We start from the raw sequence: 213,657 nt of genomic DNA on the forward strand, positions 1-213,657 counted from the left end.
CTGAGCGCGCTCTCTTACAGTCGCTCTCTCACTCTCTGTTGTTTGTGCTCATCACACCCTCTCACTATCACACAAAGGGAATACACTCATACACACAGACGAACACGTACAATCAGAGAGACAGTGATTGTCACTTGTAGAGTGTGAGTGCATATCTTTGCAGCTATTCCTTTTGGCTCCACTCACTGCACTTATAAGGAACTGTTCCATCTGGATGGGTGATTTGTCAGCTTTTAATTCGAAGTTTTGCGCATAAATACATATTCGCTCGTAATTAAAAAAATAATATGCACTGATAAATCAATGGACATGCAAATGAAGAGCACATGTCGTCCATAAAGATGCACAAAAGATGACGACTCAGCAACAGACATACAAACATATATAGTATATATATATTTACTAAGTATATATGCATTTGCAGTAAAGTACTTTAGATTGCCGAATTGTTTGGCTTTATTTTGGTCATTGACTTCGATGCTATCACATGTGTTTACGTATAATGTTTATGTGCACATACGTAGTACATACATTTACGTTGTTATATATAATAAACGTGCTTATCAACGGTCGACGATAGGCAACCCACGAAATCATTATTGGGGTAGGTTGTGTGTTGACCGCAGTTAATGGTGGCGTAACATGAAATTGAACCAAATTACGAACATGCCACAGAGGCATGTGGCGGGTCACTGGCTCAATTAGAACTCTATTCCCCTTCCCCTTCCCCCTCTCTCGCCACACACACGCACAGTTGCTGATAAGAGACCGTGCCACACATTGCATTCACATTACTTCATTGTTGAAGTGGTTCCCTTTCCTACAAAAATACTATACATCATATGCAATTATAAAGCAATAAAAACTAAGAAAAGTTCAAGCGCTGATAACAACACACATTATAATCACCCTATAAATATCAATTCTCAACTCGGAAAATGTGAAAATAAGTTCCATAAAAGGGAATTCTGTAAAAAAACATAACAAGAACCATAATACACATAAATAAATACAGTGAACACGCCATAAACATCTGTGTTTATGTTGTCTGGAAGCTCGAAATCGATTTCAAGTAAACATTTTGATGCAACTTGCGATTGAGATGCCCCCAAAATTTAAGTTAAAGTTGAAAGTTGTAATGAAATGCATGATTATGCAGTTGCTAGCTGATTTGATGGCCATTATGCGCTTGGCAATGCCACGCCAAGTGGCACGAATTTGCCGCAACAACAACTGCACCTGCGTGGCAACCACAGCAACAGCAACCAGCAACCACAGCAACAGCAGCCGCAGCAGCAACGCATAATTGGAGTTCATGACCCGAGAGTCACCCTCGCACGCGTCTTTGCGTCACACACACACACACACAAGAGTTTGATCTTTCGCTCTCCTTGATGTTGCTGCCACAATTGAAACGACTGCAACATGTGGAGGCAAACAAGAAAACAGGCGCAAATTGAACTGTTGTAAATGAGTTTCGCTTTCATACGCATCGGGGGTTGCAGCATTGCAGCATTCAACATCGGATTCATTTCGTTTCGTTTCGCTTCTAGCTGCCCTTGAGATGATCTTCACTCCAATTCACTTCAGCAATGTTGTTGCAGCAACCAGCTGGTTGCCTCTCTGCCTCTTTGCCTGCCTGTTGCTGTCGTTCTTCCTTCTCCTACATCGATTTTATCAGGCCCCCAATGGGTCTCACTCGTTCTCATAATTATCTGTCGCCACACTTGACGGAAGTTTCATGCACATTTTCACATTTGAGCTACAACTCCACGAGTACACTTATTATATATATGTATGTGTGTGTGTGTGTGTGTGTGCATTCATGCGGTTATCAATTTATCAACATTCATAATGTAAATACGCGTATCAACAACAACAAAGTAACTACTAAATCGTCTCCCTCCTTCGATTACATTGTTGTTCTCTTCATTCCCATTTCCATATCCATTTCACTTCATTTGTGCCGTTCAAATGCAAAAGTCGCCTTTTGTTGCAGCTGTGACAATATTACTATATGAAGCGGCGCCTTATTTGGTCATCGCGAGTCGAGGCTAAAGCACAGCACAGCACAACACAACACACACAAAACACAGCACAACACACACAACTGCCAAAAGGAAGTGAGCTCGTATACAGTGAAATCAATGCAGGTGTGCTTCCCTCTGACGTCAGCGAGCATTCAAACGCTAGAATACGAGTTGCTTTAAAATACCCTAAAAGAGCATATTATAATTTTCATAAATTAAGAATTAAAAGTTTGAAATAGTCAAAATAAAGTAGGTATTATACACTGAGGGAAAAATATAGATTGAAAAGTAGATAGCAAATCTTGATTTAACATTTTTGCGATTTTAAAATAATCTGAATTTTTGAACACTTGACTTAAGATTTCGCCTTCTTTGTTCACTTTAAAGATATTTTCGATCTTCAAACAAGATTATAATTGAATTCAATTCTAGATAGAATAGAATTCTTGTAGAATTTTCATCTGCAATAACCCACTTGGTTCAATTTTAACATCATATAGTCTTGAAATCAAGATTATATTTTGATTTTAACACGTTTTTTCATTCTATGTAGCCGTATCCGTTTGTCTGGCTGCAGTTGAGGCTCTAAGCTAATGCATTTTACTGAATTCAAGCTACTTTTATGAATGTTCTATATAACATAAAAGCATTGAAAAACGTTGAATTAGTTTATCATTTATGTAGCTAAAGATATTTCTATGAAGTTTACAAGTTATTTTTGTGATAGTGTTTCTAAAACTCAGCTAAAGTATAACACTGCTTCTAAACGTTTTATTATTTAAAAAATTAAATATTTATTATGAAAGTAATTAAAATAAAATCTCAAAGTGTATTTCAACTTCGTCATGCTGCAAAACTCTCGAACGCTTTTTGTTTCATTAATTTTTTATTTATGATTTCATTGAGAAAAGTTGATGTGCCTATATATCGAATATTAATATAATGAAATATTGCAAATAATGAACAACTGCCAAAAGTGCAGCATACCCGTTAATTGAGTCACCTTTTCGCCGTGTCCGTCAAAATATTGTGTTTGCAGTTCGTAAATAAAGTAATGCAGTAGTTGTTTTTGGACAAACTGAAAGGCATGCCAATCACAGTGTCAGACAATGTCTAACCCTTGCCTTGCCATAAAATCCGAACCCCGACGAACCCCTTTAAAGAGCTAGCAGGCGCCGTTTGGCAGGTCCATAAAAATGAATAACGGAAACAAAAGGCAACAAAAAATTGCAGTTGTTGTTGCTGTCGTTGCACTAATTGAAACCGAAAGTGTAGCAAGTAGTTGTGTGCGGTGTGTGGCATGCAGGTGCGTGGTTGATCTGCTAATGTTCAGCTTTAATGCTGGTCCGAAATGGTTTTCGCTCAAGGCGAGACGCCTACTTAATGTCACATTTCAAACGAAATACTCGTAGTATATCATAATACCGAAATCATTTAAAGCACTTTGCAATCGCACTTTCGCTGCCTCAAATCGAACGATTTCCATTTCAGCAACACAATTAAGTGTGTCTTTTGAGACAGCCATTCAATCGTGCAGAATTGACGCTGTAATTGAAGATAAGTATGCAAAAAAAAAAAAAACAAAATAGAAAGAAAACAAATCCAAGACAATGCCCGCATAATACAATATGTAACTCAGGGCCATGTTCATATCACGTTTACTATTTCTATCAAACTAATTTTATTGCTGCATGTAGCGACTCGCTCTTTTATGACTCAATGAGTACACTCATGAGTGTACTCATACTCGTTCGTACTTGTACTCATCATGTTCTACTCGCATTTTATTGCTGATCTCTAGCGGGTGCATTGGCAGCCGTCCATAGAGTTTGGCACGTTATCCTCATAAAATACTTAATAATCAATCTATCTGTTAAACGTCACACACACACATACACACACAGACACACAAATTCTGTCGTTTGTTATAATTAAAATTCACATCACACAAATGCTGCGATAAACGGGTTTAGAGTGCGGGAGGAAAGGGGGGAATGGGGAGTGCAACGAAGCGTAAATAACTTTAGTTGCATTTCGTCGTTGTTCGTTTCAGAATAAAAAAAAAAATAAAACACAGAGAGATCTGCATAAATAATTAATTATCAGTTTTATTGAAAAGTAATGCGCTCCATAGAATATTAAGAGCACACACATTTTATGGCATTAGTCATGCCCAAGTATTTAGCATAATGTGTATTAAAAAAGTCGTTATCAAGTTGTGCATTTATTATTTATTTGATTTGCCTTGTTTTAAATTTATTAGTAGGTGTACGCGTTGCCAACTATGCAAACTTAGCGCAGCCATGAACCATTGACTGCGCTTGTGCTAAGCAGTGCAGCAGGCAGTGCGCGAGCAAGCAGTGCGTATGTGTCTCAAGCAATGTATGTTGCCTACTTTTAGGCTGTGCATATATTAGCCTGCTCTGCAGCCCTTGGGCAAAAATACGTTAAATTCGAATTAAGTAAATCGGTAAGAAACACACAAATAAAGTGTAGCACACTTAAAGTCTTCTTTATGACAAATTAATATTATTACATTTACATGTGGAATTCATTGCAACACAGTTGCTAATCATTGCATATTATTATTGTCTTTTCATGCGAAGACCGCAGAATTACCTGTGTGTGTATTGCGGCATCTATTAATTTATGCATTATTTGAACTAAATGTCAACACATCAACTATGCTGCAGCACACACATAAGCCGACTAACCATATGGGTGGCTGTGTGTGTGTGTGTTGCACACAAACACATTGATGGTCGAACTTCAAATTGACTAACAAGGATTATAATGACGCTGTCTAGCCAATTGCAATGGATTTCGCTTTGATGTAAATTGCCGACAGCAGAACAAGCCTAAGCGGACTAAGACACACGCAAACACACACACACACATACACACACATGTGCATATGCATGGACTGTTACATAGAAATCAGTCTAGACGAGACAACTGGCAGACAGCTTAACGCAAAACAATTTCTTTTTGTCATCGAATATCCTTGAGGCACCGCAAATTGCCGCCACTTAAGCTGCCCCTTGTTCTACCCCTCCCGCTCCCCTTTGTTGTTGCAACGTTGCAAGTGCAGTGCACTAATTAGCGTGAGAAACGTGTGCTCAAATTTGATAAATGCAGCACAACTTTAAACTTTGAGCTGCGACAGTTGCAGGTCCTTCAAATGTCAACAACACTGTGATCCATGTGTGGCACTTTGATGTTTGCCCATAAGCTGGCTTGTTTGGTCATCCTTCATCATTTCATTTGATATACGATACAAGCGCACCTCTTGAAAGTGCACTCAAATTGCATTTGCCATCACGTATACGCAGCGTATGACCCAAAGAGTATGACAACGTTTAATTCAGTAGTTGGTTGATCTTTTTAGCAAAAATGAAATATTTTTAGTTTGAAACTGATTCATTTCCTGTTTCCAGTTCAAATGTCAGACTATATAGAATAAATATTATTGCACTTTGATGTTTTTCGATTGCGTCGCACGCTGCATTTTGATTTATTTCGACGGCCGGAAATCAAAACAAAACAGAAGAAGCAGCAGCAGCAGTATTTTCAATTATGTGATGCATGGGAATTTGACTCATAAATTAGAAATTGCCATTTGCCATTTGAGTATAAATAAATATGAAGACGGCCATGAAAATGCAAATTTTTCTGTCGATTTTAATGATGCAAGGCAACATCCATGCAAAAATCAAATATCAAATTGAATGAATTTCATTGTGGTCCCAAAACACAATTAAACTAGCTCTGAGGAGCATTTGTTGCGGCGGTACATTGTTGATGTCCATGTCATTAATGATGGCCAGGTAAAGGGAAAGGTAAAGCGCGAGAAGAAGCGCGTTGCATTTGCAAAGTTGGCCTTAATGCCCACCCGGCACGCCATTGCCCAATAAAACGCTTAACGACGGCGCGACGTGGCTAAAAGCGAGAGCGAGAGAGGGGGCGAGAGAGAGAGGCGCCAAGTGAGCGAGAAGGGGAAAAGAGGGCTCATCAAAATTTCTTAATTTCTTGCCACGGAAGCTAGCAGAAAGTTACTTGCAGCACAGAGTGCACGATGTGCAGTTTGTTTTTGTTGCAAATATCTGACAATTAGATCAAAATTATGACGCTGTTAGTGCCATAAAGAAATTGCCTTTTCTTGGCTACCAGATGCTAGTTGGCAGTTGGCAGTTAACTTGCCACTCGATTGTTGCACGCTGCACGCTGCTCGCAAACAATAGATAGTTAAGGCCAGGAGATATTTTTATGTTTATGTTTATGTTTAGTATATGGCCACAGCATGGCATATGCGGCATTTAATGAGGCACGCTGCAACTGGTAACTGGCAATTGGCAATTGGCAACACGCTGCAATGCAGCCGGAAATGCGCACACACATATGAATGAGAATACAACTGCGAGTGTGTGTGTGCGACTAAAAAACATCAATGGAAAAATGCAAAATATAAGAATTGAAAATCATGGGCAACATCAGCTGTTCCACGCCAAGTTGCAAGCAAAGGCAGCAACTGCAACTGCAGCAGGTTTCATACACGCTCTCTCTCTCTCTCTCTCTGTCTGTCTCTTTGACAATTCTCTTTATCAATTTTTAAATTCAATAATATATTTAAATAAGTCCTGGCGAAGCAACAAGTAACAACCGCTTGCCAAAGTGTTGGCCAATTCTTAAATACCAAAACATTAACAACAGCCATCAACAACGTTCTCTCTGCTGCCGACATCTCTCTCTCACTCTGTTGCTCTTTCGCACACACTCTCTCTCTCTCTCTCTCTCTCCCTCGCTCACTCACTCTCCCGACCGACCCTCACTCATGCTGGCTCTTTTCCTACCTAAACGAGAACTTTGGTTTTCAAATTTCAGTCGGCTTTCGACCATCAGTTGGGGCGCACGTTTTTCACTTGCCCAAGGCGGACAGAAAACAAATTGAAAGTGTTCAAACTGTTTAAATTCTACAAAGTGTCTCGTGTGTGTTGCGTTGCGTTAAGTTCGCCAGAAGTGTAAATATCGTGTGCAAATACAAAACGCTAAATTTGTTTATCACCATTCAATCAATTTTCTTGCAATTTCATTTCGATATTATTTTTAACTTGTGCTTCGTTTGGTCGATGTGAAATTTTAACGTTAAGCATAAATCGCATAATTTATTGCCAAGCTATGCAGTTTACTTAAGTTATTGCTTTTTAATTTATTTAATTGCAATTCAAATCAAAAGGTGTAAATCAATATTGAAATGACTGTTTTCAAACACTGAATAAACAAACAATTACGGAGTGCGAATTTCATTGCGAATTTCTTTGTGAATTTTAAATTACAAAATTATAGAAATTTTGCTGAATTACTTGACAACAATTACAGCGGAAAAAGGTAAGGCATTTTATATTCTACTTAACCGTGAAAACGTAAATAATTAATTTGCAAACAACAGTCAGATAATGGCTTTTATTTATTGCTTGTTTGCTAGAACATTAACTGAATGTTTACGATGCCTTAGAAAAGTGTCTGACAGCTTGAGTTGTTTGTTTAGCAGCTGAGACATCCGTTGCACTTTTCAGCTAAATGGCACAATTAAATGCATTTTCATTTCCCATTTAAATGCTGTAATAATGCACAAACCAAAAAAAAGATAACAACAAATATGAAAGAGAGTGTGTTTCCACGTAGAATTGCAAGTCTCAGACAATAACAAAATTCTTGCATAGTTGTCAACAAAATTATCGAAAGACTCAATAACAGATCCAATTACAAGTGCGACGATATTTATTTTCCTTCTGCTGCGTCGACGAGATGGTTTATTTCCTTTACTCAGTTCGCTGTTCGCCGTTCGATGCAGACGGAACAACAACAGCAGCAACTACAGCAACAACAACTGTTCTAAAGAGACAACACTTGAAGTAAACAACAATTTCACGCAACTAAGCGAGCAAATAACAACATCAATAGTAGAGTGACAAAATAATAAAAAAAAAAAAGAAAAGAGAAGCGAGTCTTGAACATCGAAATCGAAGAAAAAAGCGCGCGCTTTTCTAAACTTTCAAAGCAATTGCAAATCCTGCAGATTTCCTGTTTACTTCAGTTTGTTGTTGTTGTGGCTGTGGCTCTGGCTCTGCTTGGCTGCTGTTGGCGTTAATGAGGCGTTGTTGTCATTGACGTCTATGTGCATTAGATCACAGCGTTCTAACAGCAACAACAACAACAACAACAACGAGAGAAGAACAACAAATGTGTGCCCAGCACTTTGGAGTGTCGGTTTTCGGGCAACACTGCGTATGTGCAATGCAAACGAACGCGTGACGTTCGAGCGCAAAGAAAACAAACAGTTGCCCGAATGGATCACACAGTTCCAGACTCACATGATAGCAGCTGCAACAGCAGCAGCAACAACAGTAACAACAACCACATCAGCAACAACAACAGCTACGTATACGTATTTAGCTCTGGCTGCTGTGGGAGGCTCGCCTGATGCGCATACAAACAAACGAACACACACACACACACATGCATATACATGCACAATATGAGCCGGCATTGGCCAGCGGCAGCAGCGACGTCGTCGTCGTCGACGTCACTTTGGCTGCTGTCGTCGTTTGTCGGTTGACCGTTGTCGTCGCCGTCGTCGTCGTGTGGCTCTGCGGTCGTCGATTTGATTTGTTTTGTTTGGTTTGGTTTATGTATATTTATTGAAAATTTACTGCTTGCGTAACAAACGACGACGACGACGCTGCTGCGATAGTTGTTGCTGCTGCTGCTGCTGATGTGGTTGCTGGCAAATGCAAATGTGTATGCGTAAGTGGGCGGATTTCGGTTGACAGATAGGAGACGAGGTCGAGGCTGCGGGACTTTGAGTACTGGGCAACATTATCCAAATGTCATTAATCTCCTTCGAGCCGACAAAAACGACGAAAGTTGCCATTTGACACGCCGTTTACTTTAGCTTGATGAGTTTGCTGAAAGGAATTTCCTGTTATTCCTTAACCAAAAGTAAACGCATGACCACCAAGGCAACAAAAATAAAGGAAAACATTTCCTAAGAAGCTCGCGTGTGTTGTCCGAAACGATTTCATTTTGTTATTTATGAAACTGAAACTGAAAACGTAACTTAACGTTGCGTTGACCCTTTTTTCGGATTAAAAACCTTTTGCTGATCAACAACACAACGCAGACAGTCGCAATCGCAGAGTCACAGACCCCAAAAACCGAATCCCAGACCGCGACCCAGACCCAGACTGCGACTCAGTCTCCGTCTCCGTCTCAGACTCAGTCTCAATCGAAGTCAGCAGCAAAACTGCGAAGTGCGCTAAAAATAACTCAGGTCGACGGCGAGGTTGTTGGCGGGGTCTGTGTCTGTGTCTGTGCAGCGTTTTGCGTCGTCGTTTATTGCGCAATCGCGGCAACTTTGTGTGTGTTGCTGCCACAACCAGAAGCAGGAAGCACAGCGGCAAGATGGACCCAAATAGTATTGGGATTAGGTGAATCATTCAAATATTTTAAATCGCAATTTATGTTATGCGACTCGTGGTTGCTGCTGGCAACTGCAACACGGCAACTGCAACTGAATTGTGATACTTAATGAAATTTAGCACCATATTTGAAGGTTGCTTAAGTTTGGCCAGAGCTGCTGCATTTTGTTTTTTTTTTTTTTGTTGAGTGCAGTTGGTAGGATGCACTTGTTGCTGAAGTGCAGCAGCAGCAGCAGCAGCTGCAACAACAACAGCCACCACACAGCAACAGATACCAGAGGATGCAATTCAATACTAACAACAAAGTAGAAAAAAAAATATTTTTGATTTTTTTTTTGGTTTGCGAAAATCCAGAATAAATGCCCAAAAAACATGAAAACAGGTCTTTAAAGCGACGTCGGCCAACGGTCAAACTGCATCAAGAAAAAGGCTGGCTATATAAGAATATATATAGTGTGTGTATCTGTGTGTGTGTGTGCATTGTATGCGCTTGTATATGTGTGTGAGTGTGTTGTTATTGGGGTTTGGCAATGCAGTTGCTAAGCTTTGCCTGCTGCTGAGGTGAATGCATTTTATGCGGTTCTTGTTGTTGTGTTGTTGTTGCTGTTGTTGCTGCTGTTGTTGTTCCTTGAATTTTTGCTGCTGCTCTTGTCGTTTGCTGTGCTCCTTCAAACCTAATTTTTGCTGCAGTTTGCTGCTGCTGCCATCGAGGTTGCTGTTGTTGTTTTGTGAGGTGCTTTGTAAACTCAGTGGAATTTCAAGCATTTGAGCAGCACAACAACAACCACAACAACAGCAACGAAAAAAAAATAAACCTGGAGTACAGTAAACACTCGAAATTTATGCGCCAAGTGGCAGCGTGGCAGAGAGCCTTCATCTCCAGACGGTACCATATGACATGGAAAAACTAAATCAATAACAACAGACAAGCCGCAACGAAACCAAAACTCAGACTCAAGCTTCGAACTAAACTAAAAACGGAAAAAGGAAAAACGTGGAAAACAGCTACTATTACAACAATAACAACAACGACAACAACGACGAGAATTATCAAACCCACTGACTGCGTCGGGTCTAAAAATAGCCAAAGCGCTTTTGCACGAGGCACGACAGGAATGCAGCTCCAATGCAAGTGCAGCAACAGCCACAGCAACAGCTTCAGTCTAGAGAGTGCACAGACTGCACTCTCTATGTGTATGTGTGTGTGTGGTTGTAAGTGCAGACAGCGTCTGGCTGCCCAGGTTAACCTGGAAACGGCCAAGTCAAGCGACAGCCACAGCCACAGCGACTGCGATCGACAACCAAAATGAACAAACGACCAAGCAGCCATCATATAAAATGTCGCAATGCATGTTAACGCAATAATTTTCCATTTTTTGGAACCTCTTTTGCCCGCCTGCTGACTGCTGACTGCCGATATCCGAATGCCAAGTGCCAAGTGCCGATTGCCCATTGCCGACAGTTAACTGCTGACTGCTGGTTGCTGGCTGCTGGCTGCACGCGTGTTCTGGTCATGAACATGAACCATGACGCAGTAGGTCATTAATTGTTTACAAGGAAATGTGCAATGTCTGGCAAGGCACACACACACACAAACACACACACACACACACGCAGAGCGAACAGCATTTCTTGAGTTCATTTCTCTACTGTTGATGGGGCTAATTTCTGATAGGTAGCTGCCTCGAGGCAGCTGCTCTTAGCATTGAGTTCTCTCTCTCTCTCTCTTTCTCTCTGCCTCTCTCGATCTCTCATTCAGGTGGATGAAAAGGCATTGACAATACTCGTTGTGGTTGTTGCTTGGCCTCAAGGACGTTAACAAGTTGGCCAAATTAGGATGCTTTAGTTAACTAACAGCCGCTTGCACAAGTCACACTCCAGTCACGTTTCGTTTCGCTGCAATTGTTGCATGTCGCTGCCTTCGTCTGTCCTCCTGTCGCTCCGTCTCTCTGTCTCTCCGTCTGTCTGTCAGTCTGTCTATCGAGCTCTGCTCTGGCTGTCTGCATATGTTGGCTTGAGCACGTCCTTAATGTCGTGACGATGACGGGAGCAGCCAAAATAAAACAAATGCCAAACTAGCGCGACAAACAAAATGCAAGTCACAGACACACACACACACACACACACACACACACACACACACACACACACACACACACACTGCTGAAGAGGCAGCGATGGTTGTGGAGATGAAGAAGGAGACGTAAGCGGAGGCAGCTGGAGACAAACGCGATTGCATTATGCGCCAAACCTACCAAAGCTCGCGAACCTGCCTCTGATGTCTGTCTGTCCGTCTGTCTGTCTGTCTGTCTGTCTGTCGGCTTGTCTGCGACGTAGCTGGGGCACATTGCAGACAACAACGATGACAGCGGAGACGACGACGACAGCCACAGCCACATTCAGAGTCAGAGGCAGAGCAACAGCAACAGCAACAGCAAACGGCAAGAGCAACAGGTTCTTTATTTTTAGTAGTCGCATTTTGAAAACCGCCTGCTCAATGTCAACTCAACGTTTCAGACTTAATTGTTGCTTCTTTGCTGTATTTTTTGTACAACAAATTCTTTGTGCTTGACTGTCTTGACTGTTGCAATGGTTGTTGTTGTTGATGTTGTTGTTGTTGCTGTTGCTGGAGTTGCATCATGCTGCTTGAAGCATGTGCTTCATTCAAGTGCTTGTTGCAGCTCCTCTTCTCTTCTCGATCTACAGTCGACTCCCTCCTAACATTGCTTCTAAAATACTTGTGTGTTGTGGATTATTTAATTGAAATTTCTTACGTATGCATTGTTTTTTAATTCTTTCTCTCTTTCTCTTTTGCTCTGCAGCAATCGTCGTCAATCGTTGTCGTTTGCCTTGTCATGCTGCAGCATCAAACAAACAGTCAGAACAATTTGACATTTCTAAAATCAAATTACAAATATAAGCGCAGAAACATTCTGACAATGCGCGCACTTCCTGCCTGTTGCGTAGCTCGTACACCAAACCAATTAGCGGCAACATTGTCAAAGACGGATCTGAAGACGTCAGCAGCAACAGCAACAGTAACAACAACAACAACCATTGCTCGCAAATGTAGCACAATTCTAAGTTTATTTATAGTAATCATATGGAAGGTTTTGCAAGCAGCAGCCAATTGCTGCCTGCGCTATGCTGGCCGCATTATTGCCAATGCCGATGATCATGAGAATGCGTATGCGTATGTGTTTGGCCATGACCATGACGTCAATGCGACCGCAGTGAGACATCTACAACTGGTAGCATTTCCACAATCGCACTCACATTCACACTCACACTCACATACACGCACTACGCACGCTGAGGATGACGCTAATGACGAGGTGTCAACGGCACGTGAACAACAGCAGCAGCAACAACATCAACTACAGCAGCAACATTTATCTAGTTCTAGTCTACAAAAGAGCAGCAACAGCCTGACGACAACAGCAGCAGTAGCAACTACAACAGCAACAGCAGCAACTACAACAGCAGCAACATCATCAGCGACAACAACAACTAGAGTCGTGATGTTGTCGGCGGCCAAGTCTAGACTGCCATTGATGACTTTGTTAATTGCATTGCTGCTGAGCATGCGTCTCACATCGGGTAAGTAACTGTCAATGAGCATCAGGCCAGATACTAGATACAAGCTCACTCAGATACATTCCATTTCATTTCATTCTTTGCTTTACTCACTCCCAGACCGTCTTCATTCAAAAAATTAAAATAATCGCCTCCAGTGGTCGTAAAACCTACTCGAATCATATTAAAGTGGCGCCAGCTTGCCAATTTACGAGTACTCACACTCACACACACTCACACTCATTGCCGGCTCGATCGTTTTAAGTACTCATATTTTTCGCTTACTCGCCTCGTTTGTTTGTCTATTCTTTTTTTTTTTGTTCCGCGAATATTTGCCTAAAAAATGTGACACATTTTATCCCAAAATGACGCAATTTTTCACAGCATTCACAACATATTTGTTTATCCCATTTGCCAAAAATTAATTTGAAACGAATTCTTTTTAGTGGAGGGAACAAGAATACTATAAAAGCTTAAAAAGAAAGAATGAAATATTAAATATGCTTTTAATAACGTTTTGTCTTTTATCCTAGTCCCCATTCATCTCTCTGTACAGGAAATAGTTGTCAACACAATTTTGTTAATAGTTTCATCTTAAGTCTTTCAACAATTCATCATTAATATTAGAAGTACATGTTTCTGAAATTGTGTTTGTGTGTTTAGCGGATGTTGTCATTATAAGAGTGTATTCATATTTTGGCAAACTTTATAGCCGATCAACTTACTTTTGGGACAGCAGCCATAAAATTTGCTGGCAGCCCAAATACTTTATGCACGTGTTCATATCCTACTGATTGTTCATTGTAGATTCATATATAAAAATTGGATAAATTAATAAATTCATTGAATTAAAGAATTCATTGTAAAAAAAGAGTTGCAATGCATCTATACTATTATTTCTTTTCGCATTCTCATTCATTACAATCATAGATATAATTTCTCATCTGATTAAACTCTCAACTGTAGCTTGATTTCTTGTCACATATATCATATTTGACAAATGAGTTAATTGTATTATTGTATTTCTTTTTCAAAAGCTGGCACCTGCTGGCAAACGCATCTTGGCAGCGGGAAATGCAATAAAATCTTTTCCACCAACATCACAAAATCTGATTGCTGCGGCGTCAGCCAGACATTCTCCTACACGGATCGCGAACTGAGCAGTGTGGAGTATTTCTTTGCCACAGCCATTGGAGGTGGCGTTGAGTGTGCGCCATGCATAGGTAAGCTTAATCGAAATAGTACAAATTAATTAAGTTAGCCGATGTATTCTAGCAGTAACTTAAAATCATTGTATTCTGTTTTGAATTTGCCATATTTAAAGAGAGTTGCAAGGGCTTTAAATGTGGGCCAAACAAAAAGTGCGTGAAACGCAAAGGAAGGCCCAAATGTGTGTGTGCACCTGAATGTGGTGCAACACTGCGGCGCAAGCATCAGCTGCAACAGCAACAGCTGCAGCAGCAACAACATCACAATGTTGCCGAGCAACAGTCATGGCAACCACCGAAATCATCAGCGCTGTTGTTGTCCGCAATGCCGCCGCGTGGCTCACGTAGTCTAATTAGTGAAATTACAAATGCCAATTTAGGTTTAGATGGCGCCAAACGTCAAAGCGAAAGCAGCAGCAACAACAGCAGCAACAACAACAACAGCAACGGTACTGATAACCAAAGAAATCAACTGCAAGAGAAGCCAATGCCAATGCCAAAGCGAACCAGTCGTCGAAGGGGGATGCTGGGCGAAACGAAACACAGAAGACTTTTGATTATAGACAGCAGCAGCAGCAGCAATTTGCAAGAGCAGCCGACAACCAGACGATTGCATATGGAGGGCAACGGCAACAGCAACGGCGGCAGAGTGCAGATGCAGATAAAAGCGGAGAGGGAGACGGAATGGGAGAAAGAGTTGGAGATGGAGAGATTGGCGCCGATACGGGGCTACGATCGTCGCAGACATAGAAAAAATAACAGCAGCAGCAACAACAACAACAACAACAACAGCAGCAGCAGCAGTAACAACAATGGCAAACACTTAACAAGATCAATGACGACGCTAACGTCGACAACAACAACAACAGCGTTGAAGGTGACGGCGACGGCGACAGGAGCCAATGACTCGTCGTCCACGACGCCTGCGCAGACAGCTCAGTCTAGACACAAGTTGGCAAATGCTAATGAACCCGCCAACGACATTAACAGACAGCAGCAGCAGCAACTGCAGCAGAAAGACAATGCTCCAGCTCGAGTCAGACACCAACATCAGCAGCAGCAGCAGCAGCAGCAGCTTGCTCCAAATCACGAACAACAATACGACAATGGATCGCAGCAGCGCAGGCATAAGCATAAGCACAACCACAAGGATAAGCCGCACGCAGCAGCAACAGAAACAGCAGCAGCAGCAGAAGGCATATTGCTGACAGCGAATACCACAATGTCTGGGTCTGGGTCTGAGTCTGGGACTGGGTCTGGGTCTGGGACTGGCGCACGTCGTCGTCTGTATCTGGCTGAACACGGAAGTGAAACGGCTGCGTCATCGGGCACGAGCAGCGGCAGCAGCAGCAGCAGCAGCAACAGCCACTTGGCTAATACCGATGATTTAACATTTCTGGCTGGAATTTATGAGGCTGCGCCAATGGTGGTAAGTGAGCAAAGCATTGCATACTCTTTAGGGCAGCAGCAGCAGCAGCCGAACACTTTGCCTCATTCTGCCACTTCTTATTCTCACCAACAGCAACAGCAGCAGCAGCAACAACACCACACAAATCCGGTTTGTGGCAATGATGGTCGCACCTACAACACTGAATGCCAGCTGCGCAAACGTGCCTGCCGCACCAACAACGCCCAACTTGAGGTCGCCTATCGCGGCCACTGCAAGAGTGAGTATCGCAATCGCAATCGCTATCAGTATATTAAGTACAATAAGTATGAATGTGAGTCTGAGTCTGAGAAACAATTTTGTGTGCAATTTTAGCTACGCCTTTAGTGCGCTTTACCTCATTTGCACTTAGCTGCCACAGTATGTTACATTTAAAAGCGACAGCTTTTGCGACAAAATGTAAAAAACTAAAAAACTTTTACCTACATTAATTACCAAATCTTACTAACTTTTCCATATCCAACATTTATAAAGAAACATTCTTGTTGAACCAAATTTATTTTGCTTAAAGGTCAAACCTAATAAAACAAGTAAGAAAGCTAGAATCCAGTATGCTCGACTGTGATATACCCGCTTCCCATTTTTTAAACACCATATTGTAAAAATATACCAAATTAATATATCGAAAAAAAAATTGCTATACAGAAATATTTCTTACGTAACTTATAAAATTTATATCTAATCGCAGACACATTTTCAGGAATCTTAAATACTGTAGTTATTGTACCGAAGACCCCTGCTTCAACATTTTTAATGTAAATGCGTAGTTGGTATCTCACACTTGAACATATTTGATTGTACGTTTCTTACTTATTTCAATTTACATTTAAAGATTTATTAACTAATTAAGCTAGTAGGGAACATTACAGGGCACATTTTTTGGGCCAAACCTCAAGCTTATATGAAAACTAATTTATGATTATTCATTTCAAAACTTATCATTTTGCCGCTTAACTTTCTGTTTTGTTTCTTATTGAGGCCAAACAAAAAATCGTTTGCATATGTTTCGTTTAAATTTTAGTCCGTTAAAGGAGATGTAGGTTATTTTGTTAGGAATTTAACTCATGTGTTATATATGTCAGTGTATTCTCAGTTATAGCTTTGAGAGTTTGCGTGCCAAAAACACAGCGGCGCCGCAATTAGATTAGATGACAAATTATTGCACATTTCAATTACGGCCAACAAGTTGTCGCCGCCAATGCATTGCACTGAAATCAAGCAATCAACTGCTCAACCGATCAACTGATCAACTGGACACACTGTTCGCATAGCAACCTAATGGTTTTTTCGCCCGATCAATGGACCGTGCCATCGAGAGCTGTTTGGCTATTTTTTTTTTTGCACACACTCCCCGCTCACCGCTGGCGAATGTTGTGTAATAATTTAATGATACAGGAAGCACTCGCAAACATGCTCAAATGATCAATAAAAATGTACAAGAACGATGAGGAGAGCCAACTGTTTGCACGGCCAAAAGAACTTGTTGGATTAGCCGCAAGCGGCGCACCGCCTGTCGCTTGTTGTTGCTGCTTGCCAGACATAAAACGGCAACGACAGTGGCAGGCAACAGCAACACCAACAACAACAACAACATCGTCAGCAAGCAACCAAGCATCTAATGTTGGCGCGTGCCAATGACGACAAACAGCAGCTTCAGCTTCAGCTCCAGCTTCGACTTTAGCTGCAGCCTCAGTTTCAGATCTGTGGAATGTGCAATCTGCAATCGGCAATCTTGACTGTGGCTATTGGCTGTGGCAATGCAGATCTGTTGCCAGCAAACGGCAACAGCAACGCCTTCAATGCGACTTTCTTGCTCGTAATTTTGTGCAGAAAAATGAATGCGATTTCTTTGCTCTCTTCTGGTTGCTGCTGCTGATGCTGCTGCTGCTGCGTGTGTCACGATTGGCGCCAAGGCGTTTCAACGGGCCATGTGCACTGATAAATTTGACAGTTTATAGCTGTGCGGATAAAAACATCTATACACACACACAAACTCGAATGTGTGGTTGTGCATTCAAGTGTTCAAGCGTGCATTTTTGGGCGCTAATCAATGAAATTGGCAACAGTTTTTATTTATAGAACAATCACACAAAACACATGTCATGGCGTCAATATTGCAAGGGCAAACTGATTTTGCCTAAAAATACATGGCATTTGGTATTCGAAATAGTAATTTTGTGAATATGATCTCAGATTTGCATGTAAAAATATGGCACTTAAAGAGAAAGTTGCAAAAGCATGCGACAGCATTTAAAGGCACATATTTTAAGAAGTCATTAAAAAAGGAATTTCTGAGGTATTCAATTTAGTTAACCAATGAAAATTATACCCATTAACAATAATAAAATAAAAAAGTAAGAAATAAAACTACTTTTATCTCAAATGCAAACTTTGAATATATGTTAAATATTAATAATAAAAGTTGAAGAACTACATTCGAAATATAAGAAAGTAGTCAAAATAAATCAGATTAATAGCCAAAGCAGCTAAGACTCCTTTGCAGTAGGCGTGATTTTCCAATTTTTCCATTTTTCTCGCAACTGAATTGTTAGTAATCATAAATACGATAGTTATTATTGGCTGTGCCAAAATTCTAGCTTTAAAATTACGTCGATCTGCATTCAAACTTAACAAGTGCTGTTGAGAAAAAAAGCTTAAAACGTAAATGTAAATTATTTAATGAAATATTCATTCAATATTACTATTTATTTCTCTTGCATTTTAAAAATTGCTTAAGATTAATAGTGCCATATTAAATTCATTCAAGAAAACTATTATTAAACTTACGTTGCTCACATTTCATTTAAAGATTGCTTAAGTTAATATCATATTCAGACAAAAATATGTAGAACTTATTTCCCAAGATTACTCTTAAGTAACAAATTAAACATAATTCACAACATTCATTAAAAACCTTTTACTTGGAAATCAGTTTACTTTTATCAATAATCTTAAAATCGTTTTTTAATATAGTGCAGTTAAAAAGTAATTTCCTTGCCATTCAATCTGACCTTGTTTGTGCACTCACTCTGCCATAATATTATTGCAATCAAATTGATTTCACATACCACTATAATTTAATTAAATTTTTCGCATCCTTGCAGCCAGCTGCAATGGCGTTCAATGTGTGAACGGACTGACTTGTGTGGAGGATCAGTACATGATGCCACATTGCATAGTATGCAAAATTGATTGCCCCTGGGACGATGATGATGATGTTGATGATGAGAGTGCTGCATACGATCTGGATAGCGATGAGGAGAAGTCGCAGCGGCAGCAGCGACGGGCGGTGTGCGGGGTGGATGGCAAAACATACAGGAGCACTTGTGATATAAATCGCATGATTTGCAAAATTGGACGATCAATTGCTGTGGCGTATCCGGGACCGTGTCGAGGTATGTAATTTTTACGTATTGGAATCGTATTCGAATTCCTACTCGCAAGTATTTTGATGATTGTTGATTGATAAGCTTTTAAAAGTCAGTTCGATGCCGTTTTACTGGTGGTTTGGACAAATTATTGCCAGCAATTGCAGTTTGCTGCTTGCCTCTTGTTATTGCAATTGCAACTATATGTTGCTGTTGCTGTGGCTGCTGTTATCCATGTGGTTGTTGGTAACGTAAGCGGCCGTGCAAATTTAACAACAATCAACGCGAAACCGCAATTTTGCATTTGATTGACTTGGCTTGGCTGAAGTTTCAAGTCAACTTTGCAACCACAAGTTGTTGTCATAGCTGTGTTGCTTGTGTGTCGCTGTCGCTGTCGCACTGTTGTCTGCTGTTTGCTGTCTGCAACTGCCGAGCCATATTAAGTTGCTCTCGGTGTTTGTTGGCTGAAATTGCTACATTTGCTTATACGGTTCCATGATTGCCAGCAATTTGATTAGCCAGTTGCTGTTGTTGTTGTTGCAGTTGCTGCCGCAGCTGCTCTTGTTATTGTTACTGTTGTTGTTGTTGTCGCTGTCAGCATTGGTCTACATTGAGTGGTGTGTGCTTCCACAACAACGACGATGGGTCTCGGCATAATTCATGCTTATTAATTTTGTGGTTACAATGCGATTGATCAACTCCGATTTCCAATTAATTACATGCAAAACAGACGCTGCAGCCGCTGACCGCCCACAATCAAATGTTGCCGTTGTCGCTGTTGTTGTTATTCGTGTTGTTGTTGTTGTTGTTGCATCTCAGTCATTGTCGTTTGTCGTTGTTGCCGCCTTGGTGTCAGTCTCCGAGCCAATTAAAGGCGTGGCGGGTGTTGCATTCTCGCGCGCCATATCTACACATATCTGGCAAACTGACACACACACACAGACAGACAGACGGACAGACAGACAGACAGACGGACAGACAGACGAGTGACCAAACTGGTTTAGTGTGTCATAGGCGGCTGCCGGCTGCAATTGCGTGCTAATTGCAGTGTTTTGTTGCAAATTACAGCCTGTAATTAATGTTAAAAAGTAACTGAAAACAAAAACAAAAACTAAAAAAGGAAAACTACTTAACAACCAAGCGCAGCTGCTCGCTTAAATTCTCCACAGCCACATCCACATCCACATCGAACTGCAGCAATTACAAACATAATACTGACTTAATAGCAGCTTTGTCCATTTTCTATTCACTCTTTTGCTTTGATTAGCATGTGCCAAATTCATTTGTTGTAAGCAAATACGTGGGCTAATCAATTAAACCATTTAGACATTCGATTCCTAAAGTGCTAACTGCTTGATTGTCAATCGGTATTTAGTAGTTGCAATGACAACTGCAATGGACGACTAAAGTAAGCATTACGCTAAAGTTAAGCACCTTAAATTACAGAATGAAAATCAGCCATTAAGTGAACATTTTGTAGTGCAGCTTAAGTAATAAATTTTCTTTTAAAAATTATTAAAACGTGGTGTGGTTTAAAATCTTGATTAAAATCATGAAACAAGATGGTGTCAAAATTGAACTAATTTTAAAAAAATTAGATTACCCAATCTTGAATTGCAAGATTATAATCTTGTTTTAATAATAGAAAAATCTCAAAATTGATCCAAGAATGCGAAATCATAATCAAGATTAAACAATGATTTGATTTAGATTGTTTAAAATAGATAAAAAAAAAGTCTTAGAATGCAAATTTAGTATAAAAATCTTGATTGAAGATTTTTTCAATCTAAAAATCATAGTGCAAGATAGTTTTTTTGTAAGATTGAAAAAGTCTTAAATCAATATTGGTAATCTTCTTTTCCATCTAGATTTCTTTCTCTCTGTGTGTATACTTACTTTTAATTACAGTTAGCCCAAACAAGTTCGACACATTTTCTTTCATTTATTGAGAGTTTTGCATAAGATATAAAAATATAATAACTTCCACCAAATAATTCTTAATTTAATAGAAATTACACTAAGAAAATAACGAATTTGGACCAGCAGAATTGATGATATTTCTTATTTCTCATGCCAAAAATATAGTTATTTCTTGGTTTCTGTTCTCTTAGCTGTTAGAGCTATGATTGCGAGTGCCAGTGTGAGTGTGAGTGCTAAGCTACTTGTATTCAGACATATTCGTATTTATTTAGTGTGCGTGCAATAAATTCCTAAGAACATTGCCTTCGGCTGATTGTTGCTTTGGCCCCTTTAGCACGAGCTGTTTGCACGGTAGCCGGATATTAAAATAAATTAAGATCATTAACAATTATTCACTTTTGCTTTTAGCACTGCAGTGCGAGTGCGTGTGTGTGTTTAGTTGGCTGATGATCTTGGCATGAAGAGGGTACTCTTTTTTTTTTTTTGTTTTTGTGTTTTTGCCAGCTTCTGTTCAGTTCCTGCGCGTTGCTGCTCTGTCTGCTATTCCTCTTAGTGATTCAGGTTCTAGAGTCTGCTGCGGCTGCTGCAGTTGCTCTTTCCTCTGTCTGTGTCTTAATCTGCGTCTGTGTCCTCATCTGATAAAATAATGCATACACATAATCGTGTATAACTCTCTTTCTGGCTGCAGTGCGTGTGTCTTTATGCATTTTTTTTTTTGTTTTGTTTTGCTGTTGTTGGTTTTTAAGCATTTTATCTTTATGGTTAGTAAGTTTATGGTTTCCCCCCAACAAGAGCGTATGTGTGTGTGTGGCTGCTTTCACATAAACATTTGCTTGCCTCCCGATCGAGCCTATAAGCGAGAGCCCAAAAAGAGCAGACACATCTTCTTCTGCCGCCGCTGCCACGGAGTGTTGCCCCAAGAAATATGACTACACGTACAAGCCATTAAAAACGCCATTTTCGCGGCGACGACGACGCGCTGCAGAGGAGGGCAACACAGGTACTGTGATTGCAACTTTTGCTTGGTCTGGTCCCCTGTATACACACACACACACACACTCACACAGTTGTGTCCCCAACAACGACGTCACTTTCGTGTCTGGCTCAGCGTCCATTGCGTCTGGGCTGGCTGAAGTTTACGATCGTATTAAAATCACCTTAAACAACACGCAATACCAAAATGGCCAGACAGTCCAAGCCAAGGCAAGCCAAGCCAACCCAACGTGTGTTTGTATGTGACCCAAGAGCACGACGAATCTTTAGCCATGCCACACAATGTTGCAATGAGTTCCGCCCTCCCGCTAGCAGCAGCAGCAGCAACAACGGCGGCAGCAGCGTATCAGACGCGTCTACTGCTCTAACTCTGGCACTGAATGGAAACCGGCTGCAGCCAGTGGAGTCAGTGGAGTTGATTAAACCACGTCGACATAACAAATTACAGTTGGCTTGCATTGTGACGGCATTATCAGCTGAGGCAGCCAGGCCGCCAAGTCCGACATATCCATCACAATCAACAAGTGCAGCGACGAGGTGTGTCGCAGAATGGGAGCAGGCGACAACGTCGACAACGACGACAACAACCACAACAACGTGAACGGTTGGCAAGGCAAAAGGACGTTGCAGCCTACAGTAATAATTGGTAGTTGAAATTAATAAACGTTAACTGTTACGAATTGTGTGCAGCGGACGCATGCATCTGCAACTGCTGCAAAGTCTCTGCTTACAACTGCCGCGTTGACTGCTAAGCAATTGTGCACAACATTGCCCTCAAGGCAGTCTGCAACATTGTTGCCTCGACGCAAGATCATGTAAATGATATATGTCAGACACAAACACACACATACATACACATACACACACTCATCGTGGCGACTGCGTCGTTGAGTTGGCTGTGGCCACTTGTGGTACTTGCCACTTGGCTACCGTCTTGCGCATGTCAAGAAAGGGGCGGACTCTCTTCGTACATTGTTGTAGCTGTAGTTGCAGTTGCAGTTGCATGCAACGTGCGCCTGTGGTGTGAATAATGTGGCAGCGTTGAAAATTGCTGTGTGCTGTGTCTTGTGTTGCCTTGCGGCTTAACCGAACTCTGAACAACAAGGACAACACCCAATTTAAAAACGCCAAAACAGCTGTAAGCGCTCTTGAATAATGACAATAATCGAGAATGTTGCACATACAAATGTGCTGCCAATAAGTGAATAATTCTCTGCTATGATTGCAAGCGAAATATATTTCCGCGACATTAACAGAATTTCGCGACATTTCCAGCCTGCTGCTGCTGCTTCCTCTTAGTTAACGTAACAGCTGGCAAAGTTCAGGATCTGCACGAGGAGCCATTAAAGCAAAAACCTGAAATTGCCAGACGTAAAATGCAACGAAATATAATAAAAACAAGGCAAAAACTTAAGACTGTTTTAAATGTGTATGACTCGTAAACTGAAGTTTTGCTTTTTCTTCTCGATTTTTTTTTTGCAGCGGACCACGTCACCTGTGAGGACATCAAGTGCGGCCCAAAGGATACTTGCCTCATCGACCTGCGTACGCACATGCCACGTTGCGTCTCTTGTCGCTACAAATGCGCCCGCAAGCAGCAACGGACGGTGAGTAACAAGAACAGCAACAGCAACTGTTCAACTCGTAAAAACAAGCAACTCATTCATAATATTTATAGCAATTTCGGGCGGACAAAATCTGTGGCAACAACAATCACACGTATAACTCGTGGTGCGAGATGCGCAAGGATTCGTGTGCCACGGGCTATTTTATTGGCGTTCGATCGACGGGCGTCTGTTAGAACAAATTAGCAAAAATATAATTTCATAAAGCGATACATACATAACATACATACATACTACTATATAGCGCATTTCTGTGTAGTTCCAACATCCAAAGATTCTCGTTGTGCGTATAGCAAGCATAGATACATACATACATATATACAAATACGATTACATATATACACATACATATAACTACATATATACGATATTACTAAATGTCAAAGTATTAGCGCATTTCCGTTATTAACACTATTTCCATGAATCCATCCATCATCATCGTCGTCGTCGTCATCGTCATCGTTATCATCCACAGCACTGGCAACAACAACTTTAAGCACACCTATTGCAACGATTCGTATGTAAAATCGTCACACATTCGTGGCAACAAGAAAACCACATATCTTAAGAGGCTTTTGTATTAAACATAAACTAATTTATAATTTATACAAATTGATTGATTGGCACGCGCATCACTCTCTCACTCTCTTGTTCACCCGTATCAAGAGTTAAGCGAATGTATTTAATTTATTTATAACTCTAAATATACACACATTGTATGATTATTTTTTTTTGTCTTTTCACATTCAATGTATTTTGTTTATTGAGTGAAGCTATATTAATTAATTGACTGATAGCTTAACCACATATAGCAAGATCTTCTAATTATATAAAGATATGCGTATACTCTTATACGAAATATATGTATACTTACGATCATAAATTGTATGAGTAATTGTTAATTAAATGTGTTTCAAAACTAGTTTAAGGTTCTTGTTTTAATCACTCTCATCGGATACCGAGAAGATATCATTGGCACGCTGATAGCGTGCTTGAGTAATCTTTAGGTTAGCCAATTTGCGTTTGTCCACAGATCGAGAAGAAGCTGCAGTTGATGATTCCGTGCTGCCGAGTCCTGTGGTTCCCTCATTGGCCACAACGTTGATCTAGCAACAAAGGAAGCTTACAAATTGCTCTAAGCATATTAAAATTTAATTACTCACAGGAGTGAGAAGACCTTGATTGGATTTGCCCAGAGTGTCACCTTTCTGCCAACCCAATTTACTCAGCATCTTAAAGCCCTTGTTAGAGCTGGCAATCTCACTGAAATCTCACACAAATAAGTTAATTGGAATTAAATTTCAGAAATAATCTTTCAACTCACGTGTGCACACACGCAGTTTCGGTTTTCTCCTTGTCTGTGCTGCTGCCCACTTTGATACGTCTTTGTGCGCTGCGATCATTATAATTTGGATCCGAACTGGCGTTTGTGTCTATGAATTCTAAAAGAAAATATATTAAGTACACTGTCACTCTCATTTAGTTCGTTGCAACTCACTTTCATTCTCCAGGCCGTACTTCTTTTGAAGCTTTTTTAGCTGCTCCCGATGCGACAGTACTTTGGCATTGCTTGAGGCAGCTGCTGTTGCTGCCGCAGCTGGACCAATTAGCAATCCAGGCTCACACAAACCACAAGTGCTATTGCCTTCATGCACGTGACACAGAAGCTTGGTCTGTCCAATGCATATGACACTGCCATGCACCAAATCCTGCGCCCCGCTATTTATCTTGGGCTCCGACATGCGTACACCATTGAGCAGAGTGCCATTTCGAGAGCCCAAGTCCTGACATTTGTAAATGCCCTTCTTGGTGTCGTAGTGAAAGTTCATGTGCGACTTGCTGACATTGACATCCGGTATGATGACATCGTGTGCTCCTTCGCGACCCAGCGAGCCTCCTTTGTAGGTTATCAAGTGAAGGCTACCAACTGTCAGCTCCTGCACATTGGTCTCCTGCACAATAATGCGCAGCGAAGGTGGATATTTTTTGGCAATATCTGCAGTAATATAGATTGGATTAGAAGTGTGTGAAATGCATTGCGCAATGTGCGAGACAAAAACGCGAATTTCTTAACACCTTGAAAGCGTCCGGATGCCTTGAATACAGGCACGCTGTTGTCCGAGTTGCTGCTGTCCTCATCGCTGGACTCGGAGCTGGAGCTGCTCGATGATTGTGAAAGTTCACCGTCTTCTGCATCGGGCTTCTTGCTTGTTGTCTTCTTGCGCGTGTTTTCGGTATCATCATCGTCCACATCGCTGTCGGAATGCTTGCGTCGTTTTCTACTGTGACGACGATGCTTCTTTTTATGCTTCTTTGCCTTCTTATGCTTTTTCTTGGCCTTGCGTTTGCTTTTCTCCGCACGTTCTTTGACCTTTTGCTTTTCAGCCTTGATCTGTTTTAATGTTTTCAGATCTGTTATCACACCGCCGTGTTCATCGAACTCAACATCAACGTCTTGGACATCATCCTCGTTATAAACATTGCCGTCATTTGCTGACTGTTCTCCGTTCGCTGTGGTGTTTGCCTGAAACCAGCGAAAAGAAAAAGAAATCCGCGTTTTTATCACACATTCAGGGTTTCAGCTCTTACCTAATGCATTGCTACGCATTCGGTCTATGCTTAGTTTGCGAAAATCAGCTAAGAGTCTACTATTGACGCAGTGATCGAGGCGCTCGTGCTGCCCACACTTGCAATCACAAGGAAGATGGAAGAAGAATTCAAGATTAATTCAAGAATAAACAGCGTGGAATATACGTGTGTGATGGTCCCTTTACAGCGACCACTCCACACTCACCTGGACTTGGGCCTGTGAGTGAAACTCGTACGAATCTTTGCTCTCATCATAGCTATAGTAACAGCCCGTTTTCCCATCGTAGTAAAGCCCGTACTCCTAGAAAGAGAGAATTTTATAAATACGATTGTAAACTCAACTAACAAACAGTCTATATATAGTTGTGGGCATTGATGTAGGCTCATCGTTAGTGATAACCTCCAAAAGTCACCCAGCAAATTGCATTGCAATGCACGTCATAAAGATTACGTTGTTGTAAATTATTTACCGCATTATAGTAGTAGCCCGTCTTGGGATCGTAGTACATGCCCGACGTGGGCTCGTATACGAAATTGTTCAGATTCTCTGCATGCTTCGCAGCCTGACGCATTTCATCCACAAAGTTGAAGGCATCGCTGGCCGAAACTAAACAAAACATTCAAGAAGAAATCAAATTATTCGCACTAGTATATATACTATATAATTCATAATATTGGTCCAAGTGAGTAGCTGAACGCTATCACCAAATCCAATCATAATCGTGTACAAATGTCAAGTTTCTTACATCATGATGTCCCCCAACCTTAATCGACTAGCTGGCGCTAATCAATCGCATTAACTACAGAAGACTCGATGTTTGACGTACTGACGGCACGTTTTATGATTTTTTAACAATAAACTACATATATATATATAATAATATTGATGTTTTCAACTCGCTTAGCGGATGTGCTGCTTTACAACGGGTATCTTAGGAATAATAAAGTAATTTAATATTGATAACAAACAGTAAACAGTACTGTATTGCATTTTTACAATTGGAATTTGTATCTGCCTTGTTAATATATTATTATTATTAATTAAAAGCATTCAATATGTCAATAAAATAATTGGTTTTAATTACAAATACTTGTAGTAGTCGATCCGTTCGTTTATAAATTAGAAATCCAAATAATTCCAGTACCCTATACACTTCACAGTCTGTACCTCAAAAGTTCTTCAAATATTTTTTACTTTGACGAATAAAATAAAAGACAATGACAATGTTTGTGAGCTGATAACAAAATAATTGTAATACTCTATAAACCTTACAATCTGTATCTTTTAAGTCGTTCAACTATTATAGATTTTGACGAATAAAATAATGTACAATTAAAATGTCTATAAAGTGATAACAAAATAATTATACTACTCTATACGACTTTCTATCTCTTCATCATACAAGTTTCTATAAAATTGATAATTTCAATAAATACAATACTAAGCAAAATCTTAATATATATAGTTTATAATGTGAGTCTGTTAATGACCAATGGAAATTGTCACAAAAATCGCCTCACGCTGTTGTTTAGCATACGCTGCGTATTTTGAATTCGAATTCGCTTTGGCACAACTAAGGCAAATTTTGTTTTTATTTACTCGATGCCAAGATTGCAAACTAGCTACTACGTCTAGGAAATGGCAATGGCAATACGATTTTAGAGCTGTGTCTTATCAGGTGCAAAGCAACCCACTAACGCCGTCGCCTCACCAGTGATACAGTGATACAGCCTGACACGCTGGGCAGGTGCCTGGTTAGTTGTTACTCATCATTCGAGGCATTCAGTCGGTCAGTTGGAACCTCACAAAGTGAAAACAAATTGAATTATAAAATATATAGTAAGCCGCCAGAGTGATGGACGTGGAGTTGCGCGAACTTATGCAAGCCTTTGTGCTCAGCGACTATCAGGTGCAAGAGGTGTACAGTCGCTTCTGCCTCGAGATCGCCAAGGGCTTAAGACGCTCGACAAACTCGCAGTCGAATACCAAATGCTTTCCCACCTATGTGCAAGAGTTGCCTACTGGCGATGAGATGGGCAAGTATCTGGCCTTGGATTTGGGTGGCACCAACTTTCGTGTGCTGCTCGTCTCACTCAAAGGTCATCACGATGCCACGGTGGAATCACAGATCTATGCAGTGCCCAAGGACTTGATGATTGGACCTGGTGTGGAGCTCTTCGATCACATTGCCGAGTGTTTGGCCAAGTTTGTCCACAAGCACAACATGAGCAGCGCTTATCTGCCGCTGGGATTCACCTTCTCGTTTCCCTGCGTCCAAGCGGGTCTTAAGGAGGCAATGCTCACGCGTTGGACCAAAGGCTTCGGCTGCCCCGGCGTCGAGGGCGAGGATGTGGGTCGCATGCTGCACGAGGCCATTAGACGACGTGGCGATGCGGATATTGCAGTCGTGGCCTTGCTCAATGACACAACGGGAACACTCATGTCTTGTGCGCATCGCAATCCCGAGTGCCGTGTGGGCGTTATTGTGGGCACGGGATGCAATGCCTGCTATGTGGAGCATGTAGACAACGTGGATCTATTGGATGCGCAATTCAAGCGTAAGGAGAAGCAGATCATTGTCAACTGCGAGTGGGGCGCCTTTGGTGAGAGTGGACAGCTGGACTTTGTGCGCACAGAGTACGACAACGAGGTGGATCGCAAGTCCATTAACCGTGCCCAGCAGCTGTTCGAGAAGATGACTTCAGGCATGTATCTGGGCGAGCTGGTGCGTCTCGTTTTGGTGCGCGCTCTCGAGCGGAATGCAATCTTTAAAGGCGCCGGCAACAGACGCGCTGAGTACGCCGCGATTCTTCAGCATAATATTGATATCTTCGAGACGAAGCATATTTCGGAAATCGAGAGTGATACATTCCCTGAACTCGCAAACACCAGACGCATCATCAAGCAGCTGTTCGGTATAGAAAAGGCTTCCGTTGAGGATTGCCAGAAGCTGAGATACATTTGTGAGTGCATCTCGAGCCGAGCAGCGACACTGGTGGCGATTGGAATCAGTGGATTAATCAATCGCATCGCTGATCGCAAGGTAGTTGTGGGCATCGATGGATCTGTGTATCGATATCATCCTAAGTTTGATACCTACATACGCAATACTATGCATAAGCTGGTCAAATCGGACAAAGAATTCGATATTATGCTGTCCGAGGACGGTTCGGGACGTGGAGCAGCTTTGGTGGCAGCTGTTGCCAGCAAAACCAAATGAATTGTGCTTATACTTAATAAAATGATTACTTGTTTTTTCTTTCACTCACGTTCTTTGGTGACTTCCGTATCCTGATCATTCTCTTTGTCTGGCAAATCTCCATTTTCAGCTTGCTTGCATTTGCATCCAACGTTGTTTGATTCTCTGTTCAGCTGTAATTGTAAATGCAAGAAAATTAGTGGAAATACTTTCATTTAAAAGTTTTTCCTCACTAATTGTTTCAGTTTCTTTTTATAGGATGCCAGCTTAGTGTCGTATTTCCTAATGATTCCATGTAGCTTTTCAATGTAGGCATAAAGTTGCTTTTGCTCCATTGACTCCACATCCTCCATGGCCTTCAACTCTATGTAATCGTGCACCGATGAATCCTCCTCGGCGGACGCCGGTGCGGCATCAGGCTCCTCTGAGGACATCTCGGTCAACGCGTGTTGCAGTTTCCGGCACTTAAACTGCTTTTAAATTCGAATTTATTGATAAGCTGACATTTAGCAATGTTTTGTTTTCTGTAAATATTTTCCGAATGGGTTATGTACACACTGAATTCAGTCTCCGATTTGCGTTCGTACCCAACTTCAAGTTGTGCAAAACAGCTGTTCCATCGCAGTTTCGAATTTATTTGAAATTAATTGTTAAAAATATTAAAATACTATAATATATAATTTATTCAAAGGCGCTAATCTTCACAGCATGAATAGCTTTAATTTAAATGCTAAACTCAGCAAAAATATCAATAGGGCGAATTTCGTTGACCGTTAGAATACTGTAAAGCCGGATTAAAACTACTTTTCTGAATTAAAAATGCAAAAATTGCAAGAAAATGACTTTTATTGCGCTTATATTGATAATAAAGTACTTAGACTACTCCCTCAGCATACCAAACGATATGAAATGTATCTGCCCGCCGTCTCCGAGGAGCGAATAATCTTCACCACCTGGCCACGTTTCAGGCCAAAGTAACGAGCCACCGGATCACCAGCTTGGATACGCATCAACATGTTCTCCTTCAGCTTATAACGACTGAGCAGCTCCTGCTTCTCCTCAGCAGTCATGACCACATGCTCAGGTACCAGTTCGTGCTCCGTTATGTTGATCAGCAGCTCGGATTCGAGGAACTGTTCGAGTATGTACTTGGGCGCCATGTCCACCAAAGATTGCTTGGCCGAGGGCGTCATGCCGCCCTGGACCACAACAATGGCGCGGTGGATGTTCTCCTCCTGCATGCGGGTGCAGTAAGTCTTAATAGTTTTGATGCCAATCTTGGGCTCCTCGGGGAAGAACACAAACATCTGGTCAGTCGGATCATCGTTGTGGGCCACCAAGACAATCAAATCGGAGCGCGACGGACGCTTGTCGCTGGGTTTGTCGCCGAACATTTCCTTGAACTGCTCCAGTGTCTGGTCCAACTCATCTTGGGTTACCAAATAGCCACGATCATGACTTAGCTGCATGATGGTTTTGCGAATGCGCCACAGTTTGTAGGTTTCCGCCTCGTCATCCATTATATATTTTAATTTTTATTAAAACTTTTCAGAGATCGAAGCACGCGGCGGCGTCTTTATTTTGGCAATAGCAAAAATTAGTGTGACCAAGTTGTGAATGCAACACATGTTTTCAAAAATACTGGAAATACTAAGCGCCATTCTACAGTGTTGTATAATTTCGAAATTGCTCTTGCGTGTTGAGGGCACTGCCATCCAGCGATTTGCGCGCCCTTGTCATAATTCAAAAACTCGCAATTTGTTTTCTTTTTTTCGTCTGTCACTCGAAGCTTACATGCCGAGCATTTTTTGCGTCGTTGCTAAGAGTCTGTCGATGTATTCTATGCTCACGTTTTGTGACCACATAATGAACACACTGCATTTTTCAATATTTTACGTGTAACATTCAATTATGGCCCAGACGACAGCTCACACACGCACACACAAACGTACACGTGTGTGCTCAAATAAAAAAAAACCAATAGTTGCTCATGGCTTTTCCTTGGCACGCACCTCTCTCGCTGACTGTCAAGTAAAAATGCTAATATGGCTATAAAATGAGAAAATGTGTTAATTAGACGGTAAAACATTTATTACAAAAAAATACGAATAAAACCATTTTCTTTTAATTAAATTCAATATTAATCCGGATATAAAATTTAAGGTGAATGCTGTCCTTACAAGGTATGTTCTAGTCGTGGTTAGACAAAAGAGTGCTTAGGATTAGAGGGTGCGCTTTGTAATTTGAATTATCATCTGATGACTTTCGTATTAGGGTTACTGGTCTCACGTACGGCAGCTACGTCATCGATGCCTTTACTTCTAGTGTCACCGCAAATGATTGACAGTTAATTTAATAGAATATTTGCTGCACGATGCGTTCTCGAAAAATATGTTTGTAATAGCACTGTCTGCTATACTATAAATAGTTTCGACCGTAATATGAAATTGTGTGGAAAATACGCATGAGAATTGCATTTAATAATAATATTAATGGTTATTCTATTACGTTTAATAGAACAAAGAAAATATATCATGCTTTTTGACGGCCAATTGAAGCAAAGCTCTTTGCCACAGCCACTTTACCACCATATGGTCGAAAGATGAATATACAAATGCATGAGTGTTTGTATATATATTGTATACATACGCACAAACATATATGTATGTAGAGAGTACGCGGTCATATAAAAGGTTTTGCAAGAAATGCAAATCTAATAAAAATCCACTTTGTGCAAGTATGAAAAATGACGATGAATTTCATTATAAATGCAAAAATATTGTGGGCAGCGAGATGAAAGTAGTGGTAAACGCAGTCTGTGTCCGCGACGTCATCATCATCATCATTCCATCAGCAGCAGCAGCAGCCACAGCCACAGCAACAGCAGCATCGTCATCATCAGCATAGCTGTGCTGGACAGCGCGTCAGTAAATCTGATCAAAATCATTGATGCAAGCAGCATGAGGAAGTGGCTGCTGCAGCGAAACGTCGAACGTGGTGCATCTTTGAGTCGCGCAAAGTTTTAGCTAAGCTGTTGATAACATTGATGATGATAGCGCAAAGTAGATGGCGTAGGACGGAAGGAACAGCAACAAAGAGAAGATAGATAACCGCAGTGATAATGTTTGAAGCCACAGTCAGGTAAGCACCAGCCAGCCACCAATTGCCAATGACAGAGGACGGGAAGAAGAGCGACTCGGGCAACTCGGATGCGTGCGCTGCATTGAGAATATTTAAATATTTGACTCAATTCGAATTTGATTATATACCCTGTCTCAAAGAGTGCATAAACGTTGCAACAACTTAATAAGAAATGTATACAGGGTATTTGCAATGCGACTATTCTCAAAGTGATATGCACTCTTTGTCATCGCTTTCGCTTTGCCAGGTGGAAAAAGGTGATGAGCACAAAATAATGGCACAGGATGAACTCATTTTGCGTGTCGAGCGTTGCCGGGCAACTGTCAAGGAATGCATAATTATTTGCATGACGTCGCGGTCTCCCCAGACACTCGAGCTAGGCAAATTAAGGTAAATGTCGCAGTTTCGCAAAAATCAACATAATCTAAGCGCAGGTTGCAACATCAGCAGCAGCAGTAGCTGTGAAAGCATCGACCTACAACCCATCTGTTTAGATTTTGAACTGCCACGCAATTATTTGTATAGGAATTTAAATTGAATGTCAGTTTGTTTGTTTCCATACGACATACAAAAAAGCAAAAAAAAAATAAGAGTCAAGACTGACTCGCTCGCCATACTGACTGTTTAGGAAACAGTGTGCAGGGCTCTCGTTCACAGTCAGCTGCTGTTGCACATGTAATGTGAATGTGTGTGGGTGTATAAGTGTATGGGTGTATGAGTATGAGTGTACTCATATGTGTTGTGTAGTATGTGCATATGTATAAAAAGATTCTGCTGTTCGTCTGCTGTGAAATTCCAAATTTGTTTTATTTGATTTCTGTGCTGCCTTCGCTCGTTTTCTTGCTCTGCTGCTCCAGCTCCGGCTTCAGCTTCAGCATATTTCTCTTTCTTTTTATGCAAAATATGTGTATGTACGCATTCAGAACGTACATATAGTATTGTAGTATGCTATGAATGCCACGCCTACCCACCTAAGTCACTGCTGCGCCGCCTGTGGGCCGTCTTTATCTGAATATCGTGTCACATGTCGCACGCAGTTAGTTGCTACACCCATCGTTGTTTCCTCCTGCCTCCTGCCCCCTCCTGCCCCCATCCACCATTCGACATGCTTTGCGTTGTTATTGTAATTGTTGTAAATGTCGCCAGCGACAATATCACATTTGCATATTTTTGTGCAAACACACGGCGCCCCCTCGAGGGAGAACCCTCATGCCAAACGATGTGAATGTGTGCATTTTTACTTAATTTTATTTGTATTGGATTTGCGCTGATGTCTCCTTGAAGCTCCACTGCTCGTTGTAGCTGCTGCTACTGCTGCTGCTGCTGCGTTTTGGAATTTTGCAATTTTCACAATAAATTTTAATTCAATTTACTGTTAAGTTCACACAACTAAACGGACGCGGAAGTGCACATTCTGGCATGACAATCGTCCTCTTCTGGCAAACGTGGACTCGACAGTCGACAGTCGTCGCAGTCGTCTGCAGCTGGAATTGAAATTTGAGCTGTGCAGTGTGCTGGGTTATCTTTATAGAGGCTACAGTGAACAACAATGTGATGGTCGACGCTGCAAATGCACTTATTAATACAAGTGTGGGATGTGCAGATTAGGGAAGTGATTGTATTACAATGCTGGTAAAACAAATTAAGTTTAAGTGGATAACTCTAAGCAGTGGCTGATTATGATGAAAGCGAAGTAGAAGAGTGAATCAATTTAGAGCTAATCGTACTGCAAATAATAATATAATTTTCTGTTTCATTGCAAATTTATTTGCTCGTTTGCTGATCAAATTAAAATCGTATTTGTATATTTAAAAGCAAACCATAAATTTATAAATTCTTTTTTTCTACAACTAAGACTCATTACTGGCCTATGCTCTGCCTCTCTAGAAGCTGCTGGTCTAACATAAGATTCTTTACATTTTAAATAACTGAATTAGATTTAAATTAGACTTAGTATTTAAAAAGTAATAACTTCTTTAGTAACAGCTCACAGTCGACTTTAAATGTAAAAATAAATTGAGTATAAAATAAATAATCAAAAAAAAAGTTAATAAGAAAATCCGCTTTATCTAATGTGGAGGGTTCATTATAGTTAGAGAGGAATGTACTGCCGCTTTGTAAGTTTGTTGTGCGGCTGCTGCTGGCGCAATGTAGCTGCTGGCTTTGTAAGTGTCTCCGGGTCTCAGCTAGTTGGTGCATTTTATGCAGCGCCCCAAAGTAGGCAATAATTTGCGTATATTATGGTAATGGCCGACGCGCATGTGCAGCCATTTTGATTCTGTCTCTCGCCGCTTGGCGCTAATCTTGCTGATTAGTTTAAAGTGAATTGAATGTGTATGCGAGCGAGTGTATGTGTGTGCGAGTGTGTGTGTGTGTGCACAGCTATCAACGAAACTCATTTGAATTTGTTGTCAAAATTGCCCGTCATAATTGTAACTTTATCTAGTCAGATTTCATAAAAGCAACGACGATAGTTGGTTAGCAATGGAAAATGCAAATGCAGCGCTTGAACCACAGCACACTCAACTGACATTGCTGTAAGTACAACTCTGTGTTTATGTGTGTGAGTGTGTGCAAAACGATTAATATTCATCTGTATGTTTTTGTTTCACTTTGGCAGACAATCGGCATCGTCGTATTACTACTATGACCCCTACGAGAAGCGTACAGTTGAGGTGCCACTGAAGTATGCATTGTTCGGTCAATAATTAACTCACTTTGTTCTCTTACTCACTCTTCCTCTTTCTTTCTCCTTCTCCCTCGCTCGAATAGCAACCTGGATGCCTTCATTTCACTGCTCAAATGCGTGATGGGTACTGGAATTTTAGCCATGCCATTGGCCATTCGCTACTCTGGAGTTGTGGCCGGTGTGTTGCTTTCGCTGCTGCTAATGATGCTGCTGACCTATTGCATCCATTTGCTGGTGTGTATGTGGCAGCCGTTGCCAATGCTGTTGTTGTTGCCTATGCTATGTCCAAATTGGAATTATTTGCATTTAGCTTTCCCGCACAGATCAGTGGCATGACCGAGTGCTGTCGTCGCATTCAAGTGCCTCAGGTATCCATGCCGCAAGCCGTACAGATTGCCTACCAAAGCGGGCCACGATGTGTGCATTGCTTTGCCAATGTGGCTGGATTTTTGACCAGCTGTGTGCTGGTGATTGGCCAGTTCGGTCTCTGCTGTGTCTACATTGTCTTTGTGGCCAAGAATTTTAAAGAAATCGGCGACTACTATTGCCGCGACTTCAATGAACGCTACTATGTCGTCGGTGTCTGTGTGCTACAGTTGCCTTTCTTTTTGATACGCAAACTGAAATATCTGGTACCACTGAATCTCATCTCGAACTGTTTCCTCTATTTGGGCTTTCTTTGCATTATGTATTATCTGGTGAGGGGATTGCCGAATCCACAGCAACGTGAGCTGATTAAGCCACCAGCAGATTGGATAATGTTCTTTGGCATTGCGGCTTTCTCATTGACAGCCGTGGGTTCGGTGCGTGAAAAACTTGCAATGTGATTTCATCTTCAACGTTCATTCTTTCCCTCAGATGCTGGTTGTTGAGGCAAATATGGCGCATCCACAAAGCTATCTAGGCATCTTTGGTGTACTCAATTTGGCCGTGTTTTTCATACTGTTCTCGAACATATTATTTGGCATCATGGGCTATTGGCGTTATGGCGAACAAGTGGAGGCCAGCATTACGCTAAATGTGCCGCAGAATGAGATGTGAGTAGAAATTGTTCTCTTTATTCTTATACTAAAAAAAATGTTCTATAATCAATATTTTGGTTTTAGTACAATACTAAGAATTTTGGTCTAACAACTGCGTCAAGAACATGAAAATTTTGGTATTAGTAATTATGTCTTATTTTGAGACCTTGGAATTTTTTAAACTAATGTTCTTAGTTTGAAGAATTTGTTCTTTAAATGGTCTTATTTGAGACCACAATTTATTAGACGCATGTTTTTGATCTTGAAAGTTGGTAAATTTTTTCATTGAATATGAGTAATTGAACTATTCTTTAGCCTTTCGCAGATCATCAAAGTAGCCATTGCTCTGGGTATTTTTTTGAGCTATCCGCTGAATGGTTTCGTTGTCATCACGGTTATATTTAAGGACTATGGCCAGGGATCTGAATCGAATTATTCCTGTACTCTGGAATTTGTGGTGCGTGTTTGTTTTCTGCTCTTAACGGGTGAGTTGAGGAATATCTTTGGAAATCAAAATTTGTTAATTTTGGTATTGTTTTTAGGTATCGTGTCTGCTGTGGTGCCAAATTTGGCTGCCTTAACCGAATTGGAAGGAGCATTTTCTCTGTGCAATTTAAATCTCATATGCCCGGCTCTAATCGATATGTTTATCAACTATGCACCGGGCTATGGTCGATTGCGCTGGAAGCTAATACGGGACATAGTACTTATTATAATTGGTATTATCTTTGGCATTGTGGGCTGCAGTGTGGCCATCAGACAGCTGGTGGAAGACCTTCGAGGGACGTTGCAAAGCATGCAAGTCTAAGAGCGGCTTTGGCTGCATTTAATTGCAATATATTTAGTTGGTTTTGTGTCAGTTTGTTGTCTTTTCGTTAGCTGTATCAATGTTGTTGATTGTCTGACTGCCTCTGCCTTAGCCTTATTACGATTTAATTAATTGCCCAGCAAGTGTTCATTTCCACTAAGTCGCCTGGACTAAAGCAGAGTTGTTTAGCATTTCCTTTAGCAAATATTTTTTGATATTGTAGTCATTAAATTGGAATTATATAAAGCAACATTAAGTATACGTATTCTTGTTGGTCTACAGAGTGTCTTGCAGTCTTGCATGCTTTTATTGCAATGTTGTTCAGATTAATTAGGCGCTTGCTTGTTGTACGTAAACTGATCAACTGCACAAATCATTTAAAATACAACGAGCTATAATCAAATACCGTCAGTTAGTCAGAGTCAGTCTGGAGTCAGAGGCAGAGGCAGCGGATGAGGCAGAGTCTGAGGCAACGAGCCACAACAATTGCGCCGAGTCCTTTGCGATTCTAAAATTGAATTCCTTGCCTCAACGAAGCCCAAACACAAAAAAACTTGCAGCCAAACTTCGTAGCTGTTGTTCTCTGGCCCCAGTCCTATAAACTAAAAGACAAATACGAATACAAATACAAATACGAGACGTCTTGCTGGCAACTGCAACTATAGCGAATGCTATATATATGTATAAACATATATAAATAGGCACATGAAAAGCAACTGCCGACGCCGACTGTTGACTGTTGCAGTGTAAATAGCACGGCGAGAGCAAAAATACAATAAAAAAAGCAAAGCAAGGGAAAAACCAATAATAAAACAAAAAGAAAGCAAGTAGGGAAACATGATGCGAAAATAGCAAAGCAGCAGCCCAGCGTTCGCTCTCTTCTCAAGGAACTGCAGGACGACCGCTGCAGCAGCACACAAAACACAATTTCCATTTTCAAATAGTAGAAAAGAAATCTTGCAACTGCCTGCGACAGCAGCAGCGGTGAGAAGAGGAATGATGAGGAGGGGGCAGATCTGGAGTACAACTAAAGCTGAGGCTGTTGTCCTCGGGCATGATTTTTGCAGACATGTTGCTTAAAACTTAATTTACAATCAGTGCACTGGGCCTCGACTTGGGCCTCAGCTAAGCAAAAGCGCCAAACAAAATGAGATCATGTCTAGGACACAAAAGAATGCAGCAAAAGCTGCGAGGACGTTGCCACGTTGCTACGTTGCCAGCAGCTAGTTGCGGCCTCTGCTGCTGCTGCCACAAAATAATAGTATACGTTTATAATATTGTGGCAACGAAGAAGAAATTTATTTTTGTCCGCATCATGTTAGTGCCATTATCAAACTAATGTGCCCTGTGCAAAGTCAGCGGCAAGGAATTCCAGAGTGAACTTTGACTTTGACTCCTCCTGGAACTGGATCTTAAACGGGCCTTCGGGATGCTTGTCGCATGGCAGGCAGTCAGGCAACGAGGCAGCCGGCAAACAATGCGTGTTGAGTCTTCAACTTCAACTTCAACTTGCGGGACTCTGTGAAATTGTAGACTGTGTCTTGTGGTTGCCTGCCGAAAAACGTTTCACAAATTGCAAATTCCAATTTGAATGAAAGACTATTACGAATGCTCTTTATAAAGTTATAGAGAAGTATGCGACTCACGTCGACAATTTTATTTACTTATTATGTATGTGGCGAGAGTCTATCATTGCAATAATTACAAGTATTTGAGGTGAATGCAATAAATTCTATGTGATATGCAAATAACTTTTCAAATATGACACACTTTGTGCGGAGCGCGTACAGGTAGCACTTCTCTGTTGGTCCTTAATATTACTATTAAATAAGTTGGTAAATATCAAGTATACGTTGTGGTTAACTCATTCCCTGTCAACTGAATTTGGCACGTTCACATTTTGTGCCTTTTAACATTTGTTTACTTGACTTGTGCAGCGTTGACGTCGGGTTTGTCAGACTTGTGTACAATATTTATTTTGGCCACACACACACACACTCTCACATCCTTTAGCTTGAACGTTTGGATTTGGTTTGGGATTGAGAACTGAATTTGAGTTCAGGTTTGGGTTTGAGTTTGGGATTTGGCTTAGTTCATTATTGATTTCAGTCACTGGCAAGTGAAAGCGCCTAAATGCTGCTACGGATGTGTTTTGCATATTAAAAAAGCCTTTGCAATTTCACGTCTTATTCGAAAACGGGGTAAAAATTAAATTGAAAGCGCTGCACGAAAATTGTCACGAGACGAGGGGAGGGATGAAAATGTGGAAAGAAAACTCTCCAAGAAAGAGTCTAGAGTTATTTCAAGTATTTACTTATTTATTTTTTATTCAATGAAATTTACTTGAGTACTTGCAAGTTGCAGTCCACAGAGTTGAGCTGAGACTGCCCCAAGTCACATACGAGTACTGGTTGAGTTTCTCATTTTAGGTTTTTTTCGGCTAGCTCTGGACATGTGCAATTTGAAATGTGTGGAAGGAAGGAGGGAAGGCAACCAAGAGGTTGACGTGAAATAATGCTGGTATGCTGCAAGGAATCGCATGGATTTGCTTACTGTCATTCATCTTGGCGAGTTTGTCTCTGGCATTTTTCGCTTTTGTTTTGCGGCATGCGATTTCAACTAAAACGCTTTAGCATTAGACTATCGGCAAATAATATAAATACAAAGGATCACCGAGCGAGCTTGTCTGCAACAGAATGCCGGGGCCAAACTGGTCAACATTGTGCCAGCGCATAAGTTGGCATTCTGCAACAAATATGTGTACAATGCAATGCACACAAAGCCCGAGCTTAGACAGATAGTGGAGAGAGAGAGAGAGAGAGAGAGAGATAGAGAGAGCAGAGGAGATTGGAGATAAGCTTATGCAAATCGTTTTGGTTAAATCGTAGACATAGACCTACGACTTGGGGAGGTGCATTGAAGGCCAGGACTCATGGATTAGAATTGAAGACTGTGCTGGCTGGCTGGCTGGCATCATCATAAAAATGAATGCAACACCAAACAGTTTGCAAATCACTTAACTCAACTCGACTCCACTTCTTACCCTCTAGCCAGACTATCTGTCTGTCTGTCTGTCTGTCTGATTGTGTGTCTCTCCCTCTCTCTCTCTCTCACTGCTCGCTTGTTGGCTTATTTGCATGCCCAGCGGGTGGATTTGGATGGTGATAAAGTACCACAATCAGTTGCAATGTGCAACTTTAAGATACAATGTTTCAAACGCCGTGCACAATCAGCAGCAGCAGCAGCAGCAGCAAAAACAAAGACCAAATTAACTGGGCATGTAACTAATTAAGTGTGTGAATTCCAATCAACTCAAGGCAACATCCAGGACTCTCTCTCTCTCTCTCTACTTCTGAGCTTTGCCTTGCCGTCTCTGTCATGGGCTGTTTATTGCCTCGTCTAATGAACAAACTAATTGCAACGGCAACTGCAAAAGTAATCAAAGTGGTAGTCAGTTGCAAAACCATACCAAACCAAAGCCAACTCTCTCTCTCTTTCGGTTGGCTCTCAAGCAAAAAGGCAATAATAACAAAACTTTGTTCAAGAATTTTGAGAATGTTGCACAAATATGCGCAAAATGCAAGAAAATATGCTTGGACGTAGCCCTCTCTCACATGCCCCCCAAAATAATACAGAATGAAAATAGAGGGAGCGGAGAAAAACTAAGCTCAAGTGTTGTTGCCGCTGGCTTATATCAATAATTGCCAAAAGCAAATTGGAAAAGTTATGCGCTTGCAGTTAATGCGAAGCAATGGCAATAGTCGCAGTCCATAACAACAGCAGCAGGAAGTGCCTCAAAAAACCCAAATATACCCATAAGTGTGTGCACAACTACATATGTACTTCTTATTCTATATATGTATGTATACTTAAGCTAAAAGTTGTCTGAAGATTGTTGTTATCGTTTTTAAGGCGGCCGCTTAAGAAACTTTGCCTAAACTAATTGTCTGTTCAATACGCAAATGCTCTCGAAAAATTCTTTTTATATTCTCAACGTAATTAAATAAATTTGTAGTTTTTTTTTACTTTGTTTAGCTTTTGAAATAGTTTCATAATTAAATTGCATTTCAGAGTAGTTCAAAGTCGTCTTTTGCATTTCGTATTTTACGTTTCGTATTCGTTTTGTTTTAATTTTGTTGCAACTTTATTTATTTACTTTTTTTTTTGATTTTCTATTTTTCTAGGTAGAAGTTTCACCTGAGGGCAGGGCAACAGCAGTTCCTGAAGTCGCTCTTCAAGTATCGACATTGGCATCAATTTGATTTCGGTTTTGCCTTCGACTACTTTGCATTATTAAAACTGCGGCTAAACTTTTCAAGCAGCCAAAACTTCCGAGCATTACTTCGCTATACTATACTATGTATTTTTGGCAATGGCAATGAAAGGCAAATATGTATTTGGCTAAGCGGTTTATGCGGCTCATTGCATTGATATTTTCAGTTAGCAGTTGTAATGATAACATGAACATGGCCAAGACAAATTAGATGCACAGAGAAGACGACGACGCCAATGAAATGATGTAGAGAAACTTTGCAAGCGATTTGTGTGGTAAGATTACAAAAACTTGGATTAATTATAGAAACCAATTCACATTTCAATTTCTGCCAAAGCAGAGTTCTTCGCCTGCGTACTGTGCGAATTATTTATCAGATGTCTGTGCGCCGCTTTTGTCGACTCTCGCTTCTTTTTCGGGCTACTTAGGGGCCAAGCTACTTACCATTCGAAGCTTCTGGATTGGACGCAAGAGTAAGTGACAGTGTGTTAGCTGCTGGTTGCACATTGACTTGAGCTTGAGTCGGAGTCGGAGTTGGATTCAGAGTTTTTGGTATCTACACTCGCACTTTGAAGGGGGCAGCATTTCATACTTGAAGGCAAAAGTTTTAATGCTCTTAACGTCGATGTCTAACCGCCTGCTTATGGATGCGTATATGTATTATGTAAGAATGTATGTCTGTGTATGAATGTGTGAGTGCAGGGATTTGTCGTCGTGCTTATTACATCGGCGCATCGACAGCCGCTGTGCAAGTTCTGACATGTCAGTCTTGTAAGGCGTTGAAAGTAGTTTTATGTCCAGAATTTGCTCAAAGAATGTTCGCAGTCAACTGCAGTATATAATTGTCTGTTTGTCAGGCAATCATATATATATTTTATATTCTATATATAATATATATTCTATATATAATATAGCAGCATCTCTTATGTGCACTTTAGGAAAATCAATGCCTCGTGTACTTTGCCTTTGCCTTTGCAGATTGGGCACAAATTGATGTCGCTGTAAATCAAATAAATAATACAAAGTTTTATTTTGGTCGTGCCGATCTGTTGAGCATATCAAATGATTCATTTTTTGATTTATGCATATCAGCAACAGCTCGCAAAGCCAAACAACCGTACAGCCGGACGGGACTTTGCGTAATTGCATTAAATGGTATGGAACCAAACCGAATCGCACTCGCACTCGCACCCGAATCCGAACCCATAATCAAATGAAACAGAACAGAGCGAAGAAGAGAGCTCGAAACAGTTGAAGAAATGGCCGTGAAAAAAGCCGCGTTGTGCGTTCAACATCAGCGCACAAAATTCCAATTTATTTTAATTGATTTATTAATGATTGAAATGTTGCATAAATGCATGCCGTTCTTTTCCATTTTATATCTGCCCCTCATTCTCTCATTCCCACTTATCCACGGCAGCCACTCAGCCACTCAGCCGCCGAGTCTGTCTCTTTGATTGCGCCTAAGGCAGTTCCATAGTCTGTTTCAACCAAAGAACATTACATATTCCATTAATAAGTTTTTCGTTAAAGCTGCCAACTAATTCCCATCGCAGCTGCCCCCCCCCCCCCCCCTTTTGGTGGGAGGGCATTGCACATTTTGTAAGTGTCTACAATAGGTCTCAAGATTAGGCATAATTATGCGATTTCCCCCTTTTAACGTCTAAGTCTTTGTGCCCCGACACAAATGAGTTAAATTCAATAAAATTTACATTTAACCACAAAAACAACTCAAGTCTCTCCGCCGACGACGACGACAAAAAAAAAGTGGGGGAGAAAAAAGCGTGGAACAAAGTTAAGATAAAAGTTTTACAAAGGGATGAGACTGAGACTGAGAATGAGAATCAGACTGAGAATAAGAGCATCAGAGGTCTGGGTCCTGGGTGGCAGATGCACGGACTTATGTAAATTGAAATTCAAGCGCACAAAACAGCAGCACAAACAACAGCGAAAACAGCAGAAAAACTGACGGTAGTTATAAAGAATTTTCATTCATTTCGAATTACGCTGTATGAGTGACAAAATGGCGGCGTTTGGCCGTAAGCCATAATTGAAGGCAAGGGTTATGAGAGCACAGAGAGCGCACTGAGTGAGTGAGCAGGGGATGGGCAGGGGAAAGTGTCAACTGGGGAACTGTGAACTGTGTGCGAGTGGGCTTGGACCAATTGGCTGGGTTTTGTCGTCAGTCGACTGCTACGGACCAAAATTCAATTTCATGCCGCGTGACACAAAGACAAAGGCAGGCAAGAGCAGCAGCAGCAGCAGCAGTAGCAGCAAACGACAGACAGACAGTTCAGTTCAGTTCAGAGTTCCAAGCTCTCGCAGTTACTAATTCCCATACTCTGTAGCTGCAACTTCTTTGGTCTGTGGGTCGGGCGGGGGCAGCAACGTCGTCAAGTTGACATTCAAAAATGCGCGCACTTCGCTCAAAAGAATTTCAAATTAGCCACTTTTGCTTAACAATTGGCACAGGGCGACAAATTAAAAACGCTGGCTCAACACACCCCACCGCCTTCGCCTTGTCTCCCCCACTCTCTAGCTCTAGTTGGGGGACGGTCCAGTGTACTTTGTGCACGAGTTCGAGTGCGACTAGATGGAAGTTCAGGTGCCCCAAACATGCAACGCAACGCGGCGACAATTTAAAGTCAAGTGGCGAGTATTGAGCAAAATAATTGCCGCGCAAAATGCACTCGAAATGCAGTTAAGTGGACTTTGGCCCTTTGCGGGCTACCTTCGATCGACCATTAGCGCCATTTACTCAAATCAACGTAGCATCGTTGGATATGGTGGAAGTAACACACATACACACACATACATAGATACAGCCATAGACACTCATATACATGTTTAGCACACTACACGGAAGTTTGAGTTGGAGCTGAAGCAGCTGCTTACGCCGCAGCTTCGCAACCAACCAACAGCTAAGTGCCACAATTTCTATAGAAAAGCGAAAACGCAAAAACCAATTGAGCAGGCGGTTTACGGTCTACGGTCTATGGTCTACGTCTAGCCAAGCTAATGGCCATTTGTGGAACAGAGCCACAGCAGATGCACATTCTAAACCAGCTGTCAACCTTTAAATGATTTTATATTATTTTTCAAATTCAATTATAATGACTTTTGATTGGAAATTAACAAATTAAAGCAGATTATAATGAGAGGTTCATAACTAAAGCTCATTAATTTCTCTCCTCTTTTCTTTTTCTTTAGCACATGACTTTAACTTTGTACTGAATTAGAAAAATATTATAGCATACTAGCTTTAATTCTATAATATTCTTAAAACTCAATTATTATCGCTCAAAATTTTGTTTTTGTAAAATGAAATGCTGTCAAGTTTACGTTTAAAATTATTAAATACTATAGATTTAAAATGTTGATGTTACATTTTTATAGAACAAGAGCAATCTTAATTATTGTCATTTAAATAGTTATTAAGAACTTTGATTTCATATTAACAATCTAAATAAATTTTAATTAAGGCTCAATAATTTCTTTGTCCTTTATGTTTGATTACAATGATGATACCTTTGATTTGTAGGCATAAAATAAAGCAATACAAAGCATAATTTGACCACCAATTTGTTATATTTCAATAATATGTAAATAAGAGTTTAATTACAAAGTATAGACACTGCGTTTTAATGAACCGAACTTAAGCACATGTAAGGGAGTTAGTTAAAACCCACTATTTAAATTCCAATAAATGTTAAGTTGTATAAAATCGAAATTTTAGTATAAATGAGCGAATTTTTATTTTGTTATTATTTTAGTTAAAATTGTTGTAAAAACGCTAATAATAAATGGTTACAAATTACATCTTTTTACTTTATGTAAAAAAGAAACTGTCTTTCAATGTTATAAAATAATACTATAGATTGCGCAATGTGTTTATTATAAATATTTACTATTTTCTATAAACAGTTTATTTGGGATTTTGTTATGTTTGGATATAAAATTAGCAATATAAATAATTTGTAATTCTATACTTCTTCAGAATTGATAAAGAAATCGTTAGTAATTACTTATACTAGTAGTTTTATTTGACTACTGTTCAGTTATAATAAATATATAGTATATAGCTGGAATGAACTTTTTACGAGCTTTTAAAATACTGTGATAGATTCTGAGAGAGACTCTTGCCTTATCGATAAACGGCAGCCAGACAGATAATCGTATTTCTTATTTATACCAAAAATTGTTGCTTTTGTCAACAGCTAAAGAAACTGGCGCGCCATCGAAAAGCCAACAGCTGCCTGCGACACCCAACAACAGCAACAGCAACAACAACAACAACAACACCAAAAAACGGTTCCCCTTGGCGTTGTGTTGCTTGTATTTGGGGCGTAAAGCAAAAGAAAAAAAAAAACAAAATTGTATAGAAAAGAAAAGAAAAACTGAAACCACATCGAATGTGCGGCAAGCCAGCAAAAAGCCAAAGCTAAAGTCAAATCGAGAGATCGATAAGCAAAAGCCGAGAAAAATGTAAATAAAGGGGCTGGATTGGTTAGCAACCGCAAAATCTCATCACGTTGCGCAAATACTGCCGCGTGCTGGGCCGGCGTTCAAGTGTAGATTAAAAAATGGCCACAAATAACTCTAGGCGCCGACAGATGTGCGGGGCGAGGGGAGGAGCAAAGGGAGGGGCGAGGTGTCGGTAGAAAGTAGGCTAGGCGTGGCAAACGATTTCGCACTTCAAAATCGATTATGTTTGCCACACCCCCCTCAAATGTGCGTGCAACTTTTGCCTGCCTCGACTCACACGTACCGTCAATCGACAATTCCTGATTGCCAATTGTGAATTTCGAATTTCAAACGTTTTACTACACGCTTGCTAGCGTGTTAAATTTTTGCATTTAAGAAGTGAATACGCTTGCTGCCTTAATTAGCTGCGGCTTCATAGATACTATTTTTGCCGTTTCATGGCAGTCAAATGAACTGTGGAACTTGCAACTGACAAGAGGCAAGTGGCACCCATATGGAAGCAAGAAATTTCAATCATTAGTCATAAGGCAAGGCGCAGAGACAGGCAGAGGGGCAGGAACAGGGGCAGACAACGTGCCGAGGGCGACAGCCCCGAAGACAACAGACGACAGCGGAATTTCTTCATTTACAGGAGCATCGTCGACGTTCCTGTCGTGTCGACATTGCTGACAGGACACCAGTAACAGCACCGAGTTGTGGTTGTGGTCGCGTTTCTGCGGATAGATTTGCCACGCTAGCAGCAACAGCAACAGCAACAGAGCAATAGCTGAGGCATCATCAAACTGCCAGCTGTTGATGTTGCCTTGTGGCAACTGCTGATGCTGCTTTGCTTTGGTTGCCGCTTTTAGGATGCTGCTACTACTGCTCCTACTGCTTCAATGTATTCCATGCAAATAATTGCAGACATTTGTGGCCAGAGTCTACGCCTGCTTATTGTTTTAATTAAGAAATTTTCGCTTGGGGTCTATTAAAATCTGCTAAAGTTGATGCTGCAGGCAGCAGTCACTGCTGGCTACTAATGCCATCGAATAAAAGAGTACAAGAATAGTGAAAAGCGGAATACGAGTAGTTGCAAGACATTCATTTTCATGCTGTCAGCACGCTTTGTGCAGCTTTGGTATGCGTCTCGTCTCCCCTCTCTTCTTCTTGGCATTTGCAACCTCGTCTCAACTCGACTCGACTCCGACTCCGACTCCGACGTCAACTTAGGCTTGCTTCAATTCGTCTTGTGGCCTCTGCTGGTTAATGAGTTATGTCAAAGGAAAACAATGTTTGTTACTTCATTTATATGCCATTATTATTTGTTGTTGCTGCTGCTGTTCTGCGCTGCGCTGCTCTGTTCTGTTCTGTTTTGCTGCTCTGTCTACCCATCTCTTGTATTTTAGTTTTTCTTTCAGCGAAGCAGCAAGAGCAACAACAAAAACAACTATCTTCCCATTATGTTGCTTGTTATTTGCTCTACTGCTTTTACTCCTCATCTCCGTCCCCGACGTAGTCCTTGTTCTTGTCCTGCTTCTGTTCGTTCGGTTTCCGCTCCTTCCTCCACACACACTCTTACTCTGTCACTAGTATTCTTTGCTCATTCTTGATGGCGAAACTTTTTTGTGCGGTTGCATTGCACCACGATTATGATTGTAGTATTTCGTCATGTCACTATTATTTGCTATTTCTCGCTTCAACTTTTACCCTCCCAAGTTTTCTTGTTTTCTCGTTTTTCTCGTTTTTTCTATTTTCGCAGTCGTTCAACTTCGTGAACATTGAATTTAATTTACGCAAAATGCATTTGAAATATATATCACCTCTTTTTTTTGTTATCTTCTATTATTCTTCATTGCTTTTATTTTTGTTTTCGTTCGTCGCAGTTCTTTTCGCCTGCAAGCATATTGCGTATACGCACAGCTGGCTAAATAGACATGACAAATTAGCTTGTAAATGAAACTAATTAGGTATACAAATATTTACCTTCCTAATAATGCTAATGAAATGTTATTCTTAATTTTAACTAGGTGAATACCGAATTGATTAATCCAAATAAAATTATGTACGATATTCATGCTGACATAATTCTATTTCTGATACAGGTTTAATGCAGTGTTTCAACGGGTTTATTCAACTGTGACAAGTGGAAATATTAACAACAGTAGAAGGAGCAGCAGCAGCAGGAGGCAACCGACAACATCAGTTAAAAGCGGCAAACGCAGTTTATCAAATTAACTGCGCTTGCTGAAACACCTTTTTTTATATAGGGATAGAGATAGGGTTATTTGCTTGTTGTGCGTGCGTCTCCTTTTTGTGTTCATGTGTTGTCTAATGATTAATTGCAATAAAACACTTGTGATCCTGCAGCATAATAAAAAAAGAAAGAACGAAAGAAAGATACAAATAACAAGAGGGGAACGAACAAATATGATAAATGACATTATGCACATTGCTCTCGAGCTCGAGCTCGAGTTGGAGCTCGACGCTGTTGTTGTGCCGGCTTTTTGGCTCTGGATCTCTCACTTAGCTGTAGCTGTCGCATAACCGCGAGCGTCTTGGTCTTGGTCTACAGCTGAAGCTGTAGCTGGAGCTGGAACTGGAGCTACAGATACTCAGTTTCCTGCATGCTTGACTGTGTATTATTTTCTTTTTTTCTTTCTTTTTTTTTGTGCTGTAGCTTGGCCAGCAGCAGTAGATACTTGCTTTTGTCTGCCATGCTTTTGGGTTTCGACTTTTCTTACAATGGGAACACGTACATTTCTCAAGCGTACGTGATGTCGAGTATTCATCAAGCATATTCGTTTGTTTGGCTGATGTTAACACTCACACTCACACACATACACACACTCACACTCTTTGGCAGTCAGCAGCCCGCGTAATGAAAACATTGTCGTATCAGTTCATAGACGAAGCCAAGGTCTCTCTGCTGGCTGTTGCCTCAAGAGTGTCTGACTGTCTTGCTGTCTGTGTGAGTTCGTATTTGTTGTTGATTATTATTTCCGGCTTGTGCGTTTCTTCTTCAACTTTTTTTTTGCCAAACTTCGGAGCCGCACTCCATTGCTCTCAAGCACAACTCTCGGCAATTAAAGTTCTCACATCGAAAACTCAAATTAGTGCTATTTGAGAGCAGTTAAATGAGGTTGCAAAAAAAGCAAACAGTTGAGATTTTAGCAAACTGAAATGTTCGTTTATTTTCCTTTGTATTGTGTAAAGCTTACTACATAGAATTTTATTTAAATTCAGTTAAAGAACTATGAATTTAAGCATCATTTTTCCACGTAGTCAATAACAGTTGACTTTCAGTTAACAGAAAATGTTATTTATAGCACTAACACAACTGTTATACGCGCAACAGTTTATGGCAACTGAGAGAGCGCTACGAAACTTCTCTTATACTGGACTCTCTTGACGCTTCGCTCTCTCATTTTCGATGTTAAGTAAAAGGAATTATTTCGAAGTCATATCGTAATTCGTTAATTTCTTTGTTCACGACCACGCTGAGCACCACTCGAATGTGGTGTCATTTATCTTGTTTAAACATAACAGAACATATCGAAAGCAATTGTGCAATTTGGGCAGCAATATTCTTTCAATTAGAGGTGTTTTATTTACCAAGCAATTGCAAATATTGTAGCATACGCTGAGGCGCCTCTTTTAATGGCCGCCATTTTGTTGGAGTTCTGCTGGCGGTTAACAGTTTCTTTGTTAGACCAGGCAACACAACAAAAAAAAAAAAACAGAGGAGAAATAAAAATCTTAGCCAATCTGATGTCAAAGGGGGAAGATAGTGAAAATTATAATTTATATTATGCGATATACTTAGACTGAAACCCACACACAAAATGCTGTTTGAGCTTGTGCAAATATGCAGATTGAATTCTTTGGCAAACTAATGAAATTGTGTGTCTTTGTGTCTGTCTCTTTTCGTGTCATTAGCATGCATGCCTGCATTGTCGCTTCACCAGCAGAGTGTGTGAGTGTGAGTTTGAATACTAGACTATATGGATATGAGCACTACTAAGTAGTATGTGAGTATCTGGGTATCTGAGTATCTGAGTGTGTGTTGGTCATGCACATACATAATTCGAGAGTGTTTCTGGCTAATGTGTCCTTAATAGCGACATCATCGCTGCTCGCGCGTTTTGCGCCATGAGAGAGTTACAAATGGAATTAAGTGTGCTAAAAACCGGAAGCCTGTGAAATAAAAAATTAGTTGAAGCTCTGTGTAAAAGTGCAAAGAAATTAACGCTGGCTCGCTGGCTGACGGCTCTTTCACGCTATGATCCCCCAGCCTTATCCCATTACAGTCCAGTCGCCTTCCATCCTTATTTGCACTTTGTAATATGCAAATTTGGTCTGTTCGCCCAGATAGCACTGTCTCGTTGTCGTTGTCGCTCTCGTAGTATTTGCCCATTTCCCATTCGCCATTTTCCCAATGTGCGCGATGTCCTGTCGAGCGACATTAAAGATTTTCGGTCAACACAAAAATCTTTTAATTTAAAACTCGTCACTGCTATTTATTTTGTGTGCAACTCACACATATATCTCATAGTCGGTCATTACAGCAGCGGCAGCAACACTGTGGCTTATTTTGTTCTACGCATATTCACACGCTCATGCACACACATTCGTGAATACATTCATCTGGCTGACAGATTTTATTGCCCACACGCACACAAGCCACAAACTGACTTTAGTGAAATTTACAAGCTGTCAATAATTTATTCGCCGTCAAAACTCTAAAGCAAAAGTGCTGTAAATTGGCAGTAGCTGCTGTCTAGGTGTTTGTTGCTTTTGCTGTTGCCGCAGCAGCTGCTACTCTATATATGTGTATGTGTGTGCTGAGGCGGTGTGTAGTTAGCGGTAACGGTAATTGTAGCGGCATCAATTTCATGTACATAAATATTCATATGCGGCGTTTTATCAGTCGACGAAAGGTTTGCTGGCTATAGAAGACAATTCGCCTCGTGCCTAGAAAGTGGGCGTGGCAGCCATGGTTGCGGAAACATTTTTGCATCTTTGCCGTCGAGCTCAGGCCTTGCGTGTGTTAATTTGACGGCACAGGATTTATTTAATTTTCGGTTTTAGGCAGCAGACAAAAGGAGGCGTCTCTGCAAATCTTGAGCCTAGGCAACGGCAACATGACTTGACTGTGTCTTTGCTGTATATGTATGTATGTGTATGTGTGTATTTGTGTGTGTGTGTTTGTGTGTCTGCGGCCAATTTATTAAAATTAATTAGCTGCTGTTACTGTTGCTGTTGCTCTGTTTGCGTGTGGTTTGCCAGCCACAAGTAATATGCACTTTTTGTTTTCTTTTCTATGGGGAAATCAAATTGAGCAGGTTGGGATTATGAGCAGATGTTCCGTTCACCATCGATATAAGACTATGCGAAACAAGTCTGTATTATCACAATATTTTTTTCACAATAAAGCATAAATTCTTGACAATTTGATAAATGTTTACAATACATGCTTATACAAATGAATTTGTTTACCCTCGAATTTGTATGATTAATAAGAAGCTAATTCTGTTTAGAAATTGCATGATTTTCTGTTAATTTCACGAGTAATATTTTTAACCACAATTTAAATAAAACAATTCATTTTCTACCCAGCTCAACATGAATCAACAATACTTAACTATTAATGCACTGACTCTAGTCATTAATAATTAATATGACATGAGTTATTATTATATCCAGTCCTTTGAGCCTTATTTTGACTAGGACAGATAAATGCATGACGAAGATACCCGCTATTCATTTTGAATAAAGGCAAAACTAAGCGGTATTATTCTTAAAATCAATATACCGCAAAATACTTAAACCTACCAAAGACTTTATATGGTATATTTATGTATTACTACATTCAAAATATAGCATTGAGTATAAAATATATCAGATTATCAGTCAAAGCAACTAAGACTCTAAGTAAGACAATTTTTCCCCTACAAATGAATTTCTTAAATAACTTCTACAATTATTATCTCACCAATTACCTAATACTGTGGTTGTATTTATGCTTATTATGCTTTTTATTCGATTTTTTTTTAAAGAAATTTGATCAGCGTCCAAAGATTATAAGTGCTGTTTAAAAAATTATAATTCTTTATCTTATAGCCTCTGAGATATACATACGTGTATATACGGACATATATCGGTTCGGTTGTTGACGCTGATTGAGAATATATATATTCTTTTTAGGGTCGGAGATGGCTTCTTCTGCGTATTACAAACATTATCTGCACGCACAAAGTTATAATACCCTTCCACCCTATCGATATTTCCTTTTTAGTTTTCTAAATAGGCTTAAAGATTTGTTAATTTCAAAACTTCTGTTTGGTTTCTGTTTATGTTAACGTTAATAAACAGATAAATTTTACGTTTCCTATAAAATTGTTCAAAGCTTGCTCAGTGACTTAGAATGATAATTATTTTGCGCAAATGTGTTGATATATACTACATAAAGGAAACTGTGAGCTTGTTGCGTACTCAATACTTGTGGCGAGGCTAAAATCCGATATCAACTGACCAGTGGCCCCAAAGGTTGCAACGGCATTTGTTTAAGTAATTTGCCCAAAATTGTGGCACAAAATGCTGTACACCAAAAGGACAAACACACACACACATAGAGACAGGAGAGAGTGTCATGTTTGGAGGCAACGACATGATGAAGACAGGCAAGAGGGGGGCAAGCCTGGTGGGGGCAAGCAGGACACAACTTGGCAGCCATGTTGTTGCTTGCAGCACAAAATACTTGAACACTGTGCAAAACAACCAGAGAGCCAGAGCAAGGAGCCAACTGGGACGATGCGGAGAGTGTAGAAGGAGAGAGAGCAGAAGGACAACACGCAACAGTATCTGATTCTGCTTTTGCTACTGTGTTTGTTTCGATGTCCCAAAAGCAGCAAAGGTCATTTATGCTTGGCCATTAGCTGTCGTTGTAGTAGTGCCATAGAAGTACAGTATGTGTTCCGTTGTGTTCTGTTCTGTTCTGTTGTCCGATGTGACCAAAAAACTTTATTGGCTGTTCAAAATAATTACAATAGTTTACTTCATAGAAAAAAGTACAAGGTGCTGTTCGCTGTCGCTGTCGCTGTTGTTGTTGTTGTTGTTGTTGGTTATATGAGCTGTCTGAGGGTCTCGATGATTCTGATGTGCTCTAAACATAAACATAATTTCTATAATGCATTAGAAGGTGCCATTTGCCATGTTTGATTTTAATTTGCTTTGATGTGCTGACAGCGACAGACCGTTAAAAAAAGGTGAAGTGTATTCAGGTGATACTCGAATTCTTACACACCTTCAGAGAGGATGCCAATGCCGACAACAACGAGAACGACGACAACGGCGACGCATTGCTGTAATTACAAAAGTTTTTTAATAAATAGACAAAACACACAGGCAGGGGAAAGAAAGTTTTGACCAGGCCAACAATGACAAGGAGATGCTGTTACGACGACTGTCTTCTTCGCTTCGGCTGTTGAGCTGTCAGTTTGATTTGTCAAGTAATTGAAGATGTTTTTGAACGTTGAATTGACATTTGTCTCGGCCAGGAAGCTAACTGAAATGGAAGAAGAGTGCCTCATTCTTTTTCTTTTGTATTTGTATTTTTATTTTTGTAATGTAACCGATCAAGTTAAGCCAGCTTGTCCATTTGGTTGATGAATTAAAAGTGCTGCCTAACTCAAACTCCGCGCTTTAAACTTTAGTTTGTGTTATTGTTAATGTGCTCTTGTTGTTTGTGTTTGTGTTTGTTGTCTTGCTGTCTGTCGTTAATAAAAATAATGCCTTCGGAATACTTTTGTCCATGGCAGCTGCGTTTGCATGTCAAATGGCTGTGGCTATGGGTGTGGGTGGAGACGACGCATAGTCTGTCTGCTTCTGCCATTTGTCAAGCGTCAGTGCTCATGAGCTGTTATTATTATTAGCTGCAATTGCAACGCTGCTTCTGCTGCTGCTGCGACTGCTGTTGATGATGATGGGAATGCCGTGACGTCAGCTTAAATGCACAACACGCCTCTAGAGCTGCTGCTGCTGCTGCTGCTCCGGGCTGTGCCTGCTTTTGATGCTGCCTTCTGCCTGCCATTGGCATCCTTTGCTGGCTACTGCAACTGCTTGGCTGCCAGCATAATTGTGTGTATTTTTTGTGAAAAATTTCACATCATTTTTTATGCAGCGCTTTGCATTTTCTATTACTTCATTATACTGGGGGGCCAGCGCAAACAAAATGCACTGCACCAGCAGCAGCAGCAGCAGCAACTGCAGCTGCTTTGATACGAGTTTGTTGTATGCACGAGTATGCATGAGCCAAGGGAGTTCTATTGCCGTGCAGTTTAATTTCATCACGCAGATATGCAGCACACTATTTGCAGTTCTAATTTAAATTGCTTTTGAAAAATGGAGAATGCCAAGCATGAAAAGTCTACTTAAAGTGTTACCTCTAAGGACTGACTGATGAAAGCAAAAGGTTCAATAATTGCTAGTAAATTAAACAGGCCATAGATTTCTTATGTAGTTAAATATGCTTTTTATTAATAAAATACTATATACCATTACCATTATACCATATATATTCCAAATAAATATAAAAATTGGAAAATACTTAAAGTATTTAGACGTTCCTTAAAGTAACTTTTATTTAGAAAGTTGAATGTAAAAAGTCAAGGCGTTTATTACTAGTATAATTGATATACCAAGTACACAGTTTATTAAATTTTTTTAAAATAAAATATATTAAATAAAAAAATAATGTCATAATTAAAAATTCTACCATAAGTTTTAAAGTTTAAACGTTCAAGGTCTAAAGAGATGGAAATAAGGAAGATTTCTTCAAATATACCACATTCATAAATGCTTAGAAAAAACGAAAAATGTCAAGTGTAAATAGAAAATTTAATTAGATTCTAGCCTTTCAGCTTTAGATTGATATGTTTAGAGTCTAAACCTAAATAGAATAAAGTAAAAGACGCTCAAACCGATAGTTGTCAAAATTAATATATCAAGTATACGTTCGTATATATAGTATAAAATTATTCGTTATAAAAAATAGTATTTTTATACCCGTAGAAAGATATTATATGTATGTAACAGGTAGAAGGACCGCATAAAGTATATATATATATATATATATATATATATATATATATATATATATATATATATATTCTTGATCAGCGTCAACAGCCGAGACGATCTAGCCATGTCCGTCTGACCGTCAGTCCGTATGAAACACTGGATCTCAGAGAGCACTCGACTGTAGCTTTCTTACTTGTTGTAGCTTAGGGTTGTAAGGGAATGAAGGAACTATAATATATAATAAACGTTTACTTAAACTTAAAAATTTACACACAAAAATAAACTGAAATATAAAATACATTTATGGGGGTATTTTTCAAACCAACAATATCAAAATTCTTTAAATTAAATAAAAATTTGTGAATGTGTTTTATGTGACCTCTAAACTAAGCGTCCGCATAGCAAAGATAAGCCAGACAATCGCTCTCACTCAATGAAGAACATACAGACGGGGGCTGTACTCATCAGTAGATGCCAATGAGAAGAGACAGAGCCTCTGTGACATCAATATATTATATCATCTTCAAAATAATGTTTTTATGGTGCAACTTCTTAGAGTATTTTTGCACTGCAGTGTTTTAACCCTGCATTTTTTTCTTCTAGTTGTTTGTCTTTATTTTAAATTTCGAATCCACTTCGCATTTTCTGCTTCCACTATCAAGAATTATAGTTGACATTGTCAGTTCTCTCGGTACGAATAGAGATTCAATTTGCTATCACCTTCTCTCCCGCTATCAATTTTTAATCTGAACCCACATCCGTTCTACACGTATTAGCTTTTAAATCTGCCAGCAACTCAATGCTTTTAGTTTCACATTCATCTTTTTCGCGTACAGTCGAAGCTTTCAAAATGGGCACAATAAAAATTAAATCAGTCTTCTTACTAACAGTTTTTAAAATGTTTTTGGTGGCCACAGCTATTGGTGAGAAGGTGAGAACAATTCCATAAAGCAGCGTAGTACAGTGAGTGCTAATAATATTTACATCTTTTTCTTATCAGACATGTGAATTCGATCAAAAAATGGAAGAACAGTGCCGCATTCAAAGTTATAAAACTATGGAACCTTTGCTTGACTATTTTAGACAGGTTAGAAATGGGTTACAATACAAAGAGATTAGGGAAAATAAGTTAAATGAGTTAAATGAATTAAATTCTGATCTTATGGAAAAGTATCACGAAATTGTAAAAATTCATGAAAAATTCATGAAGGAGGCAGCTCTATTAGATGAGTATAAAAACAAAGTACTTAAAGGGGAAAACGATTTGCAATCGTGTCAAATTAAAGTTGATAAATTAGAATCTAAGATTAATTCAAAACAAAATATTATTAAATTAGAAGGACAATTATCAGATCAATCCCCCAACTTAGAAAATTGTCAAGTTCAATTAAAATATTTCAATTCTAGGTTAATTGAGAAAGATGAAATTATAAAGAGATTTAGTGAGGATATTCAAAATAACACAGAACATCAGAAAACACTTGAGTTGAAATTAGAGAAGAGTAAATCTGAATTAATAAAGCAAGAGATAGATATTCAGTTATGCCGATCTGAAATTGATACATTGAGCATGACGTCAGAAAATATCAGAGAAGAGCAGAAAATAATTGAATCGCAATTAAAAGATAATCAAAGAAAGCTAATTGATAAGGTTATAGAAAATCAGTTATGTCAATCTGAAATTGAAATATTAAGTCCCACAACTTGCATCCCTTTCGGAGATTATCCAGGAGTTCATCGACTCAATGTTTCTGGCGTAGGTTTATTCGATGTTTTGTGCGATAGTCAGTTAGCTGGACCTGGATGGATTGTAATACAACAACGAGTTGGGGGAAATGAGAGCTTCAATAGGGATTGGGCAACGTATCGCAAAGGTTTCGGTGCATTGGATAGTGACTTCTTCCTTGGCCTAGAGAAAATACATCGTATCACAAGTTTGGAGCGTCACGAACTTTATATACATTTGGTTGCTGTGAATGGAAGTACCTACAACGCTCGATATGACGACTTTAAAATATCTGATGAGGACAATGGATACGTACTGAGTTTGGGTAAATTCAAAGGAACTATTATTCGGGATGCGATGAGAGACGGCGAAAACATGAAATTCACAACATTCGATCGCGACAACGACATTAAAGATGGTGGTAATTGCGCAGTTAAATACAATGGCTGGTGGCACTCGAAATGTTATGATTGGTAAATATTAAAAACTGTTATTTCCGATGGAATACACATACTTATTGATTTTTGTTTTTTTCTTATGCAGTAATTTAAATGCACCATATGGGCCGGATCTTATTTGGCACAATGAAAATATATTGAAAGAAGCTAAGATGCTAATTCGCCCCAATGAAGCGATGAAGAAGTGATGAAGAGCTGTAATTCCGATATTTGACTCAATTATGTAATCATTATATAATTGGTGCATTACTATTAATGAAGACGGACATGGCTAGATCCTCTCGGCTGTTGACGCTGATAAATAATACATATATAACACTTTATAGGGTCGGAGATGCCTCTTTCTACCTGTTACATACATTTTCTGCCGGCACAAAGTTATAATACCTATTGGTAGCGGGTATTCACTTAAGTGAATAAAAGCAAAACTGTGAGGTAATATTTCAAAATATACCAAATTAATATACCACAAAAAATTTAAAATATACCAAAATTAAATTAAAACATACGTATACGTAACATAACACAAAAATACAATTGGTTGCGAATAAAATTACATTAAAGTATGCGTATAGTGAGCCCATAAACAGACAATGATTGATGTCAAGCGAGTGTGTGCGGCTCTTATTTATATATTTCGAGTGTATGTCTGAGCGAGATATAATGGGAAATGTGAGAACAAAAAGAGCGCGAGAGCAAGTGGCGGAGGGATATGCATTCCTTTTGCAATTGAAACTCGTCATTTGCCAGTTAATTTCAAACGCAAACAACAACAACAACAAATTGTTTTGTGGGGGAGACGCTACAAAAGTTTCATTGCGCTGGAGCAGCAACAACAGCAACAGCGGCAACGGCAGCGTTTTAAAATTTCATAATTCATGAGTGGCACATCCCAGTCTCCCAGTCATTTTTACCCCTAAAGTATTGTTGCTGACGTTTGTTTGGAACACACACAAAAAAGTGCGCATAACTTTTTTCGATTTTTTGTCGTAATTTTTTTTGTTGCCTGGGAAGTAAGCAAAAAATACTTACTAAAAACAAAAAAAAATGTTGAATCTCTGTTTTGCTCTGCGTTTCTAATGCCGCAAAGAGTTTATAGTTTCGAATGGCTTTCCAGTGGCACACACAACACATGTAAGTGGGAGAATCACTTCTATTCCTAGTTGTGTGTATGTATATGTGTGTGTGTGTGTATGTGTGTGTGGTTCCCTTGCACTGCTTTGTAGGCGTTAAAGTTGCTGCTTCTATGCTGAAAGTTAAAGCAAAAACTTTTGTTTTATGGTCTTTTATATGCGCTGTCAAAACTCCAGCAAAGCTCGCCCCCCATTCACGCGCAGAGATAAATAGTCTACATGAGCGTCCAAATAGTCGCCAATGTAAGGCTTATACCACCCCCCTCTCTGCCCACCACTCTCCCCTCTCATCCATTTGGCGGCTGTTTTGGCCAACGCCGATCTAGCCACCCGCCAACATGAGCGAAAGTTTTACCACCAAAGTTATGAGTTATGTGTGAAAGTGCCAACTTTACACGCTGTCACACAATTTGCGCAATTTCTTTTGCAATTTCGCGTCGACCCAGCGCACTCGGTAGACAAACAGACAGACAAACAGACAGATAGACAGAGAGACTGCAGGACAGAATAGATAGTCAGTGCCAGACAGTGACACATTCCCAGCACAGCTTTCTTAAAGTGTGTACAAAATTTATTAGAATTAATTTTTTCTTTTTTTTGCGTTCACTTTGCCAAAAACTAATTGACGGGAAAAGCGGCCACAGTTCGCTTTCAATATTTAAACCTTCCAGCGAGCGACGTTGTAAATTGTGAGCTGAATAAAAAAAGTGAGAGAAAAGGGAAAATCAGTCGTTGACCAGCAGCGCTGACATGCTGTTAAGTACTTAACTCTTAGAGCAAACAGCAAAGGCAAAAGTAACAACAGCATCAACAACAGCAGCAACAAAATCGAGAGCAGTGAAACATTTTCCGCTACAGCAAACAGAAGCTGAAAATCAAGGGTGTCAGGTTGAAACTTGGCGCAATAAAAGCTACTAACCAAAAATAGAACCAATTGAAAAGTGTCAATGTTTCGATTGCGATGACTCCATCCATTCCACTCGGGGCTTTTCGGGGACACAAATCTGCATAAATCGATAAACGTTGCGAGAATTTAAATTGAATTTTTCGGGGATTTCGTAGATTACAAATTTCTTAAAAGTCTGTTAATTGTCTGTTGGCAAACTTGTAATTGTCGCTATTAATATCCTATTGATGTTGCAGCCCTAGCAAAATTCAATGGCCCAGACAAGGACGGGACACTGTCTGTGTGTGCGTGTGTGTGTGTGTGTGTGTGGGTTTGTTTGTGGTTGTTGGTTGTCTCCACGCTGTTGGCGTTTTTAATACTGCACGCTTTGTCGTGTTTGACATTATAATCGCCTTAAATTTTGTGTTGAGGTGCGCAGATGGCCCAAGCGTCCGTCCCTCTCTCTCTCCCACTCTCCTGTCCCTGCTGTCATCCACATTTTACATGCAACGGCTCCGTCACAGTTCGCTCTGCCTCCGTTTCGCTCCTTCTCTTTGTTCAGCTGGACAACTTTATGTTGTGCAGCGGTCCACAAGTAAAATTTCCGTTTGAATTACTTTCTAATTCTATAATGAATTGCTTTTGTCGGCTAACGAACAAAAATTTACGTTGAGGCAATGTTTGGCGTTGTTGGCATCAAAAGTTACGTATACGTAACGTAGCGTAGTGCATTGCCAAAACGGACACTCGCTAAGTCTAAGAATATATAGTACTATATTCCAGGGGCTGTTTATCTGTGTTTGTTATATCAACAACAACAACAGCAACAAATATACAAAGTTTCATAATCACAATTTTTTTTTTCGTTCGCTCTTTTGTTTTTGTTTCTTGCTTCTTATTCCGTTAGATTTTTATCATTGTTGTTGCTGGAATAATTGGGCATCTTTCAACGGTGCTGGGCTATTTTTGTGGCACCGTAACCGACCACTCAGACACTTATTTATTATACTCCTCGCATTGTATTTGTCGCATTTTGTGTTCTAGTTGGTCGACGCTACAGTTGTTGTTGTTGTTGCTTTTGTTGCTGCTGTCCTGCCGCGCCAAGCCACTAAGTTTGTTTAAGCAGCTGTGGTCCAGCTGTCGAAATCCCCTGCATAAATTGCCGGATTAGTATTGTTAACCGAAAGTTTTGTTTTGCATTTTAAAAAGGTGGCCCTTCTCAAAGCAGCAGCAGCAACAGCAACAACACCAACAACAGAATACAGCATATGGCAAATAAAGTTGGCAATTTACATAGTTAGATTAAGAGATGAAAAGGAGGAGTCATCATATATTGATGATGCCCAACTATCGTTATAATTCAGCTCAAAATGTTGTCCTTTTTTTTGGTTTTTGTTTTGTTGCTGGTATTACATGCTCGACTGGACAGTCTTTAAGAGGGAACTGGAGTTGCTGATCAAATTATAAACTAAAGTATCTGAAGATTGTCGATTTGTTGACTGGACCGCGGGGCTTTGACAGCATGCGATATGGTAAATAATATATTTGTATATGTGTGTGCAGTGAGTGTTTTTATAACTTTTTGATTGCTATTTGCTGCTGCTGCCACTGCTGCTCTTCTGACAGGTAAGAAAAAGGCAAAACAGCCTGCAGCCATTATAGGGAGAGAATGCAAGAACTATTTGCTGACTGTGCGAGTCTCAGGGCCACATACTATAGAGAGAGAGAGAGAGCTATATATAGCTCCAATAACTTGATAATGGAGCGAATGGCGTCGGGCGTCGCCGAACAATGAGCACTGAAGCAGCAGGAAGTACTTAAGAGCAACGCAGAGCACTTCCTGTTTTTGTTTTGCCAATACAAAAAGCGGCGTCAACTACGACGACGTCGTTGTCGTTGTCGTTCTGGTTGTGTTTGAATTTACAATGCTTCAGTTTCTGGCAGTTTCACGTTTTAGCTTCAGGTTGTTTTCGAGTTCCACATTTTTATTGTTGTTGTTGCTGTTGCAGTTGCAGTTGCAGTTGTTGCAGCTTGCAGCAGCTTTGCTGCTATAAAGTTCTTTATGCAAGCGTCTTGTGTTACTGTTACCTGTTTGTATTTTGGCCATTGTATGTTGTCGTCCCACTTTCCACTTTCCATTTTTCGCTGGCAAGCAAGCAATTGCGCTCACTCGCCCCAGTATCAATTCGTCGCTTCAGACTTTAATATGCATTGCTTGCGATGCTTTGGTTTGGTTTTTGGCGTCGCTGTTGAAAGTGGCACATCATCCAGAGAATCAGTGTTGCAACGTGCAACGTTTCAGCTGCAAGCTGGCGAGCAACTCCTTGGTTGACGCTGCCAACACACAAAGCATTTTAATTTCTTTTATCCTTCATTACAGCTGCTTCCCTATGGCTATTTCGTTGTGTTTCGTCTCAGTTCAGTTCAGTTCAGTTTCGCGTTCTCGTTTGCTGCTGTAGAGTCCTTCTCGACGATGACGACGTCGCGCCATTCGCGGCATTCTGCTGTGTCAGATTACATACACTCCATTAACATTTTATGCGCTTGTATTATCGCAATTAAATTTTTAATGTTTTCATTTCAAGCACATTGCATTTTCATGTAGCCAACCCCCAGCCAACCAAACACCCTCCCATCCCATCCCTTAACCCTCAGCCCACAGCCTTTGGCATTGGCAGAGCAAGAGGCAAAAGAGGCAGTCAGAGCGGGAGGCAGAGGCAAAGGCAGAGGAGGAGGCAGCGGCAGCCAAGCAATCAGCACACGCGGCACCGCAGACAAATACCGGCAATGCCGTTGAGGTGGTGGCAATGTGGCAACCACCTACAGCACAACCACGAACATCAACAGCATCAACTGGATTCAGTTTTGTTGCCTTTGGCTAGTGGCACAAGCAGCAAGCACCAAGCAGCAATAGCAACAGCTCGTTGCATGTAAATGTAACGCAACTTGGGTGCGTGAGTGTGTGTGTGTGTGTGTGTGTGCAACTCCAGGTTAAGTACGACAGTAGAAACAATTGCGAGAGCTGAAGCATTTGCTGCAATAATAATTTTAATGAAAGTGTTTGCTGTAATCACACAGAGTTTTCCCGAAAGCTTCTACAACATAACAACTCTGCACTGAACACTGTACAACAAAAAAATGCAACGATAATTAAAATTCGCAAAGCTGATTAGGCGAGCTTCTAATGTTGCTGTGTGAATTTAAATTTTAATAATTTCTCTGAAGAAATTTTTTAGATCTACGATAAATGTTGTTAATGGCTTAGTTAATAAGTTTTAGTAATTTCACTTTGGACTCCGAAATCCATTTGTATAGGGGAAAAAGCCTACTGAAATCGGTCTTAGCTGCTTAGGCTGCAAATCTAGTATATTTTATAATCTATAGTATATTTTGAATGTCATAGTATAGTATAGTATAGTATATAGTATATTTTGAATGCCATACTATATTGATATACCAAACACAGCCTTCGGTATATTTTTGTATTTTTGGTATATTAATTCGGTTTATTTTTAGAATATGGTTTTATTGAAAATCAGTAGTGGGTATCTCACAGTCGTGCACACTGGGCTGTAGTTCCTAACTCAAGTACAAATTAATTATTATAAATTTCACTGATTTTTGACTTGTAAATTTTATTGCTCCTCTCGAAATTTCTATTTCTCTAGCCTCAGTACTACTGAGTCAGTAGTATTAATTAATCTTACAACTATACCTTTGTGTTAAAACATTTGACTTAGCTTATTAATGACATCGTTTTCAAGCTCTGGAGTCTTCTGCTATATATTCTAAATGTTTAAATTATGTGATTAGAGCTTAGAGACAGTTTCAGCAAAAGTAACAGACAATGGAGGTCATCAGCTCTGGTCGCAGTTGACCAAATGTTTAGCTTGCATTTCTTCTCTATCAATGCTCTGGCTGACTGCACCGGAAACGAAGCTTTAATGACTAGAAAATCTACGTCATTTGCCAGTTCTGAGCAGCTTAGAAGAAGGACACACAGATGCCAATGTAATCAGTGGTTGTCATTTGGTGGCAGCTATTTATAAATGCATTTGAAGGAATTAGAAAACTTTTGCAGTAATTTAAAATCATTTGCTATGAATGTGCAATCAATTATTATTCATATTTATAGCCAGATACAGATTCCAATCGAAGTAACAAATGAATCGAATGTAGAATTAAATAATGGCCTAAATTTGCAGAGTTGACCGGGGCTTTTAAGCTGATAGAGCTGCTCTAGCTGCTCTTCCAATCAATTCCAATAATAATAAATTCAATTTTTGCTGTGCACGCGACTCGTGCGATGCAGCAACAGCAGACGCTGCGGCAGCCACAGAAGTAGCAGCTAAATTGAAACGTTCCACACGTACGCCTAAAACTATCACTAGCCGAGTGTGACTATGACTATGGATTAGCAGTCGGCTAGAAGTGGCATGTAGTTCCTTGCTCATTCTCTTCTCTTCGCTTCTCTTCGTTTTGTGGCAACGCTTGTACGCTTTGTGGCACCCTTTGCACTGCTGTCTTCACTTTGTGAGTGTGCTTCGGCTGCTGCTGCTAAACACAATTCCCGTTGCGGTGTCGAAGGCAAAACTTTTGCTTTTTCCGTTACAAAAGTTTTTCTTTAGAAAATTGTGCGCTTTTGTATTGGAAAACTGGCAATAGCAGCATCAGCACGTGTGGTCGCTTGGTCTCTGGCTCTACTACATATAGTAGTACGTATATATACTATGTTAGATATATGTTTGTGAGTATGTATATATGCCCACAAACGAACGCCCACACTTTGAGTCTCAGTTGGTGCCATCAACACTTGCTCATGAGCCGTAAGACGTGTTTGACATTTACGAGTAGTTCCTTCACTCGCCTTCTCAATGGCTAAACTAACCTCAATTATTTGTCATTCAATACGATTATGGCCAGGCTTGGACTCTCTTTGACTACAACGCCTTGGTTACACGCTATTTGACAATTGCGTTTGCCATTATGCAGCTTGCATATTGAACGGCAATTTCAAGTTGGCCGCGAGTCAAGGCAAAGTCAAGTCAAGCTTGCTCCTTTACATTCCTCTCTCTGTCTCTGTCTCTGCATGCAATCCTTGGTGACGCTGTGCTTTATGTCCAAATTCCCTTGTCAGAGCTTGCCAAGGCTGCAAACATGCTTAATTATTCCATTAAAATAATCTAGCAGCTACCTGAACTTTCATTTCCATTTTTTTTTTTTCAGTCAGCTCCTTCGCTGCACTGTTGACATCTCTGACTGTCTAAGCTCTTGTTGCAGTTCGCAGTGCAGTGCACTAAAGTTCAATTAAAACTTAGTCAGAAGAAGCTCTTTCGATGGTGATTTAGATGCTTTAATATTCCACTGTAGTCAATCGATTGGACGTGGAATTTTAAACAGTTTCGTGGCAACCTTATTATACTTTTCTGTTACCTTTATTTTCTCCCAATAATTATGTTATCAACTTTATTGTTTCGCTTTCCTAAGTGTGTGTGTGTGTCTGCTTTGATCCCCCACAGATCCTTTTTGAGGTGCGTGCGTGCAGCCTAAAAACGCCTTGAAGATGATTTGTTTTCCGCTGCCGCTGCTGCTGCTGACAGGTTCGTTGTGGCACGCGTCGTGTACGTGGAAAATTGTCTGATGTTATGATGTATCTGAGAGCATTGACCATCAAATGAATTTTAATTTAAGCTCTATTGGCTCGTGGCTGCTGCGTAAAGTTTTTCGGTATCGTCTTCGAACTTCACACAGTTGAGACACACACACACACACACAGTTTTGCTCTACATATGATTCGGAGTTTTGGCTGTGGCAGTGGCAAACTTTTTGCCACAAGTACGCGCGAATGTCTTCATTATGCCATGGTTTTCCTTCCCTCTCGCTTTGCGTAAACTTTAAGCACAACTTAATCAACGTCAAGAGGCGAAAACGCGCGTGATAAAGTTATGATTACTATGCGAGTATTTTGCAAATATGTGTGAAATTATCGTTTCCATGTATAGCTGCGAAAACTTTTACCTGCAAATCAACGGTGATGACGACGACTACGACTACGATGACGATGACGATGACTACGTTGAGTTCGCAATTTAACTGCAGCCGTTTGGCACTACAACTAATAGGGAAGTTTGCTTTGATGCCATGGCTTATGAGCAACAACAACAACAACAACAACGAAAAGGAGAAAAAGCATGAAGTACTCCACAAAAACTTGAGTATAATACAGGAAAGAAAGACACAAGTCAAAAACGTGATGCTGTCCCCACTCGTGTATGTTGCTAAAGCTAAAAATTAATGCCATAAAAAATGCAGTGCCAAAGTAAAAAATAAAAGTCGAAGAAGAAGAAGAAGAGAAAAGCAGCTCTAGGTGGAAGTTTTGCATCTTATAATACGAGTTGCTCCTTAACTGCGTGCGTGTGTGTGTATGAACTTGTGTGTCTGGCTGAGCATGTGCTATAATTGTGTGTCTAAGTGCAGAGTGCAGAGCGGCAAAAGGCAACAATTTCGACAGCCCCTTAATATAAAACCATCATTAAAACTGCACGAGAGTTTTGCACAAAATGTTAAAGTTGAGAGCAGCAGCAGCAAAGGCTGCTACCGAATTTGATGGCTTTTGATTCATTAGAAAATCACTTCATGACATTTAATATGCAAATTATAAGCACTAAAACTCACTCAGACACACACACACACACACATACATATGCAAGAGCGAGAGAGCGAGAGGGAAGAGTGTAGAAGGCGCATCTCTAATGCCAAAGTGGCAGCAGCTTTTGAAGTTGCGCGCATAATTTTCTAATTAAGTTTCTTTGGCTCTTCTTCTGCTCCGCTTCTCGTTGCACTTTGTGCGCTCCGCTTCTTCATTTTCTCCTCTTCTTCATGTCGTTGTTGTTGTTGTTGTTGTTGTCGTATTGACTTTTAAGTAGCTTTCGAGGATTAACTGACTTGGCTGGTAAATCATGAGCAGCGCTCTCTTCTACAAGTCTCAAAATGCCTTGCGATACTTTCTGACTTTCTTCACTTTTAACAAGATTTTTTTCGTTTGAGCTCATTATGTTAAGCTGCTCAAAAGGCAACACAAACAAAAAGAGAAATGGAAGGTGGACAGCGCAACTGTTTGACTTTAAGATCACGTATTTATTATGTTTGTTGTCATGTCATTAATTAATTATGTATATGCACTGCATTTAGTTGCAAGCCATCAACACATAATTAACATTTGCCCCACATATTTTTATATTTATGATGTGCATTTGTCAGTTGCAGTTACAGCTACAGTTACAGTTACAGTTACAGTTGGCGAGTTGCTTAACTCGTAACACAGCCACGCCCAATTGTGCTTACAGTTTAAACAGGTTTCATTTTTTGTGTTATTTCCAACAGTTTTCACAGCTTTATGCATTTTTTTTATTGCATAGCGGCAGGCGCTCATTAATTGCAAACCGTTTGCAATGTTCGCAGCTCGTTGAACGCTGCACGCTGCATGCCTCGTGCCTCGTGCCTCGCGTCTCGCGTCTCATGCCGCATGCCGCACGCCGCGTTTTTTGCGGCCTCTAACGAATTCATTTCATTTCCGCTGCATTCATTTGCACGTCACCAACACAGAGACAGCAGAGCAGCAGCAGCAGCAGAGGCAGCGACAGCAAAAGAGACAGAGCGACACACACACACACACATGCACAGCAGCACTCACACACACAAAGTCAGATAGAGAGACATTGCGGTCGCAATTTCATTGCACTGCGGCCACAAGTCCTGACCAGGAGCAGGACCACCATTCCGACATTGCCATATCGTGTACACAAACTCAAACTTCAACGCGTTGATGATGACATTGCCAAAACGCAAAGTCCACACAAGCGTAAGAGAGACAGAGCTAGAGAGTGCTAGATAGAGAGAGAGAGAGAGAGTGAGTGCGTCCAAATACAACTGCGAATGTGAATTGCGAATCTGAATCTGTAACGGAGCTCGCATCGCAGCCCGGAGCTTGGTCCAGTCCACTTTCCACTGTCCGCTGTCCTCTGTCCGGTCCGGCTTGGTCCGTTTCTGGTTCTTCTTGTCCTGTCCGGTTTCTGGTCCGCTCTACAACACTCAACTCAACTCCGCTCTGCGCTGCACTGCACTGCTCTGGCATTTCCGTATGCCGTTCCGTTTCGTTGCGCGTTGTTAGCAAGCAACTTCCGAGGGTAATTAATTCGAGTACTCGCCATTCGCCATTGCCATCGCCATCGCCATCGTCGTCCTCGTTGTCTGTTTTAAACGACTTACAACTTGGATTACAATTAGACAAGCTGTTCGCTTTGCGCTACTGTTTGCCGCAAATAGTTGCTGCTGCTGCTGCATTTTATGTTTTGTAGTAGCGAAATGGAAATTTGCATGTTGCCACCAAAAGTATTGCCACAAAGCTCGTTGCATTTATTTACGTTGCGGTTCCATGCAACAAATTTAGCGTGGCGACCCAATGACACAAGGTGCAAGTGGTGGCCAAAAGACAAAGAAAGCTATTTGATTGTCTTATAACTTGAATGACAAGCTCAGTTCACTTTTAAAATATTTTCCAAATTTTATTTCCATATTTAAAAGATTTTCTATTCAATTTTTAAAACAGTTTCTAATTTATTTGAATATATTTTCATAATTTTATTTCTTGATTAATTTAAGCTTTATTTACTTTTAGTTATCCTAGCTTTATTTATATTTTTGTATCTTTAATTCTTTATTTAATCGCTCTTTTTAAAATGTCTTCGTTTTCATTTAATATTTTTAAAAATGATTTTTTTCTAGTTTTTATATTATTTTTTTAAATGTAATTTTCAGCACTTATTTTCTTATATAAATATATATTTTCTAAATGGCTTTCTTTTCAAAATAGTTTGTGTTTTCATTTATACTTTTTAATTTCATTCAATTTTTATACATTCATTATTTAAAAACTTTTTGAGATTTATTTTTTATATGTATTTCCTTATTTATTAACACATTAATTTATAATGATACTCACAACTTCTAGTACTTTTCAGTTACTTTCTTTATACAGTCAAATCTTGTTGATGCCTCCTTCTGTTTTGCATTGTCTGCAGCTTATGTGCTAATTTAGCTAATTGTCATTGACAATCCGCTTTGCGCATTGTCTGCTTGTCTGTTCCAAATATAAAGCACAATATATATGTGGGGGGCATCAATCAACAGAAATCACAACACATAAAACTTCTCGCATTACCTCAAAATGAGCGCAAATAAAAAAACGACGCACAAAAGTTACGACAAACATTGCGTAGCCAAATCTCATTAAGCGAGGCAGGAAATCATAAAAATATATTACCCACTTTAAAGGAATGCTGGCACTTCATCAGATCTTCCCCACCTTCTGGTTTCTCTGCTCTGCTCTGTTTTTTTTTTTTTTGCTTGCCATACAATGTAAAGACAAAAATGTAACTAAACACCGAAAAACACTGGCAGACATGTCCATGGAATCCCACACTCAACGTTCAACGTTCAACGTTCAACGTTGGGCGTTCTAACAAAATGGCCAAAAACTTTAAATCATTCGTCACTAGAAGGCAACTGCCTTTGTTGCTGTCTTCCTGCCGCTACTGTCCTTTGTATATGTGTGTGTGTGTGGGGGGTGTTATGCTGTCATAAAAAATTGTCTTAAGTATTAGTTTCTGTCTGTGACAAGCTGCCAACCGTTGCTGACATTCATTCAGTGTCCACTCGCAACTGCTGCATTTATGTTTAGGTGAGGCCAGGCGAGGCGAAGTGAGGGTTTCTTATCTGTGCGTCCAGGTTTTAGGTCCCCAGTTCCGAGGTTATTTCCAGCTCCCTCAGCTCGTCTGTCAACGTACAACAAAATATTATTGTTGCCAGTCGTCTGATGGGGGGACACACTGGTTACTGCTTCTTCGCCTTCTGCTCTTCCCCTCGTAATGACAAACAAAAATCAACAACATATAAAAAGGTGAATGCTGCGAATCTAAAATGCAAATCCGTCTCCCTTTGCTCTATTTTATATTTTTTATCTCATGCAATTATTCGTGTACATTTTGTTGTTGTTGTTGTTGTTGTCGTGATGCGAAAGTAACAAAAATAGAATATATGCATAAGAAATGAGAGAGTGGAAAGTGGAAAGAGAAGCTTAAAGAATTAGCCAAACTAGCTGAAATATATGCAAAACTTAACAAGCGTGGCAAAAGGTGAAAAACTTATCAATACCAAGAGTAGTTTTTTAGTTACTTTAAATTGGCTCCGAATTAAATTCTCTCTGACTCTCTCATTTTGCTTGCCTCGAGAGGCTGACAGAGAGGAAGAAGCCATTTGCATTCAACATATGAGGCTGACATATGCAACAACCGTCAAATGTTTTGTGTTGCATGTCGCCGAATTCGCACTGATTGGCAGCATGAAATGTTGCCACATGTGTTGCGAGTTGCAGATGTACGTAGTTGTAGATGGATATGTGGAGTGAATGTTATGCTAATGAGTTATTGTTTCGTATCCAATTAAAGATTGCATAAACTGCAGTTGTCTTTGCCAAAATATTCTACTTTAACTCGTGTCTCTCTCTGTGTCTGCAAAATTACAAAAAACAATTTGAGGCGAATCTACAAAATGCAAACAAAAACGATGTCGACATCACTTGTCATAACAAATGTGACCCGGACCCGGACACTGACACCGACACTGACACTGACACCAATACACACGTACACACACATTCACACACACGCAGACACCGGAACGAACACGGACATGACACTTTGTATTTTGTATAAGTATTTTGTATATTTTTAGGTGGTTTTTGCAGTTGGCTGTAACCACAATGTGTCCTTTTCAATTAAGGACCAGATACGCAATGCACACACATATTTGCAAAATATACATATAGATGTAACATATATATATATATTTATGATTTTATCAAATATGTGAGTTAATTGCTTTTGTGTGCACAGACAATATAGAGTAAAGCAACTTCGATTCGATTGCTTGCAAATTGTTTTATCGGTTACTGTTTAAGTTGTTTCTTCTTCTGTTTTTTTTTTGCTTTCATTATTTAGATTGAAATCTGTCTGCTCCTTTGATTGCCATTAAGCACCCCATACAACTGCGAGTAGGTAATTTAGTTAGACATCGCATGCTGTGCGTGGTTATTAATCAATTGCCATTTTGGGGGTTTGGGGGTTGATTAAATAGGTGTGTTAAAGCAGCTGGCCAACCCCCCACACATACACAAACACACACATTGCCCCTTTTCCAACGTTGCTTTGTGGCCGATGTTCTAATCAATGAATCAAATTGTGTTTGATTTATGATTGCCATTGATTTGCAACTCACACTCGACTGGCCTCCAACTGTTTAATGAATTATGTGTTGCACTTGCAGAAAAAAAAAACAAAAGAAACATGTAAAGAAAACTTGTGTTTCTTATAGGAATTGCATTTGTAATTCGACATTTATTAAAACGGAATATGTATGGCCTTAGGGCAATCAAGCGTTGAAGTGTGATATCTATTTATAGAAATATCAAGAGGCAAAGCGAAGGGATCAGAGTTATCAACAGCAGCAGATTCGATGATATTAGGTATCAGTTTGTAAGCTGATGGCAAAATGTTTGTAAATAAAGTAATAAATGCTCCAAAGCTCAGCTGCTCAGCTTGCTCTCTCTCTCTCTCTCTTTCTCTCTCTCTCTAATGTCTTCCAGCACTGGCTAACATCTTGTGTTGTGTGTTTGTGTGGACTGGGCTTGGGCCACTGTCATGGCAGCTTCTTGTTTGTCTGCATTTTGGTGACATTTTTGCCATTAGCCAAATGTCAATGCTCGACGACGAAGTGGTAAGAAGCACTTATAATAGATGGGATTTACAATTGTCGTCAACAACAACAACAAGAACTATAAGAATCACAAGACACCCACAGCAAGCAAGGACGCAAGAGAACAGCCTCTGTCCTCCATCCTCTATCCTCTGTTTTCTGTTCTCTCTCTCTGTCTGTCGTCTGTCGTCTGTCAGCTGCCGGTTGCCAGTTTACCAGTTGCTAGTTGCCGACTGTCGACTGCCGTTTCTGCTGTTTCTTGGGGTGCCACATGGCAACTTCATGTTTGGGAGTCTGGATGAGGCTGCGCGCGATAAAAGAATGGTACTAAAGCTATTTGATTGCTGCTCGGGGGTAACTTACCATTCTTATTCTTATTGTTGGCATTGCAACTGCCGTCTGGTCCGCTCGTTTTTGTTGCTATTGCCTGACGGCACCTGACAGTAAAATTTTGCTAAAGATAATTTGAATAATTTCACTGACCCAAGCCAATCACCTTGTCTTGTGCTTCTCGCACGATAGTCAACTCAAGCAAGCAAAAGTCGTCATCGTCATTCCTGCCTGCTACTTGCTGGGAATGCTGCTGCGGATACTGCGAATGCTGCTGCTGACAAATGGCTTTTAAATCACCTGTCCGACTCGTTGAGTTTTTCAGCTTGTTTTTTTTTTTCAACTGGGTTTTCTTTTTTCATCTGTTACAGAATTTTTGCAAATGGGATAAGTTGCCACCACCGGCAGCTCATCTGACTTGCAATTTGCTGCCGTGCATTTCAAATTAAAGCAAACTTTTGCACGCATATCTATGTATGTGTGTGTGTGTGTATGTGGAGCTCGGTGGCGTATACGTAACCAGTTGGGGTTGCATGACGGCTTATTATCAAGGCAATGGCAGCAATTTGCTCGCTCTGACACACACGCTTGCTGCACACACAAAAAAAGCGAAACGTACCATAGAAAGCAACTGTTCTAGCTGTTGCACCCGTCGTGTGATGAATTAAACGATGTTTAAGCTGCAACCGAGCGATAAGCGTGGCTCATGACAGCCCATCTACCTGCTGGCCACAACTAAGCCAAAAATAAAAAAAATATATAATGCGAATACCTGCAATTACGTTTCCGCTTTTTAATTTCAATTCACTTTCCTCATGAACATAAGTTTCAAACACTAAATAGACTGCGAGTGTTTGGCAAATGCACTTGCATAATAATCTGGAGGCACAATTTTTATTAGAAATGTTATTATGAATTCGTTATTTACAGAAATATTATAGTAATTCCAAAAATCTATTAAAATATTACAATTTCATAATAGAGCTTACATGGCGTATACTTAACATCGAAACCATAACTACAAATTTCGAGCTAAGTTAGCAAATCCTATTTGAGGGTCAAATGAGGATGCTTAATGCATTTTCCGGTACACAAACATATTGGGGAGGGGACTGCGATGTTGCATGTGGATGCATATGATTGGCTTTAAATTACATTTTCGAGCACAAGTTGTTGATTTATTATGCCAACAGTATTGGCTTATAAGTATATTAATGTTTACCCTTTGCATATTGCTTTCTACTTTGGAAAGCATTACTCAGCTGAAGGAATTTATGTCGCTCGGAGCGATTGCGAACTGTTCAAATGAATGACATTAAAATCTTTCACTTATTAACTTGCTATTTAAGACACAATATTTGAGATTTTTATAGCTTCACTGATTTTGCTTTTGTAGCAAATGTGTAAATATTTATTTATTTGCTATTTACTATGAATAATTTAAGAGCACTTTAATAAAAGCAATGAATTTATATTAAAGTATTGATATCGAAATGTAAAAATATTTATTTATTTGCTATTAAATATGAATAATTTAAGAGCACTTTAAAAAATGCAATGTTTGTGTTGTAGATAAAAAAAATATTTAACCTATATACCTATATATCATACATGTGAGTTATTTCGGCACATATAATACAATTATAACTTCAGTATTTATGATTCCTGAAATTTTTGATGTGATCAGATAAAAATTGTAGAAGCTATTTGAGAAATATAGTACTTCTGTATGGCAAACACGCCCTACTATTGTATATTTAAAACATAGTATTATAAAAATTGATATATTTTAGGTACATTTTTGTATTTTTCGGTATGTTATTTTGGTATATTTTAAGTACAATATCGCACTTGTTTGCTTTTATTTAGTCGACCAGTTTTCTTACTTGCTAATACGCAAATATTGTATGAGTATTTTTAGTTTTTTAAGTGCTTAATTTATGATAAAGATTATTAATGTAATTTATGTTTTCATATCTTTTCTTTTTTTTAGATATTTGTTATTTGAAATCTGTTTAAATGTTCAATTTTGTAGCCTGCACAGTTTGGTTGCAAAGATGTCAGTAATTTCATTACTGTGACATTACATTAGCATCTCCAAATTACACAACTGTTTGGGGACCGAGCACAATTTTCACAGTCCCTCCGCAGTTGCCGTCGCCCGCTGACGTTGACCCGCTGGGACAAAGTTTGTGCAGCTGCACATCCGTTTTGATGACGCTGCCAAGCAGCCTAGAGGCATATACTCGTAACTAAAATCAAGAAAATGCGCAGAACAGAGCAGAGTGGAGCAGAACAGGGAAACGAGACGAAATGAACCAAACACAAACCAAACCAAAAGATAAACATTTGCCACAAAACCCCGGCAGTAGTGGCCATCAATGGCAGACACTCTGGGATGGCAATGGCAATGGCAATGGGGAACTCTAACTGTAGCTGTAGCTGTAGCATAAGGCGGTCTACGAAAATCATCGATGAATTGGACGGCAAAAGTTTGCGAAACCGGACGTGAACGCGGCAGCGGACTTGCGACTCGGACTCCCGATTCCGTCTCCGACTGTGACTGAGACTGAGAATGCGACTGAGACGGAGACTGAGACGGAGACTGAGACGGAGACTGAGAATGCGACGGCGAAGGAGAATGCGACTGAGTCGCGTTTTGTGCTTGTCCCAGCTGCTGTTGTTCCTTCTGTTTGTTGCTGCGTACAGAGTTCACTACAGTTGTGAAATTACTTATTTTTCAATTGTTGGCCGCCCCGTCGAATGACATTTGGCATTGTTGTAGTCCACCACCGCCACCGCCACCGTCACCGCCAGTGCCACCGCCACCGCCATGCAATCTTGATTACTGTCAGTGGCAGCAGTTGTATTTAAAATTGGCTAACAAGTTGTATAGCAATTGCCAGAAGAAATGGCAATAAGGCAATGCCAATGACGCTCGTTTTGCTGCTTTCAACTTTTCATTTAGTTCAGCAACGCTCTTCATACTCCTCTTCCTTACTTTTTGCCATTGTTCGCCGTCGCAATCGCAGTCACAGTCATTGCAAGTCGGCTGCTTTTTTTTGTATATCAGCGAAACGTTCAATGATCAGGCAAGGCGGCACCTCAAGCCCTGCTCCAGCTCCAGCTCCAGCTCTTTTCCACTTTGTTCAACTTTGCTGCTGTTTTGCTATTTGTTTTATTGCTATTCTTATTCGCTGGCAGTTCAGCTGATGCGCTTTGCCCCCCAAGAGACAGAGCGGAAATTCAAGTTTATGTAATTGAGAAATATTGGTAATTGTTATCTATAATGAATATTAATAGACAGTATAGAGAAACGAGTAAATATATTTATTAAAGTGCAACTTTGGTTGTGCATTTTAATCACCTAATCTCCAAATTTCACATTTTTGTTTATTGTTTAACAATGCATTTAATTTGCATGCATGAATTTATACTGTATTTAATTTCAATCAAATATAGAACAATAGACAACAGTGCAATCTTTTTGATTAATTCGAATTTCCATTCATTGCACTTCACTCTCGGACAACAATTGATATACAATTTTGTACATCTGACACTGCCGTTGATTTTATTGAACTTTCATTTATACAAACAGTATATCTATGTGTCTGACTGTCGACTGTTGACTGTCGATTACAATTGTATGTTTAGCAATAAGGCTGCAATGGCCCATTACAAGCATCCTGATGTCGTCGAGGGCTGTCAACGCAAACGACCGGCGATTTGTAATAAAAATTTGCATTTGATTTTATGGGCACACAATTGAAAGCGCCGCTTGCTCGGCTTGCCCGGGCTAATCAGGGCTTGACAAAATGACCCACAAAATAGACATTTCTATTGTTTCGTATGGCAAACACAAATGGATGATTTGCCTTAAATATCTTTAGTTCCACATCTTTGCCAACTGCAGCTGGTTTCACAGCTAAATGAGAGCAATTTGAATCATTTGTAAATTTTCATTGTAATGTTAAATACGTTTACTTACGTGCATCGAAATTTGTTTCGCAACCCGCCTCGTTAACATTTAAATAGAGTTTCTGTCTGGCCTCCGTAATCAGACCCTGTGACTTCTTGGCAAATAGACCACTTAAATCTGCATTTCCAGGCTCAAAGATGCGCTTGATTCCCAGCTGAAATAAGGGTTACAAATGGCAAAGCGATTCGCAAAGATAGAATCTCACTCACTTTCTGCAGCGGCACTTTTAGATCCACATCGCATTCCATCTTGAACTTGGGCACCATTACTTCACAGTCGTGCATCACAGACTTCAAGGCGACTTCATTCAAATCGAACTGCTGCAGTTTCATCTCCAACTCTGGCAGTCCATCAATTTCGAAGGGCACAATTAACAGCATGGTTAAATCGGATTCCTCGAAAGGCAATTGCAGTATTCTCGATTTCAGCTTATTTGATTGCCCATAGCGGAATTTTCCCACCTGTAAATTTATGGCATTAAAAATTCATTAAAAAATATATGTAAGTAGAATTTTCAACTCACCTGTCGCATCATCGTCAGCTGCATTCGCTGCTTCGGGTTAATCCAGAAATCATCCAATGTACTGTGCTCCACAGCAAAACGTTTCGCCCATCTGGCTCGAAAATACACAGAATTCACCAATAGAACGCTGGATTCTACACTGAAAGTCGCCGAACTAAATGGATTTCTAATAGTGTAAAATGTTTGGGTTGCGATCCATTTGTTCACATGCTGCATCGCACTCTGGGCATCCAAAAAGTTCAAAGCATCCGCCTGAACGTTGAAGAACTCCAAGGCCTTCGCATTGAAATCGGGCAGCAACTCGAGATCATCCTTGACAAATAATCCCGTGGCCAGACGCATAGACACCCCCTTTTCATTGCACACACACTCTTTGCTCATGACCTCCGCGTGTTGCTCAGCAATCTCCACTTTCTTAGCCGACCCAAGCAACAATCCACGACGCAATTCCTCTGCGCTCTTGACACCAGCTCCCATGAACACCAAAGTCAAGGCACTGCGAGCTGCCGCTGGGGAAACCATGTGATTCTTGGCACTCAGCTCAGGCGACTTGCTGAGCGCTTGAAAGAGGTTTCGCGCAAAGCAAATCGAGCTGTGAGGTGGCGGTATTATGGTGCCTCCCGACGCCATTTTGTTCAGTTCAACAAAAACCAACGAAAGCTGAAAAAAGTGTTTTAATTTATTTACATTTTATTAGTGAAGAGGGAACGCTTACCTAGAATACAATTTAATAGTCAACTTCGATTGCACACTGTTGAAATTGGGTAATACGTGGATAACATTCTAATTTTAATTAGAAGCAGTTGCCAATTATATTGTGGTAGAATGTGAATAATCAATATATTTGCTGAAAATTATAATTGAATTGTTAAATGCTCTGTAAATTATGAAATTTTTGCACTTAAACAAAAGCCGCATTTATAATATTTTTGTTGACTGAATGATAAGTTGATTTCAGCTACATCATTTTATTATAAACGCTACCCTGGGGTAGAAGGGTATTATAACTTTGTGCCGGCAGGAAATGTATGTAACAGGTAGAAGGAGGCATCTCCGACCCTATAAAGTATATATATTCTTGATCAGCGTCAACATCCCAGACGATCTAGCTATGCCCGTCTGTCTGTCCGTCTGTTTGTCTGTCCGTATAAACACCTAGATCTCAGAGACTATAAGATATAGAGCTATAATTGTTGTTATGCTTGCACACAGATTAAGTTTGTTTAAAATTTTTGCCACGAAATCTTATGTTTTTATGTAGTAAGTTGTAAGTCTCTAAATGCTTTCAATAGAGCTGCAAACACTTAAAAGTAAGTAAACTTATGATTATGCTGTATACATCTTTCTAAGTAAACTTTGAATATTAATGTAATTTAAATTAAATGATCTACACAAATTCGGTACGTAGTAATAAACAGATAAAATGAATAAACTCGTTGATGTAGCAGAAACTTATCAATTTAATAAAATTTTTAATTAATTGAGATGATCAGATAATAATCTCTTCTGTTAACCCAATGAGAGAGTCAAACTCTTAACATTAATAATTTTAGTAGATTTAAGTGCATTTTTACATTACGTTCTATATTCATCTTGATTTAGTGCGGTCGAAAGAATCGCAATGGGCTGAATAATATAAAATGCGGCTTTGTTACTAATAATAAATGAAATATTTGTTGTTGCCACAGCGACTAAAGAAAATGTGAGAATAATTTCATTTAGGCAGTGTAGCACCGTGAGTGTTGAAGGTGTAGTCCTTTTAGGCTGCAAACAGAGTGCGCGCTGAGACGAAGACGAAGATGAAGACGAAGACGAATTGCTTGCGTTGCGAGTAAGCTAATAGGTCGCATAGTGCAAGATGAATTTGTTGCGATTTTATGATGTTAATCGTCAGATTTCTCGTCAGATGATGAGCTGCTGTTAGAGGAGAGTTTTTTTTTAAAATTAAAAAGAATTAAAAAAGTGCATGGAGGAATTCACCCAATTAATTTGGGAAGAAAAACATTCGCCGAATTTCATCATTTGTTTGATGAGCTGCGTCAAGATGAAAAAAAAATTTTGGAGTATACCCGAATAAAAATTAGCACATTTGATTACATTTTGTTAAAAATTGAACCACTAATTATTAAAAATTGGATAAATTTTGAGACACAACAGACTATTTTTTATTTAAAAAATGAATAAAAAAAACAAATATTATACCCACTCTGAAGCAACAAAGCTGAAGAAAAAAAAAAAAAAAAAAAACAACTAAAACCCCAATTATACCTGCAGAAAGGCAAATTGTAACGTTAAGGTAGAAAATTATTCAAAATATATTTAGTTCATTCATTTCAATCATTTTAACTTTTCATTTAGTTACATGTTTATTTAATTTTTCTTAATTCGAAAATTAACTCTTCATTTATAATTCACATTTTCACAAAACTTGTCCGTCGGGCAAATCTCAAATCACATGTAAATTGTAACATGCATTGCGCCAAAGCATGGGTAGAACAAAAAAAATATGAACAAAGGCAAAATACCAAGCGATTCGTCTTCAAAAACAGTACTGCACCGTTACACTGTTTTTCGTCTTCGTCTTCGTCTTCGTCTTCATCTTCATCTTCGTCTTCGTCTTCGTCTCAGCGCGCACTCTGTTTGCAGCCTTATTCTTATCAGACGTGTGAATCCGACCGACAAATGGAAGAAATGTGCCGCATTCATAACTACAAAACTGTGAAACCTTTGCTCGATTATTTTAGCCTGTTTAAAAATGAGATAAAAGGAAAAGAAATTAAAGAAAATGTTAATGAATTAAGTTCGGATCTCATGCAAAAGTATCATAAAATTGTTAGCATTCATGAAAATTTCATGTAGGAGGCAGCGCTATTAGATGAGTTTAAAAGAAAAGCACTTAAAGGGGAAAACTATTTACAATAGTGTCAAAATAAAGTTGAAAAATATAATATATTAACAAAATTATTGGCATATTCAACGGAGAATTTGCAGATAAAATGCACCAACATTAAAATTTGTAAAATTGAACTATAAACTGTCAGTTTTAGACTAATCCAAAAAGATGAAACTATAATGAGATTTAGTGAAAATATCGAAAATATCACAGACCATGAGATTTCAATTGAATTGTAATTAGAGGAGAATAACACTATGTTAATAAAAAAAATGAAGTTATTAAGTTATGTCAATCTGTAATTGATACATTAAATCTGATATCAGAGAATATCAGAAATCACCAGAAAAATATTGAATTGCAATTAGAAGACAGTCAAAATATGTTAATATGTTTTACCATCACCATCTTTGTCGTTGTCATGATCGAATGTTGTGAATTTCATGTTTAGAGCGTATCTCATCCTATCCTCAAAATAGTTCCATCGAATTTACCCAAACTCAATGCGTATCCATTGTCCTCATCAGATATTTTGAAGTCGTCATATCGAGCGTTGTAGGTACTTCCATTCACAGCAACCAAATGTAAAGTAAAGTTCGTGACGCTCCAAACTTGTGATACGATGTATTTTCTCTAGTCCAAGGAAACCTTTGCGATACGTTGCCCAATCCCAATTGAAGCTCTCATTTCCCCCAACTCGTTGTTGTATTACAATTCATCCAGGTTCAGCTAACTGACTATCGCACAAAAAATCGAATAAACCTACACCACAAACATTGTGTCGATGAACTCCTGGATAATCTCCGAAAGGGATGCAAGTTGTGGGACTTAATATTTCAATTTCAGATTGACATTACTAATTTTCTTTAACCTTATTTAGTAGCTTAGTTTGACTATCTTTTAATTGCGATTCAATTTGTTTCTGCTATTTTCTGTTGCTTTCTGATGTCCTATTTAATGTATTAATTTCAGATTGACATAACTTGATAACTTCATCTCTCTTTATTAACATGATGTTGATGTATTCTCAATAAATGTCTTTATATTTTCATCTTTCTCAATTAACCTAGAATTGAGAGATTGTAATGGAACTTGACAAATTTCTAAGTTGGTGTACTTTTTTGTTAATTTTTCTTCTAATTTAACAATAATATTTTGTTTTGAATTAATCTCAGACTCTAATTTATCAACTTTAATTTGGCACGATTGCAAATCGTTTTCCCCTTTAAGTACTTTGTTTTTATACTTATCTAATAGAGCTGCCTCCTTCATGACTTTTTCATGAATTTTTACAATTTCATGATATTATTCCATAAGATGAGAATTTAATTCATTTAACTTATTTATCTAAATTTTTTTTTTTCTTTTAACTCATTTTGAACTTGCCTAAAATAGTCGAGCAAAGGTTTCACAGTTTTGTAGTTATGAATGCGGCACTGTTCTTCCATTTGTCGGTCGGCTTCACACGTCTGAAAGGAAGAAAATGTAAACATTCTTAGCACTCACTGTAATACACTGCTTTATGTAATTGATCTTACCTCATCGAATGCAGTTGAGGCCACCATGAATATTTAAAGAACTTTTAAGAAGACAACTGCTTTAATTTTTATTCTGCCCATTTTAAAAGCTTAGACTGCTCGCGAAGCAAATGAATTTGAAACTAAAATCGAAATCTAAATCGATGACGGATGTGGGTTCAGCTCAAACGTTCGAAGCGGGAGAGACAGTATGGAGCGATAGCAAATATTGTCAATGTCGAAACAATGTCATCTTTTAGTCGCCTGTCTGAGAGAGGCTTCTTGATAATGAAACTAGAAGTGGCGACATCTTTTGAGTGATTCATTTAGCTGAATTTTGATTATACTTAAAATTAGAAAACTGTGTAGTGTAAAATTTCAATGTATTATATATATGTACATATGTACGTATCATATATCACATATAATATATTGAGGATCATAATCAATGAGCCAAGATATTGATAATGTCACATAGACCTAACGTATCATAATCAGCACTCTCTCTCTCTCTCTCTCTCTCTCTCTCTCTCTCTCTCTTTTTCTCTCTCTCTCTCTCTCTCTCTTGCTCTCTCGCTGTCTTTCTCTCTCTCTCTCTCTGTCTCTCATCTAGGTCACTGTTTCAATCAGTGAGAGTGATTCTATGGCTTATCTCCGCAATGCTGACGAAGATGCGTACCAATTGATGAGGCGACACACTTAAGCTTATTTTATATGTTCACTTTATATAAAAGACAACAAACAATGTACTAAAATACTTAACTGTACCTAGGTTTAATTCATATTTAATATGTGGAAGTGCAATCTTGAATTGAGAAATGCAATTCACATGAAGGAACCACCTGACTTTACAATCATTACTTAATATGGACTCCTGACTTTTTTCTATCAAATTTATTCTGAAGGGTGAAGTGTCTTCTAAGTCTGGCAAGAGACTTTTCGCTTTGTGTGCTTTTAACATATATGTATGTATGGTATAATATGTTGTTATTTTATGAAATGTATTTCATGATGTCAGATCAACATGACTTTGAGATTGGACGCTGTATTTTTGGGCATTAAGTTTGTACAGTGGGGTATCATCATCAAAAGAAGCTCAAAGACTGTTCAGCTGAAGATGGTGTGACAAAATTATTCAATTTTCGAATTGAGCTTGTATTTTAAAGAAATTCAATACTTATTTAAAGAATATTTATTTATTATGGTTGGCTTTTGTGCTTTGTTGCATACAAGGATTTTTAATGTACTTAGAATTTAGAATAGTTGAAGCACATAAAATTAGATATAAAAAAAACAAGCAAATATATTAATTTTGCCTATTAAATTAATAACGAGTTTTAAAGGCAAATGATCATATTGAAAACAATTTTGAACATATTAATAAATACTATTAGAATTTTTCAAATTAATTCGTTTTTCAATAAACTTTAAAATTCAGGGGACTGGGTATCTTGTAGTCGAGCAATCTTAACAAGATCGTTCGGTTTTAATTTATTTCGAAACATTTGTCCAGTAGCCACATATGTGTATTCAATTGCTCCTATGTCTTTCACGCATCATGCACGTGTTTCTGTCTTCACTCTCAGTTGCTTATCATCGCTGCTGGCCTTTGACTCGAAACTGCCGAGGAGCTTGGCAACCATTGTCAGAATGACCTCTTTTTGGGAGAACGCTTCAGCAAAATCATAATCATAAAAAGTAAACAAAATTAAATTCTTGGAAAGCGAAAACATTTTCGAGCACACAAAATATATATTATATTTTATATTATTTGATTTCTTATTCTATATAACATATGTTGATCCACCGAACCTTATCTAAGTAAAGTTTCAAAATTAACAATTACGAAAGCTACAGTCGAGTATGCTATCTGTGAGATACCCTCAACCCATTTTCAATAAAAGCAAAAAATAAAAGATGTATCGAAGGGTACACTTGGTATATCGATATACTGTTACGAGTATGCTCGACTCTGAGATACCCTCAACCCATTTTCAATAAAAGCAAAAAATAAAAGATGTATCGAAGGGTACACTTGGTATATCGATATAGTTTTGCAAGTATGCTCGACTCTGAGATACCCGGCACCCATTTTCATGCGTTCATGAGTCTGCATCCACGCATCGTGTCGTATCACATTTTGTGCAATGTTGGACTATTGGACTATTGGACTTTGGCTCATGGGATTAAGTGAATGCATTAAATGTGCAGGAGCAATGAGGAAGATCTTTGCCGATATAGTAAAGTGTCGATTGGTGCACACTGACCATTTTGCTATTATTGGCAATATGTAATTAATTTATTTAATTTATTCAAAGTATTGATTTTTTAAATCTTAAGCAATTATTTCAACTATTTCAGTAAACTGCCGAGAGGTACACACCCAACTTTTACCTCTGCAATTATCTCCAATTATTTATTTATTCAAAATATTTTTGAGGTGTCTTATATTCTTATAAAAGGAACTACTTTAATATACTATATTTACTTGAAAATATGTTTTAAATGAAAAATATTCACGAATTTCAAATTGATTTAGTTAAAATATTTTGATTTGAATTGTTTTCTTAATTCTTCATATGAACATTTTTCAGTAGCTTAAATGAGAGTTTTATAGACGAAGAAAAGCTCAACAAATAACAGTAAACTTTAAAAGTTATCTAAGAATATCTTCCATCTCATCAGTAATATTTTATTACTATATATTTTTGAAGTGTCTTATATTCTTAGAAAACGAACTACTTGAATATACTATATTTACTTGAAAATATGTTCTAAATGAAAAATATTTACGAATTTCAAATTGATTTATTTAAAATATTTTGATTTGAATTGTTTTCTTAATTCTTCTTCATATGAACATTATTCAGTAGCTTAAATGAGAGTTTTATAGGCGAAGAAAAGCTCAACAAACAACAGTAAACTTTAAAAGTTATCTAAGAATATCTTCCATCTCATCATTTGCCACATCATGGGGCACTGCATCTGCAACCCCATCATCATCATCATTATCTTCATCATCCGCTGTTGCGGACGTTGGCGGCGGCAGGCGTCGGGTTAAGCATGAATCTGATCTGGAATGGGATCCCTTCGAGATGATACTGCAGTTGCATAGAAACGAAGAAACGGCGGTCAACTAAAGTAAGACTGAGAGCGCAATGGGAATGCGAGAAACGGATATAATAAAAGAGTGATAAGGAGGGAGAGAGCGGCGGAGGCAGTTCGAGAACGGCAATTTCTTCAATATATTATATTATAAATATATCGCCAGAAGTAAAATTAAGTCTGTTACAATCCAATTTATATATTTAGTTTACCACTTTGCTATCCAATAAACATCACTTCCAATACACAATCCGCCTCTTTAAATTGGAAATTGCAAAAACACCAATCTTAATCTTAAACAAGTAAGTAATCTACGCTCGCGTATATGCGCTCCCTTTTTTAAATTTAAATTGTTGCATAAGAAAAAACAACAATTAAAAATTGTGTATATTCCATGGAAAATAACAATTTGTAGTTTTTACTGTTGAAGAGAAGAATTCTACCACTAATCACATTTGAACTCAACTGCACAATTGCCACCGCCAACATCGTTTTCGCAATCGAATGTTGTGAATTTCATGTTTTTGCCTTCTCTCATCGCATCCTGAATAATAGTTCCATTGAATTTACCCAAACTCAATGCGTATCCATGGTCTTCATCAGATATTTTGAAGTCGTCGTAACGAGCGAAGTAAACAGTCCCATTCGAGCCTATGTATTTTCTCCAATCCAACAAAGAAATCACTCTCAATGGAATCAAAAGCTTTGCGATACGTTGCCCAATCTCTATTGAAATTCTCATTTCGCTCAACACTTTGTTGTATTACAATCCATCCATGTTCAGCTAACTGATATAATATATTAAATCACTTTAATATTCAAGGCAAGGCAACACAGGATAATCATAAGTTTACTTACTTTTAAGTATTTGCAGCTCTATTGAAAGCATTTAGAGACTTACTACAATTTGCTACATCAAAACATAAAATATACTCAAACACGATCAATTTTAATTAAAAAAATAAATCGCTGCATTAAATTGTCGATCGTTTTATGGTTTTCTAATGCACCAATTATATATAAATGATTACATAATTGAGTCAAATATTGGAATTTCAGCTCTTCAGTTCATCACTTCTTCATCGCTTCAATGGGGCGAATTAGCATCTTAGCTTCTTTCAATTTATTTTTACGGTACCAAATAAGATCCGGCCCATATGGTGCATTTAAATTACTGCATAAGAAAGAAACAAAAATCAATAATTATGTGTATTCCATCGGAACTAACAGTTTTTAATATTTACCAATAATAACAATTCGTGTGCCACCAGCCATTGTATGTATCTGCGCAATTATCACCATCAATGTCGTTGTCCCGATCGAATGTTGTGAATTGCATGTTTTCGCCGTCTCTCATCGCATCCCGAATAATAGTTCCTTTGAATTTACCCAAACTCAGTGCGTATCCATTGTCCTCATCAGATATTTTGAAGTCGTCGTATCGAGCGTTGTAGGTAAATCCATTCACATCAACCAAATGTATATAAAGTTCGTGACGCTCCAAACTTGTGATACGATGTATTTTCTCTAGGCCAAGGAAGAAGTCACTATCCAATGCACCGAAACCTTTGCGATACGTTGCCCAATCCCTATTGAAACTCTCATTTCCCCCAACTCGTTGTTGTATTACAATCCATCCAGGTCCAGCTAACTGACTATCGCACAAAACATCGAATGAACCTACGCCAGAAACATGGAGTCGATGAACTCCTGAATTTTCTCCGAAAGGGATGCAAGTTGTGGGGCTTAATATTTCAATTTCAGATTGACTTAACTGATTTTCTATAACCTTATCAATTAGCTTTCTTTGATTATCTTTTAATTGCGATTCAATTCTTTTCTGCTGTTCTCTGATATTTTCTGATGTCCTGCTCAATGTATCAATTTCAGATCGGCATAACTGAATATCTTTATCTTGCTTTATTAATTCAGATTTACTCTTCTCTAATTTCAACTCAAGTGTTTTCTGATGCTCTGTGTTATTTTTAATATTCTCACTAAATCTCTTTATAATTTCATCTTTCTCAATTAACCTAGAATTGAGAGATTTTATTTGATCTTGACAAATTTTTAAGTTGGTGGATTTATCTGATAAATGTCCTTCTAATTTAACAATAATATTTTGTTTTGAATTAATCTCAGATTCTAATTTATCAACTTTAATTTGGCGCGATTGCAAATCGTTTTCCCCTTTCATTACTTTGTTTTTATACTCATCTAATAGAGCTGCCTCCTTTATAAATTTTTCATGAATTTTTACAATTTCATGATACTTTTCCATAAGATCAGAATTTAATTCATTTAACGCATTTAACTTATTTTCCTTAATTTCTTTGTCTTTTAACCCATTTCTAACCTGTCTGAAATAATCCAGCAAAGGTTCTACAGTTTTATAACTTTGAATGCGGCACTGTTCTTCCATTTTTGAATCGAATTCACATGTCTGATAAGAAAAAGATGTAAATATTCTTAGCACTTACTGTACTACGCTGCTTTATGTAATTGTTCTCACCTTGTCACCAATAGCTGTGGCCACCAAAAACATTTTGAAAACTGTTAGTAAGAAGACTGATTTTATTTTTATTGTGCCCATTTTGAAAGCTTCGACTGTACGCGAAAAAGATGAATGTGAAACTAAAAGCATTGAGTTGCTGGCAGATTTAAAAGCTAATACGTGTAGAACGAATGTGGGTTCAACTTAAAAATTCATAGCGGGAGAGAAGGTGATAGCAAATTGAGTCTCTATTCGTACCGAGAGAACTGACAATGTTAACTATAATTCTTGATAATGGAAGCAGAAAATGCGAAGTGGATTCGAAATTTAAAATAAAGACATACAACCAGAAGAAAAAAATGCAGGGTTAAAACACTGCAGTGCAAAAATACTCTAAGAAGTTGCATCATAAAAACATTTTATTGAAGATGACATATTGATGTCACAGAGACTCTTTCTTTTCTCAATGGCATATACTGATGAGTGCAGCCCCCGTCTGTATGTTTTCATTGAGTGAGAGCGATTGTCTGGCTTATCGTTGAAAAGCTGAGACTTAATTTAGAAGCCACATAAAACATATTCACAAATTTTTATTTAATTTCAAGAATTTTGATATTGTTCGAATAATAAATGTATTTTAAGTTTTAAGTTTAAGTAAACGTTTTTTGTTTAAATTAACTTTGTAAGGCTAAAAAATATATATGTATACGCACATAACGTGAATTTTTCACAATAAATTAAAGGTCATTTGAGTACTATCATCATCATCATCAACATACAAACATACATAAATATTTAGTTTTTGTTGTTGAGATTTGATCTTTGTTTTTGAACATGCAGATGAATATTTACGCAAATCTGTATACGCCTGTGGGATAGAAACGATCATCAAACGTTTGTTTTGACATACGACAATCGCGCACTCGCTTGCACTCGCCTAAACATTTGCGACTGTTTGAGCTTAATAGCAACTCATTCTGTTATACATCAACGCAACTAGCAACCTTATCTGTTAAACGAACTTGCAACTGCTTCCACTTGATTAATAGCTACTTCTTTCATTATATACATATAACCACAAAGAACATCTTCTGCAATGCTTTTACTGTGTGATAGACACGATCAGCCAGCGCTTGTTTTGGCAATTGACTCGCCTACAAAAATGTAAGTGCTTAAGCTTAGAAGTACAAAGCTTCTTCTGTTATACGTAACCACAACTAGCATCGCCTTCCGTTTAACGATTGCGTCTCTTAGTATTGCAGCAACTGCTTTCGTTTGACTACTGGCAACTTCTTCTGTTATACCTAACCACACAAGCATTTTCTGTAATTCAAAGTTTTCGTTTTCTTTCTTCGTGTGATAGACACAATGAGCAAACGCTTGCTTTGAAATATCGCTGCATCATTTTTTATTATTCATTTACCAAAAGGTCTGTTATTTAAAACAAACTTTTAATTCTTATGTTTCGTTTTATGAAAATTTGTCATTTAAACACTGTTAAACCGCATTTGTTATTATTTTATTGATTAAATGAAAAGAACGAAAAATCCGGGATTTAGCTGCATTGAATATTAATCTACACATACAGGCATGCTCCGGTTTTCACTTTTCGTTTTCGTTTTCGTTTTGGGACCAAAACCGAGATTTTCGTTTTTAGGTGCTCCGGTTTTCAAACGTTTTTGGTCATCGTTTTGCTATCGGAACGTTTCATTTTTTACTGCTAAAACAGCTGACTTGTGTTTTGGTTAAAAGTAAACAACGCGAAAAAATGTCTTTTGTATGTCCAATTTCGTGCGTGGATTGAACTCACATAAGGATTTTTTTATCCTGCATAGTTTATTTATGCTTCCCCTGAATGAAATATATTTGCCTTTTGTCTTTTTTGCAAAGAAAGATTTGAAACTTTCTTTAAAAAAATCAGTTGAACGGCAATCAGCTGTTTCCCACAAAAAATGGGGATGCCACCTTTTTAATGCATTTCATTCCGGTTATTCCAACAATTTTTTTTATACAATTTTAACGCATAAGTAATTAAATTAAATAAATTAATTTTTAAAAAACATATTTTACCAAACTTCAACAAATTTATCGCCATCCGTTTGATTATACAAGTATTTTTAACTTGCTTTTTCATTCTATCGAAAGTATGGCAGCTTAGGCGATAACTCATGGTGTCGGACCTATCGGTCGCTCACCAAAACGAAAATTGTTGCCGACGGCAAAATTTGATATCCAAATTTGAGGTGGGGTCAGAAATTAGTCGTTTTAAAAATAATTACAAGCCTAATTGATCTGCTGGCGGTCTTAAAAGAACGACAATAAACCAATGAGTCAACTACTTTTTTTCCTTTTGCAAATAAGATCCGATTTAATATAGAAAAAGGCATTTACTTTTCATTTCGGCAAGTCAAATTTTCTCGAATTGCAATTCGAAAAAATCTTGTGAAAGTGAAAACGGGAGCACCAATTTTTTCGTTTTCGATTTCAAAACGAAAACGAACTGATAAACGTCTCTTTAACTGTCTTATAATTACAAATAAGTAAGCATTAGCTGCTCAGATATTTGAATAACATACATAGATGTTTCATATTTCTTTGGCTTTTTCAAAAGGGCAATTAAATCACATTTAAGATATTTTTATTAACTAAATTAAAGAGTGATTTTTGCAATGATTACAGCTGCATTAAATATTATCCTTTAAGCGTCTTTTCAACGCAACTTAAAGCCAATATTTACCGATTTCATTTGAGTTCCCGTAGTTTTAGTTAGTTGTAAAACACGACGACTGCCAATTGCGAGTTGTCTTATAAATATATTCATAGCTCGTGATGAATTGTTCCTTTCACGGCAGCAAGTCAATTCCATTTGTGCCAAACGATGCTTTTCCCCCTTTTCAAGTCTCTCTCTATCTGAACATACGCTGTTTGGTTTTGCATTTGCAATTTGCCGAATGCGGAATCCTGGCGAAAGTCTGCTCACCTTAAGGCTTGTGTGGTTCGCTGGTTGGCTGCTCTTTGTCTGAAGCTCTAGATGTCTACACATTTTGAGCTGACGAGGTCTAATATGAATGAATGAATAGTACTATACTTCCTCGAAGCTGCACCAGCAGCAGCAGCAGCTTTTATCGCTTGCAATTCTCTTCTGTTTTCTGTTCTCTGTTCTACGCGCAAATTTTGCGCCTGATTGCGTTGTTTATGCGCCCATTGCATTTGTATTTATATTTCAATTTAATTTGAAATACCTTTTAACATGACGACGTCTGTCGTGGTCACATCAACAGACACCCACACACACACACACACATACTGACACACAAACACACTCACACAAGGAGAGCGACGCAGTCAATCATGCATATGCTTATGCACTTGGCTGGCGCAAATGAACAAATTTCACGTTTGATTGAACCGTTTAAGTGTGATTCGTTTTATGTGTGCGTTTTTTATTGATTTACAGAATCAAAGAGCCGCTGAATTATAAATGTGCTTTCCCTTCGATTGTCTTTGCCCAGCTATATACGTACTATATGTATGTATGCAGTATATGTAATCATTAAGCATTTAAAAAACAAACTTTCTGCAGCGTATTGACAAAATGCCGCCAGGCAGTCGCTTGAAACTTGCAAAACCCCAAGTATCAGTGTCTCAATATAAATATCAGTTGTGTCTGTGTGTGTGTGTGTGTGTGTGTGTGTGTGTGTGTGTGTGTCGTCATCAATATTTAAATCGCTACTAATTGCATTTTAATGGAGCGCCTCAAGGTATGCTATACGAATTCGTATTCGAGTTTGCAGTTTGCGACAAAAGGGGTCCAAATGAATATTCACTGAAATTGGGTTCAGCTTAGACGACACGACGACGCGAACAAAATGAAACAATTTCCAATTGGCTCTGCTGGCTATGCTGGGTGGATGTTTGGGAGCTGTGAGCTGTGAGCTGCGAGCTGGAAGCAGCTGCAACTTGATGCCAACATTTTCTTGGGCCCCTAAAGCTATCATTTTCGATTGTAGAAGTTTCTGTGTGCTGCGGTTGCCTCGCAGCTCCTCCATCTCCCTCACTTCCTCTTAACTGAATATAGTATATAGCTGCCACACATCGAAGATTCAAGCAGCTGGCATATCCGTCGTCATATTTGCAGCCAGCCACGTTGAGCTGATTCGACGGCAAACTAGTTTGCGGTTGCCTTTACTTTAAAATCTAAAATAGTTTTGTGGCTTTCACATTCGCAATCGCAGTCGCAGTCGCAGTCGCAGTTTGAGTTAGAACTGTAGTTGAACCGCAATAAATATGATATTTAGCTGTAGCTGAACATTTTTAGTCGCACAATGGCGAACAAATTGCACTGAATTTATTTGATTTACCCGCAATTGCAAGTGCTATTCAAATTTATATTTTTATTTCCCAATTAATTTCTTTGGCAGTCAATTGAATGTTTAAACTGTGTTCACATTTTGTTTACCACGTGGTTTCTTTTGCCTATTAAATTTGCTGTGCGGCATCTAAACTCAAATGGTTAAACGACACATCGAGTGACAAATGGCAAATGTCAAAGTATAATCGTCAGCAAAGTGTCTCAAACACGCATACGCCATGTTGACCGCATTAGTAAACTGAAACCCGAGTTGCGAGTAGAACACAATCGATTCTCAATAATTAATTGTTTGTCACACTTGTGCAATGCATGCTGCATCTGCAATTACTCGATTGCTGCTGCTGCCGCTGCAACACACACGCACGCACTCACTTATTTATTTATTAATTAAATCATTTATTGTTCAATCAGACCTGTGGGAAATGTTGCAGCTGCTTCGATGTGCACATTCGTAGTCGTAGTCATAGTTCGAGTAGTTACAAAGGTACGAGCTTGTCGACTAGCAGCCAACTAATCATTGACAACAACTCCCTGAGCTGCTGTCGAATGCATTCATCATTTAATTAGTTGCCTCTGACAGAGCACGGGATTTGTACGATATTCTATTGCGAATTGTTTTTGGGGTGGTAGTGGAAGGGGTGGAGAAACTTCAACGCCATCGAAATTGAACTGAACTGCAAACTGAAATCAATTGACAATTTTTGCATCATTTTGCTATTTTTATTGCCGCTTAATATTTTGTCTGTCTGCGATTGGATTTTTATTTGGGAGTCAAAATATTTGTATTTATTTAGGCTTATGGCCAAGCAGATAAAGCCGTCTCAAGTGTAGACAAATAGCAAGTTTAAGTCGGTATTAAGTTTTGTATTGTGATACACATTACATTTACAATACTCTCATCTTTTGACATTCAATCCGATATGCTGAAAATGATACTTGGCTCTCTGATTAGTCTGCGAAAAAATTTGAAAAGCTTTTGCTTTAAATTGCGGAAAAGTATTTTAAGAAATTTCTATGATTTTAAATTCGAATTTTACTGGCATGCTTACAATGTAGAAAAAGAAAAGAAAACAACAACACAACAAAACGATTTCATGTTTATTATGGACCTGAGGAGGTAAGCACACACACACACATGGACTCGAGAAGAGAGATAAATAGTCGAGTGTGGAGAGCACTCTGGACGTTCTAGACATTGGTGAAAAATTTAAACAGAAAAGTCACAGACGAAAGGAGAAGAGAGCTGTAGAAAGAGAAGAGAACTCAAACATGCACACTCAACACACATACAAACAAACACACAAACAAGTCAAGTGACAATACGAAGAGCTACATTTCCTGTGCCTTTCTTCGATTTGATTTTTCATTTCCGTTGCAAATGGTGACAAAGTTAGAGAAGTAGGATTTGAAATTGTTTGCGTGTGTGTGTGCTTGACTACTTGTGTGTTGTGTGTTGATTTCTTGTGAAATATCAATACACCAAGGAATAAGGAAAGCATACAGGAACACACACAAACACACACACACACAGAATTGATGCGACAATTTACCTCAAAGTCCACTTAAGAGCTCAAGTTGGACTTGTGCTGTTTGTCCTTGGGTCCTTGGCTTGCAATCGCTCGTTTGCAGCAAATTTAAACAAAAACCTGAAAAACAGATTTGTTAAACTGAGAACTTTTGCTAACAATCGGCTGCGGTTGTTCTTAATAAAATGCCGGCAAATACCAATTGCTCTCGACATCAGTCACAAGACCGAAGCTTGTCCCACATCAGTTCCAAACGCGTTTAGTGGTGTCAATCGCAATTATTATCAACAATCAATGGGATCAGGGGACAGCTCTGTTCATCTTATGCAAATGTTTCAATATATTAATATCAAGTGGGTCGAAAAATCTGGATTGGTGGCTGAAAGGAGTTAGAAAATTGTAAAATCCTTTTATTCTCACTTACATTAAGTTAATTTTCCAAAATGCACTGAATTTGATATTTTTGGTGTAATAGCAATCATAAAAAACAATCACTAAGACTAGAGGATAGTTTGCTCATCTTAGGCAAATGTTCTAAGTGGGACAACAAATTTAGGCTGTTAAGGAAAAAAGTGGTTAAAGGAAGAAGAAATGCTTATGTCCGCTATCCATAACGTAGAAGGGTATTATAACTTTGTGACGACACGAAATGTATGTAACAGGCAGAAGAAGGCAACTCTGACCCTATAAAGTAAATATATTCTTTATCAGGTCAACAGACGAGACGAAATATAGACTTCAGTATATCTTAGCACTCGACTGTAGATTTCTTACTTGTTTCGCTATGTTTTTATTCTTGATACATTCAGTTAATTTTCACACTTAATGCACTTACTCAAAATAATTAAAATATTGAAAATTAAAACACTTATTTTATTCAACACTAGATGAAATGAATGCGTGGCATTAACAACCTCGTAAAAACAGAAGCTTAGCTGAGTGTTTGACGCAGCATAATTCTGTGACAATGTTAAAATATGTTAGAAAGTTTTGCAGCCAAAATTCGTTGAATGTCAAAATTATGTGTCGAGTGTAAAACAAATCAGGTAAAATGCCACAACATTTGGCAAACTGTATGTGTGTGTGCGTGTGTGGCCAGAGTGTGAACAGGTGTTAGCATGCTTATAACTTTTCAACTGTTTCCTGTAAATTGTTTATGTGTTTTCTCTCTCTGCGTTTTTTTTTTTTTTTTTTTTTGGAGTCGTCAAAGTTTTTGGTATGCATGTGCGATTTGCTCGTTGGGCATTAAATAACTTTTGATTGTCATGGCAACTGCAATGGCAACATTGGCGCATAATTAAGAGAGATAGAGAGAGAAAGAGAGAGCGGAGAAGCTGGAGAGCGGAAGAGAAAGCTGTGCTGAGCTGAGCTGTGAAGTGGCTGCCTTAAATGAGTCTGTGCTGTTCTTGTGTATGGCATGCCACATAATTGATTTGTCCAAAGCGAAAGCAATCCTAGTGCGCTCTTTCCATCTCACTCTCTCTCTCTCTCTCTCTCTCTCTCTCTCTCTGTCTATCTATCTTGCTCACTCTTTCCCAAATGGCAATGATGATAATGATGACGCACGTGCGCACAGACTGGGACTTCATTAGTGCCGCCAGGACGTGGCTGGGCTTCCCACTTTGGATTCACTTGAATTTTTGTGCTGTATCTGTGCATTGGTAACGATGTTCATGTTGATTTATTCATTAATGTTAGCAAGTTGACTAACGTGAACGTTGTGGCTGGACTCTGGTCGCATCATCTGACCAAGCATTTGATGGCTCTTCTAACTCCAACTTCGTCTCTAAGCTCCGTCGCCTCCCACTCGGTGTGAACCAACAAAAACTTATATGCAGTAATTGGACAAAGACGACGCGGAAACATTGCTTATGAGCCAAGGCAAATGTTTGACTTGGAACATTTAAAAAGCTTAGGCACTTTGTTTTTTTATTGCCCGACTAAACGAAGTGTAAACACACGAATGCAAAAATTGTTCGAGGCGAGTCTAGAGAAACTTTTGCTACTCCTCCTCCTCAACGAGCAGGCGAAGCATTGACGGATGTGCCAGTCCGTCTGATCCGGAAGTGTGGTTCTCAGTGTGTGGACGGCGACAAAATGTACACCTAAATCTAAATCGTCGTTGCCAGAGTCGTAGCCGGTGTCAGAGGCCACACACAGAGAGCTTGTGTCTATCTCTGGACCGAGACGGAAGTGTCGTTTGACTTGGTTTTAGCTAACTGTAAGCTAAACGTCGGCGTTGTCCACAGCCATAACAACATCTGGCTTTATCACCCGTTGTCGTTGCCAGGTGAAGAACTCTCAGCTGTAGCCCAGGCCCCAAAGTTGACAGTCAAGTGATGCTGTTGCTGTTAAACAGTTAATGGGCCATTTTCGCATGTTTTTATGTTTCGAAACTTATTGGAATGTCTCGCACCTTTTTGCGGTCCAGAAAAAGGTGCATAGACAGCTGTCACATTGTGCGTGAAATATTTTTTAATTACTGCTAAAACAGTGCAGCAAATGATTTGTAGTCTAACGGATTTTGCCCAGCCTTAAAACCAATTTAATAGCAAATAATTACACAGTTTATGGGCTAAAAGTGCGCTGTCCTACTACATTTGTTAATTAACCATTTAAAAGCGAAAATGCCCTTAGTGCAACTGCAAAAGTTCTTTGCGCGCGAGCGCAAAAAAAGATGAAATTGCAAAGCTTCTAACAAAAAGAGGTTATGACAAAGTTAAAGTTTGTTGCAAGTTGTTAGTCTGTTAACTTTTAAGCGGCTTGGCGCGAACTTATTGCTATTTATTTTGCATCATTTTCAGTTTCATGGAGCGCGGCCCAAAGCAGCAGCAGGTCAATGTAAAGTGACTTCATAATTAAGCAAGCAATAAAATGACGATGACAAAGAGCAGTTAAAATGAAAAACACGAAATGCGCCAAAGAGAAGAAGCATGAAGCATGCAAAATACTCTACGATGACGAAGATAAAATATCCTCGTAGAAATAATGTGAGTTAATACACACGTTATTAAGCCTTCAATTAAAGCGGCAAATTCAAATTTTAAGCACTTATCAGTTCAGTGATTGGTTAATAGTTAAATGAAAATCATATAATGTGTATGCAAATTAGTTAAGCTACTGCATTTCATAGTTAATATCATTGCTATAATACCCTGTGGAAATGTATTGCTAAGCAAAGTTTTGCGTCTCAAGAAACTTTCGCTATGTCCGGAAATAAGCGGCATCAGAATTGAAATGACAGAAAGAGAGAGAAAAGAGAGAGAGAGACAAAGTTGAAGCTTGCAGAATGTTGCCGCTAATGACCGAGTGGCAGTTCATGCATCCACCTTTTAGTTATTTCTATGTACATCTGAGTATATATCCGAGCAAATAGTCAAGAAGAAGTCTGAGCAAGATTATAAGCTGTCTAGACACGGATAGCAGCTATAAAGTTATTTATTTGATTTTGATTATAATTTAAATATTGCTAATTTGCTGTTTGCACTTTGTGATGAATTCTTAAAGTGCTTAGATGAAAGTCAGTCAGGTGGCGACCAACTTTCAACTTCCAACATCCAACTTTTAAAGCTCTGGGCTAAAGCTGTCATCGTAACCATGGCCATTGTTAAGAGGAGTGCTGTTGCCACTGTTGCTACTGTTGCTACTGTTGCTGCTGTTTGTGCGTGGCAGCGTTTGAAATTGCACCCAAAAGGACAATTAAGCATGAAGTATTTATGTGCCGACGCGCTTCTTAGCCAGAGCAGAGCCAGAACCAGAGCTGAGTGAGCTAGCGAGCAAAGCAAAGTAGCAGCTACGAGCGACGACGACAGTGGCAGCAACAAAAGTGGCAGCGATGCGTCGCCAGAGCCAGAGAAATAATTTCATTATGCTTGCAACTTAATGCCAACTTACAGTTTTACAGCCAAGGCAGCAGCAGCAAAAGCAACAGCAACAGCAACAGCAATAACAGCTTCTTCTTCACTTCTCCACTTCTCGGCGCTCGGCACGCTTTTCATTACTGCCGGCCGCATGACTTTGTTTTTAGTTTTTTAGCCCTTTGCTTATGGCCAGCTGGCAAGGCATCAAATTGTAGCCAAGCTAAAGCTGAAGATGGAGAGAAGCTGTGGAGGCTGTGAATCTGCTTCCTGCGATGGCCGGCTTTATTATGCGCGCTCAGCACTAAATTTTATTGTCAGTTCATGTCGTGCTGAATTATGTAGCGCGGCAGCAGAAAGTAGAGACAACAATAAAAACAACAACAGCCAAAGAAGCAGCGAAAGCAACTGTAACATCATAATCATTGTAAGTAATGCATTTTGCCTTTGCCAGTCTGGAGTTGTGGAACCCCTTATTAAATGCATCAAAACACAGGGATGGAAAACGGTGGAGAGCGGGAGAGGGGGCAATGTCATAATTAACATTTGTCACACTGGTAACAAAGCAGATTTTATAGTTATAGTTGTCGACTGCGTCGACGTCGCAAATATTCCTTCAAATTGAATTGTGCATTGACCTGATTCGTGAAGTGAAAACCTCTTCTTACAAACACACAATGAGTAACAACAATCTCTCGCTCTCTCGCCCACCCCCTTTTTTTGGGCTGCTTTTGAACCGCACACAAATTCAAGCATATTTAGTAAACAATTTTAATTAAAAGCCAACGCCGTCGCCGTCGCCATCGCCATCGCCATCGCCAACGCTATTGCCAACAACAGCTATGCACATTAATTTGCGGCATTTGTTGGACGCGCGCCCGTCAACTTTTTAATTCAATCCAAAGAAGGAAAGTTGCGGCCTGACATTGTGATGTCTGGTCCAAAACAACAGCAACGCAGCCAGCGGCAAGAAGCAAGTAGCATGAGGCAAGCAGCAAGCGGCATCCACCGCCGTATTGCGAGTATATGCAATTTAATTTGACAAATTTTTGGTGAAAATAGTTTTTGGGGGGCTGCGCAAAAAGTTATCCAAAAAAGCCAAACCAAAAAAGGACAAAGGCAAACCAAGCAATACCCGTATATAAACAAGGAACAAGAAAGAGAAAGAAGGCAAAGCGTGGATATATTTTTGTTGACTGCCAGCTCATTAAATTTCTTTCCACTTTTTTTTCTGCTGCTGTTGCAAATAGCAAACGCTTCGAATCCTTATTCCCAGCAGAGTCCAAAGGCCAGAAGTAATCAAAAGTCAATGGGCAAACACTTAAAATGTCGATGCTGGCGCAACATTTTTGCAGCTGATTTATTTATTGGACAGTCGACGGTTGGCTTTTACAACTGGAGCAACCTTTAAGAGTTTGCTATTAAGTTTTTGGCTACTTCTGCGAAGTAATCTGGCAATATAGATATTTTTATGAAAGATATCTTTCCTTTTGGTATAACTGGATCATGCTACCAAAGTTTTTCAATACTACTGAAAAGAATATAAACAAATAGTGCCCACTTCTATAACGGTTTAAGAAGAAGGAAATTTGTTGATTTATTTAGATACATTTAATATTGATTTATGTAATAAATTCAGTTATGTATTTGAAGAATACAATACTAAAAGTTTTTGTTCTGCTAAAATATATTTAGAATTTATTTAAACATCTAAAATTTTATGAATTGAAAATGTTTAGTTGTTGAATTATTCAAAATATATTTATTTCATTATTTATATTTTAAATTTTTATAGTAAGAACTTCAAGAATAGCACATGTAAAGTTTTTCAGTAATATATTTTAATAATAATATATTAATGTCAATATATTTTAACATTAGAATTTTAAGTATTGTAAACGTGAAGCTTTGAAATTTGTATAAAAATTAAAATATATAAAATATTTTAAACATATTTTTAGAGTCATAACGTTAAGAATGGGAATCGTCAAAATTTGAATCACTTAAATATATTTAATATATTTTTTCAACTAAAATTTAAGGCATTCAAAATGTAAAGTTTTTAAATTACTATAAAAATTAGAATACACAATATTTTCAGCTGCGAGCTGATTACCAAATGTTTCAAAATGTAACACGATGTCTACTTTAAATTTTTTGTGTTTTCTTTCTTTTTAATATATTTGATGTATTTGCAATGTTGAAAAGTCTATCGAACGCTGAGTAATGCCTTAAGTTCTTCAAACAGTTTTGTTGCAATATTTTGATAAACGCTTTGCGCTTGCTGGTCACGATTTGATAGAATTTTTATATTAGGCTTTCGTTTATGTGAAAATTATGTGCAACGTTGTCAGGTTGCTGCTGCCTGCTTTGGTCTCAGCAATATTGGTTCGCACACAGATATACGATATATGTATGTATGTATATATAACGTATACGCGTAGTGGTACTCACACTATTTGCCGGCGGAGAAATTGTAGCCAAAAGTGCCAAAATGACAAACCTGGGCGGCTGACTGCAACTTCTTTGGTTTTGGTTGCTGCTGCTGCTTCTGCTGCTGCTGCTCGGGTCGGGTTTCTTCTTCATCTAGTTGGCCACGTACACGAGCGCTCAATAACAGCACCTAGAATGGCCACGACCGCCATGGCGGCGGACAGAAATCCAAGCACGTAATTTTAAATGGCTTTTACTGGCAGTCAACTTAAACTTTACGCTAGCACACATTAGCTGCTTCTCCTCTCTCTGTGTGTGTGTGTGTCTGACAGTCTGTAGTAGTAAAGCAGAAAAGACTCGTCGAGTGTTAAATGCAGCTGCCAACTGCCAACAACCAACAACTGCTCTCAGTTCTCCGTTCTCCGTTCTCAGGCAGCCAACGCAGCAAACACGCCCTCGAATACCCAATGGGGCCGTAGGCAATGCGACAGCGAGAGCGTGAATGGCCGCTAACCGCAACGTTAACTGGCGTATTAATTCGACTTTTTCCGCTCAAATCGTATGTGGCAACTGCATGTGTCCTCGCGAAATGATCTATTCGAAGAGTCGTGCACGCTTGACTTTGATTGCATGCATCAGGGATGGAATAGCATCCACTACGAGTGGCAACAGTCGAGGCATCCAGCTGTGGCACGTTCCGTCGCTATCATAATTAATTGCCTCAGCTAAAGTGCTATCTTAAGTAACCGAACAGCACAGGACTGCCGGACAAGGATACTATTTTATTTGATGTACATATTATGCGTCTTACACAAAAGATATGCATCTATTGTTGTACAAATAGGATTAACGCTTTGTTAATTGCCAACACAGACTACATGAATATTATTACTAATTACAAATTTTGTGTTATTAGCAGCAAATCAAGCAGAATGCGATTATAGTCGAAATACAATTCGACTGAGTGAAGTGAACAACACACTTTAAACCCCTCTGCAACAATCATTAAGTGAGTGTTTTCTCTGGGTGAGTTTAAGCCCCGAAAGTGTAACCTTTTGTTGGCCGTTTAAATGGTATCGGGCTGGCAAGGTTGGCAGGCCGTCAGGCAGGCTGGCTGGCTGGCAGGCTGGCAGGCAAGTGCATACAAGATCCGGGGATCTGCTGCCTGTCGAGTGCATCATTTGTTATGGCACATACGTGGCCAGACAAGACAATGCCACAGGGTCAGGGACTGCAACTGAGCTACGGCTACAGCTACGGCTACGGCTGCAGCAATGGCAACGGCAACTGGCTACGTGTTTTAAGGGCACATGCAAAGTGGGCATGTCATGAATTATGAAACGCGGGGTTAAAAGCGAATGCCAAAAAAATGCACAGCGAATAGTGAAATGGTGAATGGTGAATCGTTGAATCGGTGAATAAAGAGCAGATCGAAATGCGGCTTCAACGTAACGTTTTCGCCACAAGCCGCAAGCAAGCTGCAAGCTGTTACCAGGCAATAGAAAAGGACTATAATTTGAAGGCATTGATATCTGCAGTCAACTGACTGCGGTTGTCTGTCGAGACAACGGCGATGGCGACGGCGACGACGATGACGATGGCAGCGGCAAGTCGGCTCTTTGGGCAACGGTTTTGTTGTCTGCGGAACATATGCTCATCAAAAAGAAGTTAATTTCTGTGCTGTTTGTGCATGTGTGTGTGTGTGTATGTGTTTGTGTTTGTCTTGTGTCGACTGACATTAAGCTGCTTGTTTGCACAACATCTCAAAGGACAACGACAAGACGAGCCCTACCATCCAGTCAACCATCCAGCCAGTCAGAGCAGACATCCAGTCAGCCATCCAGTCAGCCAGTCAAGTTCTGTCCATGCGACGTCGACGTCGTACTACATGTGTGTAATCCCAGTGCAACTTGAAGCCAAAGATGGACGCGACAGCCAGAGAAACGAGCTGGAGCTGGAGCTGAAACTGAAACAGAAACAGAAGCACAAGCAGAAGCAGGGACAGTCAACTGAACTTGGTTGCTTCTTTTCTCATGGCTACTTGTTCTTTTTTTCTTTTTTTTTTTGTACTTTTTGTATTTTGTGTTATTCTGTGTTGACTGTGCAGTGCCTTTATTATATGTTGCATGTATCCTTAAGGGAAGTTAATTAAATTTACTGACCATGCTATTAAGCAAACAGAGGCTGCTTCTGTTTGTAGACATGACTTGGGCTGCATCCTCCCCCGTCCATTCCGTGCGACAAATATTCCACTGCTGCTGTGTGCAACAAGGATAATACTCAATTAAGCATAAAGCAGCTTGGGTCACATGTGCTTAAGTGTCACAAGCAAATACGCATCTCTCCCTCCCAGTATATATATCATATGGCATATATACTATGGAGTAAATGCATTCGCCTTAGCTGGGTTAAAGTTAATCAAAAAGGCCAACGACATCAATGCAGTTCAGCCGTCGATTTTATTATGATTGCGGACATTAATTTGAATTTACTGCGCCATTGCAGCTGCATAAAATAACCATGACATTTCTGACAGCACCCGAAAAAAATCAAGTGCAATAACTGTTTCGGGAATTCTGATAAAATGAAGACATTAAGTTAATCGATAAATATATATTAAAAAAGGGAATTTGTATTTCTTTTAATTTGTATAGTTGTTCCGACATTTCAGACATATAATTTAGTTTGTATTAATTTGTGTAAAGAATGAATTAAAATATATAAAATGTATATTAATAAATCGCAAAGTATGTCAAATTCATTGCTAAGATGTGTTTGAAAATTTCATATTCACAAAACTATATTTATTGGTAACAAACCGCAATCAAATTTAATTTAATGTTTAATTTGGTAATATTTATTTCGCTGATTTAATTTGATTTGTATTCATTTGTAATAAGAATTCAAATATATAAATATATATATAAGTGGCACCAAAATCACTGAGATGTGATTGCCAATTTCATATTCACATTTTGAGAAAAAAATTAAAGAGAAAAGTCGAATAAGCAAGCCAATAATTTAAGTTATCTCTCAGTTGGGGGCATCAAGTTAGATGTAATCAGTTTACATTGCGCAGCAAAACTTTTATTTTCAATTTTTCTTAGCACTTTAAACTTTGGGCCCAGCAGCAACATACTATATACGTACTACACTTTACTATACTATATATATATATATATTTTTATTTGTGTGTTTTGTTTATTTTATCTATGCTTCGTTACACACCAGCACACACACACACACATCGCACACACCCTCAACATTCGCATGTTTTGTAGGTGCAGAAGTGGCAGTGTTTCAGTTAGTTCTCCCCTAGTTATCCTTCCTGCCAATGGCAATGGCACTCGTAGTCATCCTGGCATTGGTAACTGGCATTGCCAAAAACCTAAACCGAAACCCGCTCAAACGAACAAAATTCTACTTACGACTAGAATTGGCCATTTGTGCAATTGCTTTGCCTGAGTGAACTTGCCTATTTTGGCATGACGATGCCAACAGCAGCAGTAGCAGCAGCAACAGCAACAGCAGCGACTGAAAAGAGTTGCTACCCGCCAAAAAAGGGTTCTTGAATGCTGTTATCATATGGTCAGTAGTGTGCTATGTTCCACGACGAGCTGCTATTTGAGTTGACTCCTCTGTTCCTTGTATCTCGCAAAAAGTTAACTCAACTGAACGTTCAGAGTGGATGGAAGGGAAGGGATGAGAAGGGTGCAAAAGTGAAATGAGAATGTGAATGCGAACTGACGCTTACTGCTGACTGCTGACGCTGACTGCTGTTTATTTAAATATGCTCACACAGTGCTCCACACGTGCACACCTGTGTTCTCTCTTTTCCCCTTCTCTTCTCCTCTCTGTGTTTGTATTGGGTATTTGTCTGGCCCACGCCCACTTAAAATACTCGCCCTTCTTTTGCGTTGCTTCCATGAATTATTTAGTTTGCACTGCGCTCCAGTGAAAGTTACTTGAAAATTTAATTTCAAAAATTTTTACTTGATTTCGTTGTGCGAGTCGAGTATCTTTTTGCTCCCTTAGAACCAAATGGGTTAGTCGCAACAGCAAAAAAAAAAAAAAACTAAAAAAAAAAACCTCGCAAAGAAGCAAATGCATTTTTTTGTAAATAAATAAAAACCGGCAAATGAGATAAAAAGCAAGAACTCAGTTTATGCTCTTGCTGCTGTTGCCTGTTACAGAAGTTGCAAAATTTATTTAGGAAACGACTGGGCGCAGTCTCTTAAGTGGAAAACGACAAGATACCCTAAAACTAAGATTTACAAATTAAAGTAATAGCCAGAAACTTGAAATTAATGTTATCGACATATCACAACATACAGAGACATTCAGAACATTAGAAATGCTGAATCGCGTAGCTCGCTAAGTGGCAGAATTGCATTTTCTGCAACTTAAACATTCAACTTCATTATCTTTACAGGGTAGAAGAAAAATCGATGAGGGTAGCATAAAGTTGTTGATGTTGAGTGCATCGACAGGTAAATAGAATTTACGTTTTGCAGATAATTTGGCATGTGTATAGTATAAAGAGCTAAAGCCAAATAGATGATAATGCAATTGCCCCGAAATGCCAAAATTCTGTGTGTACCACACAAAAAAAAAAGAAAGCCAAAACATACACAAGTCTGTGTGTGTGTGTGTGTGTGTGTGTGTGTGTGTGTGTGTGTGTGTGTGTTTGTATGTATAGCAGTGCCAACTTAAGAGTCCCCATTGTCTAGGCTGGTGTTTGGTTAAGAAGACATGGCCGTGACAAGCCAACGTAAGTATTCAACAGTCACACACAAAAGGGATGGGAGAAGAGACTTCAGGCAACGACAGCTCGACAGCTTTTGTGTATTAAAATTCAATTTTAAAACGACGCATGATGTAAAAGCGTGTTTGTGTTTACGCTGGCTAAACAGAGAGACAGAGAGACAAAAGCTACAAGGCAAACAAACACGAACCAAATGATGTAAGAATGTCAACTTCCAAGAGGCTGTTTCTGTTCTCTCTCTTTCTCTCTCTCTGTAAATTAAAAATGCTAATAGCAACTAACGTTTTTTATGCACTGCAATTTGTCTTTATAAACCATACACAGCCTTTTTCAAAGCATGCTGTTTGCGAGTTGCCTTTAAGCCAGATCGAAATGAAGTGTCTACTCGAGTACGCTGCCATTAAGCTGGGGCAAATGTAAACGCAGCCATATCGTAGTACGAACTCTTGTGCATAATAAGTCTGCGTTTTGAATTGAAATTCAATTAAAATGACGCAGCAGCTGCTGCTGCAGCACTACGCATAATGAGTTGACGTTCAGATGAAGCTCTAAATGGTGAGCTCTATATGTGCCCTGGGCACATTTATGTTACATACATCAAAGGGATAGTTAAACAGTTTTTGCTAAGCCCAAGCCGCTAACGGAGATACTCCAAGGGAGCCAGCAGCTGGAGCCCAGTCTGCGGCTGTTTACCACTAATTTGTTTACCTTGTGACTTCGCATATGGCTCAATAATGTGCCTGGAGCCATGCGAGTTGCCTGCTGTTGATGCTCATATTTCAGCAAGTTCAGCTGCAATGACTCTTCACTTCAAAAGGTGTGTGTCAGGGTTTTGAAATTTTAAATACTCTGTGTTGAAAATTGGTTTCGCATTACTCAACACTGCCGTCATCATCATCGAGAACTTACACTGATTCCCAGTTGCCTCGTGTGGTGCACGGCAGCGTTTCCTCCTCCCGCTGCGTTGCTGCCTCCGCCACTTCAACTTCCAGCAACCGGTTGAAGGTAGAAAATACCTGTCTTCAAAGTGAATGTTTTCAAAGATGTGAAAATATGTGTGCTAAATTATTAAAAATGTTTTTGGCAGCACATCCTGTTAGTGAACGCAGACACTTTTCATACCCGTCCCAACCGAGATCCGGACCCAGACCCGGATCCAAAAACCCGGACAGATGCTGTCGTTGCATCGTTGACGGGCACAAATATTTTCAAATAAATTTTTCAAATGCCTTGCACATAACGCACACACACACACGGAGAAAATCATCTGCACATCTTCTTCTTCATCTTCGTCCTTAGTACCTTGGTGTCCTTAGTGTGCAGGCCACAGCTTCTGTCCATTGGTATTCCAGGTGAAGGTCAAACGGCATTCCAGCAGTGACTACAACGGCATCTCTGCCGCATAGCAGACTTGCAACAATTTTATGCCGCTTAAATTCTAAACGAACACTTAGCAGCCATTTGGTTAATTTTCTTATTTTTTGTTTTTTTTTTTACCGCATACTCTTCTCTCGCTCCAAAGCAGCAGCTGCTCAACTCTTAAAAATTTAAGCAGCTCTTGGCAATGCAATGTCTTGGAAAGCCAGTTAAGTGTACTTCCCAGCTACATTCTTGACAAAAAAAATAGTCGATATTTTGAATTATAATTTAAATTGCCAGCAAAAGTATTTAATTTTGTGCAACACATTTCAATTAGATTTTCATTTAAGTTCATGTGCTCTGCCCTGTAATTGCCAGTTCAAGTTGCCTCGCATGCATAGAAAAGTTGGCGTAGCTTCAAATTGTTAATTGTATATAACAAAGTTATGAGTTTACAGCCTTGTTGTTCTCTCTCTCTCTCTCCACTGCCCAGTTCTTAGTAGACGCTCCTTTTATTTTGGGTTGAGCTTGCCAACGGCTGATCCGTCTTGAGCTACGTCGACGCTGTGCCAAGAAATTTTAAACCAGTTCAAACAAGGTTCAAAACAAGCAATAAACAAAAAACACAAAACAGCAAAAACAAAAACAAAAAAAACAAGCGAGTGGAAGCAACCAAACACGAAATAAGAGACATAAACAAGCGTAAAGCAGTTTGAGTCGACAAAAAAAGAACAAAGGAGAAAACATGAAATAGAAGCGAACTAGGTGTGCACTTAAATGGCTAAAGAAATGCGAGCGGAAACACATAAAGCATGGTCGGAGGAAAGCAGGACTGCGCTGAACTCTTTTCTCGTTTCTTCTCGGTTAGCGACAAACTTCCGCTGTGCAACTTTATGGCGGCGAATGCCAAGGAAAACGAGAATCTAAATAATGTATACGCAGAACCAGATTTAGAAGAAAACGGTACAAAATGGACACCAAAAACAGAGAACAGAGAACATTCTTAAGGTAAGCTCTTGGTATAGATACAGATTTTTGGCCACCTTTGACAGCTAATTAGATTCTACCATATTACGTATACGTAGAGACAGATTTAGAAAAAAAATGCTATAAAGTAGGCACCAATAACATTTTCCACCAAGAGCATTTTCAAGGCAAGCTCTGCGTATATATCCAGATTTTTTAAATCGAAATGGTCACCTCTGTCATAGCCCCGTCAATATTACGTATAAAACAGGAGCTTTTTAAGGCAAACTCTGTGTATAGATCCAGAATTTGAAAATTGAAATGGTCACCTATGTATGTCATACCCTCGTCAATATTACGTATACGTAGAACCAGATTTTCGAAAAGATGATACAAATTGGACACCAAAAACAGAGGCAATTTTTAAGTCAAACTCTGTGTATAGATCCAGATTTTTGGCCACTTTTGGCAGCTTTCTGGCATTGGAGAGGCTCTCCAATATCTAATGACCAACTGCCAATTCATAACCAAAATAACACCTTAATGAATATATAAAATGCAGTCGGATTATCTGGCTTTTGATGACATTCATGGAGTCAATAAAAACAAAAAAGTGAAGAACATAAAGAACATGACATACATAAGTACGTAGCATTAACATGCGATAAGCCTATAAGCGAATGAGCGTAGAGGAATGCAGGAATATATGCGAGTAATGAAATTAACAAGTGTATTTTCAGACGAAGGCGGAAAATTGCCACAACAGCATCGAATGATGTCAACAACATTTAACAATGCCAAACAACTGTAGTACGACAACAGTAACAAGAATCCAGCTATATGCTGTGCATTAACGTTTAAATTACCGTTAAGTTGGGCACACGGCTTACTGCCTGCAATTCATTTGTTGCCTCTGATATGCAACAGCAGCAGCAGCAGCAGCAGTGGAGTGAAAGGTAGGCTCCTTTTGGCTATATGACACAGGACTCGCAGGACTCGCATTACTCTTCCAATTGGCGGCGGCCCTTTTGCCAGCTTCTTGTACTCGCACTCAAACTCACTCTCGTATTGCCAGTTTTGTGGGTGTATGTGTGTGTGTGTGTGTGTGTACTCGTATTTATGCCGCTTTTAGCGTAAATGAGTGTAAGCTTGACTACAGTCCAGACATTCTTGTTTGCCATTGTTGCCTGTCGTTTGTCGCTTGTCGCTTGTTGTTTGTCGTCTCTCTCGGTCTGTCTCCGTCTCTCTCACGGTTGTCGCCTGTTTTTGTTGTCGCTATTGCTTGTCGCCTGTTGTTGATTTTAAATCTGTACACTGATAATGGCAATAACAGGCCGACAACGAGACCAACACCGAGACCGAGCATGGGCATTTTTTGGAGCCTGTTCAACTTTTGTACACTCGCAAAATAAGTATAAACTACACTTTGTGCCACTTTACATATTAATGCATATTTTGAACATCACAAAGTAAATAATAAAAATGTGAAACGCATGCCTTTATCGTTGATAAAAACTGCTAATGGTCGCATTTAAATGTTGTACTTGGAACGTCGGTTTTCCTCTCTTTTACGTTTCATTTACTGCACCATTTTTGGTCGTTTGTGTCGAATGTTTTTTGCCGAGTGTAGTCACTTTAGCAAATTGCATGGGGCAATGGACTGCATTATCAATTGTGCTTTCCAAAACAGCGAATGCGACAGCAAACGCACCTCAGCACATTTATGGAAAACACAACAAAACAAAAAAAGCATTTTACTATATAACAAATATGAAGCGATTCCAAATATATAAAGTGTTATAGACAGAAATTTGAGTACGCCATTTCAATTGTGGAAATTGGCATTTGAAAAAAGAAATCATTTATTTGCATAGCCCGTGAAATGTTTGTAAATTTGTGTTATGATTGAATATAGTTTCGTAAATAAATAAAATAAAATATAATGTCACATAAGCTAATACTCGCTTCAGGAATGTATTAAACTCCGAAATATATCCAATTTGTTTGCGGCTTTCGGCTTAAAAGTTCGACTTGAAAATGAAATGAGACCTGAAGGTTATAACATAGTAATTAACATATATATGAAGCAACTCCAAAAATATATAGAGTTATAGTGAGAAAATCTAGTACGTCATTTCAATTGTAGAAATTTGAATTTGCCAATGGATTTCGTTTATTTGCATAGACCATAAAATGTTTGTTAATTTGTGTTATGCTTGAATATAGTTTCATATATAAGTAAAAGCAAGTAAAATAAAAAGGCACACAAGCGACTTGCACTTCCGGAATATACTCAACGCCATTTTGTTTGCGGCTTTCGGCATAAAAGTTCGACTTGAAAATTTAATGAGACACTACTAACGTTTTAACGAAGTGATTTCGTGCGAGGGCCAAGACAACATTTTATTTCACCATGTCTGATTACCCCTACCAGACACATATTCATATTATATATCACATATATGTATGTCTGTGTATATGTAGTTCTTGCACACGCACAAACGCAACCACGAAGTCGTAAAAAGAGTTTTATGTTATTTTTATGGTGATGACAATTGAGTTTGCGTTTTTGCGTTTGTTTGCTTGCCACTCTTGTTATTGTTGTACTATACTCAACATGCATTTATGCACATATTCAGCATAAGGGCAGCACACACACACACACAACATACTGAATTCCTCCACTTACAAGACGACACCCTCCCTGATGCTGTCAATGTAGCTTCGCATCGCAATGCAAGTTTATTCAAATATTCGTTTTTGGTTAAAGACTCGTCAGGCGAAGTGTGCAAATGTGAGTGCGAGTTGCGAGTTCTACTTGATTCAGTTCACAGTTGTTGCCGCGCGCGCTTTTTTTTTGGGCAACGAGCTCTGTAAAATGCAAGTGTCAAATTATTGGCTGTAGTGAAATCCACACAAATTCGATACACTTCAAGTGCACTTGCCGCCAGCTGCCGAAATTTGTATTTCACGAGTCGGAGACTCCCCAAAACGGAACAGCACAGAACAGAACAGAACGCTATGCACCTGCGGTCGTTTTGGTCGATGGTTCAATTCGTTGCGATTTTATTCGATCTGCTCGTTTTGCTATTATTCTCGTATAATAAACGCTGCTGGCGGCATCGCCGAGGTACTTTTCAAATAGAAATCAGCCAGACGACGATACGCTGCCAACTGCAAAGAGTAAAAAAGTAGCAAGTAAGAAAGCTACACTCGAGTGTCCTCGACAGTGAGATACCCGTTACGCTTTCTGAATAAAAATACCAAATTAATAAGCCGAAAAAATACTAAATATATCCCTGAAGTGATACCAAATATACATTTTGGAATAATTCAGTATTTTTTTTTTTGCATTTTGTTTTTGGTCTATTTAAGTTATATGAATAATGATCTAACAAGTGCTGCCAAAATATAATAATCTTATAGTTTTTTAGATCTATGTGTTCAGATGGACAAACGGACAATGCTGATCAACAATATATGTACATACCCAGTTAGAAAAAGTTCCTTCTCATATAATACCCTTCTATCCTAAGGGTAGTGAGTATAAAAAGGAACCATTGTCAACGAATGAATTGAAACATTGAAATTTAGTGCTAGCTTATTACACTATCCACTACAACTATTTTGTGGGTTAATGCAAACAGAATTAACAAATGAGTTATCACTTCTAATTTGCTACTTTCTTGCAACTAATGGACTTTAGGATAATCGAAAATTAGTGTAACTGCTTTGAAAGGTCTTAAGTGGATTTCTACATTAAAGTTGCAAAGCATCCACAATTTGTTTCTGATACATAAAGGAGGTGTGTGAGTGTGTTTGTGTGTGTGTGAGTGGTGTTTAACAATGCCCTTGCCCAGACTGTGCTCATATGTGGTTTGTACAAGTAGTTTGTTGCTATCAGAGACGATGAGGCTGTGTAACCATTTTGCTCTCAGTATGATACGAGTATTCTATGGGATTGTCTGCAGTTGATGTCATTGTCATTGACAGTGCCAACTGTGTGTTATCTTATGTCGTCTGTACGCGTGTGTATGTGTGTGTGTTTGCCACATCTTGTTCTGCCAGTTGCCACAAGCAACATGCCCCTTTTTGCAGGACGCGTCGTGTGCTTGCTGGCAACACTTTATTATTATCTATTTAACTCTGAACTTACTTCGAAGCACTCTACAATTTTTTGGACTAGTTCTTTTCTCTTCGTTTTTTGGGGGGTTTACTACATTACTATTGATTTTGCAATTGCTTTTGTAAAATAACGAAATTAATGAAATGCTCGAGAGTGTGCTAGCTTTAAAGGGCAGAGCCAGCTTGTAATTTAAACTGAGCAAGTTCAGAGTGGGATTGGTAATGAACTCGTCATACAAGTATCTGTGTGGTAGAAGAACAGATACTTTCCGACTGTTTGCATGCTTGTGTGTGTGTTTACCTTTAGCCTCGTTTGCCTGACGCCTTGGCCAACAACGGCAACAGATTTGAGAGAGAGAGAGAGAGAGAGAAAGAGAGAGAGAGCAGGCAAAAATAAGTTAACATGTCGGGCGTTGAGCCACTTTGACAACCTACAAATGTGCAGAATAACGGGATACACATCAGCCACAACACAACACAACACGTCTGACATGCACACAAGCCTTGCATAAGGATACAAGAGAGAGTGTGTGTGTTGGGTGTGTGTGTGTGTGTGTGTGCTGTGCTGTGAGTGCACAAGTATGTACTGAAGAAAAATGAAAACTTTTTAAAAGTCATATTCCCCGTGCACCGCTCACAAAGTGTTTTGAACTTTAGAAACAATTTTGATAAAGATGCAGCGAACAACCTGAAGATGCTGTCAGCTTGGCTTACACTGAAAAAAAAAAAACAGTTTTATAATTTACAACTGACAAGAAAATATATTAAATTTTTAGATATTTATATTTATTTTTTTTATTTTTTTTTAATAATCATTCCCTTTTCTCGGTTTTGTATTACAACTCATCAATTCTTTTTTCTCTCTGCTGGTACTGGCAGCTTTTGTCAGTGCATTTAGTCAGCCACAAGCACATGGAGAATGAGATTCACTGTGTCTGCTGGTCATGTACGTAATTAGAAGTTTTGCTGCTAGCATAAAGTTAAAATGCAGCCCAGGCAGCACAGCGAATATAGTAGTAGAAGAATATGAGAACTTTTCATCTTCTCCCACTACATTTTGCTTACAACGAAATCTTTAGAAATGGTAGAGAACTGAGTGAAAATAAAAGACTTACATATGCTGGCACTGCAAAAGGGAGCTATGGGTTAAACTACAAGCGAATGGCTAAAAACTTGAATGCATTTGGACTTGGACCAGCATCAGCTTACATCTGATATTCTCCGACATATAACATACATATATACGAAGTTGCCAAAACAACCTCAATTGTAGTGACCGTAATGCAATTATGAACACAAAGTTAATAGTATTTTACATGCGTGTCATAAAGTATAATTATAAATTAATGCACAACTTTACACACTGTGGGCGTCAGTCGGAACTTTAAAGTCATTTCATATGCATATGCATTGGATTGCATTGTATTGCAATGTTGTCGGAAGCGTTATCGTCATGTTGTTATTATTATTCGACATTCCTTTGGGGCTAATTATGTGAATTGTTTGTGCAATGCTACCTGAAATCACAAGAGTTAAATATATGCAGCACAACCTCGCTCTCTCGCTCTCTATATTTCTCATTACGCAGCCCAATGTCAACATTATTTAAATGACAACACGTTGGTTATGTTTGCCTGTGTGTTTTGCGTTTTTTTTTTTTCAATTTTTATTTTGTGTGTGTTTCTGCTGCCGCCGCACAAATACATCATACGCCTCGTTAGCCCACCAATTAAAATTCAATTGTATTTTTTTTTTATATTTTTCTATATTTTTTCACAGAAATTCTCATCAAAATATCAAATTACGTACAATAATAGTTGTTATACGTTGAAAATGCCTTCAGTTTATACTTATACAAGAATAAAATAACGTTTCTAATTATGCCGGTTGTCGGTTGTCTTTTTCCATCTTTTATCTTCTGGTTGTTTGCTGTTTTTTTTTATATATTTTTTTTTGTGGTTTGTTGCTATTGTTGTATAATAACAAAATAAACTAATACTAAATACAAAAACCTCATTTCTTCTATAGGCATTTATCCTAATTAATTTGCGATTTTCATATTTGTTAATCAATTTTTCTTTATCTTTATTATACTTGTATTATTTTCTAAATGTCGTTTTTCTTTTATATTTTTTTCGTTTTTTTTTCGTGTTTTTCTTATCAAAATTTAATATAGAGATTGACAAAAAGCCGCAACAAACAAGCCATAATAATAATCAATAATAAATTGTTATACTTTCCATAGAATATACAATATGACGGCAAAATATGCTAATTTAATTAAATTCTATATTTGCAGAATTTGCAGAATATCAACTGATAAATGATTCAAACATATTTCGCTTGCTCACTGCAATGCAAGAAACGAATTTGCATTTGATAAAGAATAAATTATAGCAATTACTTCGGTTACTGTTATTATTCATTTATCAGAACCTATATAAATCAGCTCACATACTTGTATGCGTGTGTCTGTGTGTGTGTGTTTAGCAGCTCCACAAAGTGAAAAAACGAGATTTGCTTTAAGAATAAGCGTAAAAATACGCAAACATCAATTGCACATCAATAATAATAAACGCTGACAATTAGATTTTTGCTATTTGCTATTAGCTAAGGGTTCATTTTTAAGTTAAGTGTTTTTTTTTCTTTTTTTTGGTTTTTGTCTGTTTTTCATTTTATATATATTTTTTTTGTTGCACAAGCGTTAAAGTAGCCATTGTTTTTTTTTGTTTTTGAATTTGTTAGCATTATTACTGTTTGCTTTTTTATTTTAATGTTATTCTCCTTTTGATTTACATACATACTTATTGTAAATGTATTTTTAGTTTACCTGTGTCGAAACTTTTCTTTAATTTTGATATCAATTTCGCGACTTACTCGTAGTATGTGTGTATGTGTACAATTTAAATCCATTCCCCATATCAATTCATTTAATTTCAATTTATATCAATTAATTTAATTCATACGTGTATGCATAGGCTTACTTACATTTCAAAAAAAGCTAAATTAAGATCTTTATAAAAAATCTGTGTAAATCACCATTTGCTGCTGACCCAAGAAAATCGCTTTGCCTGTCATCCATTCTCCCTTCTCTTCATCACCAACTACTTAACATGGTTTCCTGTTTAACTCGTATCATAGTAAATATCCCAAAATAATGTACCAAATGTGTTTTTTAACGCTAGTTTTGTGCGTCGAACAAGTCAAATCATCATTATCTGGCTTATATCTCGAAATTCTTCAAATCGAAGTGAAGTGAAGTATCTAAAATTGTTTTAACTTTTTATACAGAATGCTGTGCCTTAATGGTAGATGCTTTGCATGCTCCTCTACTCTATATATGTTTTCTTTTGAATTCTTATTGCCTAGTACATTCACAACTTTTACATATATAGTTTGCAATAAATTTTTGTTTCACATATATATATTTTACATACTTATATAGTCTGCCATCATTTCATATCATGTATGTTTAACTTTTAATTAATATTTTCATATTTTTTTTAGTTTGTTTTTTTCTTTTGTATTTTTTTTTTTTGCTTGCAATGTAGTGTGTTTCTTGTATACGATTTGATTTAACATTAATCTAATTCATTTTACTAAACTATACACAAAAACTTGATTTATTGCTGCGCTTAATCGCTACACTTAAACGAAATGTTTATGATGGTTTATTTTGCCTAAATCATAGTTCAAAAAATATCGCAAAGCATTATGCAAACGAAAACTTAAAGAGAACAAAACAATTTTTCCATTACATTATTAATTCACACATTTTTGTATACCGTTTTATTACTAAACTGTAAATCTATAGAAAATGCTCAGAGATTATGCTCTGATCTTTTCTCATCTGCCTTGGATTTTATTTGTTTATATTTTTTTGTTTTTTTTTGTGTATATATACGAGTTGTCGTCTCGTTTACACTGCTTTGTTCTAGACAATAAAATATATTCAGTGTTTGTTTTCCATTTTAATATTAATTTCTTTTTACTTTGTAGTACTCTCTAGACTCACATTTAGCGTTTCTTAAAATTCGTACTTTATTAACTTTACAGTTAGCTTACGTATGACTTGTAGACAATATAATATCGTTTGCCAAATGGATAATTCGACTAATTTTACAGTCAAAAATGAGTTTTACAAGCGCGCAGACTTAACCAGAATGTTAAATATCAAATGAATTTAACTGACGTTGGAATAAATTGATATTTTCGATTTAAGGGCTTTAATGGGCTTATCAATACGCTGAAGAGTATTCGAATGCAAGTTTTTAATATAGAATATAATATATGACAATTTCTAATTTCTTTTTCTTATCATTTTGTTTTTGGGTTTCGTTCCTTTTTACATAATTTAATTTTTACCTTTGTTGCAATTGTTGCATAAACGTGGAACACCTCGTTGACCAGTCTTTTATTTTGTTTAACTTTTTACACAATTAAATTTAAAAATTTTGGTTTGCTTGACTTTTAAAATACGTGATTCATCATTATGTTTGCGTACAATTTGAATTTTCAGTTGTAAAATACATACATATGTAAGTATATATGTATATATATATATATATATATATGTGTATGTGTATGTGTGTGTCTATATATTTCATAGTTAGACTCCCATATTATTATATTCTGAATGGGGTTTGTTAGATTTTTCGATCTAGTTTTTAAAGATTCTCAATACAAAATATTCCTTCTTTGGGTTTCTTTCTTATTTGGGTTTTTTGTTTTTATTTATTTTTTGTTTTGGTTTTTCTGAAAAGTTACACTAAACTGATTGAAGCATTTTTGACACATCGTACACGTTTTTGTTCTTTTGGAGTTATTTAGACTTTATAATTATATTATCATCATAATCATATTCAGTGCATTTGCTTAAGTTTTGTTCTCGCATGGAAGCCAAAAGAGATTTTTTGTTTTATAATGGATAATTTGATTTTGAATGGAATATATATTTTTGTTGATGATTTTCTGTTCAGTGTGAGTGTTTTGTATATGTTTTAGTTGTTACACACAGAATTGAAATAACAAGGAGCATGGTTATTTATTTTTATTTTTTTGTATGATTGAGTGTCAATATACAATAGTTGTTGTTTACCTTCATGCTATGCCTTGTTAATCAAAAATAACTGTGCCTAATTGAAGACAGACGTTAGCAATATCTTCTCTGGATCACAGAATTTCTCATCACACAAACCACAATGCTCGAATAGAATAATTTTTTATACTCGTACTCTGTCTCGATGTATTTTAACTGTATACTTTGATGTCATGTTCACTTCTGTCATTAGGGTTGGAGAAAAGGAACTTCTTTAATGTATATTGTTAAATCAAATAAAGAAAAACAAATGCATAACTTTTATATGTTTTTATTTATTAAAAATAATTAATAATAATCAATTTGTAAACAAGACGAAATGGTAAATTAAATAATAAGCAGCACATAAAAACTAAGAAAACTATCAGCACATACGAATACGAATCAAAATTATAAAATAATGGTTGACATTGTCCAAAAAACATTTTCATTACAATTTAAGGAGATTTTCGTGAAGTTTACTAAATATTCTTAATGCGTTCTGCTGAAATTGAATGAATTTTGCTCTTTGGAATACATTTAAGTTAAATAAAAAAAAATTAAAATAATAAAAATAGTAAAGTGATTACATTTAATGAGGCACATAAAGAAGAATTTAGTTAAATTTAGTCTGAAAACAGAAAAATGAGCGTAAGAATTTGTTCAAGGAGAAGAAAAAAATGCTCGTAATACTTGTCATCACAAAACAATGGTGAACTTTCTAAATACAAATTAAATAATCATCAAACTAGTTGTCAACAATAAAAAATTTGTAGCGCCAGATTTTGTATTTATGCATTTTTCAATAAGCTTGGCAATTCACACAATAAAATCAACCTATACAACAATTAAATTACAAATTTAAATTATATTTATATATTAATTAAATTAAATAAAGTATGAAAATATAAGCATTTGATTTATTGTTTAAAACATATTTTGCACTTGTATTTGTTTTGTATTTTGTTATTGTTGTACCTAAGCCAGTATGACATATGATTTGAATTAACTTTAAATCTTGGTATATGTGTCCAACATATTTAATTTTAATTTTAGTTTCTTATATTTTTTTTGTGTTTTTTTTGTTTTTATTTTTGTTATTTATATAATCCCTTTTTTATTTTTGTTTTGGCAGTGTTTACTATATTTGTTGTTCTCGCTACAAACAAAACAAAAATATTTACACGTATTTTTCTTTACATATATATTTCTCTTTTTATCTGTTTTTGTGCTTCATAAGTTCTTGGATGACGATTGCCTTCTTTGCTCAGTTTTACTCTTTGTTGCTGCACTAAATTAAATTGCTTAGCTTTGGTAAAATTGTACAATATTTGTTTTGTCAATTAATTAAATGCATATGGAAATAAAAGTGTGTGTGTGTGTGGATTACTTAATAACTAAAAGAAAAGCAAACTTTTTCAAACATTACAATTAATTGAAAAAAAATATATATAAACAAGGGCAGCAACATGAACCTTCTTATGGATGCTTTGCTTGTGCTCTGCTGTGGTGTGATGTATGCATAGTCTGCTCTAAGAGTTAGAGTTTTATACCAGTTATTCGCCCGGTGTTTTGCATATTGCATGTTGCATGTGATGATGGCACACAGTTGATTTTCAGCTCTCTCTATCTATACTTTCGATTTAGATCTCATTTCACATATGGCGCTTCATGTGCAGAGCCAAATGATCTGAGCGCGAGAAGCAGCGATCGCAGTTGCGGCACTTGAACGGTTTGGCTCCGGTGTGTTTTCGATAATGTCGAGTCAGTTCATCGCTTCTGGCAAAACGCCACTCGCAGCCTTCCCAAGAGCATTTGTATGGTTTTTCACCTGTAATGAGACGAAGAGAGAGATTCTTATTAATACAAGTATTTGTACTTGTATTTGTCAAGTGTGCTCAAATGTGAGATATCCATTACTCATTTTACCAAATAATATACTTCAAAAACACGTAAAATATACCAAAGGCCGTATTTGGTATATCATTCGAATTGTCAGCAAAAACAGCTAAGACTCTAATAAGCGTAATTTGCCAAATAGAAGTATTTCTTAAATAACTTTCAAAAATTTGTATACGATCGTTCTTAAATTACCAGAAATCATAAATATTATTATTGCGTATACCAAAAAGTATAGCTCTATCTCTTATAGTCTCTGAGATCTAGGTGTTCATACGGACAGACGGACAGACAGTCAGAAGGACATGGCGATATCGTTTTGACTGTTGACTTTTATCAAGAAGATATATACTCTATGGGTGCTTGTTAGAGACATTTTCTGCCCTACAAACTGGTCGAGTAAATAAATATTTATGAATACAGTTTCGGGGACTTTAAAAATATTTAACAAATTCTTGCTGAGTATAATTAAACCTTTGCATACAATTGGGATGCGAGAAATATTTCTTTGGAGATTGCTTTATTCATGCTGTACCATTGTTTGCCCAACAAAATATGCATGAACTGAAGCCAGAGTAAACAGAAGAAATACAGTGCACAAGGCTAGGCAAACACACAAACAACGTAAATTGAAAATAATTAAAAATGAAGAACTAAAAACGAGGCAGGCAGCCGGAGCAGTGGCTAACATCGATGCCAGGGAAAACGATGTGCCAAAACGCGTATTTCTTTTGCCAACATTTTTGGTGCGTGCCAAAAGCCTCAAAGGATGCGGGAAAATCAGCAGCTAAAGCGCAAAAAGCCAACCAGAGATCCAGCTCTCGACCAGACCCAGCAAAAGCAGTTGCTGCCAGGCAGGCAGTCAGGCAGTCAGGCAGGCTGCCTAGTCGAAAAAGGAAAAGGAAATGCAGAAGTTGTAATTTCACACAAAAGTATAAAACCTAAAAGTGCGCAAAAGAATGGAACACAGCACAGCACAGAACAGCACAGCACAGAACAGCACAGCTGTGCCAGCCACGCAAAAAAAGAAAGAGAAAAAATGGCAAAATTATTTGAGTTTAAAAGACAAACAGCAGCCGAGGCAGGAAATTGCCGCGTTGCCGTCGTCGTCGACGTTTGCTACTGTTGGAGCGAAAGCAAAAGCATAGGAAAAATGGAGCCAGATAACCGACAAAGTAGACGACTGCCAAGAAAAATGCATAAAGCTGAGTGGAAAACTTTGTAACGCACACCACAGCAGCTTAACATATACACACACACACACCAACGTACACGCGTAAAGAGGGACACACATTCGCACGGCTTAAGACTTAATGCATGCGGAAATGTGTGATATTTCCGTGCTCAATTTCACATTATGCACTTGCGGCCAACTTGGTGAAACAAACGACCAAGGCAACGGCCCAGCTTCGAGTCCAACGCTAGCCAACGTTAGCCAACGGCCATCAGCCAAGAGCAGCGGCAAACAGTCAACTGTCGACTGGCGTTCTCTTAATTTCCATTTGTTTACTCTTGGTCCATTGCTTAAATGAGAAGCGCTGTCCAGCGGCGTCGGTGCAAGATAGGAACATTTCTATCCTCTGTACGTGTGAGTGTATGTGTGGGAGTAAGTGAGTGTATGTGTGTGTGTGTGAGTGTCCTGCCACTTGCACTTTGGCATGTTGTCAGAACTGTGAGCGAGAAATCGAAGCAATGGCTATAAATAAAATGGCTGCCCGGAAAATACAAACACTTCTATGTATATATAAGTGTGTGTGTGTGTGTGTTTGTGTGTGCGTGTTTGTATGTTTGTGTGGTTGGCTGGCTGTTAAAATGCTTTGGCTTTGACTTTTGGCATTTTTTCGAACGCCTTTTGGCTCTGGGCTGTGTAAATCAGCGTCAATTGCACAAAGTGCAGGTCGCACAGATACAAATACGACCCAGGAGTCTCGTATTAAAGTGCATTTCAGCAGCACACATACGAGCACTGTCCTCTCTCTCTCTCTTTCTCACTCACTTTTGTGCACATGCGAGATAAAATATCCACAGAAACAGAGAAACCGCTTGGGCTATTTGGCAAGCAAATGCAACTGAATCGAAAACGAATCGCAATCGCAATCGCAAAACGCTGAGCTGATACCCATTTTGGGGTTGGCTTTGCTGGCGGTCGCTATGCAAGAGATTTTAATTGTTTGCCCAGCGCCACTGTGATTGAGTTTGCCCTATAAATAGGTTACAATGTTTGCCAAACCTACAATAGAACGCCATCGCGGCGTATACTCATTTCTTTTTTGTTGGCATCAAGTATACGACCCACTACACATAGAATTCTTAATCAATGCGATCATATTTAAAGCAATAAATTGTATTAAAGTTTGCTGCTTAAAAGACATTTCGTTCCATTGTCTTGTGGTCGCTCTGCTTCTCTCTCTCTCTATTGTGTTGCAACCGCAGTGTTAATTTATTGAAGGGAATATAGTTAAAATTTAACCCCGGCTATACATCTCAATACCCACACGTACACGCCTTTCTTACGCTGTTGATAGTTTCAGTTGCAGAAGTGTGCTTATAAATTGTTTCAGACCGAGAGCAGCTAAAACTGCAGCCGATAGCGTCGGGAGTAGCTTCTTAGCACAGAAAGACAGAGAGAGAGAGGGAAAGCCAGTTAATATTTTATAAATTTTGCTAGCGTTGGAATTTAATGTAAGCGGCCAATAGAAAAGAATGCTCCGCCGAGACATGCAACGAATGGGGTAGAAGAAACAGCGCTTTGGTATTCCTTTCATTGCATGCTATTCCTTAACTTTTCTTTCTTTTATGCCCTGTGTGCCTGCCTTGGCTTGACTTGGCTTGCGTTGCCTTCTCGGCTTCTCGGCTTCTGCACTCAACACAATTTTTATGGTCTGTTTGCGTCTTTTCACTTGATTGCACTTGTAATCTTTTCTTGGCTGCAACACTTTCCTAACCCCCTACTCCCTCTTTATCACCAGCCAAGTATCTGTGAAGCTCTCGTCGTATTTTCAGCTGAAACGCTTAACTAATTGAAATCTTTGGCGCACTGTTCGCATTTAATGGCAATGCGAAAAGCCCTATTATCGATACTAAATGGTAATGTAGCATGGCCATCATATCAATCTGGTCTGGCATTAAATCTACAACTGTTTATTGCTTTTAACAAAAAGCAAAAAAAAAAATACGATTTAATCCCTGGCTCAAAATTACGATCGCTTCTGTGAGTAAGGTAAAAAGCATTTCCATTTCAATAAAAAAACGGCACTCATAAATGCACGATTGGTCACGCTAATCCTGTCGTAAAATATTCACACATTTTTGAGTTGGATCTCTTAATTGTTTGACTAACTAAATGCATGCAAATTGAAAATAGCAGACAGCAGCAGCAAAATAAAATACGTTGCAAACGCTTTCGAAAATCCCAAATCAACTTAATGTATACACCCAACACAGTTCCAGCCCAAACCTAAGCCCAGTCCCTAGCTCAAGTCAGCAAGGCATTTGGGTATTTAAATAATAGGTAGTCATTAATTATTCGCATGTTCCCAGCTACCTTTTTAGCGCGACGAAATTAAAGCAGCGGCTCTAATCAAATTTTTCCCTTAATTTGAGAAAAAAAAGTATACGCAATGTATTACATTTTTCTTTAATTTCATTCACCGTATAGTAGTCAGTCTCCATGGCATCATTAAAATAATTACTTTTTTGGGAAGCGCCACCTTTGACAAGCGTATTTAGATTTTTAAGAGTCGTCGGACACTGAGGTTGCCCTGATGCTTTCGGACAATCAAATGGTTTGATCTCTTTTATATTGCCGTTGGAGAAACCTTTTGCTTTTAATATATTTAGTCTGCCGAGGAACACGTGTAATTAATTATGGCATTTTTATCACAAGTAAGTTAGTTGTGCATGCATTTATTTGAGAAGCAAAACCCTCTGATTTTATCCACACTCAAGGAACGTATCGAAAAAGTTGAGTTGGAAAGTTTGTCTTAACACAAATTAACACTTTTACGTACCAACGCGGATGCCTGGTTGGTGTAAGAAAGCAGTAAAACAAGCCAATATGGCAAACTCACACAATAACAGAAATAACAATAACTACAAGTTGTAAGTAAACAAGCCAAACAACAGGGTCTCGTAGTCCAATCAGGCAGGCCAAGACCCCTCTCTGCTCCTGCTTATGCTGTGTTTGTTTAAAAGGTTGTTTGGCTTTTTGATTTTTTTTTGTGCTTGTTATTTTGACGAATTAACAAAGCAAAAGTTTTGGCTCTCAAAGATAAACTGTAAATTTTGAGAAAAGCCTTTATAGAAAAATTGTTGACTCTAAAGTATTTTTATGAAATCTCAAGTTGCTCTTTGTTGCTGCTACTCGCAAACAGTTTAACAACAAACGGAAATAGCTTTAAGTCTTGATTGTTAAGTGAAATATTTACGCGCAGCACGTTTTTGCCAAGTTAACTGCTATTTGTGGGCTAAAATTGGATTCAAATTAAATTGAGAAACTGACACACAAAGTTTTTTATTACTTATAAAACTTCCTTCACTCTTTGCGTAAATTAAAAAGATCGAGCGCACAGTCTAGTTTTTTTATTGCTCGCGAGGGTATTAAAAATAAGTATGCAACACTATTTCGATGCCTACTTAAAATGGATTTTAATTTGCATTCTAAAACCCGATGAACACACACAAACAAACACACACAAGGGGGAATATGTGTAAAGGTTGCACAAGAGCACAAATCAATAGATGAGTTCCCCTGCGTGTTCCCTCGTCCTCTTGTCCTGCAGCTCTTATCCTTAAATCTGTGACGCTGAATGTGGCAGCAATAAAATTACATTTCATCGTTCGGTTTTATCTACATACGTATGCGGTAAAGTGTGTGAGTGCGCGTGTTACCAATATTTCATTTTTGAATTATGCGATTTTTATTGAAATTTCAAGCCTCGTCTACTGTCATGCGAGGATGTTTTTGGTTGCTCGCCCGTTGCACTTGACTTTCGGTGTATGTGTTTTTTGGACATCGGTCGCTCGGTCGGTCGGTTGCCTGTAGGGACACTGGGACGCATTGTCAGCCAACAATGCCACGTGTCACTTGTGTTCTACCCTGTCTGTCTGTCTGTCTGTCCGTATGATTGTCTGTCTGTCTGTGTGCTTGTGTTCGGTATTCTGACTCGACGCTTTAGTGTTGTTATGTTGTTGTCGCAGCATTCTGATTTATTAAGGGAAACTTCGTTACCCGTTACCCGTTGTATGTTGGTTTTTGGACAGCAAAATTGTTGAAACCATGGTGCCTAATGAATTAACCATAGAGTCATGTAATGAACACCATTCTCACAATTATGCAAAGTTCTATACATGCATGTATTTAAAGTGTTTCTCAAAACGTACCAGTATGAGTTCTTTGATGCGCTTTCAGATGCGAACTCTTCGTATACACCTTCTTGCAGCCCAGAAATTGGCATTTGTGTATCCGACGTTTCGCGTCCGGACTGTGATCGCTGTGAAGCTGGCGCGGGTGATGATTTTTGGTAGAAGCTGCAGAGTAGAACATTTGATTAGTACGATACACTAGAAACGAGCAGGATGCTTATTAATACGCACCAGTTGTGGATTTTTCCGCTCTTGATGTTACTACGGCAATGATTTGAGGTGTCGGTTGCTGCTGCTGATGCTGTTGCTGTTGTTGCACTTGTGCTGTTGTTGTTGATGGCTGCGGCATTGGTGTTGCATTGCCGGCATTAGAACTGTTGTTGCTGTTGTCCTTGTTAGCTGCTGCACTGAGCACGGCAGCAACATTGGCATTGCCATTGTTTTGCATTTGTATAACACGTGCGAGGCTGATGCCAGCTGCTCCAGGTGTTCCATTAGCGGTCGTAAGCCGTACGATTGTGCTGCGCGGAATGTTGCTATGGTTGCCCGATGCCGAATCAATGCTGTTGCTACTGCTAGAGGAATTGCTGTTGCTGCTGTTTCCACTATTGCTGTTGTTATTGCTGCTGTTGCCACTTGGGCTGCTATTGCTGCTGCTAGACAAACTGTTGCTAGTTGTGTTGCTGGCTTTGCTGAGCGCCTGTGGCGATATGCTTAAGTGTTGTACTGCTAACTGTTGCTGCTGCTGCTGCAGCTGCAACGTTGTGGCCTGCGTCAGTGTTGCATTCTTGGCGCTTGGCATTTGGCTGGTGAAGTGCAGTATGGCGGTTGCGGGTGTGGAGTTTGATGTTGCTGCTGCTGTTGTTGAAGCCTGCTGACGTTGTTGTTGCTGCTGCTGCTGCTGTTGATGCTGTTGCTGGCGCTGTTGTTGCTTAATAAGCGCCGCCAATTCACTGGCATCAATTTGCTGGGATCGCTGTTGTTGTTGTTGCTGTTGCTGTGGCTGTGGCTGCTGCTGTTGCTGCTGGGGGAGCTGTGCATAATTGTGGCTGCGCAGGCTGGACTCGGGCGAGGAGGGCGGCGTCAAGGTGGGCAGAACAAAGTCATGACTCTGGCCCAAATGATAATGCCGCTGTGTTTTGGCCTGCACCACACGCACCTTAATTGCCGGCGCTGTGCTGCTGCTTGAACTCAATGTGATGGTGTTGCTGCTGCTACTGCTAATGCTCACACTACTGTTGCTGATGTTGCTGCTACAGCTGCTGTTGCTGTTGCTGCTGCTGCTGTTGCTGGTGGGCGTCATATTGCCAGCACTGCCGATGCTCGGATTGGGCGAGATGGCCGATGGTGGCGCAGCGAACAGCACGCCCAGCTTCTCATCACAAGCTAACCCATGGGCCGCATCCTCGTCATCCTCGTCGATGCGCTCCTGCTTCACAAGCACAGCGCAACTCAATGCCTGGGAGCCGCTGCTGTCCCACGATATACGCGAACAGTTGGACGACACCGATGAGGTCGTCGAGATCGTGTCGAGGCTCTCCTTAATCTTCAGCTCCTCGAGCAGGCGTGCCGGCGTCGAGAATATGTCCCAGGCCGTATCCAGATCCGTGTGCATTTTTTTGTAGCTCTGCAACTTTGGCTCGTCGCGCAAATAACGCTCCAGTTCGTAGCATGTCTGTAAAATGGAATAAATTGAATTAGAATTTATTTTAGCGCACAAAAAATGGAATGAAGTAGATACTATTTAAAAAGTCGCTACACAAAGTTCACTTCTTTCATTGCGCGACTGAATGGAGCCCCCGAAAGTTAATGGCTGTGTGCGCCCTCAATTCAATTTGCCATTAAAATTACAGTGGAACATTTTCGATGCAGCTCAAGAATTTTCAAGCACATTAAGCTGATAATTTAGTGGCTTTTGTCGCAGTTACTCTACTTGCCTTTGTTGTTGCTGGTTTCTCTTACTGTTTCGGTTTCTGTTTCTGTTTTTGCTTTTAGTGGGCTCGCGTAGCCCTGACGCTAATGCATATACACAAACATAAGTTGTAAATTATGTTTTATGCTCATGCGCATTTACAGGTAATCATTTTTCTGTAAATTTATGGCATTGCATACTTTTAGGCGGCAAATTAAGTGCACTTACGTCAGCTATTGGATCATTTTTTTCGCTGCTGTGGTTTTCCATTTTATAAAAGCTTGTATATAATGCGAACCTATTTACACAAGTTCTCTGATAGTCAAGTGTTTATCGGTTATCACTTTCAATGCATTAGACCTTACAAGATATTAATACCTTATATCTGACCGCAACTTTTCCGCACAAATATCAGCAACATGTTGCTGCTTTCGACCCCTTTTAGCAAGCAATTTGGGTGGAAAAAAAAGGTACGCAGACAACCACTTAAAGGTGCCACAAATTTCAACACCCAGACACACACAGTCTTTGGGGTTTTGGGAAACTGGACACCCCTTTAGTTCAGTTAAATAAATCTTATTAAATGCTATGTAAAAGCGAAAAATCAATGAGTTGGAATAAATAACACAGTTGGTGGCTCAAACTGACATTAAAGTGGAAATTACGCATACCACGAACATTTGCTTAGCTTTGCATTTGCTATTTCGTATGCGAAATATACTCGGTAAATCACTTAAAGTGTTATTTCAAGAAAATAATTGCAACACATAAATTTCTTAACCCTTCCAAGTCGCCAAACAAGTTGCGTGTGCGATTTACGAGTGGTGGAGCGGCAGCAACAATAACAACAGCAACAACATCAGCAACAGCAGCAAAAACTATAAATGGTTTATGAATCAGCACTATGGCGTTGGCGTCTCAACACGTTCTAAGGGGTTGGACTAGAGGGTTTTATGAGTGTGGGGGACTAGTGAAGGAGTCGCCGAAGCAAGCTCATGATTAATGTGCGGCTGCTGCACTTAGCTTCCATTTCCTGGCTAGCACCATTTCAGACAGACAATGCAGTGCAATCTTTTTGCTCGAATCTAAATAAAATGTAAAAATGCATGCACGATGTTGGCGCTGCCTCTGCCATGGGGAATTTGATATATTGTTTAAGTATTCGCTGGGAAAACATGCACAAAACACACGCTGCCCACTTGAAGCGAAACGCAAATATCATAGTAACCAACTCATGGCTAAAACCAACACAGCCATCCTGCAGGATGCTATCTGGAATGCCATTTTGAGTTATGTGCCACGCCGCCAAAGGCCCGCGGCAAACAAATCACGTGGCCAACGAGAGGAACAGGTCAAAGATTAGGACGCGACTTTCAAATTGCTCTGGCGGCGAGCCAAAAACAAAAAAAAAAAAGTGGAATACGAAAGTGGGCAGCAGGTGGCAGGACGCTTTCAGGTGAGCAGCCAAGCATGGATTAGTCAAGGAAAACATTTTGAATTATTGATTGATTGATGCTTATGTCTGATTAGCTTATAATGGCAAGTGGAAGCCTGTCTCTTCGCCTGAATGAATACGTCAATCTCAGCTTCAAATTATTTAATTTTCAATTTTGAGCCAGCAGAAAATATTTGAAGCTACTTCTAAAAATGATTATATAAATGCTCGAAATAAACATCGATAATATTATATTATGTGTTGTGCCAAGTTCATATATTGACAATAACAAACACAAGCCGAAAGAGAAACTTCCGTTTTGGCTGGTAATCAATATGAATACGCCTGGTAAAGTAGTAAATACAAATGAATATCTCGAGAAAGGGAAGGAATTATCTGCCAAGTCTTAAGAGCTGGTGTCAATATATAAGCTCATTCACTGATGTGTGCCGCAAAAACTTTTTGCGTTCGCATAAAAACATTTTTCCGCAGCTCATTCGTATTTAATAGAAATTTATTTACACTGCTGTTGTGTTATTTTGTTATGTTGTGTTGTTGTGCTTTCTTTATCCATGTGAGTGTGTGTGAAACACTTTTGCACACTTTTTGCTAAGAATTTATGTATCAAGTGCTCAACATGGCTGGTAAGGGAGCTATGTCAGGCCAAATGGCAAAATCTATTGCGCAAGTTGGCCAAATAAAAAAAATCTTAATTTCCTTTACGTCCATTTACCGTATGCCCTGCTGTCACCATATTTTTTCCCTCTCTATGTGTGTGTGTTTCTGTGTTTGTGTCGTTTCTCGGTCTTAAATTGTGGTTTTCATTTCCGTTTTAACTTTTGTTTTGCGCTTAAGATGATGACAGTTTCGTCGCGACTTACGCGCTACATTAAGCAGCTTCGTTTTGTTTATGTCTTGCTTTTGGTTTTAGTTTTAGTTTCTGTCTTAGCCATTTAACCGTTGTGGTTAATTAATTTCGTCAAACGAATTTAAGAGTGGATTGATTTTGCTATATTCTTGAGTTTTAACTTTGTTAAACAAAGTTGTCTTTGTGCTAAGTTTACTTAATTAAAAAGCACATTCAGTATTTAATTTGATTCATTAAATAACAGTTTTGGAAATGATTTAGTATAAAAGCACAATGCTCAGCAAATAAAATTGAATCGACAACATATTTGCGCAAATTGGATCTTCAAAATTGCCACTCACCCACACACACACACACACACACACACACACACACAAGCTTTTTATTTGGCTTTAAACGCTTGGGATGAAATTAAATTGAATTTAGCCTAGGCAAATACAGTTTGCCATATGCAAACATACATTAGGGGAGAGCGATGGAGTCAGAGTCGGAGGCAAGTGGATTGAAAGGCAGAACATAGAACATAGAACATAGAACATATGTGTGCTCAACTGTTTTCCATGCTAATGTTGAATAAAAGCATGCGATTAAATTTAATTATCAGCATGTTTATTAAAATCTACAAAATGTGATATAGCTAAGTCTATCGTGCAATTGGGAGAGATTTTGAGTATTTGCTGGCACACACACACACACACACACACTGAGAAAGACTGACTGTGGGTAATGTTTGCTTAGGCCCCGCGGGACGCCACGCCCACATATAGAGCGAGACAGTGAGTCGAGTGATAAGGACGGGCGCAACATATTTAATTATGTGTGTAATTGAAAAAGACGCAGCGGCAGTTAAGAAACACGTCGAAGACGCCAACTACGCCAAAAAATCTTGTTAAGGCTATTATGCGGCACATGTCCTGGGCGCTGCTCCGGGATTACGTATACGCCACGTATGTGCGAGTATGTGCATATGTGTGTTTGTGTTCGTTTTGTGCCTGTATATTAGAAAGATATTAGCCGACGCCAGCCAGCGGCGACATTGCCTGCGGTTTTCATTTGCTACTCCAAGAAGCATCTGCTAACTTGTCGAAAATTATGCTATACACATACACACTCCCCGATTGTATGTGTGTGTGGGCTTGTTGTTTTTGGTATTATGTCATTTAATGAGCCATAATTCCAGAGAGCTTCACTTCATAGGCCCCCCAGGATGTGCGCGGCATTTCTTTTTACTTTTATTTTTCCTCCTTTTCTTATTTTTTGTTTTTGGTTTGCGCCCCTTTTGGGGTTTGCCATTTTGAATGTTTTAATGAACGAAATGTAATGAAATTATGCTGACAATTAATGTCGTCAGCATTTGCCAGTGACCATGCCCTGCAAGCTTTAACCATTTATGAAGCTTTTAGACAGACAGCCAGACTAATAGACATTATCATAGTCGTAGAATTAGAGCTTTAAATATATGCTCGGCTATATTACAAAGTTCGTGCCATTAAGATAGGAAATCAGAATAAATGAGACTTTAATTTCGTTATACAAAAAAAAGAACTTAACGCTATGTAGTGCAAACTTATAATCGAGTAAGTTAAATCTATTTCTTGTACTTCGGATTTTGTGCATTTTTTTTTTTTTTTTGTATGTATTATAGTATCAGAGTGTCAACTAAGTGATAGCTTAATGCAAGTACAATGGCAGCAATAAACAGTAACAATATCAGCAAGTCACTTGGCTTGCCAATAACAAAGAGACAGAAACAGGCGATAGGCAGCTGGGAGCAAGCGAGAGGTAGTAAATGTTGCAGGATAATTGAATTATTGGCATTATCAGAGCTTTGCACACAATCACGTTCTTGCACTGTATACATATATATATGTATATGTATGTATGTATGTATATCCACTTGAAGTCACATCACAAAGTGCAATGAGTTGATTTACTACTCGGCTCGGCTCCCTTCTTGTCTTTAGATAACTATAGCACGAAGCGTTCTTGGCTTCTTCTCTTCTTCCGCCTTCCGCTTTAAGTTGTTATTGTTGTTGTTGTCTCAGTCACTTATTGTTTTTGTTCTGGCTGCTGGCTGTTGGATGTTGGCTGCTGCATTTGTTGTTTGTTTTGGGGGGCGTAAAGTGCACTTAAAGTGCCACAACATCAGCAGCAATAGCAACTGGCACCCAACTCAAGTGTCTGGCACAAAAAGCGTTGCATAATTTCAGGCATTATGCTAATTTAAAAAGTTGCCGACTGCTCAAGCAACAACAGCAGCGGTAACAACCTTTCTCATAAGTAGTTTGAAACAAGGAAACAGCTGCGAGAAAATGTGGGGGACGGTGGGGGAGGCGTAGAGAAATGAAGCGACCGACGTTGATCACTTTCGCCTTGGAACGGAATTTGCTTTTAAGCAATCGAGAACCACTTCAAAGCGAGACGAGTGTCACAACGGCAGCGCCTAAAAGTATGCTACGTATAAAAAATGTGGAGCAGCAACAAGGGTTGTTGCTTGGGCTTTGGGTGGTTGGATGGTTGGGTGGCTCTTGCCTGACGCAACTAATGCGTCGTACGCGCCGTTGAATTTAAATGAGGAATTAATGCGTACATTATTTCTGGTCGCTTCTCTGGCTGGCTGTGTAGTAGAGTAGTGTAGTCGTAGCCGAAGCCGAAGACTCTCGCTGTAACAACCCCAAAAACCACCAATTTCGTCTTCCCCCTCCTCCTCATCCTCCACATCCTTGTAAGTTTGTTCGACTGGTCTCGCCTCTTGTTCTGTTTCGTTCCTTTGCTTTCATTGACTATACAAACAGTTCTTCCAGCTTGACGCCGCATTCATTTTGCGTTCACTTTTCGCCACACACACACACGCACACACTCTCACAGAGCGTTCGATTTGAGGACACCAGACACCCGGCCGTTCTGCTGCCTGCTAAGGTCCTGCACAGATCCTGGGATCTGTCAGAACGCCCTTGTTATTAGCTTTGAACTTAGTTGTCATTTGTGTGTGCCATACACAAATTGCGTCGTTCTTCGTCTTCGTCTTGGTCGTGGCCTCCAGTCTCGTTTACGCTTCACTTTCTCATTTTGTGGCATGTTGCCGCCTTGTTTTGGTGGTGATGGTGATGGTGGTCCTGCTCCTGCTCCTGCTTCGGCTTTTTGTTTTTCCATACTGACTAAATGACACTTGGCGCAAATTATAACGCTGATAATGATAATAAACAAATTCTATGTTCTCTTTACCAAGCGCCAACAACTGGCGAGCAAACTCTGCGTCAATCCTGTGAACTTTCGTGTGCCCTTTCCGTACAGGATTTAATAAAGGAATTTGTTGACTTGATATTGCTGAAGTAAGTACAACAACTACTACTACTACGACTATTATTATTAAACACGTTATGCTGTTAATTATATTTACTTTACAGATAAATTAAATGTCCTGACGAGCGATAGAGAAGCCTCTGCCTAAACAATATCATAAGTAATGAAAACCCATCCCGTCGTGTGTGTGCCTAACAAACATTAATGGCAAACGCAACAGCATTTGTAAAACATATACATACAAATTGGAAGAAATGCCTAATAACTGAACTGAACACACACTTGCCTCGATTCTTCAGCTCCGCCCTCTGTGTGACAATAAAAACTAATTTTTTGGGGTCACATTAAAAGAGGGATACAATGTAAATGACAAAATAAGCACACACCCGTACACACACGTTCGAAAAAAGCTATTCCAGCAGCTTGGAGAAAAACTGTCGAGACGAGAAAATGTAATTGTGCTTTTCACTTTTTATGGCAGACCCCGAAAAATCCTGAATCGAGAATCCTGCATGCAGTATCCTGAAAAACCCGCACAAGGTAGAACATTCACAATGTCTATTACCCGTACACACACACACACACACAGAGGCATCAAAATGGCTTTTGTGACCATCTCCATCTCCCAGCTGCTTGCCACTTTATATCCCCATGTAAGCAGAAATGTTTGTCTAACATTTTGTGGCTTACAACTATCATGGCTTATGATATTGACCCAAAACATGTTTAACAACGCATTTTATCTGAAGGCAAATTCTTGATTTTATGCTTGTATTTCGTGTGCAATGTGCGTAGCTTGCTGTTGCTGCTGCTGTTGTTGCCCTGTATCGATTGCCAGTAAAGATAAATACTAGCAAATTTTAACACAATAGATTTCCCTCTGATAGTTTGCAACGATAGCCAAGAGAAATGCCCTTAATGCCATGGGCTTATATTCTGTGTGTGTGTGCAAGTTGCTTTCAATATTTAATACAAATAATAAAATGGAAGACCAATTTAAATAGTCTAACTACTTGGTAGCAGAAATCATATTATCAATACCAGACAAGCACTAGTATTATTGATCTTAGAAATGGCTAAATTGCTTTTTCATGCCAAAGAAATTCCAACTTGAATAAATAGTACTTTGCACAATTGGTGTTCAATATAAAAAAAGGTAGGTGAATCTTTTTAACTTTTGCGCAGAGGAAAATTTGCATTATCATTTCGAATTCTATTGCACTTCTAGTGGCAGTTGTTGAATGCGCCGTGTGCCATTAGCTGCACTCCATTACACCAAGCCACCATCAGGACGACGTTTATGTTGTGCAGCAGTAGAAGGAGCTGCTCCTTGCTCCATTTTAATCCATTATTCTGACGACATAAAGATTTAATGAAACGTAAAGCTGAGTAATTGCTGAAAAAGTGCTGACAGCTTACAATAACAACACGGCAACAGCAACAGCAGCAGCAACAGATGGTTACTGACTGGTGAGTGAGCTACCTGTGGTGCCAAGTGCTCTGTGTGTGTGTGCAAAGAGAGTGAGAGATTTACCTGGCGGGCTGACTGGCTGGCTGGCTGACTGGCCTCAGCCTGAAACTGAACTCAACTCAACTGTGTGGTATGTATTATTGCTGTTGCTGTTGTCACTGCTGTTCTTGTTGTTGTTGTCATTGTTGTTAGTGTGTTAGTGGCAATGGCAACCTGCTTACGAGTGCTTCAAAAGTATCATCTTGCAGTATTTCCAGATTTATTTGCGGCTCCGTCTAGTGATTTAACCAGAGCTTAATTTCCAAGACTACCAAGACGAAGAGGAAGCCATAGAATGTTGCGTGAGCCGATTGTCACACAATAAAAAAAAAACTCAACGTCGCTCGTCCAGAAACAGAAGCGCACAAATGCAACTGGTGATAATGAATGTGCAATAAGAATGCAATGACGAACGGTCAATGAACTCGCAAGAGGTTCGCTAACGTTAAAAATAGTCTTGGTCCAAAGTAAAGTACTAGAGTGGCTAATTTCTGATAGCGATCTAGCAATAAAAAATGCATGTACAACTCTAGTACAATTGCAAAACATTGGGGAAAATCACCTTTCAACTCTTAAGCTGCCAAAAAGTAACTGCAGCAGAAGCTTTGCAACTACAAAACCATAAATAAATGTGTGCAAATGTGTTGTTGCTTTGTAGTCCGCTCTGTAGTCAAGTGTCTCCGGCTATTCACAAACTGGCCAAGCTTTGCATGCATTTCGCATTCATTTTTGGGCACTGCGACTGGCCCAGCCAGCAAAAACCATTTCACTAAGCCGCTTAGCCCTTAGCTGGCAACTGGACAACAGGCAACCCTTGACAGGGACGAACCGAATATTATGGTTTCGTATGCTGCTGCTGCATAGCTATTAAAAAGCAATTGCACAGATGAGATTGAGCCTACTTTCTGGGGCTTTGATTCGGCTACATGTCATGTCTGTAGTCTCATGCTTTGTTCTTTTGTGTGTTCAAAATTAACGAGAATTTCCAGACATGTGATGCCTGACATCAAGCAATTTTATAATTATTTACAGCTAAATGATTTCTCTGTCTGTCTCTGCTGTGAAAAAAAACCAAAAGCAATTGACAGAGTGAAATACTGTTTTTTCAGAGTGTCAAAGATATTTGTTTTAGCCAATAAACATTTGAAATTTAAAATTGGAATGATTTTTAATAGTTGTTTTTGTAATAGTCGTCAGTATAGAAAATAAAAATAAAATGTATATTCTTTACAAATTCGGAATTATACTCCTATAGTCTAGCTTTCAAAAGCCCTGTTGTGTCTATAATTGAATGTGGAAACAATGCTTCAAGCTTTTCTGATATCTACCCTCATACAAAACAAACAAGGCTGCAAAAAAAAAGTGAAAACGAGGTAGCAAAATAAAAGAAAAACCGGAACAGAATGGTTGCTGTCAGTTGTTTTTGCCACGTTCATTCGACCAGCAGCAAAGCTTTTAGTTGCTGCTCTTCGGTTGCTTCGGCTCGTTTCACACATTTTCATTGCATACTTTTCAGCAAATAGGACATGGCTTGCACTCTGGCACAGAGGCAGAGGTACTTGATACGCTCCGTGAAATTCTATTGATACATGGAAAACAAGCCAAGAGTACGAAGTACACTGCAATTTACACATGCTTTTTGTGCTCTAGAAAATAGTTCGAAATAACAAGTTCTAGTGGAGTGTTTTGAATTTTTTTTAAAAAAGGGCTTATTATAAGAAAATAAAAATAAGTAGATATATAATTCATTATTTGCCAGAACTTTTTTCTTGTGGATCAACAACGCAATATTTGTTATTTGTTATGTACGAGTTTGCAGCAACCCAAAGGCATCCCAAGCACATAAAAAGTTAATATATATACACATGTACATAACTAAAAAAGGCCGTACTGAAAAAAACGAAAAAACAGCAACAAACAATATATATATATATATATTTTTTTTTTTTTGTGAAAAAAGAGAACGAAATAACGAAAAAACCGGAAGGAATCCCAAAGCCCAAAGCAAAAAGCCAACTGAGGGACCAGAACACAAAACACAGAGCAGAGAAGACAGACCTAACAGTCCGCACACCACAATGTTGAAAAGGAAGTTGCTTAATTAAAAGCGGATATTAGCAATTACAAGCCACAGAGCGAGAGAAAATTGTACAGAGTCCGAGTGCTAGTCTGTGTCCGAATACGAATACGAATACGAGTCTGTGTGAGTCTCCAGTTTCATGCCAATGAAACGGAAGTTAACGAAATGCCATTCAATGGCAGCAGAGCTCCATCTCTTTCTCACTCACTTTCTGTCTCTTTTTCAACGACCAAAATTGAAAAGGAAGAAGTGATAAACAGAAAATTAAAAACGCGTATGCATTGGAACAGCATCATTCAGAGACTGTTGTTTTTGCTGTCACAGCAGCAATTGCTGAACTCTCTCTGAACAAGGCCAAATTAATCTTTAACGTCCATTTTAACCGCAATTTTGTAGGGCTACTGCATTATATGTATATATATATATATATATATTGCCCGGATTTTGTTTGTTGTTTTATGTTTTCGGGCATCTTTCTCTCTTCGCGTCTGCTTTCTGCTTTGTGTAACTAGGACGGAGCCCCATTGACAAGAGCCAGAACGACATCATCAAAGCGTCTGCGTAAGTTGGACGAACGTTTTTTTTTTATATTCACTTGTAATGACAGTTTCAGTATATTGTAATGGCTGCTGCTTCAATGCCAAAAGTAAGCCACGCGACGCGACGGTTGTCCCTAAACAGAAAAAAGAAACCGCCCCAAAAATAAAAAGGAAACAACAACAGCAAAGAAAAAAAGTTGCCAAAGGTGAGCAGCTTAATTAGGTTATCATTTGGGTTTTCATTCTATTTTTTTTTTTTCTGTTTTTTTTGCTGTCGTTTGCCTTGAAAAAACACAACAACAGCAATAACAAAAATGGCGGACCGTAATCGTAGTCGTAACCGTAACGTGAACGTAACGCACCGCCTAATTGTTAATGGGCTTTACAACTCTCTCTCTCTCTCTGTCTCTGTTGTCCCTCTGCCTGTAGTACGAACGATTCACTTGGGGCTTTGATTTATGCTGTGACAAATCCTAAAATGAACCAGTCGAATGAAGAATGTATAATTACGCGAAAGCATGTCATTTTGATTTCACCTTGACCCTCACTATATCTAATTTGAAATCTGTAACTTTTACAAGTTTCATGCTAATTGGGTGCGTTCCTTAGACACATTTGTCATTTCGCGACTGAGATTAACCAGAGCAATTAATTATTTATTGTAATTAGCATAACGAGAGGTTTGGCAGTAGTTGAAAAAGTTATTCACTTTAATGCTATTAAATAATAATTCAAATCATTCTTCTAGATTGCTCAAATTTCTTTTAATTTTGCAAAATATTCTGGCTTCAAGTTAATTGTCGCCTAACAAATACTAAATGTCATCTGCTCATTCTCAAGTGTCTTTAAACGTAATCCCCATCACAACACTCTCAGCAATTGTCAAATGGTTGCAGGTTGCCTTCACCAACAGCGCCACAAAACCGCCGCCAGCATTTGTTGTAATTGTTGTTTGCCATTTTCGCTGTCGTTCTCGTTGCTGTTGTTGTTGTTGTTGTTGTTGTTGTTGTTGTTAGTCGTGCCAAAATTTCCCACTCGCAAAATTACCTTTTTGCGTTGCACCGCTGTCGTGCGGTTGTTATTGCCGCTGCTGCTGCTGCAATTGTTGTTGTCGTTGCTTTTGCTGTTGCTGCTGTAGTTGTCGCCGCACTTAATTTATATGGCATTCACATTCGCTGCACATGGAAAACACTAGGGTCGCATCGGTTGAAAATTGTACAAATTTTTGGCACTCGCCTGCATGTGAAGTCGTCGCCAACAAACCAACAACAGTAATAGCAACAACAGCAACAACAACAGTAACAAGCAGGCAATTCCCGCTGCGGTTTATTTTGCCACAACAGAAACATAAACAGTAGGTGAGCTTCATGCTAACAATGAAATTTTCTCCAATGCCAACATCATGGTAAAAAGGTAATTACCATAAAAGTGTCCGCTGTAGAGTCGCATTCGCATTGTGTTGCTGTTGTCATGGTGCTCTCTCTCCACCTCTCTCTCTCTCTCTCTCTCTGTGTCTCATTCTCTTTCTCTCAATGCCTACGCATTTTTGACCCAGAATTTGAAATTCTTTTTTTGTGTCGGAAGCATTTGCACGTACCAAACGAATGACAACTCCAAAATATTCGCTCAATTAGTCTTTTTGACAATTCATTTCAAATTCTACATGCCAGCGAATAGTGGTCAAAACACTCACACATACACAGAAACGAATGTGAAGCACTCTATTATGCCATGTCCGAGTACTGGAAACTCATTGAAAAGGTGCGGCGAGCTTGATAAGTTTTGTTCGCTTTTGTCTATCTCTCACTCACTGCCCCTTATTCTCTCTTTGACGGGGTCGATCTAGAGACTTTAAATGTTGTTTCCTGTGCAGCAGAAGCAGACGTAGAACAAGTTTATTTTCAATTTACGGAATGCCAACCGAGTTTTACCGCAAATCAATTTTGTGTGCAAAAAATTAAAGTGAGTTCGAGCAGTTCACAGAACTTTCACTCAGTTTTGCTAAATGCAATCAGTGAAATGGCAAATTGCTCAGACAATCATAAAACAATAGCCAACCAACACGACAACAACAAATGTGTGTGTGTGTGAGTGTGTGTGCGAACTCTCATACTCTCCGAGTATATAACTCAGTTGCCCTCAGCACATTTTTTTGTTTTTGTTGTTGTCGAGTGAGAGAGGAAACAACCACAAAATTGTTGAATTTAATTTTCATTTTGGACGTATTCCAATTTCATCAACTCAAATAAAAGAGCAGGCTGTGTCCAAATTGCTTTCGCTTGCCCGCTTTGCAGCTACCGTTACGTATGCGTGATATTTGTTAACTGCAATTATGACTGTGATACCCAACCAAAAAAACGACGAGTGTACAACTAACATTTGCTGCTGCTGCTGCTGCTTCTGCTGGAAAAAAACAAATACAACAAGGACGTTGGACCATTTTGTGGGCTATGAGAGTGGATGCCACATCATTTTCGCTGCCCCACATAATCACATGTATGTGGCTCACGTACATACTTTCAGCTGAGAGTTTTAGCCATGTGAATGTAAATTTGTCCCAACATGAGTGCGACATGCTTCGAATTTATGTTGCAAACGTGCATGCCACATAGTACTCGTAACACTGGGTCGATCCCTTCGCTTATTTTGTATAGTAGTTGATATATAGTTGCGTTCGTTATAAAAGTTATGACGTAAATTAGGTCTACATTTTGTTATGCGATTTTTTGACGTCCCTTATACTGAAAGATGGAGACTGAGACTGAGATGGGATTTATTTATTGTCTTCAAGGCTGTTGCATGTTAATGATTATCGATGAATTCAATAATTTCTTGTTATCCATCAAAGTTAACTGCCATTTGTTACTGCTGGTACACATTCAGGTAATTTTGGATATTAGGGAGATTCGTTTTGTGTGTCCGCCTGTTGCAGCAGCTTACGTTATACTCAACCAGCTGTGCAGATTGGTTCCCCATTTGTTTTTCCAACTCCTCCTCCTCGCTTTCTCTTTGTCTTCTTTGTTTTTCAGCAACATTTTTTTCCATATGGCTACCACTTTGCCACTCGTGCTCGAGTGTGAGGAAGGGATTTTGTGTGCGTTGTCGATGTCGGTTACAATATGTCCCTGTAATTTATTCTCGCTGAAGTGCCATGTGCGAATTATTGTAAGCGATTTGTTGTAAATTCAAGGTATTAAAAGGCTTCCAAGTGCAAACAAATATCGATACAAAAGTATGTGTGGGGGAAAGTTGAATTCTGTACTATAAAGAGTTGCTTTAACTTTGAACATTTTATTGAATTTAAGCTGCAAATTATGCAATTTTAATTACACAGACATTTGCTACTAAATTCAATAGATAATTGGCTAGTAATCGGCAAGTCATGCAACATAAATTTCTGAATTTAATATTGCTCATAGCTTTCAATTGATTAACAAGTGCATGTTACTTTGAGGGCTACACTTCAAACGCACCGCCCCCAATGAAATTGTGTCATTTTCCAAATTTTTGCCCATGGAAAATGAAAATAAATTGTTGGCTAAAAATGGAATTGCACACGCAGAACGGAGAACGGAGAACGCAGAACATAGTTGCAATTTTTGGTATTGCCTGCGGCATGCAGACAATTTGCAGCATCGCATCAAATATGCAATAAATCTAGCTGGTAAATCAACAATAAGAATAACTGCAAACCAGTTTCCATACATAAAACAATCTGCTATTGAAATTGTAACTGAGCTTTGCTGCCTCCTGTATGTGTGTGTGTGTGTGCCTTAGTATGTGTGTGTGTGTGTGTGTTTGGCATGTACCGAGTCGAGCCCTAATCTGATTTACCATAAAGTACAAAATGCACAACTTGTTTTTATGGGGCGCAAACACCGTTGCATAAGCCAGGGCGTCAGCAACTAACAAAATGTCGAACGAACGTACGAGAAACTCTTATTTTGTGCACGGCATTTATTTGTTGACATTTTTATTTAGTTCAACATGCATTTTTATTACTTATCTGAATATTGTAACGAGTATTATTTACATATATTGTTGTTGTTATTGTTGTTGCGCCGCTTTTGCATGCATAAAACATCATCTGCAGCAGTAAAAGTTAGTTGGTTTTTTGGGGGCTTGCAGTTTATTTAGCTTCGATCTACAAAGTAAACGCACACTGAGATTTTATGTCAATTTGTTTATTTTCTTTGTCTCAATATATGCTGAATATCATAGGCCAAACTACTAATTGCAAGTTTATTGTTTTTTCAATTTAAATGCATTTTATTTATTTATGTATTTGTGAATGTTTACTTATGATGCGGTAGGTAATTATATATATTTTGAATATACAGCAGTCACTGCAATAACTAAATAAGAATATTAGTTACGGTGACTGACAATCTGGCATATTTTGCACTCTATGTGTATATATATACCAATTATAGCCCTTGGAAAGTTTTTGGTATTTATGCGGTAAAATAAATAACGTTCTGTTTTGCATTCATTAAAAATATGTAGAGAGTATCTCCTAGTCGAGTACACTCGACTGTAGCTTGTTTTTAAATACCTTTAATTCCACCGCTTTAAGTTGAGAATCTCAGTGGTCAAGGCTGGCGGAAATATTGAGATAATTTGTAAAAATCTAGTTGGCTGGCAACTCAAAACGTGAAAGATAAGTATTAACCACAGGCCACAGCCGCGTTGAGCCATCATCAGAGCCGCGCCCACCACAATAAACATTTCTAAAGGTGCGTTGTCGCACTTTGTAACAAAATTACCACCGTGTCTAATGCTAATTTACTGCGTTTATATGGGCGCTCAGCTGGTTTTCTTTTGTAGAGGCAAAAGGGAAGTCCTTTTACTTAATGGCGCCATCTTTTTCGCCTGCCTACAGTGTTTGCCCGAAATAAATTGGAAAATTTATACGCTGAGCATTTAAGGTCCGCCTAGAGCATCACCGGGGCAACCCCCAGACACTTAATTTGCGCCCAAAATGAGTTACAAATTTGCAATGCTCACCTTATTTTGTCGGTGAGTTAAATGTGCGCCAATTTGTTTTATGTTGCTGTCTTTATTGTTTTTTGTTGTGCACGCGTGCGTGGCCTATGAATTGCCTAATGCATTGCTGTTGCTGTTGCTCTTGTTGTTCTGGTTGCGATAATTGCGCGTTAAATATTGTTGCCGAAGGAGGAACGCCGCATTGAATTAGCAAGCCAACCGGAAATTAATCAGCCAACAGACAACAGCGGAGAACATCCAAAGGCTTCAGCAGCACCCGTTACCAATCAGCAAAACTTTTTCGCCTTTGAAGTTCTCCAGACTTGTCATTCTAATGCAGTTCAGACACACCAACTTACACACTCACTCCTGTTACACGTAACCAACATTGAAATTCTACTTCCCATACTTCACTCTCTTTCTCTTGCTTTTTCTCGTCTTGTGCTCTGTAACTGACAATGACAATTAATCATGCGATAACAAGATGTAAATGCAATGCATTGAATATTTTTCCAAACCTTAACCCTGCATATTTTTTTTCTTCTCCTGACTTTGAAGAGGGGAGCAGGGAAGAACAGGACAGATGGATGGATGGAGTGGTGAAGTGGCAAAGCCCTTCTGGCGCATTGCAGTTTATTTGAAAATTAAATTTACGCCAAATTTGCGCAGACAGCTGGCTGCGTTTTCTTTCACAACTCTCCCCGGGAACAAGTTTTGCGCTGAAGCAACTTCATGAATTGGATTACAGTGCGGGTTCTTCGTTGCTTCTCTCTCCACTCGGTCGCTCGCTACGTTTACCAGAGACTCAAGCCATGTTTTTAGCCCCCTGGCAAACGACGTTGCATAGTTTTTTAAGTAGCTACGTAAATTTTTGTTCGCTCTGATTTGTGGGTGGGCCCGAAAAATTTCAACAAAAATCGCCGCCAGCCAGCAAAAGCAGAAGCAACCGAAAAATTTAATGCAGTATCGCATCGGGTCTCAAGCTTTACAAGCTCAAGGATGTATATACAGCTAGAGAGAGAGGGAGATAGAGTGAGGAAGTCCCTTTATGCTTGCTTGCATGTAATGAACAAAACGGTTTAAGGGCTTTCAAAATGTTGACGCTGACTATGAACACGATGATGATGGCGATGATGAAGCTGATGATAACGCAATTGCCATTTTATTATCTATATGTATAGCAGTTGCTATGTAAATTTGCGTGTTAAAAGGTTTGCACAAAGCACTTATATTAGCCAAAATATATTAGATGTTGTTCGAAAAGTAATTTGGTAAAATGTTAAAATAATTATAATATATTATAACGAAATCAGCTGCTCAAGTAACTTTATATCAATTAACGATTATATTGTTTATTATTATTATATTTTATATGGCTAAAAATATTTATATCAGAATATCGGAATAAGCAATTATGTATTTTATCAGAAACTTGCTATAAATTCATTAATTTGCTATAATTGCTCATCCTTATTTAATATATTTGAACGTATATAAACATTAAATCAATAGCTCATGTAATTATCAACAAATAATATTTTTTCTGCTTATGGCATTCGTGGAAATGTTTTTTAAATATTGTGCGAAAAGCCGTGGCTCATATGCGTATGTTTTTTAAACATTGGTCAAACACATTCTACCATAATCCGCTTAATAGCCGCGAGACACAAATATAACACACATTCGCTTGCTTTATATGCGGCGCAGCTGGAAGCATATAAAGTACACACACACATGCATGTTAGACAAGGGGAAGGAATCGTCCTTGTGCATATTTTATTTGCGGCATTCAAAGCCTATTAGACGGCGCAAAGAAGCAAACACACAGACAGACAGCAGGACAGACAGAGAAGCAGACAGTGAAATCATGGCGCCATATTGAATTTCGCTGGCATTTGTTTATGTATCATTTATCTGTGCGCACATAAGTATGCTATGAAAATCTGAAACTTGAGTTGTACCCTGTGATTTAAGGTAAACCAAACGTTCTCTGACATTGTGTGGTCTGTGCACAGTCGAGCTAATTATCATTAGCATGGGAGACACAAAGACTGCCTATAGGCTACGGACATTACTTGGCAACAGCCTTGAAAGGCCAAATGATGAAAACTCGTGGAAACAACTCAGCTTACGCCAAGTATTTTGTTGAAACACTCTCTCTACCCCTCTGTGTGTGTGTGTGTGTGTGCGTGAGCTTATCAAAGCGGACTTTTGACAGCTTTTTGGCAGACAGCCTCCAACACAGCTGCGACCTATATCAGAAGTAATCATTGAGCCGCTATCTGTTCTGTTCTGTTCTGTTCTGTTCTGTTTGTGTGTGCTGCGTGGATTTATTTATGTCTGAATTTGTCTGCTTACAAAACTGACATTGGCTGAAGTAATAAATTGTACAAAACCAACTTGAATCGTTTTCATTAAAAAACATGAATGAGAGCAAAACCTTCCCGCTTTCGTTCTTGCTGTTGTTGTTGTTGTTGTCATTGCTGTCTTTTGTTTCACTTGACTTCACAGCTTGATTTTGATTTATTGACCTGACAATCAAGGAGTAGCTAAGGTCTGCATTATTAATGTCAATTTTGTGATTACACACAAAGTCGTTTAAATGCCAATTGCCTTGCGGTAGATCAAACCAAACTAATGAAGATATTTTGCAAAATATCTTGTGTATCTACCTTTTCTTTATGTTTTGTCAAGCTTAAATGTTGAAAATTTCACATGAAAATTCAATTGGAATGTAATGCAGACAATGTTATAACTTTTTAATTGGCCCAACACAATTTATGTTTCCATCAAAGTGCTAAAAGGCAATGCCACAAAAATACTTTCAGTTGCCAAACTGTTTTGTTCTATTTGATAGTTACACTTTATGTGTAAATTAACTCATTAAAAATTTTTAATGATATCTGAGAAAGCAAACACACAATTATTTGAAATACAATTAAATTGTAACTTTTGACTGTCGTTAGCAGAGCAAATAATTTGAAATTAATTTGCAACGTAACGGAAATCAAAAACTGATTCATTCAAGTATAAATGGTCTTGAAATATATTTTACTATTAATTGGTAGAAAACAATTTGGAAATATATTAAAGTAATTCGTTTAAACTTGCTACAATGAAAATCGATTATAAAGTATTGCCTGGCGAACAAAATCCCTCAATAAACAGTCACATCAATTTATAGGCGCCAAAGTTAAAAACAAGACAAACAACAAAAAGAAGCCCCAAGAAAATAACAATAATAAAAAAGAGAAGAGAAGAGAAGAGAAGAAAAAAACACGGAAAGAAAGAAGAAAATAGAAAACAACACAAAGTGGAGGAAGACGACGACGACGGAAAGTGACACGAGTCGCGAGTGTCGAATGGTCAAACAAATGGAGAAAAGTGTGGAAATATTTTCACAGCTTGTTACAGACACATAAAAAGATTTCATCTTTGAAAAGTGTCGCTTTTATGTGGTTGTTGTTGCTGTTGTTGGTGTTGTTCTTGGTGTTCTACCACGTAAACAAACCCACTCATAAACTTTAGTTGCCAACAATATTTTGAAGAACAACTTTTTGTGTGCTTCTTCTGTGTTTGCAACTTAAACCATCTCGATAAAGCAAATTGTAAAAATTTCCTTTATTTGTGCAAGTAGTAGAGAATATAAATTTAAGATTAGTTAAATACATATAAACATAAATATTGATTTTATCTTCAGTTTTGTTGTTTAACATCGTGTTTGGTCACGCAGTCCATTTAATTGCAGTACGAGAGTTGCATCTGAAAATATTTGTATTACTTGGCAGAATTGAAAAACTTTTGTACTACGCTCACTTTCATAATCCCATGGAAACTTTTGCACCAACACTGAACTGCTCCAGGGGAAGTTTTTGCGGCAGCCGAAGAAGCAGCAGCTCATCGAACTCGAACTGAGCTTTTGGAATTACCAGGCATTAAAGTGGCCGTCTAATCTGATTAAGGCCACGCTAATAGTTTACTCTGTGACTGACAAATGCACAAGCCTAATACATAAAGATTTCCTTTCTTGTCTTGTCTCTCTGTATCTCTATCTCTAGCTCTGGCTCTGGCTCTGTCGCTGTCGCTGTCTTTGTCTCTGACTTTGGCTCGCCGTATCTCTCGTTCTTCATTCAGAGGCGGCACATGCAGAGCACATGATGATGAATGAGTTTTGGTTGAATGGGCGATGGCGTAGGACTGCAAAAAAGCGCAGCGTAAAAGCTTCAGCACCCTCAACCCCTAAGGCAAATAAAAGAGCATCCCTTATGAGAGATATGCTTTCACTCACTGGATGTGTGTGTGTGTGTGCCGCCTTTTCTAATGTACATAAATTCCAACATTTGCTCATTTTAATGGGCATATTTTTGTCATTTTACAAAAGTTTTCACAAATGCAAAGAGGAAACATGCCATGCACACTCACTGTGTGAAAGTATGTGTGTGTGTATGCTGTGTGTGTGTATGTGCGACGTACTTATAAATTTTTTAGAGCGAAGGGATTTGCCATGAACACAAACATGCAGCATGCTGCATGCAGCAGCAGCCTGTCGCTGCCGTTACATTTGTATGCTGTGTGCATGGGGTAAAAGAGTACAATGGGGGCTGAGTTGCAGTTGCTACGAGTATGTGTGTGTGTGTCCGCTTCAGAAAACACTGCAAAACTCTTCAAGGCATACGCCTCTGCCACACATACACACACACACACATATGCGCAGCAGACCCCAGACAAACACACTGAGAGACAGTGAGTCAGGATAGAGAGATAGGAGAGCGAAACACAGCGAAAAACAGACTGGGCAGGTAGTTGGTCTAGGCAGTTTTCCACGGCTTTGTCTGCTGTGTGTTCTATATGCGGCTGTGACTGTTGCTGTGACTGCGGCTGCGGCTACGGCTGAGACTGTGGCTATGGCTGGGGGTGCGACTGCGAATGCCTTTATATCAAAATGTGGTTTTCATTTCTCTGCATTTCACATTTAAAGCGAGTGAGATTGTCGCTCTTTAAAGCCACTTTACAAAATTGTAAGTTGTTCATAAGTATGCTGATTGACGGTAATTTAATTAACGACAGTATTAATGAAGCTAATTAAAGGCAGCATAGACACAAAGACTTTTCGACTCAAACTCAAGAGGTGTGCAAACAAATGCCGCATAATTGAAATCGATTTTATATGTACATATGTATATGCCTGTTGTCAACAGTTTGCTTGCAAGTTATTCGTAAAAAAAAGTAATAGATTGTTATAATATTATATGTATATAGATGGATAGAATCAAGTGTCTTTTTTGAATGAGGTCTGTCTTCTTACTTTCGCTTTCTAAACTTGTATTTTTTGCATTTATTGTAATGCTAATTGGTAAACACAATTGTGTGCTTTAAAGATAAACCTTAAGCAGCTCTGATCAAACATCATCACACATCAGAATCGCGATAGTAAATAGCGCAGTCGTATGCGTAATGGCGCGGCTGCTTCGCTTTTTTAATATCCTGCGGCAATAAACAATGTGCAGATCGCGGAGCGGAGCTGCAATTGCAGCAAATGCTTTTGGGTGCAATGAACGCACAAACGAGCACAATATAAGAAGCGATGTGACGATGAGCGCGGAGCAGGAGGAGCAGAAGGAGGAGAAGGAGGTGGAGTCGTCGTGGTGTGCGACAGAATACAGAACAGAATACAGGCCTCTGCTTCTGCCTCCTGCCCCCTTTTGTCCTGCTACACTGCCTCTCTTTAGCAGGCTGCGCGGATCACAGCCGCATGAAGTTTATTTGAAAAGTTGGAACCGCTGCCAGTTGGCAGCTCGTCGACTGTTGATTGTTGTTGTTGTTGTTGCTGCTGCACTAGTTCCCCATTATTGTTGTACTTGCCACTCGGCTCTGTGTTGTTGCAACTGTATTTGTTGTGGCTGCTGCAGTTGCCGCTTCTGTTGTTGCTGCTTCTGCTGCAGGCAGCCGTAATCATTGTAAAGGCATTACTACAACTTTTCATTCAGTTTGTTGCCTTTGTACATGACTGAGAGGGTAGCTTTTTTCTCGCTCTATATGTGTGTGTTCGTCTGACATCGAATTTTATATTAACAGCAATGGGTGCAAACAAGCAGCGTACTCGTATATAATGTATACGCTACGAGCAACGAGCTACGAGAAAACACACACAACACACACGACAACACAACACAACACAACAATCACAAGTTAAGTTTCATCGTACTACTGTCTAACAGTGGCCACAACTTTCCTTAATTCCATTCATGCAACGTATCCGTACATTAGCTCGGATACAAGAAAGACAAGAATGGTATTCGGAAAGCACAATATCCTTGCAGTTTGTAACTCTGTGAGAAGAAGTGTGAAACAAGTTGCTTGACAACTCGATTTAAGCTGAGAAATCTTTTCAAAACATTTGTATTTATATTTATATTTACTAAATTGTCGTCCATTGTGTTTGAAGCATTTATTACCTGAAAATAGAAAAGAAAATTCGATTATTATATTGATTTATTAATGCAAATTCTAAATTACAATGTTGTCAATGCAATTAATTATAGTCAAACATTTTGTAAACATAATTTATCGTCTAGTTGCTGATCCAGAGTATAGAACCATTGATATTTTGCTTTTTGGAATAACATTTTTGAAGTGCATTTCAATGTATTCGAGTCTTTTCTGTTGCGCTGTTGCTGTTGCTGTTGTCTGACGCTCGCTCCGTTTGAACAATTAAACAAAGCAAACTCGGCAAACAATTGAAAAATACCATCATGCAGCACAACACAGCACAGCACATGTTGTTGGCTGGGCATGCCATAAAATGCTGTCATAATTGAAAGGCTGGCCATAATTAAAAGGCGCATTCAATACACCACCCAATAAATATGCAAATCGCATTGTGTACATATCTACATAATTATTTATATAAAATGTTGAAAATGACAAACGTTTGACAATAACACCAATAATAATTCAGCCATCGATGTGGTTGTATTGATGAATTGAAAATGCAAAGAAATGGCCGAAGTTCGTTCAACTTTATTGACTATTTATTCGTATAAAACGCCTACGCATCGAAAAGGAGGAGAGTGACGACTGCGAGGAAAGAGAGGTCTATCTCTAATGTTGCCCCATACACACATACACACACAAACAGACACTAGCTGCTCTCTTGGTACAACAGCAAACATTCAAAGCACTCGGCACTTGACTGCGACTTCACGACGCATTTAAGCATTCCAAACATGATTTCTGGCTCGCGGCAAAGTTGTTGTCAGTCTCAACGGCAGTCGGACTGTCCCTTCGACTCTCTGACAAGTGGCAGCTCCACTGGCTTTATATATATATATATGTGTATATACATATAATATTGTACATGGAGGTGTAAGCCTCGGTCCAGGCACGTACTTAAGCTGCCATATCGGCTGGCCAACTTCCCTGCTGCTGTTGCTGTTGCTGTTGCCCACACTCTTTCAACGACCTTTAAGCAGTGAACATTTAAATTAAACAGGGGCCAACACAATGCCTCTTCTCTATCTGTGTGCTCATCAAGCTACAAACACACACTACGAATGCATCTGGCTTTGTCTCGTTTTATTTTCTTTCTATATCCCCGACCCTTTTTGCGTAGGCGTTTGGAATTTTAAAATGCCTCCGCTTTAGTGGATTAGTATGAGAATATTTAAAGCCATACTTTTATATACAACCGCATACATACATAAGCTGATCAAACATTTAATAAACAAAATACGTTCTCGGTCAGAGGGTAACAGTTTTATAAATAATAAAAATTATACACATACATACATAAGTATAAAAGAGCTCAACTTGTTATTTCCATGGCAACGTTTACTGTTACAATATTTGTGAGCGCTAATGAAAATAATATTTATTATTTATTCACATTTCCGCTCGCTTTGCCTATTATGCCAAATTGCATATATTAATAATGCGTTGTGTTTACAAATGGGATTACAGCGTGCCCACGCAACAAAATAATTACAGTTGGAATATTCAAATGTTAATTATGCAAAAGGTACAATAAACAGCTTAAATACTTTAATTCACAAAAACACTGAAATGAAATAATAGAACTAGATTCGAGTGCATTCGAGTCAACGAGCCATAGATCGCAATCGCAAATCGAAAAGCACTTAAGATGCCAACTGAAGTGGAGCGAAGTCTTAAAAGATGAACGAAGGGAATCGGCATGAGCCATCAATCAGGCGAGCGTTGCATCTACCACGAATTGTACACAACAGCTACAGACAGTTACAGATGCAGATGCAGATGCAGATGCAGATACAGTGGCAGACGTAGATACAGATACAGATACCGATAAAGTATGCAAGTTAACGGTGGAGTACTCAACTTTGCTGTGTGTTGATCGATGGCGTCAAAGCGTTTATGGCAATGCTAGCAAAATGCATTCAATGCAATACCAAGTCGCGTTTCCATTCAAGTGAATCGATGTGTGTGCGCCCAATGAAAAGCAACAGAACGTAATGGTCGAATGCCAGATACCACACAACAAAATGTATCTCGAAAAGTGAAACAGTTTTAGCCATTCTCCAGCAGCGAGTACAGAGTATAAATATGCGTTTGCGGTGCTCGTCTTATTGCATGACAACCGCCCAACGTAACAAATATGTGTATTTCCAAAACGTATTTGCATTGGGAGCCTTTTACTGTGGCACTCAGAGAGTTGAAATATTTGCGGTGCTGTGCAAACAAATGCAAAAATATATAATGATAAATTGGGTAGACAGCACAGCACAGCTCAGCACAGCATCGTTGTGGGCAAAAATGGAATTTAATATGAAATTTTGTTGCATAAAAACGCAAAATGCAAGCTTGAAAAAGCCACTTGGCATTTTAATGAACTTCGATATGTAAAATCAACTAAGGGAATAAAATGTTAACTTAGTCTGAAAAATATTCATTTAACATATAAATTTAATGGCATATTGACAGCAGTTGATAAATGTTTTGCGATTCTTAATAAGTGCCAAATAATAAATATAAACTATTAGCACACACACTTGAGACAGTCTGACAATAAATTGAAATTGAAATTGAAAAAACTCGTACACGCATGCCATTAAAATGGAATTTTACTGCTTAATAAAGCGAAACGTAATTATGATGTCCGCATACCAATGGCACTAGCTTCAGCTTCATCTTCATCTTCGTATTCGTTGGATCGAAATACTTTATAAATAAGCTGAGGCGAATGAGGCGGATATCCTTCTTAACGACCAAGCAGAGTGATCCAAAGAGATGATGCACTTGAGCTGCAGTAACTTATTAACAACAACGACGAGACGAGTGGTCAGCAGCTGTTGCAGCTTCTGCTGTTGCTGCTGATGTTGATGCTGCTGAGACTATTAAAGATGACAAAAGCCCAGCACAATGCAATTACTTATAATAACGCTCAGTCCATCTACAATACGTACTTATTGCGTGCATTCTTTTGCCGCCTTTGCCTTTGCCTGTGCCGGCATTTCAGCAGGTCACACAAGAACTCAACTTATAGGTGGCAGCAGACAGATACAAAGACCAGAGACCGATGACTGCCAAATGGCCCACACACAACAGCAACAGCAACAGCAACAACAGACAGGCGGATGGCTTGCAAATATTTTTGCAATTATCATTTCGATTTCAGTTTCACACACGAGGCCACAGAAACGGAAATTTTAATTTCCCTTAGCTCTCGCGTGCTCCTCCAGATTCGCCATTGCAATAGTGAGTTTTCAAGTGCAGCAGATAATAAAAATAATAACGATCATTACGTATATACTTATATACATATGTAGTTATATGTGTGTGGTAAATGATGTTGCTTGCAATTATGAAGCTGCTGCCAAGTTGCAACATGCAATCTGCAATCGCACTTGAAATGGGTTTGTAGGCCATACACTCTCGCAGTCAGCTTCAGCCTCTGCCTCAGGTCTGGAAATGGAAATGGAAGTACTTGAACAGAGCAAGGGGCCCTGCACAGTGTTCAACACAGACATGTGGTACCGTGTTCCACCCACCGCTCCCCACCGCATCTTAATCGAATCAACACACTTGACAATGCGGCGTGAAAAATCTCACGGCTCGCATCAATTTTCATTTTCTGGGTCGCCAGGTGAAGCAGCAGCCACCAAGTGAGCGTCCCGGTCTCCGTTGAGCAAGATGTATTGCTGGCGAGGCATAAAAAATTCAGCAACTAATTTGTGCAGGGGACACGCGACAAGCCAGCGAGTAGAAGGTGCACAGAAAAAATATGTGTGTGTAGACTAATTTGATGACAAACGATATACAGCGCCACAAGACAGCAGACATGCTGATCACTGTGCTGCTCAGATTGCTCAGCCATGTTCTTCTCCATCTGCCATCTTCTTCAATCAAGTGCGACAGCACCTCGCTGTGTGTCACAACAACACAGAGGGCACAACAGGACACACAACTCATAATTCTTAACTAGATGCTGTGTGCTATAGAAATAAGATAAATGTACAAATGAGCAGAGGTCCTCGTCTCTTTGCTTCGCTTCCCTTCTCTCTCTCTCTCTAACCTGTGTGACATTTGACATGCCTACCGAAGGCACAAATTTACATTTAAATGAAATATTTTTATACTTTTTTATTTTTTAAATATTTCCTCATGCATAAAATTGGCATTTTTGCAGTGTTGCGGAGCAACAAAGAACAAAAACCTGAACCTCAACCTGTGTCGTATCAAATGCCAAAAACTCGAAACCCATATTTTCAACCAAAAGAATATATGTATATATAAAAGCTAGTACCGAAAACATATAATACAAACAACCGACAACCGAGAACCAACAACAACAGCAACAACAACAATACTAACGAAAAAAACCGAAACGAAACGTAACGAAAGAAAGTCAAAAAATAAAATGTGGGAAATGTATTTTCAACAAATAACCCACAAATTTTACAGCTGCCTTTTTCATGCGGCTTCAATGCCCCAAAAATATGCTTTATTATTTGAAAGTCAAATGAAGAATGGCCCTTACAACAAGTCAAGGACGAGGAAACAAGATGAGCTCGAAAAAATTACCGACCCCTAAGCAACCATCCCGCCCCCTGCCCCTCTGACACGCCCCCACCCTTCCACCTTCCCCCCGTCGAAAGCAAACTCCGGCCGCGTCTCAAAACATTCGACTACGGTCTGTTTTTTATCAAAGGGCGTTTATAATACGCTCGGCTGCTTAGGCTGTGGAAAGGGCTGCTTTAGTGGTGTTGCTGTTGGGTGTTTGTGTTGCTGTTGGGGTGTTCGCTGTTGTCGCTGTGGCCAGTCGACCTAAGGTTGTAAGGCTGAAAGAAGAGACCATTTTCGCTAACGATATGCAAAGTTGCCAGTTGCCAGTTGCCGCACAGCCTGTTCGGCCTATTTAACGCTCTTGTTCTTGTTCTTGCTCTTTCGGTCTTGTTGTTCTTATCATTCAGGACGACTAATTTTTAAAGCATTTCTGAATAGTTAATTAAGTGCGACGCGTACTTGTGAATTGTGAATTTCGGTGAAAAACTATGTAGAGCAGCGAAATTGAACGAAGCTCCCCAGACGCCATTTGAAGTGTTCTACATTATGCACAGCATTTAATAGAAGTTCACTAATTTAAATATTAACGAAGCCCAAAAGGGGAAACACCTTGTTAGTAAGTTCACTTAATACAACGGTAATGTTATTAATTAAAGTTTAACATATTTTAATTCTAGTGCAATTGGTATAGAAATACAGTTGTGAAATTCAAAATAATACAAATTTGTATTCTTTAAGTTTTTTGGTGATCACATACATATACGATCTTTAACTAATGTTTCTTATAATTAAAATTCCAATAACTTTTTTTTAAATATGGTTAAGTAATCTTTTAATGTTATAAAAGTTACACTGACATATTTTATCAAGATGGTATTTTCTTTAAGTGTTGTTTCGCAGCGGCATATTAATGTTTGGTTTTTCTTAAACTGATGGTATTTCTAGTTACCTAGCTTAGTTTGGTATTTTTTGATCTGGTGGTATTTTTAATTAAGCAGTTCTATATGAATGTTCAATTTATAAGAAATTGTAATAGTAAACTAAAGTGCAAGGAATACGCAGGTTTTAAATTTGTTAAGCCATACAACAGCTAACCCCTTTAATCTTGAAATATATTTATTCTCTGCTATCACAATAGACAATCAATAAGCTGCATGGCGCGGTTCAATCGCACCATTTTGTTGAAGTTTAAAGAGCGCGACGCGCGAAGCACAGGTAAATGGGCTTTAGAGTGAGAAACCTCAGAACGGCAAGGAAGCATGGCGGAAACTGACGTGAGCTGACATTACATGCATTAGAAGCTATTAGAACGGTACGAAGGGATGCCGATGGATGTTGCCTTCTGCCTGCTTTGCTGTGCTTTGCTTTACTTTGGCTTGGCTCCCCATAGTGTGTACTGTGCTGTGCTGTGCTGTGCTCGGTGTGTGGAGTATCAAACGGCACGAAGCCAACACTGATGGCTGCTGTAATCATCGGGGCATAGATAGCAAAGCAGTCAGCAGTGAACGGAAGAAGAGCCGGAGAGCACCAGCCACATGTGGAGAGCTTGTCTGACGGGTTGGAAAAAGTTGCCACGGCGCGCACTTTGCCGTGTCATTGAACGTTGTAATGGCTTTAGCTGGTCCTGTGAGTTGGAGCTCTCAACCAGGTTACAATATATATACACCGACATATAGAAGTACATACAGCATGGGATGCTGACACATCTGCATGCTGGTGTCTGCTTAGTGTAGGAAGGGGCGAATTTAAATAAATTAATACGCTGTATTAGACACATATTAGCACTAAGAGAGCGAGAGAGAGCACCACGTTCAAGAAGCACTAAAAATAGGCCAAACGTTAAAGGTGAAAGTTCATGTGTATCATCCAGAGTCCGGAGCGTTAGTTACGCTTGATCGCGCCCTAAAGTGTGCTGCGAAAATTGTGCATTCTAAGTATGTGCTACTACAAAAATCAATAATGAATTCGCAGCTGCACATGCTGCCCAAAAGTGGCTTAAAAGCAAAAGTGGAAAGTTACTTAGATTATGATAATTACGATTAACATATTTCATGGAGCAAAAGCAATTTGCAAGATGGGGAAAAATTCGAAAATCTAGTTACTTTGAAAGCAAGCTTAAAAATTGGACTAGATTTTCAAAATCAATAGCAAACTATAAAACGCAAACAAAATTGCTTGTAAGGCGAATGATTTGCAAGCACACTAGCACAGCAAATTTCAATTTCTAAAGTTTATTACGCAATATATTAAGGATAAATAGGATGCTTACTTTATTTATATGCAGGGCCGCTGCAATTATGAAGCAGCCTCCCTCGCAGAGTTTATTGCCGAGGCATAAACCTGCATAAAGATAAATATGCACGTGGAGCAAACCTATCATCGATAAATTCTGTGTGACAACAAGCTAAGGAGCAGACCAAGCCACAACGAAAAAAAAATCAATTTCCTGTGCCCTCCAACAAAAGGCAGCAAGTGAAGTTCCAACGGCATTGTGATTATCCTGATATATTCTGCCTCTTGTCTTCTTCTTGTAGAAAGCCGTTTTAGCCACGTTCTTTTGCCTCGTTTGGCAAATAAACTTTGCCGAGCCACTCAAGTTTTGCGACAACAAGAAAATATATATATATAGTACTACGACTAGAATATGTTCCTCCATACAATATATTCAAATGTGTGCTTTTCACTTCCTATTACCAAGGTAAACAAAAATTTTATTACCTTTTTATGAGCTGGACGGAGTCACAATGTCGCACAGTCAGTCAGACAGTGAGACAGAGTCCTGAAGACCCATACAACTCAGACGACTGAGACAACCGAGGGCATAACTATGCAAAGACTATAAAAAAATTGGGTAGTAAAAACGTAAAGTGCAGAGTGTGGCAAAAACAAATCCCTGGGCAACAAGATACAGTTGAATGAATTCCGTTTGAACTGAGTAAATTCAATTTGCTATGACATCATTCCAGAACAGACAATGCACACAAACGCACACACACACGCACACTCACACACACAACAAAATGCAAGAGAGACTCAATTTAACTCAAGAAACTTGCAAAACTCTCTCTATCTCTTTCTACCCTCCCGCTTTCTCTCTCGCCCATCTTCGTTCCCATGCAGATTAATTATTTGAATTCGTATGCGTGACCTAATCGCTTGTGAAGCAATATTGAAATCGCATACAATCGAATCTACTTAAAGACATAATTTATTTTTAATCGCACGCTTATCGAATGTCGTATTTTAAGCGATTGATATCAAGAGTGAAATATAGATTAAAATGCTTTTTTTGCCACTCAAACGAAACAAAACGAAAATAAATCTTTGGACTTAGCAACATGAGATTGTTCAGTTTCCAGTTGAGTGTATATGTATATAAACACATATCGGTTTTGTATAGTTCATGCAAATGTTTTTGGACCATGCGAACTGATTTTTTCTTTATAAATAGCTCAACAATTATTTGCTTAGATTCAATAGAGATGCCAATACAACCTTGGACCGTTAATTTTCTAATCGAAAGGAAAGGGAAGGGGGCAACTAAAATTGAGAACATTTCGCACTTTGGTGGACAATGGAAATTACTATAACATTAACATTCAGTCACCATAAACAGTTCTGTGTCGAACTACATTATTAAAAATTCCCCGTTTTACGCATTTCTAATGGTTAGATGCCATCAAAAAGAAACTCATTCAAGTGCTTTCTTATACGACTAGATGTATAGATGGATGTTTTTTACCATTATCATATTATGACTATGGCACATGAAAGATATACTTTATGTATATATATAAGTAAACGGTCTCCAGAGGCTTGCGTCAGACCGACGAGCATCTTTAATTTGAAATTATCAAGGCTAAATAAATTTGCACATTTGCTGTATGTTTATACACTTTGCGTTTCTCTATCTCAATAAATGTCTATGCGTGTGTCTGCGTATGTGTTTGGTCCAGCAATGTGCAAATAATTTACTTACTATGCGAAATTCAGAAACTATCTATCTATCTCACAGTCTATCTCTCAGTACGTTTGAAGAATCAACTATTTAAATTTATAAGCCAGCCAACCCCCAAAAAGAGCTCATGCGGTTAAGTATATGAAGCAGTTTGCGGCTTTATTTAAATGCCAATATGCATATACTATATACATAATTTGTTGTATGTGAGCTATTTATTCAGACTGAGGCATTAGTTACTCTTTAGGTTTGGCAAACACTTTGTCTTATATTTGCGTATTTACTTTCGCAGTTAAATAACAAATTTTCTGTCTTAATTAGACGCAGACACACAAAAATAATATGCATATTTTTAGAAATAACTTAAATTATGACAAATTGCCACATGCAGATTAAGGCATCAAGACAATGACAAGCTATCGTAATATTTTCAGTTCAATAAATCGATATCGATATCTTGTCATTGCCTTGAGAAATTGACTAATTAAAACAAAAATCTTTACGGCTCAATGTGCTGTAAATTTTAATGAATTTTGCGCTGTCATGTGTAAGAATTTACATTTGAATGCGATGATAAGAAAATGTTTTACTTATTTATGCATTTTAATGATAACTCTTAAGCACGATGGAGAGGGGAAAAGAGGTTGGTAAGACTAACGAAATTGTGCTAGAACAATAGAGAAGAAAAACACATGTTGCCTAGCTGCAAGCAAATGAAATGAAATGAAATGAAATGTAGCCAGAGCTATTCGTATAACAAAACTCTTTTCATGCAAAAGGTCAAAAGAATACATTGCCTCTTAGTAGCCAAATGGTGCAACAGAAATAATGCGGCTTCAACGATGACATCAAAATTGCATTGTATAAAAGTTGCACAGGCCTTGGGCCACAAAATTTCAACGCCATACGTGAACAAAACACAGTCTTGAGGCCAGGCAAATAAACACACAAACAAGTAAAACCACTCTGGCAAAAATATCTCAACTGTGCGGCATAAAGAACGGTCCGAGCGTGTATCTTTCTATCTACTCAGCTGTTGATTCTAATCCAAAAGCAATAACAAAATAAAATAAAATAATATGTTTACTTTTGCAAAGAGGCACATGGAATGCTGACCATAACTAAAAACGATTCTCAACACATCAAGCCTTTTTTTTCAAATAGCCACTTTTGGCTGCAACAGATTTCGGATGAAAAAACACAGCTGCTAAACTTAAATGTCAGAATCTAATAAGCACATGTGTACATTAGGTTTTTGCTTCTTTTTATAATAATAATTAATACTAATGTCCACAGAGAAGTAAACATGATTATCGTAGAAATAGTATCTTAAACAGATGGCCAGCTGAGTCAATGTGTAGAATACAATTTTGTTGGAATTTCATTCACAAAACGATGCACAACTGTAAATAAAGACCTGCATATATAGTCATTTAAGAAAGAAAGAATTCTACAAACTCGTGCCTTAGTCACGCCTTATGGCGACGTCTCGACGCGGCGCCCATTGAATCATCAACTTCATTATCATCATCATTTCCCTCAGCTGTTTTATGGAATGCGTCCGATTTGACTGTCGTAGTTGAAGATGTAGTTGTAGCTGTAGCTGTAGCTTTATAATTGCTGTGTGAACTCAGAATACAATTGATGAGGGCTATTCAATGAATCAGCAGCTATTTACTTGTAGTCACATTCGCATTCTCACGCAAAAAGCTGTCCATACAGCACACAATACTATATATGCAGTATGTAAATGCAGTCGAGTACTCGTATTCATATATGGCTTATTAAAATACGAGTGTGTCTACTCATAGGTTCAGTATGCAAATTGAATTACTAAGCTTTTTCTTATTGTACTGAAAACCGAACAAACAACCAACGTCAGGATGTCTATGAGTCTATGAGTTGTTATTAACGTTACTCACATATAGTACGCATATAAATTCACTATCTGTTTGGACTTAAACAAGCATTGGCTTTCATTAAACACTGATAGTGGTGGACTGATATCTTTGGCATAGATCACCATGTAGAACAATATCATTTTTAAGCTGAGGAATGCGATAGCTTTGTATCTTCATGACATCATCGGCTATAGAGATGTATTCACACGTATTTATAGACAGTTAAAGCTATTCATACTGATTTAAATTTCAGCTCGACAAAGTTTAACAAAATTATGCATAAGCATTCGAAATTATATAATAATACAAGCAAAGAAGAGAAGAAGCCGCTCCTCCATCTCTATATGATATCAGCAGCACCCCAGTCAAAAAAAAAAAAAAACAAAAAAAAACCTTTCGCAGTCGTATTAAAATTAGCATATTGTTGTGGCAGGCGAAGTCGGCAAAAGTCTTCTTGTTCAAGTCGTCGTTGACTCGTCGAATTGTCAGCCGTCTGACAGTCAGTCAGTCGTTCAGTCAACTGGAGGCAGGTAGTTGAAATTGAAATTCAATTTCGTTTTCTTTTAAAATTAAAATTTGTTTGTCTTGGAATTTGAATATCAAATTATGTCATTTGTTGTGCGACGCGGCGCGACTCACGGCTGACGCAGCTTGTTTATAAGTAAAGAGATAACAAAAGAGCACAACAACAAAAAAAAAACAGCAAAACAAAAACAATAAAAACAACAACAGCAGCGAAAAAATACTGTTTATAAACAAAAAACTTGTTTCGCTGGGGTGCGCCAAAAGCCGGCAACTATTGCAAGTTGGCTTGGCTTGCTCTAGTGAATTGAATGAATGGGCCACAGATGCTGTAGATGCTACTCTACGAGTGTGTATCTGTATCTGTATCTGTAAATGTATCTGTAAGTGTAACCCAGTTTGTTAGTGTGAGAAATTGAATTAACTTTGATAGTGATTTATGCATCACGCTATTTATAACAAGTGACAACACAACACGCAAGGTTCTGCCCGACTAGAGCATACTCTAGGCAAATGATCGCTCTGTCATTTGTATCACTTAATTGCTAATTAATGTATATAAATCTAAGCAAATAACTTAATGCTAATGTGCTCAATCAGCAGAGCAAATGTGAATCATTAACTACCAGATAAACATTTGCAAATAGCAACTCAGAGTCTTGACCATATTTTCCCATTGCACATATTTATAATACCCCACTAGCTGCATACATATGCGGGGTACAAAAATGCGCTTTCAAAAATACCTACATATACCACAACAACACATCAGCGACGACAAACATAACAAAAACAAACGCGTTGAGCAAACTGAGCAACTGGAACCAAAGTGGAAACCGGTTAGATGCGAATAGCAGCATTGAACAAATTCAGTCCCAACTTAATTTGATGCGCGCTTAGTGTAAACAATGTTTGATTTTTTTTTCCAAATGGTATAATAGTTATGCAAATGCTGGAATGCAATAGGCAGACATGCATCTGCATATTTGTGATGAGCTTCAACAGAAAATATATCATGATCAGTGTTTATTTTAACAGACGAGTGAAAAAGAAAACTCCAAATATGTGTGTGGTATGACCCCAATAATGCACTGGCAAAAATTCAATTAAAAGATTGTTAATCGAAATTGAAAGTTGTGCGCGACAGGGACACTCTATAAATTGGATCTTATGTGATCAGATGCTGCTTGCATAAGGCTCTCCAAGAACTGGTTAACATCAATCAAAGGCAAGCCATGGACATGGTCGGTAACAACTTTTGTGTTGTGATCTGCAGCACAGCCAAAGCCAAAGCCAACAAATCATTCTCTGCCATAGGCAAAACACAAAACTGCAAAACTGGTGTCCGCTTTTCATTTTTTTTAGCCAACTTACGTAATCTGAAGTAGCCGGCGACTGCGACCGGCAAATGGTGTCCAATGGCGAATGGCAACAGCAACAACAACAACAGCAACAGCAGCGAGTAGCAAACTGGCAGTTGGCAGTTGGCAGCACAGCGAAAAACCATTAGAATAAATTATAAGCATGGCTTTAATGAAACTTACTCGCCATGTACAGTATGTGCACACACTCAAACACACTCATACACACACACACACTCACACACATGAGTCACATGAGGTCATTGTCCCCCTCCGAGTCACAAAGTGCTAAATGACTGGCTTCATTGTCAGGTTTTTCATTTCGAATTGCAAACTGCAACTGCAAATGGAAATCGTAACAAAGTGCAGTAGCAGATGTTAGTCGGATTTCTTAGAAATACGAGTAAATAATAAATGCATGACATATGCAACGCTTAAATAAATCTAATTATTTAACAGCAACACAACAAAAAAAAAAAAAGGTGTCGAGGTAATACTTTTTGTGTTTAAGTTCAAATTTGCGTTAAAGACTAAAACAGCTTAAGCGCTGACTGTTAAAGTATTAGATCTGAATACCCTTTTAACCATAAACATCTGGAGACAGCCAAAGACGAGAGGCAAAAAAAAGCAAAGAAAATGGTTTGTTGTGCTTTGGCGACTTATCTTTAAGCAGCTTAAAGTTTTCATGCAAAAACACAATTTGCCACAATAACCTTCAGCGATTATTGCTCTCGTTGTTGTTGCTGTTGAGGAAAAGTGCCACAGTTGGCAAACACACACACACAATTCACTAACACACACACACATGCATGTATAGACTGTCAGCTGTAAGTTTCGGTTGCATGCAATTTCTCGTGTCAACGAATGTTTTGCGGCCAACAGCAGAAGAGAAAGGGAGAACGAGAACGAGCGAGAGGACTACAAAAAAAAAATATCGCTTTTCTTTTGTTTACTTTGGTTGCTGGCGCTGGAAAAGCCTGCGACAACATGCAACGCGACTCCATGCCACGCCTCCCCCTTCGCCCCTCTGGCCACCACTCGCCCCGTTATCCCGTTGCCTCGTTTGCGTGTTTTTGCTGATATTGCCACTAAACGCTGAGGCATACTTTTAGGCGTCTGGCTGGCGCGCCTATATGACGACACACGCTTCCTGTAATAGCGCAGAAAAACGGCGCACAAAATAATAATAGTAGCCGTAATAATAAGAGCCTGCCGCCAGCCGACAGTAAGGGCCAACGGCCGAGGCCAGCGGCGCCGTGTCCGTGTTGCCAACTAGTTTTATGTGTAAAGCAAAAAACAAAAAACTAAAAAAGGGAGCGAAAGCAGAGCGCTCTCTCTGCTTTTGCTTTTGTGTGCTTCCTCCTTCTAGGCAGGTGTCGTTCGGCGCCTGGTTTGGATCAGGACTCTTCCTGCACATGAGTCGTGCTTTTCCCTGCCATTGTGTTTGTGCATTCGACCTTAAAACACTCGCAAATGCCTCGCCGCAGAAACACGGCCGCAGAAGTCATGTGGAGAGTCACTTGCAGACAGACAGAGAGACATACGAAGTGCTGCTGTCCAGAAAACACAAAAACCTGATAATGATCAAAAGCGACCACCCGTTAAAGTTGTTGCTTATTGTTTTTGTGCAACGAGCGAACTTTGTTGTTGTTCTTGTTGTTGCCGTTTTTGTAATTGCTATTGAATTGATGGCTTTAGGTGAATGAGTGTGGCGCCATTTTTGGCCAGCAATTTGCAAATTGTTTTTCGTGGCCAGCAGCAGGCTGAGAACACACACCCACACACCCACACACACATACAGACACCGACACATTTCACACGTGTCCATTAATCCAACCCCAACGCTCTAAGTGTGTGTTGCATGAAATATGCACCATTTTGTGTTGCATAGCCGCAGGCGTTGCGGCATCGCTCAAAACACAAAAAAAAAGAATAGAGTGAGAGAGAAAATACTTTAAATGCAACCTGCTTTATTGTTATTGTCTGCAACTGTCTGGGGCGTCTACACACACACACACACACACACAAACACACAGAGAGTCATACAAATTATAATTCGATTGTTTCGCGAAAAACTCTTTAGAAAATACGCTGCGCTTGGCTTTTGTTTATGACTCAGAAACGAGGTTACCCCGCGGCATTTTTATCTAATGCAGCCAGCCATCGCATCGTAGAAGTGAAAAACCTCAATTAAGCAGCAAACGTTGAAAATACGCTGTTTAAAGCACACTTTGCAAAGACTTTAAAACCAGCGCTCTGAGCAATGTGAAAAGTTTAAACATTATGCTCGCACTTGAGGTAAGTTGCGACTAGACAACAAGTCGTATACTCGACATTCTCAAGTGTTGTTTAAGGCCTCCGTTAGGGGTGAAAAGCGTTCACGTAATTTCTTGTTCTCCCCGGTTTTATTTGCTTAATATTATTTTGATGATTTCATAAGACAATTAAAGTCGCGAAAGACTATTGCACCCGTGGGACACGAACTACTTTTGGGGCTTTGGCCTTTTGCGGCCCCAAAAGTCTCATATTTCGCGTTGCTGTTGTCCTGCCCAGTCAACAACAAAACCAGCAGCCTTTTTTTGCCGCTGCTACTCCGGCTGTTGCCGCCTTTTGCTGATGCATTTCATGACGTCGATTGTTGACTGTCGACAGCAGCAGCAGCAGCAACAGCAACAGCAGCCAGTCACACCCTTGAGTGAAACTGGGCAGTAAACTTTGTTGTTGTTGTTGTTGTTGCTGGTGCCCTTGTTCTAGTTGTCCTCCTGTTGTTTGTGCCTGTGTAAAGTCCTGCGCTGTCTGTCTGGATGAGTGGATGACTGGCTGCGATGATGGCTAGATGACTGGATGCCAGTGATGCCTTGTGGTTGTGTTAGCTCTCGCTGAGGTTGTTTATTGCTGTGTGCTCTGTGGTGTGTTTATTTGCTAGTTCAGCTCAGCCCGTCTCCTATCTATCTCTCCTGTATGTACCTGCTCTTGGATAAAGCCATTTTGTAAGCGCAGCATATGCTGCCTTCTGCTTCAATGTTTACATTCGAGTTTGAGATTTCGAAGCTAGCCGTTGGCAAACTATCAATAGAGCAATTGCCTAAAAAATTGTGTAACTAACCTGCAGGCAACACAGAGAATAATAGAGAATTGCATTTGTCAAATGCGTAATAATAAAATGAATGACTTGCGGCTTATTGAATCACCCAAAAACAATAAAAAGGACACTTGTTGTCCTTTCATTACGGAGCGCAAAATCCAAAAACGTAATAATCAACAAAAATAATATATATCGAATATATTGTGTAATATAAAATTTCTCAAGTAGGACATTGTTTGTGTTTTGATTGCGAGGGCAACAAAAAGCGCAATTCTGTGGGTGAAGCGTCTATTTGGCGAAGACAATCAAGCAAAAATAATAAATGTCTTCTGGCCTTGAAAACAAACAAAACAAAACAAAACGCAACGCAGAAAAAGTCTCCTTCCCCGTCTCTGTGTCCGTCTCCGTCTCCATTTCGCAGCCAAAGTAAATAAAAGCGAAAGCACGATGATTGCCCGGGACATTATCGAGCTGAGTGTGTTGTATTAAACTTGCGTCTTTTTACTTACTTTCTTCTTTAATAAATATTACATTACATCCCTCTGCTCCCTATCTATAAGATATTTAATAGTTGCTGTTGCTGTTGCAACTGTGTCCCTTTTTTTTATTGATTGTGGTCCGCAATGATAAAGTTCTCGGTTTCCGCTTTTTCCTTACTTAATCAACATGGCAAGTAACAAAAAGAAGAAGTGAAAAAAAAACCATGGATAAACTCTGCATTCGAGAATAATATTTCAGTTGAAGAGCGAGACTTTAATTTTGCGTTTGTCACTTTGTAATAATTAATTCACGTATTCCAATTACTAGCATTGTTCCATGCTGTTAGTGAAAAAATAATATTTGTTTGCAATTTTCGCCATTGGCATATATATATGTATATAGAATAAATTGAATTTCTTGTGTGCGTCAGAAAAGTCTGCTGTTCGCATAAAACCACAAAGCACACTGACTTTCGCCTGGACGAATGAAAACATTTATTGAATTTGTCTTAACAGCTCACAGTTATCACAAATTGATTGACACTTTTTCAATCAAGTTATGAAAGAACAAATCATAGCAAAAGCTCGAGCTCGCTCAACACGCCCGATGCCCTTCTGCTTACAATTTTACCACAATTTTTTGTCACATTTTATGTACACAAAAAATTGTACGTTTCTCTCTACTCGCTCACTCTTTAGTTTCGCATTTAATTTTTATCCTTGATCTACGCCTTGAGGCGACATTCTCAAGTGTTTAGCAACAAAGCAAAGCACATTTGATGTTGTTAATTGAGTACTTTTGCAACACTTAAACACACACACACTCTCCCGCACATACAAGGACATACACCAGAAACCCCATACACATATCCACTCGAGGCGATGGCGACGTGTTTGACAGCTGCAAGGAGATAAGCACAGTCAAACACAATGACACTTTAGAGGGCTGTTGACACTTTCATTCACCACTTTTTTTTTTTTTGCTTTTTTTTTACTTCTATCTCCGTTGATGCTTAGGAGCAGCATTTACTCATTTCATTGCACTTAATCGTGTCTAACGGCATCTCACATCTCGCATCTCGACTTTTAACTTTAATGAGTTGCACTTTGACGTCACTTGAAGTGTTGCCAAAGTGTTGGAACAACACAAAGTGGCACACACGCAAAAATTGTTGTTGGCAGGGATACGACGAGCATTAAAGGACACATCAAAGCGCATATTAATCGAGACAATTACTCGCATATGAAGCATTTTATGGTGGAAGGAAAACTTTAGCACGAAAACTAAAATTAATTACAAAGCATTGTTGCATAATATTTGGCATTGCACCCTTAATTATATTTGCAGATAACATCAAGTGCTCACATGACAAAACATTGTTGTCTAATGTTTAGTATTATGCTAGGAATACATTAAACACATACACAAACCCAAAAGCAACCTCTAAGGTCACCCACAGAGGTGAGCCAACGTTCCCTTTTGCACCCTTTCACAAGTTCAGTTAATTTCGTATGTTTTCACTTAACCATGGAAAAAGTAGTTTGGACATGCAAAAAGCCAACAACAACAACAACGTCGAACGTAACGGTAACGGATACATGACTCAGCCACAACTAGAATCTCCATAGGGTGGTGTTACACACACACGTGCACTAATCCCAAATGTCTCATATACAAAAAAATAGTGAAACACTCAGCTGGACATACTAATAATAAGCCTGCATTTGCTAGAGCGTAATCAGCTTGCACACACCCTGTATAAGTAATGAGAATATATACAGAGAACAACAATTTTTATGTTATTTCCACTTTTTTGGTGATTATATGACTCATGGTTTGTGTAATAAATATTCCAAAAATTCATTTTAGAATTTAGATACTTTTTTCTTAATGTAATTAGAGTTTTTAGAGAAAGAATTTTTGAAAATGTATATTTTAATATAAAATACAATTTACATAAATTAATATAAAATTATTCTGCTGATTTCAGGGTCAGTATTCTTATGATATCTATTTTGTAAATTTTCTGCAAAATTAAATTTACGTAAATTTAAATTAGTATAAAATACTGCTGTTGGTTTCAGGTTTAATATGTTTATTACATTTGTTTTATATACAAAATACAATTTACATAAATTGCCTCCCGTTCAAATTAGTAAATATATTTGACATATACTTGCTGCTGCTTTTAGATTAAACATTTTTTTTTTTATTATTTTTTTTTGGCACATTTTCTATAAAAATTTACATAAATTTGAATTAGTATAAAATATGGCTGTTGGTCTCAGCTTTACTATATTTATTGATCTATTTTTTATACTTTCTAGAAAATACAATTTACATACATTAAAAAAAGAAAAAAATGTTGGCAAATAATTGCCGCTGCTTTCATGTTTAGTATGTTTATTAAATTTATTTGATATATATTTTTTTATTTAAATGCAATTTACATAAATTGAACAGCGCCCAAATTAGTAAAAAATATTTGGCAAATAACTGCTGCTGCTTTTAGGTTTAATATAAATTTTTGCCAATACCCTTTTTAAGGCTTGGCAATTCAATTCGAAGAATACGCACATTTACGATTCGATTTCACGGCCTCCACATTTTATATTATTATAATATTTGCTCCTAAAAGTACGAGCACAAAGCGTAGGCTATGCGAGTACAATATGTAAGTATAAGTATTAACCTTAGCAAAAGGTGTAGCACGCAGCTGGCACAAGGCGAAACATTGTTTTTAATAAATTTCACTGCGACTGCTGACTGCAAAGGGTGTGAGTAAAGGGAGTGGGAGGGAAGAGAAAAGGAAGAGGTGTAGTGGTATGTGTGTGTGTGTGTTGGGGTGGTGTTTTTCGTGTGGTGCGTGCCTGAAGCTATCCTTACGTCTCAGTGAGTTAACCAAAATTGACGACGACAATGGCGACGACGACTGTTGCATGTTGCTATCGCGCGCCCAGCACAACGGTGGCACAACCCCCGAGAGCGCGGCGGCCGCATTGCTGTATAAAGGATATTTCCACTAAATGCGCGTACCAAGGTGGGGCACACACACACACACACACACACACACATCTACATTCGCATACTTTGCAAAGTTGTTGTCTGTTTGCATTAGTATTGTTGCTGCTGCTGTTGTTGCTGTTGCTGCTGGGAGGGAATGAGAAGTTTGGGCGCCACACCTCCAGGCGAGGCAGGAGGCAACTCTCTGCCTATGGCTCGCACACACACACACACACAGTCACAGGTAACGCGGTGGCCACAATAAATTTTCATTTGTTTACCGTGTGTAATTAGAAAATTAAAACCCAGTTTATATGCCACCACCAGACACAGCAGCAACACAGCAGCAGCAACACAGCAACACAGCAACAACAACAGCAGCGACGCTTTGCAGAAAACATGGCCATTAGCAGGGCAAACAACAACAGTGGCGGCCAACAGTTGAGCAACTAATTGACCTGCAGCTAAAGTTACTATTGGGGTTGCTTTTTGTTTCCACTGAAACTTGAATGCGTTCTGCTGCGACTTTAAATATTATATTAAAGTGGAAAAACTGATGCCACACACACACACTCACACACACGCAGAACAGCAGATGCAAAAAGTCTCATAAAAATATTTCGTTTTTTTTTTTTGTTGGTCCCTTCGTTTGTGCAAATTTTGTATTCTAGTACAAGTTTTGCACTTTCTTGCATGGCCGCTCAACACAAATTGTAGAGCATAAAAATTTATGGCTCACTCCTTTTTTTCCACTTTTTCCTCACTTTTTACACCGGAAAACGAAATCGCAACGTGAAAACCGCGTAAATGTAAATTTTACAACTCACCCTTGTCACAACGAGTCGAGGAGAGTGCAGAGAAAATTTATGCATAAACACGTCACTGAAATAACCGCAACACATAAAGTACTAAACTCTAAATTTTAAAGAAAAATTTCTAAAAGGCCTCGAATGCAAAAGTTGATGTAATAAAAATTTCTACAGAGTATCGCTAAGTCGCATTAAGTGCGACAACAACAGACAGAACTTTACTTTCTTTTCTATAGTGCCAAAAGAAAAGAACAAATTGAGCTTGCATAAATGAACATGTGTGTCGCCAAAAAGAAAGAAAATCGCAATTGCCTTGAAGTCGAACTCAAGTCGCAAAAAGGCGAGAGAACGAGATTGAAATTGTGAGCCCCCGGACATTGCGTGTCATAAAAGCAAAACTGCAAGTGCGGAGTGGTATTTGCCGTGTATGTGTGTGTGTGACACCTTTTAGTGTGATTGTGTCAGTGGCACGCCCCCGATTCCATTGCCTTTACATTTTAATGCGCAACTTTAGTGTGCAACATTTTCGGCAGCTTCCTCTAGGGAATTTTTTCCGCGAAGTGCGGAAACATTTCTTTGCACTCCCCCTCATTATGTACACACACAATGCGCCAATTCAATTTTCTAAATTTTTTCATGTGGAATGCGTACGTTCCACATATATACATATATGTTTTTTTTTATATATACATTCGCGTACTGTAAGTAAACTTCAATTTTAACCACAAAAATGCGCTGCACTCGGTGAATAAGAACAATCATTAAAGTGGCCAAGCATTGACATCTTTTTTTTTTTGCTTGCTTTTTGTTATTATTCCCCGTCGTCGTTTTATTTGGCACTTTAAATGCTCATAAAACTTGGGGCATGACTCGTAAATGCTGCTGACGACATGAAACTGCAATTTGTCCAACTCCCCACACAGCAAAAGATTTCTGTTTTGCACATTTGCAGCATAATTTTTATATGGTTATAAATCGCATGGCTCATTTATTATTTTTCCATTGCTATTTCCAAATGTCGCAATTAAAATTCCTAATTGTTTTACCATTGCACGAACAATGGCCTAAATAAAGCATACACTTTATTAATATTCGTTTTACAGCTACGACAAAATTCAATCATTCTGCTTCAGTTGCAACATTATCTAATAAATTCAGTTAATGGTCAAAAAACGAGGCAATTTACCCAGAATTTGTTCGACGTCTTAGTCAATCAAATTAAATTGCCTCATTAATTTGCTTTCGGCTCATAATTTATGGTACAAAGTCCAAGAGAATACGTCACTGCGACACATCGTAAATTCCAATGGCTCATTTAATAATAAAAATACATTTTCATTTTCTTTGCTTTGCATTTTTTTTTTTGCTCTGTTTTGTTGCATTGCACAAAGCTCCAATGCCCCAAAAACCGGTTCTCCAGACGGCTTTTTCTTTTCATGTGTCGTAGAAGAGAGCAGAAAAAAATGCAAATAAAATCATATCGAAGGCAAGTTTTGAATTACCATGCTTCGGAGCTGAGTTCACTGGAGCAGAAATATGACAGAAAAGCCAGAGTGTCTCTCTGTGTGTGTGTGAGTGTGACAAAGTGACTACGAGTATATTTATTGCTTGTATCGAGTTAGTTGACGCATCAGAATCAGTCTGAAAATGCCACACAACTCTTTTAAAGAATGCCACACAAAAATGCATACGTAAATTCGATCAACTTAATTAGGCAAAGCAAAGCAAAGTAAATAAACAACAAGTATTTTGAAATATGCTTCAAAAGAGAGCAATCATAATTGTCTGACAAAAGATGTCAGAAATTCGAGAAAATCCAGAGACTCTGAATAATGACGACTTATTCTCATAATTGATATGCCAGACCATAAGCCAATCACTTCAGAAATATTGAAACAGAAGCAGACTACAAAGACAGAGTTATGTGAATTCTTCTTTATTTGAAATCTACAATAAAATATAAACCAGATACATGCCATCATACACAAAATTAACATAAGTATTTTGTATAATTATCTACAAATCAATCAAGTGGCGCCTCGCGCAGTAAATAGTTTTCATAATTCCAAATGGAATTCCTAAAGAATTAATGAGCCAGCAAAAAGCGCGTAACATGGCAACTTAATTAGTATAGTTAATAGATATATTTAGTGAAATGAAAAATGTTGCCCTGGTTCCAATTTACTATCGTCGGACATGATAAGTGGAAAATCTAATCAGTCGAGTGTGTTCCAAACATTAATTACAAATCCAAGTACTTGTGTGCTTGCAAATGTATTTGATTCTAGATATAATTATACGTTAGTTAGTATTCTGCTGACAGCGTTTGTACTTTTCGAATTAGGCTGGTTTGAGAAATAAGCTAACGTTTATTGCTACACGGCTCAATTGAAAACAATGCACAAAACATGAGAATTGTGTCAATGAACTTAGAAACCGCAGTAAGTTTTTCTTGTTATTGGCCAAGGTTTATTAACTGCACGTTTTTGGCTTGTCAGCTCTAGCTTGGAAATATGCACAACAACACAGCACACAATGCACTAACAGCGACGACATTTGAATGCTGAAGGTTAATTTTGCAATAAATTATATATAAAAATATAAAATAAAACTGCCTGCCTGTGTATCGCTGTGCAGTTAGAATCAGTCTCAGTCTCAGTCTTAGTTTGAGAATCGATTCCTCGACGCTTGATGGCAATGCTCTCGCCACTCCGCTCCACTCCTGCATTAAGAACATGACACATAGCTCTTGGCACGTAGCTGAGACATTCTCAACGATACTGTCGAGCTTCGAAACTACATTCATAAGTTGCTGTTGATGTCAGCCAAGTCGATTGCTTTACACACTTCTGGGCATACAAAGTGACACGCCCACACAAACATATAATCGTATAAATGAAAAGGTGAAGCGAGTATTTATACAAACAACAACAGCAACAATAACAAATTCATTCTCGCATACCAAACGAGTTAGTAATAACTACACAACAGCAACAGCAACAGCAGGTCAGTAGTTTGCAATTAAGCTGTTTAACGATCTGACTTGCCTTTTGCCTTTTGCCTCTTGCCTTGGATTAAATCACTAGGAGTGCTCTAGAGCCAATGCAAACAAAATAAAATCTCTGCATTCCTGTAATAGCTTACGCTACTAAAATGAAGCTATTAAAAGTTTTCAAATGGTGCCAAAAAGTTACTTAAATATTAATTGTTGATTTAATTTTGCGCAGAGTTGGAAAGTGGATGGGAAGAGGAAAGAAGAAAGGGGAAAGGGGCAAGAGACGCGGCGCCACTGAGCTGAGAATTTATGCGTAAATGCGTGGAAATCCTTTAACAAATCTGCCAGCACACAACCAAACTGAAGTTGGCGGCACGTGTCGTGGCATAAACGCCGTGGCGCGTCGTGTCGCTTCGCGTCGCGTCGCGTTGCATGCAGCATTATGCCAGTTCACGGTCACGTTAACAAATATTTGTTGCCGCTGCTGCTGCTGCTGGTGTTGCTATTGTTGCTGTTGTTTCTGTTGCTATGTTGCTATGTTGTTCTGTTGTTCTTGCTCTTGTTGAAGTGGCAGTGGCACAATCGCTGTTACAAATGCATAAACACTGCACTGAAGCAGAAAACCGATTTATGCTTGGTCTCCTTTTGTGTCGGACTCTTGCGTCTCAAAAAAAAAACATTGTTGACTGCAATATGCTACAAAAGAGTTGTATTTTTCGTTGTTTCTCACTGTTTAATGAGGTCATTAACAATCACAGTAATTACTTATACATAAATCTGAGATTAAACATGTTCCTTAAGACTTTTTGAGACTTCCACGCTATTAACTTTGACAATTTCGTATATTTTGTATTCTATGGTATTCTTTGAATGCAGTTGTATATCCATATACTATAGCTTTGCTATAGCTTTGACAATTTCATCAACGGTGGTATATCTACGGTATATTTTGACTGTAGAAGTATATCGATATATATCGCAATCTACTATTTTGAGACATTTTTTATTTGATTAAGTGAATTTTATTGCGTTGTTTTTCTGTTGTATTAACTCATTCAAAATTACAGTATTTGCTTAATCATAAATCAAAAACTACAAATTTCAGTATCTGGATTTAAGACTCTCCACAAAAAATGGTCAAAAGTCGCTCAAAATATTTTGTGCCAATGGATCAGATTATTCTTATAATAAAACTTGTTCTTTGTTCGTTCGGGATTATGAACATGATTTCACCTTTATGTAAGTGTGGGATGCAAAAATAAATAGCACAATACTGAATGCTTGGCATGCAGAATTCATTGTTTCAATCACAAAAAACTTTCTATGTGCAGATTTTGTGTAAAAACTTTCAATTAGTTGTTAAAAGTGTAGCTGTTGTGTATGTACATATGGCATGTATTTATAATCCGATGTTTGCTCATATTGCGCATCCGCTGAAAGAGTACGAAAATACTCATAAACAAGAGTTGATTGACCAAACCAAAACCAAAAAAAAACTGAAACTGTGTCTTCCGCTGCGCAGCGCGAAATGGAAATGAAAACACACAAGAGCAAACAAATTAAACGAGTTAGAATGCTTTCTGTGCTGTTGCTAAATTGAAGCTAACTCATGCGTTTAAGCTGTCCCACATCTATTACTCATTCGCATACAATGTATACTAGATTTTAGCATACATTTTTCATTCCATTAAAAGCTTGTTTTTGATGCCCTGTAGCAAGCTATTAAAAAGTGCTGATAAATGAAACACTTTAAACAAGTGTTTATCTAAGCACATTTCACAATTCTCACCGCAATAATTACAGAATAGCAAAAAAAAAAAACAAATTAAAATTGTAATAATAAAAATGAAACTAATTTAACTATTAAGTACATCATCATTTATATCATCATTTAAATCGTTGGCTGTTAATTTTTTCTATGATGCGAGAGGATGAAATGAAAAACGAAAATACAAAATACGACAAGCAAATGACGGAGGTAATAAGCATGCAATTATGTTGTTTATTTTTAGTCAGAAAACCGCAATCATTTAACTAGCATGGAAACGGGTTGTGCTCACCGTGCCAAATTGTTTGCAATTGCATGCGAAACCAAAAGCGTCAGTTAAAACAGGTTATTTAAGCTAGAAACCCAAATATGAACTATGATTTGTATGTTGTTGAGTTTCGATTTAATATGCATACGCGACGTACGTACATACGACGTAAGTCTCGCCGTTACCGGTTTTTTGGGGCTAATTAACAACTGCAGCAAAGCAATTGCTTTTGTCAAGCGTTATGAATTGGAGCAGTAAAATATTTGACGCCAAAACAAATACAATACCAGCGACCGCAGAAGCTGAACAATTTTGTGCGCTAAAATGGGAAAATGGAAAAAAATCACAAACGCAGTCAAGGCGACTCCAACACAACTGTACTGAGAACTTTACTCATTGTGCTTTGCACACCCACTTTAACATTTTGTAAGAAATGAGAAAAGCACACATTTCTTTTAATACTTTTGCGATAACTACTAATTGCATAAAATTGCAGAACTCCGTTGTGGAAATTATTAAACTTCTCTCGCAGTTGCTGTTTTGTTAGTTACTCTCGCTTTCCGAACCAGAGACTCTTTTGTACACAATAAATATTGCAGTTCCGCTGCTCTGCTTCATTCATACCACAACAAGCAGAGTGTACAAAATTCGCACATGCGCGCAACAATTTGTTGTTACAATTTGCCGGCACAGTTCAATGAACGCACAAATGAATGCAGTCAATTGCTGGCGGCTGCTGCTGTTGCTGCTGCTGCTGTTGTTGTCGATGCTATTTGCTGTTGCTGTTGCTATTGCTGTTGCTACTGCTAGATATTGCTGCAACTGTTTTTTGCGATCGCCGCTGTTGTTCTTCTAATGAAAGTTAGATAAAATAGAAAGCAGAATGTTTGTGTATATGTGTGTACATTGTGGTTCTCACTCTCTGCATTGAAATTTATTAACTTGTTCACTAGAGAGAGAGCGAGCGAGAGAACGCTTAATAAAACGGACCGCGAGCTACATCAATAATGCAATAAATAAAACAATATACTACGAACAGAGTGCACAGTGCAAAGCGCACACAATATTACAACAAATATTTATAGAGTACTGCGCTTTATGCTGTCGCAGAGATCGATCATGAACATAGTTTAATGGAAAGGGTGAACAACGTCGGTCAAGGGTTAACAATGCCTTCGCTTTATTATCAACAAAGTGTAGCAATGTCTTATGAAAAATTAAAGAATCTCTCTCTCTCCCAGACAGACAGACGTTCATTTCACAGTTGAAATCGATAGCCCAGAACAGGTCAGTTTCAAACGATGGCAGCAAAATGCCAGTGGCATTTCTAGTTTAAGTGCTTTACTCATCGAACACAACTCAAAATGAATTCTCAGTCTCTTTTCTCTTGCGCTTAGTCAGTCTGATTTGTCAGTCTGGGTTGTGTATACAATTCAATTGGTTTTGCTGCTGCTGCTGCTGATATTTGTTACCATTTTTCCAATTCTGCCGATGGCTTTGTTTTTAATTTCTTTGCGACTTTGCCAGTTGATAGAAGCTATTATTGTTGTGTTGGTCCAACACAGAGCTCGGTTTTGTTGCTGTCGGTTTTCATTTACCTGTATTCCGCCGCCTTCTCTTCCTTTCCATTCCTTTCTCCAACCATTTTCACATAAAAGTTGTCAATTAATTTACTATGTTCTGTGTAATCGAGGTATCTTGGCATTGGCTACGCTCGATGAACAAAGGCCACGACTCAATGCTTTTAGTCCAAACCGAAGTCAATAAGTTTGAGACGCAGCACATAAGAATGCACTTTAGTGAATGCAAAAACGCAAATGCTGCTAAAAAGCAAAAACAAAAGCCAAAAGGGGATACGAATGCCGATGCCGATGTCGATGTCGAGTTAGCAAAGTCGATAGACTTGAACATTTTATGAGAAGTGGGCACCGTTACGCCTGTTCTGCATCAAGGCACAACGACAATATTTACGTGCATGCAAAGTCTAGTATATCCATCTTTCTATCGGTATCTTGCTCGGCTCAAATGCAACATGAAACATGGGAATCGCTCTTAGAATGTAGTGATATTAAATTTCAAATGTTTTTGCAATTTCCCAAGCAGTCGAGCAAGAATTGTCTAGATAAGAAATATTTGTGAAAATGCACTTTGTTTACCACAACGTTTAATTTTGATTCAGTCAACATGACGTATACTTCATCTTTGTGATTTAAAGCCATTAGTTATTACCTGTAAGCAGAAGAAAATAAATTAATTATTAGTAACTTCATATACATTTTCTTAACATTACTTTTTTTAAATGTTTATTCAATTCTACAAAATTAAAACTTGCCTAAGTACAACAAATTGCAAGGTTAGTGACCCCGTTCACCATTGCATATTGATGAGGATTAAAATTGCAATTGCATATTGATGTGGATAACCAATACCGATTCTTCTGCTCTTAAATTTTTCTCATAAACAGAACTCAATCGATTCTATCCATTCGAATTGCAATTTGTATGCTTGATTGCTTAGACATTTCCCCTTGAATTAATTAATTTACACAAATTAAGCGATTCTCGTGCATTTCGTGATGCGCTCTCCCTCTCTTTCTCTCTCTCTTTCTCTGAAGGGTCATTCATTTGTTTTTGGTTTTTGGCGAACCAAAGAGAGAGCAGAATCGTGTTGCCTTGTCCACTTGATCTGACCCTTTCCTTTCTAGACTGGACTTTCATTAATGGCAAATGAAAAATTGCTTGCAATTTCATTAATTCCTCTGGAGTATACCATAATTACTGTAGTGTGCAGTTGCCTTGAGATCTTGTACATAATGTTGTTCAAGTTTAGAAATTCATTTTAATAAATATAGTACAACATATTGTGCATCATATACATTATTATATGAATGAATCTATTTATACTATGTGTGTGTGTACTACAATAAAGATACATTCTGTTAGTTAAACGGTTGCCTGAATGAAAACTTGTTGAAATGAATGAATGAGCAGCTTTCAAATTAAATTAGGCCATGATGTGCCACACACACTCACTCACACAATGAGAATATTGGGCGCTCACTCTCTCTCTCTCTCTCTCTCTCTCTCTCTCTCTCTCTCTCTCTCTCTATCTCACTCTCTTTCACAGACCCTTAGCAAGTGTTTGTCGCCGGCTCGAAACTAATTGAATTTCTCACTGTCGCTGGCAATTTGCATTATTAAATTTTTAGCAGAGTGTGTCCGTATGTGTGTGAGTGACTGTGTGTGTGTGTGTGTGTGTGTAATTGAGTGTGTTCATATTTAGTATAAAGTTTTTGCTCATTCAAACGGAAATGAGATAATGAATGGCCAGCCATACGACTTACCCAGCTGATCAAGTACATATCTCACAAATACTCGTAGTTGATGAGCAAAAAGTGAGACCCACGCAGTCAATATTCATACTGTATCTAAAGATATATGCACGTGTGTTGATCGAAACAAATTGAGCAGATGTGCCGATAGATGAGCCACAAAATAAAGTTCTCAGCTGGAACTTAATTAATATTAACAAAACAATGAAAATATCTAGCCAGGCCTGCAGTTGGAAAATAAAAGAGCAACTCTAAGGTAGGGCAGCAAAACTTGAAATAATTAAAAACCACAAGAGTTGAAGAAATTTGCACAACAGCCTCAAGTCAAGCCACATGAAAAAACCACACAGCACACACTCAAGAGCACAAAAGCTGACAGGAAGCGAGATAAGCACATGTGTGTACTGTGTGCTGTGTATCTGTGTGTGTGCTGTGGTGTATGTGGCTACATGAATAACCCACACCACACCACACCACAGCAGAGAAAAAAAGTGAAGGCATCCAAACGGCAAGGTAGAAGATACTTACTTGAAAGCAAGTTGGCAACTCTCCCTGTCATGGATTACAAAAGGGGTTAATTAAGGAGCAGGCGAGGTAGGCCTGGCAAGCCAAGCAAACCAAGCGAGGCAGTCAAGCAGGCGCGGTAGTAGGCTGGTAGGCTGACAGGCAAAGGCAGAGGTAGAGACAGAGACAGAGACAGAAAGGAGCAACAGGACAAAACCCACACACAAGAAAACTGTCGTGTTTATTTATGACACAAGATGCTTTATAATAATCAGCGTCTGACACTTGTAGGGAACTTTGCCAGGCAGTCAACAGTCGGGAGCTAGCAGCCAGCCAGCCAGCAGGGCTAATCGTGGGCTGCTCAAAATTCCTGATTTCAACGTGTGCAGCACTGCGTATATTCTGTGCAACCTTAATTGAAGTAATACTCAGGCGGCAAAACTGTGCACAGGCCACACATCCTTAGGTTCCCCAGCTTTACAGCTCTCGTGGTCCATTCAAAGGATGAGCCCTAAAAAGGCGCACATGCAAAGTCAACCAAGCTTCAAATTAATTAAGTATGTATGTAACTAAGCTTAAGCAGAGCAACCAAAGAAGCAAAAACAAAAAATTCAAAAACAAAGGACAATAAATACAATCTCACCTCTTGGCAGGTCGTTTTATTGTCTTTTCGCCAGCGAAACGCTCAACAACATAACAACAACAAGAACAAGAACAACAAAGTTTTGCCACACGCTACCCAAAAATAAAAAAGGGTTCATGTGTGTAAAAGTCAGGGGTTTCAGTTTTCAGTGACAGTTCAAGCACCATAAAATATAAAGTTTTATTTAATTATAATATTTTATGAATTTGGAATTGACTTCTTTTATGGTAGTTCGAATTCTTGAGGGACTTAAGTTTTTTGAAATTGAGCACAAGAGATGCTTTCTTAAGACATTAAACAGATTCACTTTTTAATGCTTATTTTTAATTCAAATTTTAATTTCATTATAATATTCGCATTTAGACAGGTTAACCAATAGCTTCGACGAAAAAGGCAAAGAAACAAACAAATGATTTTTATAAAATATTTTCTGTATTTTCTATGGAATTTCGAATGCTTATCATGCCGTCAGCTGATAGAGCGCAACTTATTTAAAACCTGTAATTTTTCGAAACTGTCTCAGCTGTTTTATAAATTTATTATATTATTATTAATTATACATTTATTTCCTAATTAACTTCTACAATTTTTACTTAATCGCATCAAAATGCAAGCCAAATCTGCACGGAAAAAAAACAAATGCTGTCGAAAATTATAGCTCTAACTAAAGTCTCTGAGATCTAGGAAACAAACAAAGTCTGACGAAACTAAATGGAGCCGTAGTTCTTCCCAACATAATTCATAGACTCTTTTTCACTTTATTAAAAAACTTCCTATATTTTCATGAGTCAGACTTTTCAAATTCCAGTAATTGAAATATGCTTTCAACTATTTTTCGGCGGCGACTTCGGCTTGATACCGATAACCCAAAGGGGTTCGATTATAGCTTCATACAATCGCAATTGAGAACGAGACGTTCAGTCATATGATACATGTCGAATTAAAAACATCTACGTTTCGCGGTCGCACAATTTACCAAAAATGAGTCACACTCCACGCCGTATACTATACGGATTTACGCTGCTGCTGCTGATTATGCAACTTGTACATCAAGGATTGGCAGCACCAGGACGACAACAGACGATTGCAAGCTCGAACTCTTACACTGAACGAGTGCTGCAAATTTCAAAGGCAGCGGAGATAGCTAACTATATGAACAAGAATGTCAATCCATGTGATAATTTCTACGAGTTTGCCTGTGGCAATTGGATGCGGATTAATAGGGCCACTACAGAAAAAGAGTTAACTGGAACATTTCAACAAATAAGCCAAGGTTTCCTACGGAAGGTGAAACAATTCCTCATCAAGGAGAATGATCAACTAGACACCCCAGAGGAAAAGCAGATAAGGAGTTTCTATAGATCCTGCACGAGCGTCACGCGAATCGACGAAAGCTACCGCAACAAACTGAAGGAAGTGATACGCGAATTTGGAGGGATGCCAGTTCTGGAGGAAAGTAGCTGGAAAGAGTCGGAATTCGACTGGATTGAAACGATTGGCAAAATCGCTAATACCTATGGTCAATCAATCATTATGAAAATTGAAATTCAACCTGATTGGTTGAGAAACATAAAAAATACGGTCCATGTTAGTTATCAGGAATTTCCCCTCCTCACCCGAGGCATGTATCTGAATAGCGATACAGAATATGCGCGCACAAATTACGTTGCAGTGATGGCTGACAATCTCATCGAGTACTTGAACATAGAAAGTAAATTGGCGCAATCAACTGCCGCGGAGCTGATGAGCTTTGAGGTGGAGCTGGCCAAAGGATTGCCAAGCGAAACAGAAGAGATACAAGCGTCTAAGGTTGTCATACGGAGAACAATTTCCGAGATGCAGAAACTCTATGGCTCCACTTTAGATATCCAGCGGTTCGTCAATATAACTCTGGGCGAGGATATCAATGACCTTTATGACATGTTTCCGGAGTATAAGAAAAATCTTGTCGAAGTTATTCAACGCACTCCGAAACGAATTGTGGCCAACTACATATTCTATAACTTAATTAAAGCCTTTTGGCTTGAAATGAATAAGCAAGAGTCTAACGAGAGGGAGAGAAACTGTCAGTCCATAACTATCGACAGATTTGCTAAGAACGTAAACAATATGATCTACAGACGCCACAACACCGCCGACACTGCCGCCGAATTGCAGCTGATGTGGAGCGAGCTGCAAATGACCTTCAAGCAGACGTTGCAATCAGATCGACTGAACTGGCTAAGTCCAAAAAGCCGTGAATTAGCCATTGAGAAGATTACAGCAATGAAGCTGGAAGTGAACTCTCATCTAAAGGAAGATCTCTCCAAAGATTTTGTGAATATTCATCTGTCTGATGACGATTATATCGACAATCTGAAACAAATATTTAAGAAGACCGCGGCCACGGCTAGAGCACAAATCCATCTGCCCATCGGCTACCAAATAGATAACAGTTTCTCGGCAATCTATAAAGGGCAGTACAACGCCATCATGATGCCAGTAGCATGGCTCCAGCCTTATTACTTGTGGGCTGCCAGCTATTCTAATCCCATCAAGTATGGCGCTATGGGTACAATCATTGGACATGAGATCATCCATGGCTTTGATGCCGTGGGCAGAAGATTCAATGCCCAGGGAAATCTCCATGACTGGATGGATGAGAAGTCTTACATTAACTTCAATGATCGCCAAAAATGCTTTAGTGAGCAGTACAGCAATTATTCATTTTACGACATAAAGCTGCCTAAATCTGAAGACCAAAGCGAAAATATTGCAGACAACAGCGGAGTGCGACTTGCCTTCGATGCCTTTCGCAATTGGCAGAATGCACAGGAGTCCTCGCTCAACGATGGAATGAACCTGCTGCCCGGTCTCAACTACACCAACAATCAGCTGTTTTTCATTAGCTATGCCCAGTCCCGGTGCTCCGATGTGGCTGAAGAACAACGCCTCAGAAGCGTCATCTCGGATAATCATGCGCCTGAAATGTTCCGTGTAATCGGACCTCTGTCCAACTTTGATGAGTTCTCCAAAGAGTTCAATTGTGCTCTGGGCACACAAATGAATCCTGTTCGCAAGTGCGAGCTGTACTAAAGTGTCGATTCAAATATGTTAAAATTGTTTAATTATTTTAAATAAAGAAGTTTCTTTTCTTTTGTTTTGGAATATTTCGGTAATGTAAATTTCATTTTACTACCTCATCTCATTTAATTTTGCATGCTATTAGCAAGAAAGAAGGACTGATGAAACTAAATGAAGCTGTAGTTCATCCCAACATAATAGACTCCTTTTCACTTTATTAAAAATCTTTCTAAATTTTCATGATTCAGACTTTTTCAAATTCCAGCAATTCAAATATGCTTCCAACTATTTTCGGCGGCGACTTCGGCTTGATACCGATAACCCAAAGGGGTCAAAGCACTGAGCGCGAGCATTTGACTATAGCTTCATACAATCGCATTTGAGAACGAGGCGTTCAGTCATAAGAAACATGTCGAATTAAAAACATTGTTTGTTTAGCGGTCACACAATTTACCAAAAATGAGTCACACTACACGCCGTATACTATACGGATTTACGCTGCTGCTGCTGATTATGCAACTGGTACATCGAGGATTGGCAGCACCAGGACGACAACAGACGATTGCAAGCTCGAACTCTTACACTGAACGAGTGCTGCAAATTTCAAAGGCAGCGGAGATAGCTAACTATATGAACAAGAATGTCAATCCATGTGACAATTTCTACGAGTTTGCCTGTGGCAATTGGCCGCGGATTAATAAGGCCACAAGAGAAAAAGGGAGAACTGGAAGACTTGAACAAATAAGCCAAGGTTTCGATCGGAAGGTGAAGCAATTCCTTATCAAAGAAAATGATCAACTAGACACCCCAGAGGACAAGCAGGTGAGGAGTTTCTATAGATCCTGCACGAGCGTCACGCGAATCGACGAAAGCTACCGCAGAAAACTGAAGGAAGTGATACGCGAATTTGGAGGGATGCCAGTTCTGGAGGAAAGTAGCTGGAAAGAGTCGGAATTCGACTGGATTGAAACGATTGGCAAAATCGCTAATACCTATGGTCAATCAATCATTATGAAAATTGAAATTGAACCTGATTTGTACAGAAACACAAAGAATACGGTCCATGTTACTTATCAGGAATTTCCCCTCCTCACCCGTGGCATGTATGTGAATAGCGATACAGAATATGCGCGCAAATATTATACCGCCGCAATAGCTATCAATCTCATCGAGTACTTGAACATAGAAAGTGAATTGGCGCAATCAACGGCCGAAGAGCTGATGAGCTTTGAGGTGGAGCTGGCCAAAGGATTGCCAAGCGAAACAGAAGAGAAACAAGCGTCCAAGATGTTCATATGGAGAACAATTTCCAAGATGCAGAAGCTCTATAGCTCCACTTTGGACATCCAGCGGTTCGTCGATATAACTCTGGGCGAGGATATCAATAACCTCTATGACGTACTGCCGGAGTATAAGAAAAATCTTGTCGAAGTTATTCAACGCACTCCGAAACGAATTGTGGCCAACTACATATTCTATAACTTAATTAAAGCCTTTTGGCTTAAAGTGAATGAGCAAGAGTCTAAAGAGAGAGAGAGGAACTGTCAGTCCATAACTATCGACAGATTTGCTAAGAACGTAAACAATATGATCTACAGACGCCACAACACCGCCGACACTGCCGCCGAATTGCAGCTGATGTGGATCGAAATGCAAAAGACCTTCAAGCAGACGTTGCAATCAGATCGACTGAACTGGTTAAGTCCGAAAAGCCGTGAATTGGCCATTGAGAAGATGACAGCAATGAAGCTGGAGGTGAACTCTCATGTTAAAGAAGATCTCTCCAAGGATTTTGTGAATATTCATATGTCCGATGACGATTATATCGGAAATCTGAAACAAATATTTAAGAAGGCCGCGGCCACTGAAAGAGCCAAAATCCATCTGCCTGCCACCTTCCAAATAGATAACGCCCAGTACAGTTACTCGCCATCGAATTTCATACAGTATAACGCCATCATGATGCCAGTAGCATTGCTCCAGCCTTATTACTTGTGGGCTCCCAGCTATTCTAATCCCATCAAGTATGGTGGTTTGGGTGCAATCATTGGACATGAGATCATCCATGGTTTTGATGCCGTGGGCAGAAGTTTCAATGCCCAAGGAAATCTCCATGACTGGATGGATGAGAAGTCTTTCATTAACTTCAATGATCGCCAAAAATGCTTTAGTGAGCAGTACAGCAATTATTCATTCTACGGTATAAAGCTGCCTAAATCTGAAGACCAAAGCGAAAATATTGCAGACAACAGCGGAGTGCGACTTGCCTTCGATGCCTTTCGCAATTGGCAGAATGCACAGGAGTCCTCGCTCAACGATCGAATGAACCTACTGCCCGGTCTCAACTACACCAACAATCAGCTGTTCTTCATTAGCTATGCCCAATCCTGGTGCGCCGATGTGACTAAGGAACAACGTCTTATAAACATCATCTCGGACAGTCATACGCCTAGCATGTTCCGTGTGATCGGACCTCTGTCCAACTTTGATGAGTTCTCCAAAGAGTTCAATTGTGCTCAGGGCACACAAATGAATCCTGTTCGCAAGTGCGAGCTGTACTAAAGTGTCGATTCAAATATTTTAAAGATGTTTAATTATTTTAAATAAAGAATTGTAATATTTCGGTAATGTAAATTCCATTTTACTACTTCATTTCATTTCATATTACATGCTATTAGCATAAAAGAGTATTCTAACTTTCTGCCTACAGGAAATGTACAAATGTACATGGAAGCAATTCCAACCTAGACCAGTAGTAAACGTAATTTTTAAGTTAGAGTGCGATATTTGGGACATCGGAGAGAATTAAAAAGCTACTGGTTAACAATCTGATAAATTTTCATTAATGTGTGTTACTATATGTAATGACACAGTATATCGATATACCGAAAATAACCTTTGGTATATTTTAGTATTTTGTAGGTATATTTTAAAATTAAAACCGCGCTGCATTGGCTTTTTTCGGAAATGAATAGCGGCTATTTCAGCTTTCTGACTTGATTGCTTTAAGCTGGCAGAAAACAAAGATTTGTAGAAAAGTATTTTATGTATTTTTTGGAGTAATTACAAGAATGGGAATCGTGAGTATTACCAACAATTTTATCTAAATAAGGTAATGCCTCTTTAAGCACCGTTTGCATGGTCGTGTTTCTTATGAGCCCATTTAGATTTCGTTTTGATTATAAATTGATAGTTTCCCCCAGTTGTGTGGAAAATGTATTTGTGGAGCGTTACAAGTGGGAGTAGGAGTACTTGCCACTTGCCACTTGGCACTGGGGGTACTTTAAAAGAGCTTTTACGCAGAAAACAAGATTTGAATTTGAACTTTGTGTGCCAAAAGCCATGTTGAGTATACAAACAAATAATCAATTCAGTGAGCAGCGTGGGATGCGATGGCAACAGAACTCCAACGACGATGTTTCCAACATAACGAACACAAATAAAGCACATCGTTGCGTGAATAAGTGCTATGCGGCACACAGTCATAAAGACAACATATAGTACACGGCACATAAACGAGGGATACCAACAACAACAACAACAAAAAGAAAGAAACGCGAAAGGTTGCGGCATCGGAAGTCATCTTTGTACTGCCGTGATTTGAAAAGAAAAATGTTCACGCCTTTATGGCTGAATACATTTTTATTCATACTTTGGAAGCCTTCAATGCGCGACGCATTGAACACAAGAAATATTTGTGTACAAATTGAGGACATCATCGTGCGCACAAAATCCCAAAATGGAAGCAAGGATAAGAGCCGCAAGTACTTGCTTGCTACGTGGTGTCAAACAAAATTGAAAATCCCTCAAAATGAGAAAAATTATCGGAAAAATCAGCGAGTATTAACAAAACACTGTCAAATCAAAGCGATGTCAGGATTAAAAGAACTGACAAAATGCAAATTTTGTTTATTTATTTATTTTTGGAAATTTGAAGCAGCTTTAATCGAATATTAGTTGATACCGATTAAATATTTTTAGAACATGATAACATCTGGTTTCGATATAAGGACATGATTCAGTTTAAATCGCACAAGCTCTAACTGTCAACAGGCATTATTTATATTATGACAGGCAAATGAGGATTAGACTTTAAACCTCTCTCAGAGAACATGCATGTGTATCTGTATGTGCGTGTCGTTAATCAACTCTCATATTCGGTTTGCCTCTTTCTGGTTTCCCCAGTTCTCAGTTCTTGCTGTCGACGAAGTATTCTTTGCAGTCAGAATGTGATTAAAGCAGCAGACGCCAAGGAGCTCAATATGTCGTTGAAACTAAGGCTGCAAAACTTCAGAGCAAAAGGAATTGGGGGATTGGGACTGAGACTGAGGCTGAGATGGGGACTGAGACTGGGATCATAGCCAGCCAGGAAAATAAAATGCCCTCAAAACATGCCTTTTGACAGCTGCCGAAACTTTTGCATGACATTTATCATTGTCGCATAACAAATGAGCGACAGCAGCAACGAAAACAAAAACAACACCAACAACAAAAGACATTGGAATCAAGGAGTTATGGCTCGTCGCTCAATGTTTTTGCCACCTACACACACACACGCACACAGATACACAAGCATACATACAAAGAAAAGAATACTGAGAAAACTTTAAGACGTCGTTTTGTATCTTAACGTAGGCGTTTGGACTTTGGGCCACATCTGAACTGAACTTCACAATAAGCAAACTCAACATAACTCAAAAAAAAAAAAAATTGATTGCTTGAAGAAGTTAGAGATCGGTGCTAGAAAGCATATATATAGCATATACATTTTCTATGTACATTCAACAATCTACATAGAAAAGAAATAAATCCCATATAATTGGTATACTAAATTGAAAGTCTTTAGCTCACTTCGCTGTCATTTGACATCTCGAAAATGGCAATGTAATTTGGATTATTATCCACTTTAGTTATTCTAATAGGTTGCACTCAATTTGAAAATTTGTAATTGCGCTATGATTGGATGTGTGCCCGTCTGTGTGGATGTTAAACTCCAAAAAAGGAGCACGCCTCATCTGCAGTAAAGCGCAGCATGCGGATGCGGGCAGATAAAGTGGGAATCGCAAAACTGGAAATGGGTGACGCCAACGCAAAAACAAAAAAAGGAGGTATCGCAGGGATTGCAATTGGGATTGGAAATGCAACTCACGCAAGTACGAGTGTGGAAGACCATGGCAAAAACAACGACTGGCAATTTCAGTTAATCTGCAACGCACACGGGCGCTAATAACGGCAAAAACAAGCATAACAACTGCGACAGCAGCAACAATGACAACGCCAATGGGGAAGGGCAGCTAAGAGTGGGTTTGGTCCGTTGCGGTTGAGTTTGTTTGCTTTTTGTCAGTGTCTGTGTATGTGTGTGTTTGTGTGGGAGACAGTCTTAATTTTGTATTTTGAACCAAATTTCATGTAATGCATAGATTCCCAAAAACAAGCGATGATTACAACAGTCGCCTCCCTCCGACCGAAAAAGCAATTCTCAAGCTTTCACTCGTAAATTAAAATGTAATCGTTTGTTTCTGCTAGAGAAATAAGGTTAATTGAAACAACAACTTTGGTAGTAAATAAGCGACAAACAATACTATATATATATTTGTAGAGTGACTTTTGTTGCTAACGCATTGTGTTTCTCCTGACGAGCGTTACACTTCTTCGTGCCAGATATTAAGCACTTTGTCATTTATGTGTCAAAATCATGTCAGCGTGAAATGGCGAAGCAAAACACAAACACACGAAGAACAACAACAAGTTAGAAAAGTACGAGTCTGAGTGACAGACGGGGCACTTTGACAAGCTGACGTTCATGCTTTCAGCAAAGGGATTTGAGAGCCGCTGTTAGAGATGCGTTTAAGCAAAACGCAATGCCGAAAGGCATCACAACAGCAACTATCAACTTTGTGTGCTATTTCTTTACCAAAAAGCATACCTGAGAGATAGGGGGCCCTCAGGTATTTGACAGCAAAAAACAACGTCTTGAAAATGATGTTTGTGTGAGACTGTGATTTTAAATAAAACTCCACACCTAACCATATTTGTACGTTTTTGATGTGTGAAGTGTGATAGCCAAATATTGTGTGCTGCTAAAGGAATTTTAAATATTTTGAAATATTATATTGTAAATATATTTATTTCTAAATCCTGTTCATATATGATAATTTTTTAAATGTTTTTTTTTAATACGTTACAAATTTTGAATTTTTAGCAAATATTTGCTTTATTTTACCCCGTATCTTTTCATCAAATAGTAACACTTTTCTGTTTGTCTTTTAAATATTATAAAACTTTTCCAATGTTACATTCCTATGTCTTTAATATTTTTCAAAATTAGTTTTTTTTTAATTTACATCCTTCGAATGTGATTTTAAATTTATTAAATTTCAATACTTAACAAATATTTGTTTATGGTTTTTACCTTTTTAACAAATTCGGATATTCCAATTTATATTTCAAAAATTGTTGCAATTCAGTAACTACTCAAATATTATTAATATTTCTCAAAATTAGTTTGGTTAATATTGAACAAATATTCCTTTAAATTGTTTTGTCTTTGCCTTCAACAAATTTTTGGACTTTCCTGTTTATTTTGGTGCAAATAAAATAAAGCTAAGTAATCGAGCAGTTTCGATGGCAGCGCTCTCATTTACTCTTGGTAGCGAGCGACATTGACCAAGTTACCAAGTTAGTCTACCTTAATTGAATCGAGTGCTTATCGCTGGCCAAGTTCTCTTGCATAAAACACATACATATATGTTTATATATACATACATGAAAATATCTTATCAGATGCGTATAAACTTAGTTATGTCAACGCTAAGTTAGTGTGTGCTTTATGTACTTTTGTTATTGTTATTGTTTTCGTATTCGTATTCGTTTTCGTTTTTGTTAGTTTCATTTTCATTGTTTATTTTTGGACGTAACGTTAGCGCGGTATTTTTATGTTTGGTCAATAAACTTAACTAATATCAATGAATTAAAAGCGAAAGTACTCCACAATGACACAACTTTGGGGAGAGTACTGAGAGCGTAGCAAAAAGGCTAGGGAGTTGTTCTTGAAACGCTGGGGGGGTTGAAGAGAGATTCCAAAGATGATAATATTAAATATTAAATTCCAATGACTTGGGATGCGTATGGCATTAAATATTTAAGCGAATTTTGCTCAGCTTAGCTTAGCCTCATTTCAAATGCAACCGAAAATTGATGTCGCAGCGTGTCGCATCACATTAGGTAATGGCCAATGTTCTGAGCGAAGCGTTTTCTTCACTTCAATGAAAGGGGGGAGACCAACCAGTCAGCGAAGGCACAGCCAAAGCAATTTGCTCATTCCATACTCTCAACACGCGCGCACCCACTCGCAAAATATTCATGTGCTGCAGAGTCACGTCACAACTTCCTTTTATGACGATGTTGCAGCCAAAGATACTTCTCGCACTCGCAACTCGTTGTAGGCCTCAAAGCATCAGCTAGCTTTTAATCGTTTGCTTCGTTTGCTCAACGTTCTTTTTTTTTTTTTTTTTTGTTGACTCCCCTTCGCAGTATAAAACATCATATATGAAAATGGGGATGTGGTAAAACAAAATGTTATGATAACCTTACTCAAATATGTGCCAAAGGGAGAATAGAGTATTTTTCACCGAAAACATCGAGTGAAAGCTCTGATCGACAAGACAATAAAAAAAATGCGAGACATTAAATTTAGTATGTAAGAGTATTCAGACAACACACACACACTCATACAACATCAAATAGTCAAGCACGCTTGTTTCTTTGTTTTTATTACATCAGCACATTGAATGTCAATCATCATTTACAACCATTTATTCCCATAAGTAGGCATATTAAACGAGCATTTTTGAGCAGACAGCACAGCACAGCGCAAAAAACTAATCCCAAACCGAGTGAGTTTAACAAAAATAAAAACAATTCATCTTCACTTGGTTGTGTCTTCGGCCTTTTCTATCGTCGCGAAATGTTTTTTCAAGTACCTGCTGAAATTGCATTAATTCTTACGCATCAACAAATCTTTCTATCAACGCAAAGCAAATCACTTTTGAATGACATACTCGTTACTTTTCTACCCGTATCATAATATCCGCTTGAACAAATAAATAATGAAAAATCCTCCCTTTTCAGCACACAGTGAACACTCGTCGTATAATAAAAAAGAAAAGTAAAACTAAATTGAGGAATTTTTAAAAGTGCACGACCATTTAACGCTGCTCACTTCTCTCGACTCTGCTCGACGTCGCATTTGCAAAATTCCCAATTTCAAATGCCTATCACGTACTTGAATTATTGCCAGCCGGACTGACTAATGCGATAAATATTTAACACATCTTGTTGCGATTAATTTGTATGTGAATATTCAACTATGCACGTAGTATTTTATATGCACGAATTATGGAAAAATTTCTATAAAATTGTTAGATTACAATCGCTTGTTTGTTGTTCGATGATCTCGTTGTACTCTCACTTTTTACATAATACTATTATTGTTTCCCATTTTATGCAAATGCAAAACACTTTGTGTCGATCTATAAACAACATCATTATCTATAAAGTTAAAATGGAATTCAGAACTCTGGCTGTCTGGGAATGCAATGTAAACTTATCTAAATGCACCAAAAATATATTACCCATTAAGCAAATGTATTTTAAGTCTAGCAGAAAAGCAGACAAACAAGACTAAAATGGAATCTGTTTTAAAATATAGCATTAATATCGATTGTATTGAAAGGGACAACGAAGGAGCAGAAAAGTTCGTTACAGTCGTCACTTTATTGGTCAACGAATGGAGATGGCAGACCCCGTTTTTTATTGCTCCACATTTGATTATGTAAATGCGCAGCTTCCATTAAACTTGTGGAACAACATTAAGAAGTCATAAAGACGACTTCGATAATTGCAAGCAATTTCGTCTTCTTTTTCTTCTCTGTTTTTTTTTTTTTTTTTCTTTTTTGTGTAGCTTAATTTGCAAAAGCATTGCATTGCATAGCTGGTTATAGGGGGAAAACTTTAATGACACAATTGGGAACAGCCACTGGAAATTATAATAAATAGATGTTCGGAATGTTTTTCTGCGGCATCGTGGACGACAAGTGAAAATGCATCGCTTTCAAAGCAAATACGCAGAGAATACGCATACGGAGTGGTGGTTAACCGTAGTTTATAGGGCCATGTGTTTTCATTAGTCAAACACAAATTGAAACGACACGTTTTCTTTGGTTCAGACTGCAAGATGGATTGAAGCCATGCCATGAAAGACGTCCAACCAGAAACACTTAACATAAACATGAAAAAGGTTATACAAGCAGACATACGAGTGCTCACTAGCTGGCTGGCTGGCTGACTGTCGAGTGAGAAAAACTAACAATAACTACTGTTTATACATCGGCGGGGCTAAACACGCCGACAGCCAGTTACCACAAATTGTTCCACACATCGCTGGCTGGCTAAGAAAAACAACAACAAAACAAAATTGCATCGCCATTCGAAAAGGGCAGCAAGGGTATAATGATTTTGAAGGGAATGTACAATTTAAATATGTTCAAAGTTAAGTATATATTTAAATTTCTAAATTTTAAAGTCAATAAATGAAATATATTAATAATCAATTTATCTGTCTCTGCTATAAAATAAAATAAAAATAACAAATTCCAAATCAAAATGTAGCAATTATGTTACATGGCTTTGAAACTTTAAATTTCAGTTCTAAAGAATTAATAAATAAAAATGAATAAGCATATTATCTGTCTCTATTATCAAAAAGGGTCTTCCTCAATAGTATATAGTATATACTAATTATATAGTGATATAGTAATACAAATTTCATTTAAATTTCAGTATATTATTATTAAATTTGTATATAATTATTCTCCCTTATAGGGTATCTCCATCTGCGACTAAAGCATTCTCACTGCAATTATTGCAGCTGCTTACAATCAAAAAGGGTGTTCCTCAATGACTGTTTAGCTGGCAGTTTCTATTTGAATATAATTTTCACACCCAAGTCACAAAAACCAAGTAGCCGCTTTTCTATACTACGAAAAAAACTTATCTCCAAAGCAGCACTGAAATTAACGCCTTGAAAAAACTTTTAAAAAGCTGTGAACTTAAGCATTAATTGTTCATAATGTGGCAGGAAAATATCGAAAGGCCGAACAAGCTGCTCATATTGTGTCTATTTGGATTTGCAATTGTCCTAAAGCTTGTCATCCTTGTACTGGAATTCGTATAATCTTACCAGCAAACGCGAACACACTTGATTAACAAATGGTCAATTTACCTGCAATGGAAGAAAGTATTAAGTAATTAGTTTATTTTTTCTTTTGCGCTGTGAAAGGTGTGCAATTTTTTATATGATTTCATTAGCAGAAATAAAAGTAAATACCGGCAATTGTGCCTTTTGCCACCTTAACCACTTTGCCGTTGCCTTTGTGATTCTTTTCTGTTTTCTTTGTGTTTTTTTTACTCCTGCTCGTGCGAAGGTCAAGTATTAAGACTGGTTTCACTCCATTGTCCTGGCTGCACGTGCAGGCTCATTGTGCGTATTCAATTACAAAAGGACGCCTGTTGGTCGTTTTATGTAGTGAATTTGCCCCGTTCCCCGACCATTGTTTGGCAACCGTTTTGTGTATTTTTCCTCTCTAGGTACTTTCAAGGCTATTGCTAATATACTATATAGTATATATTTCTTTGCAGCTAGAACGAATCAAAATGATTTGACAATTCATTTTGTGTCGACACGCGACAGGAAGCAGTTAGCATGGTTGAGCTCCGAAGCAAATTAAGGACTAGACGCAGCTTGCTTGCTTTATCCCAAATGCAAATAAAAAGGCAAGCTTTTATTAAAATCCGACAACCGTACAACAGGGACATGTCTCAAAAATTAAAATGTCATCATTGCTTAATTTAAAATGTTTTCGAAACATTTAATTGGACCACAATGAATGGCATTTTCTTACACTGTTTTCCCTTTTGGATCAGCTGCGACAACCGCTTTGGCACTTTAATACAATACCTCAAGGAAAAAGCATTCTAATTGCTGGACCAACACTTTCTGCCAACACCTAAGTCCATCACCTAAATGACACATAAAAGTCAAATGCACAGATGCTTTTTCTATTTGAAAGAAATGAGCAGATTTGATTAATGAAAAGTTCCTTGCTTCTAGATTGTATTTGTATCTTTAATACTAACACACAAAAAAAACAAAAAAAAAGGGAAAAAAGAGTCAAAATGTCTCGAAAGTAAGTGAAACCTACTGTCGGAGGAGCAAAAAGTCATTTCCGCTGCTTTGTCTGGCCGGCCGCTAAATGAAAGTCCTCGTTAGTTTGGTCGGTTGTGCAGAATCATTAATTACAAAAACCAATAAACGCAGTGGTCAGCACTTTAGGTCAGACAGTCAGACAGTCAGACAGTTGGACCGACCCAAAATAAGTTGTCATCATTAGTTTCAGTTAGTATTAACAAGTTCCGCCTTTAAAAAAGAACAGAAATAACGAGCAACGGGCAAAGTGGAAATGTGGCAAGTTAGAAGTGATTACACCAATTTGCCTAATCTTGATGAATATCTAGTAATGAGTTGGCATCGTACACGAAGAATTATTGCGCTCAAACGAGGCAACAACAGCAACAAAAAAAGTCGATGTCAGTTGATTGAATGGTAATGCAAAAGGCATGAAAGTATTTCAACTTCTGAGTTGCTGTGTTTATATACATATATAAATAAAGAGAAGCCCTGTATACTATGTATAATAAATAGCATCATTAATCATTATCATATAAACATCAATTGATGTTTAGAGAAAGCAGAATGCAGCAGCAAGCCGTGGGGAGTCTAAGTCTGAGGTAGAACACCTTGTCTAACTTGAAACACTTTCGAACCCATTCGAAAATATGAAGAAGAAAAAAAGAAACGCTTAACTTTATAATTCAATTTTGTAGCCATTTTTAACAACATTCTTTTTTTTTATTTCATATTATTTTTTACATGGCGCCCCGTTCACAGCTATTTATACGCAAGGCTATATAAAATATCGCATTTATCATCCGAGCAGAGGAATGGTGTGGGTTGCTCATTAATATTTCATATCATCTTTGTAAAGTATTTTCCTCAATATTGATAAAGCCAACATAAATACAAACTAGTTATCTGAGCTCCTTTGGCAAAAGCATGTTTCGTATTTTATTTTTGTTGCTGTGAAGCATTTTGGCTTCTATCAGCTCATTCTCAATCTCAATCCAATACAAAGGCCTTGCCATATCTTTGGCTTTGCCATTGCCTTTGCCTTTGGCTTTTTCCCCCCTTTTCAAGGGGCAGCCAGCCTCATGCAATCATCAATCATTATCATTGAATGTCGTCGTACCCATAGCACAGCAGCTTCTTTAACTCAACTCTTGAAGTCGACAATCCGAATTGTATTTATAAATAACATACATATGTACAAGTCCTTTGTTTATTTAATTTAGTTGCAATTTCGTTGAAATGCAAGAGGAATGTTGCCACTCCACTTGAACAACAAAAATATACTTGCTTGCATTTAGTTTCGGAAACCCAAATAGATATTAGGTCTGTGCGCACAATTGTCAATTTCAATACAATTTGAGGAGAGTACAAGAGAGACTAGAGACGATAGACAAGAGGCAAATGCCTGAAAGCGTCAAGGCAATTGATGCACTTAGCCGCAAGGTCTCACACAAACAAGAAGTTCAGGGACAGAGATCACAGCTCTGACAGTGGGGACAGTAATGTGTGTAAATTGATTTTAAGGCTTGCCTTCTCTTTGGGCTTGGGTTGGGGTTGGAGGTGGAGGGAACTCAACTAATAATGATAGGGAGACGAGCCCAAAATACGCTGTGGATACACAGCATTGAAGGGGTGCCACTGTTTTCAGCTTCAGTTTCAGCTTCTCAGTGGATGCCAAATGTATTTCCCAGGCCCGAGACCGAAACGATGAACAGAGTTTTGGGATTATGTTATATGAGTCCCAAAATGTTTGAATGGGTGATTAACATATGGCGAGAGGGCAACAACAAACAACAAAACGGCACACAAACACTTATTTTCCAGCTGTCTGTCTGTTTTGTACGAAGTGCTTTGCTTTCAAAATGTTTATACTAAATTGGGTGAGAAGCATAGCAGCACAAACAAAATAAACAACATTTTTAAATTCATATTCCAAGAGCTCTGCCCATCCATGACACATCCACACAACAGAGTTTCTGATTCAACTGCTTAAAGAAGGAGTCATCATAATCGCCACTCTTTATCAAAGCTGTGGTGTGTCATATCATATATCAGCCCGTACAGGAAGTAATAATCCTGGACACATACTGGCACGCCTCTGATAGCGTATTTCATGTGGTTCATATCAGGCGTTGAGGCCCGCACTGCGAGAGTGAAAATGAATTAAGAAAACAAGAGAAAAATCAAAGAATGTGCCTGGTGCCTTAGCATTGGAAAATAGTATCTCAACGCCAGCATGTGCGGCTACTTGGCCGCCATATGGATGCAGCCAGACAACAAAGTTGCCATGGGTCAATAGTTATTGTAGCTAGACCAAATGTCTGGATTTTTCTCTGATTATATTCGCTACCCCTATGGGTGGAAAAGGGTATGCTAACTGTGTGAAATGTTTGCAAAAGGCATGAGAAGAAATATTTCGAATGTAGTAGTATAGCTTTTGGTATATTATAGTATTTTTTCGAAATAATAATATGGTTTATTTTTACGATAATACCGTTGTCGCACTGCTTTGCATTTTATTTTGATTATTGTCATATGAAAAATAGTATTTTGTATATTTTAGTATATTTTAGGTATAATAATTTGGTATATAATACTATTTTTGAACTGTTTTGCATATTAATTTTTATATTGTTTTACGAAATATAACCTTTTGATATATTTAAGTATTTTTTCGGTATTATAATTTAGTATATTTTATCAATAATACTGAGTAGCGGGTATCTCAAAGTCGATCTATTCATTTCTCACTTCTTTTTGCAGTTGTCATTGGTCTTCCCCTAATACCAAAATACATATAGAATCTAGTTGAAGCGATTTTCTTGCGAGCCAATTAATCGCTCGTTCGCTTGCTCGAACAGCAGCTTAACATTGTGGCCCAGTTTTCCTCCAGGGCTGGTAATTAAAGAGTTCCACAGGGCGCAGATCTTTTGTGACAACTGTCAACTGCTTTAATATTGAGCCGTTGTCTAGGCCCATCCAAATCACAGATATGAACTGAGTGCCCACTCTCTCTCTCTCTTCAGCCTGCTTCACAACAGCAACAACAACAGCAACGTCGCCGCCACCTCCTGCACAGCTGACATACATTTAACGACAGAATTTTTCCGTTTTTCCTTTTTTTTTTCTTTGCTGTTTTTGTGGCGCGGCACCCTTGCGAATAAGGACATGGCAGGCAGGAGGCAGGCAGCGTACCGCTGTCGCACTGTCGCGACGACTAAACTCGAAAACAACCCTCACAATATCCAATTCCCCGACACACGTCCCGTCACCCACACTCACACCCCCACACTCATACACACACTCGTACACACACACATTCACATTCACACTCGCAATACTCAAACTAGGCAACGAGGCTCGTTACTCGTTTAGCATTGCAAGTACGAAGCATTTACTTTTTGATAAATAATATACGAGATGTATGTTATATACATACATATGTATATAGTACATATATGTGTATCTATGATTGTGCGAATGTTTGCCTGTATAACATTTATATATACTGATGTCTGTATGTCTGAATGGATGCGTGCCATTTCGGGTTTGTATATTTGATGCAAATTAAACAAAATAGCAAGTGTGCAGAATATGAAATACCAAATTTAAAAATGTTTTTATTCCATTTCTAAAATTTTTTTGTTGACGAGGGAAAAATTTCACACAGAGGGGTTGACGCGTTATGTTCATTTCTACTTTTTATATTCATGTTTTGTTTTTTTTTTTTTTTGGTTTTTTAACATAAACATTTGCACAAGACGCTTGCACAAATATTGTTTGCCCAGAGAAATGGAAAACGATTTGTATTTATTTACAATTTACATAAAAATAAAACAATAAGTGTGCAATTGGCTGTGCGTTAATGAAATTGTCTATGCTATGTGCTATGAATGTGTATATCTTTTCGTTTCTTCATCGACTGTATTTCGCGCTCAAATGATTCTCAAATACAACAACACACACATCTATCTATCAATGTATGTAGTAGATACAAATTTTGTCTGTGAATTTTGGCACATGCCGCCATCAATTGAGCTAAATCGCTACAAATTAGTTCTCGAAGCGTTTCGATAGTAAGGGAATTTACAACCGGCACAATTTGAAATTGAGTAAGAGTCAGCAATGTATTTTTGATATAAATTCTAGAAATACAACAGCTTAATCAGAAATATGCGAATGTTTATTAAATGAATAATAGCTGGCAAATAAATAAATGTACTATAAATGGAAACACTCTAATCACAAATTAAGTTCCGGCATGTGTCAAATAAAAGCACAAATTTCTCAAAACAAATGCACAACTTTGTGCCCAGATTATAATTAATATTACGATAGAATTAGGCAATTTCTAAAGAGCTTTTACAAATATTAAATAACGCTTGGCATTACACAATTTAAAAGGGCTTTCGTTTCAGAGTTTCAGTTTTACTTAAGTCTGTCAGAAAATGCCAGGTGGAGTGGCGCAATCAACTCGAGTTTTAATCTATCATCTGTCGCTGGAAACTATGCGTGTGGGGTAGTAAGTAGCTTTAGTGGAGTGTATAGAGCACATTATATGCACATAACTCATATTTTAGCATTTAATATTATGAATATACTCACTCGTATGAGTACACTCAACCTCACAGCCTCACAACATCTCTCGCATTAAGCAGCCACGTTCCCAATAACTGCTAGGGCAGCTCCACAACAAATGTAAAGGACATGCCGCACACACACACACAGAAAACTTGCACACGTACAGAGTACTGTGTGTGTGTGTGTGTAGTCTCGCACATTTGATGATTAATTGCAGCCAAGATGATAAATGATTGAGGGTAATAGGAGTAGCAACGGCAAACGCCAGTCAGAGTAGTGCAAAGAAGGCAGCCAGCTATATTCGCATGCGAGTTTAGGTTTATTTTCAACGCAGGCAGGAAGGCAGCCAGGCAGGCAGGAGTTAGGAGTTAGACCTCTGCTGGTTCCGAGGGTTGTGTCGCGCACTTTTTGGGGGTCTCGAGTCGAGTCGAGTCGAGTCTCTAGCTGCTGCTTTGGATATGGCAAGTATTTAAGGCACACAGACGCATGGCCCGCACGTTTTGGGCCACGTCGAGCATATTTTCAGCAATTGCACGTATTTCGGATTGCTTTTTCTTTCTTCTTCTAGTTACTGTTGTTGTTGCTACTGCTGGAACTGCTGCTGCTGCCTTTGCTATTTTTCAAAAAAAACGAAAAAAGAAGAAATTCTGCGTCGTATTCGCCGGGAGGCCAAGGACTACCAGAAGGAATTCATTGGCGACGTGTTAGTCAATGAAGTGGGTGCTGCGTACTTGTTGTTGTTGTTGTTGTCGTTGTCGCTTTTGGCTTATTATCTATCCTTGTGTAGATGCGTATGTGTGACTAAGGATATGCACATGTGTGTGAGTTTGTGCGTGTATCTGTCTTCATGAATTTGCCAATTTTTTGTGTTCACTTTTCCTATTTTTTCGACATTTTCTTCTTTGCAAACGGTACGTATTTTCTTTTTGGGTTTGTTACGTTCTAAGGGTGTTAAACGTTAACTGCTGATTACATATTGTCTGTAAGGGAGGTTAGACGGGGGGGCGGGGGTTAGAACTCAACATCTCACAGTCTGATTTCGCCACTTGTCTGTGCACAATTCGAAAGCATAATTTCAATTTCATACATTACTGCCTTTGCTTTTGGCTTTGCCTTTGCCAATAACAGTTACGTATGTAAATAACAATATAGCAAAATGTAGCTTAAAAATAAAATAAATGTTTTCCCCACCAGCTGTTGTTGTCTTTTCTCATTTAACAAAAATAACAAATTCAATTCATGATTTAATTATAAGCTAACTTTTTTACTACTTGCTGTCATACTATATAATTTGTCAGTTTAAGCCCATTTAGTTCGCACAAAAGGCTGGCAAAAAAACTGTAATTAATAACTGAGAGAAAAAAAGATGTTGAGTGGGGGATAAATTCTAGCATTTTGCGTGATTATAACGTAGTTAAAAGCGACAAATTAAAATGTAGCAAATATGAATGAACAGCCAGCCAAATAAAGTATCTATTCCAGCGTAATTATCGCCACATTTACTGCACACACACACAAGCACACACACACATGTGCATGGAACATAATTTACAGCGCATACAAAAGGCTAAAAATAGTTGCGACATCTTTAGCACAATGACAGCTGTCCCCGAATGGGAGACAAGTGTCTCTGTGTGTCCAAATTACACATAATACAAACACCCAAAAACAATGAGAAGAGAGAGCAACAGTTTCATTGAAACAACAATAAGGAGCAAGCAAGTGAAGCAAGTGAAGCAACCGGAAGTTGAACAGGAAATTAGCAAAACATCCGAAGTAATATATATATTAATTACAAAAGCGACGCTTTGGGGCGCATTATTTCCTATGAATATAGTAGTGTATATTTTCGGGTTTATCTGCACTTTAAGCGTGCTCATTAATTCACACCTTTTGGCCACAACTCGTATATAATAAATTCCAGGGTTTCATTTCAGTTGTTCGATATTTTTGCGGTGCTCACGAAATTCTTAAAATATTTCAAATTAGCTGGCAGGTAATTGAAAATAGTGTAAATAAATAAGCAATATGTTATAATAAAACACGCGATATTAATAAACAAAATTGCATGAACGGAATGTGTGCGTAAATAGCAAACAAAATGTAAACAGCTAAGATAATGTCTTCACTTAGAGATACTTCTTCTGCGGGTAACTGTGTGTGTGTGTATCTGTGTGTGTGCTTGGGGGTGATGAGGGGCAACAAACAGTAGCCACGTTATCTCTTTTGCATGCCAGTGAATTACGACTTTGGTTCGAGATGGCCGAAAGCTGGGCAAACACAAACACACACAATCAACGTTCTCTGTATGCGTCACATGATAATAAAGCAGTCGTCTCAGCATTTTGTTTTTGTTCTTTTACTTATTAAATGGAAACAAGTAATAAAACAAAAACAAAACGAACTGACAAATCAGCTGGTGTGGCTGATAAGCTCGCTGTGTTTGGCTTTTATCACACACAAGCGAAGCGAACAAAATAAAACACAGAAATGAAATTCGCACATAAACATGATTATATGCAAGTATGTATGTATGTCTGTATGTATGCCTATAAATTTATACATACAAACACTCGCTTAATGTTTGCCAAAATGCTGTTCGAAAAAAAATAATAATACTAACACACAAATATACACATTGTGCGATTAATACATATCTACAAATGCGTATGTGTGTGTGTTTACTCAGATGATAACCGACAGCGACGGCGACTGCTAATTTATGGCCACATCTATATTTTATTTGTATATATTTTGTTTTCCTTTTTTTTTGTGCAAATTTTAGAAAAAATATTTATAAACAAAGTACTTTTTTATATAGCATACACAGATATACATATATTTATATATTTATATGTTATGCGGCCGCAACATGCGGCTTTTTATACCATTTGCGTATTGAAATAAGCTCAAAAGACTCTGATAAATTCTATTCAAATTGAAAAAGGCAGCAAAAGCATGGCCATGTTTATAGTAAGTATATTTGTGTGTGTTTGTGTGTGTGTGTGTACTTGATCAGCATCAAAAGCCTAGTCGAATCAGCCAATTCCCCTTGTCATGTTGTGTCTGTCAGTGCGATGATCATCTCGATCTTTTGCAGCTAAATACACCAAACTTGGAATGTACAATGTACAATACAACACAAAACATAAAATAAACATGTAAATTTCCGTAAACTAATCGCAGAGAAAGACTATGATTCAGCATATGAAATGCGTGATGAGTGCGAGTGTGAATTTCAATTTGAATACGGCTTTTTAATGTGGTATGCTTAAGTATCTGTGCATAGTTCTGTACTTCTTCATTTAATTTCAGGGCCTTGGCAACTAAATATGTATGTAGGAATGCTACAACAATGCCTGCTCATCAATAAACGTACTTATTAGCACACATTTATGAAATTATACTAACGTAAAGTATGGTATATTTGGTATGTAGTAGTATATTCATATATTACACAACAAAGCACGCTCGTCAATAAACATACTTATTAACACACATTTATGAAATTATACTAACGTAAAGTATAGTATATTTTGAATGTAGTAGTATATTTATATATTACACAACAAAGCCAATAAAAGTATATGTAGATTTTAGTACAAATTAAAGAAATTATACTAAAGTAACGCATGGTATATTTTGAATGTAGTAGTATATTTATATATTACACAACAAAGCATGCTTGTCAATAAACGTACTTATTAACACACATTTATGAAATTATACTAACGTAAAGTATGGTATATTTGGTATGTAGTAGTATATTTATATATTACACAACAAAGCACTCTCGTCAATAAACGTACTTATTAACATAAATTTATGAAAATATACTAACATAAAGTATAGTATATTTGGAATGTAGTGGTATATTTATACTAAAGTAACGTATGGTATATTTTGAATGTTGTAGTATATGCAGATTTTACCATTGTTCAGTATTTTTGTAGTATTTTATCTTAGCATATTTTTAAGATAATACCGCACGGAATTGTTTATATTGAAATTGTGTAGCTGATATCTTGTATCTTTCTTTTTTGTTTTTAAAATATAATATAAGATAGCCGCCTCCTCTTTTACTTTCATTCCCCACTAAGTCACAACGCTAGGTTTATAATTTTTTAATGACTGCTCTGATAATATATTTTATCAAGCACAAAGAGAAAGCACTAACTTTTCGGTTATCATTATCATATGGCTTTATAATATTTATTTTCTACTGCATTCGGACAAAAAGTTTTGTTTTCCTACAGTTGCGTAACAAAAAAATTGTTGTGAACGCATAACTCAAAGTCACTGTCCAATAAACCTCTAAAGCCAAAGATAAAATAGCGCCACCTAAGACTATTGATTCAGGTATATTAATAGTAGACTAAACATGTAGAGCACTGACGTCAAGTTGCCACACATATAAACAAGTATTAATTACAAATATACTAACAAATATCGAGTGTGATTTCCACTTTGTTAATAATAGAGTATGGCGAAGTTTTCTGATAAAAAGTGCTTGACAACTGTCACAGAAATATTTACGAAATTTGGTAATGAATTATATACATAAATATGTTGAACGCACCTGTTGCCATTGATCCTCAATCGATGGCTGCGATGAAAAGTAGCCAGTTGTGCAAATGCGCTCCAATTCGTTGAATATATTTCCGCTCGGTAATATATCCATCTCGAGATCGTCGTCCTCAGTGGGAAAAAATTCTAAAGACTCCGTGATGAGGCCGTCCTGTTTCCGTTTATGTTAAAAATTAATTATATTATTTTGTTGTTTCTTTTTGTTTGGATATATTTTGTCGACACTTATAAGCGATGACGACAAAATGCTTTGTTTTCTTTTTGCTTTTTTTGATGCACACTCAGTATAATTGGTATATATTTTAAATTACTTTTGATTATATATATTATTTATACTATATGTGATTTGATTATAGATTATACGACACGCCATTTGACTTGGCTTGTTGGACTTGAGCATCTAATTTCATTTCACTGGACACCATCGTAACGAACACACGCGCATTTATACACAGATACAGATACAGATACAGATACAAATATAGATGCAGCTATAAAAACTTGCTTGCACTGACTACTTATGGTATATTATTATAATTATTGAAATTTCTGTATTTTGATTTTGTGTTAAAACATTATTGAATATTTATTCTTATTTATTTGCAACTTTTTTTCAACTGTACTCCTTTTATTTATTTATAAATTTGTATTTTGCAGTTACGTTTCTTGTTGTTGTTGTGGTTGTGGTTGTTTTTGTTGGTTTGAGCTGCAATCAAAAGAAAGAAAAAAATGCAAGAATAATCATTAATATAAATGTTTATGATTGATATGAAATAACAGAAGCCAGATAATCGGAAAAGAAAATGAGACCAACCCAATTTATTTTGCTATTCGTGCTCTATTTGCATGGACTACAATACCATAAAATATTATGCAAATTCATCAAGTTTGATGGCTTTTTCACAACAAATGAATTTCATATTAATTCTATAAAAGCAATTAATAAATAACTGACAAACAACCGATTAGTTCGACGAAGTTTTACTCTTTAAATAGACAAAAAAGGTTCTTCAAACATTTATTTAACTGAAAGTCTCGACTAAAGCGTATTTCGCTGTCGAGCACGCTCGGCTGTAAAATTGATAAAGCTTTTTAATGGTCTCAAAAAGGTTCGAAGTCCAATTGGTATTTTCTATTGAATCAATTAATTATCATATCACTTTGGATATTAAAATTCTGTTTTTCTTTCTATTTTTTTTTTATAGAAGTAAATGTGAGACATGCTCAATACTTTTCACTATCAAAACAAAGTTTTAGGTCAGTAACCCGAGAGAGTGACTTGAGCACACACTACACTATCTACACTATACTATAAAGGCAATAAGTTGGCTAGGCAGACAGTCAGTTGACTGTTTGGACTGTTTTGTTGCGGCTCAAATTTTCAGGTCTGTCGTCAACGGCACGGAACTGACACCGAGCACCGCTCGCAAGCCCTGATAGTTATCTGTTTGTTGTTGTTGTTGTCGTTTGTTGTTGTATTAGCCTGGATTGAGTGAAGTGAAGTCGAGTCGAATCGAGGCGAGTCGAGTCGAGTTGTTTCGGGTTTGGTTTCGGGTTCGAGTTCGAGCTCGGTCTGCAGCTCGGTCGTTTGTTTCAATGTGTGTTGTATTTTTCATTAATTTCCAAGCTCTTTGTTGTTCGTCCCTCTCTCACTGACTGTGTGTGCTAAGCAACAAAATGCGGCAACCACACGGGGCTCCAGCAACGTTGTCGATTTTTACTACCTGTTTTCGTTAGCTCTTTTACAACATATTTCTCTGTGTTTTTCTCGTGTTAACTGAAAAAGAACCAACCAACCAACCGACCAACCAACGAACCAACCAACCCGCAGTTAAAGCGGCCAACGACCGTGCGCTTTAGAATTGAATTTTGTACAGTTTTTTGTGAGTGTTGTTGTTTTCGTTGTTGTTGTCGGTTTTTATCCGGTTTTTGTTTTGAGTTGCATCACAACATCGAATGGGTCTAGGCCCGATCTTTGGCTTTCAATGCGGCTCTTTAGAATGTGCGCAGCGCGTTTGCCTTCAAAATTGGAATACCGAAATAAATATTGTTTTTTAAAAAGTAAATTTACCAAAATGTGGTAGATGACTTCAATTGTTTACTAAACAAAAGTTGTCTATTTTAAAACATAGTTTTAAAGTTTAAGCTTTAGAAGTGCATTTCGAAAATGAATATTTAGTTTTGAAAATGTTTATTGTATATGGGGAAAGCTTAAAGTTTGTGGTTCAAGTTTCCTATACAAAAATTGTATATTTAAAATAAATACTGAATGTTTTGGCTTCGAAAGTGAAATTGGAAAATAAATATTAAAGCTTAGTTAAAGCTTAGTGAATATAAATTGTATATTTTAAATAAAATTTGAAAATTTTTGGCAGAAGCATTATTTTTAAAGAAACATTTATTAAATAATGGATTAGATTAAAAAATAAAATTCAAAATTGTATACAGGAAATTGAATTTTAAAATGTAAATACTGAAAAATATACTAGAAGAATACATTGCAGATGAGAATTGACAAAAGTTTAAGTTACAAAAACAGTATTTTAAAACATTATTTTATTATATTTGTTTTCGGTTTAGTGTGAAACAGTTCTCATTAACCGGCGATCCAATTGGATTTTCACTTAACGAAAACCACGAGTAAGTGTCGATCGCAGCTGTTCATTAACTTTCCGAATATAAAGTTTCAAAATGGAACAATCACATCCACAAAAAAACTTAACAAAACATCCAACACTTCCCACGCGCTCCCGTCAAAGTCTAGCCTACACACACATATATACATATGTGAACACATGCATGTTGAAAACTTGAGAAAGACTTTTACAAAGAGTTTTCCAATGCGCTTACAGCATGCGGCGGCTTGCATGTGTGTGTGTGTGTATGCACGTACACACTCGGCAAAGCAGCGAGCTTGAGAGAGCGCGACTACAATGCAATTGAATTGTATCTATTTTTAAGCATGTATTGTATTGAATAAAAAACATACACACACACACACAGGCAGACTCAAATACCCTTCAATTAACAACTTAACGCAAAGAGGCTACGCGACGCAAAGTAAAAGAGCGAGCGAGCGAGCGAGAGACAGAGAGAGGGAGAGTGAAGCATGCTCACGTCTGCTGCTTGCCGCCTACGTGAATTTTAATTTATTTCTTCTCTTCTCTGTTGTCGCTGCTCTTCTTCCGTTGCCGCATCGTGAGCCCCGGCTTTTCAATTCTTTTTCGCTTCTTCTTTTTGCAAGCTTGACTTGTGACTGTGTATGTTTGTGTGTGTGTGTGTGGGTATTTAATCAGCAAGAACTGTTTCATTTATTTTAGTTGCCGCCTCCATATGGCAGTCTTTATAAATTTATATAATACTGTGTGGCTGCCACAGCATCACTCGTATTTATAGACGATAACACGAAACAGCGAAAATTCGTAGGGTATTTCCCAGTCGAGCACTCTCGACGCTTGCATGCAACAATAATAACGACAACAGCGCATGGAATTCGTTCCCTGAACTTGATTTGAATGCTATTCTTCCACTTCCATTTCCACTGCATGTGTTTGAGTTTGTATTTGTATTTGTGTTTGTGTTTTAGTGTTTGCTTGCCGTCTCTTTCTCACTCTCACTTGATCTCTCTCCTACGCAACTCTTTCACAGAAAGTTGCCCCGCTGCGTAATATTTCCTGCTTTGCCCATTTTGAGCCCTGGACCCTGCGGCATCCCTCTTCTCCCTCTGCTCCCTCTTCTCCCACTGCTTTCTGCTCCCTGCTCGGTGCTCACTCATCCCCAAAGCCATCAGACATATCAACACTTTGTTAATTTCACACGTGAATTGCTTAAAATAAAAGCGAATACAAGGAGCATTTTTCCTTGCTGTCTATTTTTGTAGGTCGATTGTTGTTGTTGTACTACATGTTTGCTATGTGTTGCTATGTTCCCTGACTGACTGACTGACTGCCTGCTGCTTGTTTGTATTTCATTTCGAGTGGCGTTTTCTCTTTAAAACAAAAAAAAAAACAAAGAACAAACATTACCATCGCACGACATTACATCTGCACACATCAAGACAAACAACAACAACAACAACAGAAGCAGCAACCAAAAACACAAAAACAAAAATAAAACCGTCACATTTCAAAGCCGCTGCGGTTTCACAGCGATTAGCATCAAATTAACGTAAAATCTGTTACAACACAACAACATATGGCATTGCAATGCATTCTATGATGATCTCTTTAATCCCCTAAATTAGTATTTTGATACAAATGTATCTGATTCGAAGCTCTCACTTACTTATAACACCCTCTCATGCTTCCATTTTGCCGGGTATAAAATTATTAAAATATTTAAAGAATGTTTCAACTTGAATGGGAATGAGAAAGTCGTTTATTGTGGAATGTTTTGCATTTGCAAAGAAATATTTTCAACACCATTTGGTGGTGCATTAACTGCATAGTTTCTTTCCACAGTGGTGAGTAATTGTATCTACAAGTGCAAAAAAAAAAAAAATTAAACACAAATTGATATCAGTTTTATCGTAGTATGTACTCCGTGCCAGGAACCTTTGATTATACTTTTGCTGCTATTTACTTTTGATAGAATGTAAAAAGAGACGGTCTGTAACTGGAAACCATTCGATACGATTCGATTCAATTCGTTTTAATCATAAATTCAAACGCAACACTTGTTTTCTCAGATATTCCACAAAAGTTCTATATGACTGTATACAATAGCGATACATATATTTAATATAAAGCGGCGACAACCGCAAAAAATATTTTAAAATCTACTGGACTTTATGAATCATTCGACTTGAATACTGTGCTACGTGATTTTATATTAGCTAACTGAGTAGTGCATGCAAAGTCGTAATGTTTTCAATTTATATACAAATGCGAGCTTCAGAACTTTTTTTTTTTTAGTTATTGCGATGATGATTAAACACTTGGTGGTCTGTGTTATTCTCGTCGTATTTTTAGCGTGAATTTCGCGGTTATTGTTATTGAGTCATCTCTAACGGGATGGTAGGGGAAGAAGAGAGGGGAGACAAAGAAAGAGAGATGGCGACTGTGGCGTTAGAGTTGTAAACATGGAAATGCATGCTTGGCAATTTTTAGTTGTTACACTGAGCTTCAAAAGTTGTGCACTCATTTCGATTTTCTTTCAAAACTACCTCTTAAAGTTGTTGTTGTTTTCGTCGTTGCTGCTGTTGAAGCCGCTGCTGTTGCTGTTGCTGCCACAACACTTGTTACTTTGACGCACTTTTGCGCAAAACTTGTTTACAAATACACACACACTCACGCACACGTATACGTACGCATACAGCTAAATATATACATATATAGAAGACGATGACTTGACACAGTAGTGAATGCCGGACAAACAACAACAAACCAGCGAAAAGCGCTTCTCTTACTTTTTTTTTATGTATTACAATAATTAATCTTGTTGGAATTTGGAAGCGATCTAATCGTTAAATCTATTGTCACAAAATGCGTGTGATGTTTTTTGTATGTTTTGTATTTACTTTGTACAGGTGTTGTTCTGCTTCAGCTTCTTCTTCTTCAACTTATTGTAGTTGCACTAACTGTTGTTTAACTTGATGTTTATCAAACCATTGTGGGCCACTGTTTCGTTTCTTATCAGACCATTGTTTACACCAAGCACACACACTCACTCACACTCTTATACTATTTAAATAGCGTGATAAACATAAATAGCCATACACTAGCAAATTCCCGATCTTTTCGCACAAGCTTTCAAGCTGCACGAGTGCATTTCGATTTTATATTCGCTTTCTGGGATGCTGCTTTCTGTTTGGTGGAAGAACACACGCTGATACTACTGTCAGAGAAAAGTAGTAGTAGTAGTTGTAGAGTAGTAGTAATGCTTTGACTGCTATCGTTTTGTGATAACTGCGACGCGACTGCGACTCCGACAACTACTCCGACTGCGACGCACGTCGAACCGTTAACGTAACCGGTAAAAACAAGACTGTTGCTGATGTTACTCTCTGAGAGTCACAAGTGCAAGTTAAACGATGTTTAACAGCGCCATGTTAAGCGCACAGAGCGCGTCTGTCTGTTTTGTATGAAGCAGACAAACATTGCCTGTTATGCTTGCGCTCTCAGAGAGCAAACAAATGTTCTCGCCTCTCTCTCTTTGCAGTGGTGTGTATGATGTGAGCAGGCGGCATGCAAACTCACCACAGCCAAATGTGGACGTTAACGAATTGGTGAGCACTATAACAGTAATTTAAAATTTAACAGTCACCATAATGTTACATTTGATGTTGGTGAATGCTTAATAGTTGTATGGCAAGTATTAATTTTAATTTACATAGCTTTAAAAATAGTTAATGTTTAATTAACTGTTTGCATTTGAAATAATTGTACAATTTACCAATTATTGGGCCTAACAATATGAATATAATTTATTTGAAATTAATGATAATTGTAATTTGTAATATTATTTAAATTTGAAAATCCAATTAAATATGTTGTACTTTGCATTGAAATTTGTTAATATATTTAATATAGAAATTAATTATCAATTTATATTGCATAAATCAGTTTTAATTCCCCAAATTATTGTGGCTAACAACATAAACATGCTTTATTCGAAACTGATTGTATATAGAGTTTATTAAGTTCACGCAATGAACTGCTATTATAATAAATGAAAGCAGTGCGTGAATTAAGCCAAGAGCAGCAAACAACCGGGCTAGTTAAATAATTGAGAAACATTACTTAAATATATACTATACAAAAACAACAACAACAATGAAATAGCATACGGAATCGGCATGAACTTTTGTGCCAAACGAGCGCACGTTCTCCATCCGAAAGTTATGACAAACATAATGTAGCGTCGGTGGCAGCTAACTGAGTGGAAAGAGGAAGCAGTAGAGAGGAGAGGAGGCAACTCGCAGTTGGCATAATTGCACATAAAGCAGCAACAACGTCTACACACATGCATAGAGATTAGGGCAAGTTAAGGTGCGTTGACAATTTGACATCTTGTTGCTGAGCCCCCGTCGTACATCCCAATTACCCGTCACGGCGGAAGTCGCACAAATCCGTAAATGGCACAAATTATGCCACGCCAAAGAGCCGCAGTCGCAGTCGGAGTCACAGTCCCCTCTCCCCCTTTCCAACCACCCGCAAACCAACTCCAAGTAAGGAGCAAACATCGTCGCGCCGAATTGCCCATTATCGGGAGTCGGGAGTCGTGCAGTCAAGTACCTTAAACTTATTGCAGTATTACGAGGGTGGTTTTTTAAATACTATTTGCCATTGCCATTCGGTTCTCTGGTATTTGTATTAACCATTTAAACAGCAGCAGCAACAACAATAATATGATTTCATAATTTCAGTCGCTCAGTCTCAGAATTTATATTTACGAATTTTAAAATGTTCAATATTTGTTGTTGTTTTAATTGCGGCACAGAGAAATTATTTAATGTATTCATGGAAACATTTGCTGCATGTTAAGTATCGGAAAGAAAGAAGAAAACAAGTAAGAAAGCTACAGTCGAGTGTACTCGACTGTGAGATACCCGCTACCCATTTTGAATAAAAGAAATATAATAATAATAATTAATAATAATATAACTTCGACAATTTTAACATCAGGAATCATAACTACTATAGTTATTATTGTATATACCAAAATTCGTAACTCTAGCTTTAAAATTACGCTTGTTATTCGATTTTTTTTGATTTGCGGGAGCGGAAGGGGGCGTGGCAAAAATTTGAAACAAACTTGATCTGCGCGCAAACATAACAAATGATGTCGAAAAAAAATTATGGCTCTATCTCTTATAGTCTCTGAGATCCAGTGTTTCATACGGACGGACGGACAGACGGACATTGCTAGATCGTCTCGGCTGTTGACGCTGATCAAGAATATATATACTTTATAGGGTCGGAGATGCCTCCTTCTACCTGTTACATACATTTCCTGTCGGCACAAAGTTATAATACCCTTCTACCCTATGGGTAACGGGTATAAAAAATACAATGGGCATAACACTAGGACTGAGGGAGAGAACTTTACGGCTATGGCCATTCAATTTATTAATAATTTACGTGGTAATATTTGTGGTCGACAAAAATCAAGCAAAGGCCAAAAACAGAATAGATAAAACAAGAAGAAGATGGTATAATGCGGCAGACGCATATGAATTGGAAACTAATCGTGGTATATGAGACAAGTATGATTATTATGCACATCACACTAATCATTATCTTTATGAGCGCAAAAAGTAAGTGCGAGTGAGACAGAGAGAGAAAGAAAGAGACAATCTTGCCGGCAACACTTGCAAGCGAGTAGAGTATGTAAAAGTCTAAGAAGAGTGCGTAAATCTAGTCGAGATTTCTAAATACCCTGTAAAAGTCACTTCTTATAGCATTTTAGTATTTGTCCTCTTCATGCATTCTCATCAGACTACGCCACCAAGAAGTCTCTCGCTTTATGTGCAGGGTATGAAAGTCTATTGATATTCATGATATGTCGCTTGTTGTCTTATTCGCTTTCCTCTCCGGCGTCTTGTTTTTCGGAATATCTTTAGGGCTTTAAGCATACTTTGCTGATTTCTTGAGTGCACGTTAATAGGCTATCGAAAATATTCGAAATCATCATCAGCCGAAGCCGAATCCCTTTGATAACCCCCAAAAACAAATCCTTGTGAATACCTTGTTTCTCCTTTATTGATTGCATCACACCACTGAATTATTCAAAATCGAATCGAATTCACATAATGAGAGAGGGAGAGGGAAACAACGTGTATGTGACTGGTCTCAATTGAATTAGTAATAATTAATTATTGATAATTAGAGACCATGAACATAAATCCCAAATACTTTTAAGTGTGCGCGAATTAATTAATAATTTCAATTTACAAATACAAAATTCCAATTTGATTATTGCAAACAATTTGTTAAGCTGTCAAATGGATTTCCCCTATTTGAGAATACAAAAAAAAAAAATGGAAAATATATGAAAATAAACCGGGATTAACGCAGCACCGAGCAACTGATGCGCTTTACCCAAACATATACACATACACATACATATGCATATTTTTGTATGGATGAAATTACATGAATGGTGCTTTTTCAGCTGCTAAAAAGCGTAAAATAATATTGCATATTTTTTTACATGCCTTTGGCTGTCTTTTTAATAACGAAACCGTTTTTTTTTTTTGCACGTCAATTGCTTGACTTACGAAATTAATTTTAAATTAAAACATTTTAAATATTTGTCAATAATTAACAAATGAGAGCCGTCAGCTGCAGTCAGAGACTTTAATAAAAGAAGATTTTTTGGGTGAGTAAAATAAAATATTTAATAATAATCAGCTCAACCCACGCGTCTGAGATTTCGCCTTTAATTTGGTTTAATGCAAATAAATGTAGTAATATTAAATGAGTGGAAGATGCCGCAGTTCAGCTTAATCGCACCGCACCATGAAAAATAAATATGGTTGGTCGTAGATATTGTCACAGGTTCGGGTTTAAATCACTTGCAACAAGTTAAAATGTTTTCTGCACATGAAGGTTTTATTCAATTAGCTCCCTTTGGACTCTTCTCGATACTGCTCGCTGTTCGATGTTCGATGTTGCAGCATGCAGCAGGAGGAGGCATGCCACACATGCCACACAGTTTCTCACACACTGCGTATTTACGCATAATTTAAAACCTTTTGCACTTTTGTAAATGGCCATTAATTTATTGCATTGCCAGCACCCACGTAAAGTGCAGTGTTCGTTAGTGTTGCATTTACTGCATACTGAGTGTGCTCGTTGATTTTTTTATTTCTTTTTTTCTTTTTTGTTGATTGTAATAGGGTATGCTCAACTTCTGTCACTTAGGCACTTTGGCACATTCGAAACTTCGCGCACTTCAACACTGTAATTCAATTTTAATCACTAAATTTCAGTAAAATAAATTGCATAGCAAAGAAGTGGAGTATGCTCGACTAGTAGTTACCCTAGAAAAATACTCACAACAAAAAATATTCACACGTTTTATTTATTAGTTTGTCTAGTTAATTTATGCGAACTTTGTAAACAACTAATTTGCATTTATACACATTTTTTTTTATTACTCCATGAGCATTATTAATTGGTGTTTGCTTTAAAACTTGTCATTATTTTACAAATTACTTTGCTTATTATTTACAATTTACAATCGTACATATTTAATTAGATAGCATCATCATCAAACAGTTAACACAAATGTATATAGTTTATTTTAATCTGAATCGGATGACTGCACTAAGCTAGGCAACCTGAAAATAACTGGTTTTGTAGCCATTTCAGAACGTATGCTCATTAAAAAACAAATATTATCACTTTCTGTGCAAATTTATGTAGAAAACGATCCCCTTATTATCCGCTGACTAATGCAAAAAAAAAAAAAAAACAAAAATATATATACATTCGACTTATCAATGAATTGAAGCCGAGTTATTTTTTGAATCATGCAAACAAAAGCGCTTGCAGTGAATGACATTTAAACGATACGATACGATATGAGAGTGCTGTAAGAAGACAACGTACCAGTTATTGAGAAATTCTATAGCAAGTGAAATGGCCCCTCTTCGTAATACAACCGGCACTTGAACTTCTTCTTATTTTGGTGGGCTCTGGGCTCTCTTTCTCAATATTGTATATATTGTATATACTATATCTATATACTATATACTAGTAATTTGTTAAGCGGCGCAGGCGAAGTATCGAAAAGAGAGAGCGAGAGCGAGAGAGTATTTCACACACAAGAGAGTTTCACTAAAAGCCGGCAAAAATAGTAAAAAGAATGCGAAAAATGCTCAAACTAAAAATTGTGAATCGCTTGGAGAAAAAAACGTAGCGCTGCTTCTTTAATTGCTACAACTTGGCACTGATTTTGAATACATGAATAATATGCGCCTAAAAGTATACTTTAGAGTTTAATTCGTCACTTCACGCGCGTTAATCGAATGCGATTTGCATTTGGCTTTGTATTCGCATTATGTCTACAGTAAGTATATCGGCTTTTGTTGTTTTATAGGGGAGCGAACTTCAACAATATTAAGTGCAACGCAATGACCCGACCCGACCGACGTATTTGAACGTTGACTCGTTTCTGTTTAGTGCGAAATTTTATCGCAACCTGATGACGACAAAAAAAACACACACACAAATGTAAGATAGAAACGCGAGACGAGGCCATGGAACGAATATCCTTTAGCAGAGGCGACTCGTTAATATTATGTTGCCTCGTGTTGCATTCGCATCTCATTCGCATCGCATTCGCTTTCGTATTCGTATATTCGCTTTAGCAATTCGCATTCGCTCTTTCGCTCACACAAAATTTGCGGAAACTTCAATTCACCGCAAAATGTTCGAAATGAGCAGCCAAATTGCGAGTTCCTTCCTTAATTGCAATGTGCCAGAGCAGAGCACCTAACAACCCTTGCTTGCTTGCTTGCTGGTGAACGTGTTTCACTTGCTGTTGCTATTTCGAATTAGGCGCTCGAGTTCGAGTGCTCTTCAGCAATGCAAACCTTCCTGTAGTATAACAGTCTGTGCTTCCCGATTCGATTCTCTCTTTGGCTTTCGACGCCCGCTCTCTCTCTCTCTTAAATTTCGCATTCGCATACGTAAGTAATTTTTTGTATGGTATACATAATGCGTGAGTATGACGTCACCTGTCGTTGTTGACGGCGCACGCCGGTAATGTAAACAAAACATAAATACGAATACATAGCGAGTATATGCGAGTACACTGACACAATCTACCTACCTACATACATACATACATACACACATGTGAGGTAGTGAGTGAATTGTATTGGATGTATGGACAGCAGCACAACAAAAAACTTCGTGTGTGAGTGAGTTTGGCGCTTGATGAATGAAAAGTCTGTCGTTGGCTTTTGATCTTGTTTAGAGAATACCCTGCTGCTGCTGCTCAATTAGTGGCAAGCATTTATAATCTTGTTCGCTTTTTTTTTTGTAGTTGTTGTTGTTGTAGATAGTTTTATTTTTAAATGTGTTTTTTGGAGTTTTGCAATTGACAGCCATGTCAGTTACCATTTTTGGGGGCTGCGCAAAATTTCTTTCGAAAATACTTTAACTTTCATTTTGAGGCCAAAGAATCTGCTTGAAGAATTTCTATTTTCGAATTTGTCAAGTCGTTGTCCGAGTCTATAAAATATTTTGCAAGAGCCAAGGGGGCGAAAAAGCAAGAGGGAGTGGGGGGATAAGGGCAAATATGCGAAAGCTAAACGTCAGAGGAAAAACCCTTTTTTGGGTGTAAAGTTTTCAGCGCTTATCTAAAGTTGCGTTGACAAGCAGCAAGGCAAAAAGGAAGCACACACAGAGGAAAGTACAAGTTGAATATGATACTAAGCCAAGCCTCCTGGTTAACTCAAACACTAAGAAGCGACTCGGGCAAAACGTCAAGTGAATGGCCATAGAAATTGCACCAAGGGGTGGTGGGGTAAGGGTAAGGGTAGGGGTAAGAAAGGAGAAAAAAAAATGGAATGAAAGGACATGTTCGACTCGACTCTTTCCTTGGCACATTGGGTGACAGTGAGTGATTTGAGCAAACCCTCATTTGCGTGCAACCAGCAGAAGGAACGGGTGCAGGACGGGAGCAAGAACGGGAGCTCGGACTGCGTACCAGCACTCAATGGATTAATGTGCAAGGATGCGATTGGACTGGCCGACTGGCAGCAAGACATCCGGCAAAATTACGTCAACTACTACGCACTCTGGGCTCAGGCATGAAAGAAGAATCCATCTGCCCAGCTACTAGAAAGAGAAAGGGGTGAAAGACACACAGAGAGAGAGATAGAGAGAGGGGGATGGGGAGAGGGGGGAGTTAGCTCATTTACGCGCTGCACTCGAGTTACACACAGCACTCAAAAACAGAGCAAAGAACTTTCCTGAGCTATTTTCTACGCCCAAATGACAGCGAAATGTAATAATGAAAAACTTTTTCCTTGTCAACTTGATGAGCATAACATTTTTCAACAAAAAACAAAAAAAAAAAATAAAACGAATAAGAATATAAGAAGACAAAGCGCATCACAGTTGGGTCTATGAGTGTGCGAGTGTATGTGTGTGTGTGTTAGATAGAAATACGAAGCGTCTAAGGGTTGTAAAAGATAAGTTATGTTCATTCGCACGGACAGACAGAGAGATGGACAGACGGAGCAGACGTAGCTAAGTCCACACGCCAGCTGAAACTGACCAGCAGCATTTTGAATGGTTTGAGTGAAATTCAAATATGAAAATCACAAAATGATCTTCAAAGCAAAATTCATCTACTACACTTTGTTCATAGAGCTTTAAGATTATTTATTGGCTACTCAAAGGAAAGGTATTAAAACTTTGTTCGATAGGGGCATGAAACAATAAATTACATTTATTTATATATTTGTTATATACATTTATTTCTCATATATAAAATGTAAAGTAAAACAACTATAAAATATATATTCATGTTAAAATCACAATTTAGTAGATTTTTGTTCCTTTTTTAAATTGTCAAAGACTAAAGTTATTCAATTCTGTTTTCGTAGATCCATATTATTTAAAAACAAATATATGATATATACTCCCATATATTTTCATCTTCAGATAATTTACTATTTTACATAGATTTTAAATTAAATATTGTGGTATAAAAATTAAATTAATTAGAACGAACAAGTTTCAACTTCGGTCAAAACAAAATGCCGTTTCTTTCCCTTTGCCACTAGAGGTTCTTATGCTCTGTCTGTCCATATGTATAAATATCTCGATCCCAGTGATTCTGAAACTTAGAGCAACCAAATTTTGTGACAATATTCCTTAAGATCCATATTATTAAAAAAAAAAAACATATAGCATACATACTCCCATATATTTTAATCTTAAGATCCTTTACAAATTCATGTAGAATTTAATATAAATATTGTGATGGATATAATTTTACATATTGAATGCAGCAAAGCCTTAATTTAAAATTTAAAAAAAAATATTAAATGAATCTATATTTGTTAATCATAAAGAAAACATAAGAACGTACATACAAGCTTCACCTTGGTTCAAAACGAAATACCGTTTCATTCCCTTCAAATACCTTTGACACCAGAGGCATGCTCTTATGTATTTCTCGTTCTGTCTGCCTGTCTGTCCGCATGTATAAATATCTCGATCTCAGTGATTATCAAAGTTAGGGGAACCAAATTTTATGACAATATTTGAACACATATAAAGTATAATATTTTATCATAATTATTGTATCTGTCTGCCTGTCTGTCCGTCTGTATAAATATCTCGATCTCAGTGATTAGAAAAGTTATAGCAACCAAATTTGGTGACAATATTCCTGAAGTTCCAACGCATATGAAGTTAACTTTCGAAGCAAGCAAAATAATGATTTACCATAATTATTGTAGCTTTAATATCAGCACGCAAGCAGCAAATCACATATTCAGAATTTTCACTTTGTGCTAAATATGAAAGAGAAGTGAAGCTGCGAGCACCGAGCACCGAGTACATCTGTGAAACTCGTGCTGCACAATTGTGGAATTCATAAGCTATGTGCGTTACGCCGCCAACGCCGCGTTAAGGTCTTTGTGCAAAAAGCATTTTTGCTGTGGCAAAGACGATCTCAAACAGCGGTCGCTACTGTTGCTGCTGCTGCTGTTGTTGTTGTTGTTTTTAGCTACCACCTTGCAACAAAGCGACTGGGAAGCCTGACATGCCATTAACCCACTCGCAAAAAGTGAAAAATTATTGTTACAAGCTGCCAGGCCAACCGTTTGAGCGTTTGCCGCCGCGCTTTGCTTTGCTTTGCTTTGCTCTGCGATGCGATGCTGTTGCTGTTGCTGTTGCCGTCGTCCTCGCTTTGCTTTGCTTTGCTTTGAGTACTAGTTAGCATAACTCCACCAGCCGCAAGCCAAAATGTCTGCGAGCTTCTCTCTACACTCTCTCTAGAGTTTAGGTGTGTGTGTTTGTGTGTTTTTGCTAGCACATGAATGTGTGGGCGGGAGGCATTTAGAAATATTTAAAGCTTTCCTCTGGCATCATCACTGCCAGCTGCCTATGTATGCGAAAGCTCAACAATGAACGGAGTATGTTATGTGTCCTTGTCAACCGCAGTACTCATAACGGATTTGCCTTTGCATTCTTATGAAATTAATTACTTACTCTATTCGAAATACTCTCGCACACACACTTATATATGTGCACACATACATTCACTAGAGTTAAAGTTGAGATTGTTCTAGGTTACTTCATTCGAGTTTAGTATCAATTACCTATTCAATTCAATACATATTTAATGTGGTAAACCTCACAATTGCATATTTACAATTGCTTTCATTATTGTATTTGCAGCGTGGCAATAAAATTTTAAGTCTTAAGATTTTTAAGTGATATCAATTTCACTACAAACAGAATGAACATTTGCCACAAGCTTTAATTCACTTTTTTTTAATTTTTGTCATATTTATAATATGAACAATAAAATTAAAGAAAATCTTACACAACTCGATAATATCATATTCTTGTATAAATTGGGCATTATGTAAATTAAATACATTTTAATTTTATTTACTTTATCTGTATATTTTTTAACAGATGTATTATTTACTATTTGTGATATTTAGTATTTTATTTAAATATAGCTTTATCTTATATATTTATTAAGTTACAATTTTATATGCCATTCTTTATTTATTTTATATGATCGTAAAAGTTCTTGGCTTTATTTGTTGCATTTTGAATAGAGAAATAAACAAAGGTTCTTCTTAGTATTTTTATTATTTCGCATTTAAGAATTTTAATTTAACTGAAATTAATTGACAGTAACATCTTAGTAACATCTTTGTGATATCTGGGGTTTTATTAAAATTTAGATCTTTTTGTGTAATTTGAATTATATAGTATTTACTCTAACTTCTTAACTCTATTGTTATTGTAATACGTTGTTAGGTCTGTTCTGCCATATGAATATAGTAGATCTCAGAGACTATAGAAAGTAGAAAAATAATTTTGTTATATAAATATACCAATTATGCATTTCACTAAATTTTAGTATATTAGTTTGGTATATTTAAATACCGCACGTTGATGCCTTTGCTCTTGACATTTAAGTATACCAAATATACATTTCAGTATAATTCAGTATGTGTTTAGTATATAAACTAGATATATTTATATATATATTTTGCTTATATTGAGAACGTGTAGCAAGCATCTTAAAATTCGTCAAATCTTATTCGTCTATCTATCTTCGTTTTTCTTATTGTTGTTTTTTGCCTCTCACATATTTTACATACATATATTAGATTCATAATAATTCATAAAAATTTGTTAATTCGATTGCTCAGTATTTAT

General features: G+C 38.3%; 11 protein-coding genes and 1 long non-coding RNA gene across 21 annotated transcripts; 6 read left to right on the top strand and 6 right to left on the bottom strand.

Annotated features, from left to right (window-relative positions):
• The first annotated feature begins 6,925 nt into the window (after window positions 1-6,925).
• Window positions 6,926-24,205, top strand: LOC117567930 (streptococcal hemagglutinin). Of its 2 annotated transcripts, XM_052004387.1 has the most exons (9): window positions 6,926-7,048; window positions 7,264-7,415; window positions 12,331-13,108; window positions 14,122-14,307; window positions 14,409-15,721; window positions 15,815-15,959; window positions 18,844-19,134; window positions 23,503-23,627; window positions 23,699-24,205. In XM_052004387.1, exons 3-9 carry the CDS (start codon window positions 12,364-12,366, stop codon window positions 23,819-23,821), a joined length of 2,928 nt encoding a protein of 975 aa, XP_051860347.1. In that variant the 5' UTR covers window positions 6,926-7,048; window positions 7,264-7,415; window positions 12,331-12,363; the 3' UTR covers window positions 23,822-24,205. The 2 variants fall into 2 exon arrangements, with proteins under 2 accessions (XP_051860347.1, XP_034104109.2); XM_034248218.2 differs by having other exon boundaries at window positions 6,926-7,415.
• A 342-nt stretch (window positions 24,206-24,547) lies between these two features.
• Window positions 24,548-29,967, bottom strand: LOC117567931 (angiogenic factor with G patch and FHA domains 1). The gene is made up of 9 exons (XM_034248219.2): window positions 29,668-29,967; window positions 29,505-29,607; window positions 26,705-26,841; window positions 26,440-26,535; window positions 25,722-26,169; window positions 25,144-25,641; window positions 24,970-25,087; window positions 24,809-24,908; window positions 24,548-24,751 (listed from the first exon to the last, which is right to left on the bottom strand). The coding sequence occupies exons 1-9, from the start codon at window positions 29,866-29,868 to the stop codon at window positions 24,584-24,586; spliced, it is 1,869 nt and encodes a 622-aa protein (XP_034104110.1). The 5' UTR covers window positions 29,869-29,967; the 3' UTR covers window positions 24,548-24,583.
• On the top strand, window positions 27,889-29,499 carry LOC117567932 (hexokinase type 2). The gene has a single exon (XM_034248220.2). The coding sequence runs from the start codon at window positions 28,091-28,093 to the stop codon at window positions 29,453-29,455; it is 1,365 nt and encodes a 454-aa protein (XP_034104111.1). The 5' UTR covers window positions 27,889-28,090; the 3' UTR covers window positions 29,456-29,499.
• A 285-nt stretch (window positions 29,968-30,252) lies between the features above and the next one.
• Window positions 30,253-31,034, bottom strand: LOC117568021 (DNA-directed RNA polymerases I, II, and III subunit RPABC1). Its single transcript, XM_034248349.2, has one exon. The coding sequence runs from the start codon at window positions 30,952-30,954 to the stop codon at window positions 30,322-30,324; it is 633 nt and encodes a 210-aa protein (XP_034104240.1). The 5' UTR covers window positions 30,955-31,034; the 3' UTR covers window positions 30,253-30,321.
• A 3,958-nt stretch (window positions 31,035-34,992) lies between these two features.
• Window positions 34,993-41,597, top strand: LOC117571521 (glutamate transporter polyphemus). Of its 7 annotated transcripts, none has more exons than XR_004572458.2 (8): window positions 34,993-35,112; window positions 35,196-35,261; window positions 35,348-35,498; window positions 35,588-36,067; window positions 36,123-36,301; window positions 36,602-36,771; window positions 36,829-37,145; window positions 37,207-37,361. XR_004572458.2 is itself a non-coding variant. In XM_034253694.2 (8 exons), the coding sequence occupies exons 1-8, from the start codon at window positions 35,060-35,062 to the stop codon at window positions 41,523-41,525; spliced, it is 1,593 nt and encodes a 530-aa protein (XP_034109585.2). In that variant the 5' UTR covers window positions 34,993-35,059; the 3' UTR covers window positions 41,526-41,597. The 7 variants fall into 7 exon arrangements, 6 of the variants coding, with proteins under 6 accessions (XP_034109585.2, XP_051860351.1, XP_034109584.1 ...); XM_034253694.2 differs by lacking the exon at window positions 37,207-37,361 and adding an exon at window positions 41,283-41,597 and having other exon boundaries at window positions 35,588-36,058; window positions 36,829-37,088; XM_052004391.1 differs by lacking the exon at window positions 37,207-37,361 and adding an exon at window positions 41,283-41,591 and having other exon boundaries at window positions 36,829-37,088.
• Window positions 41,598-55,724: 14,127 nt separating this feature from the next.
• Window positions 55,725-57,667, top strand: LOC117568644 (fibrinogen-like protein 1). Its single transcript, XM_034249437.2, has 3 exons — window positions 55,725-55,840; window positions 55,910-57,108; window positions 57,179-57,667. Exons 1-3 carry the CDS (start codon window positions 55,760-55,762, stop codon window positions 57,279-57,281), a joined length of 1,383 nt encoding a protein of 460 aa, XP_034105328.2. The 5' UTR covers window positions 55,725-55,759; the 3' UTR covers window positions 57,282-57,667.
• A 17,132-nt stretch (window positions 57,668-74,799) lies between these two features.
• LOC117570071 (serine protease inhibitor 42Dd) lies at window positions 74,800-76,593 on the bottom strand. Its single transcript, XM_034251510.2, has 5 exons — window positions 76,474-76,593; window positions 75,759-76,418; window positions 75,445-75,696; window positions 75,245-75,389; window positions 74,800-75,181 (listed from the first exon to the last, which is right to left on the bottom strand). Exons 2-5 carry the CDS (start codon window positions 76,386-76,388, stop codon window positions 75,057-75,059), a joined length of 1,152 nt encoding a protein of 383 aa, XP_034107401.1. The 5' UTR covers window positions 76,389-76,418; window positions 76,474-76,593; the 3' UTR covers window positions 74,800-75,056.
• Window positions 76,594-84,203: 7,610 nt separating this feature from the next.
• On the bottom strand, window positions 84,204-85,902 carry LOC117571748 (angiopoietin-related protein 7-like). The gene is made up of 3 exons (XM_034254095.2): window positions 85,786-85,902; window positions 84,518-85,716; window positions 84,204-84,447 (listed from the first exon to the last, which is right to left on the bottom strand). Exons 1-3 carry the CDS (start codon window positions 85,864-85,866, stop codon window positions 84,345-84,347), a joined length of 1,383 nt encoding a protein of 460 aa, XP_034109986.2. The 5' UTR covers window positions 85,867-85,902; the 3' UTR covers window positions 84,204-84,344.
• Window positions 85,903-107,434: 21,532 nt separating this feature from the next.
• LOC117570069 (uncharacterized) lies at window positions 107,435-109,334 on the bottom strand. Its single transcript, XR_004572312.2, has 3 exons — window positions 109,202-109,334; window positions 107,974-108,219; window positions 107,435-107,916 (listed from the first exon to the last, which is right to left on the bottom strand). It is a non-coding gene; the product is annotated as an uncharacterized LOC117570069 (long non-coding RNA).
• A 2,552-nt stretch (window positions 109,335-111,886) lies between these two features.
• Window positions 111,887-203,259, bottom strand: LOC117567621 (Krueppel-like factor luna). 3 transcript variants are annotated; one of them, XM_052004389.1, is made up of 5 exons: window positions 203,002-203,259; window positions 197,277-197,990; window positions 121,742-123,185; window positions 121,529-121,675; window positions 111,887-116,078 (listed from the first exon to the last, which is right to left on the bottom strand). In XM_052004389.1, the coding sequence occupies exons 2-5, from the start codon at window positions 197,376-197,378 to the stop codon at window positions 115,903-115,905; spliced, it is 1,869 nt and encodes a 622-aa protein (XP_051860349.1). In that variant the 5' UTR covers window positions 197,379-197,990; window positions 203,002-203,259; the 3' UTR covers window positions 111,887-115,902. The 3 variants fall into 3 exon arrangements, with proteins under 3 accessions (XP_051860349.1, XP_034103604.1, XP_051860350.1); XM_034247713.2 differs by having other exon boundaries at window positions 202,803-203,259; XM_052004390.1 differs by lacking the exon at window positions 203,002-203,259 and adding an exon at window positions 202,449-202,753.
• On the top strand, window positions 174,751-176,942 carry LOC127565531 (neprilysin-1-like). The gene has a single exon (XM_052004388.1). The coding sequence runs from the start codon at window positions 174,790-174,792 to the stop codon at window positions 176,881-176,883; it is 2,094 nt and encodes a 697-aa protein (XP_051860348.1). The 5' UTR covers window positions 174,751-174,789; the 3' UTR covers window positions 176,884-176,942.
• LOC117567622 (uncharacterized) lies at window positions 179,943-187,274 on the top strand. Its single transcript, XM_052005242.1, has 2 exons — window positions 179,943-179,951; window positions 187,010-187,274. Exons 1-2 carry the CDS (start codon window positions 179,943-179,945, stop codon window positions 187,103-187,105), a joined length of 105 nt encoding a protein of 34 aa, XP_051861202.1. The 3' UTR covers window positions 187,106-187,274.
• Window positions 203,260-213,657: the final 10,398 nt, after the last annotated feature.

Source organism: Drosophila albomicans, chromosome 3 (assembly GCF_009650485.2).
Source record: "Drosophila albomicans strain 15112-1751.03 chromosome 3, ASM965048v2, whole genome shotgun sequence".
Taxonomy (NCBI): Eukaryota; Metazoa; Arthropoda; class Insecta; order Diptera; family Drosophilidae; genus Drosophila; species Drosophila albomicans.

Coding starts and splice junctions, on each gene's coding strand:
- LOC117567930 (XM_034248218.2), top strand. CDS start 12,364: ATGCTGCAGCATCAAACAAACAGTCAGAACAATTTGACATTTCTAAAA. Junction 14,308..14,408: donor TGAGTGTGCGCCATGCATAG/GTAAGCTTAATC, acceptor CCATATTTAAAG/AGAGTTGCAAGGGCTTTAAA. Junction 19,135..23,502: donor GTATCCGGGACCGTGTCGAG/GTATGTAATTTT, acceptor TTTTTTTTGCAG/CGGACCACGTCACCTGTGAG.
- LOC117567932 (XM_034248220.2), top strand. CDS start 28,091: ATGGACGTGGAGTTGCGCGAACTTATGCAAGCCTTTGTGCTCAGCGAC.
- LOC117567931 (XM_034248219.2), bottom strand. CDS start 29,868: ATGTCCTCAGAGGAGCCTGATGCCGCACCGGCGTCCGCCGAGGAGGAT. Junction 26,536..26,704: donor CGGGCTACTACTATAATGCG/GTAAATAATTTA, acceptor CTCTCTTTCTAG/GAGTACGGGCTTTACTACGA. Junction 24,752..24,808: donor ATCAAGGTCTTCTCACTCCT/GTGAGTAATTAA, acceptor CTTTGTTGCTAG/ATCAACGTTGTGGCCAATGA.
- LOC117568021 (XM_034248349.2), bottom strand. CDS start 30,954: ATGGATGACGAGGCGGAAACCTACAAACTGTGGCGCATTCGCAAAACC.
- LOC117571521 (XM_052004391.1), top strand. CDS start 35,060: ATGGAAAATGCAAATGCAGCGCTTGAACCACAGCACACTCAACTGACA. Junction 36,068..36,122: donor CATTGACAGCCGTGGGTTCG/GTGCGTGAAAAA, acceptor TCTTTCCCTCAG/ATGCTGGTTGTTGAGGCAAA. Junction 37,089..41,282: donor GGACGTTGCAAAGCATGCAA/GTCTAAGAGCGG, acceptor TTTTCTAGGTAG/AAGTTTCACCTGAGGGCAGG.
- LOC117568644 (XM_034249437.2), top strand. CDS start 55,760: ATGGGCACAATAAAAATTAAATCAGTCTTCTTACTAACAGTTTTTAAA. Junction 55,841..55,909: donor CCACAGCTATTGGTGAGAAG/GTGAGAACAATT, acceptor TTTTCTTATCAG/ACATGTGAATTCGATCAAAA. Junction 57,109..57,178: donor CACTCGAAATGTTATGATTG/GTAAATATTAAA, acceptor TTTCTTATGCAG/TAATTTAAATGCACCATATG.
- LOC117570071 (XM_034251510.2), bottom strand. CDS start 76,388: ATGGCGTCGGGAGGCACCATAATACCGCCACCTCACAGCTCGATTTGC. Junction 75,697..75,758: donor AGCTGACGATGATGCGACAG/GTGAGTTGAAAA, acceptor ATAAATTTACAG/GTGGGAAAATTCCGCTATGG. Junction 75,390..75,444: donor TAAAAGTGCCGCTGCAGAAA/GTGAGTGAGATT, acceptor CCCTTATTTCAG/CTGGGAATCAAGCGCATCTT.
- LOC117571748 (XM_034254095.2), bottom strand. CDS start 85,866: ATGGGCACAATAAAAATAAAATCAGTCTTCTTACTAACAGTTTTCAAA. Junction 85,717..85,785: donor CCACAGCTATTGGTGACAAG/GTGAGAACAATT, acceptor TTTTCTTATCAG/ACATGTGAATTCGATTCAAA. Junction 84,448..84,517: donor CACACGAATTGTTATTATTG/GTAAATATTAAA, acceptor TTTCTTATGCAG/TAATTTAAATGCACCATATG.
- LOC127565531 (XM_052004388.1), top strand. CDS start 174,790: ATGAGTCACACTCCACGCCGTATACTATACGGATTTACGCTGCTGCTG.
- LOC117567621 (XM_052004389.1), bottom strand. CDS start 197,378: ATGGATATATTACCGAGCGGAAATATATTCAACGAATTGGAGCGCATT. Junction 121,676..121,741: donor AGCGGAAAAATCCACAACTG/GTGCGTATTAAT, acceptor TCTACTCTGCAG/CTTCTACCAAAAATCATCAC. Junction 116,079..121,528: donor GCATCAAAGAACTCATACTG/GTACGTTTTGAG, acceptor GTCTCATTACAG/GTGAAAAACCATACAAATGC.